Raw genomic sequence first — 288,358 nt, 5'->3', positions numbered from 1 at the left:
CTCTAAATGGATAGATTAGCTACTGGCTGATACAGAAAATGAGGTGTCCTTAAAAGAAAGCAAAGCACTGTCTATCTCAGGAAGGTGTTTGAATCAGAATAATCTATGCCAATTTACCTGATACAGACTAATGCAAGCTGAAAATAATAATCATTACTCCATGTACAGATGAATATGAAACTGTGCATAGATTTAAAGTAGCATTGTGTTTTCTACCACTGCAAGTGCTGATAGTCCCTAACTTACAACAGTTTTGGAACAGTAGGCAGTTCTTAATTGCATTTATGTTGTATGTTGGGAAGCAATAATTTAGCTAGAAAATATCATAGGCAATCTATTGATCTAATCAATGAAGAAAATAGGCATATCTTTGAAATAAACCCAGTTACATTGTGGAAGAACATAGTCCACAGAATCAGAGGCATTGATTTTATCTTCTGCTGTTGCACAACTTGGTGTTCCCAACTTGTCAACAATTAAACACATTTTGTTTAAAATTCAAGGAAAATCAATCACTATTTGACAAAATAACATAGATAATAATTATAAACACAAATCATCTGAAATGAAATGCAAAATCAAGCTTTCATGAGTCAGGAATATTAGAATACAGATTGCCTAGCCTTGTGCAAAGAGAGTTTGACTTCCAAGCTCCATTCCAGCAATTAATAACATGGCACTTTCACTTGCCTGACCTTGACACTTGTCTGCCTTCGCTAAGAGTGACACAGTGGTTATATCTTAATATTCAGACTTAGCAGGGAGTAGCAGGTCTTTCTGCTTCCTGACTTGCTGATTTTCTTCCTTACAATGGGCTTTCATAAGTCAGCTTATACCACCTGAAATGGAGGCAGTAAGAATCCTGATAACATTGCATATCACTCTCTCCTGCAGTGACAACACCTGTTTACTTTTCCATCCCTGCTGGCACTGTACTTTCCACTTTTAGATGCTATTAAGTCAGCACTCTGTACCAAACCGTTTTGTGAGACTGAACTGGCTCCTCTGTTATATCTGGCAGATCTTCCCTGGTGTAAAGTTTAGATCGAGAGAACGTTTTCCAACTGATCAGACAGTGAGTTGAGAAGTCTTTTTCTTCCCTTACTTAGCATGCTGCATATCTATTCACAACAAAGTGATGAGCTCTATTTAATTGAAGTGTGAGAGGTGAAGATGATGTTGTAGGCCTGCTGAGAAGATTTTAGGGAACTCAGAATTGGAATAAATTCACTAGGAATGGATAAACAAATGCAGAAGGAAAAAGAATTTTCAGAGCTTCAAAAAGCAAAAGTAAATCTTCCTTAAGATTAAGACTGAAGATGGTTAATGATTTCTTTTTTGACTTACACTCTTCTAAAGTACAAAGTATATTTATAAATATATGTTTTCAATTAATCTTTTATGTTTTCAATTAATCTTTTTCCTTGATTGCCCCCTCTTTGAGGACATGTTTATTTGTGTTCACGAGCCCTAAATGAAATTGTTCATAGTAGTGTCTACATTGTGTGAATGAGCCACTATGCGTGCAAATATACGTGTGCAATCTAGAAGATGCTTTTTGTTTTGCTTGGGTGTCTAAAAAAACCCAGCTCTGAAATTCCTATTGTACCAGAGTCTATAACATCATAACATTTAGGCTCAACAAGAAGTGCCAGATCCTGCACGTGGGTCACAGCAACCCCACACAGCGCTACAGGCTGGGGCAGGGGGCTGGGAACTGCCTGGTGGGAAAAGGTCTGGGGGTGCTGGTCAGGAGCCGGCTGAACAGGAGCCAGCAGTGTGCCCAGGTGGCCAAGGCGGCCAACAGCATCCTGGCTTGTAGCAGGTATAGTGTGGCCAGCTATAACATCCTGTGTTCAGTTTTGAGCCCCTAGCTACAAGAGGGACATAGAGGTTCTGGAGCATGCCCAGAGAAGGGCAACAAAGCTGGGAAAGGGTCTAGAGAACAAATTGTACAAGGAGCGGCTGAGGGAACTGGAGGTGTTTTGTCTGGAGAGGAGGAGGCTAAGGGGAGACCTTATTGCTCTCTACAACTGTCTGACAGGGGCTGTAGGCAGGGGGGGTTGGTCTCTTCTCCCGGATAATAAGTGGCAGGACAAGAGGAAACGGCCTCAGGTTGCACCAGGGGAGGTTTAGATTGGATATTAGGGAAAAAATTCTTCACGGAAAGGGTGGTCAAGCATTGGAACAGGCTGCCCAGGGAGGAGGTGGAATCAACCATCCCTGGAGGTGTTTAAAAAATGTGTAGATGCGTGCTTAGTGATGTGGTTTAATGATGGACTTTGGCAGTGTTGGGTTAACAGTTGCACTTGATAATCTCAAAGGTCTTTTCCAACGTAAATGATTCCATGATTCTATTAAATTCCTTACTGCTGCTGTCACCAAAGCACTGTCACCAGCACGGCAGGTATAAGACACTTTCTGGCAGCACTGAAAAGAAGTGGAGGAATTAGATACAGAAATGCAATTTTCTTATCACTGAAACTGATGACAGCACAGCTACATGCCTGGTAAGGAGCAAAGAAGCAAAGAGTTGTCACTTTCAAATTGAATCATGCCACTCTGGACAGAACTTCTGTCTCCAGGAGTATCCGTTTCATTTGTACTCATTGACCTGCAGATTTATTTGATATTAATCTATCTGCCTGACTTAGCTTCTGCTTGAAACTGCACAGGCAAAATCATGTTCCTGGCATTCATCCTAGAAATGTTATTCTCTGGAATTAGAGCATCAGAAACACACTTTCCTAATTTGAATAGTATCATGAATAAAATAAACTTCAAATATAAAGTTCTATAGAGTTATGAAACATGAGGTGATCTCCTGAATAGAAATACTGTATATCCATGCTTACTTTATTAACTAATATTTACTGTTCTGTTTCCTGGTTTTACAATGATTCCACTTAGAGTTACAGTCTTTACAATGAACTCAGAGCTGCACTGAGTGATGTAGTTATTGCACAATTGTTTCATAAGATTCCAGAGATCTTCCACTAGGCAAAGAGAGCTTTTGAGCCATATGACTGAACAAACACAAGATAACTGGTTTGTCCGTATACCTCCAACTCACAAAACCTCAGTTCAAATTGATGAGCATCTATGGTGGAACTCAGATGTATGAGTTACTAAGTTCAAATATTTTCATTACCATGAATATGGAATTGCAGATACAACAGTGTAAGTATGCTGGCATTGTAAAATAACTTTAAGTGGCAAATAAATAAAATATAAGACAATTTTGAGAAGAAATACATTTAGAATTACGTTAATACCTCAGTAAAAATTTTTTATTTATACTACAAATATTTTCTTCCAGTCATAGGGGTATTGCAAATGTTTTGAAGTGGGTTTCGATTGAGCTTAGTTCTTTTTCCTTTCTACAGGTCATCTTTTCTGTTCCCTAAGAATTTAGCTTTTTAAAATCTCTCAGACTTCTTAATGTTTTTGGCTCCATCGCAAACACTTCCAGAAGTGACCCTTTCCCAAACAAGTATTATTGAAATCCTATCTTTTCTCAATAGCTTGAGAAATTTTATCATAGATTTTGATTAGGATAGACTGATATCTCTTAATATTTGTGAAATGGATAAAAATTACATGACATTCAGTGTTACTAAATACTACATAAATACTACATTTTGGAATGTAACAATTATACACTGTTGCAATATTAATCTATTTTTAGAAGAATATGGGTATCTCATAGCTTTTCTTTGGCTAATTTAACCATCCATTAATTCCTGTATTGGCTGATTTAACTGCCTAACAATGTCTGCTCTCAACTATGCCAGAGAAATCTGAAGGTTTTTTTAAGTGAAATTTTTTCTGCAATTTTCATATATATCTGCAATATTGTTTCTGATAAGGTGCTGTGGTAAATGGGTGGACTAAGATAATTTTGAAAGTACGCTTTCTTTCAGATCTGCAGGTCTTGTCACCATACCATCTGTCTAAATATTTTCAGAAACATGATTACAAATATTTGCTCTGTTACCTTTTTCACTTTGCAAATGGCTGCAAGAGGGACAAGGAATAGCTGAAGTCTACTGTGAGGTTTGGTATTTTTTACAGTGGAGCAAGGGTAGTAAGCTTCTCACAGGAAAACAACTGACTGAAATGCTTATGCCTTCCCCAACCTTTTCTCTACAGTATGTGGTATTTCTTCTGCAAATACCACCTTGAATGAAATATATCCTGCCATTTGGGGAACACACTGGAGTGGGAATAACAATCATGATATGTTTACTATAATAAATGAGCTGCTTGAAACAAGTGTTAGGTTTTACGTTATCATATTGACTCTGGTTCAATTTCTTATCCTCAGAAAGCTAAAAGTCATTGAAAAGCTGTTTAGTTTTTAAATTAAGTGGATTAGTGACAATCTCATTAATATTTAGGTGTGTAAGCTTTTACTTGCCAAGGAAATAATACACAAATTCTAACGCATGGCATTTAAAATTTTCAGGCTATATAGGTTAAAGCTGGCAATCTTGGTCCTTAGAGCTCATTAAGTTAGGTGGGGCTGTAGAACTTTAGAGGGTATAGAACTTATGGATGCTGAGAACAGGAAGGCCAAGGAATTGAATCCACTTCATGTAAGACCAAAACTGTCTTTTGGACTTACCATGCAAAGCATTTAGATGACTTAATTCATTACAGTGAAAAGTGTGTTTATCACCTAGAATGAGAAAGAAATATATTTTTTTTTCTACTTCTCAGGAATCTTTTTGGTGGTACACTTGTTTCTTCTTTTCCCAGCTTCCCTCTCTAGGCTGACTACAGGTTTTGTTTGTTTTTGTGTTGTCTAGAGAAGACACTTTTATTCCTCCTGTAAAATGTGTTACTCTTTATAACTTTAAAACTTGTTCTAAATAACAAAAACCTGAAATACTTTAAGGTTGGAACCTAGCTCTGTGTCACTGAACTATTTAAAAAATGATGATCTATGATTTACTTCTAGTCTTACACTGTTGCAAGTGTAACGTGTTCTTGCAATAAGAAGTAAAAACTACTTACCAAGAAGTTTCTACATACTTGCTGTTAATGTTTTAAAGTAAATCTTTCTCCTTAAAATACACTTCTTTTTGAGGTTTATCTAGTGTTTTTGAAAGACATTCATCAACAATACAAACAACGAAAGCTCCTCTGAGTATTTCTGTGGCTATCTTTGAGGGATTGTTTTCTGCTGCTGTGACGTATTGTTGAGTTAGTAAGAGAGGACCTTAATCTATACAGAAAAGATAAATCTTGGGTAAGAGTAACTCATTTTTCATCCTGCTCAAACTACACCTCTTTTCTTCTTGATCTCAGAAAATGTAATTGGTGCAAAAAATAGATTGAAAAGAAGGTTTAGATAAAATGTTTTAATGCAACTGCTGTGGAGAATTCACACTGGAGAATCACAGTGACAAATGAATGCTCTTTCAGTGTTTTCTGTAATTCAAAGTGTAAGTTGAAGCCATTTGGCTATTTTTTTTCCAGCATTGCATTAAATCAAGGAATAAATAATTCATGTGTTTTTCTCTTTAACATGAAACATGGTGATTACAAAGGGAAAAGGAACTCTAAGGTGCAGTGTCGTGGTTTAAACCCAGCTGGCAACTAAGTACCACACAGCTGCTCGCTCGCTGCCCCACCTTGCCCCTGGTGGGATGGGGAGTAGAATTGGAAAAAAGTAAAACCCATGAGTCCAGAACAGTTTAATAATTGAATGACTGATGCTCAGCCAGTCTTCAAGCAGAAGTCAGCCCCTCCTGGCCAACTCCTCCCAGTTTATATGCTATGCATGACATTCTATGGGATGGAATATCCCTGTGGCTAGTTCAGGTCACCTGTCCTGGCTGTGTCCCCTCCTGGCTTCTTGCACGCCTGCTCACTGGCAAAGCCTGGGAAACTGGATAGTCCTGGATTTAGAGTAAGCACTACTTAGCAACAACTAAATCATCAGTGTGCTATTAACATTATTCTACTACTATATCCAAAACACAGCCCTGTACCAGCTACTAGGAAGAAAACTAACTCTAGCCCAGCTGAAATCAGGACATGTAGAAAAATGATTTTAAATGCTAATGAATCTTGCAGAAAAGATTTGTCAGGAATAGGAGCTGTAGCACAATATATACAGAAGGTTTTGCAATAAAATGTCAGGTTCTCAGCGAAATGATCTATAAAGGGACACAGGCAAAAGTGGCACAGTAACACTGTACGATGCTGCGTTTCTATTTCTAGAGTTCCTAGAGAGAAGGACACAGATGACCCAGAGAAAATGGACCATACAGCTCAGCTAGTTTTCAGAAACTAATAGGACCAGATTCTGTTGTCACAATAGTCAGTGGCAGACATAATGTACACAAACTAGTGTAGAATTTTGCTTAGTCGCAGAATAGGATATTAAAAAAGAATTTCTGTGTGACTAAACTTTATCTGATTATGTTACCTTACATGAGTCTGCACTACAGCAACTGTATAAGACAAATACCTTAAATATCTTTAGGCCAAATATATATATATATATTTATCTTTCTCTCTCTCTATATATATATGTACACTATATATACACACACCCCTGTATATATATATATATCAATCATGATTGTCTATAGTGTTTCTTCAGTCAGCCAATTCTGTAGTAAATGCTATGGTTTAACAGGCAAAAATTGAATTAAATTTAAGTCTATCGGTACTACTGCTCATGCATGTTAATTTTAATTAAAATATTGATTGGACAAATGATGTAGGTTCAGGTCATTAAATGATAATTAATTTTGCATTATTGTTATTTTAATTGCAGCTTCTCAGTGTAGGCTGAAACAACATTTTATCGGTTCGGTAAATGTTCTTATGTATAAGTATATGTCAGAGAATATTTTTGTTTTCTAGAACATTCAAACTTTATTCATTGTGGTGTTTGCAAAATTTTTTTTCCCAAACTATTTTTAGATAAACTGAACTTCTGATTTTGATGTGGTAAAGAATAAATTGGGCCTTATTCATGAAGGAATTTGTCTCTGACCCAGTTTTCAAAGTAAATTCAATTAATTTTTCATGCTGAAATGACAGAGTGTGTGATTACATAGCTCTATGCATTTGTAGTACCTTTTGACCTTGCTTTTCATTAATGCAGCCATTTCACCTATACTTAGTATGACATTCAGCTACTATGAAGTTATTCTAAATACTATTTAGAGAATTTTTTGGAAGAGACTTTTGGAGGGCATCATAAACCTCCTGCTTGCAGTGCAGCTAACTACTCAGACAGAACAGTTCTGGACCTTGTGCCCAGGAGTTTTGAGTCCACTGGCAGGGATTCCACGGGATTCCACAACCTTTCTGGGCAGCCAGGTCCAGTGTTTAATAACACTCCTTGTGGGGAATATTTTTACTTCTATCTGGATTTCTGTTTCTGCAGCTTGTGTGTATTGCCCTCTACTCCTTTCACTGTGCACTTTCAAGAAGATACGTTTTCTCCACAGCCATCCACTTGGTAATGGAAGACTACAATTAGATTCCCCCCCTTAACCTCAACTTCTTCAGACTGAACAGATGCAACTGCCTTCACTTCTTCCCATATGTCATATTGTCATGTGCTTAAGCCCCTTAGCCACCATGGTAGCAATCCACTGGATTCCTTCTGGTTTGTCAATGTCTTTCTGGGTGGTTGAGGAGCCCAAAGTAGATGCAGTGCACTTAAAAGACTGTAATATCCACTTACAGAGCAGTACATCTTCCAAGAGCACAGGCCTGGTAAACAAGATTCATCTTGCCTTATTGTTACCATCTAAAGCAATTTCAGCTGCCCAAGTAGACTTCTAAAATCAGTGAAGGGAGAAGATTCCCCTGGAAAGTGATTCATCACATCTATCTCAGTTATTTCAGAAAGAGATAAATTACTTGCTGAAGGTGCTTCTCTCTCTTCATTCATTTTTGACAAAACTAGGATGGCTAGACTAGCCTGGACACATAAGAGACAGCTACATTTAAAGTAAAGTGGATCCAACCTCTATGCTGATAAAATCTGCAGTGTCTGCCAGTGTTTTATTTCCAAGTACAAGATATTCACAAACCACACCTTAGCTCTTTAACAGACAATGTACATCCTCCTGTCATCCTGCAAAGGCTGGGGTAAGCATAACAGCTGTTATCTTCTTAGCATAGAACTAAGGATGCTGGCAAAATTGCATTTTCCTTCCAGAGTGCAAAGCTTTTAAACTTACTCAGCCTTTTTCTCATCATCCCATCTGAATTAGCATGGATTTGTTCATTTGAGGGCTTACTCACCTTAATCATCCTTTTCCATTTGAGAAGGGGTGTGTGTGTGTGTGTGTGTGTGTGCGCGGACAGCTGTTGTTTTAACATGAATAACATAGCATAGAATAGATTAGGATAGAATAGAACAGAACAGAACAGGGACCTACAACGATCATCTAGTCCAGCTGCCTGACCAATTCAGGGCTGACCAAGTTAAAGCATGTTGTTAATGTCATTGTCAAATGCCTCCTAAACACTGACAGGCTTGGGATATCTACCAGCTCTCAAAGAAGCCTGTTCCAGTGTTTTGACCACCCTCTCGGCACAGAAATGCTTCGTAATGTCCAGTCTAAATATATATATAATTCTGTAGTACTTTGAATTCACTGGTAGGAATGAGAGTTGTGGGAAGGACGAGAAGGACTACAGAGTCTGAATTTTACTGAGGCTCATTATCCCTTTGGCAGAGGTGTCTAAGAATCTGTGATTCTGCATATGCTTGTGCCAGACAGAAGAATACACAAAATTCTTACAAAGTAACACAGCAGTTCTATAATTCATATAACATTAAGTTGTAATAAAAATACATGTTCCTTCTGTGTATAGATTTAATTGCTCCAGATTTTATTGCTCCAGTGCTTTATTGCACAGGAACACAAGTTGTATTCTGCAAACAGCTACAACAGAAAGAGAAGGAGCATTCAGATAAAGAATAGAAACTCAAATTTCAAGAGGGCTGAAGTAAAATGCAGTGAAAGTCTGGGAAATTGCCGAAGATAAGGAACAAGATATGGATACCACTATTTAAATTTATAACGATAGAGACCAGAATGCTGAGAAAAAGTTTCTCTTCCAAGACCTGAAGGTATTTGTAGAGAAAAGAGTACCAGAATGACAGAATACTTGAAGGGAAGAGGTGCAAAAGAGAAAGAAATAAGTTTGGTTAGGGCTACCCAGCAAAGACAAAAAAGAACAGATTAAACCAAAATAAGTTTTAAAAATAGCATCAAGAAACCTTGCAAATAAATATATGAAATGCATATTGCTTTAGGAAATGGACATGTAGCATTCAAATTTAGTGCAAAAAGGTTTCATGAAGCCACACTCCAAAAAATACCCAAAACTGTATACCTGTTGCAAGTCTTGTGGGAAACTGATACAATTTCTATTGTTGAAAAAATATCTGTGTTAATGTATTGTGATTTCTGAAGCTCTTTGTATTCAGGTTTTCCCCCAAGACAGAATAGTGGAACATGAATTTCTGGTAGAAAAAATTAAGTTTGCTGAGAAAAAGAGCTCTCATAAATGCCCTATACACAGGAAAATATTTCTAGGTCTTCTTTTATTCTGTTAGCTTCTACCAGAAATGCACTTTGTCTCTGCAGGATTATGAATTATATTAATAATTTGTCATTGTTTTCACATTTTTATTCTCTTTGTGACATAAAGACATGGTATCTTTCATTTAGTACATAAGCAATTCTGAAAGGTCCCATGGAACCGAGGTTTGTGAGCTAAAGCAATGTCAAACTGTACTGTGATAATAGTTGGTATTTTGGACACTGACTTGTTGACGAGGCACTCTGAATTTGTACCTGGCTGAATCAGGCCTTTTAGCTCCCTAGCTGGCACATTGTGTGTTATTAAGATACTAATTTAACTTTAAATTTGATTTTTATCCAATTCTGAAACAAACTTTTGAGCCTCTTATCTCTTCCTGCTAGAAGCTGCTAGAGCAAAACTTAGCCTTGTAAAAAGACCTCATTTCACTGCCTCAAAGCTCGATGCTACAATTAACAGTACAGAAACAGGTGTGTAAGACAAACAATGGTATAAAGAAGTGTGTGTTCTTCAGCAGTTGTCATCACAGGTCTTCCTTATTCAGGGTCCACTTTTCAAGCAGAAGACAATTAATATCTAGGAGGACATAATCCTTCTTCTGTGCATCTGCTTTTGAATTCTTTCTACTATTTTGTTCATCTGCTATGGATGCTTCTGTATAGCCAGAGGACATTTAGGGAAATTCTTCCTTTTGTGGGTAGAAAAAGGTCACCACTTTCATATATCTGTCTTTGCCTTTTTCCAGGGGGTCTAAGGATCTAAGGTAGCAAGAAGCAGCGAATAGTCTTTGAACAGTTTCTCTTTCCAAACCCGTAGGTGAAGCCAGTATGAGTTATTGCAGACACCTTCTGTGGTGTTGTTAAACATTGCCCTGGCCAGTCTAAGTTCCCCAGTTCACATATCTGAAGAGATGTCTCAAAGAAACTTCACAGGCTTGGTTGTTGTAGTGGCTGTTCCCCTGGAAGGCTGCAGCCAGCACTGGAAGACGGATTCCCAGTAGGACAGATCCTAGCAGGTAAAGCGGAGCTTCGGGGCTTTTTAGCTGGGATTAAGTAACAGGCTGAGAGAATCTGAAGAATGTTTCAAATTATTCTCAATTTCTATTTCATGCATAAATTGTTCCTACATATGAAAGAAGCGGTACAGGGGATTTTTTGCACCTGCTTTGTGCCATTGCAACGACATTCTTCTAGAAGATAATTTCTTTCCTTGGAGGTGGCCTTGATATGTGAATACTCGGTCATCATAGACGCACAGTTTGCTAGGGTGATATTTGACTTTATGAAATTATGTTTGCCTGTCTGTTTCTAGTTTCTAGAGGATAGGTTATCCTCTCACCTCTAACATTAATAGGCACGCTTGTTGGCAGCCTCAGCAAAGGAGGTGTGGAGCTTAAAATGCCATCTCATTCCTGCACTGAATCCTCAAGCACAGGATGTAGAGGAGAAATTTATGTGGCTGCTGTGTTTTCGTTTTCTCTCTTCCATGAATAAACACATCTTCAGCTCAAACCTGCTAAGTTTTGAAAGCAGCGATTCCCTGAAAATAACATGATTAAAGAAGCAGGGTACCGATAGTCGGCTGCTAGCTTTCTGCTGAGAAGTGAAAATGGCCTTTTGGAAAAATCAGACATGGCATTAGCTCAGGAAATCTCTAAAATCTTTACAAGGAAGAAAGGGAACTAATGGAAGCAAACACTGAGAAGCATAAAGATCGTCCCCAGCATGCAGACCATGTATAACTAAAGATAAATTTAGCCTTTTTTTGTATTTTTCATTTTGCTACTCCTCCATGTTTCCACAAACAAATAGTTTATGTGAAAAAAAATTTGAATTACAGATGGTCTGTGAACTATGTGGTTTAGATAGTCACTGATCTTTTTTCTTGTTTCTGATATCTGACAAGACTGCAAAGTGTTTTGGTTTTACTAGTTACATAGATTTTTTTTAATCAAGAGTTTATTAGTAATGTTGGTGGTAATAAAGAATGATAGCTAATTTTCATAAACTCCTCAGGCTCCAGTGGATATTTTCAGTAGATTAAAAAAAATTCATTGAATGCTTCTACTTTCTTTTTAATCCCCTAAAACTCTTGTAACCTGTGTTTTAAATTACATCATCTAGAGTGAAACACATATCATTATTACTCTTGCCCAGGCATTGTCTTGAGAATTGTTGACAATCTTCCCTTTAATATGATTGCTAGTGAGAATGAATTCTTCACTCCCTAAACCAAACTTGTATCATGGGAGACAAAAGATAACATTACATTTCTGTATTAGAGGAAAAAAAACAATTCTACAACCTCCAGCCTGTACAAGGCTTCTTCACTATGCATCTGACAGCATTGAACAACGTGTATTGACTTACTGTTCTCTTGTAGTTCTATCCTTGGGTCTGCCCTGAGAAGGTACTTAAAAAAATCATGTGTGGTTGTATTGTGGACAAAATGTCCGGGAGATTAGCTACCAACTGCCCAGTTGTGATAAAAAAAGAAACTGCCTTGAACCTGATTTCTGTTTCTCCTAAAAAAACATCTCTTGCTTATCACATTAAACTAAAATGGATGAAATTGATCTAAGTGTGTGGGGTTGGCAAGCATACCTCAGATAAAAAGTAGGCAGTTATCAAAACTTCCAGATGTGCTTGGTAGTACTGCCTCAGCTCAGTTTTAATTTGTGGGAGAAGAAATTGCTATGCTTTTTTCTTTGAATGCGGATACCAAGAGTCGTATTTATATCCCCTGCTGAATCAAATTAAGCAGAAACAAAGAAAATGTGCTCTACTTCATCAAACCTCTTTATCTGAGCTTTCTCTTCAAAACTTATCACTGTCATGTCCCCTGACAGCACACCTCACGCTAGCAGCATTCTATCAGATTTTTTACTGTCTTTTAAAGGAAAGCTGGAATCACTTAAAGGGGCATTGCCAAATTAAAAATCTGTGTATTTTCTCAATTTGAAAAATTATTCTTAGTTCCAGACAATGCCTAATATTGTTGAAAAGGAGATAACCAAAAGAAAAAATCTGTCATTGATATGCAGTATGTTTGTCTTTGCATTTGCTAGATTCTTTGCATCTTCTAGGTGTTACTGGGGGCCACACAACAGAGGACTGATACACTCTTTAAAGGAAAGATAGGGAAGTATGCCCCTTTTAGAAAAGTGTGTAGATTTTCATGGTGAACTGAGAAAAAAAACGAGATTATAGGCAGGGTACAAATGCTGAGGCAAAGAAATAAATGGAAATACTGACAGTAAATGGGTAGGGATTGAAGAGCTAATTCCAGGAGAAAAGGGTGAAGATTAGAAGAGAAAAAGAGTAACAGGGGTGAGACCATAACATTGGTCGTCTCCTGTATCTGTGGTGGGAACTGTGGGGATGCAGTTTTGCCCTTATGTGAGTGTTTGATCCTCTTTGACAGCCATGTGGAACTTGGGATCTGGGGACGTGTGGCCTTTAGGATAGTCTGAGCCCTTCACGCTGCAGGGTACCCATTGCAGATTTACCTTGACCATAATTAGAAGTCTGGGCAGGCTCAGTCTCTATCCGCACTATGAGAAGTACTCAATCTCTGTCTGCACTATGAGAAGTACTCAGTCTCTATCCGCACAAGGAGACAGTCAAACTTTAATGTGACTTTCGCATCAAACCACTACAATATTCATGTGTTTCATTTTTTAGGTCATAGAAGAGTAAGGATCCCTGATGTTGCTGTACTTTCTTGTAACTCTAGTTGGCTGATGTTTCTAGTGTGAATCATCATGATTATGAATTCTAAATTACTACGTACTGTGAGTATGGCATATTCTTCCTTTTGAGTATATGCCAGACATTGCTAAAATACAAAACAAAAAATATAAGAGGGCAGAATTTCAAGGAAACTATACTGGTTACTTGAATTTATTTTGGCTGTAACCCAGCTTAATTTTACATTTCCATTTCAGTGGCCCTCTTTTTCCCAGATGAGTCCAGTTGTTCTCAGCTCTGAAGGACAAAGGAGTAATTAGATTTGTCAAGTCTACAGATAAATTGAGAAGAAAAAGTAGATAAATCATCAATATGAAAAAAGATGAAATTAATTGCTGAAAAATCCAAGTTCATGCACATTATACACTATTTGTAGACGTTGTTGCCCACTAAATAACAATATACTGAAGTATAGACACAGGAATGATTGTTTCCAAATGAAGGAAAACCTCTAGTGGCACGCAGCAGCACTTACTGAGGCACAGATTATGTTAAGAATGAAAGAGAAATAATCCTGAAATTAATTTATTAGTAATTGTGCTTAATAAATTGTGTGCTGTCATATGGAATATTGTATGATGTTGTCATAAATAGGTAAAATGTAATGGAAGTTTCATTTTTGCATGGGGTGTATAAAAATTGAAGCTGTTTAGTCTGGAGAAATGATTAATAAATGAAATGCATAGTAAGAATTCAAAATAATGAACATTGTAGAACAGTATTTTGTAGAGGGGAAATGAAATTTTTCTTCATTTTAATGAAACTGAGCAATAATGAAAATCAAACTTACAGCGGAAAATAAGATTCATCATGAGAAATGCCTGATACTGCATTCGAGGAAGTGAGTAAATGGATATGGAAAGGAGCTGTGGCTTGGATTCTTTGAATTCAAGCTACTGGCAGTTGGACATCACAGAATGCTGTTTTGACAGCAGTATTTCATGTTATGCTTCATAGTTTCATGAGGGATCCTAAGACCTGGCTAGTTTCCAGCTCTATAGATAAAGCTAATGAAGAACAGGTGTCCCCCACTGGGCAGAGACACAAACTCCCAGACAGTCACTGTGAATCCTGACACCTGGGGGATGGTCAGTCCTGGAACAGTCAATGGTGACTCAAGTTTGCTGCTTGCCTAAGAGTGGATAGAAGGAGAGGAAGATTGTCAAAGGGAAAGCAGCTAGAACAAGCAGCCATACATTTTTATACAAAATACAGTAAATGTCATCTTCTTTCATCTGTGTGTGAGCAAGACACAGATGCTCCAAACAGAGCTTCAGCTGAGACTGCACTCCCCCAGAATAAGTACAGATCCTGCACTACAGAACAAACTCCCTCTCTTTCCACATATTCACCACACTTCGCAAACATTAACTAATTAGTTAATTTGGTGGCACATGAACACACCTACTTTTTTATGATGCCTTTGGTCTGTACAGCAGCATCAAGTAGAGTCATTTCTTTCTGCCATCCTTTACAAGTGCTCAAAGATTACTCCATAAGAGTAAGAAATCAATGAATTTTGCCCTCCATACTTCTAAGTAGTTCCCAGAGACAATACAATTTCTTTGAATGTTTTCTCGTTTGTCGAGGAATGAATTATTATTCTAATATTAAGTACCTGTCCCCCACTTTGCCCTTTCCCATGTCACAGCCCACCTTATGCCTTCTTCATTTTTCAGTCTGTTGTGCTTCTCGGCCATCACTGAGAGCTGCCCCCTCAATCTGTTCTGCTTTTAATCTTTTCTATCATTCCCTGTGTACTGTGGTCACTTCACCTCAGCACTGTGAAAGCCACAGATAACTCTTGTCACTTTCTCCCCCTCTACCAGCCCAGTCCTTAGGACTGCATTTGATCACAACTGATGTGAAGAAGTTCAATTCACACTTTATATCACTCCATGGCCTTCCAAAAGCATCACACCCATCAACTAACCGAATCTTCCTGCCTGCCCTACCAAAGTCGTCTGTTTTGACTGTCCCTGTCGTTTAGAGGAACAAAACGGACTTGCTTCCATTGACAATGTGTCAATAGCACAGAACAGCTTAGAACCACAATGTTTTGGCAACAGCTGACTATAACCATAAGGTTATATATTCTCTCCTATATGCAAACCTACGCTCCAAACAGAGCTTCAGCTGAGACCGCACTCCCCCAGAATAAGTACAGATCCTGCACTACAGAACAAACTCCCTCTTTCCACATATTCACCACACTTTGCAAACATTAACTAATTAGTTAATCTGAGGTCCCACTTAAAACCAAAATCCTTTTTTTTAGAATCTGATTTAAAGCTAATTAATTAAGATGATTTTCTGTCTTATTAAGCTCATCATAATAAGGACATTATTTTGATTAGTCTAATGCCATGCTCTCCCTCTCTCTCATTTTTTTACTCTGAATTCAGTCTCATACTGGATGAGAGAGTAAAAATTGCTTGTTGACAGTTTCACAGGGAATAAGAACAGCAGGGATCCAGTTTGCACTCATCAAGCCAGTACAGCAGTTGGGTTTCCCCATACTTTGTGATATCCAGGGTACTTTTTTGGGGGAGTATTAACAAATCTCACTTCTCCCCTCATTTACACCGAACATTGCATCCAGTTCAAGTGGGCTTTCATAACCCTCCGGAATGTTCTCTCTAGGTAGCCAATGCTTCTCTATATTTCTAGCCTCAAAAGCACAGAAGTCCCTGATAAACAATATTTGAAGGGAAAAACACAAGCTATACCAATCCTCAGTTTTGGTGAGGAGAGAAAACAGAGAGGAAGGACCTGCTTTTCTATGCATAAGGGACACTATGTTCTCAGGAAGCTTAAATCCTAGATGCTGTTGCAAACTAAGCACAATAAATGCTTGTCCTTTTTTTTTTTTCTCCCCACTTAAATTCACTCCCCACCAGGTTATTACATTCCTGTGCTACTGATAGAAGTTACTCTGTGACCTGCCTTAGAATGAGGGATTAAAAAAGAAAGTAAACAAGTAATCATCTACAAAAACATGAGTGAGCAATATAGAGTGCTTAATACAAATTTTCAATATAATCTTGTAGACTACTAAGGAAGGAAAAATCCTTTTTTTGCAGTACATTTCCACTAGTCTGCATGCGCTGCATACATACACTTTCAAATGGACAAATTTTCAGTAAACTTTGACAAAGTGTCCAGTCTCATCAAAATAATGAAGTTGCTCCTTCTGTTTTATTTGCCTTATGTGACAATGGGGCGAGTTTTTCCAGGTTATATGCTGCTTCACTTTCCCTGCTGCTTGTTGGAAGGTAGTAATTAATGAGCGCTCTTAAGAATTTATTTCCTTAAGTTCTTCACTTTGCCAAGTCCCAGGCTTAAAATTACAGTATCTTTAACATTAGTCAAGGATCATTTATAGATCAAGAGTTTGGCTATTTCATCTTTTCCCTTGGTCTAACTTCCATTTTTGGGTTTTTTTGGTGGGGTTTTTTTTGGTTGTTTTGGGGTTTTTTTTTCCTTCTCTGATGGGAGAGAGCAGAAGTTAGAGTTCTCTTCCCTTTACCACTGTTCTGTAGGAATGGACTGTTCCCTTCTTTGCCTTTCTTAATATTGCTTTATTTCTTTAAATTTTATCTTGTTTATCACCCTTTGAATGTGCAATAAACTTTATCACATATCCAGCGGAATATTCATTGTACATACAGCTTCTTAGATTCACAACTTCCACCTAACTGGAAACTTCAAATAGACTCCATGCAAGGTATGTAAATACAGCTGTTAGAGAAGTTTTGCTACCAGTGGCAAAACATTCACAAAACAACTGTTACGTCTTTGACCTCAAAGAAGACTTTCAAAATGTCATTAAAAGGCAAGCCTAAGAACTGAAGTTCTTAATTTTTAGACACAAAAAATCATATACCTAGATCAAGGTTTTAGAATTTCCTTTGTGCCAAACATCACTCATACCTCATTGCTCCATAGGTGATAATTACTTCTTTTTCTGTATTCTCACAGGAGCTATTGAACCTCTCTCCTTCCCCCTTTGCTAACATATCACTCTGTCTTACGACTACTAACTCCTGCCTCTTTTATTTTCAGACCGATAAATGTAATTAAATTAAACTGAGAGCAATTTTTCACAAGCTACTTGAAGTTTGTTGTTTCTGTTTTCTGACCTGAAAAACAGTCTGTGCAAAAATCCTTGTCTGTTTTTATCATCTGTATCAGGAGGTCTAAAAAACATACAGTTCTCCATTCAAACTCTGACTGCCATATGTCCTCTCCTAATGGAGAGACCTTCACTGAATTTGGTAAAAATAAGATGAATTTTTTCCCCCTAATCTAATTATGACCATATAAACCAGGACTATTCAATTGGAGGTCAGCAAGACAATTCCATGTGGTCTCTCTTCTTCTAGTAGTACTTGTATATAACCTCTAAAGATTTACTCACCATCTGGCTAATGAATAAACTATTGGAATCCAGTTTGTAATAAACTGAGCAGTCCTGCATTCTGTGGATCTTAGAGTAAGACCACGACCTAACAACAGGGGAGACAAGTCTTATGGGCACTGGGATGAAGCAGCAGCACCCAGCCATTACTTCTTTTAGCTGCAGAAGGAAGCTTAACTGGAAATTAGGCAGCTGGAAAACTCAGCACCCTCTTTCTTCCACCCACATATTGTGCTTGTGTGTTTGAGTATGAATATAGCATGGCCTGCCTTAATAGCAAAGGTGTTGAATAAAAGAAGGAAGTGTCTGTCTTGAGTATTAGTTGTGGCTTTGAGGTGCCACAACTGTGATGATGGAGAAGATACCATCATGGTGGATTAGATTATGTCTATAAAGCGCTGTGATATGTGCCTGGTGTATTCCACAGGGGGAAAAAACAGCAGTTCTACACAGTGACATAAAAAGGGACAGGAAAATTTCCCTGTCCCTAAAGCTAAATTGTGTGCATGGGCCTATGGCTGCATTGCTTCAGGCTGCTTCCTTCTGAAGCACAATAATTATTTAGCACCTGGCCTACATGATATTCCTGTAGCCCTGAAACACAATTACTTGTATGTTCAAAGTGTCTGAAAAAATGTGAGAGGTGGTCTACATTCCACCAAAATTGGGGTTTTATCTCTTGGTAGAGACGTTGTTTATGACAGGCCCTGAGATGCTTTGGTTGATGAGGGTGGGGTGGTGGAGAATTGTATAGGGTGGAGAGAGCCAAAACTGGTGCAGCCTTATGCTCGCTCTTTTTCGGTGTGATCTCTGATATGAATTATTCCCAATTCAAGTGGGGATGCTCTGGAGAAAACTGGTCTGAACAGTCCACACAAAGTCTTCCATCTGGGGAAGAACAGCTAAGCATCATACACAGTCAGGTTTGATCCTTTTCATGTCACCATTGCAGGCATCCTTGAGGTTTCTTTGCTAAGTAATTTTACAGACTAACTTTTCAGAAAATAAAAGGTCAGGAAAGCTGTTGGGGAAATCTATTGTAGCAAGGCTTTGCAAAAGAGGACAGTCAAAGAGCTGTATTAGAAGGAAGAAAGAATGTTTGGAACACAAGAAGAAGAGCCCTATTCCTTTTGAAAGAGTGTAAATAGAAGGCAGGATGCAGAGAGCTGGAGAAAGAGACAAAGGTAAATAGAAGACAAGGCCAAATAGGTTGTGTAAGAGAGAAATGTGTGCTAATAAGAAAAGCACAGGAGAAGGAAAACCAGACAAAATTAATCAATCTGGGAGCAAAATGGAAGATGCTATGAAAGTTCTCAGCAAGGCATGCTCATGGGATTCAATGAGGTTTTAAAGGAGGCAGGTGATTCGCTTTGCAGAGTTGTAGACAGCTGGAGGAAGATGAGAATTTGGTCCGCAGGAGCACAGGGATAGAGGGAAAGTGGTGTGTTCAGGAACAGTAACATAGGAGGAGCTCCTATGTTATTTTTTAATAATAATTTTAAAAGGTATCTTGGGCTTGAAGTGAGCTAAGTGAAAGTGTTGCTAGTTAGCTGTAACTAGCTATTGGCCTCACTTGGTCTCAGTACTAACAGGCCTCTGATGTACCTGATCTATACTCTGATGGCTTTGTTCCTCTCTTACTGGATTTACTTTGCCAACTGAATTCAAGCTATACTTGATGTATGAGCCTAGGCACAGCTTTACATTGATGCTGACAGTACCCCGATGCAAGAGCCCACTACTCTCAGTATGATAGCTGGTGTCTGAAACCTGAGTTGAGGCCATTGAAAGAGCAAGGGTAGGCATGTTGTCTTTAATCATAAACATCAAAAATTCAGGTTGTAGATGAGCTCAAACTGGAATTTTCTGATTCAACCTGGAGATCTCTACCACTTGGATAGCTCTGCTGCTCCTCAGAATCAACCTCTAATCACTCCAGCTGACCCTGCACCATTTGCTAACATCCTTGCAGTTAGTTCAAAACAACACCTGATCTTCAAGCGAATGAAAAGAAAATAAAGCTTCTACTAAAAAGAATCTCCAAGAAAGGTGAGGGCATCAGGATGGATGGATGACTCAGTGTAAAACTGCCTTCAGAAATAGTGCTGAAGTCCCAACCTCAGTGCAATCTTAGGGAAACACTGTTTAGCACAGGAAATGAGCAGTGTAAAAGTGGCTTACATTACTTTTAGCCAGATACATGACTTGATGACAGTCTCTTCGGTCAGAATTAGCAATCATACGGTCAATTCATCTCTTTATTTCAACGTGTCAACCACAGTTGGGAAGGATCCGCATCCTCTAGCCTCTTCTTCCAAATTAGAACTTGGAACAAAAATAGACACTCTGCTTCAGTTGGTGATACAGAAGAACTCTACCCCAATTTTATTACTACTAGTTCATTTTGAAAACTACTATTAAAAATTAATATGAAAGGATGGTGAAGTAAGGCATATATAGGGAGAGGGGAGACACGAGGAAATATTTCCAGGTATTGGTAAGATTCACCCTGCCCTTCCTATCACTGGTACAATGCACATCTTGCATATTTTACTCCCCATGTGCATTTGTCACCCTAATTTGGGAAAGATCTGTTGCTATCTCACACCATGCTCCCAAACTGCTTCCTCTCTGACTCCTGTGTCAAGAGACTGCACTCTTTATCTCATACTTTTATTACAAAAGGATTCAGCTATGTGTCCAAATAATTTTAAAACTGAGAAATAGTTTATTTTGGTAAGCAGGAGATACTTTTGGCCTGTTGCTGCTTGTACATGGCTGTGGGTATCAGCAAGCAGTGCAATCCAATAGGAGTGGGTGTGTAGGGAGAAACAGCTGATGCTGAGGACCTAATGTCCAGTGTGCTGGAGGGACAGCCCTGTAAGGCATCTTTCAGTTCAGTTTCGTACGAGAAGTCTCTTGTATATAGCACAGCTGCTCTGTGATGTGAACCAAAGCACGATACATAAAACATGAACAGGAGATTTACTTCAAAAGCACACTCTTGAGCCAAACTCAAATGCTGATGTAAACAGTCCCTGTGTAAGCTGAGTGACTTCACAAATGCCAATGAATTTACATGGTGCAAGAACAAATGTAAAAATGGGGTATAGGCAACTGAAGACAGGGAGAAGACAGTGTAAAAGATCAGCTGTCTGACACATGATAGAAAATTTTGCCTGTGGCAGCAGATATTCTTTTACATAGTCTGCTGTTATTATTTTCTTGTGCATCTTCTCAATATATGTTGGAAGCATGAAGGAGGATCTCTCAATCTGTAGCATACACTGAGCAATGGTCTAGAATAAAATAATTCTATATGGAACAATGCCAAAGAGTTAATGGTCTGTATTCTTTTTTCAAATCACTTTTGCAGGACTATGAATCCCTTGGCTCTGATGGATGTTTTCCTGGTTTTTATTGTTATATGAGACAACATATCTAAAAATGTCTTCATGTTAATATCAGCATCTCTACCTTCTGTCTGTGTGGTTTTTAGTTAGGAGATACTCTGAAGGGACGTCTTAATCTGTTTACAGTATATAAAAATATCACATGAAATTAAACTTTATTTTTTAATATCATTTGAATGTGTTTCTGGTTCTTCAAACCAGCATTCCAGATTTCATAATGCACAGATTGTAGGCACAAATACATTCTTCCAGTGAACATATTTACAACATGAGGATGGAACTCATGAAGGAAGCTGCGATATAGACCAGAAGTAATTATTGGAAATTAGTGAAAATGTTAGTTACGGTTCTATGACTGAAATCAGAACCATTCACTGTTTTATTTAACTTTTCTGGTGTTTAAGAATGTATTTAATTCGCTTTATCATTTTGTTTTGCATGTGCCAAAATCCTGGACTTTTAGAATTCTGCATAGAGCTGATGATACCAACTAAATTTAAAATTCCTTTTTGGTGTATTTTCTTTCTGAGATCATAATGTGCCTTTTATACTTATGTTACACACACAGGTCACACCAATCAGTCATTGTGAAAATATATGGACTTCTATATAACTTTTATGACCAGAAGAAACAGTTATGTCACTATATTTTAGTAAGCTTTTTAATACAAGGGACATAACTTAACTGTTGCCTTTTCAAATGCCAAAACAAAGTTTAGTGTGCTGCTGAGCAATATCTAGTGAGAACATTAAGAGACAACTTTCCACAGCTGTCATGAAACCTCTTTTATGAAACTGTAATATAATTTTCCATTTTTAATTTATTTTTGCTCTCAGGAGTAAGTATGTATATAACTGTACTCCACCTGGAAACTTCAAAGCCTGCTTTTATGTGAAGTAGCACATAAGAGAGGGAAAACTGCTCTTTCTGAGTATATATTTTATTTGTTCATTCCTGTTTCTCTTCTCCATTAATCTAAGGTCAGAGTTCTCAGTGGCCAAATATCTTTGTTGCTTTTTGATCATGAAAAAGCATAGTAACTCCTGTAAATAATGTTAAAATAAAATTTAATTTAATTTTCTAGATAACTCAGCCATTACATTTTTTTTACACCTGTCATTTCAATAGCATCAGTGATTTTCAGAGTTTTTCCTGAACTCTTTAGCTTGCTTTGGAGAACCAAAAAGCCTCTTTTTGTCAGTCTATGAAATATGGTGGTCCTTTATATGAGATCAATATTATGTTACAAGACTTCTGATAAGACTGCATTGAATTGGCACAAAACCATAATAGTTTGCCATAGCTTTTATTAATCTTCATTGTCATGTAAGAGATTTCTAATATCAAAACCCCTTTCTATAAGGATGTCATGAACAGTTTGCTAATGCTTGTCTGAGGAAAGTAATTCTTTTGCAAACATGATCCAGCCTTTTTGTCTGAGCAAAAGTGCAATGTTTGTCATATGTAAGGCTCAGATTGCCTTTTCTAATCCCTGAACTGCTGATGGTTATTCGTAGGTGATAAGAAGTTCCTCCTAGTTGCATCACTCTGCTTTCCTTTCTTCTTTATTTTTTATCACATATATGTAAGTAAATAGTCTAGATCCACTGCCAGTAGCTTTTTCAGTTTTCCAGCAGGCAGTTTTGAATTCAACCAAAGCACCATTTTGCTTTACAAAGCAATGTATAATTAGTACACTTTGAGTCCAAAGGGTTAGTTAGATGCCGAGTTGCCATATGGTACTTTGTGAATGACTGCATGTATTGTATTTACAATTGGAGCATGATTAGACTAATAACTGCTTATATTCATTAACTGTAGTAGCAGAAATGTAATAAAAACAAAAATAGTTTGCTCCTGATTGTAAGAAGTGCACGGTTGAATGATAAATTCAAATGATCACTGATCTGTTTTGTTCTTTATGTTAACAATTTGGACAGGTTAAGATGACTTAACATGGCTATAAACCGATGATTATTGCTTTCTGAAACCTAGGATCTGCCTGAATCCTTAAATAACATAACTTTCCAAATCTTGGCCAATATAATCAAAATATCACTTTCAATAGATAACAGCCCAGGTTTTCTGAGGGGCATAGACTTGTTAGAGTTAATGAGAATTAACAATTTAGATTACATAACATTTCCAATACTGATATTTGTACTATCCAAATGAATTAAAGATTGTGTATATCAAAATATCCAGCCATTTCTGATTAGATGCTTTGGTTTCTTCTGGTTCCATCCTTCTGTAATTGTAAAGCAAGAGTGTCTTCTGCTTTTGGAGATAAAAGTTGCATGCATAGTCTCATCCGACACTCTAGTTACACTAGAAGGTTTTTTTGAAGGTGCATTGATATAGTATTATCTAAGATGGTGCAAAAAATCTGCTCTCCTTGTAGTTCACTAGTGATGTAATATATCTAGGATTTCATTAATGTGGATGAATTGTTAAAGCAAATCTAACCCCCCTGAGCTTGCTACTTATTTCACATATATTTTTCACTTATTGTCCATATATTCTAAGCTCTGTGGAAAATTCACAGGGTAAAGGTTGTTCTGAACTCTCCCTCATCCTTCTGGTTCAGCCTCAGAGCCTTTGCATGCCTTGGCATTAGTTTCTCTTCTATCTTCTGTGTTTCAGTAGCTCCACATTATATATATATATATAATATAGATTTCTATATAATGTAACTGGACTGTGAACCCTGAAGCATGATCCCTGAAGGGAAAAGTAAATATTTGCTAAAGTGCTCCAAATATTACTTATTTTGACTATTGAAAATAAGTAGTTTTGTGCTTGGTGTTGTCCAGCTTTATCTTTCAGCCTTTGAACATTCTTATGCTTTCATCTACAAGGCTAATGGTGTTGTTTTAAAAAATATTTCTCAGAAAAATATTTGTATACTTCGTAATCATGTCATCTTTTGATTAGGCTGAAAAGATCAAATCCCCACAATCCCTCAGTACCTTCATTTTTCTGTAGTAGGACTTGTCCTGTGGATTAGAGAAGTAGAATTTAAAACCACCCAATTGTGGTAATAAACAAGCGGCTGCAAGACAGAAGTTAAGGAATTTCTAAGAGGCATCCATGACATTTAATCCCAAATCCCAAAGACTGAGCGATGCTGATCCCCCTCTATTTCCATGCCCCAGAGTTCTTCACATATGTACATAAGAGGTGGAAACTGTGGAGATGGAGATCAGTGGTGAGTGGTGTCCCTCAGGGGTCTGTTTCGGGACCAGTACTGCTTAATATCTTCATCAATACGTAGACAGTGGGATTGAGTGCACCCGCAGCAAGTTTGCAGATGGCACCAAGCTGAGTGGTGCAGTTGACACGTGAGGGACTGGATGCTATTCAGAGGGACCTGGACAAGCTTGAGAGCTGGGCTTATGTGATCCTCATGAGGTTCAGCAAGGCCAAGTGCAAGGTCCTGCATTTGGACGTGGGAAACTCCCAGTATCAGTATAGGTTGGGGGGTGAAGGGATTGAGAGCAGCCCTGAGGAGAAGGACTTGGGGGTACTGGTGGATGAAAAGCTGGACATGAGCCAACAATATGTGCTCGCATCCCAGAGAGCCAACCGTATCCTGGGCGGCATCACAAGAAGCGTGGCCAGCAGGTTGAGGGAGGGGATTCTGCCCCTGTGCTCTGCTCTGGTGAGACCCCACCTGGAGTGCTGCATCCAGCTCTGGGGTCCTCAGCACAGTAAAGACATGGGCCTGTTGGAGCCAGTCCAGAGGAGGGCCAAAAAAGTGATCTAACGAATGGAACACAGGACAGGCTGAGAGAGTTGGGGTTGTTCAGCCTGGAGAAGAGAAAGCTCCGGGGACATCTTATTGCAGCCTTTCAGCACTTCAAGGGAGCTTATAAGAAAGATAGGGACAGACTTTCTAGTAGGGCCTGTAGCAATTAGACAAGGGGTAATTGTTTTAAACTGAAAGAGGGTAGATTCACTCTAGATATGAGGAAGATATTTTTTATGATGAGGGTGATGAAACACAGGATCAGGTTGCCCGGAGAGGTGGTAGATGCCCCATCCCTGGAAACATTCAAGGTCAGGCTGGACAGGTCTCTGAGCAACCTGATCTAGTTGAAGATGTCCCTGCTCGTTGCAGGGGGAGTTGTACTAGAGACCTTTAAAGATCCCTTCCAACCCAAACCATTCTATGATTCTGTGGTTCTGTGATTCTGTGATTCTGTGAAACTGTATTCTAACCTCAGCTGCATCTATGTAATCTCTCTATTCTTATGTTTCCCTCTTTCATGTTTTCATTTCTTCACAAACTATTGGTACATGTAGTAATTCTTTTGACCACTGAGTAAAACACTACAAGCACATGTTTATCTGATCATCCACTGATCACAGGAGGCTTTTCTGGTCACTTCTTCCAAGGACAGAGGTATCTCTCCAGTACGCATTTCCCTCTATTCTTGTCTTAGACACACAATTTTCTCTGTGGAGGTAAGGGCTGTGCCCTGTTAACCAAATGAGTGTCACTGTAGCAGCAGACTGCCCTCATTTTTTACCACTTTCTTCATTTTCTTGTCATTGGAAAACAGGTCAATAGTAAAAATGTGAAGTAGCTTTGGAGCAAGATTTGATTCCTGTAGGAAGGAGTTCCAATAAAATCAATTGATTTGATTCTCATAAGGCCTATGGGAATCGTGCCTGATGATCTTTGCATCTAAGTTAGCACTACATTTCAAAACCTACCGCTGGATTTCGATCTACTTAAAATATGCAGTGTTAATATTGTATTGATTTAGTTTATTAACTTTGCTTTTAGTCAAAGTGCAACTCTTTAACAAGTCTCGCCTATACCTCTATCTGCTAACCTTATGACCTTCTTAATACACAAGATGCCTATTTAGTTTAACTGAAGTTATTTCTTCTAACCTGCCTAAGAATAGCTTTGATATAGTAATCACCCAGGCAGCTCTTTTATTCTTTACACTGTTTGTGTAGGCAATGGGAAATTTAAATTAGTTAATGAACGTCTGTCTGGTTTTGGTGAGACCAGGAAATCAGGTTGCTGCTTTTTTTTCCTTAGGTCCTCTAAAGCTCAAACCAGCTTTAGTTGGATCTGAAATAACTAATGGAGCACTGAATAACCGGTTAAAACACATTCCCTGTGAAGACTGATAAATACACAGCAGAGTGAGAGATTACATTATTACATAGCTCATGACTTCTCAGTGATTTCTTTAGGAGATTTTTATTTTCATAAAAAACAAAAATAAAAAAGAAAAAATGTGTTTTCAGGTCTGTGCACAAGTTCTCCAGATTTTACATCCTCTGAAACAATGACTTTTTCGTTGTTCTTCTTACATAAACACAGAAGCGTCTTTGCTGAGTAAAATGATTATGGGTGATACAAAAAAAAACATTAAAGCAGCCAAGATCACATATACATGAACTCTGGAGAGCATCATCTGTCAGTGTTGTGACATTTTAATGAATTACTTAAGATAGTTGATGCAATTAAAACATTTCAGCCTGATCTTTTCTGTAAGGGTAATCTTCAGTTTAAAAATACCTAATGTAATTGGGTCATTTTTGATGAAGGACAAGTGTTGGATTATGCCAGTAATTTGAGGTTAACCAGAGACCGAGGTCTTCTTAAAAGGGAAACACAGGTCTCAATAATTTTTTAAAACAGAAAGATTCTAGGCATATTTTTCTACACATGCTACAAAGGAATCACAATTTAGATTATAACATGTTTCCATGTTTCAGCAGTTGGATGCGGATAGAGTGCCCCTACTCAGGCTTCTGTGAATTATGCTCAAGTGTTTACATAATCAGATCTTTTATTGCAACCAATTAGGCTCAAAGCCTGGTCTAATTTTTGGCTTTTTTGAAGATGCAAATACAGCCTGATTTACATAAAATACTGCAGCATGCAAACATGCCGGTATGAATGAAGGAGATGGAGTTTATTTAAACTCTGAAGCTCTGTGGGTTTAGACTTTTTTAATGTACTTCTTGTGTTTTAATTGACAATGTTGAACAAGAAAAAAGGTCTCTTATTAATTGAAATCTACTGTAAATTCTCATTGATGCCAGCAAAGATGCTGTCCAGTGGATTAAACTGCTATATTATATTTAAAAAGCAGAACATTAATATTCTGGTAACGTTTTCCCTTCCTTCACAATTTATATTAGTTATTTTCCATCATGCAATTATGGATGTATTACTTCCTAACACTTTTTAATATATCAGTTCTTTGTAATGCTTTGAATTTAGCAAAGAGGAGGTACAGTCCATTACACATAATTAACATTGCTGCTATTAATACATTCATGGCCAGTGTCAGGGAGGTCATTAGATTACAGGAATAGTCTAATCACTGCTTGGCACTACGTTATCCTGGGCATGTATGAACTGCAGCTGCATTTATAAATCCCTCGGTGCCGTTCCCAAAGATCCTGCAAGCATCATTGGATTAGATTTTGGAAAAAAAATAATCTTGTTCCACAAATACTATAATACAGAACATCTGGCAATTTTTACTCTAAATTTCTGGTTCCTCAATGTCAAACAGCAAACATGACATGAACAGTAAGACTTCCAAACACTAGAACAGATCTGTAAGCTCTGAATAACTTCTAACACACTTGCTACCCAAATCACCTTTGTTTCTACAAAAACAATGGGATCAGTTTAGCCAGACTATAGTCTAAACTTCACCGACTTCACAATAATTCAAATATTTCAGACTAGGGCTGAATGTTGTGCAAAGTGGTATTTTTCTTATCTCTTCTAAGATGTTAGTTTTAAAAACGCCAGCATGGCTGGAGTTTGGAAAGTTGTGCTGAAGCTGTGCAAGCCCCACAGCAATTTAAGCAGGATGAAATGGCAGGCTGGCAAAGTTCACAATATAAGCCAGGTAAGTAATCAGAGCAGACTTCATTATGACATCTGAAATTATGAAATTCAGAAAATATGCATAAAAATATACATCAAAAATCAAAGTAAAAACCTTGAAACAGTAACAACATAGCTTTCTTGTCAAACATATTTTGTTTTATTATTATATTTGGCTTAGTGTGTCTGTATTTAGAATTTTTTCTGTCTTCATGATTTGTGTCTTAGCAAATTGTGCCAATATTTTGGTATTAAAATAAACCGATACATTAAATACCATTTAAAATTAAACAGTTGTATGCTTACAGCCACCAAAAATCAATGCCATTGTCTTTTGCCATCTTTCTATGATCATCAATATATTGCAAAGGTCAGGAAAAAGTAGGTGATTTAAAAACCCCATACTCTCAAAATACCAGCCTCCACACAGCAATGCACAGTTGTCATCATGAATGTTTTATACAGGAGATGTTTGGCAGCAGGGTTGGTTCATTAGCTCTGGGTTGTGCAATACCCCAGTACAAAGTTGGCCTCATTTTCATAGGTGTTTACAGCTCATAATGAAGCCTGTGTAAGTTTGCATTTTCTGTACTGTTCTGTAAATCAGGTCAGCAGTTTTCAATAGGGATAGTAATTAAAAGTAGAGTGGTGATACGATGTTTAATTTGTGTGATAAACAAGCCTGAATGTAAGTAGGGGTATATTCATGCTGCTAAATGGTTCTAACAACTATTGACAAATCTAGTGAAAGGAAATAATATTCCATAGCAAAAACGAAGAAAAAACTTAGACATACATATATGTATGTATATGTATGTGTGTGTGTGTGTATATATATATATATATATATATATCTCCTCTGTGCAGACTCCGCTTGCTCATCCACCATTCTAGCATCCCATCTTCTATCTCTTTAACTATTCTCCTTCAAGGTCAGTGTTTCCAGTCCATAGCCCATAGCTGGTGATGTTTCCCTTTACTCCTATGCTACATCCCTGCTCTCCTTCCCCAAACTGAGACCTGCACCTCAAGTCCTTCAGCTACATAAAGCACAATGTATCTCAACAGCCCTGTGGCATGTACATCACCCTTACCCTCTTCCTACATCTTGAACCAGCAAGACAATTTCTGAGCTGCTTGTATTGCAGAAGCAACCCTTCTAGCCCCTTAAAGGAGGTGGTCCAGAGCAACAGCTACATTATCACTGCAGTCATGAACAGTTTTAAGATTTCTGGTCCTTACAATGACTGATTTTCACATCATCCCAGCATATAAGAATAGATAAGAAATGTAAGAATATTTTCTTATGCAGTGAAAGAAGGAAACAGTTTGACTTAGCCACATCAATGAGATGTGGGTTATTACTAGGTGGGAGCTTTGCATACAGGGTAGCTGCAGTTTTGCAGCCCTTCCTGCTTCTCAATGGAAGTGGTTTGCTGCCACTGCCCCACAGGGTTTCATTGCCAATACCCGTAGAAGTTACAACCCCAAAAGGTATTGTGATACACCCAGGTGGATTGTGCTCCCCTTGCTTGGACAGCCCTGGTACGATGGCAGTTAAATAGTAGTGGTAGAATTCACATTTTCATTTTCCCCTTTCTCAGACACAAAGGACAAGCATGCCTTGCTTCCACATATGCTGCCAGCTGCTGAGGGATTTTTCCTTCAGACATATGAAGTTTGTTTGGAATATGAAGTTTACTTTAATGGGGTGCCATTTGCTTATGTAAAATTCCAACCAGGCAAAAAGCTTGCATTATTACTAGAAGTAGTAACCATTTAAGAGCCATGTATACATTTTGAGTCCTGTCTTTCTTTATAAGAGGTAGTTCTACAAAGAAAAGAATATTCATAATTTGTAGAGTATTATGAATAATTGAAAGAAGAAAAAAATTAAAAATCAGTGAAGAGATTGTTGATACATATTGCCAAGCAGGAGCCACCAAAAGTTGTATTGATCAACAATGATCTCTTATTTGTCAAAATTCTTTGGAAACGTTAGAAGTAGATTATTATAAATGTGTAACAAAAATATATAATTTGCATTTATTCACACTTTGATTTCATTTTTTCAGTATTCTGCTATCCTAGCTGTGCAATGGAAGGATCTTCAAGCCCAAATTTACAAATTTGGAGCTGAGATGGATGACACATTCTCCCCTAATGTCCAGGTCAGACTCCTCTGCTTCTGTTCCTATTTTGTTTGCCACCACTAGTGTCTGGGTGATTGTCCAGTTTCATAAACTATTGTAAACTGATCTCAGCTGAATGTCTCCATGGATCTTGTTTCTAGACAAAGGGATGTGTAGTTGTAGTACTTACATACCTTTTACACACTAGCCTCTTCCTATTGCATCCAAAAATCTCTCCAATGTCCTAGAGCCAACCATTCAGAAGAAGCTAAGGGTCTGTGGTCCTAGGGACCTCGCAAGAGATGGTGGTTCTGCCCACATGACATTGCAAGTAAACTGCACAGCCATCAGGCCTTGGTGTATCTCAAAAATCTGGAGAATATGTCAAAAGCTGCTAGATCACCGGCCTTTCAGGCTTCAGGCTGTAGTCTCTCTACACAACTCTTCTTTCCTTTTCCTTAGGCCTGGCCAAGTGAGCTTCTATTTTTGCTTGGTCTTACTTTTCCTACCTGGTTCATCCTTCCTTTTGTTTCACCACTGAGCCCTGCTCATTGTCTCCCTGTTGGTCCCAGGGTGGCTCTTATAACAGGACATGCTGTTCACTTGAGAGCCTCACTTCCAAATGGTCTGGTTGACCTATTCAAACTCAAAGCTTGATAGAATTAAAATATTTCTGGATGGTGTGGTGAGATTAAATGACTGGGTGTAACCTCTGAACAAGAGCTATGCACCTGTGTTGTCAGGCAGGCCATGAATCTTGTGCAATCATTAAACAGAAACTGCAACTTCTGAGAAAGACCTTTAGTGACATGAATCTGGATAGCTATCTGATATGGGTATGGAATGGGAGCTACAGGTCTGGAAGGAATAGGTGGGGTGAGTTTTGGGGTGAAATATATCTGCTAAATTATTTTTGCTGCCTTAAAAAACTAAAGATGAACTGACGAAGAGGTAACAAATAAAGTGAAACACTTTTCAGCACCTGGAAAAAAAAGATTAATTACTGAATACCCTGGAGCTATGCATGAAGTTGATAGCTAAATTTAATAATCTAAATTAGGAGGTTAATGTGGATTTTGTCTCATCCAGCTTCAGCCATTTACAACATAGACTCTAGGTATATACACTTAACCAAGTCACTTGAGGCTTCTCTTCAAGGTCAGTGGGAGAAAGAAAAAGTGATCCATTAGGCATATTATAGACACGCAGTTTAGAAGGAGGAGATTTACTCCCTATTTCTCCCACTGACCTTGAAAAGAAGCCTCACATGACCAGCTCAGTTCTTCATATCTGCTTTTGGTCAGACAAATCTCACCTTTAGGCTCCCTACATAGCTAACCTGCACCAGGCAAATCCAAGGAGAAGCCAACTTTTGGGCACTTCGAACTGTCCTCTTGCTCACTACTGACCACAAAAGAAAACCAAAGACTAGATTTAGCATTGCAGTTAGATATTTACAGATTACTCATAGCAAATTCCTCTGCCCTTATTTTCACTGTATGCATTGGTGACAATCTAAGAAGCAGGAATGTATTGCATACTAATTAAGCTGGTTGAACATGTACATGCCATTTATAGTACTTATAACTAGAAAGGGCTGGATTCAAAAACACTTAAAGAAATTACATAAATTGGCAGTGTGACAAGCAGAATTCAAGGAACAGGAACTCTGGATAGTTTAAAGGCTTACGTACCAAAATACAGATTTTATTACAGGTATTAATAGCTGAAAAAAGCAGAGCAGTAGCTTATATATTTTTTAGATATTCTGTTTTCTCTTTAAATAGGTAAAATTAACTACAGTTCCAGAGTGAAGGAAGTGCAGTGTGTTTCCTTTCCTGCTTTCCGATGCTCATCATGTTTTTTCTTAAAAAGGAAAAAAAAAACTTCAGTGATGTTACCAATAAGAAAATAAATGCAAACTTTTAGGCTATATACAAAAAATACAACACCACCCCACCCTCAGTTCTGAAAAGTAGTACGTGAGCGTTCAGTTAAACAGAAAAAGTAAACAGGTTTTATGATCCTTTATATCTTTAGAATTGTCAAAAAAACAGAGTAGAATAGGGGGGGGAAAAGTGCTTCATTTGATGTGGTTTACATGTCCTATAAAGCTGAATTGAATTTCAGGTAGTTAGAGATTGGCTTGAAATTAAGCCAATAATGAGCAGAATACACTGCTGATTAATGAGCACTTATGGAATACAAGGTGCCTAGAAGACAATGACCAAAACTAAGAAAGAACAAGAACATGATATTAAGCACGAAAAATAGCAATGGGGCTGCAATGCATATTTAAAACTCAGACGTTCCAAATCTAAGGATTGTCTGACTCCAATAGTTTCAGCTATCTTCCAGTTCTAATGCAAGTATCTTCCAAGAGAGCCAAAACCAGAGATCAACTGATTTATTTTCCTATGTATACTTGCTATTTCAGATATTCATTTCTGGTTGTAATACAAAGCAAGCATAGAAACCCCTGAAAAGATTCGGGAAATAGCGTTTGAAAGCCATTTTGATGGCTTCCAGGGCTATTGAATATCTAGAGAAATTAGTGTAAGATGAAATGTCCTGTGTAGATCAGCAGCAAATGCACTATTTTCACTGTGAAGATGAGCTAACATGTGCAATGAGTTGACCAATGTACCGTGTTGAAAAATAGGATGCATCTTGGCATAGAAATTTGGACTGATCCTCAGTGTGCTAAAAGGAATTTTTAGCAATATCTTTATAAAATTGAGTCCTAATATATTGATATGCAACAGGGTTTGCACAAAAGCCCTTATCTGGTGATTGTCAGTCAACCTAAATTAGTGCTTCATTCTGTAAATGACATGTTGCTACAGAAAGAACAGGAATTTTAAAAATTTTGGGCTCAGCAGTTATTCTGGGAAGCTGTCCCACTGCACTGTGATAGTTTAGGAAGATGTAAAAGTATCCTGATTTTTTAAAAAAATAATGCATGGATTCAGTCATTGTCAGTCTTGAAAATTAATATATGTGCTTGCTTTTGATGGTGCACTCTGCTAGATATCTACTAAGAGATTTTAAAGGTAAGAACACTATGTGATATCAGCAATCCCAAGAGTTTCAGAAAATTCTTATATTTTGGGAAAGGTTAAGGTTGAAGGAATACCAATGTACAGAATGTCACAAACTCCCTGTGTAACTGGGAATATCTTTCTTATCTTTGAAGTCATCTAAGGTCGTGCTCAGCCTTTTTAGTGAGAAAAGCACAGGGTATTTTTGTTTAGATGTAAGGATTTCAGTAGAAAGGTACTCATTAGAATGTGATACTGATATGTTAAGGATTGGTAGATTTTTACTAGAAAATTATTAAAATGAGAGAAATGGTAAATGACCTACCTCTGTTTGAGATTCTAGATGTGGAAAAGAATTTTATAAGGAGTACCATGGAAAAGTGAAATCTAAGCTTATGGTGAATATAGTAGAAAATTTCTGTAAGCTGCTCTGCTGGATACACAGAAATAAGTGCTCATGATAAAAGACCCACATTTCTGTGGATTTAGAAGTGCTCTGAGAAGGTCAAAGTCATCATCCTGAACTTGAACTTGTCAATGAAGATAAAAGCTCTCAAGTCTATAATGAGATTGAACCTTTGATTGATGTCCTTTGGGAATAGCTCACAGGAAACATGATTTTATAATGCTATAGAATAATCTTTGTTGCAGTCAGTCATACAGAGGTGATGAAATTGGAGTATGCTCATATTTAGTGGATTCCCCTGATGGTTTCTTTAAATTGTCTTCTTATTCTACTGGCTGTAGAGTCTTCTATACCAAATGAGTTGCATAAATTAAACAGAATATAAGGAAGGACAGGGTTTTCTCCCTGTAAAAAGGCCTTTGAACTGAATCAGGCTAAATCTAGGTCAGTGCCTGAGAAGTCTGTCAGCAGTCTACAGAGCTTCTAATAGTTATCAGCTGTAAGTGTAAAAGCTTGACCTACAAATCACTTCTCAGCTTCCAGCCATGACTATGGTGAAAGCACTTACAGGCTGCAGCCACTTTTTGATGGACCCATTTTGATCACACCCTCCAGTTGGGGAATGTCACATATATGCTGCCTTTTCCTGAAGCTTGATCCAAAGGGATTTTTAAGGAGCCTTCCAGCTCAGTGTGAGTGAATGCTGTGACCTGTGTCATCGTAATAGTTCACCTGTCCCTCAGCATTTTCCAGGGAGAAGATGGCTTGAACTGATATAATTTGATAAATGCATTTCAAATTACCTCTGCTGTTCTCTCCATACTTTCTTAAATAGGTGATTCAGCAAGCTTAACAGACTTTTCTTCTTACCCTCTAAAGCATGTTTACTGCAATTATGATTTGTATAGATATTTTTAGCATATGTCTATTTTACAACATTAATTACTTTTAATTACAATTATCCAATATAATTATACAGGTTTTTTTTATTTCTTAGAACAAGTATAAAAAAGAAAAGCAGATTCTTTAGAGTAAAAGTTGATTTAATCTTTTACCTATTCATAATTATCCTGTTGTATATATCAGATTTTTCTGATATATATAAATAATATTCATAAAATCAGAAGTCAGAGAAATATTTTAAATGTCTGTTTACGTCTTAGATAATATTACTATAGAATTCCTGAAAGTGATTGCAACATCTGACTTCATAAGCTCCATTTCAGTGCATCTTTAGAAGAACATCAATCCTAACTGCAGGTAATGAAAAATTTTTCATGTTCCATGATGATCACCCTCACTGTCTCACTATTACATATGGTGTCATTTTTCCAGTTTGAACCCTGCTAACTTCAGATTTCAGATGTTGATTCAAATTCTGGTTATCTGTAAAATCCCTTAATCCTCCTTTTGACCTCATGAGCTTGACACTTTTTTTTTTTTAAGGTGAGAGCAGTTGAAGGAAAGAAAAGGTCATTGAAACGTTCCCCCCCCCCCCCCCCCCCCAGGTATTTGTGCAGTTTTGAGGCCAGGGAAAAGTTTATCCCCTTGTCATTTAATTCTTCTTCTCATGGGGGTAGATGCAATCATAGAATCGTAGAATGGTTTGGGTTGGAAGGAACCTTTAAAGGTCATCTAGTTCCAATTCCCCCTGCCATGGGCAGGGACACCTGCTACTAGACCAGGTTGCTCAAATCTCCATCCATCCTGGCCCTGAACACTTCAGGGATGGGGCATCCACGGCTTCTCTGGGCAGCCTGTGCCAGCACCTCACCACTCTCACAGGGAAGAATTCCTTCCGAGAATCTAATCTAAATCTACCCTCTTTCAGTTTAAAGCCATTCCCCTTGTCCTGTCACTACCTGCCCTTATAAAAAGTCCCTCTCCAGCTTTCTTGTAGGCCCCCTTTAGGTGTTGGAAGACTCCCATAAGGTGTCCCTGGAGCCTTCTCTTCTCCAGGCTGAAAACCTGAGCTCACTCAGCCTGTCTTCACAGGAGAGGTTCCCCAGCCCTCTGGTCATCTTTTTCGCCCTCCTCGACTCACTCCAACAGGTCCGTGTCCTTATGTTAGGGGCCCCAGAGCTGAATGCTGTACTCTAGGTGGGGTCTCCTGAGAATGGAGCAGAGGGGAAGAATCACCTCCCCCGACCTGCTGCTCACCCACAATACAGTTGGCTTCCTGGGCTGCAAGCAAAATATAGAGTGAAATTTATTCTCTGCCACAAAAACATTATTTAACTGAATTAGATGAACAAAAATAGTGATAATTCTCACGTGGATGTACAACTGTTCAAAATCAGATTCTAAAATACAAAATCCAAATAACTCTTATTTTTCTACAGCTAAACTCCATTTGAAAATAATCTCAAAAAATTGACCATTTATGCTCACATACCCAGCGTATGGGACATTAAATTTTACTTCGGCATTTTAAAGTATATGAAGCCCATCTGTTTAAAAAAACAGAAATCAGAAAAACAGCACTTATGTTCTACTATTCAAAAAGGTGTCAATTACACCACATGAACATTTTATCATTTGATAAAGGCCATATGATAGTAACAACTTTCTGTTGCTGTACTAACACAGGCAAAAGAGCTGATAGTTTGTTGATAAGCATTTATCTAACTTCTAAATTCTGTTGGAGTAAAGAGGAATCTCTATAGAAAGAGTGTCTTGTGATAACATACTGAGCTCTGTGGTGTTTACAGAGAAGCTGAGGGTAGCTAACTTACCTACCCTCAGCTAAGATATAACTGTTCCGAGGGAAAACTGAATGGGTCTGAATGGGGTTTATGTCAAGAAAGAGTGAAGTACAGAATAATGTTCCACCTTCAGCAGGAGTGATTGAAAAGAGCATGATGGGAAATGAGATACTTGCGTGTCAACATTCATATTTTGGTTCTGGGATTTTCAGAGAATCAAGACAGATCCTTTTAAACTAGGTGACTTGAACGGTGCATGTTCTCCTCAGGCCAGAATCTGTGTGGCTCTGTCTCCTGGCTTTGGAGTATGCCTTCAGGTTGTTCACTGGTTTTGCCTTTAAAACAAACTTCTTTAAGTAGTTACCAGCTTGATATAGTAGCAGAACTATCTATCTCCTTTCAGAAGAATTTGGTGAAGTTCTATTTTTTTGGTATATCATCTCCTTTGGTGAAACTGCAGTAAAGGCATTCCTGGGGGTGGAGAGCAACCTCCTATTTTTCATTTTGGGTAGATATAGATATTTATAATAGGCATATCTAAATATAAACTACTGTGCAGTAATGAGCATCTTCACACAGCTGAGCACCAGCTTCTTAGCTGTCAGCTTCTTAGCTTAGTTCTCTTATTCTTATGCTTATCCTTTGATGATCCAGCCTTGATGAATTCAGCTGCTCTTGTTAAGCCACTTCAGTACAAAAAAAGAAGCAAAAGACTTGTTTTCAGTTTACATTATCCATATCTTCTGCACATTGGTTTGGATGTCACTTCCCAAATACCATCTTTCTATACAAATGCACATTTGTAAGTCATCGCATCTCATTTGGCCATGGATTAGGTAATCAAGGCAAGACAGACAAGGCAAGAGCTGAGGCACGGAGGGAGCAAGTGTCTTAAAGAAGGAGTGGTCGGAACTCGCTGAATGACTCCTCATGGACAAGGAGTCCATGGAGGACAAAGTAGTTTCAGCATTGCAAGGTAAGGAAACATGCCATCTCACCTAAATTACACTATGGCTGTATAACTATGGATTTCTTTTTCTTTTTTCTTATTTAGAAAATCTCATATACCATTTACATACACACTCACACACATCGACTTCTCACAGTCTTATTTTTTTTTAAGTGAAAGATAAATTCAGATAAATAATTATCAATGAAAATGGTATATCAATATGTGATTTTCATAACTCCCAGTGTATAACAAAAACAAGTTCATACACATTTTCTTCTGATAACTTCCTTCTGCTTTTCTCTTGATAACTTTGATAAGAGCAAAATGCAACAGTGAGGCTACAGGATGAAAATAGAGCAAGAAAAAATATTGTTGTTGACAACCTAAGAAACAGCCTAAAGACCAGTGGGGAAATGGTCTCAGGAGACAGTATATCAGATATTATCCTGATGCTGTACCTGAGCATAACCAAAGGACCAATAAGGCAATAAGCATAATATTTTTTGAGCATGTCTTAATATAATAATGAGAACTCTATTTCTCTGCTTTCTCACTGCTAAGCCTCTGTTTTTGAAAACTACTCTCAAATTTACCTTTGCTCTTGCACTTTCTGCAGCACTCTTTCATACTTCAGTTTTCTTTGTGTGCTCTAAAAGCAATGAGAGAAAGAGAATAAAGGCACTTTTTTATTACTTGTTTTGGAAAGAGCTGCAGAAATATACTTCTTTTCTTCTTTCTGGCCTTCTGGCCATGCTCAAATTTACAATTGCAATATTGAATAGATCTCTTTTGAGGTTTAAATAGTACAGCTGAGGCGACTTCTCAGTTTAAAATGCTGCTTCTTTTTCTGACAACTTTGGTCTTTCAAATAAATTGTACTATGTGTTTTTTCTCCAGTCAGAATTCCATTTGTGGTATTGTATCCCAGCTTAGCACATATTCTGAAGTTATTGCTGTGAAGGGATTTGCTCCTGATAAGAAATGAAACACCCTCATTGTAAAGGCGATGAGTGCCAATGGGAGATTACGGGATATGTTTTTTAAGCCTTGTTGTTGTTTCTGTACAGTACTGCTGGTGGCCATCTCAGATGGGTATACAAAGCAAATTCAACTCATTCTCCACATAACAGAAAGTAAAATACATTGATAAAATTATTCCTTTGTCAGAGAGCAAACCATATTGTATTGACTCAGACATATTAATTCTTATGTATGCTTAGAAGACACCGGGCAAACAATCAAAATCCATTACCTATGGGACATCATTAATCATAGTCAGGAACATTTCTATATTGATCAGTTCTAGGCAAGAAAAAAAGTGTATCAAGAATACTCTGTAAGAGATTTATCTATGATGGCAGCTTAGTACTCTCAGTTTAAATAATGGTACATATCTTTGTTGCAGTCATGTCAAAGTCAATGGCATTATACTATGGATAAAAACTGATGTCATATGTTTTGGCATCTATTTTTGAAAGTAATGTTCGTATTAACTAAAAGTAGCATCAGTTTATAGGAACTCCCATCAGCTGGACTGATTAATGTAAACTCTTTCAAGCTATTTCTCCTGATCCTAGCTAGGATCATGGAGCAGTTCAATGTAGCAATACCTAGATTTTTTGTACATGGATTTGTGTTGGTTTAGATGTTTCCTGAGTACATTTTAAAAGAATTCCTAATGTTTTAATTTATTTTTCTGGCAATCCCAAAATTTGTGATACGACAAATGTAGTAAAAATTTGTTTGGCTACACAAGGGCGAAGAACTACCCAGGAAGCTTGCACAGCTTTCCCCGAGGGCCTGAGTGCCTCTCAGCTATGAAGCCTGTTGGTTCTCCTGACTTTCTTTAATGAAATAGATTGCAGAAAAACAAAGAATAATCTTGAAATTTTCTGTGCATGTACAGTGAGTGTACTTGGAGTCCAGAATAAGAAATTAACAGACTTGAGAGTTACTAGGCTGCTTATTTCCCTTCTGTAGAAAGAAGATGTAGAAATAATCTTGCAAAAATGAAAAATCTAGCCCATTACAGAGTTTTACAAACTAGCAATGTCCACAGAAACAACAAGAAACTTCTCATTTAATCCCCAGACTGATTCTGTTATGTATCTTTTTGCTCTGTATAGCATTACTAGATCGATGGGGCTGCTGGCATTAGTACAAACAGCAGCTTGGATTTTTTTTGTGAATTTACTCCAGTATGACTTAAGCCTGATAAAGAATTCATATCCCCTGTGGAATTTGGAAAGATTATTAGGTTACTAAACAGAGGTAAAGTAGTAGTCAAGCCTGTGTCAAAAAAACAGGAACATCTCGTTGTTAATGCATTGTCAGCGGCAAGATTTTTTTTTTTTTGCTATGTCTGCAACTCTTCTGCGTTTACATGAGATGAAAATTAAGATATGCTTTTGGGTTTTACTCCAGATATTACTAATAAATTACATATTACTGCTTAATGTAAAAATGCACATCTACAATGCCTCTGGGTCATCAAAGTAATTCCTTTTGACTGATTGTCATAATGACAACTGATACTTTGATCATGAATTTTAAAAATTGTGAGGAAGATAAATTTAAGGACCAGAATACAGGTGTTCATTATTTTCTCTCATTTAAATACAGGGTTGAAGCCCTGAGAGAGAGCCTTCCCTCCTAACCAAAGTGATAACTAAGACTGCCAATGTTTCGGCCACCACTTATAACTAAGGAGAAAACCCAGCAGTATCAGATAATAATGATATGTTCTACCTTCTCTGTATGAAGCACATTTAAGAATGTATTTCATACTACTTTTCAAACATAGGTGCCAGTCTGTTGCTGATGCTTTTGTATTCTACAGCCTGCGTGCTTTTCCTGACAAAAGGCACATTTTTTCTGTTTGAAGTGGCCTGTGCTTTCCATTGTGTTGCTTATTTTGCACCCAGCAGCTCAAAAAGTTGGATACTAGAACTGCATTTAACTAAGAGTGCCTTTTAGGGTATTCCTGAAGTACTGTGTTGTACAACTACAGTTCTTACTGCCTCATTTCTAGCTTGTGATAATGCCCTAAGGCTTGACTTGTGATGATAATACCATAAGGCTTTTGAAAAATGAAAGTAACGTTGCAATATATACTGAGATCTTTTTTAAAAAAGGATGAGCCTCAGAACAAGAGTTGCTGTAGCTGACCATAGAGGACAAAAGCAGTGAGGAAACTGGCATATTGCCTTGATGTTCTGGGGTTTTGTTTGTTTGGTTTTTTTGCGTTCATTTTTATTGCCAAAAAACCCCAACCCAACAACAGTAATATCATAAAAAAGCAAAGCCTTGCAATTTGTATTCAGTTCTAAACAAATTGTTTTTTCTTTAACAAAAATGTATAAGCATCTATGTGCATAATCACCAGAATGTAGGAGAGAAAAGTTTCTCACTGACAGAAATTCTCTTTACCTCTCTGCTGTTGGTTCCATTTTCAGCAAACCTGTTCCAACATAATTTGAAACATGCTCTTTTCTCTTGGTCAAGAGAAACAAAGGATTCATTTTACTGTGAAAGATGTTTATGTGCTGATTATGTTTAGGTCTGATTGGATATCAGGCAAAAGACTTTAAAAAACAAGGCTATCATTAAATGCATATTTAAATAGTTTAGTTCAGCATTTTGCATAAAATCCATCCAAGGAAAAATGTGCTATAGCTTTAGAGTTCCCTTCTTTTCTGTGAATCCAAGAATGGACTTCAGTGCTAGTGGTGTTTCTGAGTGCCATGGAAACCCCCAGGCAGTAAGGCTGAGAATCTGTTCTTTGAAGCATCTATAGTGGTTGGTTTTGAGCTTGTTACATAGCTGCTATGTTCTCGAGTATGTGCAGGTGTGTGGTAAACCAGGATAATCATCACTGTTAGGGAGAAGTTAGGGAAAATACCAAAGAATTATCCATGACTTTTCTAATGTAGGTGCTTGCTGTGCTTGAGACACCTGATAGGGAAGAATTCTCAGCATTTCTACTGACTAGGAGAAACCAACCGGCTTTTTGAGTGCATTTTATGAAAGTTGCACAATAATCATTAATGAGAAGGGAGAAAACATTTGGAATTTTGCTCCTGAGGTACATTGAAAATGCTCTGTAACTGTGCATAATTTCTATTATATATGAATTTATAAGATAGCAGTTCACTAAAGTGGACCTAGCTTTAATAACAGGCAATAACATCACATCATAAGGATTCCAGCTTCTTCTCATTTGCTGCTGTTAATTCCTCATAAGCCTCACAAGTCAGCAATGAAATCAGGGTTATTAAAAATTGGTGATTAAACGCAAGCCAGTAAAGAAATTTTTTAAGAACCTCAGTACTGTCAGCATCCTAAATTAACTAACATACCACTTCAGTGACTATTTTCCTACCATCTTCTTTTATTTGGCAAAGGAAATGCACAAAAACCTATTGAGCTGTAGTATGCTATGCATGAAAGAAATACCAATGATACATTAATTGGCATTTTAATTCAACTATGTTTATGAGGCCAGCAATACTGAAAGATTAACTTGAATATAGCTTAGTAATATTGGTTTAGCTAGCTGGAGTGGATATTGAGCTTTACCCAGTCCCATATAGAATAGGAAAAAAATTACTAGCTTTGCAAATTACTTTTCCATGATCATTTCAGTTGTGGTTGTTTTGGTTTTTTTTTTTATACTGGGGAACTTAAAACTGTTGCCTGTGCCATAGTAGGTACAGATACAATATGCATGTTGTGATGGTGATGGAGAGGAACATAAGGGACTGCATAAACCCTTCAGTCCATGTGACCAGAAACATATGTATTATATGGGACAACGATAATGTGGAGGCTATGGGCATGTTAGCAAACCCTACTTCCATCACTTCTTCAGCACATTTTCTATAAGTGTGAGAAATCCACTCTTGGTTATTTTTTCCTTTTTTTTTTTTTTAATGGATATAGAAAAATCACTGTGTGCTGGAGTTACAATTTTCCATCATAAGAGGTGATGGAACAATTGCAGTTTTCATGGTTCTCTCAAAAGCACTATTCTTTCCCTATAGCTAGAGATGTCCTTACTTCCTGAAGCGTTAAATCAGCTCTGCTAGATGGAAAATGACAGGAAGAAAAGAGAGGGGAGAGTTAACTTTGACTTTGTATGTCCCCTGTTAATTAATCTTGGGGGAGGCAGATTTTGTGGGCCTTTTTATCTCTCTTTGGAACTGTATAGATTAAATCCTGATGCTGCCCAGAAGTTCAAGGAAAATACAGGCATATTCTTTCAGAAAATTAAGAGATGTGGTTATCATAATGCAAAATAGTTTGTAAAATATTCATGTTTAACTTCTGTTTAAATAATGAATATATCTGTCTTTTTTATTGCATATGTTACTTTCTGATTATATGAAAGGTATTTGACATTCAAAAATCACATCTTCAAAGACTGAGGACAATACAGAAAAGCAGCAAGTGCCTGTTTGTACTGATCTCCATAAAAATAGGATTGTGCTCCATTCTGTATGGGAGGTCTTCTCTTGTGAACTAGGAGAGAATACTGTTAATCAAATATGAAAAAAAAATAAATCTGAAGTTTGATGCAGAATAAAATTGCATCATTTTCTCCCTTTTTTTTCTACTCAGGATAAGTTATAGATCCTGTGCAATCTCAGGGAAAGACAGTTAAGAAAATCTGGGATTAAAATCTCAACTGTTCAGAGTTGTTATCATTGAAAATGTCATTTTAATTTGTATATCAGGAACCAGGAGTAGACAAGAGACTTTTCACCCAGAAAAAAGAGATCGCTTAAAACTCAGCCATTCCAACTAACATGTAATTGTGCATTTGTATTATAAAACTCTCTAGGCTTTCTTGAACTGCAGTGTAGTGTGATTATTAGTCATTGATCATTAATGCTAGCTAATAGACTACCTATTTAAATGTTTTTTTTGTGGAATTTATTAGACATGAAAAGAGTAACATCTAACACAGAGAAAGTCAGTGAAGAGAACTGCAAAGAAACATCTGCACCTTTTTTATTGCATTATAATTGTGAATTACATTTTATTTGCTTGAATAAGAATTTAATTTATTTCAGTCCAGAAATGATCACTTATATTATTACAAGTTCTGACTATTTAGGAAGTGGATAGAAGCTCAACTTCTGCAGAAAACACTTTCCCCTTTCTGACTGTAAATTGAATGATGATGAATGAAGAGAGAAGGGGAAAATATTGCCTTGTTTTCCAAGATTGTCAGCAATCTATCATTTCTGCAGAAAATTCTCACTTACTTTGAGCTTTTGCCCTCTTCTGTCCTGTGAAGCTATGTTCTCCCTCCTCTTATGAGTCTTCAGTGCACCAAAAGGCACCAAAAATGAGACAGGAGCTTGGATGTATGTGGCAAGACCAGTGTGTTAAAATTAATGGGATCCACAGAGAGGAAAGTTCCATAGGCAGCAATGTGAATAAAAGGCCATTTGCTTTCCTTTTGCAGGAAGAAAAGCTCAGCAGCATAAAAAAATGTGCTGCCGCTGTTTTTCTTTATATCCTTCTTTCTTTTTTCTTTCTTTGTCCCTCTCCTGTGTGGGAGGCCCAATGGACAATAGGTAGAATGTTGTTCCAAAGTACAGGCGACACACCAGGAGTTCAAGGAGAATGCTTACTCTGTGCATAGATGTGAGCCCATCTATATTACTGTAAGAGGTTGTTGCAGATGGCTTGCTTTTCACTGCTGCAGAATAGCCTGTCTCTCCACTGACTCCTACAAAAATACCTTCTTTAGCTATGCCACGTCTCTTTACTTTGGTCAGGTAAAAAGAAAAACAAAAGCAAAACCACCACTAGCACCAAAACACAGCTTGACTCTTAGCAAGCAGCAGAGTATGTGATAGTGTGTGATTTACCTCCTGTGAAAACAATGACACTAAAACCAGGAGGAAACTGCCTTAGAATTGCTGAGCACCGTGCAGCTGTAGTTATCTGGGGAAATTTCTAGTATAATACTGCCTGAAAATCCTCTTGCAATTTGACAGAAAGCCATGCACCTACAATCATTTCACATGATCCATGTGCATTTAATGATGTACCAGCACCACCGAAGTAGTCAAGTCTATGATGTTCTCGCCCTTTAGCTAAACTATTTGTGGAAGTCAAACACTCTCACAGACTTTTCCTTTCAATACCAAATAAATAAACCACTTATGCTCCTTGCATTTGCTCCCTTGTTTCCACATTTGTGTCTACCTTCTATATTCCCAGTGAGAAAGTTGACACACTAAACTATATATAAATATATATATATATAAATATATATAAATATATAAACTAAAATATATAGCGCTATTTTTCTATATATAGGAGAAAACAAGCATACAATGCAGTTACTGCTTCTGTCCTCTGGGCTATTAAAGAATCATCTCTGCTCTTTCTACTTTCCTAGAAACATAGAAGAATCCAGCAAATCCGTGCTTTCTTGCCTTGTCTCCCCTTCTCTCCTCTTTCTCTCCCCTCCTCTTCTCTCCTTTCCCCTTCCTTGCCTTGCCTTCCCTTCCCTTCCCCTCTATACGGAATGAACTGTACAATATAGAAACATGTGAGATATTCTTAATAAAGTTATTGCTGTCCCAGACAGCAGTTTGCTATCAGCATCTCTACTTCCAAGCTTTCCTGCCTAGTTTCTTCTCTATTTTCAGGTCCTTTCTCTTTGTTTTTCAGTGTACTGTTTTTCCTCCCTGATACTAAATGTCTAATTAATGCCAAGCAGATCAGCAAAAGTTTGAGCTTTTAAGGCTGGCTCTGTAACAAGCTGCTATGTTTTTATACCACACTAAAAAACTGCAGGAACAACAGTTTGGGTTTTTTGGGTTTTTTTGGTTTGGGTTTTTTTTCAGCCACAAATACTGATTTCCAAGCCCTAATGACAAGGCATTCCATGAACTACAAAAGTAACAATACTATTTCTCACTCCTAAAACAGACACTCTGGGAAACCACAGATCACCTGTAGAACTGCTGTCAATAGCCTAATTAGTAAGACAAAAGCAAGCAGCTTAAGAAGTCTGTATGCTATCCAGGAAAAAAAAAAATAATTCTTGTGTAGTATTACTGACAAATACGATAATTTAAAGAGGATGAATAATAATATAGCCCCAATTGCAAAAAGTCGTGATAAAATTGACTTTTATATCTGTTTTCTGTTTTTCTAAAACTGTGAAGTGCAACTGAGTCATAATTTCAGGGTTTCTTCTACAAACCTAGGAGGTTACTCCCTTCCCTCCCTCAAATATGCAACATAGAAAATTCTCATTTGTTTGCAGAAACTATTTTGGATTGGACTCTTTGCTTGGTTGTTCTTTTTTAGGTAATATTGTGAATGCCATTAGATGGTCATCCAAACTGTCACGGGATCAACCAGCTGTTCAATGATCAGCCTCCTTAGGTGGGGCAATAAAAACATGACAGACACATCCCATGGCTAATGGGATATGCTTGTGTGAGGTATAGTGTCACCTGTAGTATGCTCTAGAGATAAAGGACAAGCCATTCCAGGCCTGTTTTAATTAATTTTGAAGTTTTTATATTTGATTTTCTAAACTACATAGTGAAAGATGGTTCTACATGAGACAGCTGGGTAGAACAGCTGTCCTCACAAGGTAAGGAGACAATCTGGCATCCTGCAGTTCAGGTCCAGTAGTTAGACTTTAGATCTTGACATTTCTTGATATTTCTGTGTAATTTGGCCTGAAGGGAATCGAAAATGCTCCAGATCTTACTCACTTTTTTCATATGAGCAGTTAGCTGGACTCTATGAATGAATAAAGCAAGCAACAATCTGGCCAGCAATAGGTATTAGTAGATTAGAAACGGATGTACTTGTTTGCAGCATAGCAAGTCTCTTTAGGATCCATTTTCTCAATTCTCCTCTTTCAGAAAGACAAACCAATGCATTTTTATTTCTTCAGGGTTTTCTCTGTTTACAGTCTACAGAACTTGTTGTTAGGACCTGCCACTCAAGGGCATTTTAGAGATTTTAAGGTGCAGCCATTTTGCCAGAAGCCTGTGGCAGAATACCAGAATTTGATTTCTGGGGTAGTGAAATAAAGGACTTGAGCTTAATTATTAATTACTATCTTAGCGATTTCTATTTTTCTGATAAAGCAAGCCTGGAGGTTTGTTAGGATGTAGTGACCAGTCTTACATAGTAATGATTCCAAAACTTACTTCCTCCAAGGATCCCTTTGACACATAAGGAAATTTTCTGAATTGATTGTATTTTCCATAGGGTTTTAGGTACCTCCTCCCTCAACTCTGGACATCTTTCTCCTTTTTACATTCCTCAGGATACCATTTCTCCCACATGCTTTTGTATGTTGCCTGAGCTAGCTATTTCTCTCTGTTCAACTCTCTTTCCCCCAAATATGTCAACATTTTTTTTTACTCAGGGAGTAGCTAAGGAAGATAACATGGAGAATTCATCCTCCTACCACAGTCCCAGCTCTCTCTACCACATTCCCTTTCCCACCCAGCTGCTTCTTGTAGTAGGGAAGGCACATTAAAAGAAAGATAGTACTCTACACACATGTTGGCTGTTGTAAATACTCTCCATTTAATAGCCAGCTCCTCTGAAAAGTTAGGATCATAAGAATTAGTGTCATAATACCTCAGGTCCTGAGGCTTCAAGGGTCAGGCAGTCACTGTCTACAGCACCTTCCTTCAAGGAATAAAACTGATAGGGAATGAGAATCTGAGACAATATTAAGAACTTCATTAGTTTTGTGTGTGCTTTTATTACAAGCCTATTATTCTAGTATCCTATCCCCAAATCATTTTAATGGGTGCACTCCCCGTGATTCTTTTACAACTCAAATGTAGGGAAAAGCCCCAACCTGTTCTTCCCTTGCATTACTTTTCTCATTGTTTGTGGTTAATTCTTTCTTACTGCATCATACAGTTTATCACGACAATATTTCAACTTATATTGTCCAGAACAAAAGAAAGCACAAGCCGTACTAATGCAGAAGAGAATGATAAAAAAAAAATACTTCTATATTAGAATGGAAATCTCTATTTCCCAATCTGTTCAGGTAACTAGTATCTGGATTGGTTTATCCTGATGTGAGTTTCCTCTCTGCAAAGCCCTACCCGTATCTGTGTTTCTCCTTTTGCTTGTGAAAATATCTGGAAGCACATTCCACTGCTCTTTCAGATGAGGCACATCAGATGTCTCTACCAGCCAGTTATTTCAGTTCTGAGACAGACATATTTGGGAAGAACACTGGGGGAATATCAGCTCTCAGTGACTCTGCCTCTTTGCTCATAAGCAGCACGTTGGGCTGTTAGAGTCTAGGGTTCTCCCATCCTACCAGTTAAGTAAACAAGCAGGTCTTGGCTAAAAAGCCCTTCTACATCTAGGTCATAGGTTATTCTGTATGGAGAAGTGACTCCACACTGAAGGTAAAGAAAAGTGACTCGTTTACAGCTAAACTTCGGCTAAAACCAATATGAACCATGCTAGAAAGACACAGTGAACTGGAAGGGCATTTCACCCTGCTAGAAAGGTCCTGTGCCTACCTATGGCTTAGGGAGAAGGCAGGGACAACATCAGGAAACGTCCAGCTAAAAGTGAGAAGGTAAAAGAATACCAGAATAACAAGGAGAAGAATTGTGTCAAATTTTGAAAATGTGCTGAGTTGCCTACCAAAATGTTAATCAGATTAATATAAAAATACAAAGATTCAATGTTAGAATTAAACTAACTGTAATATGACCATCATTTTTAACTGTTTAACATGCTTTCCTCATCTCCATTTTGAACTACTTTACAGCTTGTGTTATAGAAGAAATTATATAGGTTGACTGCTTTAGTAGATTTGCAAGACATATTCATTATTAATAACCTAGTCTTTGAAGAAATTATTCTGTGAAGAATTGTTCGAAAATGGATTCCCTTAACATATTCATAAATATTAAAGTTGGCTTCACTACATTACTGGTACAGAAAACTAAATATAAAATTCTTACATAATTTTTTCTCCTTTCTTTTTAGACTATAAAACTAAAGTATATTAAAACAGTGTTGAAGGATGCATCTCTACTCTACAATCAAATGTAAGTAATGACATTCTCCTCTTGAATTGTGGATCCCTCACAGCAGACTGAGAAAGATTAATTATAGTTTGAATGGAGAAAACTCCACATAGGAAGATCTTTACACTGCAGACACACAGCTAAATGCTACATTATTCTCCCCAGCCTCTCAGTTCACTCTTTTGCCCTGATCCATTACCAGGTTCCTTAATGTTGCTCAGTCCTCACCAGGCTAGTCCATCCTCTTTGTCTGCCATTCTCAGACTGTGGTCCCACAGTCATTAATAGGATATAGCTTGATAAAGACTCCATGCCCACTTTAGATAGGATATATCCTCAAGAAGGGCAGCAGAGGGGGAGGTGCTGATGTCCTTTGGTGACCAGCGATAGGACACAAAGAAATGGAATGAAGCTGCATCCAGGGAAGTTCAGATTGGACATTAGGAAAAGGCTTTTCATTAAGAGGGAGGTTGGTCACTGGAACAGGCTCCACAGGGAAGTTGTCAAAATACCAAGCCTGTCAGCGTTCAAGGAGTGTCTGGACAATGCTTTTAGTCATACAGTTTAGTTTTAGGCAGTCTTGTGAGGACCAGGGAGTTGGACTCGATGATCCTTATGGGTCCCTTCCAACTCAAGCTATTCTATGATTCTATGTAATACTGAGATTAGTTTATTGTTTTTATGATGTTGCTAGCCAGGCAGTACCACATTTGCCTAAAGTCAGAGTTACAGGGAAAGCTCTTGAAGAAGTATCCATTGAACCAGGAGAAGGAACTTGTGTCTGATCAACACTTTGATTGTAGGGATGTAGTATCTCTGGAACAGTCTCAGGAGCCCCAAACACAATGTACTGACTCACATAAAGACAAGCCTTGGACTTCTCTAAAAACAAACTCTTGTCTCTTTAGGCAAAAAGTCTGAAAGCCAGTTTTAATTAACTCCCACTTTGAACTTCCCATTCTCAGAGACAATAACCCATTTCTAACCTCTTCCTTTTTGAATGGACTCTTCTATCTCACAGCAAAAAAAGTACAATATTGTCAATTTTTACAAGTAATGAAGCAGCACATTCCTGGTACAAAATCAACTCCTTGTAAATTCTACTTCTCTTCCAAAGCATGGAGCATACTAAACCCTTTCAAAAAATATTCCTAATGTACATTGCACAATCTGTTTTCCTAATCTTGCTCTAAGAAATATGTTTTAGCTGAGGTGCTTGTTTTGCTGATTGACTGAATTCCAAGCAAAAAATTAATTCCAAATCAAATACAAGAATAAATGCTGTTTGTTATATTATAATACAATAAAGGAAAATAGCATGCAATATGATAAAAGGAAACAGTACTCGTTATTATGCATAATATGAGAAAAGAGCAATAGGAGTGAAGCATCAAATCATTACTGCAAAGTGTTTCAGAGAATAAGAAAGGATACATCGCCTATTACCACCCTAACACCATCCAGGCCAACCCTTTGGCTGGGAAGCCCCATTGCAGCCAGCACCAGGAGTCTCTCGGTAACTGGGAGAATCCCTGTGTGGTGCATCCACCCATAGCTGAGGCTTCTGGCCCAGTCCCAGAGCTTGCCCACCTTTATACTCAGTGAAAAACAAAAACCAGTTTACATACCTAGTGTATGTAAACTTTTAAATTTATGCTAAGTGCAGGCATGCAGTGTCTCATGATCTGTAAGGTTCATACACACCAGGGGCCTTGGCCAGATGCCTGAGCAGGGAAGGAGCAGATTGCTTGTAAGGCAAATGCAAGCTTGGTAAGAAGATGTTTGCTTGTTCTAGGTTCTCACAGGACATACAATCATCTGCAAAATGAGACGGATAGATAAAATAGAATTGGCATCCAACTGAATGAAAAAATATATTGGAAAAGCAGATACTAATGTTTTGGTGTTGGACTGAGTGGATATGTCAAGTATCTTGCAGCAGTCTGCTTTATGCCCGGTCCTATCCGGTATTTCCTTTAATGTTAAGAATAATGAGTGTACATTACTACCGCCAAGCTCATGGAAGATACAAGATTTGTATTTGATGTGGGAGACAGGATCAACATTCAAAATGGTCTTGATAAATTGGGGGGGCGAACAAATTGAAATTAATAAGGCTTTGTATTTGGAAAAAACCCAAAGTCCACATACAAAATGTAAGTGGTAACTGGTTATGCTATCATCCTGCAGAGAATGACAGGCAATTTATAGGAAACCATGACTGAAATATAACCTGACAAGGCGATCCTGGTGCAAGCAAGATGAAGCTCAATGTTGGTTATAGAAAAAGAAGCACTGTATACGAGTAATAAGACAAAAAAATTCTATTGTAATTGGCCTCTGCAAGGTCTCAGCTGGAGGATCACATCAGGTCATTGACACCATAAATTAGGGAAAAAATAGACCAACTGAAGTAACTAAAAAAGAAAGCAAGAAGAACATAAGGTTTAGAAGACATCTGCTTTGAGAAAAAAACTAAAATCCATTTTGTTTAAAAGAGAGAACTGAAGGCAGTGGTCAGGAGACATGCAAACATTCTTTCAATGCAGAAGGAGTATTAGGAAAAGGACAATGACCAGTTATTCACTTTCACTGTCATGCACTTGCTGGGGAAAAAAAAAAAAAAAGGCGAATACATAAAGCAGATTCAGGCTAGATAATAATAAACTCCTCCAAAGTAAAAGCACTGGCAAAGGCAGCTGAGAGAGGCTATGGAATGCCCTTCCACCAACAGAAGGCCAGAGAACTCTACATTAGAGACAATCTAAGGCAATTGTCTGGTGTCATTACTGGGGAATGTTCACTTAAGGTCTTCCCTGTCCTGCACTTTCATGATTCTGTGGTGGTTTCACTAGAGCCCCTAATGACTGGTTGCAGCATTTGTATGGTTTGTTTGCTCTTTCCACTATTTCTACTTTCTCAAAAGGAAATGAGATTTTTGTGGCCCAAGTGTAAAACTGGTGTAATTTAATTGCCATTGTGCAGTTCTGTCAGTACACAATTTGGCCTTAAGTTGTTTTTCTTTTTAACATTTCAAGAATTTGCACCTGGGTTTGTAAATTCTAGAACTCCTGAGAAACTTGGTTGAAGGGGTTGAGCATTTATGTAACTGCTTCAGGTTTTTCAGCTTCTAATTTTATATATGCTGAACATACGTATAGTAGCGCATTTTCATTATGTGAAGATAATTGAATATTTTATAGAAGGGAAGTAGAATGCTGCAGATTCACTGGAAAACAGACAAAAATAACCCAGTGTACCTACTAAACACTAAGATACCTTTTACTGGATCATTCTTGCCTACCTTTTCTTCAGGACTATCACAATTGCAAATGTTTTCTGCATGAAAAAGTCTTACTGACAGAAGAAAGCAAAATATGTAGATAAGATGTCTATCTCATATGCTCATCTTTAAAACAAGGGAATGCGTCAGTGAACTACTTGCTACACATCTCAGGAATTAATCTAATCCTTCTTGTGCAGTATAAAAAGGGATCATATGCACCACAACCAATTTTCAGGGAAGGGTAATGTAGTATATCTTGAACACTCATAGTAATTTCTAGGCCTTGCAGATGATCAGTATTTCACTTTGAAAAAAGTTTTAAGCATCTTTTATTTTTCAGTCCCCCCAAAAAAGGTTGGAATTTTTCCTTTCTAGATTTGAGTATGCAAAGCCTGTGATGACTGCAATTCCTCCCTCGGCTGTTTACAGCAGTTCTGGTGATTTAAGGAATGAAGTTTTCCAATTTCACAGGAGTTTTAATTTTTCATTTAAAGAAGACTTGGTTTAAGCCATTGAGAGCATTCATAAGGAAAAATAACTCTTCCCTTAGAATACATTTCCTGTGGATTTTATTAGAATGAAACATTTTGTACAAAAGTCAGCAAAGTTCAACAGGAGCATGTCTCAGATGTGGCTGTGACAGGGTGGAGCTATGGCAATGCGCCCAACGCTACCTACAAGGGCCTAACCATATGATTCAATTTAAGAAGCACAGCTTGCAGGGATATAAATCCATGCTTCTTCATTTAGCCTTGGTCTACCACTATATCCTCCAAGTGAGGATGCAGCTAAGTGAGGATGAACTAAGACTGTTGCTTTAAAGCTGTGGCTCTAAAGGCAATACGTATGGTGTTTAATTATGTTAATCTCATCCCAGAAGTTCATAAAAAGTAAGACCATTATATGTCCCGTGGAGCTCGGACAGATTCAGTCTTTCTGAATGATAGCCATCAATGGTTCAGCAAAGTAGCAAAGTATTGGTCACATGACTTTAACACAACTGCACATCAGTGAGCATATGCAAATGCATAAAATTAAGTATGAACTAACTGCTTTTCTGTCTCAGTATGTCCCCTTTTGAATATGTTAAATGCAACAGAAAGATATGTATTGAAAAAAAAAGATTTATTTTAGGACAGGGAAAAAGACCACATCATTCATTCTTCCCCATTTTTATGAGACGTGAGATGCTATATACATATATGTTTTAATCTTCAAAGCAACTACTGCTGCTCGGGGTGGAAAACAGTCTGTCGTTGGCAGCTTTGACTCTTGGCCCCGGATACAGCAAGCAACACAGCTGAACCAGCTGAGGTGATCTACACCAATGAAAAACCTAACACCGAGTTTTGATATTTGCAATTTTCCCCTTCTTTAAACTAGTTTATCTCAGTAGAAAACTAACCTAGCCTTCTAACAGTAAATCTTTTGTACTAGGAATGTGCTTCAGTCTCATTGTTTTCAGATTGTTGTCAAGGTAGATGCACCTTCCTGGTATCTGAACACCATTTTTATTTTTGCCTCGTATTGTTACAGCTCACAAACTGGTCCATATTGCCTGCTTTTTATCACCATCCTATTATAAGGTGTTTTTTCCTGTTAGCATTTGACACCAATAGCTATTCCTTCCCACCTCTTCCCCTCCTTACAGATAATACGTGACACATTCTTGTTTTTCTGTACCTTACTGCTGCTTCACTCTGTATTACTTTGTTTTCAGACTTCTTTGTGAAATAGCATCAGCGCTGTAAATTAATCCAGAGTCTGAGGAAGTCTGTAATGCAGCTGTCAAAATGGTGTAGTGAACATCGCCAAGTCCAGTTGAGGACATACTAGTCTGACAGCACCCTCACTGGTATGGTAGTAAAGCCCTTGTAGAGAAACACAGTGAAATCCTTTACTACACAACCAGTGTGTCAAAATTTCACCATTAAAACTTGTTTAATGATCAACACAAAATCATGGTGCATTTTCTGGCTAAATAGCGGAATGGATTCCAGCACTTCTCATCTTTTGGCATGTCATTTACGTTCTTTGTATCTCAAATTATACCCGCTAAATTGGAATAACATTGCTTCCTTTCTTTTTCCAATCTCTGTCTTGTTTATTTTGATAAAGAGCTTGAGCAGCAGAGATTATCACTTATAACACATCTGTGAAAAACCTTGCACAAGGAGTCCCAAGATCTCTGTCACAGCAAAACTGAATGTGACAGTGCCTGTGATTTATTTATACTGTATCTGTGCTATAATGTGTGCTAGTCACTGACCATTACTAACCCTCAGAAAGCTTATCCTGAAATGTTAATTATGTATGTAATCCTTATAGGTCAGTCAAGCTTTACATAAGGTACACATAATTGTAAGGACGTGGTTCCCCATAAGTCAAACCACTCTAAATCCAGGCTGCTACAACTTGTCCTTGTTCTCTCCTGCACCATATGCCAACACGGTCCTCCCATTCCACTCTTCCATGTGTAGCTGGGCTGACTGAAAGGCAGTCACCCTAAATGCTGTCCCATCGGTTGGATCAGAGTACAGAGATAAGCATGAAATTGAAGACCTCGTGTCATATTGTCTCATGAATCATATTTAATCTTCTTTCATGTGCTGTCACATCAGTAAACATCTTTCTGGTCACACAAGTTAAGTCTGATGTCTGATGTAACATGACATATCTCTTTTTGAGGGAAAAAGTTATGACTTCTGTGATGTAACTTTCTGCTTGCTCTCAGTAGGAAATATCTCAGTAAATAACGACCCTTCACCTGTATGTCACTGAAAGCCAGCATCCAATTGCTTATAAACACTTCAGTGCAAAATGTTTTAAATCAGCTGTGTCTTAGTACACAGGATATCACAAATACAGATTAATCACTGTTACTTCTAAGTTTTTTTGCAACTAGAAAACAGTTTGTATTAAGGTTTCTTATACTGTAGCTTGCAGCTTGACGCTATTGAGCAGGAAGTTTTGAGCTAATTTCCTTCCAAAGGGCAGTTATAATTTAGGGCATTTTTATATGGTTCAGAGAAATAGCTTCAAATATATTTATCTGCTATGAAATTAGGTAGAATATATTGAAGAATAATTCGGAGGCACACAAATTTCTGTGTTAAAAGTTTTTTTAATTGGATTTGGATTATTTTAAAGTATATTCTTTTCTATGGTATGAACAAGGTTTTATAGGAAAAAAAAGTCTTATATGTCAGAGAGCTCTTTGGACACATCTTGATCTAATACTTTTTTAAACTGGAAATTTTCCTGAGTAAGTGCAAATGTACACTACAGAGGTACTCAGTTATTTTAAAAACTAAAAATAAAACACTCCATGCTGTTTTATCTTTTTTGGAATATATTTCTTCCTTTGTCCTATATTTATGCACTGTGAGAATAAGTTTCAGAGTGCTAATCTTACAGCCTGTTCTTTCCCAATATGGCCCTACCAATCCAGCTCCAAAAAAGCTTTCACAAACATTTTCTTCTCTGTTTTACTTCTCTCACCCTCTAATTGGATTTTCTTGTCTTTACATTCTTTGTTGTTTACGTAGTAACATTCATGAAAGGTTGTTCAATTTTTCTCTCTCCTCCCTCCTTACGCTTCACATTGTGCAGATGTAAAGAGTATATCCCTTGTTATCTACCATAATTTATGGATGTGTTGAAAATAAAAGTGTAAAAGCCTTCCCCCATCCCTGGAGATCCCTCCTTCTGCTGGTACAGATCCCTCACCTGCTGTGCTTTCAGTTCCAGTTCATTGGAAAAAACGTCTTTTACAGTATTTTTCCTCTGCTGACTACTACTCCTCTGGAACAATTTTAACTACTCACTTCAGAGCAAGAGTACTCGAGAGCTTAGATCTTGTCAGCAGTGTGCCTATTGCACTTAGCTGCACCAGCCACATAAATTCAGCATGAAGAACCCAAGCTGAGACAGACGTGAACCTACCCAGTAAACAAAAGAAAAGCCAGCGCCTTTCACACAGACATAAAGGGTCTCATTCTCAGGGGAGGTGTACAGGCTTTACTTGATGCAGATTTATTTAAAAAAAAATGTAGGCCAAATTTTGCCCCCTGGTTACACCTTCATTATACAATTATTTTTTTTCTCGTGACTCCAGTGGGGACATAGAGGTGCAATGAAGGACAGAATTTGGCCCCATTAGTATGTGCCACTAATGAATGTTATTTTAAGGTGCAGGATGAAATCTTGTCTGGACAAGATTATTGAGTCCCCGAACTGAATATGTTCTTTGGCAATGTGTGGATGGGTGTGGAGGGAGGGCTGAAAGAGAGGGGAAAGAAAGAAGGCAGAGCTGGATTTGGGATGGAAGATATAATATATTCTGTCACAACCCCTGGTGAAAGTGAGAGCATCCCAATCCACACTGGTATGCATTCAGCATGGCCTCCCAAGGGGCCAGTTTAGCACCCTCTTAGATTATATGGAGGTGTAAAGGATGCAAAAGGAGAAAAATTCTAGCCCTGGAGTTCTAGCTTATTGGAAACTTTGATGGTATTTACAATATAATCTTTTCTTTCAAATGGGAGATGGACTAGTTGATCTCTCAGATATTTTTGTTTGGTTTCTAAAGGAAACAAAGCTTTTATGATTGTACTATTTGTCTGTCAGTCCCAGATTGATGTGTTCTGAAGCATATGGTTGATTTCAAGCAAATCTGACAGAGGGGAGACATCTCAAGAGTAATGATGTTTCTAACAGGTGCATGTTTTGTGTAGGGTTTTGGGGAGGATTTTTTTTTTAATTAGCTATTATGCAAAGAAGAAAAGTGTTAAAATTTGAGGCAAGAAACAGTGAAGAGTTTGGTTAATAGCTGAATCCAGAAAGACATGGGGAGGCTAAAGCGGGAAACATATCAGTATTGGACAATGTTTCCATGTTATTCCTGAGGTAGGTGTCTGATATGTTCATAACCTGAAATCCAAAGCACCTCCAGCTCCAAACCTTCACTGTAGCCTTAGCTTTGACTCTACCATTACATACTTGTGACTTCAATTCCTGTCCATGAGTGGACACAGATATTCTGTACAAAGTGTGCAGGTTATGCTGCATCGGATTTAGGAAAGAAATGATGCAGAAATTATTTACAATTCTCCCTGTGGCACTCTAGCTTTTTTCTTATTGTTGTCCTACTTTGCATCCAATTAGTTTTACTATGACCCTGTGCATGATACTGTAGGAGATCACACTAAAGTAGGAGATCACGCTAAAGGAAAGAAGCTTTTTTTTTTATTATTATTTATACCCCCTCTCTGGTCCTTCCCTATGGCAAGCCAATGTTTCGGTGATTGGCAGCTGCTTCCAGGAGGCAGGAGCAGACAGGCTGAAAGCCATGCATAACAAGCCTGTCAGCACAGAGGAAACAGACCACTGCAATTTTTCTTTGTGAGCTTTTTCTTTGTAGTTCTGCTAGAACTTGGGTGGCGAGGCAGGAGCTGGTGGTTTGCTAATTCTACAATTGTTTGAAAGACTAGAAATTGAATTGGGGGTGTGCCAGGGTTATTAGGAGGTTACAAAGATCTCCCCAGGTGAGTCTTGTTGGCAATTCCTAATGAGAAAGCAAGTTCAGCTGAGCTGGGTAGGAAGGGGGCAGCTACCTCCCTGCCCAGCGCAGTGCTGCTATAGAAGCTGGTGTCCATCACAGCCCTTTGACTGGACACCAGCTGAAGCCTGCAGGCAATTGCTGCCTGCTTCTTTTGGTCAGGTGTGGTAAATTCCAAAAACTGGGCCAGGGCTTGTGTGCAGTCCAGCTCTGCAGCATAAATTAGTCCTTTGTAAAGCGCCTTTGACTCTATTACAGGTGCATACATGTATGTATGTTAGCTATCCAGCCATAATAAATTTTTACTATAGGAGGTTTTCTATTTCTAGGTATATGCCATTTACTGATAAAAAGTCTAATGCTGCTGTATATGTGCAGTATTAATAGAACCCCTGAGGAAAAAAAGTGTTTAGAAAGCTGGAGCAGAGCACAGGGAGCAGCTTCGCTGCACTTGATTTTTGGAAGAAAAAGAAGCTGTCTTTTAAAAAAAGTAAATATATTGTAGCCCTACCTACATGTTTCCACTAATATCCTGATTATTTTCTTTGCATTGGCCTGAGTTAACTCTGCCCCCTACAGCATTTGTCCTGTTGGTATAGAAAATGGAAAGTTCTGTAGACTGCCTAGGAGTTTTTCTGAGTCTTGATGTTAAGATGGGCAGCAAATGAGAGAAAATTGTAGCATAAACCACAGTAAAGTCAAATCACACGATGATATGCCTGACCTGCATCTATTACAAATTATGTAAGTATAATGTTTGTAGTTTCAGTCATCCTTGCCACAGTAGTCATCTGGCTATGGAAGCAAAGGGCCTCGACAACAGCAGGTGTTTGGGTAATTATGAAAATTGCATGGAAGAGAAAGACAGAAATTCAGTGTAGCTCATACAGTGAATTGGAATTGCTGACCTTCTACAGAACTGATTGAATTTTAATGAGTTGAATTATCTCTGAGTTAAGCTGGTTGATATGCTTGTGGTTGTGGTTTGAACAAACTTGTCTTTTTGCATGGGTCCAAACTAGAAATAAAATGGAAGAGAAAATCTGGGAAATAGCTCTTTAACTCTTTTCAAATTAGATTAATGGCCATGTATTCACTACGGGCTGACTTTCAGCTTGTTACTTTTGCCTGAGTATAATTTTGGCAAAAATGCAAAAATTTATAGTTGTTAAACTATGCTTTCCCACTCCAAATCTTCTTTCCTGCTTGGGGTTAGGAGGTAACAAAGGCTTTGTAAGCATAGCTTGCTCTTGTGATTTTAACAGGCTTATTCCAGGCTTCTTTTTTTCCCTTTTGTCTCTCATTCCTAATGAGAATAGGACTAGGGTAATAGTGATGTCAGCAGCAGGAGTGCTGAAAGGTGCATGCAACTCACCTAGGTGCCAAACAAGATAGCTGTGGAAAGATGAGCAAACTTACTTTCTAGCCCAGGGGTTAAAAGCACCTTCAGCACTCTATTTTGTGCCTGTTGTGGATAGGCAGAAAGAAGTTCATCTGGCAGTTGAGAAGGATGCTGGTAGTGTAGCTAGGGAAGGAAAGATAAACTAACCCCACCACCCTTTATGTTGCAAGCAGCATGAAGAAAAAAAAACCCGGAGGAATAAGGAAAATGCTGAAGTGCTTTATATACTGTTGTAGAAACAATGTGGAACTTCTCATGCATAAAACCAGCATAGGCTGCCCTTATTTATAGCACATGCAAACTTTGTCTAAGAACATCAGCTTGATGGTGTATTTGAAGAAATGCAGAGGCTTATTTATTTTTCTTTTTTTTTTCTTTTTTTTTTCTTTTTTTTTTTTTTGACTGAACGTTTGCATGTATTCCAGTCCTTTGGCTGTAGGTGCATCTACGAACATACACAATTCATAAACGGGTACCTGCAGCTAAAGTTCAGTTCAGCAGGTTTTTAATTGAGTTATTCTGTGTGATCTTAAAACTACTGCAGCTGTGATATGTCGCACATTAAATCTCAGTGCCCTCAGGTGTGTCCTGCATGCAGTAGAGTCACATGGTCCTAATTTTTGCTCCAGGTGTTACGAGAGTATATCGATTATCTTGGAAACAAACACCTGGATTTACTAACTGAAGAAATGAAGGAAGAAGTTGTTAGAAGGCAAGCTGCAAGTCTTTATACTGGTGAGTAAAAATCATTTATATATAACATTGGTGGCTCAGATTGTTGCTATTTTGTTACTTTTTTTTTTAATATTTGGTATTACAAAATTGCCTTTCTAGTTTTAGAGTAAAATTTAGAGTAAAATGCTGTACTTCATGTTCCTACCAACCCCCTGCTACTGCTCAGTTTATTCTTCTAGTGTTTCATAAAGATACTAGTGGTACCTGTTAATAACAGTTCTTAAGTATGAAGTGTGATGTGAGTTTTGCCTTTATCCTTTAAATTTTGAAAGGAAGAACTTCATTATCCGTCTGATTTCTGAATGATATTTTGCAGTAACACACCTTGAGCCCCATCATTTTAAGTCTGTCTTGATCGGATGGAAAGAGAGTCCACTCCAGATCAAGTGGCTGGCAGAGAGCTCTTCTCCACTGTTCTCACCTTCAAGTCCAAATGAACTGTTTTGCCATTCAAAGGCTGTTTTCACTTAACTGCATTCAAGTGTGGACTTTTAGTTCAATATTGCTTTACTGAATAGCTGCATCAGTTTAGCTCTCTGGCAAGCTACAAATTGTCTTGCCAGCAAATATTCACCAGTAACTGAAATGCTGTTCTGAGCTCCAATAATTATTTCTTGGTGCTATGTGAGAAAGTTTTCTTGTCTGTGCCTAATATAGCTTTGCAGAGTGTGTGGGCAATTAGCGAGGTGGCTTTTCATAGTGTGAAAAAGGAAAGTCCTTTTTTTCTGCTGAAACAAGTTTAAGCTAAATAGCAACACATACCAACTTCTACTAAAAGAGATGCGTGGACTATAGACACACACCCCCACCCCACCCCAAAAAAAAAAAAAAATCTTTTATTCGATGAGACACAGACTGGGGTGTGTCAGGTACCCAGGGGTGTGGGCATGCCAGCGATGCTCTCTGGGGAGGACCCGGGAAGCGCTTTGATTTCCCCAGATCTGGTGCTGGCCGAGCCGCTGCGGAGGGGGGGGGGGGGGCGAGGGCTTGCAGGCAGGACCCGCACCCGTGCTGAGGTGTTCGGGGGGGCCGGCAACTGGCACCCGTTACGCTGGGGAGCTCCGGGAGCCCCTGCCCGGGGGGGAGGCGCTGCGGGGAGGGACGCGCAGGGCGGCGCCAGAGCCCCCGGCGAGGGGACTCGGACAAAGGCTTCCCGGAGCGGGAGCGGCAGCCGGCACCGAGCCCCGCGGCGGGCCGGTGTGCGCCGGGACGGGGCGGGTGAAGTTGCCCAGGGGTGCGGGGAGCCCCCAGCCCCCTGGGAGGCGGGGAGGGGAGGCGGCGGGAGCGGGGCTGTGCCGTGCCGTGCCGTGCCGCGCCGCTTTCTGCTTCCCCGAAGGTGGCTGCGGGGGCGGAGCCGGCTCCATCCCCGGGCGCGGCGGCCCCTCCACTGCGCCAACCTGCAGGCGGCTGGAGGCTGAGCCCCGCCCGGCCCCCGCTGCCGGGGCCGCGCCGCCCCCCGCCGTCCCGGGCAGAGCCGCAGGCGGCCGCGGCTGGCTCCGGGGTGCAGCTGGCGGCGAGGGCAGCGGGCAGCGGCTCTGGAGCGCCGCCTTCCCCGGTCCCCTTCGCCTCCCTCAGCCCGCTCCTCTCCCGCACCTGCAGCCTTTCTCTCCCTCCACTCCTCCCACCTTGCTGGTTCTCCTTCTCCCCTCCCTTCTCTTCCCATTTTCCTGGTTTTGGTGGTGTTGTTGCTTTTCTTCTGTTCTTCCCTCCTCCTGTTCTTTTCTGGACCCTCTTCGTCTGGTGCCTCTTAATGTCTTGATTTCTTCTGATTTTTTTCCTTGGACTTTGCCTTGTCATGTCAAGATGGAAGTCAGGCATGACTGGCTCTCCTCATCCCCCCATGAGGGCTTCGAGCAGATGAGGCTGAAGAGCAGACCCAGGGAGCCTTCCCCAAGCCTCACCAGAGTAGGTGCGAACTTCTACAGCACCGTCAAGCAGCAGGACTACAGTGCCAGTGTCTGGCTGAGGAGGAAAGACAAATTGGAGCACGTAAGCCAGCTTCTATTACCCCCCTTCTCTTTATTTTTCTTTCTATACCTCTGTTTAGGTACTCTTGTTAGCCTACCTCTCTACTGGCTTGGACTCCAGAAGAAAAGTGTTGCTCCAGCAGTTGGGCATGATGTTTCCTAAACGGTAGAGAAAGGAGCTACTTCGAGGTCCCAGGCTGGTCAAATCTGGGGTAAATAGGATGTCAGTACTGTTCCCAAGCCACATGCAAGTATCTTCCTATCTGGAAATATTTTTTAATGTTCTCAGTTTATTCATTCTTCTATTCCCACAAATTCAGCACTGATGTGGGAGGAGAAAGATTGGGATGGTGCAGATGGAGGTTAGAGCATTTATCTCACGGTGATTTATAATGTATATAATGAATTGCTAAAAGAAAACAGCTTTTTTTTTTTTTTTAAGTCTAGCTGTGATTTCCCCACCCCACCCCCTTTCTTTTTGTTCTTCATGCATGGGACTTTGAAAATATTCAATCTGTGTGGGGTAGAGGAGATTTCCTTCAAGGCATCTATTCCTGCAGCAGTAGTACATGACTTAACCAAGTGTGTTTGGGACCACAATAGAACTGATACTGTGGATGGCTCTAGTGAATATTTTATGAGAATTTAAGGTGGTGCTAACTGTTCCTGTCTCAGATGATGTTTGAAAGCATTTTTCATGTTGTTTCTAACAGCAAGAAAATGGGTTGAGGTGACCTGCATACTATGTAAGAGTTTCCTGAATAGCTTATTAGGTGCAACCCATTGTTACAGTGTAAGTACAATCAAACCAGGAAAGTACCTGCATTTACAGGGATGCAAAAGAATGTGGATGGGTTTGCATAATGCAACAGTCTGCCATTCTTTTCATTAGTGAGTAATTTGCAATCACAGTCACATTGACTTCAAGATGCAGAGAAAAATATGTCTTGTGTGTGGTACAGCCACCTGAAGTCTCTTTGGATAGAAACGGTCGCATTACAAGGATAAATTGCCTTTATTACATGAAAATCCTAGATGGCATAGTAGAGTCCTTTAAAGATGAAACCTGAAAAAAGCTCCTCTGTCAACTAGTTCATGGAGTATTACCCTCTCTCTCCACTAACCTGCAGAGTATTTTATCCCTTTTAGTGAAATCTTAAACTTGAGTTGTTTGCACTTTCGGGGAAATTGCAAGAACTGACAAACTGTTGGAAATATCACATTTCGAATGTTGAGGAAGGTACTGAATCCTGTCTGCCTTCTTACACATGTTTTTGTGATTCTTCACACTAACAACAAGGCTTCACAGTAGTAAGCTTGTAAGCAGAGTATTCTTCCATTGTGAATCAAAAAGAAAGGTCAGTGCTTTATCTCAGTACAGCTAAAACACGGAAAGCACAGAAATCTGAGCTCTGGCTTTTGTAACAGGTTTTTGCTACATGTGCTTACATGTTGATATGTTTCAACACATGAATGATTATTAAGTGTGTGGGGGGAGATGGGGGAATAATCTGCCAATAGTTTGATAACTAAGTACCATTCTGGTAGCTGAATATTAGCATGTCTAGGTATCTGTAGTTTAAATCATACCACAATATTAGCATGGAAAAGGAAAACAGACATTAACTTGCTTGAAGATTACAAGTGCAAAACCTTTGTTTTGCGTGTGGTTGGTTGGTGTTTTGTGGTGGTTGGTTGCTTTTCTAGATGAAGTCACTATTTTGTCACAATAGTAATCTTCAATAATGCTGCAGCATTGATGTGAAAACCTTTTTCTGTAATCAGTTTGGTATGAATGCGTGTTCTTCTGGGGGTTTCCCTCATTTGATCCAGTTATTTTTATTCCCAAAGGCTATTTGAACAATGTAAAGAAAAACATTGGAGCACTGATACTTCTTGCTTGCCATGAAATATTTTTCATTGACATTTATTGTGAATACCCTGCAGTATATTAGACATGCCAACAGTATATATGTGAACCTACTTTTTATCAGATTTAAGGTAACTGCATTACTCAGGAGTGTTGTAACAGACAGGCTATTGCATAGCTCCCCTTAATGAGTGTAAATAAAATATGTTTTAATTTCTAGATTGTCTTTTGCTTATACAGTTTTGGAGCAAGGTTGTTATTTTCTATTTTCAGATACATCTTTAAGGGTTTTAAGTGTTTCCTTGCCAAAGAACTTATTTCCTACACTCCACTCTTCCATTCCAAAAGACAGACCAATAAATCTGAGATGCATCATTCTGAGTGGTATAGTCATTGACATAGGATAGCTTATGGCCAGTGTTGGGTAATGAAGATACACAAACTTCACGAGGTGGATGGAGGACATGAATAACATCTCATTGCAGCTCCCTCCGAGATAATCATGTTACTTGATACCTACAAAGCAAATCAAAATACAAGGAATGAGCGTCTGTGGAGGCACTGATTTTGAAAGTATGTTGTCCCAAATTTGATGCTATGTAATGACAGATATAGGCAGAAGAAGGGTATATATAGTGAGTGTAAGTCAAGATACGCATGAAGAGTTTTTGAAGGTTGTGTTTTGCTTCATCGAAATTACTTATCAAATTGATTTCAGTGTGATTGTAATGGGGATAAAATTGGGCCAGTATATTTTGTACCATACTTCCAGTAAATCCTTGTAGACCACATTAGATATATTACATCGACTTTCGTTAAAGTGAGTAGCATGACTTATTCATGTGCGATGCTTCTTATTAATCCATATGCAGTTTGAGAGACTTAAAAACCATGTTCTGCAGCCAAATTTTAGCAAATTGTTCATATTTTAATATATGATCTCAACTACACAGTTTGTTTCTAGATTTCAGAACTGTAACAAAGTTGTGGGGTTTGGTGTTTTTTTTTTTATTTTTAAAACAGATCTCAGTTTGGAGAAGTGGTAAAGGGGGTCAAAATTCATCTGTTGCCATGCCTCTCCTGAAAGCACAGAACAAGTTCAGATGCACAACTATGATAGTTTCTTTAATCATCAAGTATTGGAACAATTTTGACTGACCGTAGAGGAACTAAAAATCTGGAACATATTGCTAATTGATTGTTCTTCAAATGGATCTTAATATAGTGTGTCCCCTCATTGGCTAATTGTTTATGTGGGTTATATTTTTCCAAGTGGCAGTAAAGCAATTTGTACCATACAAGGTCTGACTGTATTTAAGATTAAATGGATCTGCTGTAACATGTTTAAAGATAAGCCAACGCGGAGTTTTTGCTTGGTTTTTATGTGTGCGGTAGCTAATGTGTCAAAGCCATACCTCTAATGGAGGAAATTACTAAATTATGAGAGGTGTGAGGAACTCGGACGTTGCAGATGTGCTGACAATGATGTTGCAAACCTTTGGCTGAAATTCCTGTGGAGATGAGATTGTTCAGAGTCTATGTAGCTGCTTTAGCTGGTTCCTTGTGCCTTTTTGTGAAGTTGTTTGCTTGGTACTGGAACTGTTGCGGGAGATATTCTTAAAATCTTCTAGTTTTTTTGGGTTTTTTTTTGCTTGTTTGTTTGTCTGGTGTTCCCTTTTTAATGACATGTGAATTGGTTAAGAGAAAAAGGAGGAGGAAGTAGGGATGGGGAGGAAGAGTACCTAACCTGATAACCTTTAGCCGGTGGGAGTTACCGATGTCTGGTTTAATTTACAGCAGCGCTCCATCATGTCTGTGTATCCTTCAGTAATGACAAGTACTGTGTAGCTTCTTTCCTAGTAACTCAGCAAGGAATTCTACAGAACTTAATTTTAAATAATCAAAACTTAAAAGCAGAACAGATTCCTTTTTAAGCTACAGCAGATATGCCTCAAGCATATATTTTTTTTTATGACAAATGCAGGTATTCATTCTCCAAGGTGTAGCCATAGTCTTCCAGTAATAACTTTCAAATTTATATGTTAAAACTTTTTTTAAATGGTCTTTTAAGAAACTACTTCAAGACTATAATTTTTTGGGAAACCTGGTATCAGGACAGTTTTATTTCCTGGAGATCAGTCTGTTACCTTTAGTATTATCAAAATTAGGAGAAGTTATTGATAATTCTTTCATCATCTCTTATTTTTACTTATGTTCTGATGAGTAGTAGCAAAGGCAACATTGGTGTTTTCAGATTCTGAGTACTGCTGCTGTTATGAGAGTTGAGTTGACCGGTTGATGTGACGCAGTTGATCAGCATACCGCTATCCCTGCGGCGGCATTGCTACCCGGAGAGAGAAGAGGTGGTGAGGCAGAGGGAGGGCAGTGTCCTGTGGTAACAGGCAGATACCTAACGTGCATATGTGAGGTCAAAGACCATTTACAACGCTGCCCGACAATCATGGTGTGGTACTTCTCAAAGCCTCGTGACCCAATCAGAAATACAATATAACTTTAAATCAGCTGTCATAACTTCTTTATAAAACTTGAAATCTCAAATCAAATTCTGTCAGTTAATTTTTATTATCCAAAACCTAGTAGTTCTTTTGGGCAGTCTATTTTTTTTTTTCTCCTTATGATGCAGGAAATTCTTAATGAAAACCTTGTTGGACAATTTAAAACTGCATTTCTGCTTTTGCAGGTACATTAGAACAAGTTGTTAAAAGTCAGAGGACAGATTTATAGGCTTCAGAATTTGACGCCCTAGGAATGGCAGAAGATACCACGTGCATAGTTATAACAGGTACAATGTAAACAAAGGAGGTGGATGTAGCAGGAGCAGAACTCGGTGAGGCCAGATTGGTTGCTGGACAGAGCCAACAACTTCAGCTTACGGGAGGATAATAAAAAGGTCTAAATCAGAATGCAGAAAATCATTGCACAGAAGCAGCCCTGTCTTGCAGTAAATGCTAACACATTGCTTTTTTGAGTTAAATGACTTGACAGAGTCTTTTGCATTAAGCAGGTATAAATGATTTGTCATCTGAAATAGTGTCGGTTACCAAGATGAGTTCATGGAGTGCACCATGCATGACGGTAACTAAGTGGGGACAGTTTGGAGGGTTCTAAGGAGTTGGTTTCCAGCATTTGGAGTATTTTGATGGTGTGGTTGCACATTTTAATTCCTAATGTCTACCTGGTCCTGGAGATATATATCTATGTTTAGAATCAGTCATTCAAATTGAGGGAACAAACTCCATTAGGCAGAGGGACTTTGGCTTTTTCTCAACAGACAACTGACATGTGGAATTGCCTGGCTGCAACAGTGGTACTAGCACACGTTGCGATTCTTGCTGAAGTGCTAGCGTGCGGTTTGCTTCACTGCTGACAGACTGTGTGTGGAAGAATGCTGCTGCTGCTTTCCTTGAAGGTGTCTTTCTCTAGTAATATTTTGCAGACAAACATATTAGAGGATACAAATGTTCAGGGAAGTGGAAGAAGGGGACCAAAATCATTGGACAGTGTTGGGAAAATACCGAATAGCATTTTAGGGCAGGAAATGTAAAATAGTTTATTTTGAAAATAACATGGAGAATTTGAAATCTTGACAATTGGAGGGGAAAGAATGCTTTATTTCAGTAGTTACCATACATAAAAGTGATTTTGTATTGCTAAGTAGTGAAAATATGATACCTAATATTTCATTTTTCTCTTTCTATTTGTGGTGGGTTAACTTTGGTTGTCTGCCAGCTGCCCACCAAGCCACTCTCTCCCTCCCCCTCCTCAATGGGACAGAGGGAGAAAATGAGATAAAATGTCTTGTAGTTTGAGCTAAAGACAGGGAGATCGCTCACCCATCAGTCACAGGCAAAACAGACTCAACCTGGAGAAAATTAATTTCGCCCATTGCCAGTTCAGAATAGGGTAAGACAGAAACAAGGAAAAGATTAAAACCACCTTCCCCCCTCCCCACTTCTTTCCAGGCTCAACTTAGGTCCTTTGTTCCTGTCTATTCTACCTCCATCCCCCTAATTCCCTGAGTAGCACCGGGGGATGGGGAACGGGGGTTGCAGTCACTTTAGAGACTTTAGAGACACAGAGAGCTTTGCCTCTGCCGCTCCTTCCTCCTAATGCTGTTCCCCCGCTGTGGTGCGGAGTCCCTCCGGCAGGACACGGCCCTTGTCAAACTGCTCCAGCATGGGTCCCCCACAGTTCCTGCCAGAGCCGGCTCCTGCCTGGGCTCTCCGTGGGCTGCAGCTTCCTTTGGGCACATCCACATGCTCTGGCATGGGGAACTCCGCGGGCTGCAGGGGGACAACCTACTTCATCATGGTCTTCATGGGTGGCAGGGGAATCTGCTCTGCACCTGGAGCACCTCCTTCTCCTTCACTGACCTTGGTGTCTGCAGGGCTATTTATCTCACGTTTCTCTTGCTCCTGTCATGTAGCTGCTGTGCAGTGTTTTTTACCCTTTCTTACATATGTTACTGACAGAGGCACCACCAGCATTGTTGATGAGCCGAGCTTTGGCACATGATGGGACTGTCATGCAGCTAGCTGGAACAGGCTGTATCCAACATGGGGGGAGCCCCTGGTCCCCCAGAGGCCACCTCTGCAGTGCCCCTGTTCTACCAAAACCTAGCCCTGTAAACCCAATACACTAGTCTTAGAAGCTACTCTTCTTTCTGTGATATGTGTGAAAAACTTTCAACGTTGCATTAATCTAATGCATAGTTCTGATGATTTTGACATCAGTTACTTTGAAAGGGCAAATCTCTAAAGCTAAAATTAAAACATTTGAGAGGCAGAGTCACTGCAACAGGCTTACAGTGTTTGGCTTCATGTTGTTGCATAAGAAAACCAAACAACTTGAAGTTTCAAAGCCATACTTGAAATTGATTTATATATATGCATTAATTTAACTCAACCTATTCAAGGCTTTTTAGATACGGAGTTTTCTAGTTTCTGAACAAAAGATCTAAATCTTAGCACCTGGAACAAACATAGCCTAACTTCAGTGAAGATACGGGAAAAGTGGTTTGCACTGCGTGCCTTTCCTAGCACTACCAGCATTAAGAGAGATCCAAACCAGTTTTTTGCTGCTTTCATCCCTTCTTTTTATCAATGTTGGCCATCCTTGTGTAAGGATTTTGAAATAGCAGCTTCAGAAACTTGCAACTTAATCTCCTTGTCTATTATACAAACAAATACTCTGCAATCTGGTGTGGTTTGGTCTTGTAGCAGACCGTTGACAGTAACACTTTTAAACATAGCAGGAGTACTTAAGATACTAGAAAAATGATGCTTAATGAATATCTTCTTACAAATGCAATCACTTCAATGTTTGCAGAGGATGCCCAAAGAATGACAGAATTGTCAGGGTTGGAAGGGACCTCTGCAGACTGTCTAGTCCAACCCCCCGCAGAATCATGTCCAGGTGGGTTCTGATTGTCTCCAGAGAGGGAGACTGCACAGCCTCTCTGGGCAACCTGCACCAGCGCTCTGGCACCCTCAAAGTACAGAAGCTTTTCCTCATATTCAGGTGGAACTTCTTGTGTTGCAGTTTGTGCCAACTGCCCCTTGTCCTGTTGCTGGGCACCACTGAAAAGAGCCTGGGCCCAGCCTCATGGCACTCACCCTTGAGAGATTTGTAGACATGGATAAGATCCCTTCTCAGTCTTCTGCAGTTTAAACAGGCCCAGCTCTCTCAACCTTTCCTCGTAAGGGAGATGCTCCAGCCCCATCACTGTCTCTGTGGCTGAGTGTATGTTTAGCTTAGGCCTTCTTCCATTCCAGAGCAAGGAATGCTAAAATACTGCAGTGGAAATCTCTTTACCAGACTACCCAAAGACAGAATCAACAGACCTATTCATAAATAAATGATTAATAAACCCCACTTCACTGTCCTTCAAGATGGCAATCTGTATGCTCAGAGTTGTTCAGAAAAAAAAAAAAAAAAAAAGGTCCTGTGCTGGCAATGGACTCCCTGGATCTCTCTCTCCTGATGAGCCCTTTCTTGAGAGACATGAGACATGCTTATGACTGCCCGCCTCTTGCCTTCCTCTTTTTGTAACGTTATTCAAGGTCTGATTCCCAGGCCTTTTATGTAGTTTCATTGCTGAGAGGGGGGCGAAAAAAAAGGTGCCCAGCTAATGTCTTGGAAAATCCATGTATCCTATCAAACTGAATTTTCCCTCCATCATATTTCAGAATCTGAAAGGTTTCTTAAATGAGTTTTGGATGCTTTTTCTGATATTTTTTTTTTTTTTTTTGCATTACTAGATTTTGCTTGACAGCTGTTAGAGTGGAAAAAGTATAACATCAATTTTCCAGTGCGATGACACTCCTCTGGCATCTCTAACGTTATGTTATCTGAGTGGACAATCAAGTTGCTTGCGGTCTATCCTTTTTAGTTTTTGGGAGCTAGAGTAGATTATTTGAGGATATATGTAGATTAGGGGCAATAGGTACGTGCTGGGACCCATATCCCCCAATCAGTGAAATTGGGGACCTGTGCAGCTGCTTGCCCATGACCTCTATGGCCAGGTTTCCAGAATGGGGGAACAATGAACTGCACGTGTTCCTAGGTGTTCTCTTACCTGGTGGGGATGCAGTCGAGCTGTTTATTGAGAACTGAGGCACTCCCAGGTTTACAGGCCGTTAATATTATAAATGAAGCCAGTTAGCCAACTGTTCCCTCAAAGCGACTGAGATGCTGGGCTGCTTGTGACTGTCTGACTGTCTGCTGTGCCTCAGCGGGCAGAAGTGCCACGTAGCTAAAAGGGAATAAACCTGTGAGGGGACTTCGGAGGACCTCAGAAGTTCAGAAAGTAAGGGTACACATGACACAATGGTGCCAATTAAGTGAATTTAACCAGAAATTATTTTTTATTGGGTCACAAACTTATTTCTACGTTTTTTTGGATGCTTATCCATCAAACTTAGGCTTTAAGGGTTGCTCCTCTGAATTCTTTTAACTTTTATAAAGGCTTTCCAAGTATAGCATAGTATTTGAGTATTTTTATAGAGGTTTGGCTTCTTTTGTTTTGATCAATGCATTGTGTAATTTGACTGTGTAGATAATATCTAGCCCTGAACAGAGAAATATCAGAGTGGCATTTTTAGCAGTACTTCATTGGCTTGCTTCCTGAAGATAGAAAAAAAATTATGTATTTTTTCCACTTTTGCACAACTTGTGAACTATTTTCTGTGTGCAGTATTTGTAGGTGAAGAGAGTTCTGCATTTCATTAATTTTTCTTTTTAAAACCAAGAATTAAAAAGAAAAAAAAAAAACCAACAACAAACTTGGTAAGTTGCATTGCTGACTGCATGTCAACATAATCAGCAGCTTGTTTTACAATGTATATAGTTGTTGCAGCACATAAATACCAGTCATCCTATTTTCATTTTTGTTGCTATTTGTATTTCACTACTTACAGTTGTAATGAAATGTTTAATGGAATAAAAAACAGCTAATGTATTTGAGAATTGCTACTAATAAAACAAAGAGTGATTCAGATATCCCTGCCATTCTGATACATTAAATAGGCTGGATTTCCCAAAGGCATTTTAAACTGTTCTTAGCAGAACGTGGAACAGTGCTGAAACGGCAATTGTGACCAGTTTAACTTTAATGATCCTGTTCTTACTACAATAAAGGCATATTTACTCTGTGTTATACTCTAATTTGAATCTCTAAAAGCTAGTATATGCTGTAAAAAACCCCTATGATAATGAGCAGATATGTATTTGTTTTGAAACACGGGAATGAGTAAAAGTTAGCGACATCTTCTGCGCTTTCAGCCACAGTAAACATGTCTCGCTAGTGCTTTTGGGGTGACAGAAATTGTACAGCTGCCTATTAATTTCCATGACTGATCCTTTCTGGACAGTTTTTTGATAAGGGAATGTGCATTATCTGTACTGAACAAACTTTGGGCATTACCTCAGCTGAGGCTACCTGCTTACGTATGGGGATGGTGTCAATGGTCACAGTGATTTGAACCAGACTTCTTCAATGCTTTTTAAAAAGTTTGTGTGCTTTTGTTTGACCTTGTTCCGAAGCCGTGGTACAGTCTCCATTGACATCACTACTATGGATTTAAGTTGTATATGAGCTCCTTGAGAGATGGTGGTGCGTCATCTCTCTTGTCGTGGGTTTGGGGCAAAAAAGCAAGTTCAATACATCATGCTAAGCAGATGGAGGAAAAATCTATGTCAGAGTCCTCACTTGTTTTTGAGCTTTAAATCTGGATCATCAAGCTCATTGCTGGATACATGATTTGAGAATACTTTGCAGTTAGCACGGGCAAAGATCCTTGACAGGCTATGGAAAGGACAGAAGGCATCCTAATATAACAGATGGGATGTAAGAAACTGTAAGGTTTATGTGCACATGCAAAAAATTATATATATCCAGTTGTCCACAATTTAAGTCCACCTTAATGTTTCAGAATTAAGAAATTCAGAATTTTCAGAATTCAGAAAGTGTTTCAGAATGGAGAGTACAGAAGGAAGGAAGTTAGGTGCATTTGAAACTTCAATTATCTGCCAAGACTAATGAGTGGATGCTTAAAGAAAACTCAGAGAAACCAAGTTACCTGTGAAATTATTTCTTTGCTACCAATTAGAATACTTCTGTTCCTCATTAGAAGGTGTAGGTGAAAATCAATACCCATCATGTTAAGAAACAAATCAAACTTATCTGGAATATGATCTCAGTTTAATGATAGCAGGCATCAGCTGTTTTCATGTTTTGTGGTCATTTAAGCGGAAATGTGAACTTGCTTTAATATAATAATTGGGAGAAAAAAATGAACCTGTTGCCTCTTGTGGAAAATTAATTAGGTGAGCAAAGCAGAGTGTGCATAGATGTGACCGGTGGCTACAATAAAGACGGAGATTCTTGCCAAGTTCTTGCTATTTCCGCATAGCTGTTTGTTGGCGAGGACCCATGAGCGTCTAGGAAGGCTTGTGTTCCTGGAACACTAAAACCCAAGTGATCAGAGAATGTATAAATATTCTGAAACGGCATCTTTCCTGTGGCTTTCTGGTGGCTGCTGACGGAAGCGGGTTGATTTAGTCCCTTCATGGGCAGTGATAAAATGGCCAGCAGAAATCGGGTTAGGAAGAGGAGTGGAATGGAATAAGTTAGGGCTAAAGCGCTGTCACTTTGCTTTAGGACCTGAACAGCTGTAAGAGCCTATGTGGTACTATGGGTAGGGATTTTCCATCTTCATAAACAGAAGGTGATGTGAGTTTTTAACCCTGCGCTGCCCATTCACTCTTATCTTCGGGAATAAGGTGGTTCAAAAGCTGCAAGCCAGTGGGTTGGCTGAGGCAGTGATCACACTTTTTCCTTTCTTCCCCTAAATCAGTTCATTCAATAACTTCTTGCTTCTTAAAGGGTTGTCTTACAGCCTGCAGCAGTGTGTTTAGTCCTGTAAACTTTAATATTGAAGGTGTGCTATTTACTGACCTTTGTGGTCTTTGATGGCTTGTGGAAAAGTAGTTTCCCTAAGTTTTCAGCGGGGTTCATGATGCTAAGTTCTGTTAGGACACTAAGCCTATTCTTCACATCATTTAGGTATGGCGTCAGTCACAGTTTGAAGTGTTTGCTAAACAGTGCTATTTCTACGTGTATCTTTTAACGGAAAACCAGTATATTTTGTGAGCAGTCCACACTTGCTAGACAAAAAGTCATTTGGAGTCGTATGTACAGCCCTGTGCGTAAGTAAGTGCTGCTTAAAACAGTATGGGATGAAGTATATTCAATGCTGCCTCTTTTGGATGTGTGATTTTTAGATCCCTGAGGAGATGCATCTTTTGAGTAAGTCTTGTTACATAAATGAAGATTGCACAGTCAGCCTGGCTGGTGCAGCGGATGGGATGGGTCTAAGGAAACGCAACTTGGAAATGAATGGCTTAAACCAAGAAAAAACAAAAACAAAACAAAAAAAACACCAGAAAAAAACCCCACTGTTGAAATGGAAATGAATAAAAGCCCTACAATTTTGAAGTTATTTGCAATTTGAAACTATTTTTGGAGAGATTAGTTTGTAGAATGTTACTTATACCAAATCTATGATGCTAAAGACTGATCAGTGCTTATTTGGGATATTGTGAGCATCAAAAGATGCCAAGACACCAAATGCTGTTTCAGGCCCTTACAGTGAGCATGATTTATTGTTTGAATAACAATTCCTTTGGGTCCAGCATGAAACAAAGTCACTTAAGTGTTTAGGAAAATGTTACCCTCTTGAACAAAGCAATTTCCTTTGTCAATGTGAGCTGCTGTCCCTGCAGAGTTTTCTGTCTGTTCCCTGTTGGGCATGTGGCAGGCAGATAGCACCTAAGTCTTTCTGTGTTATTTTATCCCATTTTATGCTGTATTGTTCTGTCTGAGCTTTGTTGTCATGGCTTAGTTGCATCAAACTCCTGCTGCGGAAAGCTGGAATGTGCCAGCCTGGTTTCTCTGGCTGTGTGCTGTATGGTCTTTATGCACATCAGCTTAAATCAGTTTGTTGTTAAATTGTTAAATCAGATGACAGCTAAAACCTTAGACTGCTGGAAATGTCAATTTTTAAAAAATATTTGTTCTTCAGTTTGTGCACTTTGTTCCCTTAGTCTGTCTGCGCTGGGGCTGTTCCAAGCATTCTGTCTGGTTTTAAATAACTGTTGCTTCATATCCAATTTTTAAAAGCTACTGTATTGCACAACCGTTTCCCTTTTTACTTCTCCAAGGTTGGATTTACCTACCCAAACCAAGGCCTTTAATTTTTCCTTTTTTTCTGTAATTTCATTGCATCGCTTCTTTTATGATGCTTAATTTTTAAATTGTTTTTCTTTATTCCCTTGTCCCCACCCTGCTGCCTTGTCCCCCTGAACTTCTCTGACAAATCCACAGCCCTATTTTGGTATTGCATCCCACCTCCTATGATGCACCTTGTGCGGAACTCCCAGGGAAAATATGGTGAGTGAAATCTATGTAGGATTTGCAAAAATACAGCTCTCTTACAAGGTTTTTACATAACTGTTGTACTGGCAGTGTGACACTTTTTGAAGTTCTCAAGTGATTTAAACTCTTAAGTCCTGTAGTATGCACTTTTGAAAATGCTAAAGTTAACAATGAAAATGGAAGGTTTCTGAGTTGCGCGACAGTTTGAGTTGGGCAACAGCATTGCAAGTGCGGTTGATAGGTCTAGTAATAGAAAAGGCAATGATTACATTAAGAACGGCAAATGTTTTTGCCACCGGTGTCAGCCAACAGCATGTTTTTCCAGAATCTTCTCTCCTTGTAATTAAATGAGAGCTCGGATGTTTTCAGTGCAAAGAAATACAAGCAACTGTACCATTGTGCCTTGAAAGGGATGCGACAACTGTTTCTCAGTGTTATGGAATCTGTTTGCCAAGAGATTGCACGTTTACTTTTATGTTTCAGAAACAGACAACTGAAAGAGTGCATCTTTTGAAGTTGGTTTGTGCAGGTAGTAAATAGGATTTTCTCTGATCTAGGGAGAAAGTTGCAGCAGATGTAGAAATGTTTATTATAGGAGCACCACTGTATAGTAATACTTTCTGATTTACAGGCCAGGTACATAAGACACACGTGAAGTATTTGAAAGTTGTGTATGTTTTAGCTCTGTTACCACTGTGTGCTGTGTTTGTGTTGGTTTGGGTTTTTTAATATATTGCTTAAATAAGGGGTGGTGGTGGTGGAGTATTTTCAAAAGGCTGTAAGATCCTTTCTTGTTTGGACTAATCTGATGACTGTATTTGAGCTGTTGCTGTCTATGAGTTCTTTTTCGATAAAAGTCTTTCCCCAATAGGTAATTGTGATTTCCCCACCCCCAGTCCTTGTGTCTCCAGTATTTAAAAATTTAGCTTTTTTTTTTTAAATTGGAACCTTTGCAAATACTTGTTGCTTTGTTTATTCAGTTTTTGATTCTGTTTGTCATCAGATGTTCTCAGTTTATTTGTAGACCTCATTAATTTTTGATAACGTATCTGGCTAATTTCTTACGGCTCTGAGCGTGGAAGCTCAGACTTTGAGTAGAATAGGTTGAGAGGAACCAGCTACTGACCGGCATTTGACTGTTACCACTGTGATGGAAACACCTTCCCAAGTTACCATTCTAGGTAATAGTTGCATGTCTAATTAGAGACATCATGACAATGTAATCTGAAAACAACAAAACTGCTGGTAGTGGCCTCTCTTCTGAGAGTTATATTGGATTTTTATAGTAGCTTGTTTTAGCTCTACATAATTAACTTTAATTGCATGTCTATGTATGTGTATGCTTTTAATTGTTGAGATTGATACTGTAACCGTTAGGTTTGTTTAGTTGTATTTATTGCATGTTTACTGTGCATTATGTTGTTTATTTCCCTTTTTGGCTTTAAAAATAAAAAGAAAAAGGCTTGGCAGCAGACAGGAGGGTTGTCTTATACTGTCCTGGCTGCTGTGCTTTGCAGGAAGGGGAAGATGGGTGATTTTTTTAGAGTAACTGAGCCATGAGGGCTGGAGAAGCTTCTAGGGTGAAGGTGGGACAAGCAAAGGAGAGGAACTGGAGAGCTTGAAGGAAGCTGCGGGTGGAAGATTCCTGAAAGGAGCAGAGAACTTGCTTTTAGTAGTATGATGGTAGAGAGAGAGAAGCTCTTTTAGGGCTCTGGAGGCAAAACACGAGGACTGTTCAACTCTGCCTTTGAAAGCTTTCAGATCAGATAGCCAAATCAGAGGAAAAGACCTACCCTGCAAGATGATAGTGCCAAAAAATTTGTTTTCCAGATTTTTCCATGTAGCAGATTTGAGTTCTGGGTTCTGTATTAGCTTAGTATTTTTGTGCTAGTAATTAGGAACAGAGATGTGTGCAGGGAGGCTGTTCATTTTTTTTTTTTGCTGTTTGGTTTTGTCTGTTCTTTCGGTATGTTCACGCTAGTATACTCGGTGATTTCACCTGGAGGCTCTGGGTGAAATGAAGCTCCCTCATGAATGTCCTCACACAAACTGTCCAAATGTTGTAGAAAGATGAGAGCAGAAAAAGCAACTTTTGTGGTTAACTCCTTGGTGTAGTGTGCTCTGAAAACATACATGAATGTTGCTGCAGAGATTTGACATTTCTTTGTTTTGGTAGAGTAATAAATGCATGTTTATTTGAGCCACAGACTCCAGGTGGAGTCACTGGCTCATTGAACTAGCTTCGGTCACAAAGCCTTAAGTGACGAATGTGGAAACTACACAGACCCACTGAAAAGGACAATATGAAGTATTTAAACTGAACAGGGGGCCATTCTTGCTTTCCGAAAGGTAGAGGTATTCTAACTGTGACTTAATTTTATCAAAGCCCTCATGAAGCTGACAAGTTCTTTGGTAGTTTTTATTGGTTTAATTTTTTTTTATTTATTTGTTATTCACTGGGTGTGACTCAATGCAAATAAGGCTTTGTTCAACTTGCTTTTTCTTTTTTCTTTTTCCTCATGTTTGCTATCTGCAGAGAAGGCACATAAGTAATTTCTGGATGGCCATTCTAACACTTCTGACATAAGCATTTTCAAGTGTATGCTTGCACAAATATTTCAGGTGAGCTTTTCTTAACCCCACCAAAGCCCACTCCAAATGCCTTTGTGTATGAACGCCCCCTGAAAACGGAGGTAAAATAACAATGGGGCTTTTTTTTTTTTTTTTTTTTCCCAAATGTTGATTTTCATACACAATGGTCTTACCTGATTTGTTTAAACATACTTATTCTGAGATGCAGGAGTTTTAGTTTCTTTCTTCAGTCTTTGTCAGGTAAATTGCCATTGATTTACGTAAAGATTTAAGCAGTTTTCATACTGCTTTGCAAAGAAAAACTGCATTAAAAGTGGCATACTTTCCTGAGGACTGTAAACCAAGGCTGCAGAAATGAAATAATGTTTTTTCTTAGTTATTGGCTACTATATAATGTGTAAGGTTGTTATGTTATACTACTTGAAACGTAGGGAGAACAATGCAGTCGCTTCAATCATCATTTTTCCATGTGAATAACCCATTGCACGCTATGACTATGTCACCCCATTTGTCATCTGGGTGACAGCATTTTCCAGACAGTTGAAATTCTTTCCTTTCCATGGTGTTCCGTGAACAGTTTCACTTGATACGGGAAACACGATTTGGTGTGGATATTTCAGATAATGAGGAAGCTTGATTTTCCTTCTTTCCTATCCTTTATGTTGTGGAACAGAAAGATATAAAGAGTATGGATAAGATCACCAGGCCCAATGAAGACAAGTGTTTTATGACCTGGAGTTTCCTCCAAGTACATTATTAATACCAGGTATAGCAATACCAACAGTTTCAATTCTTAAATGACTTCCCCTAGGTTTTCCTTGTTGGTAAAATTATTTTCCAGTTGTAGAGAAAAAGCACTGAACTGATGGGGACTTGAAATAATACTGGTTCTTTCAAGTTTCAATCCTAAATTCATGACTATGTATACTATCTAATGGAAAATCCAAACTGGACTAATTTTAAGGGGAAAAGAAAATATTACTTAAAGTTCAAAGTCTGCAGAAAGTTCTCTAACAGTCCTAAGAAGCTGCTTTTTCCCTGTTTATTCAGTTTTCAGGGGTAGAGGTGGATTTAAAATTGCCTTTTCATTTTATCTTATCTTTTGGGATCCCAAACATAGGACTTAATTTTTTTTCTTTCCTTTTCTAGAGGCAATAATAGATACCTTGCTCTCATAGACCTTGAGAGAAGTTAAATGCCACTTGGAAACTCTGTTTCTGAGCTGCCTTTTTTTTGTTGTTGTTGTTTTTTGTTGTTAGTTGATTTGATTTGGTGTGGTTTTAAGGATCTTTGTTTTAAATTTTTTTCACCACCACACCCTTTTTTACTCTTAGTCAGAGGAAAAATAAAATCCCTAAATTCTTTAGCTAAGGATTTAGCTGAAAAGTTTTGAGATTTTTTTTTCCTCTGGATTTCTAGACGAGATAACATAATCTTTTCCATGACTGACTGTGTAACCCTTAATCAATGCCAACTAATTAATCCATTTGCTTTTGCTGTGGACTAATTTTGATTACTGATTCAAAAGGAAGCGCATTCTTCAATAATGTTGGTTTTCCCCCCTCCAGTGTGGCACTTTACATTTGCCTTTGACCGTCTCAGGGCTCATTTCAGTCCATTTCTTGAGACTGTTGAAATCTGTCCAAATAATAGCCTGGTACTGCCCATGAACATGCTGCAAGTCCTCTGTCCAATTGTTCTGGTCATTAATGAGACCTTAATCAGTACTGACCCGGTAGGGATCCCTGAGATACTCAAGTAGTATCTGGCCACCAGTTGGACTCTGTATGCTGAACACAACCCTCTTAGCCCAATGTCATCCTGTTTCCAACCTATTTTATATGGTTTTCCCCTGCACATCTTGCCAGCTTCTCTGTAAGGATTGTATGAGAGGCTGTTGGAAGCCTTGCTAATGGCAAGACATGCAATATGTTCTGCTTTCCTCTGGTCTACAGAATCCAGAGTCATCTCACACAGAAGACACTCAGGTTAGTTGAATGCAATTTGCTCTTGGTAGATCCAAGTTCTGTCCACATCATCTTCTTCACTTGCTACCTTCCCTCTTCAAGTACAAAAAGTTTGACCATTTGGCCTCTCAGTGTCTGGATTCCTGAGCTCGGTCTCATTTTGACAGTGGGAAATGTTTGCCATTTCCGACTCTAAGAAAGAAGTAGATGTAAATTCCTCTGCTGTACCTGCTCTTTAGCACACCTGGCTGTTACCTTCACAGGATGACTCCCAAAACAAGCTGTCTGCAGTTAGACTCACTGTTACTTATTAAGAGATTTGAGAACATATTTGTGATTTTTTTTTTTTTTTTCATTAGAGAATGGAATATCTCACAGTAGCAGTGCTACTTTGAGACTCAAGATGTTGACTGTTTCCTCATCTGCCAGAAGTTTCTTCTGTTGCAATGTTAGCTTGGCTTAACTACCTTGAAGTTTGCCTGGCTCCAGGAAAAGAGCCACTCTTTGAAAGAGTGACGGAGCTGAGCTGAGCACAGGAAACGCTGTTGAATTTTCATTTCATTATGAGTTTATGTTCATTTTCTAGATTGAGTCTTCTGAAGTTGGCCTAACCCAAAGAAATGTTTTGGGCATAGGCAGGGAATAAGATCTCATGACAGTGTTTGACTTACTACTCCTTTGAAATATAGAGTGAAAACATGCTTTGCTTTTGGTGTGACCTTGGGCAAGATACCATATTCTCACTGCAACATGTTTCTCTGCATGTATAATGGGCTAATAGCATTACTCAGCTTTTTATAAAGTTTCTGAGGATATATCCAGTGAAGATGATGCATACAGGCAAGTTTCGAACCATATGAATACTTTAGATAAATGATAGTGTAACAATTTTCATTTCAGCTGTCCAGAAAAGGTGGTACACTGGCAATTTTAGATGCAGTTCTATGCGTGTCTCATCTGGTCAAGTGGCAGGTTGATGTTAAGAAATGATGCCCAGCTTCCTGAATTGCAGCATCTGCCATCTTCCTTGTATTGCTGTTAGCGAACATATGGCCAGAAGCTAAGCCAATCAACTTGCAGGATTTTACAGAAAATTTACTTACCTTTCTTCCCAATGAAATTGCTAACTTTCTTTCAGATAGGTGAGCTGATCTAGCAGTCATGTTGTTGCAGGGTGAGCCAGATTTGATGTAGAGGAAGGAGCAGGAATGTGGGGAGGGGAGGGGAGATGACAAGAAACCTCCCTTTTGACAGTTAATGTGCTTGAGTTGGTTGAAATATAAATAAAGCTGCAAAATAGAAGCTTTAGGGGTGCGTTTGACTTCATGGCCTCTTACCAAGTAAGCTGTGTAGCTCTGTCTTTTTCAGAGTAGAAATCTAGATGGCCGCAAACCAAGGTTGCAGGCTATTGCAACACACTGTGATATTTGAGGAGAGATTACTTCAATTACCTGTTTGTTCCGTGTTAATATCAACATTAACCATTATCCACATAGCTTTCAGAAAGTAAAATTCTACTTACCCAAATCCAAAGCATTACAGAGAAAATATTTCCCAAAATGACAAGGCTAAGTTATTTCTGTAGACCTGCCTTCTCGTTTCTGAGGTGGGGCTCTGACTTCCTTGGAAGTACTTGGATTTAGACCGTGTGTCCTCACTGCCTTGCAGAACATGGGGCCAAGTGTAAATTGAAGCATATCAGCTTTTGACAGGTGGAAGATTAAATGCTTTCATATCACATGTTAGCGTTTTGCTAGGTCTCCTTCTTAGATTTGTTTGTCTGAACAGTGGCTTTTGTTTGGCTGCAAGGTGAATTTGAGCCCAAGGACAGTCTGGGTCCTGGTTTTGAAAACCAATATTAATACGAACAATTAACAATAAAACCTGCTTCAGAGGACCTTAAAATCACTTTATGCAACTTCAGATTATTTTGTTTTGTTTTGTTTTTTCAGTCTTCTAGTATGCTGATTTAACTGTTGTTTCCTCTCAGGAGCAGTGAAACTTTGAGGCATGTGTTGAACTTTTTTTGGTTAAACTTGTATTGCTAGTACAAATTCCTAACGTTACTTACCAGTCACTTCATTTCCCACATAAAGTGCTTCTTATCTGGCTTCTTTAAGGAGTGTATTTATTAAACCATGGTCACATGTGACACATACATTGCAATAACTTTTATAGCATTTATATTTTGCGTACTGTGTGTGGCCTTAGCTTCTCACAGCAAGTTAGGAGATTTATCCTCAAATATTTGGATAAGAAGTCCAAGATGTTATTTGAGGCACTGGAATGAAAGAATTATGTCAAGATATGTGGCTCTGCAGTCACAGTGGATGTTCTAAAAATTGATTCCATGGTGTATAGTCTTCATAATATTAGATGGACAAGATGATGTGAAAATGAAAAACCATAAATTGATCTATCCTGATCTGCTCGCTGTAACTATTAAGAAAAAATTCATGCAACTTCTGTTTTTAAAACAAGTAGAATCCCCCAAAAAGGGAAAGATCCAGAAACACTGTAATTCTTGTTCTTTCTTATTCCTGAGTGGAAAAAAAAAACCCCTAACTTCTGAGCTGTTCTGTATTTTAATATCAGATTAGGAAAATGCTGAACGTAGTCAAGCTCTGTACATGGGTTCTGCTCTCAGAATATACAGTGTAAGATATCCTAGTTTTTGCTAGATATCATTCACAGAAATACCCGAAGAAGAAAGGATAAGGAAAACCCAGACAGATCAGGGGGTCAAGAAGCTCAAGGCCAATTTGGGAAGAAAACCTGCAGGTAAACTCACTGCTGTGCCTTCACAGAATCACAGAACGGTTGAGGTTGGAAGGGACCTCTGGAGACCACCTTGGCCAACCCCCGTACTCAAGCTGGACCACCCAGAACAGGCTGTTCAGGACTATGTCCAGATGACTTATTAGTATCTCCAGGGATGGAGACTCCACAACCTCTCATGGCAACCTGTGCCAGTCTGTGCTCAGTCACCCTCACAGTAAAGCAGTGTTTCCTGATGTTCAGATGGAACCTCCTGTGTTTCAATTTGTCCTCATTGCCTCTTGGCTTGTCACTGGGCACCACTGAGAAGAGTCTGGCTCCATCTTGTTTACACCCTCCCTTCAGATACTTGTACACATTGCTGGGCTTCCCCCCAAATCTTGTCTTCTCCAGGCTGAACAGCCCCAGCTCTCTCAGCCTTTCCTAATAGGAGAGATGCTCCAGTCCCTTAACAGTCTTTGTCACAAGGGCACGTTGCTGGCTCATGTTCAGCTTGGTGTCCACCAGGATCCCCAGGCCCTCTTGTGCAAAGCTGCTTTCCAGCTGTGTGCCCCCAGCATGTACCGGTACATGTACTGGTGGGGTCGTTCCTCTCTAGGTGCAGAACTTCCCTTTTTTGAATGTCATTAGGTTCCAGTCAGCTCCTTTCTCCAGTCTGTCGAGGTCCCTCTGGATGGCAACACAACCCTCAGGCATATCAACTGGTCCTCCCAGTTTTGTGTCATCCACAATCTTGCTGCCCCATCATCCAGATCATTAACGAAGCTGTTGAATAGAGCTGCGCCCAGTATCTATCACTGGAGCACATCACTAATTACTGGCCTCCAACTAGACTTTGTGCCACTGATCACCACCCTCTGGGCTTGGCCCTTTAGCCAGATTTCAGTCCACCTCACTGTCTACTCATGAAGCCCTTGCTTCAGATTCCCTATGAGGATCTTAGGGGAGACTGTGAAAGGTAAAGTGGGAGACTGTGAAAGGTAAAGTACAAAACCACATTTATACTTGAACAAATCTATATAAACAAATTACCACCTCATTTCATCTTTCTAGAGTTACTGGAGTGATTATTCAAATCAACAGGCAGTCTTTGACAGATAGTTATTAACACATTTGGTTACATTTCTATGTAACTTTATAAAATACTTTCTTTTCATTAAATTATATATACATCAATATTATATACATATGCAAACAATGTAGCATAGAGACCAATTACCTAACAGCTATTGCACTGGTGAAAGATCACTTAAAAAAACCACATGTAATAGGTGTATTTTATACAACATTTTCTCAGAATGTAAAGGTTGCTTTGCTGGGAAATGTGCAAAAGAAATGGTGTGATAAGATAGTGTATATACTTGCTATCAGCTCTTACAGCAATATACGTTTCATAATTGGATCACTGGAAGCATGCCCATGAAATACATCCCTCTCAAGTAAATCACAAAAAACAAGGCTGAAAGGACTGCCTTATATAACTAAATGTAATACTCTAATTGTAGATGAAGTTTTTTAAGCATGAGGATAAAGAATGAAAACAGTGGCTTCTGGTAAGAAAATATTTAGAACTTGCTATTCTTGAATTTTTGCTGTCTGGAATTATGACCAACGCATCTAGTCTTTTTCATTACAGTTCATATAAAAATTATGACATAATGTTCTTTTCTTATTAATTTACCAAGTCCCTGTGGGTTATTAATACATTTATTATTGTTTTTATGCTTGGTTTTACTGTTTTTATCTTGAAATAAGCTAAAGAAGTTCAAAGAAACTGCAGACTCTCATATGCAAATGTAGCCTGCAGTATAATTATGTTCGAATTTTGAAATAAAGCAGGTGTACAAATTGTTTCTCAGAACATAAAGTAAGCTCACCCTTACTGTTAATGTGTTTTTCTGCTAACTTACCTGATCTTCCTGTCTGCTTGTGCCTGGTTATTTCTCTGGGACGTAATCCAAAAGCCATTCAAGACTCTCTGTTAATTCCAATGAACTTGTTGGTGATCACGGTCTTAAAATTCTCAACTTGAAGCTCTGCAGGAAGGAAATGTTGATGGCTTATGTAGCGCTGATTACCGGGAAGCCCTTGTTTTGAGGGCTTTGGGCTGTGCTTCATTTCTAATAGTATATTCCGCACCGATACCGACTTGTTTTAAAGTCCTTTAGTCTGGCATGGTTTTAAATAGAGACCTTTCCTTTATTAAGTGTATTGTATTACGGCTACTTGAGGGTTTGGTGTTTTGGGTGTGGGGTTTGGTGTTTTGCTTTTTTCTTTCTATTTAAACATGAATGGGTAACCCTGTACTTACAGTATACCTTTTATCCCCTCTAGTAAAAGGAAGCACTCTGCAATAACAGCAAGCTGTCTTTTACATAAGGCTGTAAACCAGAAACCTCACATAATTACATGATGCTTTTGCAGAAAATGAATGTTATCTTTTTTCCATCAAAAAATAAATTTTGGTGCAAGTTCAGCATATAGTTTTAAGTATTTTTATGCTTCTGTGAGCGCATGCTGAAGCAAGCAAGTACTGGTTCATGTTTTTAAAAAGAAATTATAAAAAGTCACAAAGATTAACTGTCCTGCCTTGCCACCACCTACCCTGAGCTCATGGGGTGATTTAGAACCTGTTCAGGTTCTGCACAGCTTGCCACCTGGGGTCCCCATGTTTGCAGTGCCTGGAGACTTGGAGCGCTGTGGAACAGGCAGTCGTGCAGCAGCTGAGGGACAGTATAAATCAGGCTGGTTTTGCAAAACCATTGTGATGGCTGCACTCCTGTTCTTCAGCCAGATCATTCTATTGTTTCTGTTTTTCAGAAAATCAGTTATTGGGTCAACATTCTTCAGTAATATAGAGGCTGGAAAAGCAACTTTGTTGGTGCAAATTTATTGTTATCCATCAGCAATTGTGAATTTTGTTGAAGTAAGATGGAGACTAGGCAGAATGTATGAATACAGTGATTCATAGAATAACGGACTGTCCTGGGTGATAGATTGCAACAGGTATGCTTTGCTTAGAAAGTATTCCAGACACCACCTGCTTTATATTCCTGCTTGTCAGACTTCTAGTACAGAAAGGTTTGGTTTTAACTTTTGTTGCCGTTTAATTTTTGTTTTTATTTTTTTACTTGAAGAATAGCAATTTGTTGTCCACCTCTGTGCAGGTACATATGCAAGTTAAAAGAAAACCAACCATTCTTTTCTCGTAATGCCTTCAGACTACTTCAGGTTGCAGGCAGCTTCTTTGTTTCTCTCTCTTTTTTTTTTTTTTTTTTAATGTGTGTAAAATATAAGTGTCTATAATACAGAGTCTTTTACACAGCTACAGATCTGTCCATTTTGTGACAAGATGTCCAAAGGATAACGTTACAAATATATGTAGAAAAGTATGAAACCCATGTTTTTTTCTTTGGATAGAAGAAGAATCCAAATAAACAGTTCCAGATGATTCACTTTATCTCCACAGTAAAAAAAATCCCCTTGGCTCAGGAGACCATAATAGGCACTTTATATAATATTTAGTATGTATTCAGTGGTAGGAAAAAGTGAAATATTAACATTAGAGCATCTGTTTATTCAGGTGAAGTTGTGTGTTTTCTATCCAACTGAAAAAGTTGTTCTGGTTCAAACTGAATAGTCAACACGTGGTGAACTTAGTCCACCTTTGAAGACATGTAGGCATCTTATCAATTTTTCAGTTCTGGCAGCAGTGAAGCAGAGACTTGGCTATGGGGTTACCTCATGAATGAGTATTTGGATATTTGGACTGGCTTCACAGATTATAGGGACAAAGCTGGTCAGGTTCCAGGCTCGCTGTGTGACACAGCCATACTTCATAAACAGAACGGGGATGTATCCTAATACCACAGAAATTAAATTACTTGTCTGAGAGCATATAGAGAAAGTTGGAGGTCACTTTTATATTTTTAATAGCGTGCTGTATAATATAATAGGGGTTAGTGTTCTGTACCAAGATTAAGGCCTTTTATGCAGTGCAGTCTGGAAATGCAGCGAGAGACAGGGCTTGTTGTGAAGGCTAAGGAGATGAAGCAAAGGCACAGAATGGCAATTCGACTTGCTCAGTTTGTTGGTTTGGGATTTAAATGAGTTCTCTGACTCCTAGATTGGTGTCCTAGCCACTGTATTTCACTTTTTGGCTTGTCTTTCCTTATTGCAAGTGTCTGTAAGATGAGACACTCTGGGCTCAGTTTTCATCTGTCTCTGGCACTTGCATAGACCGTGTCTAGAGTAGCAAATAGCACAGAGCAATATAAGCAGATCTTTAAAACAAAATATTTGGTGCTAAGGCTGAGTGGCCATGCTGTACACATATGGGAGATTTAAATAGGATGGGTCTAGCCTGGTTGCATTGACTGAACACCTCTTAGCAGTTTTTGAGTATTAGCTGCGCTTCTGAAATGCACGAGCAGGGTTAATCCAGGTAAATCCATCTGCATGTTCCTGGATCTCTCTGTGAAACAAACTTTAAGTGGGGATTATGGTGGCTGGCCCAGAAGGCTGTTGCAGGGGGAGTTGGTAAGATGTATGATAGCAAATCCAGGTGTATGCCTCCCAGCCATAAATGCAGCGTGACTGCTAGCTACCTAAGAGATGTGCATTTGATCAAGGTGAAAATACATATACCTGTTCCCAGGAACTGCTGGTTTATTAGTGAGCTAAGAGTATTATGGTCTACCACTGAGGTGCTCTTCAAAACTAAATTTATATTCCAGACTTCATTGCTGTCAGCGACAGATGAATCTGCATTGTAAGTGAGACCCTATAGGAATGCAAGTGACCCTCGAGCTGGTCAGCCTCACCATGGCGAAGGTGTGGCATTGTGCTGTGCCCTGAACAGCGGTCCATCCAATGCTGTATCATCTCAGGTTCCTAGCATCAGAAGAGACTTGAGACTTCTTTTAACTTGCTGTCACTTTTTTTTTTTTTTTTTTTTTTTTGAATAGAATAGTTACCCATCTTGAAAGAGTTTGTTCCCTGCTTGTGGGGGTCCAGGGCAAAAGAGGACTGGTCAAGGAGACTTGTGTGTTTACAGAAATACACCCTTGAAGCAACCTGAAATGCTAATTTTGATATATCCATCATAATAGCCAAAACAATATGCTCTTCAGGAAAACAAAGTAGGGCTTACATTTGCACAATAGATCGTAACAGTTTTACTTCATGGGTTTGAAGTTCTGGTTGTTGGGTTGAGGAGGGTCTTTTGTTTTTTTCTTCTACACAAATATATTCAATTTTCTTTTCAAAGCAGGACTGAATTAGCTGCAGGTTCTCCAGTGTTCAGAAAGCTCAATAAAGCTTTGAAAATAGCCTACTGAAAAGCGGTCAGAGGAGATTTCCAGGGGGAGCATATCCAATTAAAAATTCTTTTTCTGAGAGACTGTTTTTCAGGAAGGAATTAACTTTGTTTTGAGACCAAGAGCAAACCCAAGCTGTAGTTTTGTTTGGGGTTTTTTGTTTGTTTTTCTTTTTCTATTGCAGAGAAGGGAAATTTAGAGGTCCTTTTAGACAACATTGCATCTACTGGAATGTGGCCCTAGGAAGAGAGATTAAAAGATGTGCTTCTGATAGCTGCAATCTGTTATCTGGAAAAGCTTTAGGTTCCTGAAAACCAGCATAATGTAGCACTAAAGAAAGAGATAGAATGTAAAAGAGGTGTCAACAACTACCTCCAGATATTAAGAGATCAGAATATAATGTAATTTATTTAATTGTGAAGGCTAAATAAAGCAAAAAAAAAAAATCAAATATTTAGATCTGTGGAAAGAAATTTGTAGCTTGGTCAAGGCTGATTGGTGGTTTTTAATAGTCCCTGTAAACGGTGTGGACATTTTGTGGCTTTGTCTCCAGTTAGTGGTCAGATTATTTATAGCGGATTCAAAGACTGATACTACCTCAAGGAAATTTATATATTCAGGAAGCATTATTCTGTTGGCTACAGAAATGTTATGTGTAATCCTTGTAAGTCATGGGAATAGTTACATTTCCCACTCTACCCCAGAAAAAAGAATTGTCAAGATAGGAAGTGTTTTGTATAATATACAAAGGATTTTAATTGATTTACCAATTTAACCTAAGCACTGGATCTTTCAGATTCTTTGTTCTGAAGAAGATGTGTGTCTGAGGACACAATGATGCTTTTTGGGACAAGCTGCTTTGTGCTGTAAAGCAACGAGTGTGCAGCAAGGAGCTGCAATGTGGAGGTGGTTCCAGCCATGTTCTCAGCTATTCAGATGTCTGGTGTAGAGATTCCTGAACTCCTTGTGTGAGTTATTTGGGTCTGTTCCTACTGAAGCTTATCCAGGTAGGCTGAAAGATAAAGGACTCAACAAATGTAACGTGGAAAAGCACTGCTGGGTTCTAATCTTGCTCTTTAGCACACTCATGTTTAGTAGTTGTAGTTCTTGCACGTTGTCAGAGCAGAATCTTCCAATGCTTTACCTGTTTGGTTTTTTTTTCATTCCTGATTAGTGTTCTGGTTTAAGGGTATTTTGTGACTCCTGTTTTATATACAGGTGAAATTTGTTCACTTTTCCTAGCTCCAGTCAACACTTTTTTTTCTGGCAAAAATAAGCATTCAACATGGCTGATGTATATTTGCTACGTAGTATTTTGCAAGTCATTCCTCCTTCATGTTCAGGTGTGGTTTTCCTTTCCCTGCATTTTGAAATCCAATAATTCTTAACAACAGGATTAAACAGCCTCATCGGGAAAGCACTAGATCTGTGAGTCAATAGCAGAAGGAGTAGCACTGTGATTTAGCTGTACAATTTCAGAGACGAGTTGGCCATTGCTCCGCAGAGTTTTGTGCATCACCTGGGAGAGCATGTTCTTAGTGCAAATGGCATCAGAGCTTCTTTAATGTGGGGGGTGCTGCTTTTGTCATCTGAAGAGCTGTTTCCCAAAGGAAGAAAGGTGAGATCAAGACTTCATTCTGCAATGTGTGGGATTCTCTCTATATATTCCTCAGCCCTTAGCTTTTCAGAAATTGTTTTTGTTTTCCTGACAGGTCAACCTGAAGTCACTCTCAGTCTCATTAAGGTCATATTTTTCAGTTGTGTAAACAAGTGGGACACATCAACAAGTGAAACAGCTGAAACTTCTGAGGCTGTATGTGTTCTACAGCAGCAAAGAATTTTGCCAGGAAGAATACAGAGGCCTTAATTGCATCCTGGAACTAACTTGATTTCTTAAAATCATTAGATGATTAAGCCATTAATGAACTTAAGCTGTGCCTTCATTTCAGCTTGACCAGTAATAAGTTCATTAAATTACTCATTACCTGACATTAAATTTCTGAACAGTAGCTTTCAGCTACACTGCAAAAATGTGGGTATTAATCTAAATTACTATAAATGTATATTATTCCTTTCTTCTTCTGCCAGTGCAGTATAATGACTGTAGGCACCAGGCACACAATATATTCCTGTTCTGTTTCATGCATCACTGTACAGTGTTTTCAAATTTGCTGCTCAACCACTGTTCCAGTGTCCAGTCGCCTCCTGCTAGCCTGAAAAACACAGCCTTACAAGCAGATGATCATCTGTCATCCAGAAGATGTGTTCAGAGAAGTCAGACTGCTTTGTTTGGGGCTTTTGATACGTTCTTTCTCACTCTTTTTTTTTCCGCGTTACAGCTGTTGATGTAATTTGACCAGCTGACTCCCAGCAACCTTTAGAAACCTTTCATTACAAAAGCAAGCAACGCTTCGGCTACAAACAGCAAAGCTGAGAAGATTCATGTGTTCGGTTGTATCTGATTTTAATAGTTGACTTCTCCGTAGTGTCTTTTGAGTTAACAACAACTCTCTCTATGATGTCTTCAGGCAGATAGCAACATTCTCATGTTAAGACCTCGCAAGTACACGAAGCTGTCCATGTTATCCAGGTTGCTCCCTTCTTCCTGTGTCCTGGCATGACAATCCACTTGGTTGCAAGATAGTCGTACTGTGTCCAACTGGGATGTAGTTAATTTTCTTCACAGTACTGTGTGGCGCTGTGTTCTGGATGCATGGCTAAACCAGCGTTGAGCGTGCACTGGTGTTTTGGCCCTTGCTGAGCAGTGCTGGCACGACACAAAGGCCTGCCTTGTTTCTTGCTTGTCCCTCAGCTTGAGTAGGCTGCAGTGGAAAGAGGTTGGGAGGGGGATACAGCTGGAATGGCTTACTTGAATTGGCCAGAGGGGTATTCCATGCCATGTGATGTCATACTTGACAGTAAAAACTGGAGGTAGAGGAAGAAGAGGGGTGGGTGTATGTGAGTGGCTTGGTGTGGTTACTCAAAGACTGTCCGGCTGTTGGTCTGCTTATGGGAGGTAGTGAGTGATAGCTTTGAGTTACTTGCCCGTTTGGGGGCAGGGTGCCCCCCCTTTCCTTCAGCTGTTAAGCTGTCTTTATTTGATCCACAAGTTTCCTTGCTTTGTTCTCCCTGTTCTCTCCCATGTGCCACTGAGGGGGAGGGGAGTGAGCGGCTGTATGGGTGCTGGCCCCTGACCAGGCTCATCCCACCGCAGCAGTAAGCATCATCACAGACCTGTGGTTAGAAGCGGTGTTGCTCTCCAGGCACCTGTTTTGTGTGCCCTTTAGGTCAAAATTAGCTGTAGGACAGCAGGTTGTCACCTGATTTGCATGTATATTTGCTTTGAAGGTTTTGGCCATTGGAGTAGCAGCTCTGCCCATCAGTCTCCAGTGATAACGTATTCTTCCTCAGCTACTTTATTTTTATTTTAAAACCATCAATTTGCAGAGTTCATTGTGAAACTCTTGACTTTACTCTTTCATAGGTAGGAACCTCATACCACTCAGGACAAGGAATAGTCTACCTTGTGATCCTTTGTTAAATGGACTTTTTTAAGCTTAGTAAAATGAGTGAAATACTTTTTCTGTTGGTCTCACTATTGTATTTACCCAAAACCACTACAGGGCAAAGCCTCAGCTGCACTGTCCCTCTGTCTTTTAAAGAAACAACCCATCCCTTATATCAGTTTTGTCCTTTTTTTCCAACATGGATAGGATTTTGATTAAAGAATTTAGTTCAGAAGCTTGTGTAGTTTTTTTGAGAAACCTTTCAAAGACCCTGTCACTAAAATCAACTCTTCCATATTCTTCTTTCTCGTATGCTTAGCTGCAAGTGAGCCAGACTATCATCTGTTGCTGTCATCAGTTTTTCAGAAGCTCTGTCATTTCCAGAGACGATTTCTGTTCAACTGTCTGACCACTTGCTGTGTCTTTTCACCAAATGCTATCAGGTCTTGCAGTCCATTGTTTTGATAAAAGTTCTAGTAAACCTCCAACCACTTTTTCAGAAAGTAAGTTTATCAGAGCATCAAGAAAGCCTTTGGAGTATGGGACTGTTTTTTCCTGCTGTCTTTACTATTTTGAGTGTCCCTGTTAATCTTTGCTGTAATACTGGCAAAGTTTTGGGGGTTCTTTTGTTTTTTTGTTAGGTTTGGGTTTTGGTGTTTTGTTGGGGTTTTTTTGAGGCAGTTATTCTTGTGTCATTCTCACTTTCTTGACTTTTTGCAGTGTCTGCAGTACGCCTGTACGATAGTGTATGGGTAATTAATGGCATCTGTTTGCTGTTGCTCTTGTTTTCGCTTTGAATGGATGGAGAGTGGGTGTGATATCTAGGGCTTCTTTGTTAACTCTCTAGTGTACCTCAGGTGACTGTCCTTTAGGATTAATTCCTGGGCCAAATCCCACAGCATTTTATTTCTGTGTTTTTCGAAGCCTATCACTGTCTCCATGTTGTATTTTCATAGTTCATCTTTCTCACAGAGCTTACAGTGGGCAGAATGGTAGCTTATGGTTTGGAAGTCCAGGTATGTGTTGACATGAAGGTATTTCTTGCAGCTGCTTTCTGTTTCATGATACAAGGAATCCTGGCCTCACATATGTCTCAGCACTGTGCAGGTCCATTTCTTAACTCTGCTTGTGCTGGAGATGCATATTGCCTACACCTATGCTTCTCAAGTTTTCACAAATTTGTTGTGGTCACTTGCCTGCTTAATTTCTTGCTCATGGCTCTTTTCATTTGGAGGTGGGTTTAATCAGCATCGCCTGCTTCACGGTGTTTAGTACCTGAGTCAATGCTGGTGCTGCTCAGCTACTTTTCAGTTCTTTCTTAGGGTCAGTCCTTTACCTGAGAATCAGTTGGTGAGGGTTGGTGAGGCTCACGTGTTGATTTTTAATGTAAGTTGTGTTGCTCATTGAGCTAGTTACATTGGAATAGTTTGGCACTCTCCTGGCCTTGTTGCTTGGGATTGTGCTACCACGTCTGCCGGGCGCTGTGTCACCCAGGAATATGAGCCTTGGCTGTCCAGTGCCTTTCTGAGCATTTTCTTGTCCATATGACTTTGTCCGTGTAACATACTCTGCTGTGCCTCTGTATTTTGTCTGGAGTTTTCCAGAGCTGTCCCTCTCCAGTGTGTATCTCTGTATCGGGCACTGGCTTTCTGAGGACAGTTTTGGAGGTGGGCATCATCAAGGAAGTCCATTAGATGTAGGTCACCCTTACCTAAAGTAGCCCTGAGGTCAGTCACTCCAAGCCCTGAAGATCTTGGGTGCTGCTCCATTTCTACACTTTTGCTTCAGTTTTCAGCTTAGTGGTAGCAACTTTGATCTTTCTGCCATTTCTTTCCTTTTCTATGCAGGTTTGAGACTGGGTTAAGCAGAGTACTGCAGCAGAATTAAATGTCTTTTATAATCTAGGAAAATTATATTAAGTGTAATTTCACGTGGAAACGAAACTGAATTACATCAACATAGCTAATGTTGTGTAGGAGGCCAAATACTAATGTATGTGTAATGATTAGCTGTTTTGAAAATTGGCTGGTTTTCAGTGTATACATTACATAGGCTTTTTGTATAAAAATCTGCCTTATTAAGTACTCAGTAGCGTATATTGAGATCCTTCTTGCTTAGCTTGAAGAAGTTAATTCAGGTGGCTGTTCTAAGATGAGGATGCGCCGCTGCACGCTCTATTTCTGGGATGATGTTGCTGGGCTGCGCAGCAATGCTGTACTCCCCCCTCGTGGCGACAGGCAGGGGAAGAGCGGGCGCCTGGCAGGCGTCGCACGAAAGCCACGCGAACACGAGATGCGCCGATTTATATCGACTCTTACGGCTCTTCTTCCCATTTTGAGCATGGGCAAGTGTTTCTTTAGCAATGGAAGTTACTGGGGAAAAGACTGTTCTGTTAGCCGTACTGCTCAGTGACAGAAACAGTTTGTTTGCTGGTGAGGTATTACACTGATAGCAATTGCAGTATTAAAAGGCTGTGTCCCATCTTCGCTAATGTATATGAAAAGAGGCAATCTTCCCCCCCCCCCCCCCCCCCCCCCTTTGGCTAAAAAAGTAGGATCATACTCTTTGTTTCTGGCTTTTTTAGAAACACCTCGATTTACTTTGTGATGGAAGGATGCTTGCTGTGGGTAGTCTGTAAGCTTGCAAAATAGTGATCTATGATTAGTGTTCAAAATACAAGGCTAAACCCTAAACTTCTTTAAATGGGACTCCTTAAACATCTGCTTCTTGCCTTAGAATATGATTAGAGTTGTGTGCTCATTTCAGTGGTTAGACCAAGAAATGCTGTGCTGGTCTCGGCTTGCGCAGCAGCACCGCGGTCGCCTCTGTTGATGACAGGCGGTGGAAGTTGCCCACCCGCTCGGTGCAGCTCTGCCCCGCTCCCCTGTGCCTCTCCTCCCCCAGCGGTCTCCCCAGGGTGCCCGAGAGGCTCTTGTAGCCCACCTGACTGCTCCAGGTGGAGGAGTGGTGGGAGGCGTAGGCTCTGTGCAGCAGTCCTGGGGCCTGTGGGGAAAGAGGGGCTTATGAACTGCTTTCCTTCACGGAGTTGTGCGGGCAGGCATTCGGATGCGTATGAGAGAGAGAGACGGAGGCAGGGCTGCTTTGGAGCTGTTAGCTGGCCGTGCTGTTGTGTGTAGCTCGAGCTGGGGTGATCCCGTGTGACGCCCTCGGTACAATGGTTGGCAGAAGCAGAGAATCTAGTTATTGCTTCCCAGCCCTTGGAGATTGTTTCCTTGGACACTGGATCGGTGTACTGCAGCAAAACAGAAAAAATTGTTTCCAGGCAGCTGGACTCTGGGAGGCAGCACTCAAATGTTTTTTCAGCTGCATCTAAAAGATAAGAAGGCTTTGTTGCCCTTCCCCCCCTCTTCCTTTTTTTTTTTTTTAAAAAAAAAAAAAAAAAAAAAAGTCTTTAGTGTGATGGCATTTCTTTTGCAAGTATTCTTACCTGTAACTCACACTTTCGGCCCTTCACAAAATAATACTGAAATATTTCTTTCAAACTGGTAAGCAATGTTTGGTCTTGATGGCAGTGCGATCCTGTCACCCTTTGTGTATTGGTACTGCCCATTTAAATAGCTGGCACCTGCCATGGACAATGTCATGCTCCAGTTATGATCTGTGAGCTGGCACATCAGTTTAGGTTCTGGGTGATGCCCGCAGTCTTTGCAAGAGAGCTGAACATTCAGGGCCTTGTTTCAACCTTTGGCTACTCCTGAGTGGAGTCTTAATTGCTAAGTAGCCTCTTCTATTCTGTACATGCTGTACCAGTTTTGTAACATCTGAATGTATTTCCACTGATTTGAAATTACATTCCTTCTGATGTGAGGTTCTAATCTCTACAAGCAGAATTTTCCATAAGTTTTCTTTCCTGCAAGGCCAGTAGAACTTTTTAATCCGCTATTTTTGCTTCAGAACATCATTTGAAGTATTTGAGGCTGTGCTTTTGTATCTCACTGACAGTAGTGTATGAATTGTATGAGTGAGAGGAGGGTCAGGATGTAACTTATACGTAAGATTTTGGTAAAGCTCCTTGCAAGGTGAAATACTGCTGTATGTATGGAAGAGTAATAGACTAGGTGGTGATATCTTTTTGGTGGTGCTGGTGGTTGTTTTTTGTGCTAGCTATTGATTTGTAGAACCAGTGAGCCTTGAAGAGGGACCAGACTGAGATACCTTGCTCTTCTGCCCCCTGCCCCCCACCGCCTTATTCCCCTCTTCCCCCACCCCTCTTTCCAGCAACATCTTTTTTCCTGCCAATTTGGTTGCTTTCCCATGTCGCCAATGGAACTGATGAGCACTGAAAAAATAATACTGACATTTTTAGTTGTGTCATTTGGCTTTGGAGTTCCTGTGCTAGTTAGATTTTTGAAGGAATGGAGAATTTTTCTGTTCCTCAGCATGTATTCAGTTGACTTCTTTAGCATGAAGAAGCGCAACACTTTATGCTGAGACTGCACTTCAGACATACTTCTTCATGACTGTGCTGGAAAGGGTCTTTCTTTTTCAAGGAGACAACAACTTGATGCTGAAAAAAAAGTTGGGATAATAGCAGCTGAAATATAAACAAGCTGACAGGATGTTAGAGAAAGGTTATCTTGGAATAATGGGCCTGGTGAAAAGACACAAGCGAATGGAGGAGATGCTCTCTGAGGTGTAGCCTTGACATTTGTTGTATGAAAATAATGCCACAGTAAAATAGAACAGGAATACAGTTCTGGCTCCCACAGAGTAGTAGGTCTTGTGGCTCTGGTCACATGCCAGATGTCTACATGGAAAGACAGAAAGCACAGCAAGACTCACTGCCGTTCCCATCCTCCTGTCCTGCATAGCCAGCTGTCTGTTATCACGGTACTTTTCAAGAGCGTTTCTGTTTGCTCTAAGCCTGTAACAATAAAATTCAGAATTTTGTTGTTCAAGTTCACGTGGCCAAGGGAGGTTAAACTCCATACTGAAAGTATCCAGGCTTGGCTTTTAAGCTACTTGGGTGCCTTAAGACCTTGAAAAATCTTACTGTGTTCTGTCCTGGTTTACTGCTTTCCCATTTCTGATGTTCTTAAAATGAGAAAGTGCATGTTATTTTTGTGTATAGATCCCAACTATCTTGATGGATTTAGACCTTTTCTGAGAGTGAAAATTTTGGAGAAGGAACGGAAAAAATAATGTACTTTATGAAATATCAGTTTATTAAAAAATTCAAAATTTTTTGTTGATAAATTTGCTATTTTGTGTAGGTGTCTGAGGTTTTGTGTCTGTTTTGGTTTGCTGACTTTTAAATTCCTGCAGACATACGTCACCTCTTTGTTCTGTGAAGTCAAATAACATTGCATGCTTTTGTCTTATTACTCAGTAGAGCTGTGATTTATTTTTAACTATTTATAGCAAGCTGTTCATGTATCTTTTCATGATTTATTACAGCCTATGGGGAGAGATTGCGCTTCATAATGCTAGGGACAATTTGGGCAGACTTATGGATTGCCCCAAGAAAGCCATAACTGCATATCCTTTGGGCTTTGTGGCAGCTCAAGCAAATCCAAAATGACTCAACAACTCTGCGTTTAAATGTGTTAGGACTTTTCATTTAATGAAAAATTGAAATACCTTATTTTTTGATCCTCTTTTCAGGCAGCAATCGAATGCCAAAATAAAAGAAATCCTACCAGGGCAAAAATCCAGTTCTTTGATCAATAGCTTTACGTTTGGTACCTCTTAATGCAGCTGTTCAACTGTTGCAGATTGAGGGCTCTAGTGTGAAGAGTTTCCGTGCTGCAAAGAACATGCATGTGTGAAACTGAGTAGATCTGGCAATGCAAGTTATTTTCATCACCAAAATAGGTTACTTTTAATCCAACTTCAGTTTTTCAGCCTTGTGTGTTCCTTGATCATTTAGAGCATTCAAAGACTTCCTTATGTCATTGTTTAAGAAAAACTAAATAAGCATTTAAAGTATGTGGCCTGCTAGCTACATTTTTACAGGTGCCTAAAGAATGGGACCAGATGGCTTTGAAAGCTTGCTTTTTATTTTTGAAATACCCTGTGAAGCATGGGGCTTCTGATGGCAGTTAACCTGTCTGGCAATGTATAGCTGCCCCTGCATGAGAGGGTTGTAGCAGTCAGCAAGGATTACATTAAGTGCTTTAGCTCAAAACTGGGAGGAAGATGGGAAGATGGTTTCCTCCTATAAAGAGGAGAGATCCTAGACCTGTCAAGAACATTTAAGTTCCGTTTGCCTGTGAATGCTTTAAGATTTGAAGACAAAAAAAAAAAAAAAGGAAAAAAAAAAGGATTTAATCTTTAAGTCTTACGTAGATGTAAAAGTTGAAGTTCACATTTCAACTATTGCAGTTATACCGGCAGTCAATTCTTTCCCTTAGTGTCACTACTTTTTCTGTGTGTGTGCACCTGTGTCTGCTGGAATGAGTTTAAAGTAAATGAAAAAGGTGGACTTCTTTTGAAGCAAGAGTGCTAATGCTAAAGTTGGTCAGTTAACTTGAATGATTATTTTTTTCTGACTCTACGGTTGTATTGATAACACTTGTTCTGTTTAGAGATGTTTTTTAGTTGAATTTAGGAGGTGATATTTACACTTGAATTTGGGAGGTGTGTATTTAAAATATGAGAAGACCATGCCAGAATTCATTCTGAAATTCGTATGCGTTCAATTAATTCTTAGCTGTTCGGTCAAAAATAGCAGCATCCTGGCTTCACTGACTGAAAGGCAGAGTGGAAAATTGTTTGCATGGATGCATAGGGCCATATCACCCTATTCCATACACGCTTTGTGTAGAAACATACCGGGGTAACACTTGACTGCATGTCTTCATATTCAGCACCTGATCACTATCCCAGCAGGTATCTTTTTGCGAATATAAGGGTTCCAGAAAATTCAGGGATTGCAGGAAAGGTTTGTACAGACTAGCAGGATGGCTGAAAACATTCTGATGGAAATGTTTTTCTACCTCTTAGAAAGAGCCAGTCCTCCGAAGCCTGATTCATCGCAATTGAACTGTCACGGACTTGCCAGGTGTGTCTCAGTGATATTACCCGCGGAGCCTCTCTGATGAGAATCCCATCAGCAGCCTGGCTAAAGTGGCTGTGTGACTTGTTTACTGTCCCTGCTAGTTCTGGTGTGGCCCTGGGGACCTCCCAAGTGTCCTGCTCCTCCATGATGCTGAAACTGCTCCAGGCAAAGGCTCTGCAGACAGCTTTCTGGTCAACAGCGAAACCAGGGCTCTGTACTGATTGTCCTTATCCTGTAAGCTACCTTGTATACCATTGTCCGTTTTCTTCCTGGAATTTTCTCTCGCTTGGTTTCATAGAACCTGTTTTGCTTCATTTTTCCCTCCTACCTTCGTTATCACTCTTTCAATGCCTTTCCACTCCATCTTGCTGCATTTGTTATTGTTGAACTGTGGTCCGTTTCTTTTATTTACATCAGAGAATCTCATCTGTAAATACAAATCACATTAATCTTTGCCATGATGGCTTGGAAATGAATTTCTTTACTGCAGGCCTTTCTTCGTCAACCAGAACTAAAAATAACTTCTTGTGGCTATTCAACTAGGTATCAACAGCTCAGCATGGCTAAACCAGACCTCCTGTAGGCTCCCCTACTGCTGCTTCCTTGGCACTCTGGAAAACAATGTAATCTTACCATGATGTCCATAACGTCTGTGTCTCCTTTATTGCTTTGTTCTTCCTCTAAGTTCAGAAACAACATAGTGTTATGGATGACTAGATCTTATTTCTCTGTATGGTTTCTTAAAATCAGTTCATTGCTGTTTTAACAAACAATCAAAACTTTGTTCCAACTCTTCTTCACCCTTTAAACAAGCTTGCCAATTAGTCCAATGTCCTTTCCTTTGCTTTCTTCAGGTCAGTCCTGCACTCTCATACCCTTTCAAATAGGTTTGCTGAAGATCTTTACTGTATCCTGTTGCAAACAGAAGCAAACTATGAGCATCTCTTCTGAATTTCTTTTCCTTCCTTGCACAGAACATGGTCTTAACTTTTCTAGACCTTTGCAAACTCTCAGTCATTACAGAAGCATCATTCTGTCCTCTTTAACTCATTCATTAAAATTTCAGGCTCAGTCTTGTGCTGTCTTAGTACAATAATATGCTTTCTCTTTGAAAGCATCTCCAAGGTATTCTGCATGGCTACCTGATGACCCTTTCTTTAAAACTGCTTTATTGTGTTGCCCCAAAAGCTTGGAAATAGTCAGGTTTCTGGGTTATTACTCTTAAGTACCTGTCAAACTAGCCAGTATTGTCTGATTTGGTTCCTTCTGCCCCCTTCTTTGTCATCTCTTACTGTGTTCTATGATGGGAAGGTCTATTGAGTCAGGATTTTCTTTGTTCTTTTTTTTTTATTTTATTTTTGTATTACACGCAGCACAGCAGCATGCTGGGTTGTCACTGAGAACATTAAGACAGTTATAATATTAACTAATTAATGATAGTTAGGGCATTGCAGAGAGATTTTCTGTGGTGTGTATTTTTGAGAGGGGTGGGGGTAGAAGCATGTAGAAGTGCCAGTTGATCATTTCATCCCTTTTGGAACATACCACCTTGTCTTCATGAGGAAAAAAGTGTTTTTTGAGGGTTGGTGTGGTTTTTTTGTGTTTTGGTTTTTTTGTGGGTTTTTTCTGTGTTGGTTTTTTTTTTTTTTTCTTTTTAAAGTGGAGAGCAACCACTTTGCAACTAAAAGATGCTGTTACTTAATCTGAAGGGGCATTTGGCTGCCTCACATAAACACTGTGTATTTTGGCAAAGTTAGGAGCTTTGGCTTAGTAAGATCCATGTTTGGAATAACAGGGTGTGTTGCAAGACAAAATTCAGGTACCTTGGCAGAGATGTATGCGTAATCTGGCATGATGCCTTTCTGCACTGTGCCTAGCTGTAGCAAGTGCTAAAGTCCCTTGTGAACAATATATGAATCTCATTTTGGGGAAAAGAAGGAGAAAAAAAAAAAAGAAAAAAAAAAAAGAGGAGGAGGGAAGAGGGAGCCAGGATTTATTTTAACATTTAGTGGATATAAAAACCAAGTATCAAGAAGCAAAACATTTCCATGAAGCATTTGCTGTGAAAATTCTGCAACTTCTTGTTGCAAACCTCTATCGCTTGGATTGGCTGATTTCCAGAGCATCAAGGCTAGGAACTGAGGGACTGAAATATAATCAGTGGTGATACATTTTAACCACATAAAACATTCTCTGCTTCCAAAGCCTCCAGTGTCTCTAGTAAGCAGTACAACAGCAACAGCTCCTTGCTGCTGGACTCCAGAGACGGGGAAAATATTGGATCAGAATGGTAAGATGCTCTTTACTTTTTACCAGATCTAAATTATTACTTTGAAAAGGCTGTTTAAAAGATGATGATGAAATGAGTAGGGATCAGCATTTAAACCAAGAAATCTGTGTAAGACACAGTGGCATTATCAATGTTTTGCTGGAAGAGATCAGCAAAGCAAGTTGGTGACAAATATCTTTGGCTCTGAACATGTGCAGCTTATATAAAATCTTTTAAAATTCGGAAACGCTGCTGATGAGAATTTGATATGAAATGTAAGCTTGTCTACTTGTTTTATTGCAGAAGGACAGCTGCATGGGCTTTTAAAATAATTGGTAATAACCACCAACACAGACTTAATACAAATAAATATAAATAAACCTGTGCTGATCATTTATGCAGGCTGTATGCTTATATTTTTTCTTGTGTTGGTTTTTCTTGGGGCTTTGGGGTTTTGTTTTGTAGAAAGCAGCAGAGATGCTTAGTACATACCTTTGACTTTTAGGGAGCTATGAAGTTCTTATTTTTCTGGATTTTCAATCCATCAAGACCTGTTAGTCACATTGTGTTTCCCTAGTGTAGTTGTTCAACAGGAAAAATAACCAAGGAAAACTTTTTAGGATAGTGATTTTATTCTTTGTAACGATTCAAATGTTCTGACCTAACTATTAAAACAATAGAAGTAGAATATAAACCACATAAATATAAAATCTGAAATTACTGTATATTGATACCAATGCTATTAGTAGTTTACACAATGCCTGAAGATACAATAAAAATATCCTTGTTGGCAGTTTTCTACCTATGAAAGAATTGGGGGGGAGGGTGTGTGGAATGCAAATCTTAGTGTTTACTCCCAAGACTCATTGTCAGGACGTTTTTTTTTTTTTTTTCTTTTTTTTTAATTGGGCTTGATACATATTTCAATCTCCTTTGTGGGAACTCAGCCATTCATTTTAAGTGCATACCAAGTCCAGGAATACATTGATTATGAAGTTACAGTACATCAGAGTGAAAGGAAAACAAATTACTAAATAAGTCTGAGTACTGAAATATGCTTACTTGACAGCCCAGCTGATGTGTGGGAAATTATTCTCTTTGTGATTCAAATGGAAGAGGAGATTTTTAAAAGAGCAACTATGGGAGTTTGAAAAGTGTACTGCAGATGTGAAATTGTGTCTGATTTGGTATTTTTTTATCTATCTTGTGTATTTGTTGTTGCTCAGCAGTATGAGAATTAGAATGCAAGAACTAAAACTATCACTGAATGCTTTCTGATCTTTTCTAAATGTTTTCACTGATTGGCAAGAAATAAGATACTGAAGTACAGTAGATAGTAAAATGTGTTATCTTGACCTATATATTCCAGGTTATAACTGTAAACACACTTTGATGTGTTAAAGATTTCTGTTTTCCTTCTCAACATGCAGCACAGATGACAAAATCAATAATTGAAGGCAACCAGGCTGTAAGGTTCTTTGAAAGATGTTTAGTATGAATCTATAACATGGTGATTATTAGTAGTGTTGTTGTTGTTTGTTGTTATTACTATTTTCTTGACAAAAAAAACCCCAATGTTGGTATCCATTAAACACTACTGTGGTACTGAAAAGACTTCAATATGTTGTTGTTTCTTGTGAGAAAATAATGTGTTCACAGTTAGTATTATCCTGTATCTAAATTTTAATACAGAAAACTATTGGAGATCTGACTGCTTTTCCCTATTGTAAACACAGAACTTAACTAATAACAAATGAGCTTATATATATTTCCAGGTGTGTGATTTCCTTAACTTGCTTTTATAGGAACTAAGGAAACATTTCCTTCTAGAAACATAACATTCATGTCTGCCACATACTTGATAGAGTTTAAGCCAAATTAAACTTGTGTTGTGTCCTGCTTGACATGGATTAGTTAGGTAACTAGTGCAGACAGGTCACAAGGTGACAAGACAAGGTCACAATTTCAATTTTGATTGCCTGGGCAAGGTCTTGCATGTGTTGTTGAAGGGAGGAAAAAAGGGGGGGGGGGGGGGGGGCATAAAAAAAAAAGAGAGCCACCTCTAGACTACCTTAGTGGTAATCAGCTATGTAATAGATGGCAGAGTCTGTTACCATCTTAAACGGATACAGTTTCTTTCAGAATGTAAATACTAAATGGTCTTAAAGAGGTCAGAATTTCAAGCTCTAAAATACTTTAGATACCCAGGTTTTATTATTCAAAGTGATTTTTTTTTTAATAAGTCTAAAGGAACAAAAGTAATATTACAAATAGCGTACCAGCCTTACCTGAAAAACTGAAAAGTTGTAAACATGAATATTGTAGTGCTAAATTCTAATAAAGTATCATCTAGGATTAGTGCAAGAGATGCTGGGTATGGCAAAGTTTGTTTTAAGTGTCTTCTGGTGCAAAATTTAAAAGAGCCTATTCAACAATTGGATACATGATTCATCCAAAAGAATTTAGTTTAAAGACTTTTTTTTTTTTTAATCCCAGTGACTAAATGGAAGTCTGATAATCTGCCTGAAAATGTAATCCTGTATTTAAAAAGGTATATAAATATGTAAGCTATGTAGTTTATCTGTAATACAAAGTATGTTTAGGGAAAGGAAAATAGCTTTCTATCTGCTATGAAGTTTATTCAAGACTTAATAATATTCTCAAATTTTACATTTTTAGTTTGTTCCTTTGTTTTCCTGCCGATTATTTGGCAAAACATAGAGTTTGTACACTCAGTTGTAGTCATGCTGGTTCTCATAATACTACTGCTGAAAAAGTATTGAAGGGTTTAGCCAGCAGAAATCTGATGCAGTACAACTTCGGTGAAATTATGGGGTTTGTGTCTTTGTTTGGTACCGACTTGTATGTCTCAACTAACTTTTGGCATCTCGTGACGTGTCATGGCTGTGTGACAGGCTGTTTACCACACCAGTGAGTCTGTGCACCAGTCCAGAGTGAAATCCACTCCTGCGTGCTCCAGAAATATTGTTTGTGAAGGACAAAGATAACCCCTTTGACCTTTAATTGAAATGTAGTGCTGGAATAATTCCAGATATATATTAGAGTTTATTCATAATGAAGTAGGCTTGTGTTTTGAAATCTCAGCATCCATGTTTATGGAGCCTAAATACTTTCAGTGAACAAAAAATGATCAGCAAGCAAGGTTTATGCAAGGATACCTAACCTGGAGTAGTTTTTTGGTGGTGGAGGATTATTGGGTTTTAAGCCATTTTCTTTCTGATTCATCGTCAATATACTCTGTAGCTCAGGTTTTGCTCACTGAAATCCATCTTGTAAACGGTACCATTACACTGCCAGTATAACTTCAAATGAGTTGCTGTCAGGAAGTTATAAATTATTTGCTGTAGTTTACATAATGTATTAGCATGCCTGCTGCATCTGTGTTCAAGACAGGGTTTTATTCCTTCACCCATGTGATATACAAAGAAAGTATTAAAAAGGGATGCTTTTAGCATTAGTCTGTCCTTCTGGCTTTTATCCTGCCATGCCATCAGAAGCGAAGGTTGGGGAAAATGAAGGCAGGGGAAAAAGGTCAGTCTGGTCTTTAGGTGAAATAATTGATGAGAGCAGCTTCCTGGGAAACACAGCTAAAGTGAGAAGGTGGCTGGATAATATATATTTTTCTGCATCTGGTTAATGTTTGTATTGCGGGATTTGCAGTGTTTTGAAATATCGGGACAAAATTCTGTTGCCCATGTATCTTGTGACTGTCGTAGGAACGTGATGTTTTGCCACACGTAAGTCATCTTACACTTCATGACCATATGGAGAATACTGAATATTAAGGTTGAGGCTTACTGTGGACCTTGTACACAAAAAAAGGTTTTGAGAAGACAAAAGGGTACTGACAACTTTACAACCAGTTGATAGTGTGCAGATGTAAGAAGAGCCGGTTATGGAGTTGTGCCCTGAAGGATGTGTTTCTAGTGCTTGTATAAGGAGCGTGCTCCAGTCAGAACTAAGGCTGCTTAATATGTGATGGGAGACATGATGCACGGTTTGGCTGGATTTCCAAACTTGCTCCTCTACATAGAGTGGAGATGGGAAGCTACCATCTCTAAAGGAATTCTCTAGATCTTGCACCTGAGTTTTCAGACTATTGTAAATGTGTGGTCAAGAACATCTTATTTCCAATGTTGCTGTGCCACCTGGGGATACAGCTGCCTGGTCAGCCCTATTGTATCATCTAATAATGAATTGGAAAACTCAGAGGTGAGTGCTGTCTGCTCCCCTGGAACTGTGCCAGAGGCTCCGCTTCCCCTCTGCTTACCAAGATATACCTCAGGTATATGACTAAAGCTTTTTTGGATCTAAGGTTTTGGAATGAGACTTGCAGCGGAAGGTTGGCAGCCTCTGGTGTAGATTCTTATTCCGTTGACAAGGGTAGATAAATCCTGTGTTGAAACCCACAGCACTTCTTCCCCCATTGCCATAGCAGGATGGCTTACTTAGTAGTCATGGCTTTAACTCAATAGTGCTAACCTTTTGGGTAGCTCAGAGGTGTTCCCAGACCACGTGTTGCAGCCTTTTCCCCACTTTTGCAGTGGGATGTGTCTTTGATCCCATAGTGTGATAACTCTTCCTGTCACAGGGTAGGAGGGGTGCACATGTCAGGTTAGCAGGCTGGAGGCTGTTGACCTGTCCCTTCCTCTGACTGGACATGCAGGTATCCAGCAGCAGGGACAACTCCCATTTGGCCATACAATGGGTATTTATTTGGCCAGGTCATGGCTGAGACCGAACATTCATTTGGGAAAAATGGCAAGGAGGAGGATGCTGCAGGACTACGCTTCTGATTTAACTTTTTCCCTGGCAATACTTTTATTAGTTTTTGTTGTGATCCTTTCTGAGTAATTATCAGCATTAGTTCTGGAGAGAAAGTTTTGGAAGAATATATACTTGATTTGGCCCAAGCACGCTGTCTGAGCCCTTGGGTTTTGAATAATCAAAGAGCTACTACTCTGTGGACCTCTGGCCCATTCAGGTAAGAGTGAAGTATCTTACATTGACTCAAACTGGCCTGCAAAATTTATGCCAGAAAAAGAAATGTTTATCATATTTTTTTCTTTCTCTTTTTTTTTCTTTTTTTTTTCTTTTAATTGGAGAAATAGAAGGGACTCATTTTAGGGAGTGCTGAAAAACTCCATGATCAAAAGGTCCTGTTAAACTGTTAGGTTCTTTTCTGACTCTACTAAACTTGCATGCACTACTGTTCATTTTCTTATTTTTCTCTTTGTAGGATTCTCAAAACTGATAGGCAAGTTAAAAAGAAATCTTTTTTTTTTTCCTACTCTTCATTCTGCTGTTACAGAGGATTGATCACAAAAGCAGCACTTGCATCTACTAATTCTTCCACTACAGCACAGGTAGAGACAAAATTGGTTTCCTTGCACGTGCAAAGCATGAGAAAATGAGTTCTGTGTGAGAGATGAATGCAAGACACTAGGAACGGTATAGGCAGAATATATTAAGGTCTCTGCTAGCATCTGTTTGCTGCAGGGACTGTCATGAAATGATGCTTGTAGTCAGCTGCATCCTCTTTGTGCACTTGGGCTGGCTGCGGACTGTGTTTCCTCAGCCCCTCGTTGCTGGTGTGGTCCTGTAGCCAGCAAGTGATGGGGAGCTCCCTCATCTCTGGCCGCACCTCGTGTATATCTTCTGTTTCAAGGTCATTTGTGTATTCATCATCCAAAGCTAATTGCTCAGTTTGGGCTCCTAGGATGTCGCAGAAGAGCTTGAAAGATTGAGTCCTGAAAGAATCTTTTGTCTTAGTGGTTTTGATGGGTTTGGAGTTGACAGGTAATTGCTGTATTGCTAGGTGTCAAGAAAGGAGGCAGTCAATTTTAGGTTAAGTGTTAGTTGAAAGGTAAAAAAAAAATAAAAATACTAGAAGACTGTTACTATGGATGTAGTTTTGGATGGATTAAGAACACATGCTCTAAGGTGACAGCAGTTCATCCCCCTGATGCTGGCAATAACAGCGCTTGCGGAGTGGGTCATTGCACAAATGCATTGTTTGTTCTTCCCTTTGAAGAAAACAACTCCAACGAACCAACACCATCTCTACAGGGTTAATATTTATAACTTCTACCAAATGTGTATTTAGGTATTTTACTTCATATAGGGAGCAGTACTGCAATCTAATATGCCGCATGCATATATAGTTAAGTGCTTGGAAAAAAACAAATCTGAAGAGTGTAACAGGATAAACATGAACCTTTCTGCTGTATCAATCTCAAAAAAAACCCCAAAAACTCCTTGAAGTCATGGCAAATGCAAACAATCTAACTGAAGAAACTAGTTTTGATGCCATGCATCATAAGAGAGAGCATGCAAAATTTTGACTGTGTTATAGAAGGAAGTTTATTATATAATACTTTAGAATATATATGACTTTGTGTTACATTAATGTCTGTAGTAATTTTTGGTTAGCGTATCACAAGTCCCCAAAATGCTATAACTCTTCCATAAAATTACTAATGAAGTTGCCCTCACTGTTGATTAGAGTCCCTTTTTAGTTAAAGGAAATGTAAAAATGTTTGTAAAAGAACCTAAAGGGTGAATAAAGGCTGAAAGATTGCTAATTCCTGTTAATGTAGAATGACCCTAATAGTCTTACCAGTTGTAGCAGCCTTATGGATTTCCTAGTGCAAGCTTATGGAGGTAGTGTGTTTGCTGTGGATCGTTTTAATGGTCCAAAACTAGTGAAATATTCACTCTGATCTGTGTTAGCGGTGGTGGGGAAGCACATAAAATATATGCTTCCAGTCAGTGATGGAGAGAGAGTAGGAGGATTTTTCATGAACGATATAATTAAATGCATGTATGTAAAAGATACCTGCAAGATGCTGCTTGAGAAAGTACTGTATAGAAATAGATAATTACAGGGAAAAATTACATCTCTGAATGGTAGTACATGTTATTCATTTACCAGTGGTTTAAAGGTTTTCTGAGTAGTTTGTTTCCCATTTGCAACACAGTTTTTTTCTAATAATCTTTGTGTCTTCAGAAAGAAATTTTCTATTAAAATTGTTAGTTGACATATTATACTGGAATTTAATACAGAACTAATACAGGCCACTGTTGTGAAGATTTGTTTCATAGCTTAAAAATTATTTGCTCTCACAGAAGTATGGGAACTATTAAAATCTCCTGGAGACATAGGATTTTTTTGGTCTATTTACTACAATTTAAATTGTGTGCATGTTTGCCACTACTGTGGATCATACCTGTGTTTCTTTAAAGGTGTCCAGAAGAGGGGATGATATTAATTCACCTGCTGCTAAATACTACTTAGAAAGTAATTCAGAAGTGACTCAGACATCAGAAATGAAAACAGAGTCAGTTGCTTAGGGCTAAATCTTTCAAGTGCTTACTACTGCGTATGGTGTGTTGTGACTTTCCTGGGATTAATCACATCCTAAACAGACAAAAAAATACTCCAGTTCCTCCTCTTCCTCCCTACTACCCCATTTTCCGTGAAAGGAAAAAGGCTTTAGTGGGTTTTGGTTTAACTGTCTCTAAACAAAGCTGTGGGTAGCGTGTGTGATAACACCCGTTTGCAAGAGTGGACAGCCTAGATGTGTCTGGAAACTCTCGGTTAAAAACACATGTTGCGGGCTATGCTCTTAGCGTTGCCCGAAGGAATATTCATCAGGTCTCCTGAGGATGCTCAGTGCCTTGGTCCTCAGCTGGGAGCCCTGGTGGGAGAGCCAGGACACAGGCTAGTGCTCACCACCCTGCCCGTGCCTGTGCCTGTGGCTGCTGGAATGTTTTGCTTTGCTAAGTGGCTCCTGCGTAACATTTTGCTTCCAGGCCTGACTGAAGAAGTGCGGCGGAAAGGATGTGGTGAAAACGAATTGGCGCAGCAGTTTTACCTTTGGGGAGTGTTCGATCGAAGCTATTACATAACTTTCCTCAACCATTATTTAAAAAACAAAGCCCAGTGCAATCCATGTTGTTGTAACTGCAAAATGGGAGTTAATCAATTGTTCTCTGTTTTAAAGACAGGCTCTTTCCAGGTTGCTTTACTGTAAACTTTGCGACTAATTGTTAGGATATTGCAGCTGTCTGCCCTATACAGAGACGTTATAGTAACTGGAATTGAGTGTTCTTGCGAGTTCTGCTATATGTTTTGCTATTGTTGTGCAAAAAAAATTATGTATATTTATATATATATATTTGCACAAGAAACAGGGCAGAGATTTTGACCCAGACTGCATCTTAGCAGCTGGGGGAAGGAGGGGGCATTCAGTAAGCATTCACTTCAAAGAGAAATCCCAACCAAAACCATGAAGACAAATTGCTGTCAGGTGTAAGATATTTCATAACTTAAACCGATATAACTGTCTGACTTTAAAAAAAGGCAGGTGGTGTTGGTTTTAATGGTTAGAGTGAGACCTACAGTTGAATATGGTAAACCTGCAGAACCTAGATAGGGAGACCCTGTCCTGAGCTTGCATAGGTCTCTTGTATTTTCAGTAGTGGCATGTATGTTTTCTGCTCTGTCTGTGATCTCAGGCTATGTTCTCTAAACGTGTATGTGGGGTTTTTTTAATCAAAAGCATAATTTATGAATGGACAATATACTCTAGGGAAATGGATGTAGGACATAAAGGACTGTGCTTAGTTTAAGATTTTTACTACCTTTAGGGCCTGACACTCACTAAGCTGCAGTGAGAATCATATTATTTATTGTGTTACAAACAGTCTTCTATCTTAAATTCTAAAATAGTTGTTTCCTGGAGGAGGCTTGGAATATAAACTGATGTACCTGACAGTTAATTAAAATTCAGCGTTGTTTGTTCTTGCTTAAATTAGTGAAGAAAAGCTTCTAGGAAATGCCATATAGAATAACATTCTGAAGATTTCAATTCTTTTGAAAGATGAGAATTCCCATGACTCAGTTCCTTAAAGAGTTGAAACATAATTCAGATGCTTCTTTACCACCTGTCATTTCTTTCTCTTTTTTCATTTTTAGAGCAAGTATTTTCTCTCTCTCAGAAATAAATAAAAAGGAGTGAACTGCAGGGAGAACCTCTTATTTCCTTTTTTACCCAGCAGGTTGTTTTCTGAATCCTAGTTAGTGAACTACACGCACATACTACTCCTGTTATAATGTTGTAACTCACCAGGACGAATGCATACCTAGTGGGGGTCCAATCTTTTCATTAAGGTACACCAGGAACTGGCCGGTATTGTTGTACAAACCAGAGAAAAGCATGTGTAATTGGTTTTGTTTGGAATGTGAAATCACTGATTAGCCAGTTAATACCATTTTTTTCTTCTCGTGCGTACAGCCTCCCACACACAGAAGGATGCAAAAAAATAGTATAAAAATAAGTTTTAAGCTACAACAACTAGGTCTCCAGATGTCTGATTCCTTGGTTTAGAAAACTGCACGAGATCTAATCTATTCCTGAAAGAAAAATGATTTAGATAGTCCAAAACCTCTTCCGTGATTGCCCATCTGCCAGGGTGTGCATTTCATTTTTAATGTGGTAAATAAAATTTCTAAGGATTTTTTTATATCATTACTGCACAGCTTGTTACAGAGATCTCATGCTTGCTAATACTAACAAATGGAAGGCAAAAGGACAGGCAAAGCATGCAGAGCACCCATACTAGGCTTGCAAGGCAGGGACCTCATCATGGAGAGGGGAATTGTTCAGTGGGTTTATGCAGGGTATTGATGACTTCACCTGTGTTATTTCCCTGTTGTCACTTTCAAAAAATGCAGATACATACGCAGAGGGATGAGAGAGGCAATTTTCCAAGCTTTCTTGTTGGGTTTGTGCCACTAATTTCCTCTCCAAATCCGGCACTTGGATTTTAAGCCGTCCTTTCATGTTATGTACTCTAGTACAGCGGACTGGATTAATACCTGTGTTTAGATAGGCAGGCATTTCGAGTCTTAATGCTTAGAGTCTTACCTTGTTCAGATTTTTGAAAAGTCACTTCTGCTTGAGTCTGACAGGTTGTGGGTGTTGACACATGGGCAAATCAAGCCCTTTCTACACTTTATACTGAAGTCACAACTGGAAAAAAGGAATCTTACTGACTTATGTTCCCAAAACTGTGGACTGACTCTTGCATACTTTGCTAGAGGTGCAGTTAAGCCAAACGGCTGCATCTCAGAACACCTGGAAGTTGTACAACTCTTAAATGTCTAAATGTAAATTTAAGAATCCAATTTTAAGCAGGCAGATTTGATCATTTTGCCCTTGGTTACCCAGGAAACAAGTTAATTACTATGCACTTGCTTCCGCACTCTGCACGCAGCTTTTAAAACATTTTATTATAATTTTTCTTTTATTTTGTCTTAAGCTAGTGTTTGTGGAAAGGGCTGGCTTGACAGCTCTGGCAAATGAAATAGTCTGCCTGCCCACGGAATATGTGCTCCCTAGACAGTGGCAGTCCAAACTTCCTCATGCTGTTTTGTCAGTGTGCTACAACTTTTCTTGGTGGGGGGTGGAGAGTGGAACAGTTGGAGGAGGAGGTAGGGTCCTTGTACCATCAAGTCCTTTGCCAACAAAACGTGTAAGCGTTGTCCAGAAAAATGACCTGTATTTTCCTTCCAGCACAGAAAACAGTGCAGCTATAAATTGGATTAATTCAGGCTCTGGAAACCTATATTTGGTCTGCAAAGCATCATCAAGATCGCAGCCTTGATCCTGCTGCTGTGTTGCAGTTGGTACTGGTGACAGATGATCTCATGAGCTAAACAGTGTTTTCCATGCTCAGTGCTGAGACAAAAGCATTTTCAAAGAGTTCTGGCACTGAACCCTTCAGTGGGAAGTCCTGGGGTGATACTCACAAATCAGAAGTGGAAGTGGGAAATCTGGGAGTTTAGTCTAAAATGTTAAAATTGCTGGCTGTTGTGCTTCACTTTCCAAATGCCGATCAGAATATGCAAGTTTATTACTTCAGTTTGTCTTGGTGATGAATTTTGCTGAGATAGATGTGTAACAGGAATCCTGATAGCTGCAAATCACCAAGCATTCCTAAAAAAATCATCCAGAAAGCACTTGGCCTTTTTAACAAGGTCTGTATTTGCCTTCCAATTGGTTTACAGGCCTTCTACTTCAGTTAGTAGCCTAAATATCATGGCAGATCATTGACAGAATCATACTGCTGTTCTTTAGCAATCATTGTGAATTAAAAATGCTTCAACAAAAATAACAAGGTGATAAGAATGGAGCGTATCCATGACATCTTTTTAATTTCACAAATCTTTGCTCTATTATGACTGAAAATTGAAATATAGAAGGAACATTCACATCATCCGACTTCAAGCATCTGGCTTAAATAGCTACAATGCTTCATGGTCACTGTTGCTCTGTGCAGCCTGTATGGTTATGAGCAAGGTTATCCAGTAAGTCGTCCCTCTTCAGGATGTGCTTCTATAGCAGCTGGAACGGGCTGCATGTTGCTGCCATGCCTCAGGCCACGCAGCCCCATCCTGTTCATCCAGGCAGTGCCCTCACTTGTCATGAATAAGTTCCGGGAGCTGCTTGCTTGAAAACTAAGAGTTTTGGACTTCTGGGGTGGAAGACATTATCTACTGCAGGGGAGAGTTTTGCAGACTTCGATTTGGCAAGGAGCCTGTGTTTTGGCTCATAAAGGCAAGGGTATTGCTAAGCATAAATGAAAAAGTCAGTGTGTTAAGACTGTGAGAGCACAAAAAAACCCACTGGAATTTACTCTCTGGTCATGAAAGTCACTCGGGGGACTTTGTTCTTTGAATGCTGTTTTGAATTACCAAATCATTTTTCATAATTTTTTCTATCAGTTTGTACTTTCAAGTTCATGGTGTTCTGAGAAAGAGCTGTAAATTCTCCTGGTTTTCCTCCTGCAGGCTATATAATACAAAGATGCTCACACTACTGGTGCTCTAAAGTTATGAACCTTTTCAGTATCTGAATTCAAGATTCATTGCTGCTTCTAATGTTGCTCTAAGAAATTCATAGTCTGTTAATGTAACTCTAATTGTGCTATCAGCACTGGTCTTGTACATGTTGCATCTCCTTTAAATGAAGAGAAGCAGGGACAGTGCATAGCAGAAAATGGAATACATCTCACTTGTCACCAGAATTAGAACATATTCTTTCAGCCTGAAGAATCAATATTGTAGAAGGCAAGGAGCACTATGTTTTGCTGCCTTGATGCCTATTAGGGGTTCTTAAGTTTAAGAAACCAGTAATCCAGAAAAAAAAATCTGTAGTGGATTTGCATTTGTAGGTGTAAGGAACGTGGGTCTGTTATGGAGATGTTAGAATGTATTTATAAATTAGGATTGAGATCCTGCTTCATAACACTGTAAAAATTATCATTTTTGAAACTTAATGAACCTTATTTTACCAGTGTCAACTTCCCCCTTCCCCCATTTGAATAATTTCATTTTTCACATAGTTGGTTCTGTGGTCCTATGCTCGTGGCTTGGTAAACTCTGCGTTATTCACAGAATTGATGTAGGTTGTGTTCTTTTACTGCTGGGTGCTTTGCCCACCCCTCTAACCTGAATAAGGAAGAAAGAGACTAGATTTAGAGCCTGAGAGTGCTGTCAAATTGCAGAAGAGACTAGACGCTTGTTTACTCTGTTGAGAATGGCCAAAGAAATAGGCAAGAATTTCCAGGCTGCAGTGGGCTGCCTGTATTTGATATTCCCCTGTAGTGGCCAGCCACAGACAGATGCATTTTACCTAACCGTAAGATGGAGATGACAGTTAACCTTCCCTACGTGGTTTATTAGTTGCTAATTCTGTTTAGTAGAAACCTCAATCAATTACAGCCTTGTCAAGTTTCCAGTGGGACTAGAAGAACTTTCCATTCACTTTAATGATATCAACATAGTGAATTTTATGCCAATTCCATTAAATTCTATAAATCTTGCTTCAGTCAGTGACATTGAGTTTATGATTCATCCTATTTACTGAGTGTCATACAAATCTTCCATAATTATGCCAACTCAGGGAGCTTGAAAACTATCCTTTTTACATGGTTTTTTTTTTGGTTTTTTTTTTTTTTTCCGGTGGTGATGAGTATTTCTACCTTTTGTTACAATCAGAGTCTATTCAAAATAAGCAAAAACCAACTTAGTAAAACGTGTGTGAAAGGCAAAATAGAGATAATTCTGAGGACTAGGCTTTTCAGGTGGCTGTGAGGCACTGCTAGATTAATTTTTCTTCCATTATTATTTGGGAAAGAGGAGCAGGCTGTATAGCCAAAGTGTACAGTACCTTTATGTATGCAGTTATGGAGACTCATTTGCATTGCTGCTTTTTTTTAATATGGAATATACATGTATGAAAGCACATAAATCCGTAGATATGAGAGCTGTTCTTAGGCTAGACAAGCACTACTTTTTCTCAATAAACTTAATTTTTAAGATGAAAAGTAAGTAGAAGATCAAACTACTGTTTTCATCAAATTACTGTCTTCATCAATCTAGTGTGCTGCTATCTGGAAGCTGAGCTTTGACACAGAACACGTGGGAGTGGGGAGCTCCAAGGTCTCGTACAGTAATAAAAAGTGAATGCCTCTGAAGGCTAGGACTAACACCTTGCTAGCGTGGGGCTTTGATTAATTGTGTTACTTTCTGATAGATTGAACTGGATGTAGTTAGCATCATGACAGACGGTTATAAAGCTAGCTTTATTTTTTTTAACATCAGAGCCAGTTTTCTGTGTTTATGTTGGTGCTGTTTATATGTAGCTGGTGCTGTTGTTTTTATTGAGGTTATTAATTTTAATAAACCCAACCTACACTTGTGTTGCTTATTACTGTCATAAATCCAAGTACAAATGGGCTTAAATGTTTCAAGATTTATGTAAAGGGGTATGTCAGTCTTCCTCCTGTTCTTATGCCATGAATAAATCTTACTGAAAGGCACAAAGATTTAAGTTTTGTCAAGTAATAAGTCTCCTTTGTAATGATGACTGGATACATCTGACAGATGAATGTTGATGTTCATTCTACACTGATGTGCAAGAAGAAAGAAACCTTGAAAAGTCCTTTGGAATAGATACTCCAGTGGAAGTCTCCAGGATGGTGAGAGTTCAGGCTCATGAAGAGCCAAACGGATTACTAAACGTATGCGCTCTGAAATGATGGTAAATGCAAGGTAGCTTGGCTAAACATGCGATTTATGGTGATCTAAAGGCATACAGATAGCATGACTTTGTTGATGTGTTTTAAGCTCAATAGCTGCAGAATCGGGTTGTATGATCGTTCTTTGCTTGAAATAGTAGGACAGCTTGTGTGCAGTTGCTCAGAAGTGACAACTCTGGGTCCCTCAGCAGGCACAGCGCAGACCCCCCCTGCCACCGGTGAGAGCCTGTGTGCAACACGGTAACCTCCTCATCTCTGCAAGGCGTGCCCCTGAGATTTGTGATCAGTGAGCTTGTCCTTTGGTGCAGATTTTGAGGGATCAACAAGAGCAGTAAAATTCTTTTCCCTCTCTTTCTCCAGGAATGTGTTTGCCTTGCTGGGTGGGGGAGATGCAGGCTGTTTTGTGCAGTGGGCACCATTGGCCTGGGCACCATGTGGACGGGGGGGTCCCTTTGGGCTCTTCCAGGGCAGGGCCTGGTGGCCTGGGTCTGTCCCACCACCCCAGCCAGGGAGGAGGGCGGCTGGGGGCAGCCCTGGCACTAGGCATTGGGCCACAGGTAGCCCCTCGGCTCAGTGGGGCCCATGGCAGGGCCATGTGCTATGGCTATTTCCTTAGCGCTGTGTGACTGTCACCTGAGATGTTCCTTGAAGCTCTGGAACTCAAAAGAAAATGGTGGTGGCCATTCATTCAGTATGGTATTTTGTCTTGGAAGTGAATATGTTACTAACGTTGAGTGGGCAGTGTGTCTTACAGCAGCAATGCCCTGAAATACAGCCCCGGAGTGTTGGGTGGTCGTTCCCCAGGAAGGCGTACCAAGGGCGCGAGAGTGGCCGCACTGTTGGGGCTGAACATCCGTCCAGCCTGGTGTCCCCTTTCTGATGGGAGCCTGGCAAGGAGGGAAGAAAACACCCAAACACTGTAATCTCCAGTTTTGGGAGTTGGTGTCTTTGTCTTTACTAGCTCCCTGGGCTTTTCTTCATTCATGAAGAAAACCCTAAAAATTCTGCTTTCAAGCCTGTGTAAGCTTCTAGCATCTCTGGTGTCCCACGGCAAGGTTTCCCCAGCTTAACAATGCCTTGTGTGGAACAGTACGTGTCTGTGTTGATTTTGAACTTGCCAACATAATTAATGCCCTCTAATGTTTTTATTGGAAGAGATGGTGAATAACTGTTTCTTAGTCATCTTTTCCATGCCGCTTAGAAATTTATAGTTCTGTCACATTCCTCTCTTACTCATATCTTCTTCCAGGCTGAAGACTACCAGTTTATTTAATCTTTCTTTATACAGAAACATTCTAGACTGTGATTGTCCTTTTTACCTTTTTCCATACCTCTTCCAGTTCTTTGATTTTTGAAACGAGTGGACCAGAATTGTGTGTGACACTCAGGTTGTGGGTACGCAAATGTATAAAATTTCACAGCGTGAAGAAATTTTCTTGGGTCTTCTGTTCCCTTTCTGATAATTCGGTTTGCCTGTTTGACCTCCAGACACTAAGTTGATGTTTCCATAAGGTTATGTTCTATAACTAGGATCTTGCGTATAGATGGTATTACTTAATTTAAAAATAATTTTGAGGCAAATCAAGTTAGAATGTCATGTGCACTATATTATATGCAGTTGCATAATATTCTAGTACCATCCAGTCACTTGGCATCAGTAGGTCCTACTGCAATTTCTTGCCCTTGGATGCCTCCTTTACTAATCTGTGACTAACTGTTGTCACCTAACTGGCTGCCCACTGGGATAGATTTTGTCACGTAACTGAGAAAATGATCAATGAAGGCAGTAATGAACGTTGCTAATGTTGGGGGAGGAAATCTTACCTTTAGTAAGTTGCTACTGTGTTAGATTCTTCAGTGATGCACTGATGTGATTTTACAGATTTTCTGACATATTTTAAAAAAGATAAAAGGAGTATAGAAATGGTTTTAGCTGGGTACCACTTTTTGGATGTTTGGCTTAACAGTGCTTTTGTTAGCTTACAATCTTCACAAACCCCTGAATTAAAAGCCTTTCTTCTTCCCTTAACAAACTCCCCAGATCTCTGCATTTTTTGGATTGAGGTTAAGAACAGAAATTATAATATTTGGAGGGCTTAGTGCCAGGAGGCTAAAATGAAAGGGGGAATTCCTCCATAGTCCTGGTATGTTAAGTTTCTATACTATCTATGTATATCTGCAATGCATTTATTAACTAAAGTCCATCTGAAATATTATTTAATAAAATTTAAATACAACTGGTGGTGTAAGGAGATTCTCACAGCAGAGGGAGGACTCAGTGTACCATTTAAAGAGGAAGTAAAATTCTCTGTACCTTCATAAACAAAGCCAAGGAAAAACACTTCAGGTAGAAGGAGGGAGGGAAGTCTTGGCAGCCAGCATGTCGTGTCTTAATATTGGACTGGTATTTTAGAATGAGGTGTCACGGTTGCACAGATTTTTTTTCCTGTGGTGGTATAGGTGTTGTAAGTCGTGAGAAGAGCCATAGCTATTTGCTGTGGGCATGGGCTGGGGCAAGCTGAAACTATTGAAAGTTTCCAAGCGCGTATTGAAAATGAAGACAATCTGAAATGGTAGATGGAAATTGCTTCTGCCGCTCCTTCTGTTTTTGGCACCCTCCCATATTCTCAGGGGACTTTGATGTTGTTTTCTGACACTTCTGACAGCAGTCAAAAGATTTTTGTAGAACATACTGAAGCCTCCCTGGCTTTTTGAGTGAAGGTGTTAGGGCATGCTACAAAGTCTAAATACATCTTTACTCTCCAGTCCAAAGATATCTTTTCAAGGATGAGACAGGGTACATGCTGAAACTGAGGGAGAATGAGTGAGTTATAGCAAAAATATATTCTTATTGCAGAAGGAAAAGCAAAATATACTTTATATGAAAAGATTGGGTTTTATTCCTTGGGTATACCAGACACTATAGATGGTAAACGGGGGAAAAAAGATAGAAGGGATTTGAACATAACGACGTTATGGAAGGGGTTTCTGAATATCAGATGCACCATGACAAGGTTCTTTCTTCATTATGGTCTTTGCTCCAACATCAGGGCCACAGAGGGTGAGCACAAGTGCTGTAGTTAACTACAATCGTGCTGGAGCACTCACCCTGGGTGGCGTTACGGATGCAACCATGACTCTTTTTAAGTCTGCTAGGTTTGCCTGTGAGTCAATGTATCATTTTTCAGGACAATTCAGTATCAAATACCAGTAGCATTTTTGTGGTATTTGTCTTTTCACATTTCTAAAAGTAGTTCTTTAAATTTCACCGTCTTAGCACTCTGGTGATTTCCAAGTTTAGTCTTCTTTTTCTGTCCTCTGTCATCCCATAGACCTGTCGCATTCTAGTCCATAGAGCTTTCTTCTGTCAGGGAGGCTGAAAAGGGCAGTTTGGATCCTGTGATACTGCATTAACAGAACCACATTCCTGATTTTTATGACTCTGCATGTACCTTGGAGAAATAATAAAGATGTAAAAAAAATTTTTCATAGCAGCACTGTCTGTTACAGACAGCCCACTATCTGCCAACTCAGTTTTAATCACCTTGTACAGTATGCCAAGATTGCTGTTGAGAAAAGTGGCCTTAACCAACTTCTGCAACCTCATTATCCTCGTCTGCCTTTGGAACGGTGTCATCTAGTGAGCATTAATTCATGTTGACATGTTGATGGCATTGGTGTTGCCCTATAGCCATTCCAGCTCTTAGGCGAACGATGGGGAAGGGCTGTTCACTTCCCCTGTCTTGCAACAGCCGAGTGGCCGAGTTTGCCTACACATTAGGTACCTCCTTGAAGTATCTCTGCTAGCTGTATGGCCGCCTAGCTGAGGGATGACAGCACAGAGGCTGGAGAGAACAGGAGATAGGGCTTGATTTTCAAAAAGGATACCATCCAAACCATTAGTTACAGCATTTTAAACAACTATTAGTTCACATGCTGTGTTCTGCCCTGTGCTTATCTATGGTAAAATAAAGATAAGATGACAGCAAATTTTTTCAAACTGTTTTCTGGGTGTGCCTTTTTTTTTTTTAAACCTTCAGATAATTTCTTGTTTCTTTCAAACTTGTAGATCTTCATTTCAGTCAAGAAGTTTGTCTGGGTACTTTCAGCTTTCTATGGGAAGCATTGTGATCGTCTAGCAGAGAACAGAGCACTGGAAAATTCTGCATTGAGCCAAAGATCTTTGTGCTTTGTCAAATAATCTTTTAGTGCCTATGATCCCATTCTTATATAGTAAAGAGATAAACTGCCAATGTTGCCATCTACAAAGTAATTTGCACAGCTACAAAACATCAGAAAGGGAATATATTAATTTCTGCAGATATAGCAAATAGATTCAATGCCCTTGGAAGGATCTCTGGATATGTGCAAGCATATTTATTGAATTTATAAATTGCTAGGTGATTTCTTTCAGATTGAACTAACGTGGCTTCCATAGAAACTAATATTTTTTTCCCCTCTCATGTTTAAAAACATAGTTTCTATGCTTCTGGGGTAAAATTGTTGAGCTTTATAATAAGTTTTTGCAAAGTATCTCAGTTTATTACAAAATTATTAGTATGTAGTTGAGATAGTAAGCTTAGTTAGTTTCCAGTATTCCCATTGTTGGTTTTTTTCATGTAAGAACTAAGCTGAAAGCTGTGCAAGAAACAGATCTATCAGAATGACATGTACTTAAACAATTTCATCTTTACTAAATAGCTTTGTAGAAGTTGTCAGCCATTGAGAACTACAGACTAAGCTAAGAACATAAGCTAAGAACAACAGCCAAATTCTATTCATGTTATATTAGTGCAAATTTTGAAGAAAGTCGGTAAACTTAGTAAGATGTTAGCAGTATGTATATAATAAGAGTGCAGCTGCAGACAGAAAAAGAAGTTACTGTCATGCTTCATTTTCAGGTTGTTCACTTTGTCTCAGTAAAATGCTCAGCAGCTGAGCACAAAGCTACATTTTCAGAAACAAATCCAGCCTTGCAATCCTAGCAGGCAAAGTGAGCTGCCTTGCCATTTGGTATGTCCCTTAGAGGAGCATAATTGCCATAAGAGGGACAAAATCTGGAACTCTTGCATGTTGTGGAAGAGCCTTTAAGGAATGGCACAGAAGAAAGGGACAAAGAAAATAATCTGTCAAAAAGTGTTTGCAACAAAGGAAAATCAAAATGCCATCTTTTCTTGGTAATATGTAATAGGGTAATATGTGAATACTTAATAAGGTGCCAGATGGTTTGAATTGTCTATTAAATTTTGATCGAGCCTTTTGTACTGAAAGTATAAATCAAGCTGATGACTACACCATATCTGATAGTGTTTCTTTATATATTTAAACTAATCTCAAAATGAGATCAAGAGGTCTGTCTAGCAGAAAGCCTTGTCAAACAGAAGTGTTTGAGCTATGAGGTTGCTACTTGGCTGTACATTCTGAACATGGCAAACGAATGTGGTAGATTTTAGCCTCAGTTTCACATCCTTGGCAAAACATGAATTTGAGCTTAGTGAAGTGAATGAGCTTTTGCTTAGGCACGTATCTAATTATGCCTTTAGGTCCATAGGGAACTGGGGTTTTCATAGACAGTATGAACTGTAGAAAAGGCAAAGGTGTTAAACAATAAAGTGCATATTGTCCCTGGAAAAGGTTGTTTTGAACAAGTGACTGTTATGTGATTATAGTCTGCATGTTAATGCCCCTTGAAAGAGAAAGGCTACAGTTTTATGATTTGAAAGAAGTTTATCATCTTTTTATTCAAAGTAGATTTTTGGCTTTTGCAATACAAAACCAATTGTACATGCTTCTTGAAGATAGAGTTAAGCCTTGCTCCTTTTAGGGACAGTGGCGACATTGCTATTATACATGGTGGCTTGTTCAAAGCCAGTAGCAAATTCAGTACAGAAGAAAGGTGGGGGATAGCAAAGGCAGGAGCAGATGGGAAGTTTGCCATCAGTATAGCGATGGGGAACATGAGAAATGATGTAGATCATGACTCATACCATGACTTAAATCTGCCTTGGGAGTGTGGCAGTGAGCTTGGTGGCTCTTTAGTGCATAAGGATAGCATTTTAGAGCAACCCTCTTCCCGGTAACTCCTCAGTAAACAGCAACAAGCATGGCTCCTTTGGTCAGCTTACTGTAAAGCATTTGTTGGTTTTAGTGATACAACATCTCAGTGTGTTCACAGACATTTATGTCGATAATACATGCATACGTACATCTTTAGCTCAAAGCTGCTACAAAGGTTTGTCCTTTGCTACCTTTTGGGAATGCATATTCTGACCATCTCTCTATACATTTGGAGAGTTAGGGTTGAGTGGGGTTTGTGCATCTTCCCCATTTCTCTCCACTACAGGAAAAGGTAACTAACCCCAGATGGTTAAGCTCTCTCTGGCTGTGAAACTTTATAGGATGTACTCTGGACAGCACTGATGACCTACAAAAATTATGGTAGGTGATCTGTAGCTAACCCATGGAACTCTATTAAATACTACTGTTTGCTTTGTTTGCAATTGTGATATTTTGATAAATAGTTGTGGTTTTCTACTACAGCTCTTGAGGTCTGGCAGTGTTTTCAGTGACCCAGAAAGTCTGGGAATTACTGTTCTGTGCTTTTGATATACAATGGCATTTGCCCAGAAATAAACTTTAGGGGACAGATATGTGTATATGTGCATATCTTACAAATGCCAGCAAAGATAACTATTAATTTGCTTGGCTACCGTTAATTCATTCAATGCATGTCAATCAACAAATTTAACCTTTTTTTAGTTTGTGGAGCAATACTTTCTGTAATTATTTTCATGGAAGTCTCTGAAGAGATTAATACGGGAATAAATACCTGCAATTTAAAAATAAAATGTATGTAGACGTGAGTGTGGAGCATCAATCAGCTGATGGTATGAGCACATGCACAGCCTTTTGTACAGCTTCTGCAGTAAGTCTCTTTTGTCTTGGTCTGATAATGCATATTATCTCAGAAAGAATCAAAATAATTTGTTTTGAATGGGCTCTGGAAGAAGCGCATACATAGTATATTTATACCACTGGATGTTTTATTGACTTTCTTTATAAATGGCTAGGAAATTAAGAAAAGCAAGCCTGTTGCCATTAGGCTTTCTTTTCCTATACAGAGGGAATCATCTCAACAAGTAGGTACAGGGACACATGGTGATGCAGTGCAATCTGGAAATGTTATCAGCTTGTATTATCTGAGTTTGCTGTTTGTGAGTCATAGAGTATCCAGGCGCATTGCTTAAAATTATAGTTCTTAAAATGTCACACATTTAGAAAGCAAATGTGTACCTCCTTTTACTTGAATTCCATTTATTATTTCCCCAGAATACACAATAAACACTGTAGTGGTTTTTATTTGTGTGAAATACATTTCAGCCTTAAGCAGTGCATACAAAAATTATTTAGACTAAGCTTGTTTTCGTAAGTGCAGTGTGCATGTGTGTTACAGCCATTGCTTTCAGGAGAAAAGTTAAAATGCAAGTCAACATAATCCGACAGTGTAAGATCTAGATAGCTCAAATTCCAAAATGCTAGCAATTATTTAGCATTTTGCTGTTTTCTCAGAAATAAATAAACTTCCATATTTTGAGACCCCTGGCATCTTATTGTATGAAAATTTTGGACAATGTGGCAGATGAAATGTGAATGTCTGTGTGAATTTTATAGAACTTAACAAAATGGCTACTTTTTGGAGACAGCTTTTAATAAATTATTTTTTATTAATACGAATTTATTAAAAATGTATTTTAATATAATTTTATTATATTAATAAATACAGATTGGGCATGAGACTGTCATTTTGAGACTGTGATTTCGCAGTTCAATCTCTTTACCATTTTGCTGTGTTAGGGCCTTGATTTTTAACTGAAAGCTTAAGCTGCTCTTTATTTTGCAATTTAGAAAGGGCTTGTAAGGTATTGTGAGCACAAACCTGTGCCCAAAACAATTTTCCTCAGTTGATAGTCTGCCATAATAGGCTTTTATTTCAAATAACTTAATTTCTCTTCCTCCAAAGAGATTGTTTGCAATGAAGTTTGTCAGAAATGAGAAGGGGGGGGGGGGGGAGAAAAAAGAAAAAAAGATGCTCCAGAAAAGTATTGGGCTTCACCGTAGGATGAAAGGTGGCAACGCTTAGTGACACTCTTTGGCATGCAGTTACTCTTTCCTGGAACTTTCTCTGATGCATCATCACCTCCATTGGTGAGGTACAATACACCTCCTCTCCTTTCAGGAACGTTGAAGCATCAGTGAGGGGTGTGTGCCTCCACCGTGTCAGATTGCTGTCTGGCTTCTTCTGTTCAAGGTTCGTCCTCACCTCTGTGAAGTTTTCTACTTTATCGAGAACTTGTGCTACAGAACTGAGAATAAGAAGCCGGAACTTCACAGTAGCTTCCTGCCGTGTTTTATTTTACAGAATGAATACAATTCCAGACTGGCAATGATAAAAGTATCTATGGTGGTTACTTGATTTAAAACAATAAAACTAGACACAAACTCAGGTAGGCTAGAACACTTGATGGTTTTAATGACAACCGACATGTAACTCTATGGATTATTTTTTTCTTTTTAACCATAACAATCATATATATTTGATATCATATTTAATCTTTAAGATTGTTTTCCTATTAAGCTGAGACTTGTGTGGTCAGGGCTGTTTGTGTAAATATTTATATTCATGTGTGTGCATCTTTTTTTTTATCTCAGTGGCTTCTGAATCCATTGTTTGACTTAACGGATATGTAATAGAAAGGTGAAGGTTTCAAGAGATTTTCAAGTCATGTGTCATGAAAATTGATGATGAGTTGAGGGAAAGAGCAGATTCTCTGCCGCCTAGTAAGGTCAAACTTTTACATAACTGGGCCTGTTTTATCAGGATTTTCAATTACTTGGATGCAAAAACCAATCAAAGACAAAAGAGAAAATATAGGAAGTTAAGCTAACTTTTTTTTAATGTATGTTCAGTCAGTTATGATATTGATAGATTATCCTTATGTGTAATGTTTTTCTTATATATTTTCTTAATTTATTTCTTATATAGACAGAGTAAGAAAATAAAAATAAATATTTTGCTTAGTAGACTAAGGAAAGAGCAGGACAAAGCATTTTCCACAAAGGTAATAAATGAGAAAAAGAAGGCAGAGAAACAAAACCTGACAAAAGGCTGTAAAATGGGACACTAATATCCCAACATACCAGAAGGATTCTGACCTTATTAACATGGAGATAAGGCAGCACAGGAAGGGGTGATGGAGGGAGCATTCCTGCTGGTGGAAGAGGTATCCAGTAATTCCAGTGAAAGGTAAAAAGTTAATCAATGTAGAGTGGTTCTGCACTCTGCTGCTGTAGGAAGGTTGCAGCACTCTCTAGAAAATCAATTTCTCTGGTCCTACCAAAACTACATCCTGCTGATGCTGATTTTTTTTGTCCTCCCCTCAAGATACCTGTTATCTCCTTCTGGTTTCAAAACCTGTTGTCCTTTCTGTGGACTATTTTCTGCACTGTATGACGAGAGAAACACATAAGATGGCAGAATAGAGTGGAGGCTTGTTAGTGGGAGTGACACCATGATGATGACGGATTATTTTGCTGTTTGGTGGAGCAGGGAAGGAGCAAAGGCTAAATAAAGTTGGAACAGTGGAAGAAGAGGACATCCAGGAACAATTTACTTTGGCCAGTTTGCTTGATTCTCTTCTCTATCGCCTCCACGCATAAAGATGTGTGTCAGCTCAACTAGGGGTAGGAAAAATACTCCTACAGCCATGAGGTATACTGAGGCCACTGGAACAGATCTCATACATAAAGAGATTTTGTAAAGGGAAGTAGAAGATGGGAGGTCTTAAGGGCCTGTTGCTGTTTGTTTCATGACTTTTTTTTTCTCTTGGTGCTCTTTGTTTCTTTGCCCGTTGTATATGCATGTGTACTTCTATTCTCATTGTAAATATTTAAATCTTTTTTCTTCTGCTGTGATTCAGAGGAAGTCTTTCTGACCAAATATTTTTGAGTATTTGAATAATAAGACTTATCGTTAACAATTATTGTAAATAACTAGCCGCAGACATTCTGGTCATTGAAAACTTTGAAGAATTCATTCTTTCCTTACCTAAGTCATTCCTAAATCATTGAAGCACATTGCAAAGTGCTTTAATCAAAAACCAAAATAAAACACAAACGAAACAAAAAAAAAATCACAACCCAAACCAAAATACACACACACCCCCCAACAAAAAACCAACCACCCAACCAATAACAAAACAAAAAGCAAACACCCCAAACCCTAAACAATACAACAACAACAACAAAAAAAAAAAACCCCAAACCGGAAGAACTAGAACATCCCTCTTGGTCAGAGAAAACTGAGCAAGCAAAGCAGAGCCCCTGGGCCCCCCTCCAGGGAGAGACAGCTGCCTTTGTAGAATGCATATGGAAGTGGATACTTCCAGTTGGCTTTCTCCTGTTGGAGCTTTGCATGCAGGGTCCTGGATGGTGCTGCATCTGGATGGTGTACATCCCCCCCCTTCAGTCCTCTGTTTGCCCTAAAAAGTGTCATTAAGAATCATAGAAAAGTATCGGATGCCAAGGAGGGACATTTTTGTGTCTTGTTCCTTTTCAGCAGAAATTCAGGGGTCTTGACATAGAGAACTTCTTGAAAGCATTGGGTAGGCAAGGAATGACCTGGACCAATGGTTCCTATTTCCAAAAATGATAGTAGGGATCGGTTTTCTGTATATAATTTTACATTCCCAGAAGCCACAGGCAATACAGCTGTCCCATCTTTAGTCATGTTACATATTTTCCAGCCAGTAAAGGAATTATCCATCAAGTAGAATTACTTAAGATATAAAAGTTACAAATGCTTTCATTTAATTCAAATACAGAATTCTATAGTATAAAAAACCACGGTAACTAAATTACCGCTCAAGTCTGTCATAAGAAAGAAAGCATGGATCAGATACACATAATCACTGTAATTATCTAGTTTACCTTTATATCTCTGATTAGGTGTGGATCATAAGCTTCTCTTTATTTTCCTTTATCTGTCTTTACAGTAGAATGTAATTCCTACTGTGAATGTCACATTGGTTGTGTTCTCTGTGACAATGGAATTAACTTGCTTGGCCGAATGGCAAATCCATTAGTTCAACATGTACTCCTGGTGTAGTTAGATATTCCAAATGAGCTAAAAATAGATGCTTCCCATATGAGATAATTACATTTCATGAACTTGTGTCAATAGTGTTAATAAAACTTTTTCCTTAAGCGTGTCTCATCAGGATAAGTAAAAGCAAACCCTTTAAAAAAAATTGAAAACTTCCTAATTTGCTTTTTACTCTTTATGAAAAGGAAATCGACAATTTATGGTTCATCTAATACACTAAGTTAGTACTTCCAGGTTCAGTTGCACCACCTGCCTTTCATTGTGGAATGAATGCTTTATTGGGAATGAAAGTGATATTGCTGTAATTAATGGCTTGTGCACTCTTAGCCTGTCCCAATCATGGGATTAAATGCTTAAACCTCTGTGGAAAAAGCGTAAGGTAATGTATTTTGCCTTGTTAGTTTGGCTAAGAAAAAAACATGGTCCAGGTAATGGTGAGCTTGTTATGCTGCAGAACTGCACTTGAGATTTCTATCTAGCAGCCTCCCTGATGGTATTTATGTGGCAGTAGTCACAATTTTTTACATTTCATCCTTTCTTTTTTTTTTTGTCATCTGTTTTTGAAAGTATCTTAGAAAAACAATGAAAGCCTGTGTGCAAGAAGCTTGAGCTATCTGTACATATGATCATTTCATGTGCCAAAAATGACATATGGAAACACTGGGAAAAAAATGTATCATGATTTTTAGATTTCATTTAGTTCATCTTAAAGCCTTATTATCAGCATTATTAGATAAAATACTTTCTTAAAAGAAATGTGACTTTTGCAGTTGATGCTGTGCTGTCAGCAAGTTTTAGGTTACTTAACTATGTCACTAGTATTTTTTTTCCACAGTTGCTGAACTACTAAAATAAATTATAGCTACTTTTAAACATCACAGAGGTATTCCTGTTTGTAGATTAGAGATCACAAGTATGAAATCAGTATATTTATCTGTATACAGTCTGGTCTGCCTTCAGAAATAAACATATATAACTGAATCTAACATACTACTAATTTTTCTTTGGGATTTAGAAAGAGGTTTGTGTTAGCTGTTAATGGGCATTATTATCTATATGGGGTGTTTAAATATACATATTTAAGAATATATGCACACACAAAAATAAATTGTGCATTTAGTAACTGTCTTGGAACTAAAATCTACGTTCCAAACACCCACTGATATCAGGGGACACGGCACCGATATGGGTAAGACCTGCAAAGACGTTTAGGTGCTTTTTGGATGCCAAAGTGATATGGAATGATTTGTCACGGACATACTTGCACTGATATTGTTAGGCTTACTGTATTTTCTCTTAAAAGGTCTTTTGCACATAAAAGTTTGTTTATTGTGTGCACACAGAATAGCTGCCCAACATTTTGCTGATCCCCTCTGCCAGGCAGCCTCAAATCCTTGGGTGCTGCAATGCTACATACCAGCTAGCCACAGCACACCCATCCTGCTCTGTCCCCCAATGCTTCTTGTCCTGGGTTCAAACTGTCAGAAGTGTTTTGTATGGCTGGATGTTACCGTCTCAGCAGATTGGCCTTAGGCTGGAACATGCCTGAATAGCGTGACAGGCTTGATGCTGAAATTTAGAATCTTTACAGCTGTTATATTTTGCTCCTTTAGGAGCTTTACCTGAAGAGGTAGATCTGTCCTATAGTTGCTGTAGTCCTGCCTAGTTTGGGGCAGAATTGGGCTGCCAGAGCAACCTGTATTAGACTGACCCGGTGGAGTGGGATGGACTCACTCTGGAGTCACTGTAGCCAAATGGACACTACAGTACTCCAGCTGGTGCTCAAAGGTGACCAAATGGAAATAAAACCTGAAATATGTGAAATAAATGCTTGACTTCAAGTCCTTCAAATGTGGGCTGTCCTTTCTTTCTTGGTGAGATGTTTAAAATGAGTCTGAAATGTCTAAGGGAAAAGTTTTGAGCATGTTTCACCAGCAACTAAGAGGAAAAGTTTAATTTCCCGCTATATAATTAGAAATGTTCCATTTCACTTTAGTAGAAACATGATTAATCTTTAGATTAAAAGTTGAAAGTGTGCAATGAACACTTCATTCCAGAGAGATTTAAGAAATTCATGGGTCAGTGTCAGTAGAAAAATGGAATGATGGTGAATGTAAAGTGTGGAAACGGTAGTAGTAATGTAGATTTTTTTTTTTTTTTTCCTGTTGATTATGAAAATAAGAATTGCTGGCTAGAGGCAGACACAATGTGGCAAGTTACTGCAGTTTCTTGTTCAGTGTCCACTGAAGTTTCTGATTTGTAGAGATTCTGGTATTTCAGTCCAGTTTTCCCTTAAGAGTTCAGATTATCAACATCAAATTTACATTTACAAATTTACACTTACAAATTGTGGAGAGAAGTAGAGCTACCACTTGGAGCTTTTTAACTGCTTGCCCTGCTATGCTCTAGACTCCAGAGTGACACATAAAGGGTGTAAAATCGCAAAGCGCATTTTTTGCTAGCCATCAGGCAACCACAGCACCTGCTGATACCTGGACTTGTAGACTGTGTGCCAATCTTTGTATCATCTGCTAGATCCCCCCAGCCAGCTGGCGGCCGATGATTATAACTGATCCTAAATGGACTGTTCTGGAATATACCGAGTAGCTTGCATCTTGATGTGTTTATTAATTTCATTCTTTCTCAGAATGCTGTCTTACAGGATCCAGTTCTTGATGGGAAATAGTGGAATTTTAAACATTCATCTGCTCAGTGATTATTTGCTGTGTTTCATCTGATGTCTGAAGGGAGCTGAGTTCAGTTTTTAATTACATTTGTGAACTAAAGTTGTATATAGAAGGTCTCTTATCTGTACATACAAGGTCTAATATATAAATTTAAGCACTGCGTATGTACATGTGTAAGTAACACTATTTTTAGCTGCAGTGTTCTAGTTTTTAGACTCAAGTGCTAATCTGAATTTCTTACCTTTTTTTCTTTTACCTTTTTGTATCTTTTCAATGTTTTATTTATTCCCAGTCCTCTCAGTTTTTCTTTCTACCTGTTACTTCTTCTATAATTTTTTTCCTTTGTTCTTTCTTACCTTTCCGCTTCTTTTTTTTCTTTTTTTCTCCCCCCCCCCCAACTCTTCCTTTCTAATGATGGACTTCTGGTTTTGGGTTTCCCCCCACCCTGTATTGGACATAATCCTTGCCCCCAGCCCGTTCCTATTTTATTTATTTGTTTTCTTCTCTCCATACTTCCTTACAGTGTACTTTTAAGACCTACCTTTCTTGGGTCGTTCCAAAATGTTAATCCAATACTGTTGCTATCAGTTCTGGTATTTGGGTTTGACTTTTTGGTTTGGTTTGGTTTTTTCTAATAGTAATTTGTCTTTTTATTATACAGTTGAGTGCTGATCCAAAAAGAAATCGATTATACCTTTCTGTAGCCCAGCAATTCTTATTTGCAAAATTCCTGGTGCAGTAATAGGCCTAGTGCTAGTGGTGGCAAGAGTCCTTACTAAGAAGGTCCAGATTTAAAGATGTTTAAAGAGATATCAGGATATAGAAACCCTATTTACAGTGGGTTTTACTAATGGGGTGTTAATAGTATTCTTAATTGGTTGTTCAGGCCAGGTTCAGATTTTTCAATTTCAATACTCTATTTCCCCCACCCCCTTCCTTGCAGGAGACACTGGATTTGAGTAGATTGTTGTTTTTAGGGTAGACAACGACCTTTTTTTTGGCATTGCTGAAGTATAATACTGTCTTACATTATGCTGTAGACTGAGTTGATACATCGAGTTGAGAAATCAGGGCCCAGTTTCAGGAAAATGGCACCTGAATGCTTAAATGTATTCAGGCTTGTCAGTCCTTCTCTTGTGCCAATTCTGGTCAACAAAATGCATTCGAGGTTAGCTGGTCATGTGCTGCAAACCTTTTTTTCTTATACAGCTCATATTCTGAATCTTAATAGCTTTCTGTAATATAGCACTTTGTATGGACGAGGTTCAGATAAGCAACCCCTAAAGCCTTGGATTTCTTCCAAAGTAGTTTATTGGTTTTCTATTTATAGTAACGTGTCTGGCCATGTGTTCTCTGCCTGACCTGTTGGATCAGCCGCTTGTTCAGTGAGCAGGGAAACCAAGGCAGCTGCCTCGCTGCAGGTCCGTGTACCCCATCGCGGCAGGGGGTCCCCCTATCCCTGTCTCCCTGAGGCTGCGGGGTGCTGAGCGCCGTGTGTGCTGGAAGGCCAAACTTTGGACCATCTTTCATTTGTTAGAGGCACTAATTTGGGTCTTTCTCAGCCAAGTCTAGCTACATACTGGATTTTGTAAAATGTCTGAGATTATTTGAAAGAAAGACGCATAGAAATGTAATTTAGATTCAAAAGAAACTGGGTAGACAGAGACTGCTGGGCACAGTGTGACTTCATTTGCCTTGTTTGCTTGGAAAACACTGACATTAAAGAATGTTGTTTGGAGAATTGACTCTTGATTCTCTTCTTTCTGCGGCTAACTATAGGACTAAATATTTATTGTTGATTTGTCTCTAAACTGTCTCTATGCAGTCTTGAAAGGTGAAAAAAATATGCCAACTTGAAGTAGAGGGTAAGGATTATTTTTGGTTTGTATGCAGTACAAACATTGTACCAGGATGCAGAGATATAAGTCAACACAGCAATGTGACATAATTGATTCATGTTGAGGTTGTATTAATCTATAACTTGTGGGTCCTTCTGTGGAAAAAGGAAACTGTTTAAGAGTACAGAAATATATATTCTACAGCTCAGACTCATGGCATGTCTAGTCCTGTACTCTGTCTAACGGTGGCAACCGCATGTCCCCCATCATCTCTGAGAGCACATCCCTGCCTGATTTCTTTAGCATCTGCTCTGGACAGGTTTTTGAAGGCTTTGTCTAATCTGTTTTCAAACCTGCTGCTGCTGTTTGCTTTCACAGTCTCCCGTGGCAACAAATTCCAGATGCTAAGTATCCACTTCATAAGAAAGCACTTTATCTTTTGGAAACTAAACTCCTTCAAGTTTCAGTAATCATCCCCTATTTCTGCTGTTGGTGACACTTGGTCAATAATAATTCTGCCTTCACTATACCTGATACTTTTGTGATGATTCTGTACCCCTTGGTCATATTTCTTCTCCTTTCCAAACTACGAAGTCCTACCCTTTTTTGCTTTATCTTCCTAAAGCATCTGCTCCAGCCTCTTACTCATTTTGATTATCCCTTTTCCTAATGGTTTCTCAGTTCCTGTACCTGTGCAACTGATTGCTCCTACCTGCTAGTAGCTCTTTTCCTTAATTTAATTTTAACCTATTTTTCTCAACGTATCCCCTAAATTGTCAAGAACGTTTTGAAATTTTAATCTAGTCTTCCAGCATGCTTTCAATTTGTGCTGCTTTGGTTTTGATTGAAAACTTAATAAGCACGTTTAATTTCTAGTCCATAATTTGGACTGTTAATGAAGATGTGAGCAAAAACAGATACACAGCAGAATCCTCTGAATCTTTTCTAAAACGTCCTCCCCTTTTTTTTTTAGTGAGCATGATATTCTAACTAGCTTTATACTTCTCTGATAATAATCTGGACATAGTTGCTGTTGTGTGTAAGAAAGTTTTTATTAAAGATAAAAGTATATGTTCTTTTCAGCTTCTCCAGCATGATAACAAGCCTTGTGACTGGGAAAGATGGAGATCAAAATTGATTGATGTGACTTCTTAATAAAATTTCTTATCTTCTAGGTGTTTATGTATAATAGCTTCATTACTGACTTGTTCAAGTATTTTCTAGAGATTGAATTTAAAATAACTAGTTTATTATTTCCCAGCTTCTATTGCCTGCCCACCTTTTTTTGTTGAATATGGATAATATTTTTGTTTTTTCCAGTCTTCTGATCCTTCGCTCATGCTAGTGAATTTTCAGAGGCAAAAAGCTAAAAGCTCTCCGTTAGCCTCAGCCAGTATCTCATCCAAAGATGAAACTCACTAGGCCCAGAAAATTTGAAAATATTTAACTTAGCACTCTTGGATCAGTTCCTTCCTGTTTTTGTTTAATAGGAACTTAAGTTTTGATTGCTATTAATCCTACTAGTTGGGAGATTTAAGGCTGCAATGAGGATTATTGCTGTATATAGGTTCCAGATTAATGAAAAACACTTTATAGTAATGTTTTTCTCTAATAAGCACACACAATTATTTTAAGAGCTGAGGTTAAGCCAGGAATGATTTAGCTAGTTCTTGAAGTCCATTTCCTTGCTATCTTTTGCGAATGTGCTGTAGCATGCCATAAACCCCCACTTGTAAGCAGAATTTTAAGGGCTGTTGAACAGGTCACTAGTGTTGAAGACGAGCGCTTTTGTTCTCGCACTGGTGTTCAGACGTGTTGCAGGATGATATGACAGCAGATGTGAAAACCTGCCTCTCTGAGCCTCTGTGCTTCTGACAAGCAGATATGAATTCTGTATTAGTATGCAGTATAAATTTTACCTCCTTTATTCTTTAAATAGGTATAAAAATGAAGCACTAGTTCAAAGCCATGACATGTTTTGTTGTGACGTGCTCAGTTTTCCCAGTAGATGCAGCATTACAATTCCGTGGCTCCTGCTTGGGGAGAGAAGGACATTTTTGTACTGTATTGAGGGAAAAGTAAACTCCTGATTAAATGTAGTGTGTTACAGAGATAGCTATTGTGTGTGAGGAAAATGCAAGCTTTATGGGCCATTGAAGTGCTCTCAACAGCTTTTGAGCAACAGGAGTGCAGTAGAGATGGAGGCCTTTTTCTTTCTTGCTCTCATTTTCAGTTCTGCTTGGGTGTCACAGGTTCTGGTGCAACCTTATTTGACATAGACTGTCCTTTTTCTTAATAATACCCAAACAGAGAGGGCCCTTCTCAAATTCAAAGCTAGTCTGACTAGTAGTGTACTGCATACCCATTGTGCAGCTTTTGCTCTTTTTCTCACTCTCTACCTAGAAGTGTAACAGCATGGCAAACACCATGCTTTGTTTTAGTAACTGCAATGTTTTGGTGCATTTATTTTAATGTAGGTGTCATTTAAGCTAGATGAGGCAGGTGAAAGAAATGCATTTTGCTCATAAAATGGAAAATATCAGCATTTTTTTATAGTCCTTGTTCCTGCAAGAGTTTCTTTCCCAATCTTCCGTAAGCTCTGAAGAAATCTTTCATGCAACGGGATGTCTGGGCTTACAGTAGAGATCTCTCCACAGTGAAATCTCAGCTATGGTTGTCCTCTCACAGGTCCAGTCAAGCTAGTAGATGCTCTGGAACCAGGCCTCTCAGCATCTCTAGAAGTTTTCAAATATGTAAGAGACTGCAGCAGGAAAGAATGAAATGCTCTGTTCTCCATTTTCAGCATGTATGGAAGGGAAAAAAAATACATTGCGGCATAAGAAATTTAAGTTAGGTACCAGTAAGGTACCGACACGTGGGATGGGTTGCCTGAAGAAACTCTAGGACCTCTCTCAACTGGAAATTTTTAGGGACAGGTTAGACAAATATCTGTTAGAAGTAGTATTTGTATAAATTAACCATGTATATGGTCAGATGGACTACATAAGCTTTAGCCTCCCGACCCTGTGTTCCATAATTAAGTCTTGAAGACTGAAAGCTTAAACACAGAGTTATTAGGCTTTTACTGAAGAAAGCAGGATTGGTCTGAGCTCTGAGGGATCCCAATTGCCAAGGAGATACACAACAACATAGCATCAGGCAAACTGCCAGCCCAACCCACCGATGCAAGAGTCTGAAGAGCAAATCTAACAGATTGCTTCTAGTCTGTCTGTGGCATGACCTCTTCTATTCTGAATTCCTTCAAGAAGCCTGCTATTACAGAGGCCCACACGGATGGTGTAATAGAACAGTGATATGGTCTGTTCTAATCTATTTTAATGCAAAAAAGCCTATTAAAATTTTAGCTGCAGTATGGCATCAGTGCATGAAAATTAAGAATTTTTACCATTGTCAAAAGAAAGACTTGTTTGGTGCCACTAGCTATTTTTTATTCTTTGTTTTCTAATATAAACACCAATTTGAATCGAAGCAAAAGTCAAATATTAATTTCTAATGTAATAGATTTAAAAGCAATCAAAAATCCCAATTCAGCAGGAGCAATTTTAAGATGAACTGTAAAACAATCCAAAATCCTCCTTACTAACTGTATGGATTTTTTTATAATAACCTTTACCTGATCCTTCAGACCTGTGACTACAAATGCAGGGTTAGGAGAATCGCAGACATAGAGTTTTTGTTTTCTTTTATTTAATATTTGTGCTACCCTCAATTCAGACTAAAAACATTATTGTCACAGTTTGATAAGATGGTTCTTTTATTGTGTGTGGATTTCAAAGGTCCTCTACACTATTTGTAAGCATATTGTTAAGCTGGTACTTAAGAAAAAGTGAAATAATTAACCCATTGTAATTGTCAAAGACAAGTGCATAATATAAAGGATCCGTGTAAATAAGAGCAGTACATTAATTTTGCAGTTCAGTCTTTACTGTTTAGGACAGCAGTGGTCTTACTAGTGATGCCAAGTTGTGTTGCTCGTAGTGAGAAGCAGTCAAACTGCAGAGCTTGACGAGCTGTACGCATGCACAACTGAAACAGCAAGGATTGAAACTGCATGCAAAGTTCAGCTACATCACAGAAGTCAAGGAACCTTGAATTTAGTCCTAAAATTTATGTGGCATGGGAATTAACACTCAGAATTGTTTTCGTCTCCTCTTTCAGCGTTCCTTGAACATAACCACCTAGAAATTGCTGCCATAAAATTTCCTGGTATTGAATGAGTTTAAGGCATCTGTTGCACCCAACTTTTTTTATTCTTCTTTTCCCTGTCCTTGTGGTATCATATAATTTTTGATACACTGTAGATTTCATATGGGTTTTGGCCTTGTAAGTTTTGGGCCAGTTTCTGTGTCATAGAGGTGCTGTGGACTCCTTTAGATGAAACCTCTCTTGAAGGCTACTGTGGTCCATGCTGGTCCAGTGACCCTGCAAGTCCCTGTGGTTGCTCTGCTCCTGGCGTGGCAATGCAGCAAGATGGGACTTAGTCCCTGGAGCAATGGCATGAAGTCATGTATACCGTGTGGTGGCTAGGATGCCTGTTACAAATTTGCCCAAAATATCATCTCAGGGCTGTTCCCAGTGGGTAGAGTGGCTGCAGTTACCCAGTTTGTGAGGCAAAAATGCTGGTGGTGTGAGCCATGCTGGGCCACACCTGCTGCTCTTGGGGCCTCCAGCACGAGCCCCTGCGCCACTGGGCTCGCTGTACCGCCGTAGCTGGGCTGCCTTGCTGCTGCGGTGATATGCTCAGTGTCTGGAAGAAGCTGCATCAAATGAGTTCTGCAAATCCAGTTACAGAACTTGAAAAAGCTGCAGGAGGCAATGGTCACCTTAGCAAGAGCGCGAGCCTGATGGAGAAATGGCGTAAGGCAGCGTCCCAGAGCTGAACACCTCTCCGTCTTGGGCACTCCTTAGTTTTTCTTGCCAGTAGTATGAGACAATGGTTTAATCTTTTTCTCTTGAGTCCTACTGTGCACCTGTCTGCAGCCTTAGGTCTGGACACCCAAATGCATTAACTTAAGTATATACATGTATAAACATGAATATACTCAGCAGCAGGAAAAAAGCTCCAAATTTTATTTATTTCAGTAGTAGTCTTTGGAAAGATTTGTAAAGGTTAAAGAAGATTTTCTTATGCTGCATTCTTGTGATATTTTACATCATATATAAGAAAACACAGATTTAAACAGATATTTGAAATGTATAAAACTGTCTAATATGCATTATATTTAAAATATGCGTATAATCTAAGCAGCGCATTCAGTGTTACTGTTAGGTAAAGGGATACATTTCTCACTAAATTTCAGAAAAGTTGTGCCTGTTTGTCTGAAGAACTTGTTGGCTGTGTTTTAGATTTTCACAAACTGAAATTAAAATGCTTCTATCTGATTTGTTCTGCAATATACGAGCTTGTTTCTTCTAGGTTATGTAGTAGTTTGAATGTTTTGGAAGCTTATTTAAAACAAAAAAAAAAGTCAGGCCTTTTCTTTATGCATATGGGAAGATGTTCTTATTACTTTGGAACTTACTATCTCTTAAAATGTCAGGAACAATAGAAATACTATGAAGTTGGTTTTCAGCTGCAAGCATGACGTTGCTTCCTTTCCCGTGTACTTTTCCTGCGTTCCCATATACTTTCCCACTTTCCCATTCCTTTATAAAGCTTTTTTTCTTTATGTGACATTTTAATTACAGGGCAATAATGAAAATTAAGACAATAACTATGGCAACAGAAGTTAGACTTTTACATTTTTATATGTATGTGTAGTTTTGTACATATTTTCTTCAGTAAAAAAATACAGTTTATATTAGTTCGAACATTGGATTTCAGAATAAAATGCACTTTACTTTCCTGCAGCTATGTAAATTGCACATCAGGAGATTATCTTTAGGAGGTTTCACATTTATCTAGGGATGTACACAGTTATATCTGATCTAGTACTGCAGGATTTCATATTGTAGAATAAAGTAGTGCTACGCCATGTCTTAATAGTTAATCTGGATGCAGAGGGCATTGCCTATCACACTGAGCAAGTCTCCCATCGTTTCCTTAATCCCATCTATCATTTGTAAATTTGTTTTCCTTACATTATAAGTACTGTGGGGCAAGGACTCACCAAAGTGTCTCAGTTGCTGTGACATCATAGTAACAATGTCAGTTACTTTGTGTAGCAATAAAAAAAGACTTTGTTCTTCAGTCTCCTCGAAATGGCATGTTTTATTTCAGCTAAACACAACAAAACTCTCAAGACTTTTGAGTGCCATTCTAAGTGTGCACTTTACCTGTGAGGCACAGTCAGAAAATATGTAGTTAATGTGAGAATCATTCTTTTAATGCATAATTCTTTCCTTGTGGTACAGAGAACAGTTTAAATCCTGAATATTGTTTGTGACATGAATTATTTAACAATGCCTGAGAGATTTAAGATAGATCTCAAGGTGATACCTGAAGGATAATTTTGAGAGTGTTTTCATCCTGAGGTGTGTTTCATGTTGACAGCTATGGCAGTAAGATCTTCAAAGAATTTTAGATCTTGTGTAAAAGTTTTAGAGTCTCAGGTCATTGACTGGAATGTGCTCATGCCATTAAAACTTTTTCAATCTTAATCTCTTTCAGTCCCAGCAAAGATGCATTGTGATCTTTGCACTGGTATGCTGCTTTGCAATTCTGGTTGCACTGATATTTTCGGCAGTGGATATTATGGGAGAAGATGAGGATGGACTCTCAGAAAAGAACTGTCAAAATAACTGTCGGTAAGAGGTAACAAACAAAACTTCTCTTTTGGGGTGGACAAGAACATATATATGTTATATAATAGCATGTAGTAATTGCCGTAATCCTGTGGTGTAATTGGAAAGAATAGGCACCATGGGAAGAAATGGCTTCTTGGTTTGGATTTCTGGTTTTGGAGGTTGGTTTGACAAAGTAAAGCACACTTTTTGAAGTTATTTTTGGTGATATGTTTTGAGCAAGACCCTTGTGTTCGTTCAGTTATTTTCTAAGCCTGGGTCAAAGCCCATTAAATTTCAGTAAATGGGTGCTGACGTGGCTCACATAGTTCCCAATTCTGTCATGTTTGTCTTTCATCAAGAGCTTTTTTTGCTTTCTCCAGGGTTACTTTTAACTTAAGACACAGGGGGACCTTTTACATATTCCTGTCTGTTGTGCTCCCCTAATAAACACAGTGGCTTGCTAGGAACCATCACGAAAATCAGTGATACGGTCAGAAAGACTGGAGTGTTGACTATGTTGGATTAAGACTTGCCTCAGACACCTGCCACGGTTTTGTGTATCTTTTAACTTTAGACTTAGTAGGTGATTAGATTTTTGGGGGCCTTTCCAGACAGTGATTTTCATTTTGCCACTCCTCACTGTCAGGTTCCTCCATGAATCTACTCATCGGTGATGACTAATGCTTTGCCTGCTCGGTATAGTCCAACGTCCTCTTCTGTCCACCAGTAAAGCTGATTTAGGAAACATTTGTAGACTTCATTCACAACTGTATTCTGCTTTTTTCCAAGGCTTTAACTTGTATGTAGAGCACGCGCTCGGATTCATTTTGTGGAAAAAGTCATCCTTAACAAACTTCTCAGAAATCCATTCTAATCTGACCAGGGAATTGCTGTAGTAGGAAGGGGCCCATGGGCACCCTCCGGTCTGTGACACTGCTCAGAGCAGGGTCACCTACAGCAGGCTGCTCAGGGATGTGCACAGTCAGGCTCCCCGTAGCTCCAGGGATGGACTCCACAGCCTTCCTGGGCAGCCTGGTCCCCTGTTAGTACAGGAGCTACCGAGCTACCAATGGCTGGGTATGTAGTGTGTTGGGCATAACTGGTATTGATTTTTTTAGAAGAAGCTAATGAAAAATTAATGTTTCTTTGAGCCTTTTCTCCTTAGTTCTGCTATTCTTTGTTGATTTGGGGTGACAACTCTTTGGGGAACTGCAGTTTTATGCTGTACCTGTCACAGTGAAGTCAGCAGCAATTCACAATCCAGCAAACTGGATTATATTTTTGTAATTGGACTGGATTTGTATAATGTTTATGTGTTGCTTAGAAAAGGAAAAGGAGATTCTTATAATTTGTAGCTCTTTTTGAATAGGACATACCTGCAGCATCAGGTAGCTTTGTACTGAAAGCAGGCAGCCGTCCTTCTGACACTTTTTTCCAGCATTGTTCTTGTAATTTTTTTTTTTTGGTTTTGTAATTATTTTTTTTTGTTTTGTCATTGTTTTTGTAAAATGATTTGTCCCTAATCTGTTCACTTTTCTTGCATGCTTACAGTTCTGGGCAGCCTTCTAATTGTCTGAATTTTCTAGAGTTCAGCTAGCTTTCCTTTCCCTATTAGGGTCTTAGGTATTCTTCACTGTGAGTTGTTGCCTTCCAAAATTTTTAAAGATACTTCATGTGTCACCTCTACACCCACTATCTCCATGTGTGAATCTTTGACAGAACTAGGTCAGATGAGGGGAAAGTTTTTCTGCTCATTGGCTTCAATGTGCTGCACATGACTTCAACACACACAACTACTGCATCATGTTTTACTCTTAGTTGTATCAACCAATGGTTGCCATTTTGTTCTGGGTAGCTGCATAGACTTAGCCAAGGAAGAACTTAATCTTCTTCACTTTCTATTCTTTAAATAAAAAAATTCAGAGTGAGAGTGATGTACAGTGCTATGGAAAACCAGGATATTACTTTTTTTCCGTGTGTAAGGGATTAATTGCTTTTGCTCTTTGTAGTGGTTATACCAATCTGCCTTTCCAAACTCACCTTTGCTCAGTTTTTTGTTGGATGGCATATGTCACTCTTGTCTCTCCTGGACTGTGTTAGAAGAGCCTGGGAGTAAATCCAGCACGTTGACTTTAAACATAAGAGTCAATGCAACTGCTCTGCATTTACAGTGATAAAAGTGATCTCGGACCCCAGCTCTATTTTAAGGTGCCTTTCACAGAGCGATTCAAGTGCGTGATCTAGCTGCTAATGCCTGAACCAGAAGGCACATCGATGCTGTGTGTATAAACTGCCTAAACCATTTCTAATAAACAGGATGCAAGTGCTGGCAGCCACTACCTGCTAACATTGAATCCTTCTCTACACGATGAAACTGGGCTCCTTTATGTGTTAAATTTATTGCAGACTTAACTGAAGTGCTATAAGATCAATTGCTGCCTGTGGCATATATTTATACTTGGGGTAAGCACTTTTAATAAGTAAGACAAGAATTATTGAATTCTTGTATTTCTGCTGTGTGAGTACTTTCACTGAAATTTAGGAACAGCCGCTTACGTTTGCAGGATGTGCCAAGGCAGAATGGTAATAGATGGTTGTTTATTTTTAGATTAAATGATTGTCAAATGCAAGTTTACATATATGATTCTAGAATTCTTTTTTGTTTTTAATTGATTGCATTTATGAGGAAGCTGGATGGGAAAGGATGCTGTTGATTTGAATGGAACTTGACTGATAGTTTGTTGAAGGCTTTAATCTTTTGAAAATCAATTTTGTTTCTGTCTTTTTATTTTAAAGGAAAATATGTCCGAAATAGAGTTGTAGTCTAGAGTAGTTCTTTGGCTATGAATTTTTGGAGCTTGTGCCAAAAAATAGCAAGTGCAAATTTTTAAAGAAAGAGAGAGAAAGAGAAAGAAAAAGGCAGACAGTTTTAGAAGTCTAGAGCTTTTTGTAGCCTGAGAAGAGGAATTGAGTTCTGTTGTAAGCAGTATTTTCCAGTAAACCCTACATTTTTTTTTTGGTTGTTGTGCTTGTATTGTTGTTCACGAATAAAACCGCAGCCTTTCTGTTCTGCTTGTCGTAGTTCACCATGAGGTTCCTCTTCTGTTAATCATTCCTTAAACTCTTAGTACATAAGGAGTTCTTACTCCATATGTTGCCAAAAAGACCTTTCTCTTTACTGATGCATTTCTTTCTTTTGGGGGCTTTGTAACAAAACCAAGTCAGGGAATTGGACAAGGAGACTTTTTTGCATGTCTTCACTGATTGCTGAAGGAGTTTTGCCGCCCATCTGTAAGGGTGGGTAGGAAGTAGCACTTTTTGAAGAAATGAAAATATGTTTGAAATTATGAATTATGATTTGTAATCTTTGAGATTCTTGCCAAAAACCTCATCTTATGGTTTAGAACTGAAATGGATCTTGCCTTACAGGTCATTTGTGACTGCCGCTACATGAGGTCAGATTGATGTAGGCTGCAAACCTTTCCCATTTTCTTTGTTACACAGACAGAGGAACTTGATATTCAATAATACTGAGTATTATCAAGAAGAAATTGAATATGTGAGATTTAACTGGGAAGTTGCTGAAATTAATTTCATTGTCTTTTGACACGTAGATACAGGAACTTATTTTTTGTAGCCTGCTTTGCATGTTGTAATCCAAAAATACAAATGGGTAATTTAAAAGAATTTACAACCCTGTCCTAATAAATGAGGGCAAATATTAGGGCAAATAAATGTTCTTATCAGAGTAATTACCAAGCACCACTGTAAAAATTACTGTGTCTTCTGCTGATACATACATTGCAATTCAAAAAAAAGAGCTGGGGGAAGATGGGGGAAAGCCTGTAAGATTTTGAGGCAGACCAATTCTGGCTTCAGAATTGAAATTAGAATCTGAACTCTATTCACTGGAAAACTGTGTTGCTTTAGATGAAATAATGCTGTTTGTACTAATTTACACTGTCCCATGTAACTTTCATACTGTGAATTATATGTGAAGAGACTGGGTGACTGAAAGTAGATGACTTCTTTTATTATTTTACAACTGTACCGGGTCTGCTAAGAGGCAGATTTTCCTTCAAAGGGTGCTGTACACTCTTGGCTTCATTCCACAAAATTTGGTTTTGGAATGCTGGACTTAAAAAATACAAATGCTTTTAGACCTTTACTATTAAAAGAAATGTCAACTGATTGATGCTGAAGGAATAAAAAAAAGTAGTAATGGCTGAGAAGTTGAGGTTTTGCAGTTTGGGCTTGGTATGGGATACAAATAATTTTCTTGAGACATCCACATTAATGTTGTTAGGCAGCCCTGATGGATGAAGCTGGTTAAGAGGATGTGCTTAGCAGGCTGGGGGTTTGCCTGTCTTGCTATGGATCCATCAGACATTGCATCTGTAAAATTAGATTACTGTAGTTTGAAAATGGCATTTTTTAATGACTGATGTATTGTGGATAAATCTCGGCTAGCCTCTTACGTAACATCAGTCAAAATTTACTTGACTTTGTTGAAACTGGCTGGTAAACTCTAAAAATGGCGATCTGGGAACGAGAAGAAATTACAGCTGTTAAGAGATGGTCTCTGTTATCTGGAGTGTTTGAACCAAGGTCATTTTGATTTATTACCAGTAACCTCAGCTGTTCAATATGGCTCTTCTCCTGCTTGTTGCTGTTGATTGTCTTGGTAGGGTTCCTACTTAGCTTGCACATGTCCTCAATTACCCTTGTCTCACCAGCTTTTCCAATATCCATTGAAGAGGTAGTAGCAGCTGGCATAGCTCCTGCTGCTGGCTGTGGGATTGGCCCTGTCTCCGGGAGGGACTAAGGAACAGTAAGGTGGAAAAAAAAGCAATGGTGGCTATTTTCCATGGTTCATAAGTTGAAGGTTTACTAACACTGTTGTCATAATGATTATTTTTTTTATTGGCATTTTTTGCCTTTCTGTGAAGATAATCGGGGGATTTTCTTGTTCTTTGTGTGTTCAAGGCAGATTCTGTCTTTAATTTTGTTCCAGTGACATAATTTTGCTATTTTGGTCATTTCTGTTCTCCTCGTAATAATACATAATGGAGGCGTGTGTTCGTGTTTGGATTTGTGTTGGAGGACTTTGCTTTTCTGTATGACATGAGTGGCAAAGCTATTTAGTTCACTTGGTGATTGTAGGACACTGACCAGTTCTGCCCTATAGCAAGCAGGTGGTGATACTTAAGTGGTGTTTCTGCTTTTGAAATTTTGGGTTGCTTTGGGTATCGTTTTGGTATCCTGCAGAGGAGCTGAATCTTCTTAGCTGTTGAAATGCCTGAAATGCCAAGGTTCAGATCTCAACAGTACCCTGCAGCACTGAGTTCCAGAGATTAAATCTAGTTGTATATAATTACTTATATTGATCACTTATTATGTGTTGCGTGCATTGCTTTCAATTTCATTAGCTTTTTCTTTATTCTCAGATTGTGTGAGAGGGCATGCAATAGGAGCCCACAGTTGCTTTTTTCTGTTGCTTTATAAATCTTTCCTACAACCCTTTTCTGCTATTTACCAAGTAGGGTTTTGTAGCACTATTAAGTAAGCAGACTGCAGCACATGCTTTCATTGCTTTACCTTGGAAGTGCTTTGCCCCTGGCTGATTGTGGGGGAGATTTTCTCTGTGCTGCGTGGGTTCTGAACATAGCAAGGTTTATATTGACTGATTTCTATTTAATAAACAAACTATGACAGGCATAATAATTAAATGTCTAAACAGAACAAGATGCTCAGATTTTGAAAATAAGCCTGTTAAAGAGCAACTGAAGATCTGTATTTACAAAACACTTACGCCACTTGGCATAAAAATGCCTTCTGTTAACATGATGGACGAGGGGATCGGGTGCACCCTCAGTGAGTTTGCAGACAACACCAAGCTGGAGTGGAACACTGATCTGCTGGAGGGCAGGAGGCTCTGCAGAGGGAGCTGGACAGGCTGTACCGAAGGGCCGAGGCCAGTTGTATGAGGGTCAACAGGGCTCAGTGCCGGGTCCTGCACGTGGGTCACAGCAACCCCACACAGCGCTACAGGCTGGGGCAGGGGGCTGGGAACTGCCTGGTGGGAAAGGGCCTGGGGGTGCTGGTCAGGAGCCGGCTGAACAGGAGCCAGCAGTGTGCCCAGGTGGCCAAGGCGGCCAACAGCATCCTGGCTTGTAGCAGACACGGCGTGGCCAGCAGGACCAGGGCAGTGCCCGTCCCCCTGCGCTGGGCACCGGTGAGGCCGCCCCTGGACCCCTGTGTTCAGCTTTGGGCCCCTCACTGCAGGGGGACGTGGAGGGGCTGGAGCGTGTCCAGAGCCGGGCAGGGGGCTGGGGCAGGGGCTGGGGCACCAGCCTTGTGAGGGGCGGCTGAGGGACCTGGGGGGGGTTGGCCTGGAGAGGAGGGGGCTCAGGGGGGACCTGATCGCTCTCCGCAGCCACCTGAGAGGGGCCGTAGGCAGCGGGGGTCGGTCTCTTCTCCCGGATAACGAACGACAGGACGAGAGGAAACGGCTCCAGGTTGTGCCAGGGGAGGTTTAAAGGGGTGTCCAGCATTGGAACAGACTGCCCAGGGAGGTGGTGGAGTCACCATCCCTGGGGGTGTTTAAAAAACACGTAGATGAGGTGCTTAGAGACATGGTTTAGTGGTGGGCTTGGCAGTCCTGTGTTAACAGTGGGACTTGATGATCTCAAAGGTCTTTTCCAACATAAATGATTGTATGATGACTGTTGTCCTCTTGTTTTGGGGTGATGGAGAGCTTGAACTATAAACCAGTTTAATTTTTTTAAGTTGATCCCTATTTACAGTATTTTTGCATCCAGGGAAAGAATATTCTTTCAGTTCAAGTTTCTATGGCTGAACACTGCAAAGTTCTGGTGAGTCTCCTGCAAAGGCATTCAACATTCTGAGCCAGGGAGGGAAATCCGTAATCCAACAAACTTGCACAAGGGGAATCTATACCTTTCCTACCTTTTATTTCCATTTTTAAAAATGTATTTCAATGGAAAAAGATACCATATTAACAGTTCCTTGGTATCTGTGCAGAGTACGATTAATTTTTTTTCCTCTGTTCCTGTACTGATAGGAAAAAAAGGGATCAATTTGTTTGTTTTTCATTTACTTTCAGCTATAAGGAATGTTTTCACAAATTAAAAAAGGAGTGCCAAAACTCATGTTCTGTTTAGATCTTGTTCTGTTTGCATTACTGCCGGTAGGTAGTTCATCATTAATTACATCATACTGAATGGGTCTGGGCTTCAACGCACTTTGTCCAAATGCAAAACCCATTCTTTTTCCTCCTACCCTTTGTCCAGTTGAGTCTAATGGTTTCCTGTGATGTTTAGGACAAAGTGCTTTGGGGTCTCCTTAAGGCAGCTTTTCCTGTCATGCTAAGCATTGTTTAGGATGTAATACAGGGACATGTTTTTTATTCTTGGACATTATATATATATAAGTATGTGTTCGTTTCTCCTTTCATGACTTGGAATTTGTGAACTCACATCAGGGAAAATGTTCCAACCTTAATAGAAATCGAATGCCAATTACTTTAATGTTCCTGGGTAATGCAAGTGGGATAAAGGAACAATTCATGTGCTAGAGTAGCTCTCCTGTGCAGTTTGCTAGTATTTCGCTGTGACCTAATCTCTCCTTTCCCTCCTCCCTCCCTCCCTCCCCTCGCCTCTCCTACTTAAGGAGTTCAGAAAGCTGAAATGACTTCATCCCAGCAGGACTTATAAGATTCCCAAGGTAATTTTCGCTACCAGACTGTAAGCCTGCTCTAAACAGAGTTGTTAAATCTAAAACTACTGGTCATTCTTGTGCTCTTGAAGACTAATTTGCGACATTTCAGAAAGGTTTTTATTCTGCCTGGTGAGACTAGTGATCCAACTTAAGCTCCCTGATAAATCGTTCTTCCTTTCCTCTGTGGGAAAGGCATTAATAGTGGCTAAAAAGCGTAGTAGAATCTGTCTGAATTCATGCTCCATTTCATGGTGACTTGTTCATTCAGCCAGGGCTGACTTTTCATCAGTTCCTAGCAAGCACCTGTTCCAGTGACACCGTTTATTTTTAATTGCTTCTCCACCCTCAAAGCAGTGTATAAAAAAGATAGTTATTATCCTGTCAGCTTCTAGTAGATGCATTGAGTTCTGCGTCTAATCCTGTGAGGTACTGTGAGTGTTCTCTCAGCTAGTGTGACTGGGTACTCCTCAGGAGTACAAGTATAACGCGCTCGACGCTGCCTTTGGTGACCTGCTGAATGTACGGCTGGGTTTGCCTGCCAGAGCACCAGGGCAGTGGCCTCAGCATTGTGCCAAAGCTGTTGGTACTGTCTGGCTGGGTGGGCTGGAGGGGACTTTTCCAGCCACGTGCAGCACACTGCTGGTTGTAGCACCGAGGTCTTAGGAGTGGTTCTTGGTGTTAATGCCCTGCTGGGAGGCATGGAGGAGAATTGATGGTTGAGGTTTGTTAGGACTGGTTTTTTTTTACAGATGCTCTGTATGTGTTTCAGGAAGATGGACTTGGGTGAAATGTTTGGGATTTTCTTTGTTATTCTGAAGGTTTTTCTTCCTGATTTATTTTCCTCATGTTAATACATGGGTTCTGATACAGATGGAACCAGAGGCGCCTTTGTCGTCTCTCACATGGTCTCCCTATGTCCACATCTCTCTAGTTAGAAAGAGCATCACTGTCTGTGAATAACCCTTTGGATGCAAGGTACTCTTCTGTGCTGAGCAGCTGAACCTCTCTGTTGATGGCCTTAGTCAGGAAAGTATGAGTTTGCTTCCTTTATTCAATTTACCCATGTGCAATTGTCTTGGCCAAGAGGAAAAAGATGCATTGGAAGACTTGATCCCATTATATTATTATCGTTGTTGTTGTTATTGTTATTATTATTATTAATAATAATAATATTTTTCATGTTACATACTAGTTTTTTTTCCGTGATGAATTTGTTTCCTATCAACCTCACTGGAAAACAGAAAAATAATGCAGAAATACCAACTTTGGCATCTGTCAGATGCAATTCCTTACCTCTCATTTACACTCCATTTAATGACCAGTCCTTTGCAAACAAGTCTGTTGCAAAATTATCATACAGCTCAAAGGGAGTCTTCATGACTGACAGCATCATAATTTGGTGTGGTTAAATCTGGTTTCTTCACATACTAAGTGTTGAAATGGCTCTTCTAAGAGCCATCAGTGTTTTGCATGCCTTCTAATATGAGGGGGAGGATTCATCTTGCCTCAGACTAAACTTCTGCTGGATATTTAATGACACATTAGAAGTGTTGGCTTTGACTCCTTACTGTTTTTCTAGGTCTGTTTGGAATAAATATGTTGTACTCATACATAGGACCACAGATGATGATCTGATATCTTTTGTCAATTTGGCAGGTATGTAGCTAGTTGATCTTCATTAATCTGCCAAAATATTTCTTTTAAAAGCCTGTTGGGAAAATAAAATTAATTTCTAGGGTTTTTTGTTGTTATTTATGAAATACCTTCTTATTCATCTGGACTTGAATCAGACTTTAAAATAATGAATTTTAGAGTCAGCCTCTACTGACTGAGTATTGGAGAAAAATGCCGTTTTACTAATAGCTTAGTAAAAACCGAATATGAATAAGTTTCATAACTAATCACAAAACATGAAGGAATGAATGGGCCACCAGCATGAGGAGGGCAGCCACCATGTGATTTTTGTTCAAACACTGTCAAAACTGCTAGTCCTTTTTTCACCCAGTTTTGGGTCACTTGTGTCAGCTTGGCAGTGCATTTTTTGCAGTTCGTCGCAGATGCTAGTGGAGAGTAGGCAGACTTATGGCCCCATAAAGGTGCTAGAGGATGCTAGGGGTGATGCATTTTGGGCAATGGAGGCTAATTGCTGGACTAGAAGTGTCCTGTCAAGCGTGCAGCCAGCACTACTGGGATGGTGACAGTCTCTAAGAGCTGCCCCGTCTGGTGCGTTTTATAGATGTATATGAACCACTTTAAAAATATCCTAAACACCTTCCAGCTTTGGGCAAAGACACACTGCCACAGCCTGGAGTCAGTGCATCGCTGTAGCAGCTTTGGGGAATGGTGTGGGAGAGCAGGAGAGATGTAACCTCTATATGACATCAGACAAACTGTTCTTTTCCCTAGTGACTTGTCTGTTTGCATGTGAAAAAGAGTTGTGCAGGATGGACTGGAAAGGGGAAAACGGTGAGGTGCTCGAAGCTGCTCTTGAGAAGAGTCACTCAAGTATCTGGGGATGGGCAGCCGGGTGATTCTGTGTCAGAGGTACTGCTCCGGGCATGTGCACGTGGCAGTGCTCCAGCTAGAAATAGATGTTTAATACCTGAGGATACTGTATTTTTTCAGGGCTTTTTTGAGAGTGGAGGTGTTGCTATTAAAATATATTCCATAGAGTTCTCTGTACAGAGTAATTACCGATAACTCAGTTAATGCTTTCTACTAAAATCTGAAAGGGTGGTGCTTTTTTAGTTTTATTTTGTTCTGGGTTTTGTTGGATTGGTTTGGTTGTGTTTGTTGTTTTGTTTTTTTCCCTACTCTAAGTGCATCAGACTAAACCATTCTTTTAGTAGAACTATAAATACTACTTTACCAAGCTACATAGCTTGTGTCTTTTTGGAAAGAGGTCCCTTCGCTTTCTTCATTTCGGCCAGATAGTTACCCATCAGTTCCCCCCCACCCCAACTGTAACTTGGATGCAACAAGTTTTAAGAGATGCCGTTTTAACCAGATGCAATTCTGCATGGACTGAACTTAATTACCTGTTTTTAAAAAACAAAACAAGAAATAAAAAAAAGATACCCAAAAGCAACAGACAACAGTCAAACCTATTTTAGTTCTTCTAAGGTGTCCTGGAAAATTTCTGTAGCATTTTGCCTCTAATTTGAGTGCTGGCAATGCCCTTTGGGAATGGATACTTTGAGTACTTTATTCTTTTCATCTGTGGATTTTTATTACTGTTCCTACCTTGACTATACCTGCTGAATTTGCAGTGCTGGTTTCAAATAGTTGCTGACTAAAGGTTTTACCTTGACTTTTCCTTCATTGTTTTGCAAAGTAGGTTTTTTTTGTTCCTGTTGGGCAGGAAGGGCATTAATTAAGTTTAAGGGATTGTTGGACTGTGTAAATGTCAACATCATAGCATATCCTTTTGTTCTTATGCCAGGGCAGAGAGCTCTTACTTAGAAGATTCTCATTAAATTATTGTTAACGCCATTAAATCATGTTAGTTTATGAAGAAAAATAATATTTTGATTCTGGACTTGCTTCTACAACTGTGAGCTGATGCATTTACCCATCCCAAGTCGTACCAGGATAATCGGGGTCTTTTAGAAAGAAGCCCAGGCCAAGGGAAAGAAAGGTAGCGATCTGATTCCCACTTATGGAGTATTGATATAGGAGTATTCCGTCCAAATTAATATTGCTATTTATAGTTACAAAGTGTTCATATAAGAAGGTTGGGGGTTGTGTGGAGGGAAATAAAAAGACAACATCTCTTTTGTCATTTAAAAAAAAAAAAGAGTCTAAATGTCCCTGTAATCTTTTTTTTTTTGTGATATTCAGGCCTTATTAAAAAGGTTTCGTATGAACTTACATGGTCACAAGGTGAATGTAGAAATAAAATAAAAACATCTCACCAACTACTTAAAGTTTATGACAGTGGCTGTTTATACAATATTTGTTGATTCTTTGAGAGGCTCCATGAAGTTGGTTTTACAGATGGGTGAGCAGTGAATGGTTTGCTGCTCAAAAGAGCTGAATAGACATAACCCAGCTGCTGAGGGGCTTGCGCGGCTGTTGTGCAGCTTTGTAGGAATCTGACTCAGTCCTCAGCTGTTAAATTTTAGATAATTTGAAAATCAAGGTAATGGTACTTACCTGAGACTTAAATTTGGTGCAAACAATGGAAAGTGGCTGAGATTCTTTACAGTGGCTACAACAGGTACCCAGTCAGTGCTTACTATATTAACGTTGGGCAGTCTGAGCTCCTGATTCCTGACTGATGGATGGATATTCAGGGGGCTCCCTGCAGTATGTGTTCCGTAAAATATAAGAGTGGGAAATTGCAGATTTAAATTTTAAAATGCCATGTTAACACAGAGAACACCAGCTGGATTTTCCTTATGCATGACAGGGACAAGAATGGCTTCACCTAACGACAGCGATGTCCCAGCTGTGTGTGCCTTCTGGTCCTCATCTCTGTCAGAAAGGGAACTGCCCGCAGGGACCAGGGTGCAGAACTTCTTCAGCTGCCCTTCAGTGTATCCTCTGGAGTCACTGTCGGGAAACAGGCACTTGATAAAAGACAAACTGTTGTGTATTACTGTCTTTGGAAGACTTTTTCTAACAACATATATAGATAGTGACTCTGGAAAACATTAGCTCAGAATTAAGAATGTATAAACAAATAAGCTGTGAAGAAAACAAATTCGGACATTTTTTTCTGTGTAAATTTTGAGTATAGAAGTACTGTGGCATCCAGTGGCAATGGAGATATTTAGAAGAACAGAAATAAAAACAAGCACCACCTTTGAATCTTCCTGGGGAGGGGGCAGAAATCTAACGGGCAAAAAGTGATTAAATAAAAACAAAATTGTCAGACCTTTTCTCAAAACTAAGGAGAAAGTGGGAGGGGAAAAATAGTACTTTTGGTAACTAAAACTCTGGTTTAAAAAATGTTTCTCTTCTGATGGTGTCATGTCCTTTCATGTCTAGAGATTAAGCCTGAGCTTTTGAAATATGTAGACAAGGTAATTGTGTGAGCTTTTCGATAAGCGTATCCTGTAGATCTTCAATTACAGTATGGTAGTGAACAGAGAAAAGTAAATGATTTAGTATCTCATGGTTAATAGTATATATGGCATTCTAGATAATAAACAGCAATGCCAGATAAATTTATTATTCTAAAATCAACCAAATTGGGTCACACTGTTTCTTTTTTTGGTAGGGGCTTTGTAATGGGTACCTTATCATTCTTCATTTCAATTCACCTCATATCCTCAGGATCCTCATGTTTCCCTACTTCACCCTTCAACATAGCATCTAGCTGTCTGCGATGTCATAATGTGAGCTACAGATCTGCTTTTCACAAAGGTGAGTTTCTAATTTTTTATGGCACCAAGTGATGCAGTACCTTGATGGTAGGAAAGGGCAGAGGTGCTGTGGCTGTGTCACATGGGCAGGACACTGGCAGGCAAACCCAAACCTGAGAAGCAAGACAGATCTCAAGAAGTTTCTATGTGAGCATGAATGTTTTGAATAACGAGTGGTGGTGTGTTAAATTGTTAATATTTTGCCATAAACTCTGACGTGAAGTAGCTGGTGTTACTGCTTGTGTGGTCTGTGCGGACTTAGTTTTCTCTTGGCTTACACTCTTAAGATATTGTCACGCAGTAAAGGTGTTTCTTCATTGCTTTCTTAGTTTAATTTTTTCCCTGTTCCCGTTTGCCCAGTTCCTGACATCTGTAACTTTATTTTCCGTCTCTTTTTCCTTGTCATTTAGGTTTGGCTCTGTAAGGTTCTGACAGTGTACTTGGGCTTTTCCTTACAGGCCTTTTTGTGGTCTTCCCCTGTCCCCCAGTGGGTTAGGAAGTGGCAGAAACGCCATTCCTTGGAAGATTTTTCAGACTCCCTCCTACACACGTGCATGTTCCCTGCCTAGATGAACTATCTCGAGTCTATATTTGGAGACAGAGTGTGTCTTGAGGATAAATCTGTGTTGGCCACAGTGCTGCAAATATCAAACAAATTCACAGTTTTATGTATTAGTATATCTAAGAGAAGAATTTGGCTAATTAGTAAAAAAACCTGTTTTGGTGTAATTATTAGAAGAATAATTACATTATAATTAACTCACCAGTTAATCTGGTGGGTATGCTTATGTGATCTCAGTTTTATTAGATGTGAAATCAAAATACTTAAGCTGTTCTACTCCTGTGAAGGATTATATTTTTTTCTGAATGCAATTAATAGACTTTCCTAAGGTGTGCCCAAACAGCAAACTTCTTGGGTTGCCCAGGGGGTGTCGTTTGGGGGAAATACATAGAGTTTGCGTTGGACTATGGAGAAGGAGTGCTATCCTGCTTTTAGTAGGGGGGAAAGTGCATTTAACCCTTTACTTGGACTTGGATTCCTGGAATTAATTCACCCTTTGAAACTGGGTGTCCAAGTGCTGGATGGCTCCCCCGAGGAGCAGCAGCGGTGGCAATGCCATCCTCTTACGCCAGCCACCTCAGCCTGAAGCCCTTAGGGAGATTGCCCGTGCTGACTCGCTCCTGGCATTACTGCTACCTCTCACCTTGCCCCTTACTCATACGTTTAAGTAATGTCCTTTGAAGAAGCACCTTCAAATCGGACAGATTGCTGTCCTTGCCTCCAAGTAGAAACCTGGGGCACTGTGTTTCTCTGATTTTGCTCGTTTACTTTCTCACAGTGCATGTGGCTGTTACAAGATGAACATCTGTGACTTTACAACCCACAGACTAGGTACAGCTTATGGAAGTTGAAGCTGCTAGTAGTTATATGTTTGCTCTTTTATGCATTCTTACAGAAAGCTACTTCTTTAGTTAAGATCAAGGAAAAAAAATAATAAGGATTTTACTGTTCCTTGTTGCACTGAGCCCACAGATCACAAAGTGCCTTTGTTTTGGCATGCTCACTGGAGGCAAAAGGTGCTGTTTGAATTTTCTGTGGAGTGTAAAGACTGGCCAGATCAGCTGGTTTCTCCTGCTTCAGCACCCTCAGGCACTTGTCTCCCAGCAGTCTGCTGTAAGAATCCGCTGACCATCTCTCAATTCTCCCTGCACAGCTGCAAAACCCATTAGAATGTTGTAGTGCTGACAGGCAGAAATGCTGCAAAAATGCAAATTTTCTTCTGCTGAAGGGCAAGATGCCCAGAAATGCTTTTTAAAACATTTCATTGCTGAATAAGGGTTTAGGGGAGTTCATACAGCTGGAATGCTGAGTTTTAGGCAATGGTAGAGAAGCATATACCATCAATAAGATCACTAGTATTCTGGCTCTTTAGTCACTTCAGGACTTTGGCACAGCATGTTTGCTTTCTGGACTTCCATATTTTTAACAGAAAATAATGGGCAAGGAGGTGGTGTTCTGCTCTGCTGGTGCACAAAGGCAGGACTGCTTTGTAGGCTCCAGACTGAATACTATACTTAGAAGCTCTATAGAAAAGCCCAGGATAGAAGGGTCAGCTTTCATTCAGCAGATATTTTAACTTCTTGTGCACATTGATCCTCTGTAGAGTTGTGGCCAAGTGGAATGCACAGAGTTGTGCCCTTGACTCTGTCAGTGGAGTACTGAGCTGGAGAGATTTTGTTTTTTCTTTAAAAGCAAGAAGATTTAATGAAAATAACGGTGTTTTCTGTTGCAGAAGACATAGATGGTGAGCACTTTGTCCAGATTTTGGAACAGGCTGTGACCTTTGATCAGGAAATTTAAAAATTATTTTTCTTTCATCTCTTAGCTGAAATAATATAGTGGCTGCATAACAGTTAGTGTTCAAGACTCTTTTGAAGGGTGTTATTTTCTTCCCTTATTTAGAGGCTGGAAAAAAAGGGAGGAGTTGATTATATTTCCACTTTTTCCTACTGGAATGATGTATTTCCTTCATCAACAATGCAATACTTTCATCCTTTGTTGGTCCTCCTTTGCCCTGTATAGGGTGTTCAGGCATTATAATGCGCGTGATACATTCTCTGAAGTGGTCACCTGTGCTGAACTACTGGATTTGTGTTGGTATATTTCATTTTAGCTGTCAGTTTTACATCAGATGATACATGACAAGGACAGGTAGGCTTAGCCCTTTCTGTGAGGATCTGTGAGGATCGTCACTATCATCTTCAGGATGTTTTGCACAAGTATAAATAATAAGCCAAAAGAATACATCTTTCCCAGGTACTTTCTCATAACACTACTGAAGTGCGTACCGAGTGTTTCATGAGCGTTGCTTGGTTCAGCAGTTTCAAGAGGTAGTAGCTCATTGTAGTCAAGTTTCCGTAGGGATTTCAACAGTACACAAATGTGGAATTAATACGTATACTAAGATATTGTCTAATTTTAGTTAGAGTAGCCAGGAAAGGGGCATACAAATGTATTTGAAGATTCTCACAACTTATTCTGAGAAAAATCTGGGTGGCAGAGCTGTCTGCAGTGCTCAGTGCAATGTGTGAAAGCCCCATTAATACAAACAAAATATAAAGAAGGCAGCAGAAATCATACACACACACCCCCAGGGGAGCGGATCCTAAACACTCCAGTGGGGTATTTAACCCTGTTTGAGAGGCTTAGTGGCAGTGGCACAAACGTACCCTAAAGGTGGCACAAATTACAGAGTAGTAGGTTTACACTTTGAGATCTCGGCAACCACAGACTGCTTTTTTGTAATCCTGTGGTAATCAAAGGCCTGTCAGCTGGATCATCTGCTGCTGTACCAAATTTGTTCGTTCTTAAGCTATATGTGAGAAATTATATTGCAAGATAAAGGGGTTATCAGTGGAGCTGACTGAAGACTAGTTAGCTGTCACTATGGTGTTAAAGTTGTATGTATTAGTTTAATTATTGCCCTAATATATTTGTGGAATATTTTTCTGTTATAATGAAAAATACATTTCTTTAAGTTTTACACTTGCCCTGATTATGTTAGCCTAGTTTGCTATTAGATAACTAACCTATATGTAGCAGCTGTAAGAGAGTTAGTTGTAGATTCTTTACTGAAAACTGGGATTATAATTGTTTGTTTTGTAGCTTTCATCTGGAAATAAAATGGAACTGTCATGTTTAGAGTCTTAACTCACAAATCCTGAATTTATTTAAAAAATCCACCAAAGATAACAAAAGCTTTGAATTAAGTTCACGAATTTATCATCAATCAGTTAAAGGTTTGCTCTTAATTTCTTTGGGAGGTACATAGATGTGATGTTTAATTGGTAGCAAAGACTGAAGGGTAAACAGCCGTTTTCTAAATGTTACCTTTTATTTAAAACTATCTTATTCTACAGTGGAAGTAGGTGGTCTTCGTAACAATCAGTTCTTTGACGCATCTTCTCTTTCCCTCTCTCCTTTGCTTTCCAGCAATCTGTCACGATAATGTATGTAGCTTTTTTCCCCCTCTTCCAGATTTCAGGTAATATGAATTCATTGAACTCATACTGTTATTAATAATGTGGCAGCAAAGAGGGACATTAGTTTCACACATTATTTCAAGCTTAATGGGCTCCCTATGCCTCTCATCATCTGGTGAGGCAATAATGCTGATTAGCCTTTTATTAATAAGGACTGTAATGTGGAACACTCTTCCTAGACATCAGTGACAGGCTGGGAGTAAAAGATAGCTGGAGGTATAGTGGAAAAACAACAAACCTGTGGTTATTGTTTCTCAGTCCCTAGGAAATACTCTGTATTTGTCTTCTTCGTTCAAGGTCAAAAGTAGTAGCAAAACTTTGATTTTTCATTACAAATGCCATTATTTTGTGTATGGCTACTACTAGGAGCAAAACGTTTCTACTAACGCTTAGCAATATTTGAAAACTTACATTAATTTTCTTTCATGAAGTGGGTTCATTCATGTTCTTGTTGCTCCTTGTAGCACAATAGAAGGTCCAAATTTCAAGCAGTTGGTAATTCAGCCACTTAGTTCTCAGGGTTTGTACAAGAAGGTACTTTGTGTAGGGGGTTTCTGGATTTGTGGCCTTTGATAGTTTTTCATAATTAGTTGATGTCTTTGACCTAAAACTATTTATTTAAAAAAAAGAAGAAAAAAAAAAAGAAAAAAAAAAGGAAAAAAAATCCTTCTGGAATGCTTGGAAGGGAAGGCACTGAAAACCGCTGGGTCAGTGAAAAGCAGTAGGTCAGTCAGCCAGCCAAGCGCAGCCCAACGCTGTCTTGACATCTCACCAGCTATAGAATTAAACTGTGTGAAAACTGGGAAACGTCCCCATCCTTAACTTGGTTGTTTTGTGGGGTGGGCAGGTGGGGGAATATTAAGTGGAGGTTGATAGTTATGTCAGCAAAGCTCCTTAGTGTTTTTTTAAAAAAATATTTAAAAATTGAACCTGTTAGGGTTTGGGGTTTTTTTACAGCAAACGACTTTATTGTTCTAATCTTCATTTTAGCTGCTGTCTTTTAGTTAGTTGACTTATAACAGAAAGCTTGCAATCACAGAAGGTGTTTGATTTTCATCAACAGTCCCCCCCTCATCAGGCAGTCTGTTTATGTGCTCAGGAGAAGACAGCAGTGCATTTTTTCAGCTTTTGTATGCTTTAAAGCAGAAGTAATTTCTTTTTCATGACCTCATATTGTTATGGCTCACTGATGTATTTTATAACTTTGCTGTAATTGTAAGTTATGTGGCTATTACTTCTTGTTTTTATTAAATGAAATGGCAGAATATAATAACGGGTAAATTTTTCAAGTTCCCGTGTTTTAACAGAGATGGATTTACACTAACGAGTTGATTCGCATGTATGCCAGTTCACAGACTCTAGGGCTGGAAACTTGACTGGAACTTATCTCTAAATTATAAGATGTGAAAGATATATTGTTATTTTAAATAACAAATGTATGACTACTTCTACCAAAGTTCTCAAAATTATAATTGCAGTGCCATTATTTATTGCTGAATTTTAATTCAGTATTTATGAAGGAAATAAGGAAGAAGGACTGTCTAGAAGAATACATAGAGTGCATAAATGTAAAATAGTATTATGAACTTATAGTTGATACTGAAAAGTACTATTTTATATTGGGAGCAGGGGAAGAGTTCATTAAAATGTAAAAATAAATTAAAAGAAACAAATCAAAACACTTTCTGATTTTTTCATTTAATTTTAATTGGCCAGCAGTGCTACACCTCGCTTCTATTATTTAATTTCTTCTTGGTTTAAGTGTCATATATTTAAAAAAAAAGTCAAATATACCCCAAATATTTTGAATTAAATTGATTAAAGTATATAAAATTCTGCTTTAGCTTTGTGCATGAGGCTTACAGAAAATCTAAGCACACTACATTTTCTTTGCATCCAAGTGCAAAATTAATGGGATTTCTTTTAAAATTGGCAAACTAGTCATGAGTAATATACATAGCAAAATTAAATTGCCTCTGAACTGTTTTATTCTGTTTATTCTGAAATTGTGTAGTATTATGTTATACTCTTGTGTTTGCTACAACATAGATGTGCTGTTCTATGTTGCGGTACCGCACTGGCTTTACTTAATGAGAATTCGAGCAACTCTGGGGGTGTTCAGGGTCTGTGCCAGGCTGTTATGGTCCTGCCCTCTGTCAGGTAGTTATGGCTACAATGCAAAGATGACTTTCACATTACTTAAGACCATCTCTGGTTTGTGTTGTGTTTGTTGTTTTGTTTTGGTGTTTTTGTTTTTTGTTGTTTTTTTTTTTTTTTTTTAATCTATTTGCTGTTGAAAGAGCGCAATTTATTTTTAAAAGCAGATTTTGGACAAAATGTGCCCCACTGTATCAAGCCATTCACAGTACTATTGTCTTGAGTCTGCATCTCATATTTCTCTGCTTTCAGCTTGTTTACACTGACACTGCAGAAAGAATAAGCCAAATCTATTTACAAGTATCAGTACCTAAAAGGTCTGTCCTAAACCTGAAAGCTTGAATGTACATGGCACATCTGGCTCCTTACGTATTGCTTACATACCTTCTGCCTGTTTGCGTTGGGGCGGCTTTTTGGGGGGGATGGAAGGGAGGTGGTGGTAGTCTCATGCCTGTCCCTCTTGCCCTTTTTATTTTGGTAACCTCCATCAGAATTTATCATTGTGTAGTTTTTTCATTGATACTCTTGATTAGACATACTATTTGGTGAACCCTTTTGAATTTCCTGTTTACTTTCAGTTTGTTCTTCCAGGGATCAGTCTAGTTTCCCAAAGATGTAGTTATTTTCCATACATGCAACTTGTAGATCGATACTTATTTTGTTGTGTATGTTTGTGTCGCATTAGAAGTCTGACGAGAGGCCGGGACAGGGAGCTAGACAGCCATCCCGTTGAGTCCCAAGGTTTGGAAAGGCTCCCCTTGCCTTCTGAACTTCTCAGAGAGGAGTCTAGGTGCAGCCAGATCAAAAAAAAAAACCAACAAAAAACCAAAAAAACCCAGGCTCGGTCAGTGGCTTTAGGTCTAAAGGATTGTACGTGCAGCCACTCATTCGAGTCAGCATCTGCCTGCCGGAGCCCAGTTGAAGGACTGCCACTGAAACGGTTTTGCAAAGTTGGACAAATAGATGGTTTACTAGGGTGACAGATATGAATTGCCATTGATACATGCACTTAATGCAAAAACTGAGCTTGAGTTAAAAGGTTCAGCACTTTTGTTAACAATGTTTTCCTGGGTAACATCTGACTCAGTTGGAGGTGCAAGCCTTACCAAAGAGGTGTCCCTGCCTGGGGAGGAGAGAGGTCCAGGCCTGTCAACCCATCCAGTAGGTAGGGTTCTTGTCCTCAAAATAAAACAGGATTCTAAAATGCCAGATTTTATACCACCCATGGCAAGGTGGGACTAAGTCGATTATTGTGTGCTGGTTGCCCCTTCACAAGGTATCAGTTCCAGAAGGTCAGTTGGGCCCCACGGTTTGGCACAGAGCAGGCAGGGTTCAGTACAGATGGATTTATGATACAGATTTACGCTTACAGATGTGCAGTGGGGTCTTCCCCAAAATCACTCAGTTGGTTTGCTTGTTAGGCTGCACCCGTTATCTGTTCAGTGAGATAGGCACACTGCTCCAGTCAGACCCCCAAATCCTCTCGGAACCAACTACAGTCACTCAGTGCCGGGTCAGGATGGGTGCTGGGTGAGCACACCGTCACAGTAAGCTGTATAAACCCCCTTGCTGTTAGAAACAGGCTTGTTTGACAAATTGTATTTTTTTTCTTGTATTTCAGCTAGTGGCAGATAAAACAGTGATTTTATTCATCTGCTTAGTATTTCAAACTAGATGATAGGAAAGGAATATAGAGACTATAAAATAAGAATTATTTAAATTATTTATTTGTTTGCTTTAAATCATAGTAATGCCTATGCTGTTATCCCAGTAAAGTGCACTTTTTGTCCGGGAGATTTCCAGAATGAACTTCCCAAAACTGGGTAATTTAATACAGCAGTGAGGATGTGACGGCATAAACTCCTTATTTGGATGGGTGACTTCATGTATATTTGGAGGAATGTCAGCCAAGGACTGAAGGATTAAGGAAAACTAGCAAAGGGAGTTACATTGCAACATATTTTGGCAGGAATGGCAAATCCATTAATTGGTAAAGGGATGCTGCCTTCAGATTGAAAGACTTTTAGGGATGCATTGGAAGGTAGTTAAGGTAAATGAGGTATGGACAAGTATTCATCAAAAAAATTGTGATGAATTGTCAGAAAACAGCTTAACAAGGAAAGGGCTAATAGAATGGAAACTATCCAGTCAAAAGAATATTGTAAATGATTTATTTCTCATCTGTTCAGTACTCAGAAAAGCAGGGAGAACCCCGTTTACCACAGACTTGCTCTTGACCCTTTAAAGTAAGTGAAATTTTGTTATAAATTTCCCCAGACAGAAAAGTTAAGTCCTGTTCCTAAACAACTGTTTTAGCTAAATTAAAAGAAATTCTTTTAGTCTTGGTTTTGCATGAGGTTACTCCTGTGGCCAAGTTGTTCTTCACCACGTAGTTGTGCTAGCATTAGAACAGACAAACAATATGCCTGTGTTGTTGTATCAGCATGTTTTTAAAATTATTTTGATAACTCAAAATTGCTTGTGATAGTTCTGTCCTCTCACTTTGTCTTGTTGTAACTTTTACTGGAAATGGCATCCTTTAAATATCATGTAGGTATCCCAAACCTCACCTTGTGTACTGAAATGCAAGTTAAGCAGAAATTGAGAGCTGACGTGCAGAAATTTATCCATAAAAATATTTTTTAAGAATATATTAAAAATTAAAATTTTAAAAGTACCTCAATTAAAAATCCACCCCAGTCAGGCAGAGTTTCTCCTACTCCACATTTCTAACACTGCTACCCTTTTAGCGGAGTTCCCCATCTTGTCCTTCAGCAAAATTGGGATTCACAATTAGAATGTTTCTGTGGGTAATTACAGATCTGGGAGATACAGTCACACCAAACCAAGCAAAGCTCACAGCACAGCTCATAGCTGTGCCAGGTAAGGATGTTGATACCTGTTTTCTAGGGTGAGCAGTAGAGGGAAAGCAGCAGAGCTGAGCTGGAAGCTTTTCTTTGCATCTGTCTTAATCACCATATCAGGCATTAATCACCATATCAGGCACATGGCCAGGTGTGTGTTTTGTGCTGTCTGTGGAAACTGTGACGGGAAAGAATGCAAAGCTGAGAGAGCCCATAGAATGAGCAACTCTGTAAAGAGAAAACATGATTTAAAAAAAAATGTGTGTGTGTGCATCCACTGACGAGGGTACTCCCAGTGGATCCTCGCCCTTACAGCAGATCTTAAACAGCTTTGAATGGCTTTTTTCTACAATACTTTTGATCATCAATAAATATTTAAACTTGACTGTTAAAAACGTTCCCTTGCAATTTTCATTCCTTGCAAATTAAAACAGTTGCGATTCTTCTACATACTAATTATTTGTTCTTTTTTTTATATGCATAAAATCAGGAGGCACAAAAAATTGCTGGGCCAAAATTAACTAAAGTTGGGTATTAATGAGATCAAACAGACAGTTAATGGGTTTGAGAAGTGAACTACTGTAGAATCCTTTATATGTAAGCTGTGTTGGAGGTTATTTAAAATGATTAAGTTAGAGCTCAGTTCTGTTCCAACTGAACGTTTAGAAATTTTTGTTATTCACTTTAAGGAGGCCAGTTTTTTCTTTCTTTTGCTTCACCACAGTCCACCATGTGCCTGCTCAGGTGAGGGCCACATGGGCATCCATGGAGGCGTACAGTTTCCATAAAGAGTTGGCTTGCACCTTGCAAGGCAAGAGGAAACCCATGAATTTTGTGAGAAGCCTTTGCTTGTTGGTGGACGACTAGGAGAGACAAAGCTGATATTTTGTCACTGCCTTTCCCTCCCCCATCACCATTAATATAAACCTTTTTTATAGTCACTTGTTATCTGTAGCTTTGTCCCCACTTCTGTCTTTGGAGCATCAGTAATGGGAGCTTTGTTTTGAAGATGCTGTGCAGCTCAGCAGTTACTCCTGTCATTTATTAGGAATCACTGGGGCCAAGAGACAGATACATACTTGAAGACTTTTGTCCTGCCATAGCATCTCCGTTGATATGCATAATTTGGTTAAAGAGAAATAGGTCACAGAAATTCTTCCAGGAGAGATTTTTATAAAAACATTTATAACGTTAAATGTGGTACATTTAACATATGATGATGCATGTGATAAACATGAGATGATGCAATCTGTACCCTAAAGATCTTAGTCTGGAACTTGTAACAAAGTTGTGATAACCTTCCACCCTATCTCTAAAACAGAGGAATTATGCTAGGGTGGGTGGAACTCCTGAGAAGACTGGCATAGAGCAAAGCAACTCCTATCTCCATATATTGCCGGGTTTAAATCAGATGTTTCTATCCTGCAATGGGAAAATAAAATCTCAGCAGTGTAGACCTCTCAATCCTTTTTCTTTAGTAAGCTTAGGTAAAATATTTACCCTAAGATGCTATAGGACAGTCTATGATAAGTATTAGAAACAGAGTAAGAAAAGAATGAGTGGTAGTTTAGCCTGTATGGGTGCTGCAGGCAGCCTCAATTAACTTACCTTTGGTTACATTAACTGAGAAAGTATAGGTCCAGAAAATACTGGAGATGGGAAAATGAAATAATTTTGAGTTTTTTTCATAGGAAAAGGAATAGTCTGACTAATAAGTAAACAATAAATGTTGGGGGGGCTTCGCTATTTTGGATTAAGATAAGATGGCTTCATATCCAATCACTCAGTATAAATTAAGAATATAGAACACTTTATATTTCTCTGTCCTTTAACTTATTTTTATGTAGAGATTTCTAGCTGCAAATGTCCAAGCCCTTTTATAAGCACTGGTGTTGAACTGGAGTACAGTAGGAAATGTTTTTGCTTTACTTTTGGTTTTATGTATCTACCTTTCTTGTCTTACAGTTGTTTTTGTTCTGTAATAATTTAATTAATAATTTCCATTATATCATTTGATGTAGCAAGTGAGTTTTCCACATCCCATCTATATTGCCTTCTTTTAAAAAAAAATAATTTACTCATTATAATGTATGATTAAGTCAAGTAAAATTCTTTTCATCTGTTGTGATGAAAGCATGGTCTCTTTGGGATAGGTTACTTGAAGTTTTATGCTTTCCTGGGTAGAGTTTGTAAGTTAATAGCTACTATACCTTAAAAATTAATAAATAAAAAATAATCGAAGCCTGTAAATTTAACTTCAGTGTTATATAAAGTTTTAGCACCAAGATGTTGGAAAAAGGGATAAAAATTTCTCATGATTTTGTAAATGATAGGTCGTACCAGACTCATATAATTCCAATGATAAGGTGATAGGTTGTATCAGACTAATATATTTCCCACAATAAGGTAACGTACTACTTTATCAAGGTAAGGCAGTGGATCTGCCCTGTATCAGTCTGAGCAAACCGTTTGGTGGATGAGAAATTTCCACAAGGGAAGGCAATAGTGAGTACTGTAAAATCATGAACAGGTACGGTATAGCAGTGTTTTTCAAGAACCACTGATCCTCAAGATCACCATTCAATATTATAACGGATCCTCAAGATCACCATTCAATATTTTAACGGATCCTCAAGATCACCATTCAATATTTTAACAAGTGTATTTTGTGCTCAAAAACTAATTTAAGAAATACTGTCATTAATAGGAAGAATATGGTAATTCTGAAAAAAAAAAGAAAGGGTAATGTAAAGACAAGAGGTGATCTTACGGTCTGGATTTACAGAAAAGTTACTTAATATTGCAAAGCACAAAAATCATTTGTTTGCAGATGAAAAGCAAGAATGGGTACTACAGATGAAGAACTGGTGGAGCCTGGGTACTAGGGGAGGGAACTTTATCATTAACATAGGCTGTTTGACATTTAATGGACTAGGATTAAATGAAAAGCTCTGTCAGGTTTCTCAGGTTACTGTTCATTTGAAAGTGTTGTAAAATATCACTAGCCTTTGTCATGGAATCTTTATTCCTAAATTTAATTTTTCCTTCACAGCAGTTTTCTTGTTGCCTTTAAAGAATTTTCATGTTCTGTAGTAATGACTTAAGGAAATGGCACTGTGTTTTTGTCACTTACTCAGAGACAGTGTGTGCAACCAGCAAACCTCTTCAAGGATCGTAGTTTGCAAATCCTACCGTTATAAATGGGAAAATAATCTTGAAAAGTTGTTGAGACAGACTATGTTTGATGTTAGGTAGCAACAAGTATTCAGGCAATGTTGGTGTCCCTTATATAAAGACATAAAACCTTTTGCATTCATACTTTATTGACAGGCAGTTTCTTCTGTTTGCTTCAGCTCGTGCTTTGGTTATTTCATCACTGTTATTTCATCAGGGAAGAGCATGAACTGGGTGGAATATACCCACTCTTGGGCTCAGAGAGTTGTGATCATCAGTACCAATTCAATGTGGGCAAATGTGAAGTCTTGCACCTGGGTTGGAATAACCCTGTGCGCGCGGTTAAAAGGCAGCTTTGCAGAAAAGGATTGGGGTGCTTTGTAGACAACAAGCTTGAGTATGAATCAGAGGAGCGCAACTGCATGCTGGGTTTTATTGGCAAGGGTGTAGCCAGCAGGGCAAGAGAAATTACTCTTCCCATTTGCTCAACATCTGTGAGACTACATTTAGAGTACTGTGTCCAGTTTTGGGTCCTCCAAGACCAGAAGGACGCTAGAGCAGATCTAATAAACAGTTCACTTGAGGGCACAGAGTACAAGCAGAGGCTGAGAGAACTGTTTAGCCTGGAGAAGGAGAGATCTTAGTGCTGTCTATAACTAACTTATGGTGGTTACAGAGACAACAGAACCAGAGTCGTCTTTAGAGTGCACAGTGACAAGATGCCACAGATACAAATTGCAGCACAGGCAATTTCAGTACATGGCTTGGGATTAGTTTTCTCCATTGTGGGAGTGATCAAATATTAAAACAGGCACCTGGAGAGGATTCTGTAATCTCCATCCTTGGAGATACTGAATACTTCGCTAGACAAAGTGCTGAGCATCTTGATCTAAGAGGACCTGTTCTGAGCAGGAGGTTAGACTAGATGACCTCTAGGGGTATCTTCTAACCTGAATTATTTGGTATTGCTGTCTGCTGGTTTTGTTTGCTGGAATGCCAGTTGAAGCTCCTTATTTCTTTTTACAGTGGTGTGCTTCCTTGTACTTATGAGAGTTTATCATAGTCGTTTATGTTGGAAAAGACCTTTGAGATTATCAAGCCCAACTGTTAACACAGGACTGCCAAGCCCACCACTAAACCATGTCTCTAAGCACCTCATCTATGTGTTTTTTAAACACCTCCAGGGACGGTGATTCCACCACCTCCCTGGGCAGCCTGTTCCAGTGCCTGACAACCCTTTCCATAAAGAAATTTTCCCAATACCCAACCTGAACCTCCCCTGGCGCAACGTGAGGCCATTTCCTCTCGTCCTGTCGCTCGTTATCCGGGAGAAGAGACCGACCCCCGCTGCCTACGGCCCCTGTCAGGTGGCTGCGGAGAGCGATCAGGTCCCCCCTGAGCCCCCTCCTCTCCAGGCCAACCCCCCCCAGGTCCCTCAGCCGCCCCTCACAAGGCTGGTGCCCCAGCCCCTGCCCCAGCCCCCTGCCCGGCTCTGGACACGCTCCAGCCCCTCCACGTCCCCCTGCAGTGAGGGGCCCAAAGCTGAACACAGGGGTCCAGGGGCGGCCTCACCGGTGCCCAGCGCAGGGGGACGGGCACTGCCCTGGTCCTGCTGGCCACGCCGTGTCTGCTACAAGCCAGGATGCTGTTGGCCACCTTGGCCACCTGGGCACACTGCTGGCTCCTGTTCAGCCGGCTCCTGACCAGCACCCCCAGGCCCTTTCCCACCAGGCAGTTCCCAGCCCCCTGCCCCAGCCTGTAGCGCTGTGTGGGGTTGCTGTGACCCACGTGCAGGACCCGGCACTGAGCCCTGTTGACCCTCATACAACTGGCCTCGGCCCTTCGGTACAGCCTGTCCAGCTCCCTCTGCAGAGCCTCCTGCCCTCCAGCAGATCAGTGTTCCACTCCAGCTTGGTGTTGTCTGCAAACTTATTACTGAGACACACCTGTGTCTGCCTTCCCTAGAATTCAGTATGGCATAGATGGTTCTTGCAATCTCCAATATCTTTGCTAAGTTTAATTCTGGGTCTTTCAGTAGAATTTCTTCAAGTTTTTTTTTTGGTTTTTGTTTGTTTGTTTGTTTGTTTGTTTTTTTCCCCTGCAGATCCCAATCATGACACAAGTTATTATCAGGGACTGGGTTAACGCCTCAAAATTGCTCTTTGCAGACTTTCAGTATTTTCACCTTTTTGTCCTCTCTGCTTCATAACATTTCTCACATTTCATATTTCATTGAGTTTATCACTCCTCAGATTCTGTGGTTAGTCTGTTCTTGGATTAGTTGAAAATAATAAGAAAAGATCCTCAGAAGCAGTTTCAAGAGAAGTAAAACTACCTCAACTGTCAGCTGTTTTGTTGGAATGTGTTGTTTACAGTTTCAGAAAAGGGTTGTGAAAAGATTTCTCTTGAGCCTGTTATACATTTTGGCTTTTAATTGGTCTGTTTCTTTAGTCTTTGTGTCTTTTTGTTTTGTTTTACTCTTTGAACTTCACAAATTACAGCAGTCAAGCAGAAGCAGGGAATGACAAAGGTCTAGTTTAGTCAGTTTTCTGACTTAAATATGTGAATAAAGTAACAGCTGACTTTAGAGCCTCCTGAAGCAGACATCACTAGAATTTAATTTGAACCAGAAAATATATGATCTGAAGGCAGAAAATAAATATAAGTGATCCAGAAATGCCCTTTCCTCAGACTGAGAATGGGAAAACCCTTTTTCAAATTTGTGAGATTATACTGGATTTTTAAATACATGTTTTGGTTTCTCATGGGGATATACATACCATTTTGGTTAACATTTGATTTTAGTCACTCCTAGGCAGTATTCCAACTGTAATTTAACTAGATTTTCTATCTTTATACTGTTTAAGAGAAGCAGTTCCTTAGGGTAACTGTAATAAAAGAAGACAAAATTGCTTAGAGATAGATGCATTATTTCCATCAGGCAAGATATAAACAGGAGCACAAATGGAGTATTAATGCCATTGTGAAGGGCATTGGTAAGTTTTTAATCTGGAATACTCTGTGTAACTGACCATCAATAGTCAAGAAGGTTGAACTCATGCTGAGTATGAGACGGTTCTAGGAATCTGTTTAATAAGAAAAAACTTGGCTGTGCAGGGTGAAAGCTAAAAAGGGAAATGATTGTCATCCATAAAAATATTACAGGAGAGAGAAATTCCAAGGTGGGATCTCGGTTGCTGAGGATAAAGGATAGAGCAGGTAAAAGGATATCAAGTGAAGCAGGTTTCTGCATACAAAAGCAGCAAGATAAAAAGTATTCCAGTGTAGCAAGCGGTGGTAAAAACCGTTTCTTGTTCTATTACCTTCTCCTCATCTGGATAATTTAAGAATAAAAACGTACAAAATGTTGCCTGAAGTAACAAGGAGAGGGACTTGATCACCCAGGAAACCTTTTCCGTTTGAGTTCGGAAGTTCTACTGAAGTTCCTACGTGCTGTTCATGGCTTACTGTGTTACCACATAAGCTGCTTGAAGGTAAGGTAACCACATTTTTAAATCAATATATCTGGTTTTCTGTCTACTGCAGCTAAAGTTAAGCTGCAGCAGACTTTCAAAGAATTATCATTAGAAATAGTAATTAGAAGTTTTAGTTGTTACTGCTGTGCTGCTTGTTATTGGGAAGCTACCAAGAGATCCATAAACCCCCTTAAAAACAAACAAACAAACAAAAAAAAACAACCCACAAACCAAAACAGGCCCATGCAAAACAGCCAAATTAAGCTTGCCTCATGCCTCTGTAAAGAGTTTGAATGATGACAACAATTTAGGCAGCAGTACTTAAAAGTCTTTCCCTAGATACTGTATACTGTCAGAGAAGAATTTGAGAGGCCCGTGCCGCTACGTCCTAATGCAGTAATTCCTGGTAATTTACCAAACGTGGATCCCACTGTGTTTGTTGCTACTGTTAGAGTAAGAGGGAGTCCCACTAATGAAGAGCTTTCAGTCTACCTATACAAATCAGATACGGTGGAGGAACAGGACAGCATGCACAGAATTGTCATGCAGGTTCAATAACAATACTGTATTTTCTGCCAATGAAGTCATTTGGAAGAGATTTAATGAGTATAAGACTGACCAGAAGGAGCAAAAACAAAGCAAAAAAGGTCATCTAGGATGTAACATACAGCAGAAGAGGGCAAGGGGAGAAGGAGCCAGGGGAATGGAAGAATCCAAATTAGAGAATAACTAGAGCAAAAGATGGGAGGGGGGGAAGATGGCACATGGCTAGAGCAAGCTGTTCTGTTGCAGAGAATGCCCAGGAAAAAAATACAAGATTCAGGCCTTTGTCTTTAGAAAGCCTAATGATCCCCATAAAAGGACTGTGCTGACTCCACTCTCTGGCTTCTTCCTGGTATTTCTTTTCTCAAGAACAAGGAGAAAAAAAATATCTCCCAAGAATGAACAGTTCATTGAAAACAATGCAGTTTGAGGACTTACCAGCAAAGTTTAAGTTCCATTGTATAAAACATCATCAAAATGAAGGGTAATTCTGAGAGAAATTATTTTTGTTCCCTGTCACAAAGTGCTCTGCAATGAGCTGGAATGAAGGTATCTGGGAGAATGAGCATCTGGGGAGAAAACGAGGGAGGGAAATGCTGAGAACTAAGGGAAATGAAGAATGAGGTTGTGGCAGTCAAAGAGAAGCTTTGACGGGACAAACTTGTTATGGTACCTGAACTTAGGTAGAGGAGATGTGAGCTTTTGAAGTGCTGTTTTGACCTCAAATAAATTTCAGCCATATGCCAACATTGATATGCCATCCTTCTCCGTCGGTGTATTTTTTCAATAAGATCTCAAGGCACAATGTTTTCCCTACATTGTCTTTAAACACTATTGTGAAATCACAGTCTAAAAGGAAGTTATTCTGGCAGGTGATAAGGTGCTAAAAAGTTTTGTAGCATGTTTTAGACACGTTGAGGACAGAGGCATGTCACAGCCAAATTTTAGAGCTTCCCGTCACGGCTCATTGTACCCTAACGATAGCCTAATGGAAGCGTCTTAAGAAAGCCCAAATATATATAAGGAACAGATAGCAATTGCCATTCTTAGTCTGTGTCCATTAAATAGATTTCACACACATCTCCAAGGCTTTTATCTGTTGTGCATAAAGAGAGCCATGAGCAGAACTGCAACATTTGACCTCTGTATTCTTGTGCCTTCTTGTATATGAAATTCAGCTAGTGTACTCTGAAATGAATAATAATTAGTGTCTAGAGATACTGTTGGGTTTTTGACATAAAAGTGCCTCAGTGTTTCATTTGAAAGCAATTTTTGAGTATTTCAAACTAGTGATTGTTCAGTGAATAAAATTTACTTGAACCTGAAGGAACTTGTTTCTGATCAAAACATAGGAATTATCCTGTTAAAAAAGGGTGCAAAAAGTTCTCACAGCAAGCAAAGAACTGCAAGAATCCAAAAATGTGGAGTATGATGCCTTTTCTATTGATCATGAGTATTGAAATGTCAGCTCCCATCAGAACGTGGGGAGAGCCAGAAGAGTGCTATGTGAATTTGGTTCAAATAATGTGGTTTTGACATCTGTAGTGGCCTTATCAAAAAATGCAGGCATTTTTGCATTACTTTAAATAGTAAATGTATTTATCTGAGTAGTGAACTTTTACATTAGCATGAATGCTGTGGTACATGTCAGTTCTGATTACTACCTAGACAACATAGGGGAACTTCAAGAGCTGCTGACACAGGCTGGATTTAGATATTGATGATCTAGTGCTCATTGGTTCTTGCAAGATTTCACCTGAAGTGAAATGATTAAATGAGATAGTGTTTCCTAAAATAGAACTTTGTTCTGTCTCTTGGAAACTCAGACGTAGGTGTCACCATTGCGGCCCTTCCCTCTAGCAAGTAATTCTTTCCTCCTGGAATAAAGCACTAATTCTCATGGATGAAGATAAAAAAGCTGGAACCATAAAACATAGGATTTTCATTGGGAATAGTGAATTGGTTTTCTGGCCTTAATTAAGTCTCTGGTTAATCTGCTGTTAATTTCTGTATTGGGTTCTTTTCATGGGCCAAATTCATATACAAAATTGAAATTAGAAGTAGTACAATACCTCTATCTCACCAATCTTAATTTTATTTTTATTTTATTTATTTATTAAATAATTTTACAATGGAATCAACAACCTTCATTTCAGCATCCTATTTATGGAGCAAGGGGCAGTTGATAAGGATTATTTTGTTACAAGCCTGCATATGTAATAGAGGAGGGAAAAGATCAGTATTGAGCTGGACTGACCTGCTGCAATGGTAGAAAATGCCTATGTTTGCATCAAAGATATGAGAATTCCTAAGGAAATCAATACGGCTACGTACAATCTCAATGCTAAGTTGCACTTAGATGTTATTTTGAACTGAGGCAAATATCAGTCACGTCCATACAAACAAGTTACGGTCTTTAATGTTTGCTATTTTTTTGTGTGTTTTTCTTTCCTTCCTATGTCTGTGCTCCTTTGCCATTTGATGATACTTTCTATGACTGCTGTCTTAGCTCCAGTATTAAAACGGTCGTGGCAGGCTGGATTGAATTTCTGACTAAGGTTCAGACTTGCTCTGGCACAGGGGAAATACCATCCCCCGGTAGGTTGAAAAGACACTGGACAGTTCTTTCCCTCTTTTGGATGCAGTTTTGCCTTTGAGAACTGAAAGTCACATCTGAAATACAACTGTGTAAATTTCATTTTATCACCTAAAATACATTGAAATGGAAATCATTCAGAGGTTTAACCTTACGGGTTTTTGTATAGTGGGTGCTTCACTTGAAACGTATGTGCCTGTGGTGTGTTACAACATAAATATTGTTCTGCTTGTCACTTGAGGGAAGCTGAAACAGTAGGATTTTATTGTCGGTGTGCTCTTTCTGAAGTTGATGGTATGAGAAAGAGGAAATAATCATTTTCTTACATAACAATCCATGGGGCAGTCCAAAGAGAGGAGGTATTACTGCAGTACTTCTAGTTACTTATTCTGGAGGCCCAGAGAATTGAGTTTAATCTTCAACTGGTAAAACCCAATGTTGTTCCACTGACTTAACTGCTGACTGAAATTCTTCCGTTTTATACTGTACCAACCAAGAATCTGGCAGGTAAGATCTGCCAAGCTTGATGGATGCATTGTGCACGTCTGCATGCTGTATTTGTCTTGTAGACATCGTGGTGAGTAGGCACAAAAGCAATTACATGGGAATAGCAGTAACAAAGTGATCTCCAAGTTGATTGCTGAAAATATCAAAAGCCCGAAGTGGTGAGGAGTTAAAATATGTGTTGATATATAGTTAGCATACTTCACTTGCTTCTGTGGACTGATAAGAAAAATTGAAAAGAGACTAAGTGCAAAGAAGGGGCAGCCCTAGAAGGGGAAAGATGAAAGGCAACTTCTAATCTGAGGCATTAGCTGAAGAGCTTAAGGCTGGAGTTCAGTGAACACTTGAAGTTGGCAGGGCTGTTTATTGCCACTCTTGAGCCACAGCCACCTCCTGCAGCTGCATGTTTAATAGGGTCAGGCCACTCACTTGGCTGAAGGAAACTGTGTCTTCTGAGTCCAGTCACAGATGGTATGTGCAGAATTTAGGCCACCAGTTAGATCTGTCAAACTGTTTGCAGTAGGTGCAGGATGGCTTAACCGACTCTGGCTACATATTACCTAGCAAATTATCTGCATGTCTTGCATTTGTAATGTAAAATGCTGTGGGCCTTTCTTGTGTCAGCATGCCCTGGTGGCATCCACGCTGGCCCAGGTGAGCAGCGTGACTGACGAGTGGCTGACAGACTGCTGTGATGAAGAGCAGCAGCCCAGGACCAGCATGTGCCTCCCTGGCTTTAGGCAGCACAGCTGGAAGGAGCACTGCCTGGTGCACCCTTTCGCTGTAGCCCTTGTCCGTTACAGGATCCCACACGGCAGTCCAGTAGTCCCATCTATATGTGTACTATCACTGAGCCTGTTAAACCACTTCCCATTTATCTCACCAGGTTGCAATTCACATGTCCAGGGACAGGGAAGGTAGGAAATCTGCTTTAGACCATCTAGCTGGGCCTCCTACACAAGAGGTTTTTACCTTTTTACCCTTGTATCTTGTGGTCACCAGGTTCTGAATCTAAAGACGATCAAGAGATGAATCCTTCTTTGAAACAGACTGGTGCCATAGTCTCTCAAATTCCAGCAGAGTTTGATTTCTTAAAATAATAACAGTTAATATGCTTATTGCAGTGTTTCATCATTGAGTGCATGGAATCATGTGGAAAATTTGTACTCACCAGGGAGGCACTGAGAGCAGCTTTTCAGTTTAAACATCACGCAATTCTGCTCTATCCCGTACCCAGAAATGTGCAGGTAAAGCTCTGTACTGGAGCACAGTGCTGTATGCCTGCAGAAAAATATATGTAACACCATAAATAGGAACTTACCTGCCTTCGCTGCAAATCTAATTCAAAGTGTAGTCTTAAACCAAGCACTCGGCATCCCAAGATTTTGTCTCTGGAGATCAGTCTTCATGACTGAAATTCAAAAAGCAGACAAGTAAATGTCAGCTGAGTTTTTGTAGTGCATATACTTGGGAGCATGCAGGTGTACAAACGCCGGCCATGTGCCTTGCCAGTTGAGACCACCGGTGTCGGTGGACTGTTAGAGAGCTTGTGATCTTCTCCGTTAGATGCTGATAACCTGGGTGCTTAGTTGGAGTTCACAGTCCGTTTAAAATTCAATCCTATCTGCTCTCCATTTCACTTTTAACCGTTGTGTTCTTTCGTGAGTTTAGTGGGTCAGAACTTTTATTTACAATTGAAATCAAGAGCATATGTATGTGATAGCTAGCAGATTTTGTAACTTCTCATACTGCAAGAATTAAAGTAAATATTACATACAATGCACAGTTTAATTTTTTTTTTTTACTGGCTATACCATGTAAATATCCAAATACCCTGCATACCTTTATGCTCTGGAGTCTGATCTCAAGTGGAATTATAACACTTGATCTTCCAAGTCCTGCAAACGACTGACTGTAAGGGGAATATCCAATATATTCATAAGTTGTGCTGTATTTTCTATTTTTTTTTTTTTATGGACACTTCTTATGGGCACAGAAAAGAGGCTTGTTCTGCATGTTCTTGAAACAGTAATTATACCCTGTCTAGAAGGATATTTCTTAATCCCTTTCAGAAACGAGCAGGAGCTGTGGTTCTGTTGAGGAGGTAAAGTGATGATGGTCTTGGCCAGGATGACAGCTGATGAGTAGATCTGAGGGAGAAGAATGGTAGGAGTGACATGATGGAGAGGGAAGTGGAGGGCTTGACGTGGTGAACACCTCAATGGAAAGCACTGGGCTGAGAAAGCTGCAAGGTTTTGAATGGATATTAAGATGCTGGGGTCCTTCAGTTGGTGGTTCCAGGGTTTCTGGCTGAAGAAAGAAGAGGGGCTAAAGAGGGTACTGTAGCTTGGACCCTGTTGTAGAGACAGGACTCGTGCATCTTTCCCAGTCCTCTCCCCCTGCCCCCCCCCTCCTTTTGTCTGAACTATAGCAGGTTTATGAAAAAAGATAGCATTTGCTTATCTTTCATTTCTTTGTCTCATACAAATCATTGCAATGTTTTCTTACCATGTTTCTTCCCTTTAATGGTGAGTAAATTCAGGTGTTGTAGAGACACTGAAGTGCACGTGACCGGATTTTCTTTGCTGTATGATTCTGCACTGAGACAAACTGGAGTGAATAATGTTCCACAGCTTACCATTTTAATACGATGTGAAGTTGGATCAAAAGAACTTTTATACTTGTGTAACAGTTACAGCTAAACTTTTCAACAGACAGAGCTATAATTTTTTTGCTAATAACGCCAAGCTTATTCAAGGGGCGGACTTACAGCCTCTGCCTGTTTTCACTGACATAGCCCTCTCTCTACTCTACTCCAGATGCTCAATTAAGAGTATCTCTGTTTCCTTCAGAGGAAAAAATTGGTGCAAGATCAGAAACAAAACTTCTTGCTTTCTGACCAAAGAACTGTCAAAGATGAAGAAGAATCCTTAGCCTGGGACAGAGTTCACTTGGAATTGCAAAATGCAAGTCATGTAGTGGAGCTCAGAAGTGTCTTATTATTGAGGTCAAGGTCTGTTCTTTGGTAGGTATTAAATGCCATTATAGTGCTTAGCACATTTCTGTTAGCTTAGAGGAGCTTGCATCTCAGCTCTGACCCTGCCTCTCTCTATAACTTCACAGAAATCACGTAACATTACTTTCAGGTTCCTCAGCCTGTGTGAGGTAGCCTTGAGAATATTCAGCTGTATAGCCTGTGCTGGCATCAATCGGATTAAATATTTGGAGCACCATGAAATCAGGGAAGGGAAGGCCATCTCATCCAACAAGTGTAAGATTATCTGCTAATGATTTTGAGCATAGGAAAAGTCTGTTTTAATCACCACGCTACATTTGTTCTGTTTTGCTTTGTTATTATGCCATTTTTGCAGAATAAATTATGTCACTATGTCTGATCTCTCTCAAGGTCTGTGAATGACTTCTCTCCTGGAAGTTTTTGTTAGACCATATTTTAAAAACGTCTTTGTAGGTCATATTGGAACAAAAATGAGAGCTAAATTTAGCTTTTATTGATGGAATTGGGGCTTGCAAACTTAAACTTTTGCACAGAGGATTTAACAAAGCTCTTCTTGATGATAAACTGGAAATTTGCTATTGTGCCAAAGGAACAGGGAAGATTATGAAGGCAAAATCACTTAGTTTAGAAACTTGAAGGTTGACTTTTTTAAACTTCAGAGCTTGATGTTGAGTTTTTGAGTGGGTAGGGGAATAGATTGCGGTTTTTTGGCAGAATCAGTTCATTATTAAAGGGAAGCCTGTACTCTGAAAACAATATTTTATAGTGTCCTAGCTAGATGAAATGTCTTTGTCTGCTAAAGAACATGTAGTACTTAGTATGTGGTTAAACAAAAGACTGGGAAATATATTAATAGATAATATCTGTTCTGAATAACAGGTTCGCTAACTGGAAAGCATTTGGCTTCTATTACATAACCAAACCCCAATTATAAAATGGCAGGAGCTGTGTAGCCACATTCCTTGTTCAGTGCTGGTGCTGGAGCCTGCTGAGTGGCATTGCAGTTGAAAAGCTGGAAGCTGATCTCCTGGTGATGGGCAAGTTCAGCCCAGCAGTCAGGACAAACTTCCTTACCAAGATGCACCTTGTCCCTGAGAAGGGCCCTTGTAAGAGGGAAGAGAATTGCCCAGCAAATTTGCTTTGCTCCTTCCTTTGAGTAAGTAAATGGTTTTAATCTGTGGAACAGGAGGAAGAGCCCAACTTATTTTGCCTATCTTGATGGTATCTGCACCCAAATGTATGTATAGAGGAATGGCCTACATCTGCAGCTCTTCCTGCATTACACTTTGAGGTATAGCTTCCAGCAACTTCCGAAATCTGGCTTTATAACATATAGATATTACATTTCTCCCTACTTTGGAGCTCAACAGTGTGAAGTCAACACATCGGAAATAAGCATGGATGTGTTTATCTGGCTCAGGGCCCTAATCTCAAATATAGTACGGTAAGCTTCTTGGACTTGGAGATACTTGAGATAGTCAGAACCTGACTGGGCAATGTCATTGACCCTGTTGTAACAAGGCGGGTTGAGCTACGTGGTCTCCAGCTCATCTCAGCCCCTCTGTGACTGTGACAGGGTTACCTGTTCGGCAGCTCTCAGCTTGTCAAAGACAGAGATCGGAAGAATGGAAGTTGAGCTGATGCTTTCCAGCGAGACGGCAAGTCAGTATGGCACGTGGTAAGCACCGCTACAAGCCACGGGAAGGGACCGTGACACATTCAGTCCCATCAGCGGTTTTGTGGGCTCCTGTGTGTTCATTTGCATAGGTTCAACCATAAAACACTGTGCATGTCGGGCAGTATTCTAATGTTGAGAAATTTTGGTCATTTTCGTGTTAAGGGAGTTCTATGCACTTTTAAATTCTAGCTAAATCGGGACCGTATTTGATAGATTATTTTTTGAGTATTCATTCAATAGGAAATATGTATTTGGAGAATATTCAAAATAACTGTCCTGTATCTATGTGTGATCGCGTAGGGGATGTAAGAGGACAGACAGACATAGATTCATTTCTTATCTTTGCCACTGGATTGTTGGGTCGGGGTTTTTTTTATGTCCTTGGAGAGATCACTTTATCATCTGTGCTTTGATTTCTTGCTCTTTGAATGTGACCATCCTACAGTTCTCCATAAAACACCTCCGGGAACATGGGTGTTGTTAAGAGCTAAAATGTGATTAGTAATGTTAACTACTGAAAAAGAACTAACCAGGCTTTCAAGGGATCTAACAAAAGTTTTATTAAGTTCTGTAACAGGATTAGATGCAGCAGAAGTAAGCCTAAAACCTTGAGTGTTAATAGTTTCTGTTTAAAAGTGTGGCATTGCTAATAGACTTATAAGGGCACCAAATTTTTAGGGCACTACTTACTTTTAAAAGTTTGTAAACAAGGTAGGTGGAATGTTTTAGAATACAATATACTTTGAAGAGATTAGAAATCAAGTTGTGTTTTTAACACCAGTAAATTAACTTTAAAAAGTTATAGCTGTTACTGTAATGCAGTTAAGTTTATTATTAGTCAATACAATAGTGTTCAAAGTTTGTTGTGGAGAATGTCATCAGCAATTGTAGCTTAGTGACATGTATTTTGCTTGACAGATTTTAGGGAATAAGAGAACATACTCGAAAGCTTAATTAAAGGAGGAGCTGTGCCTGTTCTAGTGTCGGGGGGGATTTTTTTGCCAGGCTAGGAGAGCAAAAATGTGATGGTCACCACAGGTTTACTTTATCACTATTCTTGCTGGGTTTTCTTTACACTGTTAGAGTTCTAATCTTCAGGGTTTTAATGGGTTAATTTCACGAATGTCATATTCTGAAATAGCTGTAAAAGTTTCCATGTGACCCTGTAGGATTAACTGAGTTAATAGAAGATACTGCACTAATCTATTTTTCCAACAGTCAAAAAGTATACAATTCCCATTTACACTAGAGGTTTGTATTAATGATTTACTTTTAAAAAGTTTACAAAATATATTCGTATTGCTGGAGTTGATAATTAATGCTATTAATGAGTACAGAAGCAGTCTGGGAATACTTGAGGTACTTGGATATGATGAAAAGCAATATTCTCCAAGTCCCTACTACAGCTTTCCTAAATCTGGTTTGTACAATTCACAGTAAAAGTGGCAGATGTTGGGGGCACTTATAGAAGTGCCACTTGGATAAGTTGAAAATTTCATCTGTTTGCATAGACAGAATTGGGTAACTCGTTTGACTTTCGTTTATTTTTAAGATTTCTCTATGGAGTGTAGAGAGAAGCTTTACCTGCTGCAATTTAAGGAAACGTAGCGATGAGGCAGTATGCTGAATGAAACGTGGCATTGCCCTGAAGCAGAGGGGCATGCTTTGAACTGTCAGTTTACTGCAATGGTGTTTTAGCTTCTTGTGAATGTATGCAATGCATGCATTTTGTATAAAACAGACAATAAGATCAAGGAGCCTTCCAAAAAGAACAAGAAATTAAAAGGGCGCAGTTCTTCTTTCTTAACCACTGGATCCCAGTTACAGCCTTACACAGGTAAACAAAAATAGAAAAAACAGGTAGCTTAGAGCAGTTGGAAAGGGAGGATTCATATCTAGAGACTGTGATGTATTAAAACGTCAGCTGTAAAAGCAGGCCTAAGAGAATGCCAAGGAGTGTGTGTCTTGGCACATCGCTTAGAGAGAAAAAGAAATTAAATGCCAAGATGAGAGTGGCAAAGCAAGAAAAGCTCATTTCATTATTCCCATCCTCACCTTAAGGACTGTTTCCCACCTATTGTGTAACACAAAGAAAGCTTTTCCATGTTTAAGCTAATTTTGCAGAGCTTCAAAAGCTTAATTGGCTTTGCTGCATTAACAGGAGGTCATTTCCACATTTTATTGTTTTGGGAAGTGCAGAGCATGACAGTCAGCAACCTCCGAGCGAGTTGCGGGGTGGCACACTGCTGAGAGCCTCTGGGAGCAGATGTTGAACCACAGCTCCAAAACCTGACATTCTTTACAATTTGGAACTCTTGAATAAAGAAAAGTGCTTTTGTTAAGTGGTTATTTTTTCCTTATCTATTCTCAGGGTTGCTCTTGTGGAAAATATTCCTGAAGGGATCAACTATTCAGACAGTGCACCATCCCATTTGTCTCTTTTCCAAGGCTGGATGAATTTGCTTAATATGGCTGAAAAGTCTGTTGACATAGTATCTTCCCAGTGGGACCTCAATCACAGTCATCCATCAGCATGCCAGGTATGTTCTAGCCTAACAAAAGGGTGGGACTTTAACAATCTGTTCTTCTTGTTTCACGATTAATTTTTTAGACCTACAGCCCTTCCCTGTAGCAGACCTCTTTGGGTAGTCCAAAAAACCATTTTCTTATGGGGATTTTCCTGCTAACACAGTAGCTTTCTGGGACTGGTGGAACACTTGGACTAGATAACACATTGAACACCTATTCGTATCACTTCCATCTTAGGAAAGGATTTCATTGGGTAATCTTAAGAAATCTGCAAAATTGTACCTGTATTAACACATCCATAATTTGGGGCGATCCAGAATTCTATACACCTATTTTCTGTTTGGTGCAACTGATGAAGTAAAAGAGCAAGCATGTGGATTAAGTCTGCAGCCAAACAGATGGACAGAATCGCTCTTACAAAGAACAATGTAGTGTCAGATGATTTATCATACCTTTTCAAGATGAATCTTGGGAGGGAGCCATATTCAAGACCTCTGCAATTAAGAGCAATAGGAAAAATCATAAATCATAGCAAAAGAGGTAGACATGCGTTACAATAATGCTGTGCCAACAAACGCTTCCATCTTGAGAGCAGTCATCTTAGAAATATGGTAAAGGCAGGTTTCCACTTAGTATCGCTTGTGAAACTAAGGTATCAAAGAATCGATAGGCTGACGGTATCTCCTCTTTTACGCCAAATGGATTCTTTGCTGAAAGCAGCCACTCAGCTAACATGAAATGGGTTTAGAAATGACAGCCAGGTAACTGTAAGGAATCTATTATACTATTCCATGAACATTTCACTTTCCTCTCTAGTTCTGTTGATGCTGTGCAGTAAAAAAAATGCCTTTTGGTAAATGATAGGCAGAGACGGGTATTCCAAGCAACAAAGCTAGTACTGCAAATAGCCTGTGTCTTCAAGTATGAACTGGGTTCTCTTCTTTTGAAAGAGGCTGTAGCCTAGTTGAATGGCATACATTAACTTTTCAGAATAAATTTGCCGCATGTCCGTTTAAAAGAGGGAGAATCTGAGGTGTGCAGCCAAATGGAAAATGCAGTGTAAAGCCTTCCTTTTAGCACGCTTACAAATACTGGAATGTAGTTTGTGAATGCATTTATTAAGTATCAAAATATTGAGATTTTTCACAATGTAATTATGCAGCTAAGCTTTATTTAAATTTATCATCTAAGAAACCTCAGACCCATGTACTGTCATTCAAGCAGAGGAATTCAAAGGTATAGTGCCTTAGATGTTTTTAGGATGTGCATGAATTGGCATGTGCATGAATCTTTTAAAGGTGTTTTGTCTGGGGAAAAAAAAAATCAACATGTCATTTTCCTCAAAACCAGCAGAGCCTAACAAAGCCCAAACAGAGGACAAAAATAGCAAACTGGAAGTTGGGATTTGAGTAGTTAAGCGTCAAATCCATTCATTGTTCCACATTCTTATGCAAAGTAAAAACTCAGGTATTGCCAAATGTCAGAGAAGGAAAAGGAAGAAGAGACATGTAAATGGATTTGCTCTTTCATCCTCAAATGGACTGTTAAAGCCAGAAAAATGAAACGTTTTTCATAATATTCTATTCTAGTTATGTGTTTCTGCCTGCTAGTAGTCTTACAAAAGTGAGTAATTACTTCTATTTAAAGGCAATTAATATTCCAGTCATTTCCTCATTTGCACTGCAGTGTGGGCTTGAACAGCTGATAGATCTTTCTGTCAGGCTTGTCTATTCATGCTAAACCACGATACTGTTATTGGCCAGTCTCATTGCTAAAGAAATTGCCAAGAGGCAGCGATTCTTAGGAAATCGCTGTCCCAGAGAACGTATACGAAGCTCAGCATGTGAAAGGGAAGGGGAAAAACTTGAATCGTTACATCTGCTTTCTCCACCTGTAAAATGAAAGTCAAATTTCAGAGGAGCTTCAATCCTTGTAATCTGGTGATTTTCTAAAGTAGAAGTTGAATGTCCTCAAGTCTACAATTTGAGTTCAGGGAAATTTGCCCCAAAATAGCAGAAGCGTTACGAAATGGAAGGGGATGAGTTGCAAAACTTCCAGGTAGCACGGTGCTTAGTAAGTCCTAGTCATTCCTTGAACAATTCTTGTTTTATGAGAAACTAAGGACATATCCATTTTCCATACGGACCTATGTCCTGCCGTATAACTAGCAATTTCCATTTTATGAATATGCGAGGCATATTGCAAAGCAAGGCTCTCTACAGGAACACTTCAGCAGACACGGATTTTTGAAGGAGAAAAGCTGAGTAGGCTAGATTGCTTGCTCTTAATTAGTTACAAGGATTAGCTGCATTCTCTGTATATGTGTTTGTGTACTTTTAGGCACACACGCATGCACATATATACCCACACGTATGTCCAATATACTTATTAAAGAAAAATACAGCAGGAAATTCAGCAATTTTATGTACACATATACGTGTGTGTGTGTATATATATATATATATAAAATTGCAGAACTTCCTGCTTTATTTTTCTTCATTTTTGTTTGCGAGTATGGTACCTAGTGTCCTTGACAGCTGCCTGTCAGCGGTTTGTTGTTATAAATCTAAATAAGCAGTCGTTGCTGCCTGAGCTCTCCAGGTCACAACTGCTGTGCTCAGCCATCTGAGTTCATCACTCCTGCTAAACTGGGAGTCTCCAAACGCTCGTGATGCTGCAGTGCATCTGATGTGCTTCTACAGCTTAAGCCATCACGTAAACAAATATGCATTTGGCAAAATACTGAGTAGGCTTCCTCCAGCTTTTCTCATTCAGAATAAAACTGTGTTTTGGCGACACTGGGTTGTCATCTTCATGCATGCATTTCCAAGATAGCAGGGTGGTTGTCGTATAGAGGCTTTGCGTTTTTTTCTGAATGTGAACATGTGACGACTCCTGTGGCAGTCTGATGTTTAGAGATATCAGAGGACAATGGAAACACAATTTTTGAGGATAGCTTGTGATTCATTTCCAGTGAAGAGAGAGATGAACATAAGATCGTGCCAGTTCCGTGATTTTCATAATTCATTTCCTCTGGCTCGTCTCATGTTTAGAAACTTTCATTTAGAGTGGCCTTTTATAGTTCCAGCAAGTCCTTCCTCACGAATTTCATTTCATGTTTCACAAATAAGATGTCATGCCATTATGGTTTATTGATATTGCCATAAGCATGGCACAGTTCTCCCTGGATGGCTCTTTGGATGACAATAAGGTGATTGAAGGGTAGATCTGCATCTGATTGTTACAATGATCACATAAAAAAAATAAGATGGTTCTGACTTTATCTCAGTTTACCTGCTTATTGTGCAGCTCCCAAGTGGCTTGATGGGAGAAGTCTCCCACTCCATCTGATGGTGACCTGCAAGCCGGCTGTCCAGCTTCCTAACGAACCTGACAACTCATGTGTCACTCAGACATGCATTGCCCAAAGATCTTAAGCGATTCCTTTGGTAGAACAAATGTTAGTGCCAGAGCTTAAGTACCCATCCTTGACAATAATTAAACAACACCAATAATTACAAAGAAAAGCACATCTCCAAGCCTAACAGCTCCCAGCAGAAATCAGCTACCATCAGGTGTAGAGATTGCAGTGTGTTTTCTTTTGTGTAAGCTCACCTGTACACAAGCATTTCTCCTTTCCAGGTGATGACATCTCCTAGATGCAGCTAGTACAGACTAAGGCATAAAAAAGAAATTTAAAAAAAGGGAGTTTTTAAAAGGAAACCACATTGTCTGCCTTTTCATTGTCTGTTTTGCTAGAGGAATTTGAGGAGAGCATTTGAGCTTCTCTGCTCTGTGGTAAACATCAGAAGTCAACGTTAGGATTTCTTGATTTATTTGCTCTATTGATTTCTGCCACTGTGCTATGATTTTTAGTGATGTTTTATAGATGTACCCAGAGGCTTGATCATAATACAAATTAAAAAAAATATTAGTAGAGCTATACAGAATAAATCCAGAAGAAAATTCTAGAAGTAACTACTTTTATTTCTGTGGAAAGAAAAAGCTAAGCATTGTCTAAACTGTAGGAATCTAAGTTACTGAAGAGCACAATAATTCAGTTTTAGAGTACTTTAATAAATACAGCATTTTTATGTTCGTATCTGCCCTATTTAATTTTTAATGAGAAATGCATGCTGATAGAGACAACAGCAGGCAAGGGAAATCAGCCAGGCTAGAATCAGCCTACTTAGTGACTTCTAAGAAATTGCTTTGGAAGCTATTTCAGGGCCTTTTGTTAATGATAACTTTCTTTTTTAAAAAAACAAAAAATCACCAGGTGGCTATGGCGGGTACAGTTGGGATTGATGTTTCAGGTGTCTGGCAGTTTAAAACTACCATCGGAATGTCATTTGTTGATGTGATAAATACTTTTTTACATCCTACGTTGTCTTATTTCAGTAGGTTTTTCGAAACAGCCCAGTGAAAAATGTAAGACGCTGTTTTATCAGGCGAGGCAGGTTGCTGGTGGTATCAGTTGATGAAATGCGGGTCTGGTATAAGGCAGCAGGCTGCGGTTTCACAGCACTTGGCTGCTGCTGTTTCTCAGACCTCACAAGCTGGGTGTCTGGGAGTTATTCCTATGGCTGTCACGTAGCTGCGCAGCAGCCTGGTGTTGTCTCACAAAGGGATTGTGGTCTGAATGACAGCAGGAGGGTTTGTATTCAGCAGAGGCATTTCAGATGCGATGACAGCAGTGGCAAAACTCTTCAGACCTTCTGTCCTGTCTGTTTTTTCCTTTTTGTAGAACAGAACAGTATAAAATCGCAAGTAAACATGTCAGAAAGTATAGAAACTGAAATTTTAATATTAAAATTAATACTAATAGGGAAGAAGGCCAGGTTCTTCAACAATGAAGGAAGAATTTCTACTACCCTACTTTACTATAGTACATACAGATTTTTAAAAGCAAGTTGTGGATTTTTCATAGTTTTTTTAGAGTATCTAGCTTAAGCCTTGGTAAGCGTACAAATGCCTGCTGAGAGACGATGACATGAGAGATTAGATGGAAGGAATTCTTTCCAGTTCTGGCACCGGGTAGTGGGTTTTGGTATACCTGTATGAACACGCGTACTTGTGGTGAGTGCACTCCTAGTCTTAACCATCACTACTTAGAGATGCTTTAAGTGTTTTCTCAATTTGAGGTTTTACCTTTTATGAACATAATTGGATAAAAAAGGATATTATAAATGCATAGCTTGTGGTGTCCCTGATTAGATGTATTTTCAGAGGAGATGTCTTCATTGGGATGCAGGGCTGCACTGCAAGTGATCTATTCACCCGTAGGATGGGCCGTTCAGCTGGCAGCATGGCCTGTGGGAGACAGCCAGGTGGTCCATCAAGGATGCTGTGTTGGGCACATCAGGGCAGACTAAGATCAGGTAAAACTCAGGAAATCTGCCATGTTCTTTTTTGTCCAAGCTAAAATGAATACAGAAATTCCAGCCTTGTTTATCAAAGCTTTTGTAAATCATATGCAAATAAAATCTGGGGAAGGTAGAAGTGGCAATAATGTCCATAAACAATTACTATGGGGAAAAAACAAACATAAAGAACCATCCCCTGAAACAATTAACTTTAACAGCTTCAGACATTAACTTTCTATGTATTTCTTTAGCAGAACAGTTAATGCATTAATTCTTACTGATAATGCAAATCACTTTCCATCAAATTTATGAATGCTTTTTCCATGTTTATTTATTTTTCTATGCTAGAGCTTTCTACTATGCTTCTAGTCAAAATTAGTTTTTACAGATAACCAGCAAAACCAGTGTGTCTCTGTCTTTCTACCTAGTAAATGAAATCAACACATGGAAACTGAGTAGCTGTTTCTATGTGTATATAAATATTTCATTAATTTACGTCATGCAAGCCTTTTAGTCCTTAACTTTCCCTGCTTACTTCTTGCAAATGAAAATCAAAACTGCTGATGTCTCCAGTGGGTGGACCCAGAAGAAGCGGGTCCAAAGGCTGCCTGAGCTCTGGCACATCGGGAGCCTGTCCCCCTGGGAGAGCTGGGGGACAGGGCAAGGCATGGGCTGGGAACTGGGCAGGTAACAGCACAGTGATTGCTTTTCCCGGATTTGGTTAGAGTTTAGCACTGTCAGTCAGCAGCAGGGGCAGGAGAGACCTTCCTGGGGGGGAGCATGGCACCTGGGAATATCTGTTAGTGCCTGCCTGCTCCCTAGGATCACGATGGAGCTGCTGCGTTACTCCATCTGCAGCATCTATCCCCTCCACACTGTTATCTCATGAATTCTTACCTCTGGTAACATCTGCCCCTCTTAAAAAAATCCCAACACAATCGCTGATGTAAGAATTAAGGCTCCTTTTAGCATTGTGAAGAATGTGAGGGAAAACCACTCATTGACTTGCACAGCAACTCAGTAAGGGCTTTTGGGGGTGTGAGTTAAATCATAGGTGTTATTTCTGACATATGGAACCGCTTTGTCACCTCCAGAAACATTTGGAGCTTCAGGCAAAGCGTATTTTTGTTCTCCTGCTCAGTTAGCTGTTGTCTGATGCTTCTGTTATGGCACTAGCTTGACTACGAAGTTCCTGGGAGCCCTGGGGCGAGCGGGGAGCTGTGCAGTGGATTTGAGCCAGCAAGAAGGGCAGATATCACAAAAGTAAAATATAAACAGTGTATTAAAAGTAAAAATAAAATAAAGTAAAAATTAAAAAAAATATATTAAAAAAATATATTAAACAACAACAAAGTAGTTCTGTGTTTCCTTTGCAGCCTCTGGCTGCTCTGTAATTTTGAGAAAGCAAGTTTTTAGGGGGCTGGGTATTCTTATTTTGCCACGTCTATTCAAAAGAAGTGGATGTTAAAAACCAGGTCTGTACTGTAGACAGGCTACTTTCTGTGCCTGCTTAATGCTGACGGCCCAGCAAGGCTGGGAAGTGTCAGCCTGTGCAGGCAGTGACAGCAGAGGGTGGCTTTCCACCGGCTGCTGCTTCAGGGTTACGTGTGGGAGGAGGGCTGCTCCCTCAGGGTTTTTTAGTCCACACTATGTCAGATTGCATCATCCCAAAATGCTTTTGCTTTCTCTGTTTTTTGTTGAACAGAAAGATCTTTCTAAGATTTTTAGAGTAAGTCTGTACAGAAAATTATCCGATGTGGTTCTGTGGGAAGCTTGACCTTCTACCTGTTTTTAGTTAGTATGGCTGGTGCTTTTTGGTTGTAGCTGTGCCTTGGGGCCAGCTTTGTGTTAAACCAAGAGTGAACTGGGTGGGTAGGGCAGGCACTTTGTCAGCTGTCTAAAACCCAAAGTTTTTGTGTGTTCAGCTGCTAGCTGTGGTGTCTGCTGGAGTAAGCCAGGATGGCAGCGAGGAAATAACCTCTAACTGCAGTTGTAGTAACACAGCACAGTAGCGATACACTGGATATTTTATGCTGGACATTGTGTAGTTAGATGCTTCTAAGCATTTTTCATGAAGTTATTGAATCTAAAACTTATGCGATCAGGAGATCTACTTTTTCTTTATTTCTTGGATATAGAAACATGGTGATTTGAAGTGTTGTTTTTCATGTGAAACAAATGTCTTGATTTCTGTTTTAACATGCATCTAGCTTAGTCTGACAATTCCTTTTTTTTTTCTTTGTTAGAAATAAGGTATAAATAGTGAAGTTATAACAGTGTAAGTAGAAGCATATGAAATACATGTAGAGCATTGTTTTCTTTCCTGGTATAGCTCATCTAAAGATGAGCACACAACCCCTTGAAAATATGTTATACTATGGTTAGAACCACTTACATAAAAATAATTCAATACAGAAGAACTGTAATAAACTCTTTTCCTTGCCTTTTTTATTCTGATTTAACAGAATGCAATTATTTAGAAGAAAATTAATTTTAAAATATGTTTATACAGCATAAAAAATCTGGACACTTCATTCTCTGTGTGTCACCTCTTAGCAATAGTATCGCACAATCTGGGAAAAGGAGGAAGCAAGCTTGGCCTTCAAAGCAGTATTTCTCCAAAAAAATGTTGTTTGAGTTGCTACCCTTTAGGGTAGACTTAACTATATCTAGGCAAGTATTTACTCAGCTGTTGTGCAATATGTTTTTGATTTAACATGTGTCTTTATTTTGTTGATATGCCATTTGAGCAGTTCTGTGTCTTACAGCTTCTGCTGTCCTTTAATGTTCTTCCCAGGGTCAGCGCCTTTTTGAAAAATTGCTTGAACTGGCGTCCCGAAATATTGAGATAAAACTAGTGAGCGATATACTGCCCGTGGAATCCAAGGTATTAAACGACTTGAAAACAAAGGGTAAGACCAAGGTCTTTATGTTGTTATGCCATTGACTGCGATGTCATGTTCCTTGGAGTTAAAATGCAGGCTCAGCTGGGGTATGAGGTGCCCATTATCGGTTTAGCACTGTTACCCTGTAATCCTTCAGCTTCCTCTGGTTCATAGCAATCAAAAATCTGAAACTGTGTTACTGGAGTTGGTGTTTGCAGTTTGCAAGCACTTAGAAAGGCTATTAGGTAAATGTTTACATTCACTATAGCCACTTGAACAGTAAGGCAGCATGACCTGCGAAACTGCTATAATACCTTGTGGGACAAGATAGTTTCCTCTCTTTGAGCAGTAGCAAGATAAATTAATAAAAAAAACTTGTCTATGTTACTGATGATTCTGAGGCACTACAAAATAGACCATCAGTCAGATTTAGCCAACTGACAAGGTTTTCTCTGCTACCTGTATTTCTTAGGTGCCTGCTTTCCTAATCATTGTTTTGTGGCTTAAAATCTCTGTTCAAAGAGGGATTACAAACTGACACTACATCAATAAATTTGCTTTATATGAAACTGTGAACAAATAGCAAAGAGAGTTTAAGAAATGCTGGAAGAAAGTAGACTCTCTTGGGAGTATTAGCCATCCTATACACAATTCTCCTGAATAATAATATGTTCATTATCTATAAAATCTGATAAAAGTATGATTCTAAGGGTAGGATACGTTTTTTACAGGGCAAAAAGAACCTATGTATTTTGATGGTGATCACTTTTGACACAAATTACTATATGGAGCGCAAAGGCAGTTCTAAAAAATGAATGAAGGAAAGCAGTCACTTTGTGTAGCAGCACCCTAACATAGCATGCCTGTCTGTGGTATGGAACAAAAAAAAAAAACAAAACTCTTTCCCAACAATAGTCAGTCTTTGTTTGTTTAATTGCCTTGTCATCTCCTCACCAGGCAAGTAAAAGAACATTACTGATGGAAGAACTAGTCCCTTAAAGAGGTCATCTGTTAATTATATTTAAATGTGCTAACTACAGACACTTGTCGTTTCACAACACTGCCTGTTCCAGGGCTTTGGCTGTTTCTGGTATGTAACCAAAAGCGGTACCGATCCTTTGATAACCAGCAAGAGTGCATCAGCTTTGTCAGACACCTGTGAAGTGAGGAATTACCTTGTTCTCAGGTGTTGAAAAAGAAATAGGTATTTTAATATCAACGTCAGTGAAACTGCCTTTGAAAAAGTGATTTCTTTTCCCTGTGTTTCTAATGTCCCAAACTCCCATGAGTCAGAAGACAGGAGAGGCAGGACCTGTACATTAATATTGATGTACCTGGCAATTTTTTATTTTTATATTTTAGCTATCGTTTATTGAGAATACCCAGTATGAAAACCTATCATTTTTCTAGAAAAGGTCAGCAAAAACTTTAGCTAGAAAAGGGAGCCATGTTTGTCATGAACTCTTCAGTGTATGTGGGAATCAATCTGACCTCGGAGCTTTTCGAACAAGGAAACAGAACATTGGCCTTTACAGTTTTACTAGCTTTAGTTAACCTTATGCCTTGTTCAGACTTTTAAGACAGGAAATTTTAGAGTTTTCAAATAAAGTAATGAGTATATTTGAGTGCTCTGCGCTACAAAGGATTGGAGAAAGTTGCTTTTATGTAGTAATTGTGAGTTTTGCTGTCATTGTCTTTGAACCCTGTAATTGTAGATAATGTTGTGTACTGCTAGCCTTTTTCAACTATCAGTATTATAACTTCTTGATTTTATCACTCTGAGCTGTGGGGTTTTTCTTATTTCATGTTTTCATTTGGTTAATTCTACAAATTCTGATATTTTTGTTAGAATGTCTCGATTACGGCATGGTGATTGCCAGCTCTGTTGCAAGACTTTCACCTGCACTTAGGTTTGTCATTTGGTTTTTATCTTTGGGAAAGCTAGGCATATCTTCAGTTGGTTCTGCATTCCTGCAAAGAGATAAGTTAGTTTTAACATTCAGTCAGATTTAGTTATCTGGATTTCATTTTGAAATGAGCAGATCTTGTGTGAACAACAGATTCATGCTATGTCCTGCTGGTGTCAAATAGAAGCTAACTGGTAGGCTGGCTTAAAAAAAAAAAAAAATCTACCCCAATTTCTATTAGTTCAATAATACTAATAAATACAGTAAATGGAAGATGTATCTATATAAGCCTTTTTCATGTCTGCTGGAGAAAGCAAAAACACTGTTATGTACTACCATTATCTTAGCTGAGGACAAACATATTCAGCTTTGCTATGCTATCCTGGAAGATCTGTCTACTAAAATTATTAATCTCTTTGCTCATGAGGCATTGGCCACCTGCATCCTCAGAAATCAGTTAGGTTGATCCTTAAAAGGGAACTGTGCATCATCATTTGGACACGCATATTCATGAAGATCACTAATGTATTTTTTTTTCCCCTGCAACTGCTCAGATTTGCCTTAGAAAGTATGCCATGCACCTTTTTTAATAGAAATGTCCCTCTTGTGGGAAAGAAGGCAGTGAGTACGTCAATACCTCAGCTACCTTTGAAGCTTCTCAAGATGGAGAACCAGAATGCATTTGGCTGAACAGACCCAGACTCCTACTTGTGGTGTCTGAATCAGGCAGAGTCCAAGCACTACTCGGTGGTTCACCAGCTAGTAAACCGAGCTGACTGCTCCTAAACAGTGAATATGCTTGGAGCCTAGGCCATGGGCAGTAGCATGGAGAGAAGGCACATACATAGCCTGTGGGTCTCTAGGAGTTTCATGCATTCCTGAGCCTGCCTTCACCTTGCTAGGTAAGCATAGGCTAGCCTCATCTTTCCGAGGCAGGTTGTATGCAACCTTGGGTGGTAGGCTGTCCATGAGAGACAGCTGCTATGGCATGGAGAAGGTGGAAGAACCTTGCCTTTCTTTTGAGCAGACTGGGTGATCAGAACCCTGGAGCTGTGCCCCTGTGCTGTGGGGGCTGGCTCCTGGGGCCTGGATGAGGGATAACTTGGGGGTCAGCCCCAGGATGGACCTGTTGATACGCTGCGCAGGAACCCGTAGGGATGCTGCCGTTCCTCAGCCCATGGTTACCTACCGCATGCTGCACCTTCAGGCAGCGTGCCCTTTCTGACTTCAGTAGCCCAGGTAAAAGTCTTGTTCTGGACACGGTGGTGTGGATTTATATGTGGTTGCTTGAAGAACTATACTTGGTCATCCATATTGTCTCATGCAGTGGGTTGGTTTGGTACTAGGAATACAGAACTGCTGCATCTCAGCACAGATGTTGAGACTATTTCTGCCAGCCAGATTATTCTAGCACACCTTCCATTTTTCTAGACAGGCATGCATGGATCCCCCTTGCCTCTTCTCCCCATTTCTGAAGTACTGTAGAAAGCAGCTTTGATAGACCTTTTCCAACCCAGGGGTGCATCCTAGAGAACTCCTTACACATCCTTCCTCTCCAGCAGCCGTCCCTGCTGATTAACAGAGGAGAAAGTTGAAATGACTTCAGATTTGAGCCGATGGGGTAAGATAAAGCATAACTTATGTGGACAGGAGAGCAGGACTGAACTGATGTAGAGTAAAATAAAATCGGTGATTTACAACTGCGTTGCTTGTACAGATACCTGCGCTAGCTGTGAACCTGCAGGCTTTCACCGCTGCTAGGCCTTTTTTTGTCATGTTTTTGCTACCCTGACTCACTTGGGCTAGCTGTAAGACAGGGTAGCTTGGTTACAGAAGCAGTTTAGCAGCTGCAGCGGAAATATGGGCTGATTTACTGCGCTAACACATGGCACATCTAGAGCTGTGGTGGTAGGAGCCTCCAAGTGCTGAGATAATGTACATTTGCTAATAATTGCTGCACTGTGGGAGTGTTATTTAGTTGCAAGATGAAGCATGCAGAAATGAGGAAATACCAGTCCCAGAACATATATTTATTATAGACTTTAATTACATTATCAGCTTCTATATTTTGCATAGAATACCTGGCTGGTACTTGCTATAATCTTACCACATTAATCAGAACTTTTCCCCTTGAATTGAATGAGAATACATCGAACATTTAATGCCTAAGGCGGATGATGCTCATTCAGGAGATATTATTTCTGCTGGTAGTGGCTAGAACCCTTTTTTTGTCTTCATATTTAATGTATGTCTCCAGGCTTTCTTTATTGCACATCTGCCAGATCCTGCACTGAATGCAGAATGATTAATTTCTTCATAGGCTTTTCCCTGCCGCTTCTCACTGTGGTTTGTGAGTGCTCCACAAATACAGTATTAACTAATTACTTTTTACGACATCGCTGTTAGATGAGGTCGCTTGCTGCTTCTGTTTCCAAGGGGAAACTAGCAATTATTAATGGCAGCACAGGTACCAGAAACCAGGTCTGACCATTTGTTTTCTGTAGTTGTAATTAAAAAATGTATAGGAGTATCAACTACATGTAAGTTCTCCCAGCACATTGTCAAAATTATTACTAAACAGGCTGTAAACAGTGATTTTATTTTTGTAGGACCTTTTATAATGCACGGTCCTAGGCTGTGAAGTCTTGCTTCTCCGTAGTTAATGGTACAGCTGTATTTTGCTATCACATGTGTATACAAAAACTATGCATATATGTATATGACTCTCTTGTGAAAGGTCTGCCTGTAGGCAAAATGTGGCTCACTGTGTCAACAAACATGTTCTTCTTTATCCTCACTGTGCTGTGACAGTAGCTTATTAATGCTTGTTTTCAAGGCTATTGTTTTAGCCTTTTCTCAGCTGTGGTTCAGTCTACTAGATTGAAACACTTCTTAGAACCCTCCCACTCCTTGCACATAATTATGTACCAGCCTTTGTTCCTCAGTAACGTTTGAATAGCATTGTCTCCATTTAGCAGATTGTTGTATCATTTCTTACGTGTACAGAATCTAAATCCCTTACTAATTATGATTTTATTTTAGCTGACAGTGTTAATGCTGTCATGCCAATGGATTTCCCTTTCTTCAAATGGCATTGCTTTGTGCCTTTTCTACTCGCTTTTTTCCCCCAATACTGCCTTTTCATGAATCATTTTTCATTTATTTGCAAGGAAGGCTTTTTGTTTTGTCAATGCTGGCTGAAGTAGATATGAAAAGAGGAGTCTGTCTGTGTCAATGTGATTTTTTTACGAAATAAATCAGCTAGCTCAACGAATAGCTAATGAATGTTAGTAATGAAACCGGAAAATATGATAAAGTCGTTGTGCTAGGGCAGGATCTAATCACTATATCACAGGTGCAGCTGTTCCTCACTGAGCAGTATGGGCACATTTGCCCAGGATTTACACTCTCTCTTAACTTGACACAACCAAACCAGAGAAACTAAGAAGTTATATTATTGCAGGGAGACAGAGAAATGAGTAGGAAGTGGAGCTCTAGCAGCTTTTTGTGCTTTTATTTGTACACTTTAGTTTGCAACTGCTAGCAGATACCTTTCCATGACAAATTACATCAGATTGTATCTGGGCAGCTGCATGATCTCAGCCTCTCCTTTGCCTTCCCTGCCATATGTTGTCCCTGCCTCCTTCCTCGCACCAGTGATGATGTGGTAAAACAGTTCAGGGGGCTGATTTGGTTACAGACTGGGGGGTTTTGAGTTTGTTTTTTTTTCCCGCTGGCTTAGGTGTAATTTGCATTAGATTTCTGAATTACTCAGTGTGTGGTTTCACAGACATAAATGCTGAGTACAACACAGAGATAGAATGAAGCTGGGGTTGGCAAGGGAGGTAGGACCGACCACTGGAACCTGGTTTAGATAGGCTTCATCTGCCATGGCACCAGAAAGCTCAGGATTCGTGTAATGCCTAGGGAATTTCAGTGGTTTGGGGTTTTCCTGTACTTCTGTTTTAATGACAGTATTGTATGATGGACAGCAACAGTAAATATAATTTATATATCAGTTGAAAGGTGTTAAGTCCCATATTCTCTCTGCTGTTGTTGGCTGGTACACGTAAGTTGCTGCATAGTTTCAGAGCTGTGATGCTTGTGGCACGAGTTGTTCTTACCTTTGGCCACAGTCATGTTCCCTTTCCCCATCTAAATGTGGAGGAGAGGGAAGAAGATGTCATATTTTTAACATATTATAGAAGAACCGAAAATCTTGTGTTATGCCATAGAAAAAGTGGAAATCACCTGGGAACATCAGTCCAGTGTCTCCTTATCAAACAAGCTGTAAGTTAAGCACTTTTTTTTTTTTTTTTAACTTAGACAATTTGTGTACTGCAAAACCTAAACCCTAGGGATGTGGCGTTCACCATTTGGGAGAAACCGCTGTTTTCTGTGAAAAAGATAAAGCTATAGGAGTAAGAGAGGACAAGGTTAAGTTTCTCTGGGCCTAAAAGACGTTTGTGTTGTGGGCAACCTGGGGTTTTGTGAAAGCCATTGGAAGGGTAAACCACGATGATACTGATTTACATTCAGCCCAGAATACTGAGGTTCAGTATTAGAGAAAATGTTCCAAATGTGGGGACAGTGGGCTGTGAGCAGATTATGAAAGAGCTCTCACTGGTAATTCTAACAAGAAAGTAAATGAGACGCTGAGAGAAGTGGCCTCGTGAGTATTTATCTCTGGTGTATGGGGAAGGTCTAGATTGGTTTCAAAGCTGGTTTTAATAGTTTCATAATGATTTGGAAGGAGAACATAAACTTACGTGTTTAGTGCTTTAATCTCAACATAAGAAAGAAATATTTTTTTTCCAGTAAGAATAATCATGGACTGGCACAACCTCCCAGGGATGTGGTAGAGTCCCTGTCACTGGAGGTGTTCAAGATGTGACTGCACAGGGTGCTAGATAATTTCATAGAGGCTCCCTTTCCCCCTAAAGATTGGGCCAGATGACCTTCTGAGGATGCTTCTAACCTGGGCTTTTCTATGATTGAAAGTAGGCCTTTAAGTCCTCTTCATGTGAAGATAATGTCAAGAATTGAAGTAAAAACACTGCAAAGACTCAGAAGAAAATAGACTCCATTTGTACAGTGGGAAGCTGGAATCCCAAAGGTGGGTCTTGAAGAGATTTGTGCCTCTCCAGATGGCCAGTTTTTGTACAATGAACTGCACAAATAACATCTTCTGATGCATGCTCCATAGGAGTGCAAGGAGTGCTCTTGATAGCTGAAGTTCAGTTGATCATTTTATGTAAGGCATTACATGGATTTGTTGCTCCATTGTTTGCTTCATCAGCCTTTCCTAGGCTGGATTCTGCATGACCCTGTGAGAGGGAAGGGTGTTGAAGATAGGGTAAGTTCCTGCTCTTCTAAAATTCAGCACTACCGAAAATAGACTAATTTTTCCCTATGATTTTTCAGGAACAAGTAAGCAGAATCCTTTGTGAGGACCAGTAGACAAAGGGGTGAGTGTCTTCTTGAAGGAAGCAAGTAGTTTGGATCTGAGTTTCAGAGAATTAAACAAAGGTGGATGTGAATGGAGGAGGAGAAATCCCTTCTTCCATTCCTTTCAGATTTTAAATGTTGGTATTTTTCTAAAACTCTGCCTAAGCCTTACCTTAAAATATGACAGTGTTCAAAAGGCAGCTAATGAAAATTGTACTGGTGAGGCTTTTGACACCTGATTTTAAATTCATCTTTAAATTTTGATTTAATATGAATCAGACCTTGTTCCTTTTTTATTATTATTTTATATTCTTTGGGTACCCACAGCAGAGTAGATCCGTGATTTGATTTAGATTTTATTAGTTACTGCTGGAGAGTGTTTCCTGGTATTTTCTTAATGGCTTTCAGCCGGTGACAAGCAATCTTAAAGCCAGTGCCAAGATGAAAGATCTCATTATGATCTCTACCTCTTAGAACTGCATAATAACTTTGACAGGGTTCTGCATAATGAGAAATGCCAAGCAGAATTTCCAAAACTAGTCACATCCCATCTTGAAAGAAAGATGCAGGTGCCAGTTTTGCATCAGAGATTCAAGCATTTGAGTATCTACCTAACATCTGGGCAACACTAACAGGCAGGAACTCCTGCTTGGCTGGTTTGGGGTAAGCATATTTCTGCTTAGGCACCTAAACTCTTTTACCTCAGTTTATGTTACTATGTGTGCACACATCCACTAATGTCTTGATAGCAAGGAAGCGTTCAGCTTTGGGTTTATGCCCAAATTGAGTGAGAAGACATGTGCCATGTTTCTCACTTGTTTCAGCTGGGGAGTTAGATGCTGCAGTATAAGGTAAGCCATCTCCACCCTATGAATCGTGGCTGAAAGGAGCAGGTGGGTGGCTTTTTTGTTACATCTTAAACACCCGTATAGGTACACGGAATGTCTTTGACACAGAACATCTGCCTGAGCTGCAGAAGATCAGGTTAAAAATCCTGCTCTGTCTGAAGGTTTCTAAATTGTTAACTGTAAAGAAGAGCTGTCTACCTTACCAGGCACCTGACAGAAAGCAAATTGTTCAAGCTAGTATTGAAAATCTTAAACTTGGTAAACCAGTGTTTGCAATCACAAAGAATTGGGAAGTGCAGAGGGTATTCTGTAGTGGCACTTCTTCGGTCCCTCCTATTCGAGCTCTAACAGTGTGCAGAAAATCTAATCTCCGTCTGCATTTAAAGATGACTCTGGTAGTCACACATTCATTTGGGATGGAAGAAACCTGGCTTCCAGTCCCTGCTCTGCTTCTGCTTCTTCTACTGCCCCTAGATATATTTTGAAAGAAATATTTTGCCCTTATTTGTGAAAGAATTATTTTAAGCTTCCAACTGTAGGACAGGATTTTGAAATTTTATTGGAGAATCAGTCCTTCTGTGCAATTCCAAATGAGTGGCTGGAGTAGAAAACATACCTGGTGTAAGCATTTAGGCATTGCCTGCTACCTAGTTCAGATGTCCTTTAGCTTAGAAAAAAGAAAAAAAAAGCTGCTGATAGTCTAGTTTTTATTATAGGTTCTGTAGGAAACTAGATGGCTAATCTGGAAATAAAACTTGCACTGGACATACAAATATACTGAAATTAGGCATCGTAATCAATCACAATGTGAAACAGCTTATTTTCTCTTATGTAGATGAAGCTCACCAACTTTAAGAACATTTAAGCGTGGCCTGCCTTACCGAGTTCTCTAGCATGAGATAATTAGCAGTATGAGGCTGCCACATCTGCAACCAATAGAGACAAAAAATCCTCACTATAATTTAAATTCTGAAGGCAACCAGGACCTTGGGTTGTGCTGGCTTGTTTTGCAAAGATGGAGAGGGGGGAAAAAGGTTCGCTTAAGCCAAAAACTGCCCATCCGAGCCAGATATGCAAGCAATAAATTCTAATTCTAAGCTCTACAGCATCTGTGTCTGTAGAATTTATTTAGAAATGAATACTTTTTCTGAGAGGAATGGCTGTGTTCCCAGGGACAGTACCCTCCCATTGATAATGTGTACTTTTGCATTTTAAAATCAGGCACATGCTTTCCAGTATTTGTAGTCATTGTTTCAAAGGCCCATAGGTAAATAATATTATTTTTTTCCTTGATGACTTAATGCTATGTATATTGTCAGGTACTTTTAAGATGCTAGGTGTTTAGTAGAAACAATAACTTAATCTTTCTGCCTTGAAATTTGTAATTGAAAAGGCCTTTATGGTAGATTGATCAGTATTTTAGTACATAATTTCAGTTTGCAAATGTCCTTGCTCATGAGTCTGTTATTAACGTGTGTATATTCATGGATTTGGCAGAAACGGGCACTTTTATATTTCATAAGCTCCAGCACAACTATGAGTGTTGGTAATCCAACCATCTTGTGAACAGCCAAATTGCTTTTGTCTGGTAGTAACTAGTCAGGTCCAATGCGGCAGCTTCGTAGCGCAGGGATCATCTCCAATTCTTGCTTGATAGTTTACATGCTGGAATGGATTCTTCTTGTGTGGCAGTAGCTGGTTTGAGTCGCTGACACTTTTTCATACAGAGGAACCAATAACGGATGGCATTAGCAGAAATTAGTTGTGACATTTTTAAAACATAGTGAATAGCATGCAAGTTCCTACCTACAGTTATTGGAGGAGCTGGTAAGAGCTGCCAGGGCCACCTGAGCTCAGGAAACATTTGTTAGGTAGCTGTGCTCCCTTTGAAGAAATTTTGGCACCCCGTGCTTTCTCTTGTATGCAAAAGCACCAATGCTATCTCATCCTGAAAAGAGATGAAGGCTGATGGCCCTACGGAGAGGTCCAAAGAAAGCAGGTTAATTTATTGTTGGTGAAGTTTGTCTTGTCCATTCATGTGGTTCCCACATGTTTCATGTCCACTGGAAGCCTGACTGTCTTCCTAGAACCATGCCTTGGTCAGTCACAGCAGTCTTGCTTGTATGACTTGGTACATTTTTGATTGCTACTGTTTGCAACCAGGTTTCAGCCTTCCTGGTGATGGTGAGTCTTTGTTCTCTCACCTTGTTCAAGTCTTTCGTGTCATCTAGACTGAAATGCAACTACAAATCTGGAAGCTCTGAGAAGACCATCATCTGAAGTGACATGACACTGACGCTTGGATCTGTACAGTTGTATACAAGTTTTTGCATCCTTCTAACTTCTTTGCTGCTTAGCTCAATCCATGTAACGCTTCTGCTTCAAACCTGCAATTAAAGGATCGTGTGCTCAAAGTTATATAAGAAGTTGTCAAAAGCATCTAAAGGCGTTAACAAATGTCCAAACCGAGCTGACACGGTTTCACTGACACCGTTTGCTTTTCATTTGATGAATACTCTGGAAAGGCTACTCAACTGTGCCTGCCCTTGGGTTGGCACATAGAGCACAATTGTACCATAAAGTAAACCCATGTGATCAAATCTTGCCAGTTTATTCAGCGTTAGTTACCAAGCTTTAGCTTTGTAACAAAGAGGTGCCACCGTCATGCTAACACTGGTCTTTCTGGTAATCTATATTGATTTTCAAATTAACCTTAGGCTTCTACAGCACTTTGGTGTATTAACGATTTTTCACTTAGCCTAATGATTGGAAAGTAAATTCCATTAAGCTTGTCCTAAAGTAATTCAACTGGAAGAAAATTTCCCAGAATATCTCTATGCTACTCTCCATCATTTCCATCTCTTATTGCGTATCCTTGTAGAATGATTGTCTCTAATGCTCACACCTGAGAACAGAGTGCATTCAGCATCTTTTCCTCCCTTTGGACAGAATATTAACTAGCTGTAGCGTGCAAATACCAGTAATTATGTAGTGCAGAAATTGACAGTCGCTTCAGTGACTCAAAACAAAACAGATCCCTGCTTTGATGCTTTTAATCTCAGTAGTCATGTTTGCAAAAATTGATGGGGAAAAATATTAGCAAGGTTATAGGACTAAATAATATCTCTAGCAAGCTTCAAAACCATGTTGAAAGAACATTATGATGGTTGTAATGTCAAGGCTTCAAAAATAACAGTTCCTAAGCAAAAGGTCACAGAACAACTGTTCCCAGCCATAAGGCTGGAAACGAACGGAAGGTCGGTCTGCTGCGCTGGGGTCAGCAGAGCCGCACGCTTACAGAAGGAATGTAACAACCCAAACAAGTGGAGGTTGATATTCCCCTTACTCTGTATATCCTTTAGTAATTTGTAGGTTAGGAACTGCCTTTTCATGGAGTCCAGCAATCTGTTGTGATTTCTTCCTTTAATTTGTGCAATCACTTTTGAATCTATTTGTATTTTTGTCATCCACAAAACACTAGAAACAGTAGCAAAGTGTTCTGTAGCGTCTGTATCCATATTTCCTCAATATCTTTTTGATTCACGTTATACAGTTTTACATTTAGCTTGCCTGCGTTTAATTATACTTTTCTCTCTTTCCTTCCCCCTCTTTTCTTTTTTTCACAAGGACTCAAATCTACTTACTGAAGTACACCATTTTATCTTTAACATTCTTCTTTACATTCTCTTTTAATTGTCCTTGCACCATCTCTTGGGAGAGGGGTATTTGGTTTTGGTAATCATACACATTTATGCCGAGCCTCTACGAAAATGTTTACAAGCATTGTCAGGAAAACAGTAAAGCTTTTTCTCTTTGGCCTTTTGTTTTTCTCTTGGCATACATCCTTGCGGTATGACGGTGGTCTTCCTGAAATCAAACATTAGCAGAACAGGCTTGTGGGGTGTAGATGTTGTTGTCACAAAGATAATGAGCTGGAGTACAGTGCGTAGTTGTCCTTACGGGGGCTTTTTGGTAGTTGCAGGTTGAATCAGTACTACACATTGCTCAAAATAATTCAAGAGTAGCTTTGAGAAGCTTGGGCATTCACTAATTGGTCAATGAAGCAATCGTTTATGGTATGTGAAAAGATATTCTCTGTATCATGTCTTTTTGTACCATCAAGCTGTTTGCAGCAGTGATGGGCTGTGGTTGAGTATAACATAATCTTCTTCCCGCTGACCCTATTAAATTTAGCGCGCAGGGATTCTTATGCTCATGTAAGCATGTGTAGAATATTTTATTTCACTATCATTTTCATTGTGTTGTTTCTTCTTTTGCTTACTGAACAGTAGTCGAGGTGTCATCTGGGGACAAACAGTTTCCTTTTTCTTTTTTTTTTTTTTTTTAACACTGAAATAAGAGTGCTTCATGAATATTCAAGAATAAACATTCATGATGCTCTCAGGAAATGGAGTTCCTTTTTCATAGGCAAAGAAATCAGGCACAGGTAAGAGCGTAGACATCCACATATTTCGATGTCAGTTTGTGGCTCACACAGTCTGTGTCTTGCTTTGGGTGTTTATTTAAGGAGTACTTACCGCTATGTAGCGCTTAATGTGCATCAGTGTGAACAGGATTAGACCCCAGGGGCTCAGACTAAGTCCTCGGAAAACACCGTGTGCGCCAGCGCTGCCCTGCCCTCTCGTGCAGAGCTTTGTGGAACAGCAGCTGTGGGATCCAGATATTCTGGGTAGTTCCAGGCAACTTCAAATATGAGACTCTCTTTTTTCTCTTGGATCCTATTCTTATTTGCTCGGTTCGTTTTGTCTTTTGTAATACCCAAGAGAGAGGTTGTACAGCAGCAGTCTTTGTTCCAAAGACCTGATCCTTCCCCCCAGCAGAACTTTTTCCTGTTAATGTCTTGTACTGCTTTCAGTCTGACCTTTCATGGTTTCCATGCAGGAGGCACCTGCTTGCCTGTGCAGTCCCTCTACTTTCTATCAATATTCAGCCACATTCACCACCAAATCTTTACGATTTCCAGTTTCCATGCGTTTTATAGTGCAAACTTAATCGCTTTCCCTTTCTGTCTTGTTGTGCTGCCCCACACTCTCATGCCTCAAGCATCCCTGGGTGTGTGTCCAGCTACCTGCTTTGGGCAGGCTTCTGGAGTCACGGCAGCGTTTTCTCCTGCAGCTTGGAGTGAGTGCCTTGGAGGGCTTGGCACCGTGTCCACAACATGATTATTGGGAAGAGAAGTGCATATGCTGCCTTCTGGCCTGGCTTTCGTAGGGACCCCGGCGTGCAGCTGCAAGCAGTCAGCTACGCAGCCCCTATCCTGGACTCTGCTGCTATCCCAGATGGTGCCCGACTGGCCCGTCTCCATCTCGGTGTCCTTGCGCTAATTCTGGCTGTCCTGTGTGGTTTTGAGAAGTCCTACAGACCTTGTTCTTCACTGGTTCAAAATGTCACAGGGGACTACTACAGCTGTATTTCTGTCCTTCGCAGACAGTTACTGATATTTACACTGGAGAGATGAGATGATATTTGTGGTCTGGTGCCAACCCTCTGTGATTTCAGCGTGCTGTCACTTTTATTGACTATATTGCACGTGTCCTTCACCTGGCTAGTAACATAGAATCTGTGAAGTTGTGGCTCCCTTTTATTTTGCTTTCTACATTTCAAATAGGCTGTTTGGATGAAACTCAATCTGGGTTAAAAAGCTGCTAACTGGCAAGCTATTGATTTGAATCCCCTATGTATTTCCTCAAAGACGAAGCATTTTTTCCTCATGTGCTTTTTATTTTTCCTCAATGCACTGTCAGAATTTTTTCTGCTTTTGACTTTGGAGCATGCCCATCTGTCTCTTTAAAACCTCTCCATTTTAATCTATGAAGTATGTGGGTGACCAAACCAGAATGCTGAAGCCCTCAAAAATGCATCTGACAGGCTGGTCAAAACAGTAGTAAATCAAGCATGAGACTCTTTACAGTCTTTTCTAAAAGTAAGCATGAAGAATAGACAATGCAGCTCTGCTGGAGCAGGCTGAAAAGTGCCTTGTTCTTCTAAGAACCTTAGACCCATGGTAAGGAAAAAAAGCTCAGCTTCAGTTGTTGTTTGGACTAAGAAGGCGTAAAATAAGATTAGGAAAAAACTGGGCACCCCAAAACTGTGCTTAGCCTTACAACTCTTAAGAAAAAAAATATTTTACTTTCCACAAATTGGTTTGTAAAGGCTTGGAGGATATATTGTGCTGCTTCTGTAGTCAGAGAATAAAATACATTCCTCAAGTAATTGGAGAGTGGGGGAGTGCATGAATAGCTGAATGAATATACGGATAAATGAAACAATGAATGAGTGGGCAAAGGCAAGAGTGAAATAATGAACTGAGGATGAAATGGAAGAGAGTGAAGGAGATGGAGGAAGAATGACGTGGAGGGAAAGTAGTGGGGGAAATGAAATAAAAAGGAGGAATGAATCAGATGAAAGAGAAGGGCAGACACAGAAAAGTGAGTAATTAATTTAGGAAAAGGTCAGACAAGAATGCTGTCACAAAAGCATGCTTCACCTTTTGCCAACATAGGTGAAAAGAGAGAAAAATAATTGGAATTGAGATAGGAATGATCTGGAAAAAAGTTAGAAAAGTCAAAGGCTGGCTTGGCAGGGTAATAGGGTCCAAGGAAAGAGGTAGGGAAAGATGCTGAGAGACAAATGAGAAGAATTAGTAAAGGGGAACAGGGCTGCACTGCTGGCAGCCCTGGGTTATTTGGGGCTGTGCCTCTGCCTTGAGTGGCCACAGCCAGGTCAGCTCGTGCTCTTGGCTTGTGGTAGCCTGGAGATAAGTCTCTGGGGCCGCTCAGAGCATCACTTAAATGTCCCACCTGCCAGGCTGGGGAGTTCTCCTGCACGGCAAGGAAACCGCCAGAGCCCCCAGCAGAGCAACGGGTGCCCGAGGACCGCATTCTGGGAGTGATCGCACCAGTGTTGTTATTGCTCGTCAGCACATTGAGAAGTGGCTGTTGCAATACTGATGGGCTTAGAATGTATAAATAGCAGAATGAAATTGCACTGGTAAGTTAAAAAGAGAGACGGAGATAAATAATCACTGCGGTTTTTATTTTTTGGTTTTTTTTTTTGGTAGGGATTTTGCCTTGTTCATTCATAGAAGCTTGTGATCTAATTCCTCATGTGTTAAGATGAAAAAAACTGTCCCTGAATTCCTGGATGTTTCATCTAGGAAGTATATAAACAAATCTAGTGCTTCATAATGCTAAGCCAAGTGAAGAAAGGAGTTTTTGAAGGGAGGTGGGGTAAGCAGTCTGGGAGTTTACAAATCTCTCTATTATATTTAAAATAGATTGCTTTTGTAGTAAAAATATATGCAATTATAATTAGGCAGAGAAAGAAAGCCACAATCTAACTTTAGTAATGCTTTTACTGACAGTATTATAGTCTTCCCTTAAGTGGTAATATACTTTGTTGCCTGAATCAAGTAAGAAAATTACTTTTCCCAATCTCTGAAGCAATCAGTTTTATAGCTTCATCTAGTAAATGAGCAGCCTACTTTCCAATAATGAACAGCCAAAAAAGATGTGGAATTTTTTTTAAAATATTCTATAAACTTTGTTGTACGCTAGTTATCTTACAGACTCTACTGAATCATCAGTCCCACAAAACAGATTTGTACCCAGAAAATGCTATTTAGAGGAATGCTGAGTTCTATTAAGGGGAAAGAATTGAACTCATCATCATCATTGCTCTTATTATTCAAAGCTTTATTCAGTATAATTTATGGCTATTGATATGAAATACGTTAAATAACCCAAAATAAAGTAAAAATCTGATTGAAAAATACTGATATCAGAGTCAAGTCAGTGCAAAATGAGCATTTCTCTCATGTTTGCTGCATCAGGCAGTAAAACCTGTTAAGACACATGAAACGTTTGCTACTTTCAATAAAACTATTAGAGGGAAAGGAAAAGCTGGTTTGATCTTTTTAAGTTCCACTACATTCTTGTGCACAGACTCAGGTTTTTTGTTTTTAAAGACAGTCGGGAATGGGAGCCCTAACTTTGTTCCAAACAGTAAGGGTTTCTATAGCAAATATGGTACAGACATCACTGCCTTCAGAGGCCAGATCCAGGTGGGAAGGTATAGAGTGGAAGCATGCCTGCTTCCCTGACTGGTTCCAGGTAACTGTAGCATTGGGTGCTTGCATTTGTGGGGTTCTTGCTCGTCGTATGCCTCTTGCAGCATATGCCTCCCAAGTACGCGGTGACACGGGTGTGTCTCTGTTAAGAATGGAGTAGATGTTTTTCTGGTGGAAAAATGTAGAATGTAAAATTCTAAAGTAACAACTAAAGATATTAAATAAAATGTCAAGTACACACTGCAGGGTTTATGAAACAGAAGTGGGAAGGAAGAACTATTACAGTGCAAATAATGAAACCCCATGGGGTTAACAAGGTTAATTCACTTTTAAAAAGCATGTTATTATATATTCTGGATTAGAGAAAGACTTATTAGGCTTTAAATCCTATTACTAAATACTGGGGAGGGTAGCATGGGCTGCACTGTATTTTGTTTTTTTCCTTATGGAATCTCGGTGCTGTATGGATTTATAGAAGCCCTGTGTCTTGGGAGTGAAAATGAGGAAGCCACGAGTTTGCTCTGGAAACTGGATTTCCGTCTTTGGAAAGACCAGAGGTCTGTAGTCGTATGAGTTTCTTCCTTGTTTGCAGTCTAAAAACCTGTGCGTAGGTTAATTAAATGTGCCCACATGTGATTAATCAACCAAGCTACCCGCTATTTGCAGGGCGTGCCTGTGCTGGATCTGTTCTGTGGGTAAAGAGGAGACCTGTTGTCTCGGTGCTGTCGTATTTGTCATGGTTTGTCCACCCTGCAGTTAAGACGGACCTCTGGCTTTTTGTTGGTGAATCAGGAATTAGGCGTAGCTGGGTGGGTGAGTATGGCAAAGCAGTGTCATCGGGCCTCTCTCTCATCTCTCCTGTGGCATGGGGTGGGAAGTGTTTTGATTATGTGTCCGTTTATTTCTGCTGGGTGAATCAAAAGGGCCCAGCAGGCAGCGCAGAATGCGTTCACGTGGGTGAGAGCTGTAACGCTCCTACACTGAGTAGTTACTGTCTACAGCAGGATACTTAGCTGAGAAATCAGTATTTTGATTACTTGGACTAGCAACAAATGCCAACATTTGACATTTTCAAAGCCACTGTAAGGGCGTTATATAGATAAATGCTACCTTGGGAACTAACTAGCTCCCAAGATGTCATTGAAGTTACACAAGCAATTGAAAGAAATTAATTCTGACCTTTCCTTTGTTCTCAAGAATCTGCCATCCTGTACGCAGTGAGCAAACTCTGCACAGATGAGGATCCCCTATGGGGCTTTTTTGGGTCTTCTGCTTCACGGTGGACACCTGTGTCAACACATGGGAAATGCCCTCCCAAGCCAGCATTGCCCTCCCATCTGCTTTGTTTGCACCAGGCAAACGGCTGTGCAAGGTCAAAGGCAATCAAATACCGGGGCTCGCCACCCGGAATTCCCGAGAGACCTGGGCTGGAGAGGAATGGAGGCTGTGGTTACATGGACCGGCCTTTAAACGGCAGCACTGGCACGAGCGGGTCCTGCGTCCTCACAGACCCAGCCACAAGCCGCCCATTCCCACGCTTGCGCTGCGCCATCAGCTGTGTCAGAAAAATGGTTTACTGCCACGCGGTGAGCTGGGCTAGCAAATTGTTCTGCATTTGAAACAACCATTTTATTTGTAGTTATTTTTAACCTGGATCCATTTTCTGATCCAGTTGATTCTTGGACCCTGAAAAAGTACCTCGGGCACAGCTGAGGAGGTGGTGGAGGAAAGGAGAACGGTTGCTGAAAATGAGATTTGTTCATGCCTCTGTTACTGGGGTGGGGTGGATTGTTTTAACCATGCCAGCTGTAATTCTGCAATAATTGGTTTTCAGAGGGCTGGGTTCTGTAATGCTCATTTCTCACTGTTTCTTTTTCTTCCTGCTCTCTCCTGTCCCCACACTCCTGGCTTCCTCAGCTGTGTGGATAGAGCAGTTTCTGGGGTATGCTGGCTCACAGAAATTATTTTAAACCACTGAATGAGTAAAAACCAATGGTGAGCGTAGAGGATATTTGTTCTCCCTGATCATGCAGGACAGAGCCTGACGGTGTGTTACAGTCTGATGGGGCGGGAAGGGAACCAGCCGAGATGCTGGCTCGCTGCCTGGCAAGGGGGCTGGGAAGCCGGCGGGCAGCAAAGGAGGCCTGTCTCTCCTCACACCCACAACTCCCCAACTCCGCAGAACCTTAACTGCAGCCTGGCCGCTCAGGGAAGCTCTCCTGTAGCAGTCTTTCTCCCAAGTCCCAGCCAGGCATGGACACATGAGCCAGCTGAGGAGCACGTTGGTGGAGATGAGCAGTGGCAGCATGCAGTTTTCTGTGTGTTCCTGTGTGTTTTCCCTGAATCACCCATGCCACAGACCCAGGCACGTGAGCCCATCCATTGCAGTTCCAGTGGGTGCTGCAGGCACCCATGTCTTTCCAGAGATGGACCAGCGGGGCCCATGGAGCTGCAGGCACAGATTCCTCTCCTCTGCACTGATATCCTCAACATATCTTTGTGTCAGTGACCTCAGATGCGATAAAATAAGGTAATAAGCATTACAGTGATTTTTCATGAACAATATCTATATCAGAAACAGCCTAATTTTACTACAGACAGCATTACCTTTGGGGGCCGGTGGTGTCTGGAGAAGCTGCACATACCCCCAGTTTATGGCTGATGGTGCATTGGGTGCGAGTGGGAATTTCATTCAGAAGCAGAGATGTTTGTCATGCAGGTGGTTTGAGTGGTGTGAACATAAATTGAATTGCAAAGACTTTCTGGGCATTGCTTGGGCTTGTACTAGGATGTAATTTCTTTGGGTAACTATGTTTTAATTTTGTGTGTGTCTGGCAGTTGCATATGGAGCTGCTAAAGAAGAAGCGGCAAGGTTTTTCTTGTACACTGTTTTTTGTTAAAAAAAATTACTATGGGTTTAGGCTGATGAGCAGCACAGAGTGGCAGGATTCAGTCCTGGCAGGTTTTGAAAAAGGAGAGGGGTCTGTGTGTGAGGAGTGGAGGGCAACGTAAGCAACACAGCCGATTCCAAGTTAAGGTATTACCATCAGAGATTTCCCTAAAAGTCCTTGAGTGTTCTCTCTTTAAATAAGTCTGAATCCTTAATCCTTCTGGGGCCAGGCAGACTTTTAAATTGCATTTCAAATCTAATATTCCATAAAGAGCACAGAAACAGTAAATAGTCTAGTTTGTCTTTTAATCATTCAGAGACATAGTAAAAATAATTTTGTCAAGTTGTGCATTCCTCTGCGTTTGTACTTGTCCTCCTCTGAGTGCTGGCAGGTCACTCTAATGGGGCTTCTGGAACAACTCCAGACTTTTTGCAATCAGTCGAGACGAAAGCATGACAATTCCTGGGGAGATGATCCTCTGCCTGTGTCACTTGTGTCTGCCCAATATGAGACAGCTACTCTGCCCCTTGTGAGCAGGGTATGGAAAGCTCTGGATTTTTTTCTTTTGTGGAATAAAAATTTTATTTATGGGTGCACTCTGTGCTAAGGCTTGTAATTGAAAGCAAATACATAAAATGAAAATGTCTATTGCAAACTGTAGGGAAGGAGACATTCTGTTTGTTTATCTATATGTGTGTACACCCATATCCTAGTGAGCAAATAGTATTTTAAAAAATAAGTTTGGGACCATGGGGTAATAATGGAGCTTTTGTTGATCTTTCTGAGTTAGCACATGATTAACTGATCTGAAACCTCTGTCTAGCTGGCAGAATACAGCAGGTCCCTCCCAGCCCTGTGCTAGCCCCCAGAGAGGCCGTGCAAGGTGCCGTGCTGGCTGCTTGAGCACCAGCTGCACTCCAGTGTGCATGTGCTCCTCCGCTCCAGGATTCATGGTATGGGCAATTAAATCTGCTCTTGACACGGGCTTGAGGCCACCCTCCAAAAGGTATAGATCAAAACGTGTATCTCTGTGAGCCAAGAGACTGTCAGCAGTGGGGTGAAACAAAGCGGCCACAGCTCGTGTTCTCAGGCTCCTTTTTAAAGGTCTCATTATTTAGAGTATCTGCTTGGGAATGCACAGAATTAGGAGGGGGGTGGGAGGGATGGCTGTGAGCAAAGCGCGTGGACATGGTGATGAGGAGAGTGGAGGGATGGCAAGAACAAGGTAAGCAGAGGAGGGCAGCTGTACCTGCTGCAGCCAGCCCGGTCATGACGTGGGGAACGGTGGCTGGAAGATGCGCAGTGGATGGGGTGCGCTGCAGGAGCATGTGTCAGGTTCGAACTGCAAATATATGTGAGAGCTGTAAGTAGTAGTGCTGCTTTCCCCAGCCAAACTGATTTCATGTGCTAGTGCTTCTTTGTATCCCACTCTCCCTTCTCCTTTGTGATCCTTCTACAACCTCCCCCATCCTAACCAACAGCCCTGTGCAGCTCCCCCTGCCCAGCGCGCACCCCCCTCCATCGCCTGCTGCCTCTGCAGCCTGCACTTGACAAGCTCTGTTTTCCCCAAATGGGGAGGGAGAGGCATTCAGAAGCTGTTCATCTTCTCTGCCTTTACACCGCTCCCGTTCCTAGCAGGGGGTACCAGAGCCCAGCCTGGCTCCACAACTCTTTCTCCTGGGGTTCTGCGTGATGCATGGGCCCAACACGTGCCACCAGGTCATGTAGCTCCATTTCTCTCCACCCTCTTTTCTGCTGCAGCACTGCTTCCTACAGGCAGGGCTAATGAGGTCAGGGCCCTCGGTGCTTTTCTCATCCTTGCTCTGCCTCTTGTGAATCACCCGTCGCTGTTGCTGCAGTTTCCCAGATAACCTCTGCCTGGCTCTCCTCTCAGTCCTTAAGTCCTTCCCCTTTCCCATTTTTTCTTTCCCTCTGGTTTTAGAAACACTATAGCGAAAGTAAGAAAGTTGTGAAGACAGAAGGCCAATTTTAGCCGTGGTACAAGCAAATGCAGCTTCTGTTTCTTGGGCGTTATGTTTGCTAACTCCGGAGTCAGTTTAGCTTGTAACTGGTGCTGTTGAAAACTGTCGCAGGCAGAATTTGCATGTTTGATTTCAAGGCAGCTATGATAACAGCAGCCTAAACAGTTGCTCTTTCTGTGTTGTCTTTTTACCGTACCCACCAGAGGGGTGATTTGGCTCGGTGATGTTGCCTCTGTACCCAGGCAACCTGGTAATATCCTAGACTGCTCAAAGAAGTTGGATCCAAAGCCTCCTGGTGCACCTTCTCGAGATGATTGCATAAACCTGGATGTGGAGGCCAAGCGGCAGCCCTGTGAGCCCTGGCCTCCTCCAGTCTCCCATGAAGAAGAGTCTTCCATGTTGTGTAGCTACCTGGTTACCTTCCTCGAGCAGCAGTGAAACTCGCAGCTAGCATGAGCTGCAACACAGGCGCACCAAGATGCGCCCCTGGATGCCATACGGTTTTTCATGATAGAGCATGTATGTGATGAGCCCTTGGTTAAAGTTTTCCACCAACAGCTTAGTGTTTTGACTCAAATACGTAGGAAACAGCCTAGCCTTAAGCTCCTGGGCTTGAAGTCCAGTTTGCCCTGTAGCCTCCATGCCATGGTTAGTGGGGTATCTGGGAGCAAGCAGCTAGACTGAACGGGATGTTGCAGTGCTTGAAATGGTAAATGGCGCTTGTTTGTGCCATCCTTCTTCTTTGGGATTGCTTTGGGAACTGGATTTCTTTTGGAAATGGATGAAAAGTCAGGCTTTTGGCCATACTGCTAATGTCTTCTGTTTGTTTCCTCTGTGATGAGACAAAGCAAGAGGCTAAATGACAGCCTGGCACCTCCAAGGGGTTGTGTTCCCACCACATGGAGAAGGTCCGGGCTTTCAACGGCAGTGCCCTCTCTGTGCATCCCAGACTGCAGCAGTCCTCTCCCTTAAACAGAGTGCAAAACCTCCCCACCTAGTTGAAAAAGTACTCTGAGAAATGTCTGTTACGTAAAGCATGCTTTGATCCCTACAGTGGTCTTTTTTTTCCTGCGGAGAGAGGGCAACCTGGCTCAGCCTTCAGAATGCACGATTTTATTGAACGAGCAAATCCACTTGAGTTTTAAGTGACAGCGCTGGTTTTCTCTAAGATCTTACCCTGCTGTTTAATCTTCACTGAAACAAAATTAGATTTATTTCTTAAGAATCTGGCACCTATATTAGCAATCAAGACCACAAATTGTGCCTTCTGGTTGAACTCGGTAGCCCCCAGCTTTGTGTAATTGAGGCTGCAGCAGGATAAGGAGTTCTGTGACGGCTTCACATATTGATCAGTCCGCTTTAATTTCCTTGTGGGACCTGGACCACGCTGGGGTTGATGGATTGTGTTGAAGGCCTGATAAGCCTGTTTTAACAAAACACCTCAAGGGCTTCTAGAACAGAGGCAATTATCAATAGTGATACATGTTTCCTTTCATCAAAAGTTAAGGGCTCATTAAAAGGCGGCACAGCAGCTGCTGTTTGCAACACATGGCTTTGTTTAATTAACTTGGAGATACTGTTGCCTCAGCCTTATGAGTTGGCTATTTCTGGAAGGAAAAGAAAACAGGTTTCAGGTTTTGGTTTTAATGGTATGTGTGATAACGGTGTCTCCTGCACTGCTATAGTGGCTACTTTGGTAATTGAAGCCTAGATCACATTTTGGAGTGATAGTTGCATCCCACCGCTTATGCCCATGTCTAAACTGCCCCATGCCCACAGATCCTGATGTTTTACAACTTTTGAATTTTGTGTCAAAGTACTTACAACATCTGCTATTTTTAATGTTAGTGTTACTGGTTAAATAGTCTCTTGTTCTACCTTTGGCAATCAGTATTTCTGTTCAGCATTGGCTAGTTCAAACATGGTTTTAAACTGTGTTTATTTTAGGCTCTCAGATACAAGAAGGAAGCTCATTGTTTCTGACTGTTTTACCTTTCCTACTCAAAAATCCTAACAATTAATTTATAACCTATGTGGCGTAGGTGTGTTGTGGGTGTTACATTCATACCGCTAGTAAATATTGCAAATTGGATGTATGGAAAGAAAATACAATCAAGGCAAACTACTATGTTAAACTTCATTTTAAACACAGTTTTCAGATAAGCAGCTAGAAGTTTAGCACCTTGCAGAATTGTTTTCCTTAGCTAGTAGGAGTTGCTTTTGTTTTATTTGTCAGAAAACAATATAAACCATTGAACACCCGTGCTATAGTGGTTTTTTTTATTATTTCTTTTCAGTTTTACACATAGTATCTCATTAATTAGCACAATTCTGCTCATTAATGTGTGGATTGAAAGTCAGCAGTAACACGTTCCAAGGAAAATTGGAAAATATCTTTGCTTCTAAGCATAGATGAATGTGGATGGGTTATACCCAGAAAAAAATTGGAAAGGTAGCTGAGTTGCAGCAAATGTAATTGTACCGAGAACTGAATTCTGTAACTTGCTCAAAATCCTGTGTTGCATTCTTTGGTGCTTCATGAAGAGTGGCACCTTACCCGATTTTTCTTGTTTTCTAGATGTCTGAACTTATAGAGTAATTTATTCAAGTGAGAATTACAGTTTTCATAATAAAAAAGAAATACTTAGACCGCTAACTGTTGCTTAAAATTGCAAATCAAGTGTTTCTTAGGAGGTCAGTAATGGGAATTTAGATGAAAAGAAATATATTTCAGTTCTCTAGGTATCCTGGGATTCTTTTGAAGTTGTGACTCATATCCAACCATCACTGGAATTCATGGTACTGAAGATCCCGTGAATGTTTAATGGGAGATGGCTGGTTCCGTTACTGCCTCCAGGCTGCTGTTTACTGTCACTGCTCTTCCCCAGCTACTGTCATGACTAAAATGTGAAGATGAGTGGGTTACTGTAAATTACCTTCAGCAATGATTAATTCAGGTTATTCGCCCCCTCTTCCAAACACTGGAGCACTGAAAGAATAGTAACGATGTAAGAAATCCCATAAACTTACATAATATTATGTATATTCTGGATTTAGTCTGCAAACATACTGCTGGGGCCAGGTCAGACATTCCTACTGACGTGATGGACCCAGCGTGCTCTTACCTAACAAGTAGTTCCTTTGATTTCAGCCATCTGTGATCCTTATTACAGCTGTGTGGTTCATAGTGGGTTGAATGTCACGTATTAGCAGGATTAGGTGCGGTTTCAGCATCCTTTAGGCCTTTGCTTACTTTGTTATTCCTTAATTCTCTACTGATGTTCTTCTTATCGGGGTCTTGCCACGCGATAGGCACTGTAGGCTACCTGCTCCAACCATCCATGGTACAGGACAAAGGAGCAAAGGCTGCTTTTCGGGAAGGGGTTGTAACTAGGGTGGTATTTTAAAGGTCATTATTATAATATGTAGCAGGTTTGAATTACAAAATAGACCTTTAAAAAAGTGAGCTTATTTAAAATAAAAAAGAACTTTAAAACAAAAAGTTTTTTGGAGCATACAGTGCTGGAAAAAAATAGCAATTATTTGTTCTAAAATGGAAGAAAATTATGTGAACAGTATAATACATGGGAATGCTCCCTATTCCTGCTTTTCTGGAATATATGTTAATAAAGGTCTTAAATGGTGGGACAGTAACACTATTTATCATTGATTTTAAACCTTAATGATATGTTTAATTACATCCCTCACTCGTTTTAGAAGCTGAGGCCTTGAAATATGAAGTTTTTTGGTTTTTTCTTTAATCATGTAAATTACAGTATTGTAAACAATGCTATTTATTATTTTATCCTTAAATCTCTAGGTGCTGAAGTGTTGTATATGAACATGTCAGCATATAACGAAGGGCGGCTTCAGTCATCTTTCTGGATTGTTGACAAACAGCACGTGTACATTGGAAGTGCCAGCCTAGACTGGAGATCATTGGGACAGGTAACTTAATTGATAAAGTAATCCTATACCCTTTGAGGGTATAATGAGGAGGAAAAAAACCAGTAATGTTCTGAGGCCAGCAAGTGGAAATGGAGAGCTTTCTTTTTCTGATAGTTTGCTGGCAAAAGTGCCAGCATCAAAAACTGTGCTGCTATGGTTTTGATGACTCTTTAGTGTTGGCAAAGTATCTTACTAGAAATCTTATTTTCATTGGAATGGTTATCCTCAGCAGTTATGCTTTGGGCTAAATTAAAAAAAAAAAAAAGAATTGCCTTTATTGACTTCTGTCATGATTTTGTTGTTTGAAAATGTAAGTTCTCGTTTACTCATTTAAAAAAAAAAAAAAAACAAAAGCCACACCAAAAAAACAACAAGTGAGCCAGCTTGTTGGAAAACAAACTGTTAGGAAACTCCGTAATAATGTTGTGGGCATGACCTATTCCATTTAAATATGGAAAAGCAGAATTTGGAAAGACTTCCAAATAGATAGTGGGTATTATCCTGAAATACTTACCACCTTTGGGGAGGGAGAGATTTATAGGTACAGAAAGTCAAATAGCATAATGTCTTTGAAGGTCATACGTATTAGAGAGAAATCCTTATTTTGATTTCTTATAAACATGAGAGTTGCAGAATGTACACCAAGTCCCCTGCCAACAACCAGTGCTGAGGGCTCTCCACATTCTATGACCATTTTGAAGAAGTAATTTGTTAGTAATGCAGCTTATTTGCCTTCTTGTAGGTATCTGTAGCTTTTTTCTTTCTGCAACAGCCTTAGGATTCACCCAGGAGTAGCTGTCGTGTTCATTTTTGCTATGTACACTGACTGTGTGAGGCTGCTCTTGGTTGTATTTAGGGAGTGGACCCTGTGCTTTTAGATCTCCCTAACTGAAATACACAACAGAGGGGGAAAAGAAGCAGTCCTAGGTTGCACTAAAACCCTTTACTTTCTAACTATGAGCTGAATCTCAGAAGCACATGAATAATTTTGAACATGGGTTCTAATGATTTTTGAAAGAAGGCGGCGTGTGTTGTTTGTTTTGAGCTAAGAGACTGAAAGTCTGAATAAAACCAAAACAACCATTTTAGTAAAGAAAGAGTAAATAAATACATTTTTTCTGTTCCTATGTGTATTAACCTATTTAAAAGGTAACTTTTTGAACGTTTACAAAGGCATCTACAAAATGGTAAAGAAGAGGATGTTGTTAGCGAACCAGAGAAAAACTTGGCCAAGGGGATGTTGTATTTTTAGTCAGTGTAAGAACATACAGTTTGGGCTTTTGGACAGTTTAGAAATTAAGTGTTTATACGTTGTCTGTGCCTTGTGAGCTAAACTGTCTGTATGTCATAACAAAATAGCTCTTTGCAGAACTATTTATCTTATAAGTAGTTTCGTTTTGAAGCCTCTTCTAATGGGGGTTTTGAGTATTAGTGAAAATAATAGATGTGGAGAAAAGAAGAACATCTACCACACAGATTATTATATTTAATGATTGCATCTTCATCATATTAATGATATATGAATATGATATGAATCATAAATTCATTATATTAATGATAACATCTTCATCATAGATGCTAAATTCCTTACAGGTTTGGTCTTCTCGTGCTGAAGGAAATCTTAACTCTTGTTATATACCCACATTAAACTTTGATGCCGGTTCTTTGTGGGCCAGCATATCAAATATGATTCCTCACCGTTAATTTTATCACTCTTTTCTGCATGCATTTGGACATATTTTTTTTTTAATCTTATTGTCATATGACAGTAGATGTTTATATGTGGTGGTAAGATGAAGCTCAGAAGAATATTTGTACAGAGCAAAAAGAACTCTCTCTGAATTGCAGTTAAAGAGAATCTGCTTTCAATTAGTTGAGAAATGTGCACTGGGATTTCAGAGGAGCCGAAGGAAATGAGATGCGTGGTTCCTGTTGACACCAGATATAAGTATCCAATTCCCTTACCCCCAGAGTTACAGGTTAATAAATCAGGGTAACTGTCAGAGAGATCTGATGTGCCGTCCTAAGATAATAATCTGTCTTGAACTTCTCTTTTCACATAAGAGGCAAAATAAGCACAGAACTCTTGTCATTTTATTCCGAGTACTTTCATGGAGGAAAATGCTTTGCACACGCGTGGGACCTAAACTTAGAACCCCCAGTGAGCTGAGCCCTTGCTGGGAAAACATCCCCCCCGGGTTCTCATTATCGGAGCCCTGGTGTAGCTGCAAGTGAGGGATCAGGTCCCTCTCCTCTCTCTTCTCCAAGCAGCCTAAATGAGTAAGGACTGAGTTTCCCTGGGAAATTGTGGAGCAGGTAGTGCCTGGCCTGTCCAGAGCCATGCTCTCAGCTTCTGCAACTTGGCAGCAGCAGGCAGGGAGCTCGCTGCGCCTTCCCTGTGACATCCTGGTTGACCTGCAGGGAAAGGACCGTGAAAAGGCAGACGGGGCTGTTGATTAGTCACATATGGTCTCTTGAAAAGCTCATCCCACTTTTAGAGTAACAGAACTCGCGGCTATTGAATCAGCAAACCACTTTGGCCAGTATTACTAGATCTTGACAGCAAATCACAGAATAAAGCAGGTCTGTGCCATGCTGGAAACACGCGGTACTGTGGGCTGTTGGGCGCAGCAGTTGGCTTCTGCTTAAACACAACATCCCCTATGACTCAGTCACCTTGTAGCTGACAATGTCTTGTTATTCAGCAGCACAGTTCCAATGTAAATTACGTGAGTGCATTCAGTTTTGCCTCTAATGTGCAATTGAATTGTTTGTTAATTATTTCATTGCATCTAAAATGCAATGAAAAGCTGAAGATTTGAACTGTGCATGGTCATCGTATCTTTTCACACGCCTTCCCCTGTATTTTCTGTGTGCATGTTTATTGCCTCCTCTGTACCGAACCTCTGCATACATTCAGGCCAGTACCCTACATAATTCGTATCGGAGCACCTACCTGCTTCGCTAGTGCAACTGCCACAAGAGATGCAGCAGGCCTCTATGGTATTTCACCCTGGGCTACAGCCTTCCTGCCTCTTGCTTGATCGGAGCCTAAAGAGGTAGAAACACATTTGTGACATAGCGGTACAGAGCATTTAACATATAACAGCTCAGCATACTAGAGAATAGTTATGCAAGATTACTGTGGTAGATATAACTGGATTTTATTGCTGTTTTGTCCCTTTGCTGTGAGATTTTTTTTTTTTTAAAAAAAGTCTGTTAAGCATCATTCTTCTCTTGGGAGCCTGAGTAGTCTAAAGCTGAAGTAGTAATTTAACTTTTAACAGCTCCTTAGGAAACACCACCAGGACTTGGATGTCCAAAGATGTCGGCTTTCTTTTTACAATTTTTGGGGAGAATTCTTCCCTACATTTATAAGCTGGATGCTAGAAATGAACCCCATATGAAGCTTACTTAGTGTTGTTGCTGTTTTCTTGACTTGCAACACTGACAAGAAGCAATACAAGTATTTCCTTTAAAAGTAAATCTTCTGCACAGAGGACAGATTTTCATACGCTGCATATATTTCTTAGGGAATAACCTTTAAAGTGCCATATATCCTTGTGCCTTCACTGTTAAAGTTTTAATATTTGCCAGAGTCTCAGCTTTGAAATTATGGGCAAGGCTGTCGGCACATCATTACTTTTAAAAAAACCTACGTTTCGATTATGTTGCAAGTCTGCAAAAACTCTAATAATTTTGGCTGAAGTCATCTGTGCCAACTATCTGCTTCAGCCTGAGATCAAACCCCACAGGCAAATGAAAAATACTCTTTAGACTCCCTGAAAACAGGAGTTTACAAAAATTAGAGGGGTTTTCAGTCATAGTGAAATATTTTGATCTTTTCTTCAAACAGATCTAGAATTTGTGTCAGAGGTGCATTTTTTTTTCTTTTGTTATCAATATATAGCAAATATTGCCCAGTTGCCTAACCCCTTGAAAATTCTGGGTTATGAACAACCAGAGATTTTATTGATTTCTTAGACAGGTATCACTTTCTTAGATACAGTAAGCTGTGTAAGATCTTATAGTGAAATATTTCTACCAATCAAATTTCTTTCTGGTACATTTTTATGAACAGATAAAATGGTGCAAACCCTGTATAAACGTGTTACAGGTTTACCAGCTTGATGGAAGGCACCTGGCAGACACAGTCTCTTGTTCTTTGTGGTGCCATTCTGCCTTCAAAATGTGATTTTGGGGGAGTGCTAGAAGAGGTGAATGACGAAGATAAAATTTTAAATCACATTTTGGACTTTTTACTTCATAGAGGAGATCTATGTGATCAGCTGTACAACTTCCATCTTCCACTTCATTAACATGCATCTAGTAAATGAAGTATTTTCCCAGAGTTCCGACTCTCTCTAGTAGCTCTCACCTTCTAAGATGGTCTTGTAATCATCGAACGAGCCAAGCAACATCTTTGGGACGTAGCTGTGCAACCTACTTAAGTATATATTTAAGATAACAACATGTAGGAGGCTATTTTTATGCAGCAGAATATGTGCATCTATGTTAAAATGTTTGGCTGAAAAGGATTCAGTCAAACATGCCTCAAATTAGGTACACATACTGGTTAATTTTTGCCTGCGGTTTGATCTAATAACTGGCCATGGTGCTATATTCTAGCTTCTAGTTCTTTGACCAAGTCACTTATAATGTACTTTAAAAACCAAGAAATCTGTTATATAAAAAATGTTATAATTCCTCATATTAATGTAGAGCAAGAGCTAACAAAAAGTGTCATCTATTTCTTTTGTTCCATGACTCCCTCCAGTAGTTCCAGCAAAGCTTGAAAATGCATTTAGTTCCTTAATTCTGTTAAGAACTGTGAGGTTTGTAATACACAAAAACCTTTAATCAGCTGAAGAAATGCTTCTGGAGCTCTTCATGCTAACAACATTTTTGTAAAAGTTTTATTCACACATGAATAATTGAATCCTGTGGGCAAACAACTGTAATGGATTAGTTGAACCACTTCAAAAAAAATACATTTATGTGCAACAAATAATCAGCCCTTGGAAAATTCTATTATTGAAAATTATTGAAACAAGTAAAATTAATCCGATTGTCTTCACTGGAAGTGGGATTGGGCTAGTATTAAATACTCCTGTAGGCAAAAAATAACTTAAATTATGAATACCAGCAGGTAGCAAGTAGTTGGGGGGGGTCCGAAATTGAACGTTCAGGGTCTCAAGCAGAAGCCTGCTTCTTGCTCCTGGTAATTGGTGGATCTGACTGTAACACCTGGACTAAATGGAAGTGGCATGTTTGGAATGTTCCAGTTACCGAAGAGAAATGGGGCAGAACTAGCAGTTAGGGGCTGCGCACGCCTGGTACTTATTCTAGGAAACTGTTTAGACTGGGGGGAAAGTGAGTCTTGATGTGCCAGAAAATAAGGGGTGCTGGAAAGAAGTGGTCTTGGAACAAAGAAGGGGACCCAAACGGAAGAAGGGGAAGTTCCTGGCTGGAGGAAAGATCCTGGTGATCGGGGAGCTGTGGGGAGATGGAAGCCAGGGGATGCACCAGGGACACTGGCTGGTGATGCCTGAGACAGGTAGTGGTGAGCAGCCACGCGGCAGGGATGGGCCCGACTTTCTGCCTGAGCATCCTGGGTCAGCAGCCACCTCCCTGCCGGGATGGAAGGTGTCAAAGGTAATCGAGTAGTTGCAAAAGCTCTTGTCTTGTTGGGTTTTTAAAAAAGCCCTAATATCCAGATCCACTGTGGATAGTAATTTATACTGCCTGTGACATCTTAAAAGCATTATCCCAAATAGTCCTACTTAAATTTTGGCTCAGCTGGTGTTGAGGAAAAGTTCCTCATGATTTTCTGTCTTAGCTGTGTAAAAATTGCTAGCAGAGGATTTTTCTTTTTAAGATGCCTCTCAAGTCCATGTATTTTCTGGATTGTTCATTCTTCTGATTGCTTTAAATTCAGACCAGTTTAAGTTGAATGGTTGTAAGATGTAATTTTTTTATAGAGAGAAAAAAAAACCACCAGACTGTAAAACATGTTTTTTTGGAGGACAAAAAAAACCCAACCATGTGAACTTGCTCTCATTTTCCCATTTATTTTATGTCTCTGTTGGATTCTTTGTGTGATCTGTTTCACTGATGCAAAGCAAGACTTCAGAAAGGCATTTCATTTCTCTTCATCTTAAAAATCCATCAGGAGGAGGACTTGAAACATAATACCTGATGTCTTCATCTATGTATTTATTTATGAAGACATGTTAATTCTTGGTAAATTAGGCTTGGTCTTATGAGTAGAATTTTTTGACCTTGCTTCTTTCATGAAATGAGTCCGGGCTGTGTTTTGAATCGCAGAAGTTTATCTCATCATCTGTGTTGCAAAGGATCAATGATTTGTTCTGGCTGACTCTCAGCAGTGCTGTGGGGCACTTGCTAAAGTGTCCTGTGTGACAGCTGGGTATCTGACAGGACTACTAAACAACAGGATTTTCTTTCCAGGCAGTTTTCTCTCCATCCCCTTGTAGTCTCTGGTTGTTAAAAGTTAGAAACTGCTGATTGTATCTGCATAATTTAAGGTAATTAGGAAATTAGATAAACGGTCACGTTGTTTATCAAGTTGGAAACAGTGCCCTGTTTTATCTGAGGAGTTAGGTTTTCACTTGATGTGCCTAAGATGTTAAATAAATACACAAGAGGAACAGAATACGGTAGAAGTTGCGATGTGTGACAGCACGTGAATGAGAAACTCTCTATGGGCTACTCTTTCATTATGATTATTATTATGTAAAGTGTGCTTGTCTCTTTAGGGTTGACTCCTACAGGACATGAAAGTTGTAGCAATTATAAATTATCAATTACATTTGAAGAATAAGAAATAAATTGCCCAATTCATTTATTCTGTTAATAATTCTGTTGAATCAACAGACAAAGCAGCTGAGATGCTGAGAGCTAGGAGTATTAATTATTCAAAAAAGGTTTATTAAGCATCTGTAGATACAGTAGATAAACAAAGTTACACTTTTTATGATAAATATGAATAATCTAATGCATAGTTACTGTGAAAGTATATTGGATTCTGAATTTTCTGCAATTAAGAACCCTATAGTTGTTAGGGAAAAAACCACCGACAACAAAAAACATGAAAAGAAACAGCCAGTCAAAAGATACACTTTTTGTATGTGTCAACTTTAAGTAAAAACTGATGACCCAATATTTTATTTGTTTTAGTATTAATTAGTTTTTTGGACTTCGCTATAGGAAGGCTTGCAGCGGGATGGTGCCAGGGGGGCTTGGAATGTTGCTGCGTGTCTTGCCTGCTATCACCAGACAGGACAGAAATGGACTGAGAGGTACTGGGGGTTAAATATAGTTGTTCAGGCTCTCCTCTTTATAATACAGAAAAAAGGAGACAAAAGTAGCGGTTAGAATCCTTCCCTACCACCTTCTCCTCCTCTTGTCTTCTGTGGAAAAAACCCCCCACACCCAACCTGATAAAATCTAACCTCTTTTTTTCCTACTCTGAGATGACAAAAGCTGGGAGATGAATATGGTATCTCAGGTATGGTGCACGCATCTAAAAGAGTGGGTTTGGGGGAATTTGGGATTGTGGGAATACTGGAAGAGAAACCTTTTGATTGCCTGTGGGAGCTAAAATCAATTGGAAGCAATCAATGTGGTTCTTTACTAGGAAGTCTCATCCCAATTACATTGCGGAGACGTGTGAGGAGGAGTCACAGCTCAAAGGCTGCACTTAAGAGTGACAAAATTTATCGTGGGATTATTCCTTCATCTTTCTGTCTCCATTTCTGTGGATATAGATCCAAATCAAAATTTTCCCCAAATTCAGGACACTGTGGAATGGCGACAGGAGCAAATGCAACCCGTGCTTCTTTTTATGTATCTCTCTCAGGGAAAGGGGAATGTTCGTTTCCTCAAAGTATACCCTGGAATGGTGTAGTTTCTATTTATTTGTGTGATCAAAATTTTCCTCCCATAAAAACATGTAATAACGACTGGACTTTGTCATGATGCTGTTTTAGGAATATAAATCTCATTTGTTTCCATTTTCCCCAATGTCTTGCCATAGTGGATCCACCTCTCCAAACTGATCGCTGGGATGGGATCTGCGCATTTGCATTTTCTGTTAATGACGGTTGCCGCGATCTTTACAGAACTGCACAGAGCAAAAAAGCCTGCTATAATCAGTCAGTCATTTTTTTGAACTTTTCTCTAAATGAGTCTCTTGAAGTTATGTAAGAGTGCATGTGGTCCTTTTGAGATAAGATACTTTGACAGTGGAATTACATCTTTCCACTCAAGGAAAAGTTATATTGAGAGTTTCTATTTGATATAATGTCTTCTAGTATGAACTACAGTTATGTCCCTAATGTGCACTTTAGACCATTGCCAGTCCTTGCCATCTTCTTCTAATAATTTGCTTAATTTTCTTACTGTCCCAGTGGTGTACGGTATCATATCACTATTATTAAATTGAGCACAGTCTCAAGTGTCCTATAACATGAAGCAAGGCTCTTTCAGCTTCGTCATCCACCAAGGTTCAATCCAGCTCAGATGAGTAAGTGTTGGGCTGAGAGTGCGTGCAACGTAATACCAGTGTATTCTTATCAAAATCCATATTTTTGTATGATATAATAATATCTCTTACATATAACAGAGAGTATCTGCTTCTAAAAAGCTTTGCTATATTGTTAGCCATGTGAGGCAATCCTTAAGAAAAGTCATGCTGCTAATCTGATTTATTTAAATGGGATTATTTCCAGAACTAGCTAATATTATAAAGTTAACATAAAAGTGCAACCCAGGTCTTCAAGCATAGGTGAATGAGTCAAGATGTGAAGAAAACAGGTCTAAGTAGATACTAGAGAGCTGTATTGAAAATTAAATACCTTTTTTGTGTTTTTATTTCTTGCTGCGTAGAAATCTAGTTCTATTGCCAAAACTCTGCTGTGACGCTATTATAACTTGTTTTTCAAACAGGCTGAAAATCTATTTATTATTTTCGGTAAGATCTTTTGGCTAGGGTTGTCATCTTTGACCAAACCCAGAGCAGTCTGATGACTGTTACCTATCTCCGAAATAGCAGCTTCTCTTTTTTCTTTCCCCTTTTGAGGGTGGTGGTGGGGAGGAGGGTGGGGGGTGGGGAGGATATGTTGCTCTTGGAAATGTGCTGAACTTGCAGTATGTGTTATCATGGTGTAAAGTTTGTATTTTTGGAAGCCTGATGTTTTGTTTTATCCTTTAACTGAGACACGTGACTTTTTCTCTGTTACATCCTGTAAATCAGGACAGTCAGTATTGCCCATTAGGCTTATTCTGCTTGAAATTTATTATCTGACCATCCAGTATTTACAAATGAATCTCAGTGAAGCAGATGGGCTGTTTGTCTCTTGCCAGCGCTGCTGTCACTGCTGACAGAGGGCTGCTTAAAGCTGGGCAGGAACGTGGGTAATGTGGCTGTTCTGCTCGTGTTCTTCGTGTACTTGATACTGCCTGGTAGTTGGTTCTTCCTGACTTCTGTGGGCTTCTTTGTGATCTAGTGATTGAAAACAGCGTAGGGCTGTATATTCACCTTGCACTTGGAGCCAAAAGGACTTATCATGCCCAGTTTCTCTAGCTGCAGAGCCCATTCTCAGCTCCGTGGTGCCTAGGAAGCTATCCCTGTTTACCTTCATTGTCCCACTGTTGTGGTCTATTCCCACAGGCATCATCCGCATTGTGTGTATAATTTGTATTCAGTGTGAAGGCAAAATACAGCCTGCTGCATAGTTTTTTTATTTCTTTATTTCTGTTGACTGTGTCTCCGACCTCTGAAATTACATATCTATTTTTGGCTCATCATTATTTTTGCTCTGAAAGTTCTGTAGAACAGATTTGCCTACCATTGGAGTAATCAATATTAAATTTTGAATCAATAAATAAACCTGCAGAGCAAAAGGATGGAATATCCAGTTTGAACAAACTCACTTCTTTCCAGAGCAGCAAGGGATATTCAGCTAGTTGGTTCTGCATGATCCAAAGGAAAAGAGAAAGTTCTTTCTCCAGTAAAACTAACCTTGTAATCATTTGGTTGCTTTTTAAGACTTGCCTTGCCATCACTAAATCTTAAAATAGTTCACAGTCATAGAAGGTGTTGCAAAGAGAGTGTGTCTGGTTCTGGTTTATGAGTGGTCCCTCAGATACCTGACAAATAATATCAGTGCATTAGGATTATCGGACTCGAGAGTTTTGGATGGGTTCTAGAAGTGTTTAGGGAACTGGAGACATGCAGGAATTTGGTGGCAGAACACACACTGTGACCACTGTGCAGAGGACAGGAAATCATATGAGTGTGTGCAAAAGCAGAGACAGCTTTAAAAATCATCCATACGAGTGTGTGCAGAAGCAGAGACAGCTTTAAAGACCCCTACTGCTATCTTGATGCTAATGGGCAGGCAGCGTGGTGAATAGACAGCACTGGTGAGATATGCTTGCATGAGCCCATGGCCTGGAGAGAAGACTCAGTAGCCTACGAGTTAAGCTACTGAAATTTGCAAAAACCATTTGGGAGGATCTCCCAGAAACTGCCTCACAGATAGTGCAGTGAGCAGTTCTCTTGCCTTTGGAAAAAAAGAAAGTAAAAAAGAGGCCTTGGTCATATGATGAGAAGGGTTTCCAGGCAGACCTCTATAAGGCCAGGCTGCAGTGATCGGTAAGGCAGAAGGGCTCGGTTTGAATTTATAGATCCTCCAACCAATTGCACTTCTCCGTCCTGTAGATTCATTTGTGTCACGCTCATTAAGAAACCCTGAAATAGTAAGATACGCTGAGACAGCAGCGCCTGTTAGTGCAGGTGCTGCTCTAGAACGGTGTTGTGGTTCCTTCAGGAGGGCAGGCCTGCAGGCAGCTGAACCCGGCCTGCCCGCACCTCTCGGCCCTGCCCGCTGCTGTGCTGGAGGCCCAGCCAGGCCGCGTGGACGGGGCGAAAGCCTTGGTGCCGCACTTGTGTGCTGGAGCTGCTGCTGGAGTGCCGCAGCTGAGGGGTGGGCATGCCTGCACGCTCAGAGCTCTCAAAAGCACTGTGGCCTTTTACGATCATAAAATAATTGAGGTGGGAAAAGACCCTTAAGGTCATAGAGTCCAACCTTTAATCATTTTGTTTGTCCTAGATAACAATACAGGCCATACAGTCAGATCCGGGGGTTCCAGCATCTATCTGCGTCAGCAGCTGGTGGTAGAATCTTAAACAATCAGTAGACTTACATGGATGTAAGAAGGGCAGTAAATCCACCGCTTTCCCAAAAATGTGATTTATCTTGTGCTGAAAGAGAACTTGTTCATTAAAACTCAGCTGAATCTCTGTAGGGGAGCTAATGCACCAGTCTATTCTCTCATCTCCGCAAGAACTTGCTGGCAACTAATCTTGGTCAGTGATGTTATTGAATGGCAGCAGATCCCTCTCAGAGGGATTTAGTTATTAGCATAACTCATCAGATCAGTCTTGTTCAACTAAACAATTAAAATAACGACATTGCAATGATCAATGAAAGTGCATTCCCAATAAGTGGTTCTGCACACACACTTTGATACTGCACAGATGATAGTTCCCTTCTAGATAAATATCTTCACTCAGAACTGCCTCAACTCCGAAAGGTTCCCAAATGCAGCAGCCCAGTCACCTTCCACTTAAACAGTTGAATCCTTTCCTGGAAAAAATGGAATCAGTATGGTGCTGTGACAAAGACACACAATAAATCAGGCTGAGATACTGTGCCGTAACTCTCTGTGAGTCAGGGCAAGGAAGGACAATCGTTTCAGTCATTCTACAAAAAGAATAATGGTTCTCCAGTTCAGTATAAAATCTCATCTTTCTATATCCAGAAGTCATCAAACAACGAAACAGGTTCAGACAAAGCATTCCTTCCATACAAATGTGCAGAATTAATGGCACCGCTAAACCTTTTTAGATTTTGATGTTGTAGTCTTAAGCAGCAGGGCCTGGGTTGGAAGTCTTTGTGCAGTCACCTTTCTTCACTTTGAGTAAACGGTGGTCACCAAAATAGCAAAATCATTGATCTTTGCCTGGACCTGCTCCATGGCAAAGTGCTCATCCTTGCTGGAGGGAGGCGTATGGGGCACGCAGGAACGTGAGGGGGGGCTTCAGAAAACTGCAGAAGCCATGAGAATCCCTGTATTGGGCAGGCAAGTTTTTCTGATCAGTATGATGACGTACTAAGCATCCTTTCAGGTGTAACGGTATGGTAGATTTCTGTGACTGGGTAGCAAATCATTCTGTAAGTAGATCTGCAGCATAGGTACAGCACCTACATTTGCCATATGTATACACCCACCCACCCCATGAACATATTCTATGGTTTTGGTGATGTATGTTCTGCTTAAATGTAAAACATTTTTATCATCTGTGTGACTTACATTTTATTACGTTGAACTCCGTATGTGCTGTAGCAAAGAATTCAGTTTAAACAGAAATTGTGAGAAATAAATTTGAACTTCTAGCTTTGAGACTGGAAGTTAGTGTCTGAACTGAACTGGAAGAACAGGTTTTCAGGTATCTTTTCAGATATTTCTGTCCTTCTCCTATAAAGTTAAAGTATTACCCAATATTGCAGACAGAAATGGCACCAGGCCTTAGAATTGTCTCACACTTGTTTTATGTGGATTTTTTCCCTCTTCATTCTGTTCAGTGTTAACTTATGTAAGAGCTATGCTGACCTTTATTAGCATATTAAATCTCTGACATCTTTGGCACACAGAACTTCTCTTTCTTGCACAAGGAGCATTACACGTTATTTAGACATAAGCAATTTTTACATCCACAGGGGCAGCATCTACCGTGATTTGAGATAGGAGAAAACACGCAGGTCATGACCTTATGCAGTAAACAGATTTATATTTCTCTGTCTTGTGATGATAATAGCATGCATTATTACAATTTGTTCACGTAGCAACAGCCAGCTGACACCTCAACTGAATCTGCTATTTCATCAAGAGGCTTTTTGCGTGACCCAAATGACCTTTCCTGTACGTGCAACATAGTGCTTTAGCAGAAAGAGGGAATTAAGGAAACATGAGTCAATGTGTTCCCAATTTTACTGTTAGGGACAGGAGGGATGAATCTGGTGTATTAATTTAATTCCAGGTTTTCTTCCTAGGAGCATATACACCAGGACCACATCCTTGCAGGAGGCATTGCTTCCATGTTGAAGCAGCCAGAAACCCTGCAAATATCTTGGGTGGCTGCTCAGAAGAATAGGACAAAGAGCAAGTATGGATTTCTGAAACAGATTTTTTTGTATAGGCTAGGCATTCTCCTGGCACTGCCCGTGTACTGTTTCACTAAATTACCTTACCTGTCTAAACTGCTTGGATTCCTATCTTACCTCAAGGTCCTGTATGCTGAATTTAATCAAGGCTTAGTCAAAATTTAATTAGAGCCTCTGGTCCTCTGCTTACATCAAGAGAAGAGGTTTCTAATTCTGATCAGGTAGTCTGGCAAGGCTCAACTGTTACAGCAATAATTCATATACAATGTCATGGTCCCAGTTTGTGTCCACAGCATGCCTGCCACCAATCCCTATTTGGTTTGCAAAAGGAAAACCCACTGTGTATGTCAGTAATGTTATAAATAATGCATCCAATTAGTCAACTACGTGCTGTTGCATTTCCCTGAAGCCCACGAAGCTGAAAGCCCCAAAGAAACTGTGCACTTTGAGAGAAATGTTTAGACTTAAATATTGCCCTGATTCTGAGATCAGTCCTTTGCACTCTTCTCTCTGTGTTGTACAGCAGAAGACGTACGGAGGCTGCCCCTTGCAGCATTACATAGGATGAGAACAAATACTAAGAGCTCGTGCTGTGATTTCCAGCTGCGTGAGGAGGATGCGAGATAAGGGCTGACAGGACAGGCTGTGATGCAGGAAAGATGGAAAGAGGCAGCGGGAGGTATGCGTGTGCGCATGGTAAAGGAGAGCCCAGGCCTTTCCAGAAGCTAGCAGGATCAGTCACTTCACCTTTTAATTTATTTTTTTTTCTTTTTACGATTGCACTAAGGTAGGGAATTGTTTAATGTCATATGAATGACACCAGTACTGAATTGTGATGCAGTGTGCCAGCAGCAAGATGCAGGCCAGCACTGCATGGCCCTTTTCTTCCCAGCCTGCACTTTTCTTTGATATAAGGGACAAAAACTGTTTCAAAAGAGCAATAGAGTCAAAGTAGAATTCACATCAATTAGATTTCCTGCAGTAAAACAAGAAATAAATCAAACATGATCCTGGAAAAATGGTTTCTTGCAGTTGCAAGCTTGCTTTTCCTCTAAAGAGACACTTGTGCCTGCTTAGAGGGGGTAATGAAACTGTAAACTGAAAAGACATTTCAAAATGATAAATTAGGCTGTGATTATGCCAAGTGATATTAATTATGCTGATAGACTACATAGCAAGGAATTTTTAACTGATTCAGTTCTGCCTTCTGGCTTGCTCTGTGAAGTAGCGATGCGTCAGGCTTGGTTGGGTAGTGACCTGCAGCTGCAGCAGCAAGAAAGCCCAAACTAGTGCTGTCTGTTCTGCGTTAGGTTCTACATGTACGTCATCACAGAGTGGTCCATGATTTAAACATTTGTATTTGTGTTGTTTGTACAAACCGATATATTTTTGCTGAGCTTTCCATATAGTAGAGCAGATGGCTGAAAAAGAAAAATCGTGATGTTTTTTTTTTCCTAATGCAACAAGGACACGAGGGATTTCCGTTTTCTACTTTGAAGATGCATTGCTACCTCTTCCTCCACTTTTTTTAAACTATGCCATTTTAAAACAAGCACCCCTTCTGCCTCGATATCTGGCTTTGCATCTTGGTGACAGTACTTTTCAGCAGAAGTGAAATGCTGAACCTAATTATTTTTTTTTCAGCGTGGTTTTCTTAAGAACAAGGTGTTATGCAAAATAATGGTGGGGCTATCTACTGAATGTAAGGTGAAGTGGAAATTAGGAGAGCATCACTGTGCGGTTTTTGACCTGAGAAACAGCAGAAAAAGGAATGGGACACAAAAATATCAGCTCCTAAAGTATCTCCTCTGCCTTATCATGACAGCTTTTTGCCATTAGGTAATAAAAGTAAAAATAATGTATGACCTTGTAACTTCCCTGGGACTTTTATCCTGCCAGAACCACAGACCCAAATCTATTAAGTTACTTTCTAAAGGTGAGAATTAAGGGACTTGCTGGTGGCTGCCGATTCAAATGTACTTTATCAGTTCCAATGGGGTAGTCAGTTCACTTACGTCCCTTCCCTTAGCGAGACCAGCATGTCACAGCTTCACACTGACATTCAGTGCCAGTGCTGGGTGCACACTCTATCGAATTCATCACCTCTTCTTGGTCACGTGCTCAGATTTATTTCCAGCACAGTGGCCTGAGTTACAATTTTCCATTTTCAGTGATGGGATCAAGTTCCCAGCTCAGGTTGAGACTGCATTCTTCTATCAAGTGGAAGGGACTATTTTTTTTCTATTTCAGTAGAAATTCTGCCTGCTGATTATTTTCAAATTACTTAAAGCTAAGATGATACAAAATTAACCTTCGGCCTTAGATAACAGCAATGTAAAACCCACACAACCATGGGCCATAGGCCAGACTCAAGAGAGATCCAAGTGCAAGACTCACAACCTGGTTCACCAGAGAATTTGGTTAAAAGTTGCACCTAAAAATTTCAAAATAACATTTATTCATAAAAAGTGTCTATGGAAAACAGAAGCAATAGTTACAATGAAACAGTTAATCTCAAAATTTGATCTGTTTGAGTCCTTTAAGTAATGTTCAAAAGAAGTTTGTGGGTTTCAAAATAACAGGGGATTCAAGTAAGAACATTTATTATACCCTAGGTGATTTCTGACATCCAAAGATGCTGTTAAATATTGCATTTATTCATTTTCAGATAGTTTAAGCTAGACAGAATTTTACTAACTTCCTGAGGATACATTGCTTTACCATTTGTATTAATCTTTTCTACTTAGTATTTCCCAACATTAGTGTAGCTCCCATGTTCTTACCAACATGGAAGGAAAAAGTGCAACTCAAAGTAGAAGCAGGACTGTGCTGGATTTGGGTTGCACCAAGTTACTTCTAATTTGGCAAAGCTGTGATGCCTCAGCACTGTACTGCTAGCCAAGCACGGAGGGGAAGTTTTGGCTTAGGATGCATAAGGATAGGTTGCAATTTCTAGCGAAGCATTAGCTGAGATAGGTGCTTTTGCTGTTTTGGTGGCCATAATGCACAATACCTGCACAGGTGTTGGGAGAGAAGAGCCAGGCAGCGTTGCAGCCTTCTTCAGCATCAGGCTGCACTTTTGGTTTACAACAAAGTGACGGCCATCTGAATGGGGATGTCACACTGAATGAATTTGTGAGGAGCACTACTCCCGTAACCCTGTCATAGCAAAGTCTGCTGCAACAGCCACATCAAACAGTACTGCAAAAAGAAGCATTTACCTTTCTCACGTCTCTTTGTCTCTCTCTGTCACTGTTGGTGATGGTCACTCCCATCAGAAAGCCCTTCCCCTGCTGCCACCGGCCACCCCCCGGCTGCTACCTGGGACTGCCATGGGACTGCCCTGCCTATCTGCTCCGCAGGTTTTGGTGAGAGGTACAGAGCAGCTGCACAGAATGCAGCCTTCAGGTGATGCTTATGTATGATTGGAAAAGATTCATTGATGATATCGTGATCATCATGGTATTGATGGTATCATAAATGATACCAGATGAAAACATAAGGGAGGTTTGCAGTAGGGGTCATGTAAGACTAACAACCAAGGGAAAAAGAATGTATGTTTGGAGTGCAGGCTAACTAAAAAATTAGAGCATATTTAATGAAAAGATGCGTTTGCCACTGTAAATATCTGCTTTAAGGTGGTAATGAATACATGGTATATTATTTTTCTTTAGAAGCTATTGAAAATCTTAGGTCCTTTTAGGCCTTAGTAACTGATTTATCAGTATAGCATGCCTTCTACTAGCCCATTGCTCTGTTGTGCTTTTGGTTTTGCTCAGTCATTCATTTGGAAATCGGTCATTTAAAAAAAACCCACAGGCTTGAAGGCATAATTAAATACATTTTCAAACACAGGCAAATGGCAAACGCACACACAGTCCTCTATAGAAAATGTCTGCTTAGTAAATTTAGTGTGCAATATACCCTATTAACTATATAACATATATAGTGAATCCAGCGTTCCTGTAGCACAGGCAAGTGGATGCCCAGCAAATGGCGTTTAATGTCTGTGTTTTCAGGATCAGGCTCAAGCGTGAGCAATTACTAAAAACTTTTTCTTTAAAAGAAACTAACAAAGAGTTTTCTAAAACCTCCTGTTAACGTTTGCCACAACTCAGATATTGCAAGCTGTGAACCAGATTGTGCCACTCTTATGTAGGTCAAATAGTACCTCGCCTGCACAGTGGGTTGGCTCTTACAGTGTAGCTCAAGGTAAATATAAAACGCACTGTCTGGTCTGCCCGGGGCAGGTTAAGGACACGCTGTACACCCTGTCTAACCCATGATCCAAATGTATTTGAAAAGTTTTCCTAACACTGTTCCTCGGTGTAGGAAGCTTACAGTGTTGTGAGTCCACAACCTGTATTGTTTAGTTCTTTTCCTGTTTTATTTGTTTCAAATATGATGCCTACAAATATCCAAAGGACAAAAATAAGCAAAAAATCCTGTCTGCGAAATCCTGCTCTTTGTCCAGTCTAGAAAGGAATTTCTCCTCTAGTTATAAAAATCACTATTTCTCTAGCTAGGCCATATTTGTTACTTTTTGTAGCTTAACTGATTTCTGTAGTTAGAGTATCACTGTACAGTGGGTTTTGAGCCACTATTTCTTGAGTCTTGTGTAGTCATTCACTTCTCTGGTGCTTAAAGAAAGCTCGTGTTGGCAAGACAGACAAACGGCGATTTGGTAGCCTTTAGTAGTTGCTCTGCACCAATGTAAATGGCATGGGGCAGAAGGAAACCCAGCTCCTGTGGTTTTCATACGTTGAGAACAGCACTCATGGTGGCTCTTAACAAAGAGGGAAAGAGACCTGCTCATGAGAGGACACAAAATTCCCTATCCAGAAAATCATTCCTGTCCCCAGCCCCAGTACATGCCCTAAAAATGTCACTCACATTCAACTCTACGACTTCAACGTCCAAATATTTGAGTTCCATTTTAAGGCAATCAGATTTGTGCATTTTTATTTTCATTTCATATTTATCTTCCTTCGTTTTATTAAGATTTTGATTTCTTGATATCTGATTCACTTTAATTTTTTAGTGATGTTTTCATTACCGCATGAGTTGGTTTTAAAACTCAGGATGAAGAAACACTTCCCTTGCCTTAAAAGCCTTTACCCCAGAAGGATTTTACCTTAACAGGTACCTCAGATGATGCTGAGCTGCATGTTTCAGCCAGGGAACAGGGCTTAGATTTTGATTCTTTCAATATAAATCTTTTTTTTCTGCTTCTCCCCTGAGACTATTAAAAAAGAAACGTCTGTAATAACAGCAGCTCTCAAACCAAAGAGAAAGTCTTTCCCCGTATCTAGATGACCTACCACCTCATGCTAAATCTGTCACTAGCACATCCTTGCTGCCCCCTCTGCAATGCCTCCAGGATGACAGGCTTTGTGCTTAACTGGAAAATGAGCAGTCTCCCCTCGCCTCAGAGTGTGGGAGGAAAAATAGGCTCAGTGTGGAAGATACTTGTGAAACAGATTATTTTTTTAGTCTCCAAACTTATTGGGGCTTTGCTAAGACAGGAGACAGCTGGGATTTTCTGCACACGTGTGCGCTCTTTGCATTGTTTCCATTTCAGGGGGATGTGTTGTGTGCAAACCAAGGTGGTCATGATGTGTCAGGCTGACAGTTACCTGGTTTCCTAAGAAAATAGGGGCTGCACAGTGAGCATGGTAGTTGCGTCCGCTCTCTTCCAGCAACTTTGAATCTACTTGTCTGGTTCAGTCAAATTTGAACTGAAGTTCATAAAAGCTTAACGCAAGCAGGCAGCTGGCTAAAGAGGATAACTGTGTTTGCCAGAGAGGGAAAGGAGGAGCCCAGTCTGTATGGTGCACCAGGGAATCCCCATGGGGCAGAGCTCTTATCACGGCTGCAAGAGCAGGAAAAGCTTTGATCGGTGCTTGCAGCCGGAGAAGCTGGCTGCAAGACGCAACGCCGTGGGAAGGCAGGGTTCATTACTGCGCTGTAAATACATCTCTTGAAGTGGCTTTGTTCCAGTCCGCGATGTGAGTGTAACCGCTGGGAGTGGGTGCCTGCAGGAGCCGAGGTGGTGCCCAGCCTCACCCGCTCCCACGGGAGCATCCAGCTGGCTGGTCCTTGTGTGGTTCTGTTGCATGGGAAGAGGCTGGCGGTAAGGCATGGCTAATGGTTAATTTTTGGTCAGGCTAGGTGGTGATCTGTAAAAACTGCACTTTAAAAAACCCATTAGTGCCCCTGGCTTCCTCCCTATCACTGTACACGAGCAAGCACTTAGGCAGAAGGGCAATCCTTGAATTCACAGGGAAAGGACATACTGCAAGCATTCCTGCTCCAAGGAGAGCTGCTCCCGCAGACGCAATCCTGACCGCTTCTGGCGTGCTGTGAGGACACTATTTCATCCTTACTTTTAATGGAAGGGATAAAGTGGAATAGTAATAATGGGACTGATAAATGAAAGGAAAACTGTAACCACATAATTATGTCAGAATCAACTAACAGCCATGAAAAGCCGATTAAACCACATTATGCAGATACATGTAACAGAATACTATTAGTTAGTCCTTTGCAATGGCATGCCTGGCAATTAGGAGAGCGGTATTGGCAGCACACAGTGAAAACAGTGACAGTGTATAGTTAAAAATGTTTGGAGACAAACAGTGCATAGAGTACAGGGACAGCCTAGAACTGAATACAGGAGCATCCTCAAAGACACCGGCACCGAGGGGAAAACCCAAAGATGTTATTCCAGATAGGCTGCTTGACTAGAATGTTGGGCATAGCTTGGAATAATTTATATTTATCATCAAAGGGAATTTACTGGCTTATCCATAAATAAAAGGCTGCAGTGCAGCAAGTAGTCTGTATTTTCCAACTACCCACAAATTTCAGGTCGTGCAGGCTGATGGAGGAAATCCGTATTTTTCCTGAACTAAAGAAGCTTGCAGAAATACTCTGACTGAGGCAGTAAGAATATTAGGTAATGTTGCTGTGGTTGCAACTATTCAGTAAATAGTCGGGAATGGGAAAGCTTAGTGTTGCATAATGCTTCTTATGTATGCAGTATTTACGGGCCAGGGACCTGAAGAAGGTGTCACCTGTCCAGTTTCTTTGTCATGGCAGTATTGGGGTGTGTTGTTTCCTCTCAGCCACCATAGCAAGAGAGCGAAGGTTCAATCCCACCCTTCGCTCCCTTCCCCTGCCCACTCTGGCAGAGTGGTTCTCATCTGCAGGCAGGGAGAACTGCGCAGCAACAAGCTCCGAGATGATGATAGTGTGGGGTTCAGAGCTCCCGCAGGCTTTACAAAAAGATACACTTCTACCAGAAACTCCTCCACGTGCCTGTGGAGAGCTCATCTAAGGGAATAAAACCAGGGGGGGTGGGGGGTGTGGGGGGGTTGGTGTCACAGGATGCGCATGCTGGAGAGTCCATACGCCCCTTATGTTCTTCATCATGCCAGGCAGACTTTTGAGACATGCTACCAAGAGAGTCTGCTTGCAGAAAACCAGCGTGGATCCTTTAAATATTTATCCTACACATTGTTTTCCAACAGACAGATGCAGGTTTTCTTCTCGCTTTATTTTTGGAGATGGCTGAACTCGTGTGACATGCAGATAATGAGAGGTCAACAGCACCTGTGCCCACACACAGCTTCCCTGAGCACTGTATGTGCTCGAAGGAAGGGGGAGAGTGCAGCTTACTTTGATTACAGAAGCCAGGGAATATGTTTATAAATTAAATTCTGTTGACAACTTCAGTACTAGTGACGTGCAATTAATGACATCTGTGACAAGCCAATATTTATTATGACCAGGAGATGTGCCTTTATTTAAATGGGGAGTTGAGACTGTGTCCATAGAAGGTCAAAGCATTTACTTGTACTGTGACGTCTGTATTTACTTGGGCTATTCTTTCCCATACTTTGTGAGAATGTTCGTGTTTACAGCGTACTTTTCATGACAGAAGAGCGTCATTATCTCCATTTTTACATTTGAAGAAACTGACACCCAGAAATGTAGAGTACCCTGGGTGAAGGACCATACCACAGCAATGGGAGAGTTAAGAACCCAAGTTTTTTGTGTCCTAACAAGTTATGCTAGATCATGTTGGGTTTAATAGCACAGTAAATTTAGCTACTGATAGTATTAAACACCTGTTTTTTCATCCATTTTATTTGAAGGTGGAGCATCACATTCCTTCTCCATCACAGAAATAACTGAAGTGCATTTCTTTCACCTTTTCCAGAACTCACAGAAAACAAATTGTTTCTGAAGTAAGAAAGTGCTGCTACATCATCCAGCAGAAAGGATGCCTTTCCTGTAAACAAAATAATACAAAAATCATAAATAAAAATGATTCTAGCCAAGAGTAGTAAACCTGGGACAAGACCTATAACAAAAATGGTGTCTATGAGAAACGGGCATCGCTCCTAAGCTGTGTCCATCCGTAAGGTGTGTGGAATTCCATCAGGACACGCAGCTCTGATAGACACTGAATGTACAAACCTTGCTACAGCTTTTGCCTGCTCCTGACTTTTGATGATTTAGCTTATGTGTTTGCCTTTAAACAAGCATCGTTGGGAATGTTCTTTAGTCAACCGTACTCCGGCTGAGCGGAAGGCAACTTCTGGGAAACAAACACCGCCCAGACACTCCTATGTTCTCGCTGCTTACGTCTGCAGGTCCATCAGCCAAAATGTCACTAATGATATGAACCTTTAATTTCACAGATGAAGGAACTTGGTGTCATCGTATACAACTGTAGCTGCCTGGTCCTGGATTTACAGAGGATATTTGCGCTGTATAGCTCATTAAGATATAAGAATAAAATACCACCGAGCTGGTCTAAGAGACTATATGGAGTGTACGATACTCAGAATAAACTGACGCTGCAGCTGAATGAGACAAAATCAGAAGCTTTTGTGTCGGTAAGTTCTGAAATGAGTTGCAAAGAGGGAGGGAAGGGAAGAAACTTGTTTAACCCACCAGATTTTTTGGAAGACCTGGAAATTTAACATCTGCTTACTCTCTGAAACTGCCCTTTATGAACTACAGAGTAGCGAGACCAGGTTAGGTAGGTGTTAGTAGCATGTATTAAAGAATCTCAAGTGTCTTCTCACTGATACAGAGATGTTCACAGTTCCCTGCAATAAGTTTGTCATAATGCTGTGTTCCCTCTGACAGAAACTGTCATGGAGAAATTACTATGGAAAGTAACTTCCATGAATAGGAACATGTAAGATGTAAATTAAAGCCATACTTAAGTATTTCTCTAAAGTGGCCCTAACTGAAAAAGATGCATATTATTGCTGTGTCCTTAACCAAAAGCAGCTACTAAAATTGAGTGACTGAAAACTCAACTGTAGAGGTAAGACCACTACAGCTCTCACCTGCAGAAGACAGAACTTGTCTGATAGTCTGATAGTAATGCTGGAAAACGAAATCATTCTGTTGTCTAGGAACACGGTTATTCCAACAGGTATGCTTTTGTGGGGAAGTCTGAAATTGAAAGGATTTTTAAAAGTTACTTGCCTTTTCCTGTGGTGTAGAACAGACTAAACACAGTATTGCTATTTCTTTTTTTCATTCTGATTCTGTGACATTGTTTGTACGTGCAATTTGCCAGAAGTGAACATGCTGCAGGATTTCATTTGAGCATTATTCTTTTTCCTGTTCTCTGCAATGTTCACCACTTCTTCACTTGCGTTCAAAAAAAAATGATAGGGAGGCCCTTCAAATTATTTACAGTAGTGGACAGAAGGTGAATGACTTGGGAATAAATGGACTGTTAATCAGAAATCTAAAATGATACAGAATAAGCTTGATATCAGAGCTTGCATTTTTTTTCAATGTAACTTGTAAGGATTAATCCTCTTCACCTTGTTCCATTGAAAGCATCCATACATCTGTAGAACGTTATCTACTTTAGCTTTATTTTAAAATGACACTTTAAAACTTCTAAAATTCAAGCAGCAGTCCCCATGGAAGCACTGTCGGTGTGTGTATTTTTAATGGAGAAGTTTTCAGTCTCAGCAGTGATGTAGCAAAACTGGAAAAAAGTAAACAGAGCGATAGAGATGATGAAAGATGCGGCGTGTCTTTCATTTTCAAGGTAATTACATGAATAAAACCAACCCCTTCAAAATCAGGAAGGTAATGAAGTTGTTAAGAGTTATTTACCATTCTGTCTAAAAAAAAAAAGGCAAAACCACATTGCTTTACAGCCAGTAGTGCCTAAACCACAACGCACATAGCACGCTATTAAGCCATAGAGGCACTGAGACAGGATGCTTGTGCAGATGAGTGGTTCCAGTGCAGCGTTTACCTTCACCTGCTGGGAGCCAGGCAACATTCAGCTGTCCAGGATTTTTCACATTCCTACAATCCGTGAAGGGACAGAGAACTATTTTGGACTGAAAATCTGGAAGTGCCTAAGCCAAGCAGAATTAATAGCCATCTGAAAATAAAATGAGCTTCCACTGATTCGGGTCTGGACAGTCTTAAGGATTAGCTTAAATTAGAGACTGACTCGGGCAGTTAGCTAAGGAGCTGTGAACATGAAATGAACTCCTACGCCCTTCTAAGCAATCTGTTAGAAAGGGAGAAATCGTGCTGAAAGGCAGTCCTGGAGGGGCACTCAGGAAGGAAAGCTGGGTAAGGCCAGCTTTAAGGAAACTGGGATCACAGACAGGCAGGTGGAGAGAGGCTCTGCAAAAGCTGCTCCTCTGCAGTTTGTGGGATGTTCACTTCCCCCCTGTATTTCCCTTTTGTGCGGGCAACAAAAGCCTCCTCTCTTGAAATTCCACTTCAGAAAACTAAACGAAAGAGTCACTGGTACTCAGAAGCTCAGATCAGTGAAGTCCAGCTCCAGGAGCCACACGAATCTGTAGCCGCAGCCAGTTGGGCTGGTTCTTCCTTCCTGAAAACAGGCTCTTCCATACATTTCTCCTCTACTAGCAAATCCTCAATGTTGGCCAGCATGCCCCTCCAAAAGCTACTCCTGAAGTTGCTCTGGGCTGGTTTGGTGGACCAAGGGTTAGCATCACTGTCTGGTCCTGAACTCGTGAGAAGAGGCAAGTCTCCACAAGCCCGGCAGTTCTTACTGCCATGGTGCTGTCTGTGGGCTGGGGTGTGGGTGCTGCGCTCCCCAGCCCTGCGTTGACCCCCTTCCCACCGGGGCACGGCCAGCTACTGCTGCCAGTGGGAATAAAGGCCTGTTTCTGGTAGGTGAAGTATCAAAAGAGTATTTGATCAGAACAGCAAGCACTAATACAACTAATCCGGAGAAAAGTACTAAAATAGCGTATGACCACAGAGGGGGTCAGCTGCACCACAGGGTAACGCGTGGAATGCCCAAACAAGTGTTGCAGTGAGAGCTTTAACTGAAATTTTTCTTCTAATTATCTTCTAAATGTCTTTCACCTTCTGGTCTTTATATTGAGCGCATCTGAAAAAGATAATGCATAACAATTCCTTTCTTTAGCTGCTTGGTAACTTAAAACTTCTATTCGACGTAATAAGAGTGTAAGAGTAAACTCTCAGTGCAATAGCCTTCTAAAACTTTCAGATAATAGACATAAATTATAGGTAACAAAATCAGTTCATTCTTTTTCTTGAGTCAAACCTCATTCTTTGAAAACATATTTCCCTTCCCATGTTTGTGCAATAGAAAACAACAAGCATAACACACAGTCATTGAATTTTTTTGTTATGCTCAGGAATCACAGCTTAGCGCTGCTTAGCAACAAAATTGTCTTCCAGCCTGCCTGATAAAGTGTAAGAGGTTTTGGTTGTTTTTCTTAAGTGTTCAGGAATGGATCTGGAATACCGGTCTTGAGATCTTGCTAGTTAATTTTCTAGTATTTTCCGCACTTGGGTGTAGTAAATCCTTAAGACCAGACAGTGGTTAAGAAACCACTGTGATAGGCATTGCCCTGAAAGAAAAAAAGAACAACCAAAAGCCCACGGCGGGAGCCGGTCCTCTAAAGAAAACGTGCAGCTGCAACCCAAGCAGGTGACAGAGGTGAGAAGCAGCGGGAAGGCAGTGGTCTGCGGGGCCAGCCATTATGGGAAGGACAAGTGACACCTGCTCAAAGTGCCTTGAATAACCTCTGCTCCCAGGAACTGTGCTGTTGCCTGCGAGAGCTTGGCAGGCAGCTCCACTTCTCTCTCCTGACGAGCAGCAAGTCCTGGGCGCCTCTGCTACAGGCGGGCAATTCCCGCTGGCTTCACCTTGTTGCCCGACGCATTCGACAGCCCTAGACACGAGGCAGAGAAGCTGACGCCTGGGCTTTGCCGCGCACCAGCTCAGTACCAGGTGAAGAGCTTTATTTATCACTGAAGCTAGGTTTTAAAGGTAAATTTCCTGCAAAACTGCAGCATCTCCCCAAGACAGTGATGGAGCCAATGGGGACTGCGTGGAACTGTAAACCAAACTGACTTAATACACATTAACTCCTGGTTGCAAGTGAGGGATCAGGCTGATGTGGCAAGAAGACAGAAAGCACTCCATTTAATAGTAACCAGCCCTGGGACTCCCTGGAACAAAAAAATCTCTGAAATCTAACTTAAATTAGAGCATCTTTGATGACAGTGGATGTTTTGAAGTTTGCGTCTTCTGCATTTTACCCAGAGTTGCTCTAAATGGTGAGGCTTTCAAGGGCAAATTGAGCAAATGCCTCTCCTTTGTACCTCTGAGTTTCTAGCAGGACAGTTGAAGGTACCAGTTAATATTCTCTGCCGAAATAAAGGCTACTACTTGCCATCTCAAGAAGAATAGGGGAAGAGAAAATAAATCACGTATTTTAAATGCCATATTTGAACTTTTCCTTTCACAGAATTCACCTAAGCTCTTCTGCCCAAAGGACAGAGTCCTGGATATTGAAGCTATATACAGTGTTATCGATGATGCAAAGCAGTTTGTGTACATAGCTGTCATGGACTACTTGCCGATCGTCATTGACACCAATGCTAAACGGTGAGTGTCCATGTCCAGGACTAGCAGGTTATTGTAATGCCAGTACGGTCTGCTGGAGAAAATGAACCCACAGGAGATTAGTTACTACTGTGGACCAATTTCTTGGGGCCCAATTCTGCTCTTATTGAAATCAGTGAGAGTTCTGCCATTGACTTAAATGGGAGCAGAATTGGGACCTGAGAAGACATTTCCAGTTCTGGGTCCTAAGCTTTGGATCTGCCTATCGAAGGAGATTAGAAATTGTCTAGTCTGACCACCTGCAAGTGACTGCACCCAGGAATACAGTAACCTGCTTGTACATTAATCCTATTTCTTACATTATTACATTCACTATCTTGATACCGCAGCTACTGGCATTTTATGAATATGATACAGATATTCAAACTGAGTGAGAGAGTGTGTGTGTTAAGCGAGAAATAACATGTTGTGAGTTCTCATACACAATATGGGAGATGTCATTATTTTATTGAAAATTACATGAAAATTCCAAATTCAGCATAGATTACCTTTGAATTATATCACATTTTGGTTAATTGAAAGTTGTTAAAAACAAACAAGCCCAGGTCATTTTTAAATACCCTGTTTGTATGGACCATTGAAAAGCACTCGTGACCCAAAACTGGAGCCACAGTATAATAAAACCATCCAACTCAGAAGGCAAGTATCCAGTGGTCCCTCTGACTCTCCGTAACGCAATGAATCCAGCATTTAGCAATGCTCGCTGTTCCATTCATGCACTTTATGTGAACACAGTTAAGCCAAACTAAAAATCTGATTATGTGCTTTTTTCCAGTTTTGCATAATTAAAGGTTTCGCTTAATTAAAAAAAAAAAAACAACTATGATTTTACCTGATATCAAGCATAAGCTATTTCAAGTCTACAAGAGGGTTTTTTCCAATAAACTCACTACATACAGCCTCTATCACAGCAAAGGAATCACGGGTAGTACTGTAGGAGGCTCCGTTTCATGATATGCATCCCTGTCGTTTCCCCTTTGTGTTGGGAAGGATCTTAGTATGTAGAGCCATTATAGCATTGCAGTTGATGTTATCTCCTATACTTCTTTGTTCTCATGCCTGAAGAATTCAGAAATCTACTGGATTAGGGACATCCAGGGAAGCCACCTGTCTGAATTCCACGTTTTTCCTACAGTATGGTTTTGTGTCTGAGGCACTGCCACAGCTTCTCTACCTTGTCAGCTCCCAGTTCCCACTGGTGAGTTATTTTCTGGCATTGTAGAGCTCCAATTTCATTAGGCTGAATGCCTTTATGCTGCTCGAATAGAGAAAACATGGGGATTTGGGGTTGGTTTTGTTTGGGGTGGTTTTTGTTGAGTTTTTTATTTTATTTTATTTTATTTTGTTTGGGGTTTTGTCTAATTCTCCCTGTCCTGACCTGCTCCCACTGAAGGTCAGGAACACAAAACTAACTAGCCGTTGTGAGACTAGCACCATGGAAACCACATCCCATTCATGGCAGAATTTCAGGAAAAAAGGTAGCATCCTCCTTAAAAGACCCATCTTCATCTGGTACTGAAGGATGCAGGTACCCTGCATGGCAGCAGCTCTCCTCTTCCAAAGCACGAAACGGCAGAAAGCATTCCAGTCCCCAGCCTGTGTGGTTCCAGCACAGAGGGAAAAAAAAGGTGGCAATCAGGGAGGGATCCAGTGTTCCTGTCCTCTTACTTGTGTAACCAACAGAAAATCCTTCCAGTCCCCCGGTCTGGGCCGGGGAAGCAGCACCTGGGTAAGCTGTAGCTCATTCTGGTGGTTCTCTGGCCACCGCAAGCTCTCCGCTGCTCTCACCACAGGCAGTGAGTGACACAGGAGTAACTCGCCCAGCTGCGGGTGGACAAGGTACCTGTATTTTGTGCAAGTGTTTTGGCAGCTCTCCATGCACATACATAGATGGAAGATGTGCCCAACCATCCACAACTTCACTGTCCCCACTGTGACAGTTTTGGTGCAGGGCTCAATGACACAAAAGAGGATGCTGGCAGATCTGTTAAACAAGCACAGCATTCCTTCAATGGCTAGAAAATTAAATTCACATATGGTTAGTTTTCTCTGTGATGTCTAGGTTTGACTGCATAAAAATCCAGAATTTTATTAAGTTCTCTGAATATACTGTATTCTTTCTCCGCAGGTACTGGCCGTATTTAGACGGGAAGATAAGAGAAGCATTAGTTTTACGAAGTATTAAAGTACGACTTCTCATAAGTTTCTCAAGAGACACAGATCCCCTTACTTTTAACTTTGTTTCATCTCTGAAAGCTATTTGCACTGAAGTTCCAAGCTGTAGTTTGAAAGTTGTAAGTATAATCCATATTGCTTTGAAATCTATGGTATTTCCCACCCCTCAAAAACAATTAAGAAAACTTCTCAACAAAGAACTGTTTTCTGTTCGTTTCAAAGACTATAAATTTCATTAAATAACACAGGAAATGTTACATAATGAACTGAATTTATTCCTTGTACTAAGAGATGTAGAAATTAAGACAGAAAAATAGAATGATGCCAAAAGGCAATCTGTGTGGCGGACAGCCCGTGTAAAACACTACATGTGGTCTTTTACAGCAAAGCTAACGAAATGAACCGTAATCGTATGTCTTGTTTATACTGGCTGGGAAGAGTAAATGTGACAGCACAAAAATGTGGTTTAGTCTGGATTCATGTAATCTTACTGTTCAGCTGCATAAGCATCTACTTTTGCTTTAGTCAAGTACAAAGTACAAGAAAAAATAATGAAGATTTTTAAATTCAGGCTACAAATTCAGAATTGTGAAGACTAGAACAACCATTACGTGACCCCATTAGACATGCAGTACAGGAAAGTGAGAAATACTATGTGTGTTGCATTTATATTAGAGAACAGAGTGTATGGCAACTACTACTTTCAGTTTGGTACAGTTCATTTTTATGAAATTGAGGCACACTGGAAATCAGCCATCTTGGATCACTTTTTGGTTTTTTTGCAATGTCTGTCTTAAATCATCTGCTGAATTATTTTGACTGCTTAAATTGATAGTCCATGAAATCATTTTGTCTTTTTAAAATTGAGTTGTAAAGAAACAAGTACTGTTTGTGTTATGCACACTAAGTGGTATTTATGCATATCTTGAAATAGGGATTTTTGTTATAATGTACACTGTTATTACAAGTTTCCTAGGTAAGAAGCAGCTTACAAGTGTGAGTTTAAGTCAAAAACTCCAATACACGGCTGGCACTGCTTAAGCTGCTTCAATTTCAAGTAACTTCTAGCTTGTTCCATTTTTATCATCAGAGTTCTGGTTTTGTATTCAAAATCATTTTAATTAAGTGGCACCTAATGCTTTACGTACTTCTATCCCTTTACACCTACTTACAGCAGGTAAATTCTTTAGTACAGAATTTATCTTGTCAAATGCTAAAAGGAAAAAAAAAAGTATTTCTAGACATCCATTCTAGGTGGGTAGTCTAGCTGATCTCTGCAGTTAGAAAATACAAATACAACTTACAGTACAAAAAATGAGACGGCCCCAGTTTTAAATAGCTGTAAAGGTGCCTCTGTGCTGTGCATCACGTGTTCCGCACCCTGGCTAAGTCACTGCCTTAATAAGCCTTGGCATGAGTAACAGCCCAAGGCTCAGAGTTTACTGGTACCTCTTTGGTTCTGGCTGAAACCATGCTGTAGGCTCTATCACGACACTCTTTTACTTCACCGAACACGTCAGATGAGCACTGCTGCTTTCTTTTAACTGTGTTTCTTTTGTATTCATCTGTTCTAGCTGGGATCAAAGTGAAACAAAATGATGTGTGTGTATGGGCGAGAAAGAGTAGGCTAACAGGGTAAAAACTAAACAAACCTTTTGAATTATTAGAAAATGCTGCTTTTCCCTTTTGGTTCGGCTTTGAATATGAAAGAAATCAAGTCAAATTAAACTCTGTAGAGAAAATACTGTCATGCAGACATGTATTGTATGAGTTTATACACAAGAACACTGAAATTTTAAGAGAAATTTAAGGTACAAATTTTGATTGAAATTTGTAATTTCAATTTTTTTTTAAATTTTTTATTTATTTATTTGCTAAGCTGTCCCAAATACCTTAATATTGCTCTGGCAGAAATGGCACACACACCCCGCCCCGTTCTTCTGTTCTCTCAGGGATCATGTATCTGAGTCCTACGAAGCATATTCAGCTTTTTTCTTCTGTTTAGCTTTTGATCCCTGTGTTATGCCTTGTTGTGATCGTTTTCTTTTGTGCCTGTGGAAGGACCAGTTTGGCTAGGACATTCCCAGTGCGTGCCCATGGCTTGCTGCAGCTGCAGGGTACGCTGTTCTGCCAATGGCAGCAGCGCCAGGTACACGGTCACCTTGGGGAAGGCTGTACAGACATAATTTCTCTGTTAGGTGAGAATCTCTTACTGATTTCCCCTGGTCTCCTGACCAGGCTAACAGAAGGTGTGGTATTGCCTAACTGCAGGTATATCGTTAGAAACGGGACACTGCAAACCTGCTATGCCCAGCAGTGTCCTGATCAATACCAAATACAAAAATTACCGCTGGGCAGGTAATTTTCCAGTCTGCTGTGGAGGTCAGGAAGGCAGGGACTGCAAGACATGATTTCCTAGCTGCAAACACTGAACCGCTAACAGTGTGCTCTATCTAGAAGCAGGTGGGTGGTTGGTTTGTTTTTTTTTTTTCTTTTGCCACAAAACTTTGATAATGCTAGGCAATTAACATCATCAATGCAGTTAGAAAATGCTTAATCCCTCATTATGCATTCCTCAGCATCTCACTTGGGAGTCCGGTTCACATAAGCATCAATAATTATTGGATTCAACTGAACTGCTTTGAGACCGCAAACTCAATACAAGTACTGTGAAAAAAATCATCACTAGGAAGAATTCCTGAGGAAAAGGGCTTTGCATGAGGACTAAATAAGTGCTGTAAGCATGCAGCCAGGTGTCAAGGAGCTCTGTTCTATGCACGGAACCATGTGGTCATGAAATTAAAGGATAAACTGAGCTCACCATCATGCTTCTTGAGGCTTTAATTCCAGTACTCCTTACATTTCGTGTGCCTGACCCTTTAAATACATCTTATGTGCAAGATTGCTCAGTCTAACTCTCAAAGAAGCAGTAAAATGGGGCCAGCCCTGCTGGGCGCAGTGCTGAACTGAGAAAGGCCCGTGGTTTTGAAGGGCCCAGAGAGTATTAACTAGATGAAAGTGTCTTCAGATAACTGGAGACCGGGAAGGAGCGGCATGGAACAGATGTGTAGCTACAGCATGTGCTGTTCTTGAGCTTCCACATGAATCTGTTTCTGCATTGTACAGGTGGATCCCTGCTCAGGTGAGAGGAAGGAAGAACCACAACTTTCCGTACTTCTCAGAAAGCCAGCCATGTCCTACAAGTAAACAAAGCGTTATGAATGAACTATGAAACCTTTGCTCCTAAGCACTAACTTAAAGCTCTAAACTCCTAAAATAAGGATGGAAAAGACTAATTAACTGTTAGCAGAAGGTGGTGTATTATTAACACAGTACTTCGGCTGCAGGCATGTGTTGGGAGAATGTTAGGCTGTGCTACTGAATGTCAGTGCTGGTTCACTTGCTCACCTGAGCTGCAGTTTTGTATTCTGTTTCTGAGGGCAGATGAGTTTCCCTACTTGTTTTGTATTTTCAAGGACAATTGTAATCTATATTGTCAAGGAGTTATAATGGCTTCTATACTCTTGCTGGAGAACACATTACACTTTCAAGCCTTCTGTCTATTCCTGCCTGAATCTGAAATTTCCTTTCTTAATAAGTTATTATACAAAGAGCACACTAACGCAGGATTTTTCTGTTCAGCACATCTACTGAAATCTCTTAATTTGCCAACTCTAAGCTGATATGATTATTGTGCTTGACTATTTTTAAATCAAGGTATGTAGCTTTTTGCTAAATCCTGTAATAAGGGGAAGAAGACAGCTTTGTTTTGTTTTTACCCATTTGCTGGTTTTAGACTATTCCCTACAAAATTAGTATTAATTACACAGTATCTTCCACATCCCTGCAAAGAGTTACTGCGAGCACCCTTGATGGACACCCTGTTGCTGCTAACTGTCTCCATTCCTGTTTCGTTGCATCAGGAAAAACATGACCCTTTTTTTCTGGCTTTATCCAAAAATTCAAGATCCTTTCAGAAAGATTCAGATTCATCTCTGGCTGGCTACGTACATACTTTCTGTGATGGGTGCATGTTTGTTCCTCAGGCGCACAATTGCAGTCTTGATGTTGTCGAAGAACTAAACCCTAATGTCTAGTAAACTTGCCTTTACAGCTGCTGAGATGCTTTGTTCTAGGTTTTTTTTTTTTAAATGTAATTGTTAGTAGTGTTAAATATCTGTAATTAAAAGTATGATTTCCCCATGCAGTTTAGTTAGAAGTGAATATACAATATAAATCTCATTTAAAGGGCAGATAACTACAGTTTTACATAGAATAATCTTTTTTTAATGCTTTTTAAATTGCTTTTTAAAAAGCAGTCGCTCAGTTTGGGTGGTTGTGCTCGCTTTTAAATGCAAAAAACTATCTTTGGATTTTTGCTCGTCTTTGAACTTATTACAAAAATTAAGCTGTGGAAGATAACAATGCCTTGTACAGGTAAGTAAGCACACGGTAACACACAAAATTCAGAGACTGTTGAAGGACACAATTCTGTGTCTTATTAATTACAGATAAGCCTGTACAGAACTTCTAGTGTTCTCCAAGGAAAGCCAAACTGTAATGATCAAGACTGATGATTAAGAAGAGATTTTTTGAATGAATACTTATATGCTGTTCTGAAGCAACCAGTGGTATAAAACCTAAAGGTGCTGTTCCTGGCAATCAGTAACACATTTTGCAATAGTTGAGCAGTTTAATGCAAACCAGCTTGAAACCTACCTACATCAGCTGGGTAAAGAATGCTTTATAAAACTAAACTGCCAGTGTACTATGCATACGCCCTTATCTGATTTAATCAAACTGATGCTGTAGTCTACCACAGAGATAACTGCATTTCAATAATGAATTTAGTATTTTACAGTTGGGTTTTCAAAGTAGTAAGATTATTCTGAAGGACATCTTCCTGACCTAAAAGGATTCATTCCAGTTTTGTATCAGAAGGAGCACTGGTTCAAAAGAGGAATTTTGTATGATGGAAAACAGACCCCCAAGAAAGATCAAGGAGTTTTGGGGCCGGAGTTTTATAATACTATTTTTCAGTGTCTTAAGTGGGTACAATGTATAGCCATTTCTTTTCATCAGCAATGTACTGTAAATTAGATTTGTTCTGAAGATCTACACCATCACCTCAAAGTTTCTCAGTCCTGCAGTAAATATGCAATTTCTCCTTCATCATGCTATTCTCTACTTCTAGTTTTGGAATCTGTGTCTAGGTATTAGTTTCCTTGATGAAACAAACAATATTTAGCTTTGTAGTGGAAATATCATTTTTGTCTGGCACTGATGCAGACAAGAAATACATATAGCTCCAGAATTTAAAAAGAAAAAAAATACATCTTAGACTTCACTCTTTAGGGTAAAACAGATGCATTTTCCTCTTGTTGTCGGGTAAATCTCTCCATATCAGATTTAATCCTGAGAAGCTTCTAGGTTTCTGAAATCAGCAAGTTTCCTGTTGGGAACTATGAATGTGTAATATAAGGGTATTAATTCAATTGTTGCTGTGTCTGCCAATTCAGATCCTGAAGCAGACTTCAAACCCCAATGTCCCTTGATGAACGAGGAAACGAGCTATAGAAAAGTTTCTGGGTCTTATCACGCAGAACATAAAGGGGGAAGGGGGGATGAGTTGTGCATTCCATAGCCTTTCCTACCTGGCACTGTATTGCTTTTAGTATGCGGTAGCCATATACTTTGTCTAGTTCAGAATGCCAAGGGATAGTGAATATCACAAACTGAGAATTTATTAAGAAATATAGTGTGCAGTGTTTTATTAAAATTAATGTTTGGCTATAAAAACTCAAGCTGTTCTGTAGTGCTAACTCATTTTCAATAAAGAGTAGAGAACAGACCATATTTTTTCTGTCCATTATAGAACAGTTCTTATTAACCTGCACTCCATTCTATTTTATGGCAGAAATTCTTTGACCTTGAGGAAGAGAGTGCATGCTTTCTTAAAGAACAGAAGAACACTTCCTTTCCCAAATTAAATCGTAACAAATACATGGTGACTGATGGAGCTGCATACATTGGTAAGTAACCACATCTCAAGAAATTCTAGTTTGTAGCCAGAAGCCTGAAGTAACATCCATTTGTAAATGAGAAGTCTACAGTTGACATGCTTGTTAAGTTAAAGTAATAGTTCATTTCTTTGGGAACCTGGATAAAGACTGAGCTTTGAGCCTTTTCTCATTTAAACACTCTTTGCCCCTATGAGTCAGTTTCTTAAAAGCAACATTCTGCTTTCAGTATTTAAAAACAGACTGAAAGCACAAATACAATATACTGTATGAAGGAGGCATAAATTGCATTATTAACAAATTCTCTTGTTTCTGCAACCCAACGAAGATGGACTGTTCTCCGTATCCAATGTTACTATTAAAGCTATGGTCAGTCCTGGTAAATACTGTATGAACGCCTTTCATCCTCATCTCCTGAAGTCTTATTCCATTTACTGTAATGACATTTCAGATGCCCTCTCAACGTTAAGTACATATCTAATTGGTGTTCTGGGTTAAAGGTGTATTTAAGTCAAGTCCCTGTGGTGGCACCTAGTAAAAATTCATTATCAGTCAAATGCTCATTGAATGCAGAGTAAAAACTACCTTTTGAAAAAATCGGACTGCTTGAGCTACACGTGAGCTGCAGGATCAGAGAACTGCTACTGAATTAAAAAGTAACTCCTAAGATTTTATCAAGTCAAGAGAGAAAACTGGCCTTCTAACACGCTGCAGCTCGATGCTTCAGTTGCTTCCTTCCTCACCCTGACTTACTGCGCAGGGCTTAAAGCCAGTAACCACAGGGGCAGGGAGGGAGAGCAAGCGCTGCCGCCCCGCAGCGTGCCCATGCACCAATGGAGAACCCAAAGCAGCGCTGGGATACAACCAAGAGCTACTCGGAAAAGCTCAAAATACACACACCTCTCTTAACCTATCCGAATCTTATTTTTCCCTTCAACTAGTGCAGCTTAGCCCTCTCTCATCTCCCAAATGTTTTATGAATCTTTTTCCTTTATTCCATTTTAAATTCCTTCCAATAGCCAGATCAAATTTCAGTAAGTCATAACTTGTCCACACAGTATGGATTCTTGGCTGAGTTGGGTTTTTTTCTTTCCCATTGTCCTTACATCCTTAGATACACACAAGTAAAAGAAAGAAAGAATCAAAGCGGTGTGAAAGTAAATGTAAATGGATGCTAATATATGATCTGATGTATCTTTTACTTGAAAGCATATAGGAAGAAATGGCCCTTATGATAAGGCTTCAATTTGCCATCCTTCACAACTTCAGAATTCTTAACATTTCCTGCTAAAGTAGTTGAAATGACACTGAAAAAAAAGAGGGTAAAAATTTCATATACCTTCATGTTTTATGTATGTTCAGATAGTTTTCAAAATGACCCCTCCAAACTTTTTCTCCAAAATACTGCATGTTTTATAAATGTACAACTTAAATAGTTATAGTTCTAGTGAAATAAAAAAGAAATAACTGAAACACATGGTTTACCTGTTTTCCATTAATCCAATTATCCACTTTGCCTTGCGATAACCAGGATGTGAAATGCTCGTTCATGACCTTAGATTCCAACAAAGGTGGTGATAACTGGCATGAACCAGTAAAACCTGGTTTTCTTTTCTGAAATATTATCTATCAACGGATAACCTGTAAAAGATCTACTGGTTTGGCTCAGCATTATGGAGCAACTATTCTCCACAGCATCTATGTGTTTATATGGCAAAAATGTATTTTCACTTACGAAGTATTAGAGCTGCTATACTTCCAGAAACAATCTATACTACACACGGGTATGTAATGGAGTTTTTTCTTTCCCACTACTATAGAAAACTTATTTTCATCTCTGCCCGGGTAGGCACTGGGGAAAATGACACTGTAATATGCTGGATTGCCTTTAGGGAGATGGTCTTGTTTTTTTAATATTATTTAAACGTTCGAAACTCATTGTATATTCCTGCCTTTACTTGTAGGTAATTTTGATTGGGTAGGAAATGCTTTTACGCAGAATGCTGGAGCCGGCCTTGTTATCAACCAAGCAGACACGGGGAACAGCACAAGCATCATTAAGCAACTCAAGGCTGTTTTTGAAAGGGACTGGTATTCACATTATGCCAAAAGTTTACAACCAACAAAAATCCCAAACTGCTTTAATCACAAACTTAATAAAGCAACATCAAATAAGACTGCCATGAGCAATGTGAATTAGAAAGACTATTTTACTGTTTAGTATGGCAATGAAGAATTACGTTGGAATATATAGCCCTCTTTCATATTTACAGACAAGAGACTTAAAAAGCAAAAAAAAAAGTTTGGTTTGGGGGGGATGTTTTTAGGAAAAAGCACACTTATATAAAAAACTGTCAAAACTATATTCTCTATATTGAATTATTTAAGACTTTCAAATTTGTTACTTCTGACACTGAATGTCATTTCTGCTTCCATATTAATTTTAATGTTCTGAGTTTGCATTTAACAGCATGTGTCAATTTTTCTGTTTTAGTTTTAGGACTTTCCCTAATTGCCAACCTGGCTAGAACAAACCTTGAGGCAAAACCAAGATTCAAGCTATGAAATGGCATTCTAAGATCAGTTATTACTGACATACAGGTAGATGGTAGGTTTACTGTCTTAGAAAACATGAAGGAATAAGCAACCTTTCACCCATTTAAATTGTTTGCTTTAAATAAATACCCAGTCACACAAATAATTCCTAGTTCTACAAATTTAGTTTGAGTATCATCCTTCTGTGTCTTCTAACTAGCCTTAAAATACATTAGAGTTACATGACTGGTAATTCACTCATTTCGTAGAAGTATGAAAAGGTTTTCAGGGATTGGGGTTGGCCTCATCAAATTTGTCATAATCCCTAAAGCTGCTCAGATGAATGGATTTTTTATCAAAAGTAACGTGGATTCCTTTCAACATAATAGTTATTTCCAATTATACATGTTTCATCTAACACTGAAAAATCACTGGATTAATAGCAAAGACCTAGGACTTTTTTTTTTGTTGTTGTTCTCAAGAATATTTCTTCCCCAAGTTAAATATTTATCATGTGAGCCAGCAGTTGCGTGATGACTCATTATCAAACCAACGCATATATAAAAGTCAAATACTGCTTTTTAAGAAGGTCAAGGGTTATGCAAAATCATGCAATAATTGCTGTTATGTGATCATAGTCATTTTGTTTCATTTTACACCTGAAAGTTTTTTCTTTCCTAACTTTTACTAAAAAAAAAAAATAATTGTGAAACAGCAATTTCTGTTACAATGTCATCATTCATATAGGTGGATACATCAGCACAAACAGAAACGTGATGCCTTTATTTAGGCCACTGTTTCAGTTGGTGTTAATAGTGTGCCTCTACAAACACAACTCAGTTGCATCAAGAAGCACCTGTTGTGTAAAAGTGTGAATTTGCTCTTTACAAAAATATAAATGCTTGACAACAGATTTTTCTCTACTCAGAGCTGTAATAGCTTAGTTTTGTAATAATAAAAAAATGTTTCATTGCTATCCCTCTGCTTCTGTTGAAGACACACGGCCAATGAAAGCAAAATGAATTCTGCATTTTGTTAAATATTCACAGAACTTTTTCCAAAATGCAGACTTTTTGTCAGCTGGCTGTATGTTACTGAAGGCACACTTCAACAGCAGTGGGCAAAACGAGAAGGAAAATCAACCATGTCCCCAAGGTACTGTTTTAATCTGAAGACCAAGTTAAAAACCCACCTTGACTTTCAAAACACAGATTTCATTTTCAAGGTTAAAAAAACATTAAAGCAAGCACAGCTTAGGAAATTCTAATAAGGTAACATATGCACAACTTCAAATTGCCAGCTAGAGACACACCACAAAACTAGTTATGACTGCAAAAGGCACACTTTTTGACGAAGAATGTTTCTTTTGCAATTGCCAAGTTTTACATTGTCTTACTGAAAGTAATGACATAACAACAACAAAAAAATCAAGTTGTCAACTTTTACAGAAAAGATTCTGTGCAGCTCTAACGCTCAATAACATTTTCTAATATTCAAATAAACACATGCCATTTATTAGCCTACACACACACAGAAAAGCATATATTCTGACATTCCTATAAGACACAAATATCTACAAAGAAAAAGATTCTTGAATTTCTATGAAGGAAAGATCTTTGTGAAGAGAAATTTCTGTATTTTCTTCCTTCTGTATATAATTTAGAGTATGTATAGCAAGTATGGGAGAAAGATCCCCAGCACTTTTTAGTTGTTGGGGTTTTTTTGTTTTGTTTAAGAAATAAATATTCGTTCAGATTAATTTCTAGTGAAAATTTCAGTCAAGTTATACCACCAATGAATTTAGTCTTATGACTCAAAGCGAAACGAGCAAAACCCAACCAAACAAAACCCACAACCTTTTAAAAGCTGGGTGAGATATTTGTAAAGCTTCTGAGGTCCCCATGGATGGGTGCTTTTAGAGCTTGAGATAAACTTAATACCTTGAGACACAAAAAAACCCAAGCAAACAAAAAAACCCCACTGTCCAGAGTTGTTAATTGTAGCACCTGATGGCAATAATACACAAATATGAATCAATGTATTTTTTTTTCCCTTTTGCATTATGGATACTAGAAATGTGTTAAGTTTTCTAAATGACATCTTGTACAAATAATGGAGGATCTGAGTGGAACAGAAATTTGTCAGATGATAAAGCTAAGCTGTTTACAAAGCGGGAATTGGTGATGAAATCAGACTGTGGAGTTACCACTGACCTTCCATTTAGTATACCAAATGAACAATTCAGATGGAGTAGTTTTACTGGACAGTTCCTGGGGCAATATAATCATGTATATTAACCAGATCCATTAGTTTACTTGGCTTGAAAAATGCTGGTGCTTCAGCGACCCCACCCCCCCACCCCCCCTAAAGAGCAGGTACCTAAAAGTATATTTGAAAGTGGCAGTATGTTCTGATTTTACGAATGAAAAAGTTTGGGGTATTTCTAACAAATTTTAATGTGAAATAGTGGTCAGCCATCCTACAAATGGACTGGCAGGCTCAAGTTTCATTTGGTATAAAGTATGGATTGATATTTTAGTAACTGTTTAGAATGGCAGCAGCTCCAAAGTAGTATAGAAGGCTTTGGTCTGTAATATTAGCCAAAAGACAAAGTGCATCCTTGGACTTCAGCAAGTAGGAAATTAAAAATATCAGATTCTGTTTTGAAGCTGTTTAAGGGGATTACAGCCAATTATTTGTTTTGGGTTAGTACTGTTACCGTTTAACTAGATTTGCTACAGCAGCCTCAATTCTGGCTTCAGATCCTTCTACCACTGTAAATAAATCTGGAATAATGTGAAATCTGTGATTTCACATTGGTTGAGCAGGGATCAGAATCTAGAACAGTTTCCTCTTGCTTTAGCTCTCCTGAGCATCACCATTGCACATGCTATTTCCAAATTTAAGAGGGATTTGCATTCAGTGGTTTCTCACAGACCTCATAGCCAAAATCCAAACGATGCACTTTCTCTAACCCCCTTCTAACTGGCATTGGTAACTCTGTCATATTAAAGGCAATTTCCTAAACAGAATGGCTTTATTCTTAAAGAATATAGACTGTAATTGTTTGCTGCAAACATTTACTAGTGCCTTATTCATACAAGCTTTTGTTTAACTGTTCCTCACACGAAGTCCTGCTAAAGATCTTGTATCTAGTACAGAGGCATACAGCGAACTTCCAGTGTAAGAAGACTACATATTGTAATGTTTACAGGTTAGTACCTAAAACTAGAGTCACAAAAAGACGAAAATTGAATGTGAGATGTTGGTCCAAACCACAAGCATGTCTACACTTGAGCATTTTTATCCAAGCCCAGTTCTAGAACTAAATTTCACAAATCACTCCTGTCTTCATTATCAACTAACGTACAACATGATTGAATTACTCTGTCATACCAAGGTGTAAAAATAAATAAAATTTGGATTCCCCCAACACCTGGCTGACATCTAAAGCATAACCACAGAAATTCCTGTAAGCACAGGGTGAAGTCCAAAACTCACCCAGCAGCTACTTTACAAATCTTGCATATTAAGTCTCAAGTTGCTTTGGGCCAGCTACCCCTTAGTTCTGTCTGAAGCATCAACTAATATCCACAACTACTCTCACCTTGCCTTGGAAGACCAAAAAAGTATGTTTTATGTGCCACTGCACAACAGCCATAGCTGTACCTTGACAGGAACAAGTTTCTGTCTTTTTTTGTTGGGTTTTTTTTTCTGAGAAAAGCAAACAAACAACAAACAAAACAAAAATAATAAAAAAGCAAACCCAAAAAAAAAACCCAAACCAAACCCCCACATCTTTGAATCGAGTTTGAGACTATGCTGTACAAAGTTCTACACCATACAGGAACACAGGGCTAGTATGAAATCCAGGCTCTGTGGGTGATTCAGAGGAGAGAGAAACAGTAAAAAAGCCTCACAATGCTTTTAAGGTTTAAGACGTACCCATTATATGCTACTAGCTACCTAAATTCTACTACTATGTTGAGTTTTCCTGCATAGAAATAACTAACCTCTGTGTGAATGTTACCTGCCACTTAACCCTAACCTAAGGAGACATCCAGACAAAGAATTTAGAGTTTTTTTGTGACTCTAGTGTGTACTTACTGAAAATAGCGCAGACTTTCTCATCAAGATGGTAAAGACATCAGTTGGCTATTCCAGTTCTTCAAACTGAAGTCCTTTACAAATATCCCCATCTTGAGTGTCATGCACTTGACTCCTGAGAATGGCCTTATAGAGTGCTAAGTTATCTTAAAACCATTTTGGACTTCAAAATTAACTCTTCGTTTTGATACAGAAATACTGACTACATGTATAGTATGTTTCCAGATAGTAATTTCTGGCACTGTGTTTTCTTCCACTCTTATCCTTTCTCTCCATATATATTCATGGTTATTGGTTTTTTTAATCACAATCCATGTAAAAACCAGAATGAATCCTTGGTATATTTAAAATTCACAATGATACCTCCTGAGTTGAAGGCACCAGTAAACATATGCCACTTTTAACACTGCAGTGTATAAGTAGCTCAACTGATACTGTGGAGTGTTTGCTTTTCTTATCTGTAGTTTTTCACTTTAATTACTGCTGGATGTTATTTATGAATTTCTCAGTGTTGAATCAGGTTGCTCTTGCATCATCACTTTGCACAAATGCCTTAGAAGCTTGCCGAACTAGCATGTAAAAGAGACCTCGTTCAAAATAGTTTAGACAAGAAAAGAACTCACGTGCTTTACACTCTCTGAATGCTGAAGTCAGTAGATAAAACTCCAGTCTTATAATGCAGTGGAGCTTTCTATTGTACCTCCTGTTTGGATTAGCCCTGCATGGGCTTCAAAGAAAGAGTCTGTGAGAATTGTGTTTGAATTATCTTAAGATCAGGAATTTACAGAGAATATGAATGAAGAATCCGGATGTATTGAATGGTTCAACACAGTAATATAAAATTGGGGTTTCATGAAAACAACATTTCTATTCCATATCCATATGCTACTACTGCATTAACACACTAACATTAGCGAAAATTCAAAATAGACTTAGAACCAAAGTCAAGCTACTGCAGCCCATTTCTGAAAACCTTGTTAAAAGTAGACTTTAAGAGCGCAGTTCAATTATGGCTGCAAATTATTCTGCTACAGGCAATGGAGTCAGCTTTATTGACAACAAATTCTACAGTGCAATTTTACAGGAAGACTCAATAAATCTTTTTAATCCTGTAAAACGAACATGATAATTTTCCCTTTAAGAACAGAAATAAGGTTGATGGCTGATTCAGGCTACAGAATAGAACAAGATATAATAAAATGGCCCACCACTATTGCATTCCAGTGGATTATCTTTGCTCCTTTATGTTGCATGGCCACACACACGAATACTACAAATTATATGTTTTGCCATGGTGTTGCATGAACATATAGTGGGCATTGCATCTCACATAGTAATATCCATCCCTCCCGCAACATCATAAAATGAAACAAAGGTAGAGAGGGGGAGGAAAAAATAGCTGCAGAGGCAAACCAGCTTGAATCAGACTGAGTTAATGGACTGGGTGCTGGCCTAAAAGCTCTGGGCTGTGTTCTCATTCTGCCTTTCCCTCCAAAAAACAAAAAAATTCCTTAAGCATCCACTTTGCTTTTCTTCATACGAGTCAAATCCCATGATTGTTTTCAGAATGAGGAGGGAACTTGTAACAATTACAAGCTTATGCTTAATAAAAAAGAAATTGGCATGAATAAGAGCCCATCAATTTCTGTGTAGCAGATACTGAGAAGTAACACAGTATGTGAAATGGGACTCTTGCTTGCACATTTCAAGTGTCTAGTGCTACATAAGGAAGGATTTATAACATAGCACATGCCTGCAAATTTCACATCATATGCAGCATTTGCATATATTCTCTCGATATTCAAATATCCTCAAGTCAGACAGATACCATTCTGAACTAAATAAACTGGTGAAAAGTAAGCAGAAGTATCAAGCAATCAAATTTGAAAAGTTATCCATGTTGAAATGAAAAAAAAAAAAATCCACCCAAAAGTGCTAACTATGTGAAGTTCATAAATGACTTAGAAGCTGGAATTACTTTCAAGTGTAACGTTGAGGGACTTAATGGGGAAGGAATCTTCATGTTAAAGGTATGCACCCATTTTTGTAACATGCAAGACAGCATATAACACATAAAATGAGAAGCTCTTCAAAGGGAAGTGTGTGGAACAACATTTTATTGACTGACTTGCTAACAAATGTTTGCAAGTGGATATGCTCAGTATTCAATTATTCCACTTTATTCGTTATTTGTATTTCTTCAAATGACACTGTACCTGTATTCAATGTTTTTCTTGAAACTTGACAGAAAAACAGGATGCTTCTGGAAGTGACAGCTGTTTCTTTCAAAAGGTCAAACAGCTGTTCTCCTAATCTGACTTGTCCCCTCACTTCTGCCTCCTGCTTCTTCATCAGCCCCCTCCAGGTTTTCACTTGCTGTTGCCTGAGGAGCAAAGAAAAGAAACTATTTTTAGTTACCTGCTGCTTTTGAAGACTGAGGGCTTCTCAACACACTTTTGCCGTTTGAGAGATCCCTCACCTAATGCAATACTAGAAAAAAGTATAAATGAGGTCAAACACATAATTCCAGGTGTCTCACATAATTCTTCCTTGGAGAGATATATGCAAAATCTGGAAGAAAACAAGACTGGGGTGGGGGGGAGGGAGGCACAATCGGCAAACTTTTAATCAGGTAGAGAGGTTCTTTTGGTGATACGAATACTTCTTTTGGCGGCCTCACTTTATTCAAGTGTAAACCATTCTTTATCATACAACCAGATTTGTAATGACAGAAATGTGTGCCTAATGCCCCATGTGTCTAGCAACTGAATTAATTTCTTCACTTTGAGGGTAGAAAAGGCAGGTAAAAATGGGCAATACACTGTCTCCTCTTTTCAAGGAATAGCCCAGGTTGCTACTAGAAATAGAGCTGTTTCTAAAGAAAGCAAAGGTCTTACTCATCCAACTTCTATTAATTCTCAAAAGTGGTGCATACCTGTGGGAACTTGGGGATCACAGCTTAGAACCAACTTATTTGTGGCAAACTTACACTTCTCAGGAGAGCTCCTTTTCCTCGTCCTCAATATACTCAAGACAGCTGTGCCATCTGCTTTTAACAATCTTCAGGCTCTTCAAAGACATTTCCAAACTAGATAAGAACTTTCCCTGTGAAAGGAAAAATGAATAGCAGATCAGCGAGGAACCCAAAGAACCTAGTACAAATATTAAAACGCGTAAGAAATCAGCATCAAACCCAGAATGCGTTCTTTCTTTTGCCAATGAAAAAATGAAGTTGAAATTTATGAACCAAAATGCTGTTATGTTTGTGGGCAGTCCCCACATCTAAACTGCTGCTCTTAATATGACAGAGATGCAGTGAAGAATCTGTGAACCACTAGCTTTGGTATGTTGTACAAAGGTTTCAGCATTCAAAGTCTTATATCCATCTATGGATGTATACAGCTCAAAAGGCTGGCCAAAAAAATGGGGTTCTGTGAACATTTATACAGACCCTATTGCCAAATAATCATTAAAAAAAAGTCACTTCTTACAGCATTTGTTTCTTCAGATGTCACCACAGAGATCTTAGCGAACAAATCTGGAGACAGACAGAAAAGCAGCATCTGTGGCAGCAAGCGAGCCAACTAAAATAAACTGTAAACCCATTTTCCAAGTGCCAGCTGATACAATAAAAGAATTCAAATGCCCCATATCCATCTCAGATTCCCAGTGGCCTTGTATCAGATTCCAAATACAGAGCTGATGCTCCACACACATGTACATGCAGAGACACATCTTCAAAGGAAAAATGAGTATCTGTGCCAGAATAGCTTGGAACATCTCTAATACTTGTTCCACTGCTGTTCTACTCTTAAATGAGACTGACAGGAAATAGTACAGCTCTTTCTGGAAAGGGCCACATACCCTTTACTAGAAAATGGGAACATGCACACACAGAGTCTCGGAATAATGAACTGCAAAAGCAAACTCCTGGCCACAGCACAGAAGTACATTAATGTAACATTTTCTGATAGCACATACCAAAGCCATCTCCTTTTCATTCCCATGTTACATGTGTGCCAAAACTCACTATTTAACAAAGGGCAATGTTTCTCTCTGAACTAAACATTCCAGAGAGGATTATACTTTTTCTAAAAAAAAAAAAAAAGAAAAAGAGAGAGAACAGCAACCACTGCCCCAATTCTCTCTTCCCTTTCCTCACTCCCCTTTTTCTTTGGCAAATGTTTCCATTATCTCCCCCTCTGCCTCTTGTCTTTTTCTTTGTCAAGCTATGTCCAACATGCTGTTTCTGAATCCCCTGCGGCTTTGTACACAGGGATGAATCCCTGCAACTTGCATTGTTGGTGCTGTAACACCCTACAAGGTTATCTCCACTAGCTTTACCCGAAGTGCTCAGAAGATGGAAGTACATGCACATGTCGTTCAAAGACACACAAATTACTACGTACGAAGACAAGGGGAGTCAGGGCAAAAGCAGAATACAGGCACTACTGGAAAAATACCTGGATGGGGAAAGGGGTTTAAATCATACTCCTCAATCCAGTATCGCCTTGGCACGTCTGAAACCTGTACCGGGCTCTAGAGCCTGATTTTGCAAACCTTGCACAACACAAGCCTTGCCTCCAGGTATTTTGTTCGCGATTGTTCTAGAGTTACATACCAGGTTAACCTGCCAAGCCAGGCAATAACGAGCAAGTCAAAACCACAGACAACTTCAAAGCCACAAGACCTCAACTCCACCCTCCAAGTGGCATTTGGCCACAGAGGGGATGTAATCTGGGTATTGTCATCTTGAGACAGTCAGATGGTCCAAGCTTACCATCATGTATAACACCACCACCTTCAAAAGAGTAAATGAAGAAAGAAGACCTCTCTGCAAACATATTTTAAATCTCTGAGTGCGACTTCGGCGCTGCATTGTATTTCCCTACACAACCTAGAAGTGGCAGGAGTCCTTTGTGAAGTTTGCAGAGTAAAAAGGATATGTACTATATAATTTTTACTACTATTACCTCTTCTGATGGAATAAAATATCAAATAGAAAAATCTGTCTAAACTTATTTTGAAAACTGCATGGCCAGCTTATGCAGTAGCTAGATATGTGGCAAGGTGCAGTGTTACTCTCTAAGGAGAATACAATAAATATGCTTATATATTTTGTTCAATTCAAGCACTGCGTAGTCTCCAAGATCTACCATGAGAAGTATGGATAACTTCTCACTACCCTTCCTATTTCAGAACACCGTATTTATCACAGATGTGTACAATACAGCGGCATAGCTTAGGCCTGTTATATAGGTCAGTATCTGCAATGCACACCAGAACATAGTTTGCCACTGTAAAGGAGAGTGGCTGCAAACTCTATTTTGGATAATCCAATTTATATTTGAGGAAATCAGTGTGGTCATTTCTAGAACTATGAATATAAGGCAACTGCTGCATGCTTGTATATTTGATGAGTTTTATTATACTATATCCTTATATGATGCCTATGCAGTGTAAATGCTTTAATATAAGATACTGAATGTTTTTTTACACATTCTTTTCTAAATGATGCTACATTTTACTGCATGTTTATCCATTTTTTGTGTTGGTACAAAGTGCAGGCAGGAAGACACATGATTTTAATAACTTACACAGCAGCTATTCCAATCCATAATAAAAACATGTTCTTACGTAAAGACTTTAATTTGGCAAGAAATGTGCTTCCTTTAGACAATGGGCTTGGTTCACAGCAATATCTGTGTAATGAACGTTTACTTATTTTTTAAAAAAATCACTGAGTCTGTAAATGAGGCTATCGACTCCGCTGCAAACCACTATGTCGGTATGTTTTGATACCTTTGAAAATGTAACTCATCTACATTTACTAGGAAAACAGGTGACCTGTCCTGGTTCAAGTTGAAAAATAGTACTCTAACTGAAAACATCAAAACCTGAGCTGCTGTTGTTTGGTGCTGCAGGATGACAATGTAGCAGTCTTTTTTTTTTTTCCTTAATGCTTTCTCATGACCTTAATACAATGAGTTCTTGTTATCTGATTGTGAACTGGGCCCGCTGCTTACAGTGTTACTACACGTAACCAAAGTTCAATATAATCAACAAAATGGATCAGATTAATTCTTCAGAAAATAAGAAGAGGCCAACTTTGGTTTTGCTGAGGTTTTGGAGCAGCGGCTTGGTGCAGAGTGCTGCTGCTGTACCAGTGCATTTTAAAATGTAAGGAAATCACTGCTGAAAGACTGCTAAGACAGCACTGTCAGTGGTAATATCTTACACTGCTGGAAACAAAGTTATCAATGATATAACACTAAATCAAGGAAGTAATCCAGTATTTAAAGCTATGTAAATATTTATTTTAATGCTGCAGCATCATAGCAACCATTTTTCACTGCTTTGATATCCAAGGATTCCTAGTACTACACAAATGTATTTCATCTGCATCATTTTTCAGTTTCAGTACTTTCAAAGCAAAGTAAGCCCTATTTCTTTGTACTGCACCGAAATAAAAGAATCTTGTTTCAGTACATAAAGCTTTTCTTACTCTTTCTGGTCTGTCTCCATCAGTGTTTCTATAAGCTCTGTATCATAGATACTAGCCTCGAGCTCCCAGTCTTCTGTGCATACACATACCTAAGGCATACCCAGCAACACAGACAACCTGGTGCCTCTAACTAAGGCTCTTTGAAGTCTGAGCAGTGGTAGCACCGAGTGACTGTGAACATCTAGTGAACTTCACAGCTATTTGAACACAGGTCTTCTGTATCCCTGTTTTAGGCTTCAGACGCAATAAGCTTAAATCCCGCTCTTGGACACATCAGTCTCCATGGCTCAGGATGGATACATCCTGAATGTTGTCACAGTTTAACCCCAGCCAGCAACTAAGCACCACACAGCCACTTGCTCACTCCCCCGGGTAGCATGGGGGACCAAATCAGAAGAGTAAAAGTGAGAAAATTTGTGGTATGATATACAGTTTAGCAGAGAAAGCAAAAGTTGCATGCACAAGCAAAACAAAATAAGGAATTTGTTCATCCCTTCCCATGGGCAGGTAGGTGTTCAGCCACCTCCAGGAAAGCAGGGCCCCATCATGCTTAACAGTTACTTGGGAAGACAAACGCTGTAGCTCCCTACAGCCTCCTGCCTCCTTCTTCCCTCCAGCTTTATATGCCGAGCACAGCATCACACAGTTTGGAATATCCCTTTGGTCAGCTGGGTTTAGCTGTCCCAGCTGCATCCCCTCTCCCAGCATACTCACAGTGGGGTGGGAAGCCCAAAAGGCCTTGACTGTGTAAGCCCTGCTCAGCAATAATGAAAACATCCCTGCATTAACAACACTGTTTCCAGCACAAATCCAAAACACAGACCCATACTAGCTACCATAAAGAAAATCAACTCTATCCCAGCCAAAACCAGCACACATGTTCAAATTAAACGGACTCAGGCTACAAAGCAGTCTTGCTGACCATATCCATACACGAAACAGGGGCATGGTACAAGCTGGAACAGTACCTAGTACCTTCCAGATTCTCTCTTAGCACAGTTGTCCTTCGCATTGGCCCACCACAACTAGCACTCTCACAGACAGTGCCCAGGTGCAGCATTATGGGGCAAGATCTCTTAGTAACTCTTCTCTGCCATCTGGCCACAGCTACCCTGTAGAAAAAGAGGAAAAGGACAAGTTAGGCACTTGGATGTCAAGCATGAGGCATCACTTAGCTATATAGTCAAGGAAATGCTCCCAACTTTTCGTTGTTTAGATGCAACTATTCACACACCTAAAATTGTCACACTCCAAATCTGAACCTCGCAGCAAGTTTTGGTGTCAGACAAAAGCGTGATATTCTCCGAGCTACAGCTTACCTGTGAACACTTGAACCCAGCAGGGAACTCCGTCCATCTCCTCATTTCACTTCTTCCCTGACTGAATAGGACCAATTGCTACTGGAAACACTGTCGTATTATTCTGACCAGAGAAAACAGTATTGACCAGAGCAGATCTTGTAATACTAGGGAAAAACCTAAAAGAAAAGACGACAAGAGATTACCAGTGTCTCTTAAACTCTAGAAGAACTAATTAAAAACTGTATAATCTGAGCTCTGCCAAAATCAAGGCTATAAAGCCTCACACAGCACTTTGAGTCCCAACCTTTTCCTTGGGTTGTAGGCAGGAGGCAAAGTAGAAACATGGAAGAAAAAAAAAAAAGATTTTTATGTACAGCAATAAAATTGAAGCACCTGAAGCCTGACTAATTAGGTGACCTTCTACAATGGAGCACATCAATAGACAGGAAGAGGATGTCATCTACCTGGACTTCTGGTAAGGCCCTTGGTATGATCCTCCACAACATTCTTGCCACTAAACTGGTGAGATATGGGTTTGATGGATGACTGATGGATATGGAATTGCTGGATGATCATGTCCAAAGAGTTACAGTCCAAGTGCAAACCAGTAACAAGTAATGTCACTCAAGGGTACATACTGGGACCAGTACTAGTTAGTATCTTCATCAACAACATAGAGTGGGATCAAGTGCACTCTCAGCAAGTTTGCAAATGACAGCAAGCTGAGGGGTGCAGGTGATTTGCTAAAGGGAAGGGAGGCCACACGCAGAGGGCCCTTGGCAGGCTTGAGGAGTGGGCCAATGCAAACCTCATGAAGTTCAACAAGGCCAAGCGCAAGGTACTGCATGTAGGCTGGGACAGTGCCCAAGACCAAAGCAGACTGGAGGATGAAGGGATTGAGAGTAACCCTGCTGAGGAGGACTTGTGGATACTGGTGGATGAAAAATAGGGCATTAGCTGGCAATGTACTCTTGCAGCCCAGAGAGCTAATCATATCCTGGACTGCATTAAAAGAAAATTTTTATGATGAGGATGGCAAGATACTGAACAGGTTGCCCAGAGAAGCTCTGAATGCCAAAAAGTGTTCGCAGCCAGGTTGGGCAGGATTTGAACAACCTGATCTAGCAAAAAACATCCCTGCCCATGGCAAGGGGTTTGGTCTAAACGATCTTTAAAGGTCTCATCCAAACCATTCCAGGATTCTGTGATTCCAAGATGCTGCAGTAAGTTACTTGAGCAGCTCAGCTTATCAGCTGATACCAATAAAGGAGACATTCACACAGCTTAAAGTCTTCCGATTTATTTCTTGGACACTACACAATTCATTTGAAAGTAGCTGCTTCTGTAACACAGAAGTGATACAGTTTCTATGTTAACAAGTAATTGTTCTTGTACAGAATAATTCCTAACCTACAAAAACATGTATGCCTAAACTGACTTGTGACACAGGCAAGAAACACCAAGTGTAAAAACATACAGAATATTTTTGTACTTGGACATTTGTACAGAATGATTTAAGAGGAAGAGCAGTTTCTTCTCCCTTCATATCTATTACCAAATACAGAGGCCTGTTGGCCTGTTCCACCTTGGGGGTGGGGTGGGGGTGTCTCTTTCTTCCCTCTCTCATGCTTCCAGTTCCAATGCCCCACGCTGGTTGTTCTCCTCAGCCCCCAAGTAGTTTGCTCTGGATATAGCCGTAAATGAAAGCATAGCCTGAGTTAACGTGTGCAGTGGTACACTATATGGCCCAGAATTTTATGTGCTCTTCAAACACAACATAAAGTAAGGTTTCCAACCTCCCACCAGATCTGAATTGCAGCACAGACTCTGAAAACTTAATGTACAAAAAGGAAAAGATCTGTAACATACGATAGCCCAGGTCCCCTCACATGTCCCAAGAAGCGAGTTGCAGAACTAACAATGGCACTAACAAATCTAAAACCCCTGATGCTTAGGAGGGGAAACCCTTTTCCAGAAGGTGATGCTGTTGTGGATGACGCAGTCTACCACGAAGGACAGAAAGGACATAGGCAGAATGATACTGGCTGTGGAAACGGGTGTTGTGTAACAGCCTAGCCTGCTTTCCACCAAAGTGCAGGATACAGAGACTATGGAAAAAAACCTGAAATGGGGTCTGAAAAAAACAGAACCCAGGCTATGGAAAAAAAAATAAAAAAATTAAATGGGGACAGAAAAAAACAGGATCCTGTAAATAAATTTCAAAGTGTCCATAACTTATTATACTAATCTCCATTTCCAGTAGGCACCCTTTTAATTTGCAGAAGGCTGTAACTTCCAGTTGTCCTAACAAGAATGATCAATAACCAACACTTACCCAGATCACTGTGACCTGTGCAAATTCAAATTAACATCTGAGTTTGAATCTGGGAAAGCAGGCACTAGCCTGGATTTCTGATTTCCCAGGAGACTGCCACTGACACTGGGATTTTCTGCTGCAGTGACTGCTCTCACATGCTCTTAAAACTACAGGAGTTCTAAACAGAAGAACACAAATTGCCCTCTGATTTCCATCTCAAAAAACTCTAACCAAGTCTACTGCTAAGTTCATTTGCCTTATGGAGAGAGACTAGTGTTCCCTGTAGCTTGAAAATGAGAACACTAAGCAGCAGATAACATTTAAACAGAAAAGGTAAAGACTGGCAGGAGATGAAAGAAAGCAGAAACTCCCAAGATAACTGCTCTCAGTAGCATGTCCTTTTATAAAAGCTGGTTTATGTTTTGCCAGAAAGGCAGCTTTTGAAAACTGTACAGATCACGAAGTAAGCAATAGCTGGCCAGACTGTGACACACAGTTTCATGTACAACACCTGAACAGATTTCTTCAGTAAATGCAACAGGAGTGATGGGTCCAGAACAAGGTGAAAGAACCAGTTCCCCATGCAGAGAAGCTTTACCTTAATTCCAAAGCTATTTATGTCCCCATTTAATTCCAGCAGTGTCAGAGCACCTCACTTTCACATTTCTCATGTTTTTTTTTGCAGAACGATTATTCTACTTTATTGTCAATTTAGTCCCCATTTTCATGGAAAATAAAGTACACAATATCAAAAATCTGCATCTAAGAACTAGGAACTCAGTATTCTTTTCACATACACAGCTTCATAACAATCCTATGAAGTAGGACACAAAATCTTAGTCCTGTTTACAGACAATGAGCAACTTTAATTGCTTACTGTACACTGTATCACAAAGAAAGTAGTTTGCAAAATACACAAAATTTAAATCCAGCTGGTGACATCTATTTCTATCTTGTATTTCCTTTCCAAATACGCATTCTCTCTAGAGATATGCATGGAAGTGTTCAGATCCATTCCATAAGACGACCCAAAAAATTTCAATCCCAGCAGCTGAAAAGAAAACAGCTGCAGTGTCCCAGTACAGTGCAGACCACTGCCACTGGACTGATCTACTGAGCAGAAACAAATTTTATCCCATTCCCCATCTCTGATAGCATCCAACAGGGTTTGTGCTTCAGTGGAATGAGATTATACTGGTGACATGGGTGGATCACCTCTCCACTCAGAATCATATGTAATAGGATATAACGAAAAACTGCTTTTTACTAGACTGCCTAGTCCTTAACAGGCCACATCTCAAGGGTTAACAGATGATGCTTCCTTATAATACTGTTTTTAAAAGGGTACAATCTTTTTAGACCTGACCTCCACCTCCAAAGTAGCATATACCTTTTACCAATTAAAATAGGACACCGATCGACAAAGGTATTGACATCTCCAACTTGGAATTCGGCAGTTTCTTCCAGAAGGAGAGCCCTTTGCTAACCTCCGATTAATTTTTCAGTACCAGTACTCATTTCTCACTGAGAGCTACATGTATTCAAGCAATACACTGCACTGAAAGAACCCTGCAAGTGACATCATATGTAACAGAGCAAGAGTAACAGCAGATCTACTACGGTATGCTCTTGGACTTTGCTAACACCTTTGTCGTTACTAGTGTAAACAAAAAAGTGCCATTATCTTTCACATACTGGTTTCCTAACAGTACATTCTTTAAAGTGGCTGAAAGGCATAACACACTAACAACATGCTGGGATAGTCTGTCCCTGATTACATGACTGCTGAACGGCATACACCTGTTCCCCAAGACAAAACCCTGGTCCACCTGGAGAACTCTGCTAAATGTAGTCCAGGTTTTTAAGCTGCTTCTTCAGACTGAAGTAATCGAGGTCAATGAAACTGTATTACAGACTTCAACAGGAGAGCCAGAAAAACACTCAGAACAAGTGTTTGGCTCATTGCAGCAAATCTTCCAAATCACTTTACTCCTACAGTGTCACAACAGTACCTCTAATATGATACCTAGGAAGTTTGAAAGAGTGCAAAGAAATCATCAATACAGCAATAACCCACTTCGCAGGGTGCTCACATCTTAACTTTTTCCTCTGAACAAAGCACTATTTGGAGACAGAAGAGGGATAGCCTTCTTCAGCCCCTGTGTAGCCTCAATCGGCCTGCAGTTTAAAATGCTTTCAACATACACACGCTAGATAATGCAAAGATGAAACCACAAATCCCTGTTCAGTACCAAAGAGTCATGTTCCAGTCACTACCCTGTATCCTTTTTATGACTATAGCCACTATCAAACCAGTATGGCAGTAAGTCCTTAGATGGATTGTACTGCTGGTGTAATGTAATACTCCCAAAGGCTGTGTTCAGCCTGCAAACAGAATGTTAACACAACATCTCCAAGGGGTTTACGAGCTACCAGAAAGGCCATGTCTTCTGTACCAGAACCAGCTTAACGAGCTCATTTTATTGGCTTATAAATGCTTAGAACATCTCAGCTTATGTAGAACTGGCATAACAGTACAGTCCACGAATATCTGCAGGGCCATGCTTAAAAGTTACAGAGCTAGTCATACAAATTCATTTCTAACCAGAAGTGCCATTTAAATCAATGAGATAATTCCAGGGAGCACCAAAGGACCAGCACATTGTTCTTGTTCATATTGAAACAGTATTTAGAGAGTTGCAAGTACTCAAAACTTGTGGGATGGCCTTTTCAAAATGGACAATGGTTATATTAGCAGCACAGTAAATACTTTACAGACAAGTAAAGCAGCAAAGTCTACATAGAGTGATTTTTCAGTCCAAGAATATATTCTTGAACCCCTTCAGTTTTACAAAAATGTCTTTTTGGTCTACAAGACACAAAACTGAAACGGGTAAGGCTGTGGGACCAGCTTAAGGAAGAAAAACTATACCGGCAATCAAAACAGCATTCCAAGCTGTGGCTACCACAATACCCTGTAAAATCTGGTCCTCAACTTTGTTTTGAAGTACCAAACTGTCAGCAGAATCACCTTTTAACAACATTGTTTTCTTGATTACCTGACTTGGAGAAAAAAGTTGTTCTAAATCAATACAATTTATTCAGTGGTGTCATGGGACCCCTAAAACAGCCAGATGCTCCAACCTGACCTCTTTATATCTGTGCTTGCAAGGAAATGGTGCAAAAGAGTAAAAGCCCATACCCCATCACTGCTCTATACTCTGACCTAAGTCTGTACAGCAGAAGTCAGTTTTCATACTAAAAGGTGAAATTTATCTCTGCATCTTGCATTTTTTGCTGTTAAAATGCCTTCACAATGTTTTCTGTATATATTATAGAGGGAACTGCTTGACATGCATCCTTATTTGTAGTGACCTGATGAATGTCACTCACACAGGACAAGTGAAAACCTGTATGTTATAGGGCAACGAACCCATTACACTTTAGTGAGAGAGCAATCCAAGAAAATAACTCGAATCCTAAGCTGCATCGTAAGTGCAAAGGGTATGGCAGACTAGGACAAACAGGAAAGTGGAAAAAATAATAAACTCAGAGGAGAAAGTTGAATCATTAATATTCCTAGCCCCAGTCTGACTGATCTCCCAGCAAGTTTTAGAAGGACAGAGATTCTTAAAACCCTCTTCTTGGTGAATTCCCATACTGGGAGTCTGATAGCAGAAACAGCAGCAAAGGACTAAATACTGCAAGATGAGGCCCCACAACCACAGAACAGTAGCAGTAACATTGTGCTTAATGAACTGACAGCAGCAACTCCCACTCTAGCAATGCTGCTTTGGCAGCCTTCAGCAATCACTTCCAGGTAGCTGCTCTGCCACTAAGTTTAAGTCTCAGCATGCTTGGAGTCCCAAGCCTTCTCCAAATTTCCTGAAAGCTCTTTAACTAAAATGCTTGATGGAGTAAGCCAAGTAAGAAACAGGCTACAAAAGGCAATTACTTTTCCATTTTGACTACAACCATATCTGCAATACAACAAAAGATGAACTAGAGATATAAATTTTTGATAAGGATGAAGCATTCTGAAGACATTGGCTTATTTACCTTTCAGAGTCAAAAGAAAGGCTCAGAACAGCCACTGAAATGCATGCTTTACAGGAACATTTGTAAATGGCCTGTTTTTCCTTTGAACCTAAGGTAAAATATATCAGAATAATCTAAAAATAGAACATAACAAGGAACAAAATGTCAAAATTATGATCTTTAGTACTTGAAGTCCATATTGTCAGGAATGGTCATTGCTGCCTTTGGCACACTGTGGCCAGAAACATCACATTAATAATAAATGCCAGGACTATAAGGTCAAACAAGATGGAACTTGTTCCATTGCCCTTTCTATAACGAAGAAACAGAAGAGTCAGTTCTCACAGGTTTTATTTATATACAGTGTAAAACTGCTTATTTGCAATTCCACCAAGTTTTGTTAGCCTGTTTTGCATTTGGTCAGATGAATAACATGGAAGTGTGGTTTACTATCATTATTGGCTTCTGGAATGTGTACAGAAATTGAACAGGAATGGTATTAATAGCAAAGAAACTAATGAGAGAACAAGGAGCTTCTATCTGGAAGTGAGAAGTATTAATATAACGATACTGCCCAAGCGATCCCTCTTAGTCTTCTCCCCACCTGACACTGTGCACCTGTTGTACACAAAAGTCTCCTTCAAAATAAAGCAGATTCTCTAACAAAGCCAAGACCTGAGGAAAGAAGTGCACAGATTAGGCCTGACACTGATTAATGTTTCCACAGGACCCATAAATGTTTACAAGCAGTAAATGAAACTCTCTGAAAGGACCAGAAAGGTGCCACTTGCCACGGTCAGGTATCACAGTGCTGTTCTGGAGGGGCACTTAAAAATAACCACATATTGTGGCAAAGGGCCCCACGAGATATGGGTTGCAGTCTGACCAATGGCCAAAAGATTGTAGTGTAAAGTGGCCAAAGCCCTGTTTAGATCCATGTCCTCAGAGGCAGTGGCTGGAGGAAAAGTACAAGTCAGCGTTGGCCCCCTCCAGAGGCAGAATCCTATCCTCCTGCATTGAAGGTACCTGGTAACATAGTCTGAAACAAGTAGTATACTCCACGTAAACTTAATATCCCTCCGTTTGTCTCAATTTGTGATGTTTTTTCCTCAGAACTGCATATAGGCTTCCTGACTTTACAGGTATTGTCCCCATAAGTTGGCCAGTCTGACCTCGTGGCTAGTAATTTATTACCAAAAGTAACCATTTTAACTGAGCTCTGAGGTCCAGCCGAAGATCTTGGGAGCATGAGTCAATCAAAAGAAGTCCCAGTTGCCCAAATGACCTAGGCAAAGTGCACAGTAACTCCAAGCCCCAGTGAGACTGTATACCCATCCTGCTAGATGAGGAATTGTTTGCTTTGAGGAGTAACATTTGAGAGATTGCCAAAGATCTGTACTGTCACAGCTCAAAGAAGCAACAGCTCATATCAGGAATTTGTAGGCTGGTTGCCACCACAGGAATACCCACTGACAAAAGTCTGAACAAATTCACAGCACATCCTTTAATTTATGTATCTGTGCCAGTTCTGGGCTACAGTAGGTCATAAAAAGCATGAGATCAGAACCCAAACAAAAATGACTACATCTCATGGTACCAGTCATTAGAGATCTGACTGTAATTAGACAGATGGAAGCAGAAAGCAAGCTTTTATTGCTTGTTTCCGCTCTCTCAAGAATACTTCAAGAAATCTCTTCTTTCAAATGCTTGTACACTGTGAAAAAGGAATTGGAAAACGGCACCACCAGAAAAAGAAACAAGTTTTGTTGTAGCAATAGTGCATGTAAGAATTACCGAGATGTCATGTCCAGCACAAACAGAGCAGTCTAGCATGATAAAGTACTCAGGTACTCCCAGGTGGCACAAAGATATTCTTACATACTTAGTCTTGCCTGGAACTACACGAAGGGGTTCACCTCATTTCAATCTCTCCTGATCTTCCCATAACAAGATGTGCCAATTTTCTGCCAGCTGTTCTAGACTTACACATAGCTAGTAAAGCTCTTTTCCTCAAATTTGCTGGTGTTCCCAGCAGGAGCAAACCTACAGCTAACCAGAATTACTTTGTACAAGCAGCATCATGGGTGATGAGTAAAAAAAGTACAAAACCCAATAAACTGATGAAGTACAAAGCATCTAATGTGTCAGGTAGCTTTTAACAGGTCTTTTTGCTTTGCTCCATGGGACAGAATGACTACCTCCTGCCTCGCCAGAGCTCCAATTGAAATCCCACAGGATCCACTTGTCACAGCACTCTCCAAACTATCACACTGCAACAAGGTCTGTTACCATCTCATCCAGCACACTCTTCATACAGTCCCTCTGCTGCCTTCTCCTTGTCTCACCTCATCCAGGGCCCACTCTCTCTCTTCTCTCTGCTTCTTCCTTGGCTGCTCCCTCTTCGCTGGCTCTCAACCACTTAACAGAACCACCCGCAGCTGCACCTTATCTATATCGGCCAGCCCACCGCCCCTGAAGCCAGCCCGCAGCTGTATATTATCAATGCTAATTAACCCACTTCATTCCACTACATCCACTAAGACACTTTTAGGTTCCTAACACATTCTTTTGACTGTCCTGCTCCAACACGTTTCCCCTCCCTGGAACAACACTGGGAAATTATGGGAAATCTGACATAAAGAAACCTGCCAATTTGGGAAGAATAACATTACGACTAAGCCTGGCACCATGTATTTTCATATTGCTTCATCGTACATGACATCCCACTTCAGCAAAGAAGTCGGCATTGTACAGTACTTTCCAGCTGCTAAGCAGCTCGACTGTCAGCGCGCTTCCACAGGCCTGCCGTTAAGGGCCAGTATCACAAAGAACCAGTCCTCATAACTGCTCTCCCTCCAAGTTTGACACCCGTTAGCTCCAAAACCAAGGGTAGGTAGCGCTAAGGCAGTGAAAACCTCCTTTGCTTTAAGATGTTTTCTGATCACATTTACCATGTTACAGAAAGCAGAATGTGCCTACAAAAGAAAAAAGGCTGGAAGGCAGTCCACGGGGCAGTCTTTTTTACCTGTTTCCATTAATTGATTTCAAACCCATTTAAAAAAACAACCAACCAACCAACCAACCTCACTCTACAAAGAAGCCACTGTCACAAAATAACAGTCCAAAATAAAGGAATTATGACCCTGTTCTAAACAAAGGCGAATATCCAGGTCTCAGTTCCTCAACAAGTTCTCTATAAAACATTGTGCAACCCTTGGCAACTTTTAATTTGCATTACAGCCTGTCCTTGTACAGATTAAGGTTCTCCCTTACTTTCTAGTATATAACAATCAGTAAGGGCAACAGAGAATTAACCTGGAATCAGAGGCAGCAGAAGTAGCAGAAGACTTCAGAAGTAAAGCAGTGAGGCCAAATGAGAAAAAAAATGGGATTTTTCAATTTCCCACTACCGCATGGCAACCACATTCCTATCACAAGGTAAGCCTCCAGGAAGGTAACTTGTACTATTAAGAAAGCAACCACATGGGTATCTTTGCAGGAAACATAACCCATATTCACAACAGTTTACTCACTTTAGGTTTCATAGACATACCTGGTTCTCCTACACAATTTAAATTGCCAAACATTATGTACAAACTTGGGGGTGGAGGGTGAAACTGGAGGGAACACATAACCCTATTTTGCTTTCATTTGAAATGCCCTGGTTCCTGGACATCAGCAATACATCACTAATTATTCTGAAACATCCAGGAGTAAAGGTGATGTTGTTTCTGGACAATGACAAAAAGAATATCAAATCACTTGCAACATTACCAAGCTACAACACTGACCAGATCAGCACCGCTGGATCCCAGTACTGCCTCTGCCGAGCGCCACATAAACTCTTACCTGGAGGTGCCCCTCAGACTTGCACGTGTTTTCAACGCTGCTGTTCTGCTCAGCCCACAACCACCTGGAACAGAGAAAATAACCACAAGCACCAAGCTGAAATTCAGCCACAGAGACCTAGGCTTTTTCTTGTGCAGAGTTCAGTTACTCATTTAAAAACGGAGCCCAATCCAGTTTTCTCACTTCTCAAATAAAAAGTGAGAAGCTGGTTCTACCCAGCTGAACGCCAGGTGGCAAAATGAAGGAAGCAAACTCAGCAGCCCCAGCAGTCGACTTCGCTCCAGAACTTTAACATCAGAAGCCTGAGGGGTCCAGTTCAAGGGATTCAATATTTTTAGTTTAGACAATGCTAATTCCTTGCACAGATTTGTGCTAATTACTCATCAAAATCTGCAGTGTCCCTGAAAAGTATCTTCCACCCTGAATGATCAACTCTACTACCACAAACATGCTCAGAATATTAAACCCACGGGTTTAGGAGGCAAGCAACCTATCCTAGGATAGGCCTGACTGCTCACATCGGTGCAAATGAAGCACAAAGCACCAACGCCCCGAGCAGAGAATTAAGCAGCCGCATCTGCAGCCCCTCAGCCGCCCGAGGGCAGCCAGCCGCCCTCCCCAGGTGGCTGCCCCGCCGCCCAGACAAGCGCCACCCGAGGGGGCCCAGGCCTGCCCGGCCTGCTCCCCATTGCCGGGCATGGAGCCGGCCAGCCAGCCGGCCCCGCACCTCACCGTGCTCTGGAAGGTTCTACAGCCGCGGCAGGGCGGCGCCCAGGCACAGGCTGTGCCTCCCCCACGGCCCGCCGCCATGTTGTGTAGCCCACCCCGGCGCTCCCCCGCGCAGGGGCGCCAAAATGGCGGCAGGAGGGTCGGTAGCTGTGTCCTTGCGCGCGGGCGCTTTTTGGTCGCCGTCTCTGGGAGGGAGAGGGGTGTATGTGTTTTGTTTGGCTTCTCAGTTATTTCCTGTCAAAAAATGCAGGTCTTCAGAAAAGTAGTTCTTAAACCAGAGGGAAAAATGGGCTGGTCTCACCCTTCTGCTGGCCCTTTCCTTCCCCTGGCAAGCTGCTGGAAAATGGCTCTTCTGCCAGAAATGTTGTGTGGAAAAGGAACGGTTCTCCTAGCATGGTTATTTGCCACACAGAAGAGTGGCCTGTGCAGTCCACTAGCCTAGGATGCAGGCTTCACGGTAATGTAGCAATCTGTGTGGGGAAAGCATGGGATCTGAATCAGAAATTTAAAGAAAGGAGAAACCTAAATAAACCTGAGCTTCAAAATGGCAGTCGTGCTTTCTGCTTGATGTCCCGAGAATAAGGAAAATGGCCACTTGGCTCTTGCGCTGCCATCGGGTCCCAGCGAGGAACAGAGTGAGGCACTGTCGCTTTGCCTTTCATAGCAGGGTCTCTTGCAGTCTGGAGCAGCATTCTGTCCTCTGTCCCCTTGGCGAGGGACAGCAGCAATGTCATTTCTCTGTGGGACAGGTTCCTTTGTTTCTGGAAAGCATATACTCGTATTTCATTTCTCTGGGAAAGAACAAAGGCAGTTTCTCCGCAGGGATTTAATTTTAGATCTCTCTTCAGTCCCCTGACTTGCTTAGGCTATTGCTCTGGGCAACGGATCAGTCTATGGGAAAGAGTGTAATGAAAAGCTCTCGTTGGTGAGGGCTGTTACAACAAGCAGGAGGCTCTGGGGGAACACAGTGAAAAGCTAACAAAGCACAGGAAAAACACTGAAGGGAAAAAAATCTTTGTTGGCCAAGATAACGCTGTATTTCATTTTCACCTATAAATCTGCAGCCTGTATTCTGTCCCAGTACCATGGGAGATAACATCATAATAAGTCTGGAAGGGAACTCCACAGGTTATCTAGGACATCCTTTGCAGGATTAAAAGTGTCTAATTCAGATGTGCAGGGTCAGAGTTCACTACTCCTTTTCCCACAACTTGCTGTTTATGCACACCCCTCAGTCTTAATTGAGGCAATCTGAAAGATTTCACAGAAACGAGTGAATTTGTTTCATTAAGTAATTGCAGAAAGTTCAGCCTGAGTTTGTAAACCCCTTTAATGATGCTAATCACCTCCTTATTGCTGTCTGTGTTGACTTGCAATCCTGGCTTTGCTTACAATTTAAATGCACAGTGTGTCTTACCTCTAGGTGAAGTTAAAGTCTGTGCAGTGCTGCCCCAAACCAAAGAATGAGGGCTGAAAAAAATGACGACTCCTCACACATCGGTATTGACTAGTTACAACCTTCTGTCACATGCACCCCAGCTGATTGGGGACAGTTACAGGATCAGGGCAGTTCTGCCCTGTGCAAGAACCTACACTGAGCTGAATGCCCTCTTTCCCATCCTAAGAGGGAAGCCCAGAAGCCCTGAATGCTTTTTTTTCTGTGTGTTTGCCTTGGCCTGCCTTGAAAATAGTTATGTGTTAGCGTATTTGGTTGAGATTGTGCCATTTTAAAACTTGGGAGCAAAATTCTCTGTGACTAACCCAGCAGACTTGCATTTCCTCTTCCTCGAGCATCTGAAATGGCTTTTCTATTTGAGATGTATTGTAAGCATGTCCTATAAGGGGCAAAACAAAGGCACCTGCCATTATGCAATTTCACTTAACATATTAAAAAGAAGAAAGCTGTTCGCAAGAAATAAGAGGTTTCTCTTGGCAGTAGATCTTTTCATTTAACCTTTTAGGTTTTAACGCACAGAGATCCACAGATGGTCACAGTGCTGCTGTGATACAGGCAATCCATGGCAGAAAAACCGAGCTTTCAGAGAGGGTTCACTGCAAACCTGTGCTGTGTTATGTGTAACACTCTGCAAATGATCCTAATAGTCATGGAAATGAGTTCCATTTGGCATGAATCATAAGAGCTGCTAAGTGAGGGCCTCTAAAATGGACCTGTTAGGAAAGACAGAAGTAATGAGCCATTGTACCTTTTTTTTAAAGCTCATTAAAGTGGGACAGCTGTTGTTTAACAGTTAACTGCAGGAAATAAATGCCAAGAGTAACAGATACTGCAGTTAAGTAAGGCTGCCTGCCTGCCCTTTATCTGAGTAACTTGGATATCGTACCTGAAGTAGCACACAATCGAAGGCTGGTATTTTTTGGAAACTGTCTCCTAATGACAGGTATGGCTGTTACTAAGAAGGTAGCAAATGTGTCGCAGTAAGGACCCCAAAAGACTCCTTGGAGAACTTCCAGCGCTGGCAGGCCCAGCACAGCTAAGGTAGCATGCTGTCTGCCATTTCAGACCCAATATAATCACGGTGGCTGGAACCTCTGGAGCGAGCGTCGCTAAACCACATGCAACGTGCTGCCCATAAACCCTTCCCACATTTCCTATGGCCACAGGAAGCTTATGCTGCAGGTGGGCAAACACTGTGCTTCTTGCTTTTGTTGCAAGTCAAGGCTATGGGCTGTTGGGGGTTGCCTCCTTTCCCTTCTTGGTGAAGAACGAACACTAAGCTGATTTATCTTCATAATATATCAGCTTGGGCGTCCAGCTATAGCTGGGAGGCAGGAGCTGTCACTTGAATCCTTGCAAGCAAGGGCAAGAAGCACAGCCAGATGTCTGCTGCTAGGGTTCTGGACAACAGGCTGCTGAATTACAGCGTGAGAGGGAAGGCACCATTACCCTTCCAGCAGCTGTTAACAGGAGCAGTGGGAGCCGTGTTCTGAATGAAGCCACGCGTGCTTGGTGCGCTCTGAGCATCCTTTCTCAGTCAGACCTCTGAGGAGGAAGAATACCTTGTTTGAGATGTTTGCAGACCTGCAGTAATGACTAAGCTATTCCTTCCTAAAAAAAACCCAGGCAGCTTGAGGCAACAAAAAGCATTTATAATCAAAACGTTTATAATCCAAGAAAACTTCATAGGTGTTTTCAGAGTGTGTGTGCCAGAATTTTGAGGGTCATATTCTAGGAACAAACTGTTCCTTAAACCAAGAAATTAAACAGTTTATAAACCTGCTGTGCCTTCAGCCCTCAGCAGTGCTCTGCTGGCTGTTTCAGGGCATATAAAACAGCTCAGCTTTATCCCTGCTCATTTCGTAGTTGGGGGACAGTGAGAAGTAACTCAGGGGTATGACTTACTTCTGTGCTTCTACAATTACTTCGGACCACACAAAATTTGTATGAGAATCCAACATTTTAGCACCTATGTCCTTTGGTAGATACTATCCCACCACTTGCTAGTACTGCCTAAATGAAGTGGGGAAGAGGTGCCTTTCATAAGGACCTAAGGAAAACTATAATGATCCCAAATACAGGAGAAATATGTTTGTTTGGAGGGGAACACCTGTACATTAGGCCCTGAGCTTTGCTGCTACCTGCCGTAATTGACAGTAGGATTAAACCAGCATTGTTTAAAGAAAGATCTTTGAGATTCTTTGCTATGACTCAGAAACCTTACCTAGAGCTTGGAAATCTTAAACAAACTGGCACTGTAATGAATGCAGTTTCACACACTGTCATATGTTAACATTGACTGTTAGCTGTTAGGCCAAGTAAATGCCATTTATTAATTGCTTTATCCCTGCATGATCACAAAACAGAAGTAAGCAAGGTACACATTCACCAGCCACCTTGGTCAAAAAATGAGGCATTCCAAACAAATAAACTGCTCTGTCTGTGTCTTAGCATACTCAAAATATATTTGTCTAAGCAGGAGCAAGGTGTATGGTAGATCTCACCATTCTTGGGGAATAAATGCTCCAGAGCAAAAAATCTCAGTTTAGTTCACTAAAGTACCTTAAGTCTTCACTCATGAGCCAGATGTAGTCATGCCTCCAATAATATTCTATCACTGAATGCTTTTATGGGTTAAACAGTATTTTGGATCAGTTCAACATCAGATCTCCATAAATAAATTTAGCGAGTCTCTTAATTTAACATTGGTGAGGATGAAGGAATTCAAATGCACACCTGTAGGGACACTGTAACCATGCCACAGAAATGTAGATGGTCCAGACAAGATGCTATAGGAGTATTTTCTGTCTTCATGATTTCAACCTCAATGAGGTTGTCATTAAGCAACCTATTCTATTAGCCATCCTGAAACGATAAATCTAATCAACCAGAAGCATTCAGCATGTCACTAAAATGTGTGCTTCCCGTGGGATTTGCAGGCTAGGAAGATATTTCAAAACAAGGAAGATGCACAGTCATCCTGAGTTTCTTTTTAGAGAACAGTCATCTTCACATTCAATGTTAATGCCATTACAGGACTGAAACAATTTCTTTCTAGCACATACTGTTATATCCCAATATGATAGGCATCACATGGCAGGAATAGGATTCAAAGCCCTATTTTTGAAAGAGGCTGAAACCTCTACAGGGCGTATTAGACTATTCAGTCACCCTCTCGCAATCAAGTTAATGCCTCTGAGGCACTCAGCATCACTCAGGTCACCGCTGATATGAATCTCATGGGGCACACCAATGTGAAAGGATATTCCAAAATAGGAAAAAGAATATATCACATAGATATTCAGAACAAGACAATTTCTTTCACAAGGACCATTGTCAAAAAAACATTTATCTCAGCGTGTCCATTACCATTTCAAGTCAGATTTGTATACCCCACTACAGCAGGTACCAAAAAGAGATAAGTAAGACTCAGATGTGTATTTGCAAAGGTGCCTGCTACCTCGTCACATGAAGCAGAATTTAAGTCTTCAGCCGACACACATGCATTCAAAAGAGGAAAGAGGCGGGTGAGACAAGTAAAGCTGGTTTTTCCAAAGTGCTTTTATCAAACAGGTTCCAGCATAATGTGCCCATTGCAGAGAGATTTCCAGCCCATGCATCACTGTGTAAGTACCACACATAAGGAATGGGGCACAAACCAAGCCTCAGAAGCAAGCTGCACACTGGTATAAATCAGTCAGCCTACCTGAAACAGTTGGACACTCAAGAAACCCCCAGAACCCCAGGCATCCATGTTGCCTACAACTATGCCTCCCCAGGGAATCTTGGTGAGTAGGAAATCTGCCTTGCTAGTCAGAACGTCAATTTCATGGGCAAATCTATCCTCATCCCTCTTTTGAGCGTGTCAGGTGCTCTGACAAGGTAGACAGCCAGGTCTGAAGAGCCTGTGCTGCCCTTCCCCGCACCAGTAGGAGTGTGGAGGACCCAAAGCCATGTCTCAGTGTCCCTGTTCTGGGACCGCACCAGCAGTGACAAAGCCATGTGCCCATTCATGTCCCTATGCAACAGGCAGCTGTTTTATTCAAGAAACATAGTTGAATGCAGGTGCTGTGGTCTCTATTTTTGCTTCTGTTAGTCCTCGGGGAAGCAAGTTGTTAGGCAACCTTTGGTACTTCATGCAGCATCACCGTGCAAGTTCCATTGCCTATCATTTCATCATGACACATCTTTGTTTTTTCACTCCAAGGGGAAAAGCTTGCAACAGGAATAGCCAGTCTGAACATAGCATAGGATGTATATACACTGTCATACTCCGTGGCAATGGATTAGGCAGTCAGGATTGAAAAATCTTTAAAAACTCCTTCTAATAAATCATACATTATTGCCAACTGAAAATGTGATCGCATTAAGGCTGTGCTAACATGGCTCTGAGGCAGCGTGTGTTTTCTAGCCCTATTGGACTCATTTATCCCAAGTTTGTTTGAACTAACTCATCTGCTAATAGCAAGTCCCAGCAGATTGCATTATATTACCATGAAACATTACCCTGGTGCCAGTTGATGTTCCCTCAGCTCTACAAGTTCAGAGGGGAGTCTCAGACTTCTCTATGCTTGGGCACAACCTTACCTTCTTGCTTCTGTGGTTTTTCCAAGTCTAGCATACAGTCATTAAATTTCAGCTGGGTGCAAGTGTGGAGAAACAAAGATAATAACAAAGAGTTATTTTCTTTGTATGTATATCTCCATACAAACAAGTATGGAGAAACAAAGAAAGAGATAAAAGCTTTATGTGACTTTTATCTTCATTCCTTCCCTTAGCACTGTTTCAAAATCCCTTACCTCCCTGTGCTCCCTGAGGCTAGAATAATCCAGATGTCAGCACTGGCACTGCTGATACAACAGGCTGATAATAGTTGTTGTCTCTCCTGGTATGCTGTGGTCTGTCTTTTCTAGGAGCCAGACAACTAAGGCAAGAGTAAATTCAGTGCTGAAACACCTCTGAATTCAGATGCCAGTGAGACATAAAAGGTTTAAGCACAAGTATGTGAGTGCAGTTGTCTATAGCTCAGTGAGAAATAGTCCAGAGCAGCAGACCCAGACCCTGGGGCTTTCCGGACCTTTGTAATGAGAGCTGGGGGTGCAGATCCAGCAGCCCCACAGAACTGTCACAGCTTCACTCCCTTTTCTAGTTCCCTGCTGTTCCAGCTTTTCTTAGTCTACAGGACTTCTGAATGGCCGTCTTTGTTCCTAAGACTAGAAATCATATCATGCAGATGGAGCAAAGCCCTGCTGTGTCCGAAGCCACAGCAGAGGTTACAACAGCAGTCCTTAGCCCAGTCCAAGCTCTTGTATGCTGCTTAATCATGCTGCACTGTTGTGGCCAAGCACAAGAAGCTGGACTTGCTACTATGAAAAGCTGGTGATAACTCCTGTGACCTGGTGCCTTTTCTGTGCATGAGATCCTGGCTTTTGATAATTACTCTTTCTGACACGAGCAGGAGTTCCTCCATCACTCTATTACTTCTTTCAAAAGAGCTGGCACTTCAATACCTTTTTCTTTGCACCTTCTGCTAGCCAGACCCAATCTGATCCGTATGTAATTATTTGGGTGTGTGTGTGTAAAGAAGCATTACTACTGTGCCATGAGAAAAGTGGAGAGCCTTCGTTCATTATGGAACAGACAGCTGACGGTGACACGGACCAAGCAGAAGCTAGCCAGACATTTTATAGGAAAGCAGTCCATTTTATGCGCGGCAGTATGGACGGACCGTGAAGTCTCTTGTGCCACCTGCTGGCAAGTACCGCGAATTACAGCTTCCCAAGAACGGGGACGGTGTCGGCTCTTGGCTGGGATACGGAGCTCAGGTGCTCAGGTGCTGGAAAAACCCTGACAGCAGAGGTACGGAAGAATGTGCTGACACACCGAGCTGTGCAGAGACCCTGCATCCAGCAGAGCTCACATCCAGCAGAGCTTATCCACTCCAGTGTCTACACTCTGCTCTGCAGCATGCTGGCAGGATTTAGCTGCTCATATGAAACACTACAAAACCCAGAATTTTCTGAGGCCTTTGCAGACTTTGATTCCTTTCAGGCCCACTATCATGTCTGTGTGGTGTTCTTTGTTCTGGTGCTGCAAGGGATCAGGGCTTACCCTTCAGCTGTACAGCGTGGAGGGTTGCTTGCCTTTTCCCATTTTTCGTGTTTCTGTTTTGAGGTTATGCAGCATTCCCAGCCAGGATTTATCACAAGCTGAAGGAGGCCACCTCTTTTCATAATCTGTGCAGTATATCGTATTTATGTGTCACAGATCAGCATCTGAAACAGATAAATAAACAAGGGTGTATTATTAGCAAGTGCTTGATATGCTAGGACTTGGTCCAGAACCCACCAAAATTGTAATTTTTCCCTAGGAATTTTAAAAATGGTTGTACAGAAAAAAGAAAAAAAAGAAATAAAAATCAAGATTAAGTCTAACATCTGCTCAGTGTCTGTGACATATTCTGCCACTGAACTGTGTCCTAACTGATGAGCAAGTTCACAAATCAATGTGAAAAAGGCAGATAGAGGGTTGCTATTGGAACCTTCTCCTCCCTCTCCAAGCTGTGAGCTGGTAAGGAACACAGCCTTCTGGTTTGCAGCCCTCTTACCAGAAGGACCTAGTCATAGGAACTCATCAGAGAAAACTGACATTTCTTTGCTCTTCCTTCTTCTTAAAGTAATTTTTTGGCAAAGACATAAGATCATGAGTGATTACAAGGGGATAGGTACTAAGTGCTGTGAGTGAGGAGAGAGGATCCATGAGCAAGATTGTAGCGAGTAGTGTTTCCAAGGGTTATTGCAAAATGGCTTTCAAATATCCTTCTGCCATGTCTCCCTTTCTGATTTGTGACTGACTGAACTGAGCTTTGAGTAGAACCGAAAGGCAAAATTCAGCTTTGCAGGATATAAGAAGAAGCAATGTCAGAGGAAGGGTACCAGGTTTCTACTTAAATTGAAGGAATATGTACCACCTGAGAGGTAGCAGAAGTTCTGGTACAGTGAAGAGCCAAGCTACTCTTCTTTTTTTTTTTTTTTTCAAAGAAGGAATTATGTATGGATAATTTTGCCCCGCATTACATTCCTCCCTCCCTACACACACAGACACAGACACAAAATCTGAACACCCACTGCCCTTTTGGTCCTCAGTTAGATGCCACTAGCTAGGGTTAACATCTCTGCATCCTTTTCTCCCCCATTGGCTGCACTGTAGCTCCCATCTTCCTTAAAATACTTCTTAGCCTTTGAAAGCTGTAGGTGGGCAGAACACAGCCAGCCAGAGTGTTTCTTCTCCTTTACTTTCACTGTCTCTCAGCTCACACAAAAAAAGCTGGTGGCAAAGAGGAGGTGAGAGGGAAGAGCAAATTTGTCAGTTCACATCTTTGTTCTTTACCTTTTCAGCCCATTCCTTCCTTTCCATCTTCTGTTTCTCACCCCCATCTACTAATAGGCACGTCAGTGGCCAAGGCTGAATATCCTGTCATGCTCAGAAATGGTACTGAAGGTCACGGTCATTCCTGGGGTTGCCCACAATGAAGCAGTTATATGTGCTAAAGCCACGTATGTTGCTTTATGCTCCTTGCTCCTGCCTGTATCACAGCAGGATATCATTTCCGTAAAACTCTGTAGGTCAGCAGGAACAGGGAAGAAAGTCCTTATTATCTTTCTGAAGTTTTTGCTTCAAAAGCTCTCTGGGGCAAGGACTATCTTTTTTATTACCTGACTGGGAGGAAGTGGCCTTGATTTCTCAGGCATCCTTAGACACTAAGAGCAAATACTGAACATTGGCAACCTTACAGCTGTGGGCAGCCAGAGACAGCAGATGTTCACCTCACATGACAGGTATGAAACATGTCCTCTGACTAAAAGTAAAATTCCTTGTCAGGAGGTAGCCGATGGCGAATGATCCCAGGAAATTAGTTTCAGGTAGAATTTAACCTAATGACTCCTGGAGAAATTCAGTGAAGGTGCTAAGACTTTCAAACTTGGAGCACCAGGTGGTTTTCTTCATGATGCATCTCACCAGCCACTTTATATCTGTGGTTTATATTTCTCTAGCTTTATTTCACTCATTAGTGTAAAATAAAATGTCTGACTGCTCTGAGCAGTTTTCCAAGAGGAGCTACTAACTGGATGGGAACAATAAAGCAGCTTGCTTATTTCTAGCATTTTATGAAGCTGTAGACTATTTCAAAGCCTATCGTGCTGGGAGTGAACCAGGCCACAACCCACTGCACAACCGCTTGTGCTGTAGCAGGGTGGGACAAGATGATTGCAAGAGGCCCCAAATGATTCTGTGCTTCTGTGAATACAGATTAAGGTATTTCACATTAAATTGGCTGCTCACTCAAACACTTTCAGGTGCTGTTCCCAGTGTGGTAAAGCGGCGGAGAGAACAGGCCCCTCTCCTCGGTGGGTTGGGGGAGTTGCCCCATGGCAGTGCCTGGCCGGCCCTCAATGGAGGCCCTGGTGCGTGGCCATCTTATGTCACAGCCCCTCCGTGACAGTGACTCCTTGTCCAGGGCCTGGCAGCTGAGGAGAAATAGCCGGGGCTCAGGCAAGCAGGCGCCCATGGCCCCAAGGGCTTCAGCAGGGCAGGAGGGCTGGCACCCGCTGGAGCGGCAGCTGGCTGCTGGCCACCCCTCTGCAGCGCAGGCGTGCCCGGGATGGGGGCCTCAGTGTTCGCCTCTGCTGCAGTGGGGAAAGTTTGCTTTTGCTCTGTCTCCTGAACACTGCCTGGTGGTGGTGGGAAAGCAGCTTTGAGGAAAGGTCAAGAAGGAGGTTTGGGCCAGGTACTGTCTCCCCTCCGCAGCCGGTGAGGGCCTGGCTGGGGGTCGAGGGCCTCTGAAGGGCGCGGTGAGGTGCCCTGGGCCTGAGGGGAGCTGCAGCCTGGCGGGGCAGCGGGGCAGGCCGGAGGGGGGCTCTGGGGCTCAGGGGACCCCCTCCTGCACACAGGGTAGGGACCTGGCGTGTGAGGCCAGTGAGCCAAGGGGCAGCTGCTGCCAGCCCAGGGTGGTGGGGACCCCTCTGCTGTGACCCTGTGGTGGCCGCATGGACCCAGCTACCAGGACGCAAGTGTTTGTGCCACGGTACAGACCCCATGAAAAGCCCAGCCCCATGTGTGCCTGGCCGTGAGTGGTGTCTGGCACTGGCACTCGTGGACCTCTGGTTCTGGAAGGTTCTCTGCATTTAGCAGTTGTCACAGCAGTCCACAATACTCCTCTAACTTGGCACCTGCGCTCCAAATGTAATGGTAACTAACCGCACCCCCTCCTACAATTGCCAGCCTGGCCCAGCACACACCAGCCTTACTGGGAAGGCTGGAGTTTGTCTGCAAACTGTGGGTTTGAGGAAGTTTTGCAGCTGTATGTGACCCAGCCAGGCACTGCTGTGGGGTAGAAGCTGCTGTGGACGTGGGTGGTGGTACACAGCAGGGTACAGTGCTAGCAGAAAATCCACGGAGAGATCATCACTGGCTCAGGAAGGCCCTGTGTCTCTGCCTGTTGGAGACTGGGGTGTATTCAAGAAAGTATCACCGTGTGCATAACCTCTTCTGAAATTATTGCTGGGCCTCCACTTTTGGCCACTGTCAGATGCAGGGACTGGGCTAGAAGGACCTTTGGCACACGCTGTACGTGATTAGTCTTCTCCAGCATGACTGGTGCAAGGCAGTGAACTGCCTGCAGTAGAGCGGTACATTTGATGAGGTGATTATTAAGCTCTTGTAAACATTCACAAGCACCACTGAGCTGTAAGTAAATCATGTTGGATGTCCCCCCTTCTCTGCCACATGCACTTGTGCTGTGAAGATAATACAAGTTTCTGTGCCAGAGTCATAGCCTTGCTTAAAGAGACAGCGAGAGGAACCTCAGCTACAAGAGGGCAGCAGGGCTGTGGGAGATACAAAAACCATGAAAGAGAGTCCTCATGGCCTTCAGAGGTAGAGCAGAAGGCCAGTTCAGGCCTTGACTCACAGGGTGTTTTGCATTATGATTTACATACAGCATTCATGTTCAGTTCCTGGAGGAGGGATTGCCATCAGCAAAACACGGTCCCTTTAGAGGCTGCTAACCTTCAAGAAGTTGTATACTAACACTTGCTTCTCAGAAAACAGCGTTTCACCCAAACAGTTTGCCCATAATTTGAGAAACTAAGCAAGAGAACTGTTACAACACTGTACTAACACCAAAATATTTTTCCATTTTAGTAGCTCTCCAAACTGTTCTCTCCCTGAACACTACAGCATTTTTAATAGCCTGTGTGGATACTATCTATTGCAAAAGGGAAAGAACTATGTATGTTAAACCATATAGCACATCTAGTGAGCTGTGTCATACCTGTGTTTTGTAACATATGCCACTTTATAGACACTTCATAGACCTGTGTGACCCTTCCATGTAGAAGTAGTGTTAAAATAAGGATACTTAACCAAGCAGATGCTGTCTCTTAAGAGCTTTCTGATAAAACAGCTGAAAGCACTTTGGATATACGTGAGATCAAGACCAGGCAAAACACTAGCAGCTGTCATGCCTGTATATCAGGAAATCCAGTTTTTTTCAGAGATAGCCTTGGAATTCCCCCTGAATTGTTACTGTATGAGAAACATAACCAAACTACAGTGCCAAACCAAAGTTTTACAAATGAAAAGCTAATTAGAACATAAAACCTCCCACAGTTGCAATATTCATATGTACATTTTTATAAAAAATAAGGGAAAAATTGAATTTTAGTATTTTTGTATGTTCTTGTAAGACTTAATTTTCTTTGCTGTCTTCATCTCTGATGAAGCCGGGAAACAGTGAGTCACAATCATAAAATTTAGATTGTAAGATCACTTCAGAAGGAAAAGATTTGTTTACATAAACTAGAAGTAATAAGGGAATCTGTGCTGCTTATTTTCTAAGTCTGAGGCTCTGCTTTGCAGTCTGTTTTAAGGTGGAAGAAGAAAGGGTTTTTTTATAGATTTGTGTGTGCGTGTGTGAACAAGGACATTTTAAGGTATGTGAATATATCATTCTTTTTTAAATTGCATTGGGGACCTTGAGATCCATGACAGAAGTGGTTCTCTCAAACTCAAGAACAAAATTATACAACTGCAGTCAGTGCTGTACAGTAAGATGTGCGTTACCAGAACTATAAGGTACAATACCTCTTTTATCAGTGTGAATTGCTGCTATTTACAGACAACACAATGCTGGGATTGAGGCTCCTTGCTTCTTCCAGTGATGATAGATAAGGTCCGTCTACTAGTCGCTGTGCGTGGCAAAGTGTCAGGACTGAAGACATTATTAATTACTTGCATTAACACAGTCCCCAGTCATGCATGGGATTATTAGAATGGTCTTATTTTGGATTCACCACAGTCAAGAACCAAAGCTTTTGCTTTTTTTGATTCTGAGGGACAGCATAGAGAACTGATGCCCAAATTTTTGAGCCAAACAAGAAACAGAAGGCAAAGGAGGAGATGAATGTGCCCAAGATGACTTAAAAAAGGATGCATGCAGACATGCCTGACTAGCAGGGTTAATTCATGTGCAGTGTGTGCTGCATGTACCTACGCACATGTCCTGGAGTGCTCCTGAATTGCCCTGGGAAGATGGTGGCTGGGAGCGTGCTGCCACTAACAGATATTTTACTAGACCTGCTACCGGCTCCTTCATTATTCCCAGGACTAAAGGTGCCAGGAGCAGGTTATAGGCCAAAATAATTATTCCAGGGAGTGATAACAAGCTCACAGGCCACAAGTCTAGCCCACCAGTACAGTGAAAATTTGTCAGAGGTCTAGGCTGCGTTCCCTGCTCTCCAAGTTGCAGTCCGTAAAGGGGTCTTGGCACCGCTATGATGGACATAGCAAAAAATACATCCTCTGCACTATTCAGTGGTAGGGGCACAAAGTATGCTCGTCTGTGTCTACTGGCAGGAGAAACTAAGCTGCTTTAACAGTGCTGATACTCACAAAGCTTTTGGGTATGTGCAAGAGGAATGGGGCAGGTCGCACTTCTCCGAGTCACCTCGACAGTCTGTGAACTCAGAGCTTGCCTACAACAGTGAATACAACAGTTCAGATTTGTAAAGCAAATTTTGTTTGCTTTTTTGTGCTTTCAGTGGAATTTGTTTGGCAGTGACAGCTAGCTAGGATGTCTTTAAATGGCACATAGAACTGTAGAGAGCAACATTTGAGACTATGGCAATAAGCCCTTTTCCTACATCAGTCAATTCAGAGCCTTCACAGTAGAGAGTTATGGCTTCTGAGAATCAAGTAGTTTTCTCTTCTGCAGCTGTATTTGTCTCTTTTTCAGGTGGTTTCACAGTTAAGCAGGATTTCTTTGCCTCAAAGCCACAAGCTTTTCTTCTTCCCTTTTTTATTTCAGTTTAATTGCTCTGTCTCTGGATTTCTGAGGCTTTCCATTTTTTGAGATATGTGTCAACAATTCATATCCTTGGGATTCTTTTTTTGACTTTGTTTAAGGGTATTGTGGAAACTCTCCCAATGCTGTAAAAATAATAGCAAAATCCTTATTACTCAGCAATCACTCTGGAAGAACCATTCTTTTGATTGTGCACCAGAAGTTGAATATTTGATGGTCCAGTGCTAAGGCCTAATGAAAAGAGTGCAAAGGCTAATGCAGAGGCCAGTAAGAGACTTTATGGGGCAGGAGCCCTGTCCTAGCTTTATCACATTGCAATGCTGGATGCAGATAGAATCCCTAAAACCAGAAGTGAAAGGCCAAAAAAACCCCATTCATGAGAGAAAGCAAAGGAAAAATCTGGATTTACATTCTGCTTTTACAGAAGGTCTCACTCATCCTATATGTGCAATCAATTATTCAAATAATTTGTTGACAATTTATATAATTATTTCTAATTAATCTTGATTAGACTGCTGGAATTATGTGATTACATCTAGATGCATGCATCATAAATGCAGGAGGTGCAACCTAGATGAGGAGGAAATGTCATCTTGTTTTTCAATTTATTCATTTGTGCTAGTTAAAAGGACTCAGGAAGGTTAATTTACATGATCCTAAACAGAGGCTCACTGAACTTGCCTTTATTACATTTATTTTTGTAAGTTAAGTAGTAGAACTTAACTCTTCAGTTATGGAGACAAGAATTCACTGTGGGTTTTGATATTTAGGAGGGCTAAGAAACACTTCAGAGTTGTGTGATTGACATGCAAGTAATGTGACTACAAAATCAAGTCTGTAGTGCTAAGGTAAGTAGGAGAACATAACCATTGAAATAGGATCTGTTAATTCAAAATTAATTTGGTTTTAATCCGTTTCAGAGCCTTTGCCTTCCTCATGATACAAGTTTAAATTTCCCGTTTCCTTCTGTAAATTCAGCTGTGTACTTATAGTTGTTAGCATTTCACAATGACACTTTGCTTGGAAGGTCTTGATATGTATTGGGTAAGATACTGAAATTGGTATTTTGAACATCGTTATTAAAAGCCATGACAAAGCTACTGGGTTTGATTCTACTCCAGCTGAGAATAGTTAAATCTAGGAGTGATTGCTGAAGTCAAGTAATTCTGCAAGCAAAGTAGAAAATTTATTATAAAGGTCTTTGATCAAGCCCATTTTTTATTAGAAATCTGCATTGATTTTAATGGCATTGTATCTAAGATTACATCTTCTTACGTGAGAGGATACTGCATCTAAACAAAATAGATCCTGTCCACCAGCAGTTTGCACTATTGGGCAAATTCCTACTGAAGTGGGCAGAAACTCACTGCCAATTTAATTCAAGACTGGAAGTATCTCATAACAAATTATTATTGCAGAAAAATCCAACTGGCTAGATAAGCTTTTGTTAATACTTAAATCACAAATATATTCATGGGTTTTATTTTTTTTGAGTTAACTAGAAAAAGATCACTTTCTGTGCACTTACGAATATATAATCACATTTTCATTTGTATCAACTTTTATTTTAAGTGTGTCAGGCTGCATAAATGAAGCCCACCAGGAAAGAGATCAAGATAGATAAGACCTACTGAAACTCTTTCTGCATTGTCTTTCCTCTGGAAGCCTTGCCCATGTTTACAGCTGCCTGATCATAGTACTTACCTGTCTAAACAGAACACGTTAAGTCAAACCGTAATGCTTTTTCTGAAGACAGAAGCCAGTACTACACCTGCTGTGATGCTAGAGTATCAGGAACTGAAGGGCGAAGAAGATTTTTCTACCAGAAGTTTTGACATGCTAGAAAATGGTGGTGCGACCTCTGCTGAGAGAGGAAAGTTCTCAACAGTTTCTAATGCTTGGAGTAATGAAAGCTTAGTTGAAAAGCACTCTCTGCAAACACGTCTCTCACTAACTCATGCTGACCAGGAAGACACAGCATCAGTTTCAGGAATCTCTGAACTTCTTAAGGCTACTGAAGAACCTCAAGCACAGATTTTAAAACATGATCTAGAGATACCACCTCAAGCCAAAATCACATCAATACCACTTTCTTCTTTCCCACATAAGATGCAGCAAATAATGTCAGACAGAGCTAAAAATGTCTCTGAAGTAAGGCAAGCTACAGAACTACCAACTGTAACTTATGTATGGCCAGTACTCAAGGTGGAAGAGGCTTCCAGCCCCTTTTGGGACAATTTTCCAAAGTCTTCAGTACTAACCAGCCCAAACTTAACAAGACACTGTTCTAGGCCTGGTGTAGTAACTGAGGATATGAAGTGTTCCCAAATAACCCCAGTGAAACAGCTTGCACAAGAAAAGCTAGAGATAGCACAATCATATCCTCTTGTTGTAAAGTCATCTAACAGTGTTGTTTCAGGAATTTTAAAATCACTGACCAATATCAAGAGGGAGGATTACAAGAATACGTTATCATTTTCATCTGTCAGTCCTATTGGGGAGCAACTGGAAATTTCTCTCTTTAAGGAAAACGCGGTAGTGATATATAATAGGCAAGCCTACCTTCTGTATGTAAGGAGGCGTGAAGCTCTGTCACCAAAAATGGAAATACATGGCCACGATATGTTGCTTAGGAAGACCATGGTTTGGCTCATTACATGTAGTGCTATGCGTGACGTAACGACCAAAGTTTTACATCCGCTGCTTTCAAGACAGTATGTTGTAAAAGAGAACATCAAATGTCTTACAACCTTTGCTCCCCTTCCACACCAAGGTAAAACTTCACATGGAACACATTTCTCTTCAGACGGGGTGACTACCATCTCTCAGCCCAAGCAATGCTCCCCTTCAACTGGGAAAAGACAACAGGTAGTAACCTCTGATGATTAGTTGAGTGTCTATGTATGGATAGTAAATTACTTTCCTCTTAGATATAGCTGAAGGCAAAGTGCCTTCTTCAGCCTATTTATAACAGGACAAGTGCTGTGAAAGATGAGTAACCCAGTTTTGATTTCACTTTTGTGGAGAAGCCAAACACAACTCCAGTGGACACAATCACTGTAGAGTAAAGCAAAATAAGGCTTGCAGGTCTTTAAGACTTTACCATTTAAAAGGAAAATATAATTAAATAATGCTGAGAAAAAAATCCATCTTGTGATATATGAAGATTCTTTGAGTCTTTGAAAAGGACAAAAGCACTGCACTTAATGGGAGCAGCCTGTTTCTATTTAGAAAATAGCAGAACTGGGTTTATTACAATGGTGAGATATTTCCCAGGTGAGGAGGTGGGGTTTCTGAAAACAGCTGATGAGTGCCATCATGATCAAATTTTAAAGTAACAGTGAAAGAAAAGAGAAAGGCTGCTTGCAAGGTCCCTCCTTAATTAAATTCTCCTTGCAAAGCCACATCGCTGAAGTAGAGGAGAAAGTAGAAACAAGCTGTGAAATTAATCTGGTGTGGGAGGAAAATGGCTATCCAACACTCACTTTCAGATGGTCAAGTTCTACTCTTTCTTATTTCAGCTCCTCAGCAAGATTGCATTCCTATCCAAAGAAGGCTTGCAGAAAAGAAAAGAGAAAGATGCACGTCAGGAAGAAGACAAAGAACTAAGAAAGAAATTTGGTATTGTTAGAGATGTAAGAGTCTGCCTGAACAGGGTAAGTCTCCCTGAACTTACGGAGCCATCTGCACTTAAATGGAAGTTAACCAGCAGGACAAAGGAATGGGGAAACATGCCAAAGGTACTTAACTGTCCATAAAGGAATGTAAAGTATGCATCACCTTGAAGTGTTCATTACGCATCATTAGCACACTTTTCATAAGTTTTAAGTGTTTAAGCCCCCATCATAAAACATTTTCTATTTGAGAAGCTTGTGATGTTTATAAAGAATCACTTATGCTGATATTTTTTATGTTGTTGCTATTGGTGGAGTCTGGAAACTGACTGTCTTTGCAGTCTACATTTGCTCCATTACATTCTGTTATTTTCTGCAGGCTTTAACTAAATCCTCTGGCAAGAACAGTGGATCTCACTAAAGGTAGTTTTTACCATAGTAAGTAAGATTTCAAACGGGAAAGCAGTTCTTCATTCAGGGAGAAGGAGATCTCTGCTCTTTTCATCTATAGATCACATCTCTCTAGTTGCACCATGCCCTAATGAAGTGCATCTTTTTAATATGTATGTTTAAAATTATTTCTGATAACTGTTTAAAAAAACTATGTCTAAATGCTCTGAAATAACACACATTTAATTTACGGCATCCTAGATAAATATAATGGCACATCAGAATTTCTGTATATATACAGTTGTGCCCCTTTCAACAGCACGCAGAGTCATCACAATTGAAGTGGGGGTAAGAAATGAAACTAATATATATATTCACATTTTCCCTAGATGTGAAAGTAGTCAAGCCCAGACCCATTTTAAGTAATGTTTATTTAATCTACTCATTTGACAAAGACACTAATTTTGGAGCTTATCTTAAAATCTCCAATTCAGTAATGTGATGAGCTCGTGTTTATATTGATATTGAACATGATGGGTTCTTTTTATGATCTCAGTACTATTTGCTGTAATATATTTGCCTACCTGGCCAATGTAAGGCCATTGCGTGAACAGCACCAGAATCTCCTTGTGGACAGGAACAACAAAGTCTCAGTGTAAAGCACATTTTTGTTTTTCTCCTACACTGTCCAACCTAGATGATTCTTTTTGGAAAGCAAATAAATTATGGATTAAGTGATAGTTGGCTGAGGGTGTAGGCATTAATCGTCACACACTGGATCCTTTTTGTTTAACAGCAAACTGCCACTTCAGCCAGTTTTGCCAAAGAGAAGAACAGTAACTGGAGCAATCTCAAAGGAGAAGAATAAGTACATTCAAACCAGAGATGCAACACTGCACAGACCATGGAAAAGGGGGGAAGAGTTATTCTATGCATTCAGCGTGAGAGTCTGAAAAAATCCTGTGCATTTAAGATGTCCCAGATGAATTTTCCCAGAGCAAAACTTTACTTTCTGTTTAGTGACAAGCCTTATCTGCAGATACACCAGTTGTAAATGAAACATCAAGATGAAAAAGGAATGTAAACAAGCTTTCAAAATCCTTGAAGAATGAGAAATGTCAGTGGAAGCAATACATAAATGCAAGCAGCAGAAGTGAAAAATGGTTCTCACTGCTCTTAAGTTACAAAACTTCAAATCAGTATTTGTGGGAGTGGTTGTTGTGCTTTGTACTGTGCTTCTGTTCATTGAATTTTAAAAAATCATCTCAGTCATTAGTTTTGCATTTAGTATTTTGAAAACACTGGTCATTTCTTGTCTCAGAACTTTTTCTATTGAGTGGGTCCCTTCTTACAGCCTGAGTGTGTTCTCTTCACTAGTGGAAAAGTGATGGAGTTAGCAGGCTTCCACACTTGTGGGAGAAGCATCACCTGGTACATACAGAGAAACAGGCCCCCAGTACTTACAGCTGTTTGTTGTTTAAAGACCACTCACCAGAAGTCTTTACATAGATGCCTCTGGATTACTTATTGCATTAAGTGA

At 39.9% G+C, this 288,358-nt stretch overlaps 2 protein-coding genes across 4 annotated transcripts; both read left to right on the top strand.

Moving 5' to 3' along the window:
* The first annotated feature begins 50,965 nt into the window (after positions 1 to 50,965).
* PLD5 (phospholipase D family member 5) lies at positions 50,966 to 254,358 on the top strand. 3 transcript variants are annotated; one of them, XM_080389758.1, is made up of 10 exons: positions 50,966 to 61,319; positions 136,023 to 136,159; positions 175,671 to 175,839; positions 183,992 to 184,106; positions 209,065 to 209,192; positions 231,154 to 231,351; positions 235,261 to 235,400; positions 237,547 to 237,712; positions 243,511 to 243,625; positions 245,578 to 254,358. In XM_080389758.1, the coding sequence occupies exons 1-10, from the start codon at positions 61,134 to 61,136 to the stop codon at positions 245,811 to 245,813; spliced, it is 1,590 nt and encodes a 529-aa protein (XP_080245884.1). In that variant the 5' UTR covers positions 50,966 to 61,133; the 3' UTR covers positions 245,814 to 254,358. The 3 variants fall into 3 exon arrangements, with proteins under 3 accessions (XP_080245884.1, XP_080245885.1, XP_080245886.1); XM_080389759.1 differs by lacking the exon at positions 50,966 to 61,319 and adding an exon at positions 94,243 to 99,596; XM_080389760.1 differs by lacking the exon at positions 50,966 to 61,319 and having other exon boundaries at positions 129,192 to 136,166.
* A 30,193-nt stretch (positions 254,359 to 284,551) lies between these two features.
* LOC308064776 (ligand-dependent nuclear receptor-interacting factor 1-like) lies at positions 284,552 to 287,769 on the top strand (the record flags this gene model as incomplete). Its single annotated transcript, XM_080389772.1, has 3 exons — positions 284,552 to 285,682; positions 286,336 to 286,554; positions 287,615 to 287,769. The coding sequence occupies 3 exons, from the start codon at positions 284,552 to 284,554 to the stop codon at positions 287,684 to 287,686; spliced, it is 1,422 nt and encodes a 473-aa protein (XP_080245898.1). The 3' UTR covers positions 287,687 to 287,769.
* Positions 287,770 to 288,358: the final 589 nt, after the last annotated feature.

Source organism: Falco punctatus (genome assembly GCF_963210335.1).
Source record: "Falco punctatus genome assembly, chromosome: 5".
NCBI classification, from domain to species: Eukaryota; Metazoa; Chordata; class Aves; order Falconiformes; family Falconidae; genus Falco; species Falco punctatus.
The sequence above is the reverse complement of the archived record's forward strand: the minus strand, read 5'-3'. Positions and strand labels throughout refer to the sequence as shown.

Coding starts and splice junctions, on each gene's coding strand:
- PLD5 (XM_080389758.1), top strand. CDS start 61,134: ATGGAAGTCAGGCATGACTGGCTCTCCTCATCCCCCCATGAGGGCTTC. Junction 136,160..175,670: donor AACTGTCAAAATAACTGTCG/GTAAGAGGTAAC, acceptor ATCTATTCTCAG/GGTTGCTCTTGTGGAAAATA. Junction 184,107..209,064: donor AAACGACTTGAAAACAAAGG/GTAAGACCAAGG, acceptor TTAAATCTCTAG/GTGCTGAAGTGTTGTATATG.